Source organism: Oncorhynchus mykiss, chromosome 19 (assembly GCF_057628025.1).
Source record: "Oncorhynchus mykiss isolate SJ-2025 chromosome 19, ASM5762802v1, whole genome shotgun sequence".
NCBI lineage: Eukaryota > Metazoa > Chordata > Actinopteri > Salmoniformes > Salmonidae > Oncorhynchus > Oncorhynchus mykiss.
The window spans coordinates 59,247,363-59,535,720 of NC_143040.1; the positions used below are offsets into that span (position 1 = coordinate 59,247,363).

Here is a 288,358-nt window from a genome sequence, read left to right on the forward strand (position 1 = left end):
ACATTGATTCTTGTGATTTTTAATGGTTGTTGTTTTTACTGACAATTTGGATGAAAGACAAGTCTTTTGTGTTTTATGATTCACAATGTCCTTATTTAGTACAAATTAAGCAAAACGTTTAAAGAGGTAAGTGTTTACAAAAGTCTGTGTAACATGTTTGTGTTTTTTAAGGATTTTTCCATGACAAGAGACTTTGCATCATTGGATTGATAAGTTACTGTTTTTAACTGTTTTTAAAATGGAACACTAGGGTTCACACAAGATTTTAAACGTATGTTTGACAAATGCAGCTCCAAGTCTTGCCTTAGAGGTTTCAAAGGCCAAACTCACGTGAAAGGGAAGGGAAGGTGTCAATTTAAAACCATACTGTGGAAAAATAACGTTCTGTCCATACCATGAAAGAAATGACTGATTTCAGTACAACCACAATGTTTACTTGTTGGGGAAAAACGTAAATCGCAAAATCTCTTAATGTGCATTAACAATGTTATTTTTCCACGGTGCAGGTTTGATTGAATCCCAGCCTGAGTGTATGCAGAGGTTATGCCTCATGAACATTATGGACTCTTACACTAATCTACCTGCAAATCTGCATACCTCTCATTTTGGGTCAAGGACTGTACAGTTGGAATACGTTGTGTGTGGTTTTGTTTCTATGGTTATTATTGTATTTGTAGATTTTTGGTGAGATATTTTTTATGTGTAATTTGAGTAAACTGCAAGACGACAGATATCAGCTGTTTCACTTTTCCCTTTTTAGCTTATAATGTCCAAATTGCCTGAGTTCGTCATATTGTAAATATTATGTAACTGTTGTTTTTGTTAATTTGACATGCAAATGTTTTGGAAGAAAACTTTTTTGTCAAGACGCAATTTCTGTTTATGGATTAAAACAAATAGCATGCGCCAATTCTTTGTATATTTTTTACTGTAAAATTATGATATATCTACAAAATAACCCATCAAAGACGATGACAAAAAGTGATTTTCAGTTTTAGTAAATAAGCATTTATTGTATATCAAACAACTACACACTCATAAGAATCTATTGTTGAATGTTTAACTTAAAAAAGTTCAAACTAAATAATAGGTTTATAAAATTGAATGCTCTATATAAGCATATAAAAGTTTTTCCAGGGACAAGATGACATTTTCCATGGTTTGCATACTCACCAACATTCATTTATCACAACAATTTTAAGTGCTCACACTTCACACGTTCCTCTTGATGTGTACAATCATTTTCCCTTTCTGCCACAATCAACCACATACAATGTCACTCATTTGGAGATTGTAGGCATTTTAATGAGATGCTTTGAATTTAAAATACACTGGGGAAACAGCACTGCCTATGACCACATGTGACTTGGCATGGGTTGGTGGCTGTTTTTGGCCCAATTTAATCTGGAGAGCCAATCAATGATGGGCGCAGTGCTATTTATCTCCTGTGTGTTGTTTCACTCGTAGGCAACTCCTGGGTCTATTTTTGCTCTCGTCCCTCTTCACTTTTTCATGATAGAGGAGATGTCCAAGAATACACTCTGAAAGAGAGAGAACATGTGGGATTGAGAGAGGCTAGATAACACATTGACACTTGTCATCATGACTTTCTATCTGCAAGATTTCAAAAATATGTATGCAGTCTCTAAAAAGGTATCTATTGCAGCTTTACTGGGCAAATCTAGACAAAATATTCACAACGTTAGCATTCCCTGTCTCCCTTCCTCTCTCTTTCACTGTTTCTCCTAGTTACAGTGGTGAAATCTTCCCCCACCAGGTCAGATGCTGCCTGTCTCTTGGCTCTACTTGCCATTGACATTCTCCTTCCAGGGGGTGGCATCATTGGCATGTCCACCATGTCGCCCAGCTCGGAATCTGAGCTCCGTGGAGAGTTGCTACTGTAATCACTGATGGTGGACATGCTCTCAGAGGGCATACGAGATTTGAAGCTTTGCTTCCTTCCTGGGTTGGGGAAGATGAAGTCGCTGCCCATGGAGTCCCTCCTCTCCTCCTCCAGGTCTGTGTCCCTCAGAGCCAAGCTGGGTCTGTGTGTCGTCATGATGCTGGGTCTGTGCGTTGCCATAGACACTACTTCCATGTGGCTGGGCTGGTAGTGGTCTTGGGGGTGTAAGTTGGGGTCCTCATGGATCGACTGGCCCTGCAGGTTCCTGGGCCCACTATCCCCATTCAAGACAGCTCCTCTATTGGCTCGAGGGAGCTGGTCCACCATGACAGTGGTTTGTTTCTCTGTAGCTCCCTGGAGGTGCAGGGTCTGGATCATCCCCTGGCTGGGCTCACATTGTTGAAGCTGCTGCTGCTGCTGGTATTGCTGATGGGGCTGGAGGCCAGTGCAGTTGGCAAGATAATGGCCTGGAGCCATGCTGTTGTACCTGGGCACCTCATGGTTAGGTATGTAGTGGGGAGGTGGGTCCATTGGGTCCAGGTCCTTCTCAGGAATTACTTTGAAGATGGTCTGAGTCAGCGGCCCGTTGTGAGGAGACAGGTTCCTCATCACACACAGATGCTGTATCGTCGCGTTCTTCTTCAGCTTGTAAATCAAGTTGTCATTGTCTGCTGGGTACTTGTCTCCCTTCAGAGTCTGTTTGATTTTCCTGATGCCCAGGTGGGATATCTCCATTAGGTTCAGGAAGAGAGACACCCCGGCGATGACGATCATGAACACCATGAACACTGTTTTCTCCGTGGGCCTGGACACGTAACAGTCCACACTGTTGGGGCAAGGCATTCTCTCGCATTTATACAAAGGCTCCAGTCCGATGCCATACAGGATATACTGGCCCATGATGAAGCCCACCTCCACCACGGAGCGTGTTAGGATATGGATGACGTACGTCCGCAGCAGGGACCCTCTCAGTGGAGCCTTCTTCACCTTCCTCTGCTCCTCCAGCCTCTTCAACTCCTTCTCAATGCGCTTGTGCTCCTCCACCAGCGCCTCCATCTCCCCCAGCTCTGCCTTCAGCTGGACCTTCCGCCGGTGCCTCTCCTTCTCCAGGGCGCGCAGGCGGTAGAGCGCGTGGCCCATGTAGACGAGGGAGGGTGAGGACACAAAGATGACCTGCAGGACCCAAAAGCGGATGAGGGAGATGGGGAAGGCCTGGTCGTAACAGACGGTCTTGCAGCCCGGCTGGTCCGTGTTGCAGATGAACTCGCTCTGCTCATCGTTCCAAACGTCCTCGGCCGCCACTCCCAGCACCAGCATGCGGAAGATGAGGAGGATGGTGAGCCAGATCTTTCCTACGATGGTGGAGTGGACATGTACTTCCTCCAAGATGCTGCCCAGCAGGTTCCAGTCCCCCATGGTCTCACAGCTCACTGGTCTCTACTGCAACATGTCCTCACACTGGAGAGAGAGAGACCAGAGGGATTTATTATGCATTTATTTTCTGTTAACAGTTAGTTTATAACTACAATTGAAAACATACAATGTTTATAATCATCATGCAATGGATGGTGGGCAGTGGAAGGATAGGGCAGTGGAAGGATAGGGCAGTGGAAGGATAGGGCAGTGGAAGGATAGGGCAGTGGAAGGATAGGGCAGTGGAAGGATATGGCAGTGGAAGGATAGGGCAGTGGAAGGATAGGGCAGTGGAAGGTCAGCACAGTGGAATTATAGGGCAGTGGAAGAATAGGGCAGTGGAAGGTCAGGGAAGTGGAATGATAGGGCAGTGGAAGGTGGGGGGTCAGTGGAATGTCAGGGTAGTGGAAGGTCAGGGCTTGGAAGATGGGGGCAGTGGAAGGTCTTGGCAGTGTAAGGTAGGGGACAGTGGAAGTTGAGGACAGTGGAAGGTCAGGGCAGTGTAAAGTTAGCCGTTGAAGTTCCGGCAATGGAAGTTCGGGGCAGTGGAAGGTAAGGACAGTGCAAGGTGGGCAGTGGAATGTCAGCCATGGAAGGTCGGGGCAGTGGAAGGTAAGGACAGTGCAAGGTGGGCAGTGGAATGTCAGCCATGGAAGGTCGGGGCAGTGGAAGGTAAGGACAGTGCAAGGTGGGCAGTGGAATGTCAGCCATGGAAGGTCGGGGCAGTGGAAGGTAAGGACAGTGCAAGGTGGGCAGTGGAATGTCAGCCATGGAAGGTCGGGGCAGTGGAAGTTCGGGGCAGTGGAATGTCGGGGCAGTGGAATGTCGGGGCAGTGGAAGGTGAGGGGCAGTGGAAGGTCAGGGCAGTGGAAGGTCAGGGCAGTGGAAGGTCAGGGCAGTGGAAGGTGGGGGCAGTGGAAGGTGGGGGCAGTGGAAGGTGGGGGCAGTGGAAGATCAGGACAGTGGAAGGTGGGGGCAGTGGAAGATCAGGGCAGTGGAAGAAGATGGGGGCAGTGGAATATCAGGGCAGTGGAAGGTCAGGGAAGTGGAAAATCATGGCAGTGGAAGCTGGGGTCAGTGGAAGGTCAAGGCAGTGGAATATCAAGGCAGTGGAAAGTGGTGGCAGTGGAAGTTGAGGACAGTGGAAGGACAGGGAAGTGGAAGGTCGGGGCAGTGGAAGGTCAGAGCAGTGGAAGGTGGGGGCAGTGAAAGGTCAGGGTAGTGGAAGGTGGGGGCAGTGAAAGGTCAGGGTAGTGGAAGGTGGGGGCAGTGAAAGGTGGGGGCAGTGAAAGGTCAGGGTAGTGGAAGGTCAGGGAAGTGGAAGGTGGGGGCAGTGAAAGGTCAGGGTAGTGGAGGTGGGGGCAGTGAAAGGTCAGGGTAGTGAAAGGTCAGGGTAGTGGAAGGTGGGGTCAGTGAAAAGTCAGGGTAGTGGAAGTTGAGGGCAGTGAAAGGTCAGGGTAGTGGAAGGTGAGGGCAGTGAAAGGTCAGGGTAGTGGAAGGTGGGGGCAGTGAAAGGTCAGGGTAGTGGAAGGTGGGGCCAGTGAAATGTCAGGGTAGTGGAAGGTGGGGGCAGTAAAAGGTCAGGGTAGTGAAAGGTCAAGGTAGTGGAAGGTCAGGGTAGCGGACAGTGGGGGCAGTGAAAGGTCAGGGTAGTGGACGGTGGGGGCAGTGAAAGGTCAGGGAAGTGAAAGGTCAGGGTAGTGGAAGGCCAGGGTAGTGGAAGTTGGGGGCAGTGAAAGGTCAGGGTAGTGGACGGTGGGGGCAGTGAAAGGTCAGGGTAGTGGACGGTGGGGGCAGTGAAAGGTCAGGGTAGTGGACGGTGGGGGCAGTGAAAGGTCAGGGAAGTGGAAGATGGGGGCAGTGAAAGGTCAGGGTAGTGGACAGTGGGAGCAGTGAAAGGTCATGGAAGTGGAAGGTGGGGGCAGTGAAAGGTCAGGGTAGTGGAAGGTCAGGGAAGTGGACAGTGGGGTTAGTGAAAGGTCAGGGAAGTGGAAGGTGGGGGCAGTGAAAGGTCAGGGTAGTGGAAGGTGAGGGCAGTGAATGGTCAGGGTAGTGGAAGGTGAGGGCAGTGAAAGGTCAGGGCAGTGAAAGGTCAGGGTAGTGGAAGGCCAGGGTAGTGGAAGGTCAGGGTAGTGGAAGATGGGGGCAGTGAAAGGTCAGGGAAGTGGACGGTGGGGGTAGTGAAAGGTTAGGGTAGTGGAAGGTGGGGGCAGTGAAAGGTCAGGGAAGTGGAAGGTGGGGGCAGTGAAAGGTCAGGGTAGTGGAAGGTCAGGGAAGTGGAAGGTCATGGAAGTGGAAGGTCGGGGTAGTGGAAGGTCAGGGTAGTGGAAGGTGGGGGCAGTGGAAGGTCAGGCTAGTGGAAGGTAATGGTAGTGGAAGGTCAGGGCAGTGGAAGGTCAGGGAAGTGGAAGGTCAGGGTAGAGGAAGGTCAGGGCAGTGAAAGGTCAGGGTAGTTGGCAGTTTTCTACATCGTATTGGCTGCCTATTTTCTTGTTTACAGAATCAGAATTTAACATATTTTATTTTGATAAGACAACTGCTTTAGAAATCAGCATCATGATGCAGCCAGTAAGAGCAGTATATATATAAATATATACAGTGGCAAGAAAAAGTATGTGAACCCTTTGGAATTACCTGGATTTCTGCATAAATTGGTATTCAAATTTTTATCTGATCTTCATTTAAGTCACAACAACAGACAAACACAGTGTGCTTAAACTAATAACACAGAAATTATTGTATTTTTCTTGTCTATATTGAATACATTATTTAAACATTCACAGTGTATGTTGGAAAAGGTATGTGAACCCCGAGGCTAATGACTTCTCCAAAAGATCATTGGAGTCAGGAGTCAGCTAACCTGGAGTCCAATCAATGAGACGAGATTGGAGATGTTGGTTAGAGCTGCCTTGCCCTAAAAAAAAACACTCACAAAATTTGAGTTTGCTATTCACAAGAAGCATTGCCTGATGTGAACCATGCCTCGAACAAAATAAATATATTGCATAAAGCTGGAAAGGGTTACAAAAGCATCTCTAAAAGCTTTGATGTTCATCAGTCCACGGAAAGACAACTTGTCTATAAATGGAGAAAGTTCAGCACTGTTGCTACTCTCCCTAGGAGTAGCCGTCCTGCAAAGATGACTGCAAGAGCACAGCGCAGAATGTTCAATGAGGTTAAGAAGAATCCTAGAGTGTCAGCTAAAGACTTACAGAAGTCTCTGGAACATGCTAACATCTCTGTTGACGAGTCTACGATGCGTAAAACACTAAACAAGAATGGTGTTCATGGGAGGACACCACGGAAGAAGCCACTGCTGTCCAAAAAAGCATTGCTGCATGTCTGAAGTTTGCAAAAGTGCACCTGGATGTTCCACAGCGATACTGGCAAAATATTCTGTGGACAGATTAAACTACAGTTGAGTTGTTTGGAAGGAACACACAACACTACGTGTGGAGAAAAAAAGGCACAGCACACCAACATCAAAACCTCATCCCAACTGTGAAGTATGGTGGAGGGAGCATCATGGTTTGGGGCTGCCTGCTTTGCTGCCTCAGGGCCTAGACAGCTTGCTATCATCAACAGAAAAATGAATTACCAAATTTATCAAGACATTTCGCGGGACGATATTAGGCTATCTGTCCGCCAATGAAGCTCAACAGAAATTGGGTGATGCAACAGGACAACGACCCAAAACACAGAAGTAAATCAACAACAGAATGGCTACAACAGAAGAAAATAAGTCTTCTGGAGTTCTGACCTCAACCCGATTGAGACGCTGTGGCATGACCTCAAGAGAGCAGTTCACACCAGACATCCCAAGAATATTGCTGAACTGAAACAGTTTTGTAAAGAAGAATGGTCCAAAATTACTCCTGACCATTGTGCAGGTCTGATATGCAACTACAGAAAGCGTTTGGTTGAGGTTATTGCTGCAAAAGGAGGGTCAACCAGTTATTAAATCCATGGGTTCACACACTTTTTCCACCCTGCACTGTGAATGTTTACACAGCGTGTTCAATAAAGACATGGAAACGCATCATTGCTTATGTGTTATTGGTTTACGCAGACTGTGTTTGTCTATTGTTGTGACCTAGATGAAGATCAGATCAAATTCTATGACTAATTTATGCAGAAATCCAGGTTTTTCCAAAGGGTTCACATACTTTTTCTTGCCAATGTACATATATATTTTTTTTCAATTTCAAAGCAAAGAAAAACAAGCACTTACATTTTAATGGAATGGGGTACTTTCTTTGCCTCTCGATGCGAATCATGTTTCCCAATTGGTATGGTTACTCTATGGAGTTTGAGTCCTTTGCAACGGTCCCAAAAGCACATCTCTCTCTGTCAGTCAGTCCGGCACACAGAGTGACTGTTCTGTGTTCTCCTGTGCTGCAGTTGCACACAGGGTTCACAGGATGTGAGGATTGATCTGCCACCGATGGGAGGGACAATGCCCCATGGCACATCTTGCCAGGCAATTGTAAAGCGTTGCCTGCACCGCCATCCCCCTCCCCCGCCAGCTCCCACACCAACCAACAGTGCCAACCAAGCTAGTGCCCTCTAACCACAAACAATACCCCGCTCGCTGGCAGAGATGATATATTTGTGAATAGTTTTTCTTTCCCACTTCGCCACTTTAGGTATAACAGCAACCCTCCTAATTAGGAGCTTCAGGTATTGCCATTTTGAGCCAAAGTTATGTAAGAGCAGCTATCCCTCATATCTGATTTTGAGGGATCTATAATCTATCATAATCTAGAATAATCTTTAACGCCAGACACACTAGTTAAATTATTCATGTCTGGTTTCATATACTGAACAACAATATAAATGCTACATGTAAAGTGTTGGTCCCATGTTTCATAAACTGAAATAAAAGATCCCAGAATTTTTTCATACACAAAAAGCTTATTTCTCTCAATTTTTGTGCACAATTTTTTTTACATCCCTGTTAGTGAGCATTTCTCCTTGGCCAAGATAATCCATCCACCTGACAGGTGTGGTATATCAAGAAGTTGATTAAACAGCATGATCATTACACAGGTGCACCTTGTTAGGGGGACAATTAAATGCCACTCTAAAATGTGCAGTTTTGTCACACAACACAATGCCACAGATGTCTCATGTTTTGAGGGGGTGTGCAATTGGCATGCAGACTGCAGGAATGTCCTCCAGAGCTGTTGCCAGATAATTTTATGTAAATTGATCTACAATATGCAGCCTACAAAGTCATTTTAGAGAATTTGACCATGTGTACGGTGTGGGTGAGAGGTTTTCTGATGTCAACAATGTGAACAGAGTGCCCCATGGTAGCAGTGGGGTCATGGTATGGGCAGGCATAAGCTACAGACAACAAAATACAATTTTATCAATGTCAATTTGAATGCACAGCATTCAGTTCATTCAATTTGAATACACTGTGACGACATCCTGAGGACCATTGTCGTGCCATTCATCCTCTGCCATCACCTCATGTTTCAGCATGGTAATGCACTGCACCATGACGCAAGGACACAATTCTGTACACGATTCCAGGAAGCTGAAAATGTCCCAGTTCTTCCATGGCCTGCATACTCACCAGACATGTCACCCATAGAGCATGTTTGGGATACTCTGAATTGACGTGTACGGCAGCATGTTCCAGTTCCCGCCAATATCCTGCAACTTCGCACAGCCATTGAAGTGGAGTGGGACAACAGTCCACAGGCCACAATCAACAGCCTGATCAACTCTATGTGAAGGAGATACTGACTGGTTTTCTGATCCACGCCCATACCTTTTTTTTAAGGTATCTGTGACCAACAAATGCATATCTGTATTCCCAGTCATGTGATATCCATAGATTAGGGCCTAATGAATGCATTTACATTGACTGATTTCCTGATAGGAACTGTAGCTCATGGAAATCTTTGAAATTGTTGCATGTTGCGTTTATACTTATTTTTCAGTCTAGTTAGCTGCTTGGGGAGTTATTAGTTTTTGGAGTGTGTGTGTGTTCAACCCCCTTGATGGTTTGTATGTCGACAGAGAACACCATGGTGCAACATATACTCAATCTATTCAATCCAACTCCTGAATACTTTTGTAGGCTTAGGTTATATTATAAATGAGTTAGTGGAATTTGTTCTGATTTGGTTGGTGTGATCTCTATTTTGCTCTGCATTTCAAAGCATTGGTTATGTGCCGTTGAGGTATTGTCTACCAAAAACAACACACCATGCAAACTGAGTTGTATATACATTTTTGGGTTGCAGAGCAATATTTCTAAACGGGTTTTATCCACTGAAAATACACTACCGTTCAAAAGAAGGCCAGCCTCCCGGAGTCGCTCCTCACTTTTGACGTTGAGACTGGTGTTTTGCGGATACTATTTAATGAAGCTGCCAGTTGAGGACTTGTGAGGCGTCTGTTTCTCAAACTAGACACTCTAATGTACTTGCTCAGTTGTGCACCGGGGCCTCCCACTCCTCTTTCTATTCTGTTTAGAGCCAGTTTGCGCTGTTCTGTGAATGGAGTAGTACACAGCGTTGTACGAGATCTTCAGTTTCTAGGAAATTTCTCACATGGAATAGCCTTAATTTGTCAGAACAAGAATATACTGATGAGTTTCAGAAGAAAGGTTTTTGTTTCTGGCCATTTTGAGCCTGTAATCAAACCCACAGATGCTGATGCTCCAGGTACTCAACTAATCTAAAGAAGTCCAGTTTAATTGCTTCTGTAATCAGAACAACAGTTTTCAGCTATGCTACCATAATTGCAAAAGGGTTTTCTAATGATCAATTAGCCTTTTAAAATGATAACTTGGATTAGCCTGCACAATGTGCCATTGCAACACAGGAGTGATGGTTGCTGATAATGGGCCTCTTTGCACCTATGTAGATATTCCATTCAAAATCAGCCATTTCCAGCTACAATAGTCATTTACAACAGTAACCATGTCTACACTGTATTTCTGATCAATTTGATGTTATTGTAATGGACAGAAAATGTGCTTTTCTTTCAAGAGCAAGGGCATTTCTAAGTGACCCCAAACTTTTGAACGGTATTGTAAATATATTTAACTCCCCTTCTATCTTTTTGGGACTAACGGTGTTCTATACCACACGGCATAACCATGAAGACAAGCAGAGGATCACATACCCTTGTTCTGGAGTTGAACTGTGTGGTTCTGAATACCAAGCCATACCCATGCTAACTAACAGTAGGCTACACAATAGTAGTTGAGTTTCTGCTAATGCTACTGCTGCTACTACTGCTGCTGCTGCTACTACTGCTGCTCCTGCTGCTGCTACTGCTACTACTACTACTACTACTACTACTACTACTACTACTACTACTACTACTACTACTACTACTACTACTACTACTGCTACTACTGCTGCTGCTACTGCTACTACTATTACTACTACTGCTGCTGCTACTACAACTACTACTGCTACTGCTCCTGCTGTTGCTACTGCTACTACTACTACTACTACTACTACTACTACTACTACTACTACTGCTGCTACTACTATTACTACTACTGCTGCTGCTACTACTGCTACTACTGCTGCTGCTGCTGCTACTACTGCTACTACTACTGCTACTACTGTTACTACTACTGCTGCTACTGTTACTACTGCTGCTGCTACTGTTACTACTGCTGCTGCTGCTACTGTTACTGCTACTACTACTGCTGCTACTACTGCTGCTGCTGCTACTACTGCTACTGTTACTGCTACTACTACTGCTGCTGCTGCTACTACTGCTACTGTTACTGCTACTACTACTACTGCTGCTGCTGCTACTACTACTGCTGCTGCTACTACTGCTGCTGCTGCTACTACTGCTGCTACTGTTACTACTACTGCTGCTGCTACTACTACTGCTGCTGCTACTACTGCTGCTACTACTGTTACTACTACTGCTGCTGCTGCTACTGTTACTACTGCTGCTGCTGCTACTACTGCTGCTGCTACTGTTACTACTGCTGCTGCTGCTACTGTTACTACTGCTGCTACTGTTACTACTGCTGCTGCTGCTACTGTTACTACTGCTGCTGCTGCTGCTACTACTGCTGCTGCTACTTCTGCTACTCCTGCTGCTGCTGCGGCTACTGTTACTACTGCTGCTGCTACTACTGTTACTACTACTGCTGCTGCTGCTACTGTTACTACTGCTGCTGCTGCTACTACTGCTGCTGCTACTTCTGCTACTCCTGCTGCTGCTGCGGCTACTGTTACTACTGCTGCTGCTACTACTGTTACTACTACTGCTGCTGCTGCTACTGTTACTACTGCTGCTGCTGCTACTACTGCTGCTGCTACTTCTGCTACTCCTGCTGCTGCTGCTACTGTTACTACTGCTGCTGCTGCTACTACTGCTGCTGCTACTGTTACTACTGCTGCTACTGTTACTACTGCTGCTGCTGCTACTGTTACTACTGCTGCTGCTGCTACTACTGCTGCTGCTACTTCTGCTACTCCTGCTGCTGCTGCGGCTACTGTTACTACTGCTGCTGCTACTACTGTTACTACTACTGCTGCTGCTGCTACTGTTACTACTGCTGCTGCTGCTACTACTGCTGCTGCTACTTCTGCTACTCCTGCTGCTGCTGCTACTGTTACTACTGCTGCTGCTGCTACTACTGCTGCTGCTACTGTTACTACTGCTGCTACTGTTACTACTGCTGCTGCTGCTACTGTTACTACTGCTGCTGCTGCTACTACTGCTGCTGCTACTTCTGCTACTCCTGCTGCTGCTGCGGCTACTGTTACTACTGCTGCTGCTACTACTGTTACTACTGCTGCTACTGTTACTACTGCTGCTGCTGCTACTGTTACTACTGCTGCTGCTACTACTGCTGCTGCTACTTCTGCTACTCCTGCTGCTGCTGCGGCTACTGTTACTGCTGCTACTTCTGCTACTCCTGCTGCTGCTGCGGCTACTGCATAAAAAGACCAGCCAAGCCTCAAGGCTTTAATTAGCTTTCCATCGCACGCTGACAGAGTCAATGGTAGATTGATTTGGTTTTTACCTCGCAGAAGCTTCAACAGCAAATGCCAGATGTCACATCAGGGACCTTGCATTACATAACGGGTTTATCCAGTGCTTAACTAGCGATCCATAGTGGCTGAGCCTGGATCTGTTGTTGTCTGTCTGTGTTGCCGATGCCCAGACCTGCACTCATATGTTTTGATCTGATTAGCCTCTTCTCCGTGATTGGGGGGAGACTGATGGAACGACATGCGTTTAGACATTTGTTCTATTGTTCACTGTTAATGTTATTGACCCAACATAGATGTCAATACCGTGTGTTCATCATTCATTTTCAGATTGGTCAGAAAGTTATTAGACAAGGGTATTTGGCTATGGAGTTCATGATATGATTGTTGCAGTTCACGGGTACAGGTTGACCTTTAAACTTAAACAAGGTGATACATTTGGATGGTGACATTCAATATGTTACATCATACACTTGCCTTAGAGAGGCAATCAGCAGTCGCTACATCCATTTTTGGACTTATGATTGAATAATATTGATTCTTGAAGAATATAACTTTTAAATGACTAATTTACTTAGTTTAACTATCGTACCCCATCAGAACCCAAAATATGAGCTTTGTAAACAAAGTGAACAGCTTTCGTAAACAAAGTAAACAAACACTGTATAGCCTCAAAACATGGTTAAAACTATCATTTGAATGTAATGTATGGTCTGCCCTTACATCCATAGCTGTCTATGAATTTGAGAGTGATTACATTTCCAACCCTCAGATTTTTACCAAAACAGTGGTGGGGAGTTCCTCTGTTATTGTTTCAACTGTTGGTTGGCCCTTGAAGCACATTGTAGTGATTACCCAGTAAGCAAAATTACACTGAAAATACGGATTCTATAAGTATTTTTCAGACGTTAACATCACATGCATTTGAGGGACTGAATGGAAGGTAAAAATACGTATTTTCTGGACGTCAAAAATACATGTTTTCCGGCATTGAAAATATGTAATTTACAGATATTGAAAATACGTATTTTTCGGTCATTGATTCTATGGCCAAATTTTAGCTACTATGTATTCTCAATGAGGTAAGCATTATATCACAATAATAATTGTCCACGCCTCTTAATAGGAAAGAGGAGTCAACTGGAGATTGCAACAAAATATGTGTTATGTATTATTGCTTCCAACATGCACTTATATTAGCTTTTCAAAAGCTTTAAAACTGGCAGCGACGATGTTCAAAGTAGTCGAAACATTCAGAACAAACCAACAGACCACTTCAACTACAATAACATACTAAGTAGCAGTTATAGATTTTTTTTCAAGTTGTGACTGTGATATGTAGTTGTTTATCTACCTTAGTTGAATGCACTGACTGTAAGTCACTCTGCATAAGAGCGTCGGCTGAATGACCAAAATGTAAATGTGAAAACAAACACTTGGAAAGCATGCGGGGTATTATTCGAATGAGCGCCGCTCCCAAACATATTTGGTCGGTGCGGACCAGATACAAATCTGAACAAATCATAGAAATGGTGGCTATTTTACACAAAAAATCACAGTACATTGAAAATCACAGTACATTATGACACAGTTTAGTACAGTAGAGCACAGAGTACAGCAAAGTACAATATGGTACAGTACAGTAGAGTTTTATTCAGTAGAGTACAGTACGGTACAGTACAATACAGTAGAATTTAATTCAGTAGAGTACAGTACAGTATAGTTTAATTCAGTAGAGTACAGTTTAGTTCAGTAAAGTACATTAGAGTAAAGTAGGGCTCTACTGTATTGTACTGTACTATTCTTTACTGTACTGTGTACTGTAATGTACTGTACTCTGCTGCGCTCTACTGTGCTGCACTGTGCTGTACAAACTTGCGAAACAGAGATGTCAATGAATATAGACATCTATGTTTGGGCTAAATCAAGGCCAGTCCTGAACAGATGTCTGTGTACGTCTATGACTGATTCAGATTGTGTCTGGACCAGACCAAAACTCTACGTCCATAGATTCTGAAATCAAGGCCGGTCCGGACCGCACCGCACCAAAAAAGGAGGAGGACCCCAAAAAGTTGTCCAAAAGACATCGCCTGACATCAAATACTTAGTGGGAACACTCAGAAAGAACATTCACACTAACACTAGTAAGGGAACACCCAATATATTAAGCTAATTACCTCTTAAATCTCTGCCCCTATTAAGGTACTGCAATAGACCTCTTTTGTACTTACAATCTCCCTACTGCAACTTTTGTACTCACACATAGGATCTGGGCCTTCCTAGTATAACTGTGTATAATAGTGTTTTGCTTAAAGGAAAACTCCACCCAAAAACTATCATTTGGCATTTGTTTCATTAGTCCATTGTTGATATAGTCACAAAATATTTTTCATGTCAGCAATCTTTTTTTTAAAGGTATATAACTTTCCGAATACAGAAATACAGCCGGGAAGATGCATTTTGCATCACATGCTATAGGTTCTGGGTCAAAGTCTTGATTAGGTGACCCCATACCATACAAAATGTTGTTACAAAACCCTCCACCACCATTTTGCTACCTTTAGGAATTTCACATACACTAGCCCCTGATAGGGCTGACTATCCCTGACGGCGGCGTTCCTAGAGGTCATGTGAGGATTTTCTATGTTGTACCGTGGCAATCCGTCAATACTTGTAGAGAACACATGATGTACTGTAGGATCCCACAGAGTGGTTTATAAAACGTTAACGATACCCAGGGCCGTAGCAGCCCTCATTGAACCCTGTAATCAAAGACAGGATCAATAAAGAAAACACATAGGCAGGCAGCACTCACAGATAGACATGTACTCTACAGGAAAACATTAAAAAAAAGTAACAGCTATCAGCAATTGACCTACACCTTAATTACCAATTGATTACTGGTTATTTTCATACCCATACTTCCAGAAAACACAATTCAAAGAGAGAGAGAGAGCGAGAGACACAGAGAGACACAGAGAGAGGGGCCACAGTGCATTCACTGCACATTAAATCATTACCGATATAGACAGATCATTATAGATCCATACCACATTGTACAGTACGATCTCATTTGCTGCTTACTGGCATGAGTGTCCTGTGCTCTGGCACGAGATAACAGCCTTTAGGCTTTAGGTGTTTGTCCGCTGGATGGCTGGGTGGCAGGTTGTACTCCCTGAATCAAGTAACTGTCACAACTCATGTTGTCAACCACGGTTGGCATCAAATCTCTGTGCTCCCATTGGTCCTGAGCAGTTTTAATTCCTCTTCCTTGCTGGTGATTCGCTGCAGGAGTTTGTTCCTGTCCTGCTGTGCACTGACCTCCACCCGCATTACACTTGGCCCCCTGGGTCTTTCGTCTCGTACCAGCACTCCTACTGGCTGGAAACCATTGGGTACCTAGAAGAGAAGTGCATTTGATGGGCATGGTTTTTTCCTGTTCATTCTTCTACTTTTTATCTTCATCTAAATAAAGTTATATTATTTGATATGGGCAGTTTCTGTTGTTTTTTCATCTACTGTGTTCACATGGTACCCACATGGTATTTCAATGAAGTTCACCTGGTATGAGAGAACATGTACACATTACTTTTTTATTTTTTTATTTTATTTAACCTTTATTTAACCAGGTAGGCCAGTTGAGAACAAGTTCTCATTTACAACGGCGACCTGGCCAAGATAGAGCAAAGCAGTGCGACACAAACAACACAGAGTTACACATGGAATAAACAAACATACAGTCAATAACACAACAGAAATGTCCATATACGGTGTGTGCAAATGTAGTAAGATTAGGGAGGTAAGGCAATAAATAGGCCATAGTGGCGAACAATTTACAATTTAGCAATTAAAAACTGGAGTGATAGATGTGCAGAAGATGAATGTGCAAGTAGAGATACTGGGGTGCAAAGGAGCAAAAAAAATAATAATAATAACAACATGGGGATTAGGTAGTTGGGTGGGCTGTTTACAGATGGGCTATGTACAGGTGCAATGATCAGTAAGCTGCTCTGACAGCTAATGCTTAAAGTTAGTAAGGGAGATACAGTGCCTTGCGAAAGTATTCGGCCCCCTTGAACTTTGCGACCTTTTGCCACATTTCAGGCTTCAAACATGAAGATATAAAACTGTATTTTTTTGTGAAGAATCAACAACAAGTGGGACACAATCATGAAGTGGAACGACAATTATTGGATATTTTAAACTTTTTTAACAAATCAAAAACTGAAAAATTGGGCGTGCAAAATTATTCAGCCCCTTTACTTTCAGTGCAGCAAACTCTCTCCAGAAGTTCAGTGAGGATCTCTGAATGATCCAATGTTGACCTAAATGACTAATGATGATAAATACAATCCACCTGTGTGTAATCAAGTCTCCGTATAAATGCACCTGCACTGTGATAGTCTCTGAGGTCCGTTAAAAGCGCAGAGAGCATCATGAAGAACAAGGAACACACCAGGCAGGTCCGAGATACTGTTGTGAAGAAGTTTAAAGCCGGATTTGGATACAAAAAGATTTCCCAATCTTTAAACATCCCAAGGAGCTCTGTGCAAGCGATAATATTGAAATGGAAGGAGTATCAGACCACTGCAAATCTACCAAGATCTGGCCGTCCCTCTAAACTTTCAGCTCATACAAGGAGAAGACTGATCAGAGATGCAGCCAAGAGGCCCATGATCACTCTGGATGAACTGCAGAGATCTACAGCTGAGGTGGGAGACTCTGTCCATAGGACAACAATCAGTCGTATATTGCACAAATCTGGCCTTTATGGAAGAGTGGCAAGAAGAAAGCCATTTCTTAAAGATATCCATAAAAAAGTGTTGTTTAAAGTTTGCCACAAGCCACCTGGGAGACACACCAAACATGTGGAAGAAGGTGCTCTGGTCAGATGAAACCAAAATTGAACTTTTTGGCAACAACGCAAAACGTTATGTTTGGCGTAAAAGCAACACAGCTCATCACACTGAACACACCATCCCCACTGTCAAACATGGTGGTGGCAGCATCATGGTTTGGGCCTGCTTTTCTTCAGCAGGGACAGGGAAGATGGTTAAAATTGATGGGAAGATGGATGGAGCCAAATACAGGACCATTCTGGAAGAAAACCTGATGGAGTCTGCAAAAGACCTGAGACTGGGACGGAGATTTGTCTTCCAACAAGACAATGATCCAAAACATAAAGCAAAATCTACAATGGAATGGTTCAAAAATAAACATATCCAGGTGTTAGAATGGCCAAGTCAAAGTCCAGACCTGAATCCAATCGAGAATCTGTGGAAAGAACTGAAAACTGCTGTTCACAAATGCTCTCCATCCAACCTCACTGAGATTGAGCTGTTTTGCAAGGAGGAATGGGAAAAAATTTCAGTCTCTCGATGTGCAAAACTGATAGAGACATACCCCAAGCGACTTACAGCTGTAATCGCAGCAAAAGGTGGCGCTACAAAGTATTAACTTAAGGGGGCTGAATAATTTTGCACGCCCAATTTTTCCGTTTTTGATTTGTTAAAAAAGTTTGAAATATCCAATAAATGTCGTTCCACTTCATGATTGTGTCCCACTTGATGTTGATTCTTCATAAAAAAATACAGTTTTATATCTTTATGTTTGAAGCCTGAAATGTGGCAAAAGGTCGCAAAGTTCAAGGGGGCCGAATACTTTCGCAAGGCACTGTATGTCTCCAGCTTCAGTGATTTTTGCAATTCGTTCCAGTCATTGGCAGCAGAGAACTGGACGGAAAGGCGGCCAAAGGAGGAGTTGGCTTTGGGGGTGACCAGTGAAATATACCTGCTGGAGAGTGTGCTACGGGTGGGTGCTGCTATGGTGATCAGTTAGCTGAGATAAGGCGATGCTTTACCTAGCATAGACTTATAGATGACCTGGAGCCAGTGGGTCTGGCGACGAATACGGAGCGAGGGCCAGCCAACGAGAGCATACAGGTCGCAGTGGTGGGTAGTATATGGGGCTTTGGTGACAAAACAGATGGCACTGTGATAGACTACACCCAATTTGCTGAGAAGAGTGTTGGAGGCTATTTTGTAAATGACATTGCCGAAGTCAAGGATCGGTAGGATAGTTAGTATTACGAGAGTATGTTTGGCAGCATGAGTGAAGGATGCTTTGTTGCAAAATAGGAAGCCGATTCTAGATTTAATTTTGGATTGGAGATGCTTAATGTGAGTCTGGAAGGAGAGTTTACAGTCTAGCCAGACACCTACAGTGAGATGGAAAAGTATTTCATACCCTGCTGATTTTGTACGTTTGCCCACTGAAAATAAATGATCAATCTATAATTTTAATAGTAGGTTTATTTGAACAGTGAGAGACAGAATAACAACAAAAGAGTCCAGAAAAACGCATGTCAAAAATGTTATAAATTGATTTGTATTTTAATGAGGGAAATAAGTATTTGACCCCCTCTCAATCAGAATGATTTCTGACTCCCAGGTGTCTTTTATACAGGTAACGAGCTGAGATTAGGAGCACACTCTTAAAGGGAGTGCTCCTAATCTCAGGTTGTTACCTATATAAAAGACACCTGTCCACAGAGGCAATCAATCAGATTCCAAACTCTCCGCCATGGTCAAGACCAAAGAGCTCTCCAAGGATGTCAGGGACAAGATTGTAGACCTACACAAGGCTGGAATGGGCTACAAGACCATCGCCAAGCAGCTTGGTGAGAAGGTGACAACAGTTGGTGCGATTATTCGTAAATGGAAGAAACACAAAAGAACTGTCAATCTCCCTCGGCCTGGGGCTCCATGCAAGATCTCACCTTGTGGAGTTGCAATGATCATGAGAACGGTGAGGAATCAGCCCAGAACTACACGGGAGGATCTTGTCAATGATCCCAAGGCAGCTGGGACCATAGTCACCAAGAAAACAATTGGAAACACACTACGCCGTGAAGGACTAAAATCCTGCAGCGCCCGCAAGGTCCACCTGCTCAAGACAGCACATATACATGCCCGTCTGAAGTTTTCTAATGAACATCTGAATGATTCAGAGGACAACTGGGTGAAAGTGTTGTGGTCAGATGAGACCAAAATGGAGCTCTTTGGCATCAACTCAACTCGCCGTGTTTGGAGGAGGAATGCTGCCTACACCATCCCCACCGTCAAACATGGGGGTGGAAACATTATGCCTTGGGGGTGTTTTTCTGCTAAGGGGACAGGACAACTTCACCGCATCAAAGGGACCATGTACCGTCAAATCTTGGGTGAGAACATCCTTCCCTCAGCCAGGGCATTGAAAATGGGTCGTGGATGGGTATTCCAGCATAACAATGACCCAAAACACACGGCCAAGGCAACAAAGGAGTGGCTCAAGAAGAAGCACATTAAGGTCCTGGAGTGGCCTAGCCAGTCTCCAGACCTTAATCCCATAGAAAATCTGTAGAGGGAGCTGAAGGTTCGAGTTGCCAAACGTCAGCCTCGAAACCTTAATGACTTGGAGAAGATCTGCAAAGAGGAGTGGGACAAAATCCCTCCTGAGATGTGTGCAAACCTGGTGGCCAACTACAAGAAATGTCTGACCTCTGTGATTGCCAACAAGGGTTCTGCCACCAAGTACTAAGTCATGTTTTGCAGAGGGGTCAAATACTTATTTCCCCCATTAAAATGCAAATCAATTAATAACATTTTTGACATGCGTTTTTCTGGATTATTTTGTTGTTATTCTGTCTCTCACTGTTCAAATAAACCTACCATTAAAATTATAGACTGATCATTTCTTTTTCAGTGGGAAAATTTACAAAATCAGCAGGGGATCAAATACTTTTTTCCCTCACTGTAGGTATTTATAGTTGTCCACATATTCTAAGTCAGAACCGTCCAGAGTAGTGATGCTAGACGGGTGGGCGGATGTGGGCAGCGATCGGTTAAGCATGCATTTCGTTTTGCTTGCATTTAGGAGCATTTGGAGGCTACGGAAGGAGTGTTGTATGTCATTGAAGCTCGTCTGAAGGGCATCTATCTGAGATTGTAGGACGGCTGGGGTGTTAAGCATATCCCAGCTTAGGTCACCTAACAGTACAAACTCTGAAGATAAATGGGGGCAATTAATTCACATATGGTGTCCAGGGCACAGCTGGGGGTGAGGGGGGTCTATAACAAGCGGCAAAAGTGAGAGACTTTCTGGAAAGGTGGATTTTTAAAAGTAGAAGCTCAAACTGTTTGGGTACAGACCTGGATAACATGACAGAACTTTGCAGGCTATCTCTGCAGTAGATTGCAACTTCAACCCCTTTGGCAGTTCTATCTTGGTGGGAAATGTTGTAGTTGGGGATGGAAATTTCAGAATTTTTGGTGGCCTTCCTAAGCCATGATTCAAACACATCTAGGACATCATGGTTAGCAGAGTGTGCTAAAGCAGTGAATAAAACATAAAATATCAGGCTTCTGATATTAACATGCATGAAACCAAGGCTTTTGCGGTTACAGAAGTCAACAAATGATAGCGCGGAGTGGAACTAGGGGCTACAGGGCCTGGGTTAACCTCTACATCACCAGAGGAACAGAGGAGGACGAGGATAAGGGTACGGCTAAAGGCTATAAGAACTGGTCGTCTAGTGCGTTGGGGACAGAGAATAAAAGGAGCAGATTTCTGGGCGTGGTAGAATAGATTCAAGGCATAATGTACAGACAAGGGTATGGTAGGATGTGAGTACAGTGTAGGTAAACCTAGGCGTTGAGTGATGATGAGAGAGGTTTCATCTCTGGAGGGACAAGTTAAGCCAGGTGAGGTCTCTGCATGTGTGTGGGGTGGGACGGAGGAGCTATCTAAGGCATTTTGAGCGGGACTGAAGGCTCTACATTGAAATAAAACAGTAAAAACTAGCCAAGACAGCAGTAGACAAGGCATATTGACATTAGAGAGAGGCATAAAGCAATCACAGGTGTTGATCAAAGAGCTAAAACAACAACGGGTAAATGGCGATGAATGGGCAGAGCGGGTCAGTTAGATGCATACAGGACCTGTGTTCGAGGCTGGGGCTGACAGGTAAACAAAATGAGGTACCATGTTATTGAAACAGTCCAGGGGGCATCAGCTGTGTAGCCAAGTGATCATAGGGTCAGAAGAGCAACAATAGGTGAGTCATCTCAACAGCATGTAAATTATTCCTCTTCATGCTGAATTCAGGCTCAGGACTGGTTCCAAGGATTGGTCTCCTGTGGCTTTGGCCCTAGTCCCAGTTGCTTGGGGGGGGACGCTGCTGATGAATGCTGGAGCAGTTCTCCCCACTCTGCCGCTGAATGGCAGCCGTCATGTTATTCTTATGTAGCTCTGGATGATGCCGCTGGATGTCATCAGAGCTCAAGAGCCCTGAGAATGGAGCCTCTCCATTGGTCTCCATTAATTTAGCAACTTCTAGATGAGTGCCCTCTGTTGGCAGAATTCTCTGAAAAAAATGGATGAAAGAAATGGGAAACTGCTGAGCTGGAGCTGTCTTAAAGTTAGGACGCAGTATTTAGTATTTTAACAAGTTAGGATCGCTCAGATATCGGAATGCTCATATGCAGCTGGCATAGGATACAATGAAGAACCCTCGTTCTGTGGTAGCTAAAATCACAATTGATATTCTAAACAGTGGTCACCGACCTTTTCTGAGTCAAGACGAGATTTTTCGCTCAGATTTTTTTTTAGATATCTTCCAAAACATAAGCCTATGCAACATTAACCAGTAAAAAACAGTTCTGTAGCCATGAGGTTCTGTAGCCATTAGGTTTGCATTATCACTGCATATTGGCTATGCTTAATTAATTACCCTGCCAATGTTAATTAAATTATATATTTAAAATGTAGGTATGTGATCACACTGGCAATATATAATTTGTTGCAATACTTGTGAGGCACAGCTAAATGGGCATAATATTTTTATTTGCCACAGGATGGCATGCATCTGATGGTCAGTCTGAGGGAAGGGAGAGAGCAGCGGTGAGGCTGCCTCTTACCTGACTCACCTTCCATCCTCTCCAACTGATGGCGAAATTCAAATCGTACTGCCTTATTTCTGCCTCACCCACAAATACATGTTGTTACTCCTATGACCAAAGAAAGTGATATTCCTCGATACTAAAAAATACACAAGGCGCTAATAATATCGCAAGCTTATTGGAACACTTAACAATAAAAAAAAGCGTATATATTTTATGGCTTATAACAACTAAATAACAACTTAAACATTAACATACACATAAAAACAGAAGCTATGTGCTGTATTAGTTGTCTCTAGTCATGGTTTTACAGTTTTTAAATCTCAGTTTCAATCTTGCTGTGCGTTCGAGGCTTCTTTTTTACATTCGATGGCTCCAGAAAACTGTGCGGACACCGTATTTTGAGCTATGTGATTGGCCAGCTGTAAATCGTATAGGTGCACTTGATTTGCTCTCTGAGGCTGGCGGGGAGGCGGAGTTCTACCTTCAGACACATGAAATGGTTCAAAATGGGAACACTTTTCCTTCACGGTGCTAGGGCTTCTGAATCAAGTGCAACTACCGTCTGCCGCGCGAAACGAATAACAAATAGGAACGCAAGGCTTTATCTTTGCAGTTTTTAAAGAAATGTTTGGTGATCGACTAAGAATGCACTAGAGTGCGACCAGATGGTGACCACTGTCGTAAAGTAATACCCTGATGGGATAGAATTTGACTGGAAGTTAATGTATACACAGAACACACACACCCAGGGATACTATCTACGGTCAGTGAGTTAACAACAGTGTACCATATCGCTACTGTCTGCTGCCATACCATAACACGTTAAAGACTTGATATTGCAGACAGTTTCCTCCTTCATCTCATATTTCCCCCTGGGCACAGACGTCAATTCAACGTCTATTCCACGTTGGTTCAATTAATTTTTATTGAAATGACGTGGAAAGAACATTGATTCAACCAGCGTGTGCCCAGTGGTTTGAATATAAATCATGCCATTATAAATCAGTAAGGTTCCTGAGACAGCTCGTGATGGCGACTCATTAATCTGCTGAGTGAAAAATGAACATCAATTCAGTTTGGGTTACATTAACTTTATATTGCCTTTGTTTGTGCAGCTACAGTGAAAATATTTCTCATTCAACGTCATAGTTTTTCAGTGAGAGATTTGAACCCCTCTTGATTTTGTTCAGTTGACAACTACAACAGCTGGAACAGGTGTAGCCTGTTTTTGGCCCTCTACCGCTTGTGCGCAGTGGGTGATATCTGTTTTGCAGAGAGTGCAAGACTGAATGAGGAAGTAACGTGAAAACTCAAAATACAAGGTTTGCTATGCGGGATCCTTAGGACGTCCCTACCCCATTGGAGTTGATATTTAAACGGGTTACGGTAAGGGTTAGGTTGTGAGTTAAGGTTTAGTGTTTTGGGCGTCCCAAGGATACCGGATTGCACTGACCATATATTTCTGCCAGGAAGAGAGACGAAATCAATACGGAAGATAAAAGCGTGTGTCTTTGGTTAACACTGTCGACGAGATGTGAGCTAAGGCAAGGGGTTCCCCAAAACACCAGTCAGCAAATTGGACCGCCGATGACGACCGCCTGAAACGTCTCGTTTTTATCGGACAGTGGCCGAAACAGATGAAAACCTATTGCAATATTGCACAATATTTAATACACTGAGACTTGGACTCAAAAATAGTAGGCCTACTGTATTGAGATGGCCACGTTTGATTGACAGCGGTTAAATTCAATCGTAGCGCCGTACAATTTTGATAACACCGCGTCCGTTGTGAACACGCTCACGTTCATCAGTCGAATGCCGAAGGAGAGAGAGAAGAGGAGAAAGGCCTCCAAGGAGGCAGGGCTGTCTGGCGCTGGTATTAGTGATGGGTTCGTTAAAGAGCGCAGAACAAGCCGCAGAGCATCTGAGCTTCGCGATGAACTCTGCCAGGCGAAAGAAGTAAAGTTATCTGAGTTTAACACCACTCAAGTGCAAACTAGTATGATGGAGGCGCTCCGTGTACCGCAGGTGACAATAACCCCAGATGGAGGCTGCTCGCGTGAGATCCAGCAGGAGGACTGGGCTGATGTGGAAGGCTCGCTGCGACGGAAATTGTCAAACTCCTCGATCTCCTCAACAGGTTCCTCCATCATGTTGGAAGAGTCAGAGGATGACATTCTGAGTGACAACGAGACAAAGAGCAAGGGCAATATCACTTTAGAACATTTGTGTGAGGACACGAGTGAAGTGAGTATAGACTATTCTTCATTCAAATACAGTAATATTGTTGTTACGTTGTAATTACACCCAATTACACCCAGAGCACTGTAACTCTGGGGGGAAATAGTTAGACTATTATCTTATATTATCTTATATTCTATTGGATTCTATTCTAACCGGGGGCAGACTGGCTGGTCATTTGGGCTGGTCAATCTTTTGCCTAGTGGGCCTGTCTAACCTGTTATTTTTTGTGTGCAAAATGATCAGGATCTGGCTAATAATGGGGGCCTCAAGGAAAAAATGGTCTGGTGTGCTAGAAATGCCAAGACGGAATTCTGGTCCCAGTCTGACCATGATCTACCTGTCAGCCCGAGGCTACTAATGGAATTCTGGTCCCAGTCTGACCATGATCTACCTGTCAGCCCGAGGCTACTATAAAACACGATTTACTGGTGAATGTTATACAAACTTTGTATTATTGGAGGACCAAAATAGCCGATACCGATTAATCGGCCGATTTTTAAAAAACATTTTTTATTTGTAATAATGACAATTACAACAATACTGAATGAACACTTATTTTAACTTAATATAAAACATAAAATACAATCAATTTAGCCTCAAATAAATAATGAAACATGTTCAATTTGGTTTAAATCATGCAAAAACAAAGTGTTGGAGCAGAAAGTAATATGTGCCATGTAAAAATATGTGCCATGTAAAATATGTGCCATGTAAAAAAGCTAACATTTAAGTTCCTTGCTCAGAACATGAGAACATATGAAAGTTGGTGGTTCCTTTTAACATGAGACTTCAATATTCCAAGGTAAGAGGTTTTAGGTTGTAGTTAATATAGTATTTATAGGACTATTTCTCTCTATACCATTTGTATTTCATATACCTTTGACTATTGGATGTTCTTATAGGCACTATAGTATTGCCAGTGTAACAGTATAGCTTCCGTATCCCTCCTCGCCCCTCCCTGGGCTCGAACCAGGAACACATCGACAACAGCCACACTCGAAGCATCGTTACCCATCACTCCACAAAAGCCGCGGACCTTGCAGCGCAAGGGGAATAACTACTCCAAATCTAAAAGCAAGTAACGTTTGAAACAGTATTAGCGCACACCCAGCTAACTAGCTAGCTAGCCATTTCACATTGGTTACACCAGCCATTAAGCTGATAGGCTTGAAGTCATAAACAGCGCTGTGCTTGCGAAGAGCTGCTGGCAAAACGCACGAAGGTGCTGTTTGAATGAATGAATACGGGCCTGCTGCTGCTCAGTCAGACTGCTCTATCAAATCAGACTTAATTATAACATAATAACGCACAGAAATACGAGCCTTTGGTCATTAATATGATCGAATCCGGAAACTATCATTTCGAAAACAAAACATTTATTATTTCCGTGAAATACGGAACCGTTCGGTATTTTATCTAACGGGTGGCATCCCTAAGTCTAAATATTCTTGTTACATTGCACAACCTTCAATCTATGTCATAATTATGTAAAAGTCTGGCAAATTAGTTCGCAATGAGCCAGGCAGCCCAAACTTGCATATACCCTGACTCTACGTGCAATGAACGCAAGAGAAATTACACAATTTCACCTGGTTAATATTGCCTGCTAAACTGGATTAGTAGTTATAACTAGTGATTATGATTGATTGTTTTTTATAAGATAATTTTAATGCTAGCTAGCAATTTACCTTGGCTTCTACTGCATTCGAGTAACAGGCAGATTACTCGTGGAGTGCAATGGTTAGAGCGTTGGACTTGTTAACTGTGCGGTTGCAAGATTGGAACCCTGAGCTGACAAGTTGACAATCTGTCGTTCTGCCCCTGAACAAGGCAGTTAACCCACAGTTCATAGGCAGTCATTGGAAACAAGAATGTGTTCTTAACTGACTTGTCTAGTTAAATAAAAGTTATTAAATACATTTTTTTTACATTTAAATTGAAAAAATAATCGTCAATCAGCGCCCAAAAATACAAATTTCTGATTGTTATGAAAACATAATTAATCGGCCAATTTGGCACATTTTGCAATGGGGTGGGGAGATTTTTTTGAGGTTTTACAAGCTAATTTTATGCAATTCTACACATTTTGCCATGACTTATGCCATGTTAATATGATATCTGAGTGAGAGTGACCAACAAAATGAATGGTGTCTCTCTGGAGGTCAGGGCCCCAGGGCAGGTGCCTAGTTGGTAATTCAGCCATGATTACTACAAGTTTGGCAAGACTAAGTAGACTAATTAACCAATCTAACAAATGTTATCTGACATGGCCATGGGCTAATTGAGTGACTGTCATTGGGTGACATAACAAGAGGAAATCTGCTGATGCACTACCAAGTTTCAAAGTTGCACCTTATGTATTCTACTATTCTAACTCTCAACAGTAAGTTGAGACCCAACTAAGATCCTAAAAAAAAAATATATATATATATATATATATATATATATATATATATATATATATAAAAATTAAAATAATTACAGATGTCCGGACCTCGGTGTTCTCATACAGTTGAAGTTGGAAGTTTACATACACTTAGGTTGGAGTCATTAACTTCTTGGTGACAGGGGGGCAGTATTGAGTAGCTTGGATGAATAAGGTGCCCAGAGTAAACTGCCTGCTACTCTGTCCCAGATGCTAATATATGCATATTATTAGTAGTATTGGATAGAAAACACTCTGAAGTTTCTAAAACTGTCATATGGCAGGCGAAAACCTGAGACAAATCCAACCCGGAAGTAGGAAATCTGAGGTTTGTAGTTTCATTTAAGTGATTGCCTATCCAATATGCTGTGTCTATGGGGCCAGATTGCACTTCCCAAGGCTTCCAGCAGATGTCAACCGTCTTTAGAAAGTTGTTTGAGGCTTCTATTGTGGAAGGGTGTCGAATTTGAGCTGTTTCAACAAGTGGACTAGGCTGAGGCGCGGTCATGCGGGCACGCCGTGCCTTCTTTTTCCTCTGTAATGAATACGCTATTGTCCGGTTGGAATATTATTGAAGATTTCAAACATCGTTTGACATGTTTCTAAAAACTGTAATGGAACTCTTTTAACTTTTCGTCTGGATTTTGCGCTCTCGCATTGTGTCTTTGGAATTGTGAACTAAACTTGCGAACAAAACGGAAGTATTTGGACATAAATATGGACGTAATCGAACAAAACAAACATTTCTAGTGGAAGTGGGAGTCCTGGGAGTGCATTCCGACGAAGATCAGCAAAGGTAAGTGAAGATTTATAATGCTATTTATGACTTTTGTTGACTCCACAATTTGGCGGGTAACTTTATGGCTTGCATTTGTGGCTGAACGCTGTTCTCAGATAATTGAATATTGTGCTTTTGCCGTAAAGCTTTTTTGAAATCTGACACATCGGTTCCATTAAGAACAAGTTTATCTTTAATTCTATGTAAAACATGTATCTTTCATCAAAGTTTATGATGAGTATTTCTGTTATTTGATGTGGCTCTGCAATTTCTCCGGATGTTTTGGAGGAATTTCTGAACATGGCGCCAATGTAAACTGAGGTTTTGGGATATAAATATGAACTTGATCGAACAAAACATACATGTATTGTGTAACATTGAGGCCTGGGAGTGTCATCTAATGAAGATCGTCAAAGGTTAGTTTATCTGTATTTTTGCTTTTTGTGACACCTCTCTTTGGTTGGAAAATGGCTGAATGCTTTGTGACTAGTTGCTGACCTAACATAATGATATGTTCTGCTTTCGCTGAAAAGCCTTTTTGAAATCTGACACTGTGGTTGAATTAACGAGAAGTGTATATTTAAAATGGTGTAAAATACTTGTATGGTTAAGGAATTTTAATTATGAGATTTCTGTTGTTTTGAATTTGGCGCCCTGCAATTTCACTGGCTGTTGGTGAGTTGGGACGCCAGCATCCCGAATGATCCGAGAGAGGTTAAAACTTGTTTTTCAACCACTCCACACATTTCTTGTTAACAAACTATAGTTTTGGCAAGTTGGTTAGGACATCTACTTCGTGCATGACACAAGTAATTTCCAACAATTGTTTACAGACAGATTATTTCACTTATAATTCACTGTATCACAATTCCAGTGGGTCAGAAGTTTACATACACTAAGTTGACTGTGCCTTTAAACAGCTTGGAAAGTTCCAGAAAATGATGTCATGGCTTAGAAGCTTCTGATAGGTTAATTGACATAATTTGATTCAATTGGAGGTGTACTTGTGGATGTATTTCAAGGCGTATCTTCAAACCCAGTGCCCCTTTACTTGACATATTGGGAAAATCAAAAGAAATCAGCTAAGACCTCAAAAATAAAATTGTAGACCTCCACATGTCTGGTTCATCCTTGGGAGCAATTTCCAAACGCCTGAAGGTACCACGTTCATCTGTACAAATCATACTATGCAAGTATAAATACCATGGGACCTTGCAGCCATCATACCGCTCAGGAAGGAGATGTGTTCTGTCTCCTAGAGATTAACGTACTTTGGTGCGAAAAGTGCAAATCATTCCCAGAACAACAGCAAAGGACATTGTAAAGATGCTGGAGGAAACAGGTACAAAAGTATCTATATCCACAGTAAAACGAGGCCTATATCGACATAACCTGAAAGGAAGCTCAGCAAGGAAGAAGCCACTGATCCAAAAACGCCATAAAAACGCCAGACTATGGTTTGCAACTGCACATGGGGACAAAGATCGTACTTTTTGGAGAAATGTCCTCTGGTCTGATGAAACAAAAATAGAATTGTTTGGTCATAATGACCATCGTTATGTTTGGAGGAAAAAGGGAGATACTTGCAAGCCGAAGAACACCATCCCATCCGTGAAGCACAGGGGTGGCAGCATCATGTTGTGGTGGTGCTTTGCTGCAGGAGGGACTGGAGCATTTCACAAAATAGATGGCATCATGAGACAGGAAAATTATGTGGATATATTGAAGCAACATCTCAAGACATCAGTCAGGAAGTTAAAGCTTGGTCGCAAATGGGTCTTCCAAATAGACAATGACCCCACGCATACTTTCAAAGTTGTTGCAAAATGGCTTAAGGACAACAACGTCAAGGTATTGGAGTGGCCATCACAAGCCCTGACCGCAATCCCATAGAGAATTTGTGGGCAGAACTGAAAAAGCCTGTGCGAGCAAGGAGGCTTACAAACCTGACTCAGTTATACCAGCTCTGTCAGGAGGAATGAGCCAAAATTCACCCAACTTATTGTGGGAAGCTTGTGGAAGGCTACCTGAAACGTTTGACCCAATTTAAACATTTTAAAGGCAATGCTGCCAAATACTAATTGAGTGTATGTAAACTTCTGACCCACTGGGATTGTGATGAAAGAAATAAAAGCTGAAATAAATCATTCTCTCTAATATTATTCTGACATTTCACATTCTTAAAATAAAGTGGTGATCCTAACTGACCTAAGACAGGGAATATTTACTCAGATTAAATGTCAGGAATTGTGAAAAACTGAGTTTAAATGTATTTCGCTAAGGTGTATGTAAACTTCCGACTTCAACTGTATGTAGCTACGGCCCTGAAAGCAAGACACAGACACAGAAACCCTGCAGCGCCCATCCAGAGTCCCGCTCCTGTCCAGCAGCCACCAGCTCCACTACCTCCACCTGGTTACTGGCAGTACCCCAATGCCTGGCCTGCACCTCAGGTCCAGAGTACCACAGAACCGACAAACTGTATCCTGTGTACCAGGCAGTGCAGCAGCCTCTGATTGCTTGGGCCCGGCTTGGCCCGCCTGCTAGTTCAGCCGCCACCCGGACTCCAGCATGTCAGGTGGTCACCAGCTCCCAAGGAGATTCTTCAGCCTGTGCCTTCGCCAGTGCCTTCGCCAGTGCCTTGGCCTATCAGATGGCCCAAGGACTCCAGCATGTCCAGCCAGAAATGCAGAACCCTGAGCTTCAAGCAGCCATGCAACCCCCTGTGCACCATTGTGCCAGTCCGCTCAGCAGCTGCCCGAGTTGACCCCAGGCCTGCCAGAGTTGACTCCAAACCTGCCACTTGCACCGATGCCATGATGGGCGTCCATTCACGCTCCTATGTCGGTGCTGGAACCAACCCGGCCTCCACGGCTCCCATTCCCATTCCTTGAGACAGCCGAGCATTTGCCAGAGCTGCACCCAGACACGTCGTCCAAAGCATTCCAGTCAGCCAACCTGATGACAGTGATGCAGCCAGACCAGCGACTGCCACAGAGCCCCAAGCCATTTCACTAGGCTTGTATACTGGGGTATTGTATACCGGGGTATTTAGAAATAGTCAAAGGATGGTTTTTCAATACCGTAAATACAGTTTAAACTATTTAAAAGTGTTTTCATACATTTGAATATTTGTAGCTATATTTGTAAATACCTAAAGTCATCTTGTGCAAGACATTAGGACATAAAGAAGATTGCGTTCTTCATTTCACCTGTCACATTATTTTTCATTATGAAGCTTTACCGGTAGTCCTGAGTCACGTGCTGTTTGTTTACAAGCACACAAAGATGAGAGACCGGCTTGTGAGTCACTCACTGTTGTTCAGCACGCCCCAGGTGATCTAGTTGCAGTTTGGAATTCACAACTAAATGTCACAAGGATGATGTTGGAGAGACGAAGCAGGTACGGGGAGTCAAACATGTAATAAGGACCGGACATGGAACGAGACAGGAACAGCGTCAGCACATGAGTAACACAGACAAATAACAGTTTTTGCAGCAGTGGGGAACAGAGCAAGGGAACTGACAAATATAGGGGAGGTAATAAGCAGGTGATGAGTGAGTCCAGGTGAGTCCAATGTCGCTGATGCAAGTGACGAGGGAAGGCAGGTGTGCGTAATAGATGGCAGGAGTGAGTGATGCAGGGCAGCCTGGCGCCCTCAAGTGCCAGGGGGGAAGAGCGGGAGCAGACGTGACAGTACGCCCTCCCCTGTAGGGGCGCCACATGGCATCCCACCTGGGCGAACCGGCCGAGACATGGGCGCTGGGCAAGCCAGCTGGGGCGTGGAAGCCCCACAAACCGGCAGTTGCGAGTGAGCCGCCTGAGGCATGGAAGCCCGACGATCCGGCTGAAGCAAGACACCTGTCGATCCCGCTGCAGCGAGGGAGCCCAGTGATCCGGTGGAGTGTGACGTGGGATGGAAACCTTGCGAGCCAACCGAGGCAAGGAAACCTACGAGCCGACGAGCTGGCTAGGCACCCCCGGTTCCATTGGTGGCAAACCAGAGCCGATGTCACCACCAACCGGAATGCCAGTACTCCCCGATGCTTCGTATGTTGGCTGCTGCATTCTTTCACAAGGATGACGCTGGAGAGATGAAGCAGGTACGGGGAGTCAAACATTTAATACAGAACGGACATGGAACGAGACAGGAACAGCGTCAGCAAACGAGAAATACAGACAATAAACAATTAATGCAGCAGCAGGGAACAGAGCAAGGGAACTGACAAATATAGGGGAGGAAATAAACAGGTGATGACTGAGTCCAGTTGAGTCCAATATCGCTGATGCGCGTGACAAGGGAAGGCAGGTGTGCGTTATAGATGGCAGGATGCATGATTTGTGATGCAGGGCAGCCTGGCGCCCTCAATCGCCTGGGGGGAGGGGGGAGCAGGAGCAGTTGCAGTTTGGAATTCACAACTAAATGTCACAAGGATGATGTTGGAGAGACGAAGCAGGTACGGGGAGTCAAACATGTAATAAGGACCGGACATGGAACGAGACAGGAACAGCGTCAGCACATGAGTAACACAGACAAATAACAGTTTTTGCAGCAGTGGGGAACAGAGCAAGGGAACTGACAAATATAGGGGAGGTAATAAGCAGGTGATGAGTGAGTCCAGGTGAGTCCAATGTCGCTGATGCAAGTGACGAGGGAAGGCAGGTGTGCGTAATAGATGGCAGGAGTGAGTGATGCAGGGCAGCCTGGCGCCCTCAAGTGCCAGGGGGGAAGAGCGGGAGCAGACGTGACAGTACGCCCTCCCCTGTAGGGGCGCCACATGGCATCCCACCTGGGCGAACCGGCCGAGACATGGGCGCTGGGCAAGCCAGCTGGGGCGTGGAAGCCCCACAAACCGGCAGTTGCGAGTGAGCCGCCTGAGGCATGGAAGCCCGACGATCCGGCTGAAGCAAGACACCTGTCGATCCCGCTGCAGCGAGGGAGCCCAGTGATCCGGTGGAGTGTGACGTGGGATGGAAACCTTGCGAGCCAACCGAGGCAAGGAAACCTACGAGCCGACGAGCTGGCTAGGCACCCCCGGTTCCATTGGTGGCAAACCAGAGCCGATGTCACCACCAACCGGAATGCCAGTACTCCCCGATGCTTCGTATGTTGGCTGCTGCATTCTTTCACAAGGATGACGCTGGAGAGATGAAGCAGGTACGGGGAGTCAAACATTTAATACAGAACGGACATGGAACGAGACAGGAACAGCGTCAGCAAACGAGTAATACAGACAATAAACAATTAATGCAGCAGCAGGGAACAGAGCAAGGGAACTGACAAATATAGGGGAGGAAATAAACAGGTGATGACTGAGTCCAGTTGAGTCCAATATCGCTGATGCGCGTGACAAGGGAAGGCAGGTGTGCGTTATAGATGGCAGGATGCATGATTTGTGATGCAGGGCAGCCTGGCGCCCTCAATCGCCTGGGGGGAGGGGGGAGCAGGAGCAGACGTGACACTAAATGTTTCCCAGCTACATATCTTATAACTATTAAGATAACTGTCTAGAATGTTTCGCAATGCTTTGAAGTTGTGCATTTGTTTTGCTAATTTAGTAGCTATCTAGCTAAATTGTTAGCGTCTTCCAAAATCTAGCTTCACTTGGTAACAGCACCCTCCTGGATCAAGTGCATTGGATCAAGTGCATTGCTGTCTAATATTAATTTTGTGCGTGCTGCCAACTGAGTAGCATTTTTGAGTTACTTATATAACTTTATGAGATGGGATGTCTATCCTGAAAATAGTTTAGGTCAGATACTGTGTAAAATGTCTGCAATGCGCTCATTAGCATTTAGTTAGCATTCTCTATGGGATTTTACATGTACTTGTTAGCATTGCCAACCTTTGGATTACTGAGGCAGAGTGGGGTTTGAAAATAGCGCCCCTTGTGTTCAGTGCCGGTATTACCGCAAATCCCAGTATGGCACTATGTCGTTATGAAGTTATGGCAATCTGGATACCGCCCAAGCTCACGTTTCAGATTGTACTCCCTTGTACTAGGCTTGATCACCGACAATGACGAGACAGCCTATAGGGAGGAGGTCAGAGACCTGACCGGGTGGTGCCAGAATAACAACCTATCCCTCAACGTAACCAAGACTAAGGAGATGATTGTGGACTACAGGAAAAGGAGCACCGAGCACGTCCCCATTCTCATCGACGGGGCTGTAGTGGAGCAGGTTGAGAGCTTCAAAATCCTTGGTATCCACATCAACAACAAACGAGATTGGTCCAAACACACCAAGACAGTCGTGAAGAGGGCACGACAAAGCCTATTCCCCCTCAAGAAACTAAAAAGATTTGGCATGGGTCCTGAGATCCTCAAAAGGTTCTACAGCTGCAACATCGAGAGCATCCTGACTGGTTGCATCACTGCCTGGTATGGCAATTGCTCGGCCTCCGACCGCAAGGCACTTCAGAGGGTAGTGCGTATGGCCCAGTACATCACTGGGGCAAAGCTGCCTGCCATCCAGGACCTCTACACCAGGCGGTGACAGAGGAAGGCCCCAGTGATCACCCCAGCCACCCCAGTCATAGACTGTTCTCTCTACTACTGCATGGCAAGCGGTACAGGAGTGCCAAGTCTAGGACAAAAAGGTTTCTCAACAGTTTTTACCCCCAAGCAATAAGACTCCTGAACAGGTAACCAAATGGTTACCCGGACTATTTGCATTGTGTCGTCCCCCCCAAACCCCTCTTTTACGCTGCTGCTACTCTCTGTTTATCTTATATGCATAGTCACTTTAACTATACCTATACATTCATGTACATACTACCTAAATGGCTTGACCAACCAGTGCTCCCGCACATTCGCTAACCGGGCTATCTGCATTGTGTCCCACCACCCGCCAACCCCTCTTTTTACGCTTCTGCTACTCTCTGTTCATCATATATGCATAGTCACTTTAACGATACCTACATGTACATACTACCTCAATAAGCCTGACTAACAGGTGTCTGTATGTAGCCTTGCTACTCTTTTTTCAAATGTCTTTCTACTGTTGTTTTATTTCTTTACTCACACACACACACACACACACACACACACACACACACACACACACACACACACACACACACCTTTTTTCCCCGCACCATTGGTTAGAGCCAGTAAGTAAACATTTCACTGTAAGGTCTACCTACACCTGTTGTATTCGGCGCACGTGATAAATAAACTTTGATTTGATTTGAATTACAGACACTGTACTCTAATGGTTTATTTTGACTTGTTTGTGATCATGTCAGATAGCTAACTATTGGCCTATCTTAAATGTAATCTTCAGACATGAATCGAGTTGTCTGTGAAACAACACAGAAGTGGAAAGGAATTAGATTACCCCCCATCTTAAATGAAAACTCCACCCAAAAACAATATTTTGGTATTTGTTCCATTAGTCCATTGTTGACATAGTCCCAAACTGTTTTCTTGTCAGTACTCAAGTTTTCAAGATATGTAACTTTCAAAATACAGAAATCAGCCCTGTATGATGGATTTAGCATCATGTGATGATTTCTATATATATTCTTATTTTGAAAGTTACATATCTTGAAAACTTGAGTGCTAACAAGCAAAACATTTTGGGACAATGTCAACAATGGACTAATGAAACAAATGCCAAAAGTTCGTTTTTGGGTGGAATTTTCCTTTAATTGAGTATACTCCCTTCATGTATGATGGTCTTCAAAAAGTTTGAAACCACCCTGGTCTCTCGTCTGAGGCGGCCATCTTGTTTTAGCATTGTCTTTTAACACAGAATACAGGTGCTGCTGTACACCTGACCTATGATTCAGGAGGACTGAGGGTGGTGCTGTATTTGACTTCAACACTTGACTGATGACTTGCATTGATAAAGTAGTGATACAGTTGTGATTTCAGGACAATACCGTAGTTTTAAACCCTAGAACATAAAAGTAGCTGTGAATAACAACACAGCAAATTCTCCAGTGTTAAAAAAAACTAAAATGTGAGTGTTACATCAACAGTGTAAGTATTGAGACACCAGAACAACATTTTGTATTTTGTATTTATTTAACCTTTATTTAACTAGGCAAGAGAGAGTCATGGTTGTTGCATTCATTCACTTTCAGTACTACGCACTTCACCAAGTGAGATCCTAAGCAAATATGTTGTCATAAAACATATTTTTTTAACACAGTACCATACGTATTTCATAAGGCCTTATTTTGAGGGCCTAGTTTTACCCTAATAAAGGGGCCCGAAACTCATACATTACTTTGAACCAAAACCTTGACATCATTATCATATTTCCCGGCATGCTCTATTGTAGATAGATTTTTTGAATTGTTTGTATCAATATCTATGTTTTTTGCATGTACATTGATTTATTAATCAATTAATCTTATGCTACTCAAATATAAATGACAACATTTTCTAAATTAATCAAATATGTTACTTAGAATTATTGCTGCACCCATTACTGAAATGGTTGTCCCAGTTTAGATGCTTTAGGTAGTCTCATAGCTTAGCCTTCCCAACCCTGGCAGTCATTTTGAATACAGGTTGTGTATGATACAAAATTCTAAAAGTTGGATATCCCCACACTGGCTGGATTCCTATAGGATTTTCACATCACCTTGCACCTTGCAATCTCTGATTCAGAGGGGTTGGGTTAAATGTGGAAGACACATTTCAGTTGAATGCATTCAGTTGTGCAACTGACTAGGTATCCCCCTTTCCCTAAACCAGCATAATGTGACTTGCAGGCCTGATGTGGCCTATAAACCATGAATTTCAGGTCATTTTATTTAGCAGGCAATATTAACCAGGTGAAATTGTGTCACTTCTCTTGCGTTCATTGTATGCAGAGTCAGGGTATATGCAACAGTTTGGGCCGCCTGGCTCATTGCGAACAAATTTGCCAGAATTTTACGTAATTATGACATAACATTGAAGGTTGTGCAGTAACAGGAATATTTAGACTTAGGGATGCCACCTGTTAGATAAAATACGGAACTGTTCTGTATTTCACTGAAAGAATGAATGTTTTGTTTTCGAGACAGTTTCCGGATTCGACCATATTAATGACCTATGTGTTATTATGTTATAATTAAGTCTATGATTTGATAGAGCAGTCTGACTGAGCGATGGTAGGCACCAGCAGGCTCGTAAGCATTCATTCAAACAGCACTTTTGTGCGTTTTGCCAGCAGCTCTTCGCTGTGCTTCAAGCATTGCGCTGTTTATGGCTTCAAGCCCATCAACTCCCGAGATTAGGCTGGTGTAACTGATGTGAAATGGCTAGCTAGTTAGCGGGGAGTTCGCTAATAGCGTTTCAAAATTCACTCGCTCTGAGACCTGGAGTAGTTGTTCCCCTTGCTCTGCAAGGGCCGCGACTTTTGTGGAGTGATGGGTAACGATGCTTCGAGGGTGGCTGTTGTCGATGTGTTCCTGGTTCGAGCCCAGGTAGCGGCGAGGAGAGGGATGGAAGCTATACTGTTACACTGGCAATACTAAAGTGCCTATAAGAACATCCAATAGTCAAAGGTATATGAAATACAAATCGTATAGAGAGAAATAGTCCTATAATTTCTATAATAACTACAACCTAAAACTTCTTACCTGGGAATATTGAAGACTCATGTTAAAAGGAACCACCAGCTTTCATATGTTCTCATGTTCTGAGCAAGGAACTTAAACGTTAGCTTTCTTACATAGCACATATTGCATTTTTACTTTCTTCTCCAACACTTTGTTTTTGCATTATTTAAACCAAATTGAACATGTTTCATTATTTATTTGAGGCTAAATTGATTTCATTGATGTATTATATTAAGTTAAAATAAGTGTTAATTCAGTATTGTTGTAATTGTCATTATTACAAATACATTTTAAAAATAGCTTTTTTTGGTCCTCCAATAATCGTTATTGGTATCGGCGTTGAAAAATCATAATCGGTCGACCTCTACTTTGTACCTCTGTGTAACTCTTCAGAACTATGCTCAGCCAGCTCCATAGAAGGCTGTAGCTGTCAACTTCCTTTAAACACACTGAATACACATCGCCTGGCCCTGCTGGAAGGGAAGGCTGTGTACATTGTGGTGCTCACTGCTCAGTGTTCAGTGTTTCAACAGGGGCATGTCAGTATGACAGGCCACTTGAAAAGCTCTCAAACCCAACCCTTTTATTGATCTTTCTAGTCATTCAAAACAAACAATGGTAATGGAAAAAAGTGTCTCCCTGTTCTGAAAATAGAGTTTGCATTAACTCTCTATACCCTTTGTTTATAGCAGATAGAGTGTCCAGTCAGCCCCCATACTTGCAGTACAAGCCACCCCCATTGTCCTATGAGTCTATGACAAATGGTTGTGTGCCAATTTCAGCCACATTGACATTTAGGATTTGACCTTTCAACACAGAAAGAAAACTCCTACTTTGTACACTAAGTTATCCGTTCTCTGTATTTCTAGTATGACAGTAACTTGTAGTGAAAAAGAGGCTTGAATTTTTATGACATCACATTTATCGATGCTAGCAATTTGTAAAATATGCGTATGCTAATGCATGTTCATATTATAATGTGCCAGGTTGAGAAACCGAGTGAATCATACAGTATTGAGTGAATCAACAGCTTGAGTGAATCATACAGTATTGAGTGAATCAACAGCTTGAGTGAATCATACACAATTGTTACTCCCTTGTTCCTGTTCTTGTTACTGTTATGACATTGTAATTGGTCGAGTTCATTATGTAGTAGACTCTATTTGCAGCTGATTGTAGACGCCTTATTTTCTGTCAGTCTGTCAACCACATTAGGCCCGGCTTTACAAAGTGAGGTGTGTCCCAGAACTAACCAGGAATGTATTATCTAGAGGGTTATAGAAATAAACATTTTTACAAACATTGCGTTGTATTGTAGTTTGTGAGAGAACACACCTCATACAGTTAAAATGTAGCATTTATTTTCAGGAATTGAAATACGTTCCACAATGTTGAAATTCTACTTCATATTTTACACTACTTTTTTAGAATAACTGTGTAGCCACAAATGGAGGGGCTATATGTTCATATTTCTTTCTCTTGGCAGAGCACAGGGCTTTTTAAAAATACATGTTGATTAATAGGTTGTCACTATTACTATTGGTTATGTGTTTGAGAGAGTGTTGAAGGCCTGTGTGGAAATATGACACCCACACAGCCGACTATTATTACAACAACAATTCAACTTTATACACCACATCAACAACACCAGTGAATGGAGCATACCACTTGACATTTCAGAGTGGCTGTGGGATCTGTTATTGGTTTTGAGTGTGTACACTCAACAGAATGAGTTGTTTTTTCACTGAATCCAATGACCAGGGCTTTTCTTCCTTTTACTGCGATCTCAGCATACTGAATACCTCTGACCCCTGTCTTGGTCATAACCCTGAATCACTGTACATCTAGCTATGGTGAAATCTATCATCTCTGTGTCATCAAGCACAAGTACTTTTCTGTCTGTGAAGCATGTCTGCTGTGAACATGATGTGTGACTCACTCAACATCTCATCACACATGGGGAAACAATGTCATAATTTCTATGCCTGAATCATCCAGATCTCGTTGAACAAGATCTCCATGACTGTGTCTTAATGCAAATGCACATGGCAACAGCAAGTCAGTCAAGTGTGACTATACACAGCAGCTGGTAGGGAAATGTGAGTTCCATAGAAATGACAACATGTAGCGTAGAGACTAATATGTTTGCGGATGAGGCCAGGGTTAAGGGTCAGGGTTAGATTTGAGGCTAGGATTAGAGTTGAGCCTGGACGAGGACATGAAGCTAGGGTTAGTGACGTACAGTAACAAATGACGCAATTAACAGTGGCCAAGGGATTTAGACAGCTGACTGTCATCAACTGAATTCAAAACATGATTATTATCCAAGATCATTATCGCTGTACAACTTCATTTATATACACCCTACTGTTGAGGGCTGGCTTGAGGACAGTGTCTCTGCCTGGTTAATAATGACACAGATACTCCATAGAGGTAAAGCTGACTGTTCCTGTGCTTGGTCCTTCTTCAGCAGAGCAAACCTTGGTGGAAGATAAAGACTATTGTCAACTGGCCTTTTGTTTCCCCACAAAGAAGAAACCTGTCCTGGGTTCAACTAGCTGGACACAAAGGTAAAACACATTCACCATGGACGTGATCCCTCACCTATCACAGCAGCATACCAAGAACCAAGCACTAATGTAAGATGATGTGTACTGTACATCTTCCACACAAAATAAAGTACATGACACAGACAGTACTGTATACTACTGGCCACTTTGATACAATACTAACCCATTACACACAATGTCAGATTCCATCAGAAAATGTCAGTCGTTAGTGGTTTGCTGTGGAATGTCAGTGCTTATCTTTTCCAGGTAATTTCAAAGCTGGCGGCGAAGGCACCATTCTGAAGAAGTTCTCTGAGAATGAGAAGCTGTGTTTTGAGAGGCTGCAGGGAGACGTTCTCCAGGACTTTGTACCAGGATATTATGGTGTGGTGGAGAGGGATGGGGATCCCTTCCTACATATGACTGATCTATTAGTCAACTTTGATAGACCCAGTGTCATGGACTGCAAGATGGGAGTGAGGTAAGAGAGCAGCAGTAGTGAGTAGGGAGCAGCAGTAGTGAGTAGAGAGCAGCAGTAGTAAGTAGGGAGCAGCTAGGTGAGTAGGGAGCAGCAGTAGTGAGTAGGGAGCAGCTAGGTGAGTATGGAACAGCAGTAGTGAGTAGGGAGCAGCTAGGTGGGCAGGGAGCAGCTAGGTGAGTAGGGAGCAGCAGTAGTGAGTAGGGAGCAGCTAGGTGAGTAGGGAGCAGCAGTAGTGAGCAGGGAGCAGCTATGTGAGCAGGGAGCAGCAGTAGGGAGTAGAGAGCAGCAGTAGTGAGCAGGAAGCAGCTAGGTGAGCAGGGAGCAGCTAGGTGAGTACGGAGCAGCAGTAGTGAGTAGGGAGCAGCTAGGTGAGTAGGGAGCAGCAGTAGTGAGCAGGGAGCAGCTAGGTGAGCAGGGAGCAGCAGTAGGGAGTAGAGAGCAGCAGTAGTGAGCAGGAAGCAGCTAGGTGAGCAGGGAGCAGCTAGGTGAGTACGGAGCAGCAGTAGTGAGCAGGGAGCAGCAGTAGTGAGCAGGGAGCAGCTAGGTGAGTAGGGAGCAGCAGTAGTGAGTAGGGAGCAGCTAGGTTAGCAGGGAGCAGCTAGGTGAGTACGGAGCAGCAGTAGTGAGTAGGGAGCAGCTAGGTGAACAGGGAGCAGCTAGGTGAGTACGGAGCAGCAGTAGTGAGTAGGGAGCAGCTAGGTGAGTAGGGAGCAGCAGTAGTGAGTAGGGAGCAGCAGTATGTCTGTTCTATAATAATGTGTAGAACACTACATATGTCTGGCCCTATAGCAGGATTAAGCAATTTTGAGGAAATACTAACAAATCATTGTTGGACTACTGTAATTTATCTATATCCCTCTTACACGTCAGTGCTCCTGATAGTAGAACATACAGACTGTCAACCTGTTCTGTTTGCTCTTGATAAAACACCTGTTGTTACTGGTTCTCTGAGGATTTCCTGCCACACACAGCCGGTGGGGCGTCAAGGCACACAGAGAGGCCGTCACTACTGAGCCACATGTTTCCTGTACACAGCCAGAAAGAACCACACGCACGCACGCACGCACGCACGCACACACACACACACACAGTGGGGAGATGGGGTGCAGGCACAGGGTGTCCCTGGTGACTCCCTTTTGACAAACACACACAACCACCCAAGCTCTCTCACCTACTTCTAACAAACACTCATACTATCAACCAGTTAAACAGTCATGCTGTGTACTTTGGAGTCTCCTCATTGCTTCCTTTTTTTATACAGAGGAAGTTCAGAATGAAACTGAAATTCACTGAACATAGGACTCCACCAAGTAAGACTTAGGGTTCTATTAAATCCGCATAGCGGAAGTTCAGCGTTTCAGCATGCTTTAAATGTAAAGACAATGTTCCCGCGTTAGCGGAGACTTCCATTACGGTAAACGCTGCATATGTCAGATCAATCCTACATTACCTTTACATTTCTATTGTGTAATCTGTAACACTTCAGTGATACAGGTTGAATAGAAACCTTAGAAAGTCAATTCTACCATCTAAAGCATACAAAGGTCACATTATAAACTGGGTGGTTCGAGCCCTGAATGCTGATTGGCTGACAGCCGTGGTATACCACTGGTATGACAAAACATTTATTTTTACTGCTCTAATTACGTTAGTAAGCAGTTTATAACAGCAATAAGGCACCTTACGGGTTTGTGGAATATGGCCAATATACCACGGCTAAGGGCTGTATCCAGGCACTCCTCTTTGCGTCATTTTTTTAATTTTTTTTATTTCACCTTTATTTAACCAGGTAGGCAAGTTGAGAACAAGTTCTCATTTACAATTGCTCGACACATACAACGACACAGAGTTACACATGGAGTAAAACAAACATACAGTCAATAATACAGTATAAACAAGTCTATATACGATGTGAGCAAATGAGGTGAGATAAGGGAGGTAAAGGCAAAAAGGCCTTGGTGGCAAAGTAAATACAATATAGCAAGTAAAACACTGGAATGGTAGATTTGCAATGGGAGAATGTGCAAAGTAGAAATACAAATAATGGGGGTGCAAAGGAGCAAAATAAATAAATAAATTAAATACAGTAGGGAAAGAGGTAGTTGTTTGGGCTAAATTATAGGTGGGCTATGTACAGGTGCAGTAATCTGTGAGCTGCTCTGACAGTTGGTGCTTAAAGCTAGTGAGGGTGATAAGTGTTTCAAGTTTCAGAGATTTTTGTAGTTCGTTCCAGTCATTGGCAGCAGAGAACTGGAAGGAGAGGCGGCCAAAGAAAGAATTGGTCTTGGGGGTGACTAGAGAGATATACCTGCTGGAGCTTGTGCTACAGGTGGGAGATGCAATGGTCATGCAGAAGAACCACTCTTAGCCATGGTATATTGGCCATATACCACACCCCCCCGGGCCTTATTGCTTAAGTATAACATGCCATTGTCTGTAATGCCACTCAGCTATCATCATACACAACAAGACCAAATGAAAAGTCACTTAGCCGTGATGGTGCTAAATAGTGTCATGGCCCCTCAGCGTGTCTCCCTGTTGTCCTCTCCTCAGGACGTATCTGGAGGAGGAGGTGGTGCGAGCCCGAGAGCGGCCTAAGCTCCGTAGGGACCTGTTTGACAAGATGCTGGAGGTGGACAGTGAGGCCCCCAGCCCCCAGGAGCACCTCCAGAGGGCCGTCACCAAACCCCGCTACATGCAGTGGAGAGAGACCCTCAGCTCCACACACACACTGGGCTTCCGAATCGAAGGCATCAAAGCAAGTACCCACGTATCAACCTGAGTGTCAACATGAAGGAAGCAATTCAGTCAGTGTTCACTCAAAACGCAACCACATAGATCCCTTTTCATTTAAACCAGAACGTATACAAAAGGCTTATTCCTGGACTAAAAACTTTTTTCATGGTTCATTTTACAGTTTTTCATGTGAAGTTCATTACATACTGTATGCAATAAAGTAATGTCGGAGCCTTGACCTTGTTGCACGTGGACAGTGCTGCTTATCAACATATTGACCGTTCCTTCTCTCAGAAAGCTGACGGGACGTGTCACACGGATTTCAAGAAGACCCGGTCTAAGGAGGATATCACTCAGATCTTCAGGGACTTTGCCACAAACAACACAAACATACTAGTAGGTTGACAGCTACTAGTCTTACCTGTTATTGTGTTGCATCCGCATTCATTTGCATGGTCTGCTGATTTTTGACAAGTAGAGACATACAGTACATACCTGTCTTATGTAAAGTGAATACTTGAACAATCAAACAAATTGGTTTGACTTTACCTGTCTTTTGTAACATCTCATGAAAAGTGATACACATTGGTAAATATTTGGATATGATGAGCAACCCAAATGGCATTATACACTACAGTAGATCCTGTTGGAATGACAGATAGCAAATAGAATTGAACGACCTAGACATATAACCTCTGTTGGTTTAAGGAATTTATCAAGGGAGTTTCCCAAGTCTCAACTCTACAGCCAGAATAATTGTATTGCCTCTCTAATACAGAATTCCTACCTGAGTAAACTAGCAAAAATTCAACAAGCCCTGATGTCATCTGAGTTCTTCAAGAGACACGAGGTGAATATAGAAGCTTTAGTTCATCTGCACCTGTTTTCTGTTGACATTTGTTCATCCCACTAGATATATTAAACACATCTAAGAGCTTTTATGAGGTTTACCGGTAAATAATATACATTATAATACACACTGGGCAAAAATGTCAATTCAACATCTATTGCACGTCTGTTCAATGTAATTTCATTGAAATGATGTGGAAACACTGTTGATTCAACCAGTGTATGCCCAGTGGTTATTGTACTGAGTACACACGTCTTCTCTCTCCAAGGTGATTGGGAGCTCCCTCCTCTTCATTCATGACCACACTGACCGAGCTGAGGTTTGGCTCATTGACTTCGGCAAGACTACAGCTTTACCAGAGGGACAGACTCTGGACCACTCCATACCCTGGCAGGAGGGCAACCGAGAGGACGGATACATGTGGGGACTGGACAACCTGATGAGGACACTGGGCTCTTTGACTAACAAAGGAACTAGTGAAGGAAGTAATGAATGCCTTTAAGCTATGACCACCTGGGAGGGATTGGACTACCCCATTCCAGTAGTTAGAGGACCCTGGCAGTAATATACAGTCTCAAGGGGCCCCTCAATCACAAAGTATACATACTGTGTAAATCAAACTTACAGCTTATTCAGCACAACAAATTGTATCTCAGCGTATTGTTGAAGCTATTGTAGCATGGAGATAAGGGATTGCGTTTTTTAAAGTATGTCTGTGCCTTGTGAACAAACTATACATTTTAGGGGAATTTTAATGAATGCAAATTAATGAACAGACACAAACCTGTGATTGTAGTGCCTGTATATTCTAGAAAGCCATACAATACTATCGATGTAAGGGACAGTATTGCATAGAAATCCAACCCATTCCATATTCCAAGGTGTCATTAGATTTGATTGATTTCAGTTTTTGATATTCAAGCATGGTCTATTTTATTTTTTTTTGTTTTCAAACTTTATTGAAGACATTAGGCATACTGTATTCTAATACAGCTACATACACCAGTGCGTCTTTAGGATCATCTCATTATCATGACGAAGGATGAATGAAAAATGAATCACGCAAGTATTGTATTATGACAGTCCATGAGACTAACCTCAGAAAAACACTATTGCCTTGTCCCAATGAGTTAGAAATGGTTGTGTATTGGGAGTTTTTTCATATGTACAAGTAAAAATATGTCTTGCTGTATTATAAAACACTTATCAAAACACAAAGGAGAGAAATATTTCATTTATTTGGGGTAGAAGTATACAAGAACAAGTATATTGCATAGTTTCTAGCCTTTGTTCTTCTGTGTAGAGGCACTCAACTTTAGATCTGTGGAATTTAAGCCTTGACACAATATTCAAAGGAAACCTTGTGAACTAAAATGCAATTGTTTTCACAGACAAACATTTTTTAGGAGATTTTACCTTACCGGGTAGAATCAGGATAGGGGTTTTTCTTCACTGTAATATATAGGCTCCTATGGATCCTAAAAGAAAACACAATCCCTCAAGGTCTCAGCAGATTTACAAATCATGAGTAATAGTGAAGTTGTCAAGAGCATGACAAAACTTGTCCACCTTTAGGCTACAGTCAGAAATATCGTCAGACTTTGAGGTGGCTACAAAGTGCATCATGGAACATTATCGTGACATACCATTATTGTAACCAGTATGCTTTATTCCAGAGTAAAAAGCCTACATGTATATCAGCAACCGTACTGCTTTAACAGCTCATAACAATAATACATGTTATCTTGTGTCATAAATACTGAGAAATAAAAAAGTAAACGGCAAGCAAGCCCTCTAGTGAAAAACACACACAAACTGTTTGGTATTTCATGAGAGTGCTGCCCCCTGTTGAGTGTAAGATGTACTGTAGAGTACTACATCACAAACACCAACTAGTGCTCTGGCAGACTCAATGGCAGTGATCAACTACAAGACACTTAAACATATACAAAAACACGTTATCAATTAAGTATAACTGCTACAAATGTAATGAGTTAGTACAGTTTAAATTCCAATGTCAAATAATAGCATTTCATCTTTTGGTGTAGCCAAGGTGAAAGTTAGTTGTATTAAAATGTTCTGTGTTGGAACAAGATGGACAAATGACAGAGGGGCTTCTACTATCACATTCTCTGCTCTTGGTGTCTCTAAAACCCTCTTCAGTAAAGAGTGAGAACAGTCACTGTAAGAAGAAATGCATTTAGAGAGGGTAAAGTATTAGTAGACAATGCGTATAATACGGTAGAACAGACTAAAGTATTAAGAAAATAAGTGTGGAATGACTAAATAAAATGTAAATGCTATCTACAAAATAACTATGACAATTCTAAACAAGAGATTCACTTTTGCTTATGAGCCAGATAGAGAACAGTAGATGGCACAAGTAATTATAATTGTGATCACAAGTTCATACACTCTCTCTGGTCTACTCAGTACCCATCACAGCACTTTCACACATACTTAACATCTCCTTTCTGCTTTGTCCATCACCTGCATAGGCAACCATAGCTTCCTATATGTTTTCACAGTATTGATTTAGCAGTCAATTCCAGTCATTCATTCCAGTGTATACCTAACAAGGTAATGTTATAAACAAAGAAAGGAATGGATTAACGAAAAATCCCCGAACCAGAGGAGACACTGCACATTTGAATGGATGCCAGGCATTGCAGATGACTCCAGCTGGGGCCTAGAAATCCTCTGAGGCTTGGATGTGCTTTTGTACCAGTGACGGCCTTCTTGGGCTATGTCACATTCCACCTCAGGAATAGAACATGCTACCTGTCTCCTGGCAAAGCAGCATCTCCTTCTGTCTTTAACCTGTTGTGTTTTCTTGCTACTGTGGACTTTCATATAAATCTCTCACCGTCTACACTAACTACAAAGCATCATCAGTAATACCAAAACTACACAATAGTGTGTTCCTGTGCATGGCCAGTGAGGTGTGGGGTCTGTTCCAGTGTTCTGCTCCGCTCCCCCAGGGGCCAGGGTTAGACAGGGGTGACACTGAGGTCCTCAGACAGAGAGAAGCCTGAGTCTCTGTCCCGGGTGGGTTTCTCAGGCTTGGTGTGTCTCCTCACATCCTCGTGTCCGTAGCTGGCGTGGCGCTTCAGTAGCAGTTTGGGCACACAGGAAGAGGCCGCACCCAGGCCTGCCCCTGAGCAGGAGGAGAAGCAGGAGGAGAAAGAGGTGCTGGGAGCACAGCTGGTGCTGGCACTGGTGCTGGGGCATGGCTCTGGGCCTTTGGGCACCACCAGGGGCAGGCTCTCTGCCTCATAGCTCTGCTCATCGTAGGCATAGTTGACATTGCCACAGGGGAAGCTCTGCAGCTTAGCCAAGTCCATGCCCAGGGCCTGGCCCCCACTGGCTCCCCCTGCTTGGCCCTTCCGGGAGGACACCAGGCTGAGGCTGGGCGCACCCTGGGTCTGGGGAGCAGAGAGGGCCTGGCAGGCTGGGAAGGGGGACGAGGAGCACAGACTGCTGGGGACAGGGAGGCCGCTACTGCCATCGCACCCAGAGTCGGTGCAGTCAGAGGTAGGGTTACCTGCCTGGGGGGCGGAGTAGCTGCTGGACAGGGGCATGGACTTGGTATGAGATAGGGCTGCCTTCCCCCGACCAAAGCTCTCCAGCACCCAGGAGCCATAGGTTGGGTTCCACAGGTTCTTTGTCTTGTTTTTTAGCCTCTGGCTGCCTGAGAAGGAGCTGTCCCTGGAGCAGGGCCAGTTGAGGGGCTCGGGGTGGAGCCAGGCTCCAGGGCAGACACCTGGACCCGGAGCAGGAACAGGCTCGGCCCAGCAGGGCTCCAGGGCCTCGCGGTAGGAGGTCACCTCCTGAGGCAGCTGCTGGGGCCGCAGCAGACAGGGATTGTGGGGCTGGGGCAGCGACGTGGGACCCATGCCCAGGCCCAGACCCAGACTGGTCATTTGAGGAGAGATCTCCTGGGAGGCAGTGTGGCCCAGCAGCAGAGGGGTCAGACTGCCTGGGGTGTCAGGGCGGATCACAGTGCTCAACTCCTCCTCCACTGTAGGACCGTACTCCACAGGCAGGGGCGTGTTGATCACATCAGGGTCCTGGGCAAAAGAAAAGAGAGAGAATAGAAAACAGTGAATATGTATGGTGAGTGTTGTGAAGAAAATGCATTCCTGGCTGCCAGTGGGTCAGTACCTGAGTGCAGTAGTTGATCCTCTCCAGAATGGTGGAGAAATTGGGTCTGTGTTCAGGGCAGTGCTGCCAGCACTGAGTCATGATCCTGTACCTACAGAAGAGAGTTGGAGAAAAGCCAACTGAATCACGGATTTAAGTCTAAAACTGCATATTGGCCTTGCAACGGACCTAAATCCATTATAAACTCCCGTCAAGAGAATTAACTCTCCATTAGCTCAATCTGATCTACTCACACAGGCCCGGGACAGCTCTTAGGGGGGTTCATCCTCCCCCCACTTGTCACAAACTCCAGAACCTCCTGGTTGGTTTTGCAGGGATAAGGCATGTAGCCTAGAGAGAAAATCTCCCAGAGCAGTACACCAAACGACCTGCAGAGAGAGAGCAGAGGTCAGAAAAAATAGTTGATATGAGAAATCAGCTGCTTCAGAAAGTATTGATACCCCTTGACTTATTCCACATATTGTTATGTTACAGCCTGAATAAAATATGGATTACCCATAATGACAAAGTGAAAACATGTTTTTAGACATTTTTCCAAATCTATTGAAAATGAAATACAGAAATATCTCATTTACATAAGTATTCACATCCTGAGTCAATACTTTCTAGAAGCATCTTTGGCGGCGATTACAGCTTTGAGTCGTCTTGGGTATGTCTGTATTGGCTTTGCACATCTGGATTTGGGGATTATTTTGAAGGGAGAGGGGAGTCTCAAAGATTTTCAATGGCACTGAAGTCTGGCCTTTGGCTGGGCCACTCAAGGTCTTTCACATTCTTGGTCTGAAGTGTTGCTTAGGATGTATGCTTGTGGTTATTATCCAGATGGAACCTAAATCATTGTTTTCACTCTGTATTTGCCCATATTTGTCTCCATGCATTGCTCCCTCTATCCTTACCAGTCTCCCGGTCCCTGCCTCTGAAAAGCATCCCCATAGCATGATGCTGCCACCACCATGCTTCACGGTAGGGATGGTGTTAGACCGGAAATAAGCTGTGCCTTGTTTTCGCCAGACAAAGAGCTTTGCATTCAGGCCAAAGAGTTACATTTTTGTCTCATCAGAACACAGAATATTTTGCCTTATGATCTCAGAGTCTTTCATGTGCCTTTTTGCAAACTCCAGGCGTGCTGTCATGTGCTTCCGTCATGCCAGTATCCCATAAAGCCCAGATTCGCGAAGTGCTGTAGAGACTGTTGTCCTTCTGGCAGGTTCTCTCATCTCAGCCAATGAACTCTGTAGTTCTGTCATAGTGGTCATTGGGTTCTTGGTCACCTCCCTGACCAAGGTCCTTCTTGCCCGGTTGCTCAGTTTGGTCAGACAGCCAGCTGTAGGCAGAGTCTGGGTAGTTCTATATTTCTTCCATTTCCCAATGATGGAGACCACTCTTCTCTTGGAAACTTTCAACACTAGACATTGTTTTATACCCTTTCCCAGATATTTCTCGTCACAATTATATCTCTGAGATCTACAGACAGTTCTTGGACTTCATGGTATAGTTTCTGCTCTGACATGCACTGTCAACTGTGGGGCCTTATATAAACAGGTGTGTTTCTTTCTAAATCATGTTCAAACCATTTGAGTTGGCCACAGGAAACGGGATACACCTGAGCACAATTTGGAGTGTCATTGCAAATGGTTGTTAATACTTATGTCAATGAGATATATCTGTATTTCATTTTCAATAAATTAGCAAAAATGTCTAAAAACCTGTTTTCACTGTCATTGTGTGTAGATGGCTAAATAAACAAATTCTGTCTGTAACACAACAACATGTGGAATACTTCAAGGGGTATGAATACTTTCTGAAGGCACTGTATGTACTGCTACTGGTCATTCAACTACAGTTTGGATACATCATGTAATAGAGTGAATGGGTTACCAGGTGTCAGTCTTGCAGGTGAAGATGCCCTCCATGAAGGCCTCTGGAGGCATCCACTTGACGGGAAGCATGGCACGGCCACCCTTTCTGTAGTAGCTGGCCCTGTGGAGGAGAATGAGTCATGGTTAGTGTCTGAAACCCCTCTATAACTAAATGGGAATAGTACGCTCAAGTCTTCACTGCGTGGAGACTAGACTGATCCAACAGATATGTTGAGATATCAGCTGGGAAAAACACAGAATGGAGAAATTAAACATTACAAGGCGTTAAGATCCTTTTGGGGGGATGCTGAACGAAAGCAACAAGCAGCATGGTACTGGGACAGAGAGAACTGGTGGTTAAGTATACCTGTATATGTCACGCGCCATTCCAAAGTCTCCTATCTTAGCCACTCGGTCTGGTCCAGGGCAGGTCAGCAAACAATTCCTGGCAGCTATATCTCTGAAACACATAACAAACAGCATTGAATACCTCTTTATGTAGTATGAATACTGTATACAAAAGGCTAATGGTTTGGTAGGAGGACATGGTAACCTGTGGATGAAGTGGTTCTCTTCTAGGTAGCGGCAGCCGAAGGCGATGTCTCTGGCCACATGTAGCAGCTCCAGCATGGTGAGGGAGGAGCTCTGACTCTGAAAAGACACCACATCCACAAAACCATTACTACTAACAGACCCATAGGGCTGTTGAACACTTCTGGCAGCTGAGAGACACTCTGCTACCGACCGTTTTGGGTCGGTTCTGTCTCAGGAAGCTCTTCATATCGCCTCCAGTCATCAGCTCCAGGAGGATACAGCGGGGCAGAATCTGCAGACTCACCCCGATGCAGCGCACTATGTTCTGGTGGCTGAACTTACTGTGGACACACAAGAACAGTGGTGGTGAATACACTTCTGTACCTCAGGCTAGGAGAGTTGGCCAGACACCAGCTGTAATGGCTTTAGGGTACAGGACTGTTTTTTACAAGTTGTGTGTGATATGGTGTGGTGGCATCAACATATTAATGAATGTGTCTGTGTTTATGTCTAGGCTGTGTCTAGTATTATTAAATCACCAGGAAACACTCCAGGGCCCAATTTACCCCAGGGTACTCATTATGTACTCTGTTGTGCCTGTCTTAGACCGACAACGTCTGCTCGACAGAGATGCTTTTTAAATGCTTTCAGCAGAGCTCCATTTGGAGGTGAGACAGATTTCTTCCTGCAACCAGCTGCTTGTTACCTCAACGGTGATGAATTACCTGACTCTCTATGATAAACAACAGCTGGTAAGCTTTTTACCAAAATAAGCAGTGAATGAGTAGAGTCACAAAACAAAACATGGCATCAGATTAGACTGCCAAGCGCTAAGGGATGGTATGACAGTGTGTGGGTGTCGTCTGCCTCCCTCATACGTTACACTATGTTACTGTGTGTGTGTGTGTGTGTGTGTGTGTGTGTGTGTGTGTGTGTGTGTGTGTGTGTGTGTGTGTGTGTGTGTGTGTGTGTGTGTGTGTGTGTGTGTGTGTGTGTGTGTGTGTGTGTGTGTGTGTGTGTGTGTGTGTGTGTGTGTGTGTGTGTGAGAGAGAGAGCACGAGCGAGCGAGTGAGAGAGTGTGTGAGAGTGAGAGAGTGTGTGAGAGTGAAAGTGTGTGTGAGAGTGAGAGTGTGTGTGAGAGTGAGAGTGAGAGAGAGTGAGTGAGAGAGTGGAAGTGGATGAGGCCCTGTGTGTTCCAGCCTAGTCCACCTCATAATCAGAGCCTCCATCAGGAAATCCATTTCGTCCTGTTCGGAGCAGATCTCCGGAAGAGTCTATGGAGCAGAAAGGTAATAACAGTCAGTCGCTCGCTCCCGATTCAGAACAGAACACATGCAGAGAGAGAGACACGCCATGGCATGCACTCATCAGATGATTCACCCAAGGAAATTACAGTGGATTTTCATAACAGACTTTTCTTGAGAAATGAACTGTGTTCTGTACAATGTTAATGTCTACAGTACGTATGTGCAGTGATGTTACATTTTAAACCTACTATTATATTATAATGTAATCAGTCATTGTTTGAGTTGCATCTTGCATTTTTCCAAGCAGAAGTGATACAAACTGACATGTCGTGTCAGAGTGAAACACAGAAGGATCAGTGTTGGAGTCTTTTTAAACCAGCGTGATCTCCTTTGTTAGGTTACAGGTCTGTACGTCACTATTACTTACAACACAGAGCTAGAGCCTTTCTTAAGGCAGGTGTAAATACACCTGACCAGCAGTACACATTATGAAGGAAGTGCAGAGGGAAACTGCCATAGAGGAGGAACACTCTTAGTTACTCTTAGCATTTTAGTCAAAAGGTTATCAATATTAGTCCCAATTGTTTACACACTAAAACTGGACCATGAGGCACAATGACCCAAACTTGTAACTAATTTACAGGTTTGGGTCATTGTGCCAGACACCACATCTGCAATACTAGTGGCACATGTTTTGCTTTACACCCAGACTGCAATTTTATAACAAACATTCGGCAAAACACAACACACAATGCTCTACCTTTGGCACAACCTTCACAACTAAAATATCTTGTGTGCAAATGAAAAGCAACTCAGTTCAACAAGCTAAGCTCAATCACCAATTGATCACTTTCTCTCTTCACATGTGCAAACACTAATTGCATAAATGTTCCCTTTGCAATCAGACCTTTGATATGGATAAAAATCCCACAGGTGAAAACTCCTGTGTTTGGAGAACAATGGAAGCAAACTTGGCAGAGAGAGGTGGAGGAGAGGTTGAGGTGGGGGTAGAGGTGGAGGTAGAGGTAGAGGTAGAGGTGGGGGTAGAGGTGGAGGTAGAGGTAGAGGTAGAGGTGGAGGTAGAGGTAGAGGTAGAGGTGGAGGTGGAGGTGGGGGTAGAGGTGGAGGTAGAGGTAGAGATAGAGGTGGAGGTGGAGATAGAGGTAGAGGTAGAGATAGAGGTGGAGGTGGAGATAGAGGTAGAGGTAGAGGTGGAGGTGGAGGTTTGGGTAGAGGTGGAGGTAGAGGTGGGGGTAGAGGTAGAGATAGAGGTGGAGGTGGAGATAGAGGTAGAGGTAGAGGTAGAGGTGGAGGTGGGGGTAGAGGTGGAGGTAGAGGTAGAGGTAGAGGTGGAGGTGGAGGTGGGGGTAGAGTTGGAGGTAGAGGTAGAGGTAGAGGTGGAGGTAGAGGTAGAGGTGGAGGTGGAGGTGGAGGTGGGGGTAGAGTTGGAGGTAGAGGTAGAGGTAGAGGTAGAGGTGGAGGTGGGGGTAGAGTTGGAGGTAGAGGTAGAGGTAGAGGTGGAGGTGGAGGTGGAGGTGGAGGTGGAGGTGGGGGTGGGGGTAGAGTTGGAGGTAGAGGTAGAGGTAGAGGTGGAGGTGGAGGTGGGGGTAGAGGTGGAGGTAGAGGTAGAGGTAGAGGTAGAGGTGGAGGTGGAGATAGAGGTGGAGGTAGAGGAATATGTTATTTGTCTTATGCAGCTGTATGACCCAGTGGGTGAATAAACTTAGTTTGAGCTTTACTAAGCATCCGTGAGTTTTACTCTTATTTAGAACCTTACAAAGGCGAAACAAGTACATGTTTCATGTATTACTGTATGAAATTGGGAGCTATATTGCTTTGCAACATGTTTATCTTGTATACTGTATTACTGTAGTGTTTACTGTACTGCATGCTATTTTGTTTTTGTAGAACTGAAAGACGAACACCACGTACGTGGTGGTAAAACGCATCTATTTACAGACGAACAGGAGGCTGCCATTGTGCAAATGGTAGTTGAAAATAATGCCATAAAACTGCGGGAAATCGAACAACAGATTATTGAAAACCCTGCCACCTTCAATATCAGAGTGAGTTTATCATGAAAATCAGCCAAGACCTCAGAAAATGAATTGTAGACCTCCACAAGTCTTGTTCATCCTTGGGAGCAATTTCCAAATGCCTGAAGGTACCATGTTCATAGGTAGAAACAATAGTACACAAGTATAAACACCATGTGACCACGCAGCCGCCATACCACTCAGGAAGGAGACGCGTTCTGTCTCCTAGAGATGAACATACTTTGGTGCGAAAACTGCAAATCAATCCCAGAACAACAGCAAAGGACCTTGTGAAGATGCTGGAGGAAACATGTACAAAAGTATCTATATCCACAGTAAAACGAGTCCTATATCGACATAACCTGAAAGGCTGCTCAACAAGGAAGAAGCCACTGCTCCAAAACCGCCATAAAAAATCCAGACTACGGTTTGTGACTGCACATGGGGACAAAGATGGTACTTTTTGGAGAAATGCCCTCTGGTCTGATGAAACAAAAATAGAACTGTTTGGCCATAATGACCATCGTTATGTTTGGAGGAAAAAGGGGGAGGCTTCCAAGCCAAAGAACTCCATCCCAACCATGAAGCACGGGGGTGGCAGCATCATGTTGATGGGGTGCTTTGCTGCAGGAGGGACTGGTGCACTTCACAAAATAGATGGCATCATGAGGAGGGAAATTATGTGGATATATTAAAAAACTACAATATTTGGGTCATTTTTCCAAAAACCAGCCTGAAACTCTTTCTAAAGTCTGTTGACATCTAGTGGAAGCCATAGGAACTGCAATTTGGGAGGACTTGGGCTTGTAATTACAGTACTAGCCATGAAAACAGTGGTAAGCTGAAAAAAATAAAAAAATTCATTGGGATGGTTTGTCATCGGGGTTTCGCCTGCCATATCAGTTCTGTTATACTCACAGACATAATTTTAACAGTTTTAGAAACTTCAGAGTGTTTTCTATCACTTATATGCATATCTTCTAGCTTCTGGGCCTGAGTGACAGGCAGTTTACTTTGGGCACGCTTTTCATCCGGACGTGAAAATACTGCCCCCTATCCCAAATTATTAATGCTTGGTCGCAAATGGGTTTTCCAAATGGACAATGACCCCAAGCATACTTCCAAAGTTGTGGAAAAAAGGCATAAGGACAACAAAGTCAAGGTATTGGAGTGGCCATCACAAAGCTTTGACCTCAATCCAACAGAAAATGTGTGGGCAGAACTGAAAAAGCATGTGCAAGCAAGGAGATCTACACACCTGACTCAGTTACACGAGCTGTGTCAGGAGGAATGGGCCAAAGTTAACCCAACTTATTGTGGAAAGCTTGTGGAAGGCTACCCAAAACGTTTGACCCAAGATAAACAATTTAAAGGCAATGCTACCAAATACTAATTGAGTGTATGTTAACTTCTGACCCACTGGGAATGTGATGAAAGAAATAAAAGCTGAAATAAATCATTTTCTCTACTATTATTCTGACCTGTCACATTCTTAAAATAAAGTGGTGATCCTAACTGACGGTTAAATGTCAGGAATTGTGAAAAACTGAGTTTAAATGTATTTGGCTAAGGTGTACGTAAACTTCCCGACTTCAACTGTATGTGTGCTTACAGTATGCTGTTTGACATGTATTGAGTCATGTTGAAATATAAAACAAAAAATGTTGCATTTGTGTTCCTTTCTTGTTTGAGTACACACAAACAATATACAGTATAACAACAAAATCTTAGTCTTTACACTGAAATAGGTTCTGATAGTAGTGTTTTGAATTTGTCACATTGGTGTGATCTCGGTTGTCACTAAGTTTGATTAATTTGATTTGTGTGTGTGTCTCATTTGTATGCCGAGTTTAATTTTGAGCAGGGAGTACATGATTTTGATTGCTGTGTTTCATTTTGCAAGATGTCTGTGGGGTTTCGGGAAATTGGCTAACTATTTTGTGTTTTGCGCTTACAATTTTGAGTACATGAGATGTAGTTTCAGCAAACGTGTGTTAACAACTGGGAAAAACTGTAAACATCATCTTCTACACTTGTTTTTGGCTATTCATGCATTTCATGCAATGGCCAAGAGGAATTATATAATTTTAACTGTTCTGTGCTGATATATTCTTAGTCATGGAGGAGCTATGGAGCCGAAAGAAGAGGAACTGACCTTTATGGCCACTTGCATGGCTGTGTTCTCTCCATTCATCCCTAGAACCTGGCCTTCATACACCTCCCCAAATGCTCCATGGCCCAATGCCCTGCAAACACACACCAAGCCAGACAGGTGACAAAGAGCTTCACTCCAGAGCTTCACTCCAGAGCTTCACCCCAGAGCTTCACTCCATCATGTAATGCACATTGTAGCTTATAGTTAAGTGCTCAGTCAGCTGTACTGTGTGTGTGGACTACCTGAGGAGAGTGATGTTCTTGCGCGGTACTTCATTCAGCTCACTCAGCGAAGCAGCCTTGCCAGCAAAGCAGTAGTTTGGGTTGTAATCTGTCATGATGGTGGATGACCGGATCTTACTCAGCTTGTATTCTGGGCTCTGGAGACGCAGCCTGACCGCGTGCAGCTGGTTCTTCTTACGGTAGTATACTGTAGGAGAGAGAGACCAGGAAGACAGTGTTGGTTACTGTCATACAGTCCTCGGCTTCAAACTGTTGCTTTACTGTACCTATCAGAGACATAACAACACACTATCCCTGCATCAGACACACTACCCTAATGTCTGTCTGTCCTCTAACCTCTGGCCTCTGACCTCTGGCCCTGGTCCAGTCAGTGACTAGCTGTGAGTCTGTGAGTTGAGGACCGAGGACTCACCCTCCGTGGAGGCGGCCCGCGGCCTAGATGCAGGTTGGTAGTCTGCCTCAGGGGCTGGGTGGGGGCCCTGGGGGGGCGATGCGTGGTGGTGAGAGGTGCCCTCTGCCGTGACGTCGAGCTGCAGGTGCAGACAGACGCGACGCTCGGGGGGAGGAGTGGGGGGGCCGTGGACAGACTACCAACCTACTTGGGGGAGAGCTCAGGTGAAGAGACAATGTTAACTGTCTGAGGTCTGTCTCCACCTGGATGGGCCCTCACCATGGGCCACAGTGGGGCTGCTTGACCATCTGGCTTTTGGGTTGAGTTGAGTGTGTGTGTTGTATTGTGTTGTGTGTGTGTGTGTTGTGTTGAGTTGAGTGTGTGTATGTTGTGTTGTGTGTGTTATGCACGTTGTGTGTTAGGATATAGAGAAACTATATATTGATACTGTACAGTATGCCTTTTGAATTGACAGTGCTAGAGACAGGAAGCAGCTCTGATATCACTTCCTCTGAGGCTTATGGGAAAGTTCTGTGGTCTTACGCAAAGGGACTTTCACTCCACAGTGAAGCTTTGTGTTAATGACAGGTTTTAATGATTTAGCATTGGAAAAAAAACAGTTCCACTTCAGTCATAGCACAGTGTGTTACAGTTAGTGCACAAGTCAAACTCTAAATATGAGGATCTCATACCGACATAGAGGGAATGTTGATATTTGGTGATATCAGTTTGTCTGACATCATCAAGAAAAAATTATACCATCCCACTGGGCACACACTGGTTGAACCAATGTGGAATAGATGTTGAATAAGACACTCCATGATCAGACACTCCTTAATCAGCACTGTCAGGAAAGTAAGAGTTCTACACTGCCAGAACCCCCTCCCCTCATACTGCAGCACACGGTCGTCAAAAAGGGAGCGGTCAAAGAGAAACGGAAAATTATCCCTCACTGTTAAACATTTCTGTCCCAAAAATGAAAAAGACAATCAGTCCATTTTTGGAGCATGAGCACACATAAAGTACACATATAACACAGTAGCAGCATTCATTATGATATGAATCATTGATCGCTCATTGGCAAGACGAGGTTAGACACTAATATTAGTATAATAGATTATTATTCTTTCTTTCACTCCTCAATGTTTCCAAAGCAGAATAATCATAGGTACAACTTAAAAGTTAATAGCAGTCATTTCCCTCATTCCCTAATCATTCCTTTTAACAGGCTTATTGTGCAATCATTAGCATTAAGCGATTAAACCATGTTTTAACTTGAATTAAAATAAACCCATGTGATTATAAAACAAGTATAAAAGGTAAGAATTGTTACTGGTGTGGCGATTTGTCCAATGTGCACTTTTAAGCATGACTAGATAAACAGTATATGTATGTTATTGCACATACTTGGGACCATCCATCCCAATGTGCCAGACCACTAAATGAATACTTAGCCAGCCCCTTCACTCTGATAGAAACATCTTAGATTTTGTGGAAGTAAAGTGCAAGAGTGAAAGGTGGCTAGACAGTAATCCCTTCAGCCCCTCCTAAAGTATGTGTATCACAGTTCAAATCAGTTCATTCTCTACCAGGCTTGATATCTGGAAGAAATATAATGCCCAAGGGCTGACAAGACAAACCCATTTTTGTCAATGTGGATTTCCCAAAAGAGGATTATAAGCAACAATTCCTAAAAGGCCACCTTTGGTACTATTTTCTACAAGTATCTTCCTGACTGTTAAATGCAGTGTTGAATCATGGACTTCCACCATTCACTCACATCCAGCATCACATTTCCCTCAAAGAGAATACATTAAACCACAGCTTGGTTTACAATGCCAAGCTCCTGCCTTTTCATGATGCTTTCATTGTCAGAAAGTTAAATACAGTATCATTGGCATGGAAAGAAACAGCTCACAGACGGTGAAAGGTGGAGGGCACAGAATCAACACAGAATTGGAAGAGGCTCTTACTGAGGGTGAGGCTGGCGCAGGTCAGGACGATGACCGTCACCACGATGGTTGCCACCACAGCTAGGATGAGGGACAAGGACAGCTGGCCTTCTGGAGCGAGGCCCTGATGGGCTGCTAGGGGGTCAGAGGTCAGGGTTAACAGAGAAAGCTGGAGAACCACTCAGATCATAACAATGCATCAAAGACAATGGGATTACTCGAGAGGTAGTTCCTTCCGTAACATTTCTCAATTTCTCTCCTTTTATGAGTGTACCATTTCCAGAGAAACACAGTGGTAGATCTTTTAAATTTAGCATATATGATCCCAAAACACATCTAGTAAAATTAGGGTTTTTACTTGACTGTTACCTGTGCAGGTGACGTTGTCACTGGCCAACACCTCCTCATTGTGACAGAGGCAGATGATGAGTTGAGTGTCCTCGTCCCATTTGCAGCTCTGGGTCTGGCAGTGACCGCAGTTGAGCTGCACCTTGATCTCACATTCTCCATGGCTCTCCATGGCTGAGTGGGGAGAATGACAGAGGAAGTTCACCACATGAATCTCACAAGAAGAATGCTGTAGCAGAAGCACCGGTCAACTTAGCCATATCTATGGCTAAAAAGAGAAGCTGTTTTGCAATCAGTGTTCTTTCTCTTCTTCATAACGTTGTCAAACACTGGACTTCAATTCTTAACTATGGTCAACTAAAACAAATCATGGTTTCACTGTAAAGTCGGTACTGCATGGCCATGGGTCAGTTAACTGTTTTAGTTTGTGTCTTTTTCATGTCTGTCACTACACAGAGAACTGCTTTGTATTCTATCCTGCATTGGCGGCACATGCATTGGACTCAAATGACATTGTCGTGCCGTAAAGAATTGAGGGGCTGTCTGTTCCTCTACATCATTGAAAAAAGAGAAGGTTGCATGGCGCCAGGATCAACAGGATCCGTGAGGCCCTGAATTAGTTAACTAGTGTCTGAGGGATGAGGAGCCCATCCCTTCTTCTCCCACTGAATCAGAATCAGGTGGTAGAGACACACAAACCTCTGTGTTACGGCCTTGGCTCGCTCTCTGCTCTCCCCCTCCTCTCTTCTGGCCCCCAGTGACACTGATGAAGGAGGAGAAAGCCTTACCTGCCAGCGGATGGAGAAATATTTCCCCCGTGGGATTAACAAAGGAGATGCCATCCTGACCGCCCGCTGTGATGTCATCAATCAGCGCAGCATCGCCACCTTGATATAGATGAAACACGATAAGTGAATGTAGAGAGATTGTAAAAGTCTATGTTTGAGCTAATAATAACAATGGTTTACTATTGCTTGCATAACATATGCTCACATTATAAATGGCAATCTTTATTTTGATCAAAGATGGTCTGGGTAGAGGGAGTATGTGTGGTATTTTAACGATGTTGAAAGAAATCACGTTTTTCTCAGTCTGTACACATCTCCTCTCAGTGTGTGCCATGTTTTTCAGAGGAGCCAAACGGACCTCCAATCTTATCAGTCAATTAAGTAGAACTTTCTTCCCCAGACAACACAAAAAGCAGGGTCTTTCATGATCTCAGTATGAGTTTAACCTGTATCATAATGTCACAACATTCAGAGAGGGATGTTTATTCTGTCACCAATCCATGACTAGTAAATCATACCAGATAAAGGCAGAAAAGCAGTGAATGTTATCAGCCTTCCCCTTTCCTTGGGGCCAATGAAAATTCTCCAGCATAAATGTATTTGTCAGATTCATCACAGCTAGAAAAGAGCTGGAGGCTACAGAGGGAGGATCTTAAATCCTATAATAACACCCCTAGCAGTACAGTATGGCACATAGGAAAGCAGTAAATATTATTATGAATGTGTGTTAGATTACCTCTGTATCCGCCTCCTCCTCCTCCAGCAGTGCAGGCTCCCCCTCCCCCTCCAAACCCCCCGAAGGTGGCCCAGGACAGTTTGGATAAGGCTTGGGGGCAGGAAGAACCCCCCTCTGCTCCCTCCAGAAGAGACTTCCCTGCCCACAGGTGGCTGGAGGAGTCCTTCCAGCCTCCACCTCCCCCTGAAGCACACACACACACACACACACACACACACACACACACCTCTTTTAGCCATCACTCTCTCTAAACACTTCTTCTATTGATGTTTGCATAAGATGTGTCGATAAATTCTCCATAAGAACTTGCTGGTCAAGGAGGATTTACAGGGAATGTTCCATGAGTCTTTTCCAAGTACATTAATACAGTATTGCCATATACACTATGTATTTTCTTCCTTTTCAATGGTTGCATAAGTCAAAAGGCTGCAACCAAGATTATAAGCAGACCCATAGGATAACCAGGGGTCAGGGCCAGCTTCTTGATATAAACACATGCACTCCTGCCCTTTCTCTGACACCTTCTACTGAAGACGCTCAAGTAGGAGCTTTAGCAGTCAGAGAAATGAAAGCCATGTGTTTTCAAGGAGCAGATAGCTAGCTCTGTGAAGAGAATCTCAGAGGGAAGGGAAAAGTGGAGGGGGTGAAGTGAGGGGGGAAACCCAACCAACCTGCTGCTCCAGTCTTGCCATTGGAGCTGGAGGCCACTGTGTCGTTCTCATACTGCTCCAGAGTGATCTGGTCCAAGCTGCTCTCTGGGTCCTCCAGGTAGGCCTTCCCTCCACCACCAGCCGCTATCAGTAGAGGTACCAGCACCCCACCCTCCATCTGGCAGGGGTCACAGGGGTCACAGGGGTCACAGTCAAACACAATAGCAGCTTAAAAGGTCCAATGCAGCCATTTTTATCTCAATGTCAAGTTATTTCTGGGTAACAATTAAGTATCTTACTGTGATTGTTTTCAATGGTCAAAAATAAACAAAAATAGCTTCTTAGCAAAGAGCAGTTTCTTAAGCAATAATTTTGCTAGGACTATCAGGGAGTGGTCAGAGTGGGTTTTGGAAGAGAGGATTGGAACTGTAATTTATCGCCCGGTGATGTCATTAGGCAGACAAAAACTCCATCCCACCAAAACAGGCTGAAAAAAAAAGCTTACACTAGGGGGCTTTATTTTAACAAACCTAACACAATGGTAAATCTAAGCGCAGGCGGTAGAGCTATAGTTTCAGGAGGGTGTCAGAAATATTTTTGCTATTGTCACTATCACAATTATCAAAACATTTGCTGGCATTGGCGTGAAAGGGCTGAGTTTTGATGAATAAACAAGTTGTGGGTGTGTCTAGGCTTGGCCCTTCACTGGCCAATCAGAACGTGCTCCATAGTGAAATATTGTATGTGGTTGCTTCAAGTTGTGTATTTATGGTCTTTTATGTTCTGCCTTTGTATCAGTTCCAATGTTAGTCCATTACTCTTGGAACTAACCATCCCGGATCCGGGAGAATTGTCATCAACTACACTAATTAGCATAGCGCAACGGTCAAAAAATATAACTCGAAAATATTCATATTCATGAAATCACAAGTGAAATATAGTGAAACACAGCTTAGCCTTTTGTTAATCACCCTGTCATCTCAGATTTTGAAATTATGCTTTACAGCCAAAGCAAGACAAGCGTTTGTGTAAGTTTATCGATAGCCTAGCATAGCATTATGTCCAGCTAGCAGCAGGAAGCTTGGTCACGAAAATCAGAAAAGCAATCAAATGAACCATTTACCTTTGATGAGCTTCAGATGTTTTCAGTCACGAGACTCCCAGTTAGAAGGCAAATGTTCCTTTTGTTCCATAAAGATACATTTTATACCCAAAATACCTCAGTTTGTTGGTCACGTTATGTTGAGAAATCCACCGGAAATAGCGATCACGACAACACCAAAAAAAAAATCCAAATTATATCCATAATATCGACAGAAACATGGCAAACGTTTTTTATAATCAATCCTCAAGGTGTTTTTCAAATATCTATTCCATAATATATCAACCGGGACAATTGGCGTTTCAGTAGGAGCGAGAGGAAAAATGACTACCTCTTTCTTTTAAGCAAGAATCACTCTGAGAGCCCTCAGCTGGCCACTGATGCAATGTAGTTGTTTACGCTCATTCTTCAACATAAAGACGTGAAACTACGTCAAAATGCCGTAGACACCTTAGAGAATACATAGAAAAAGGAATCTGATTGATATCCCTTTCAATGGCCAATAGGGGTGAATAGGAACACAACGGTTTCAAAACATGAGTCACTTCCTGATTGGATTTTTCTTAGGCTTTCGCCTGCAATATCAGTTCTGTTAAACTCACAGACAATATTTTTACAGTTTTTGGAAACTTTATAGTGTTTTCTATCCCAAGCTGTCAATTATATGCATATTCTAGCATCTGGTCCTGAGAAATAGGCCGTTTACTTTGGGCACGTTATTTTTCCAAAAATGAAAATAGTGCCCCCTAGCTTCAATATGGACTGCAAATAGCTTACAGAAACCAAATAAAAAATGTAGACCTATTTTTGATAAATACATTCACTTCAATCCATTTGCAGTCCATATTGTTCTAAGTAATTGCACGGCTTCAATAGCATTCTAGCAGGGGCTAGTCCTACTGTAAATTGCATTATGGCTTAGCATTGACATGTCAAACATTGTCAATAAGCAAGATTACATTTATTATTGATAAGGCCTAAAAAGAGAATGAATAATTAGAATCAAATTCTAAACAAAACAACAACTTATTTTAATATTAAAACAAAGCAGACCATGGAGGGTTTTACGCACATCCTAACGTTTCACAGTAGCTGGACAAAGATCCTGAATAAATAGAAAGGGAGAATGTCCACTCACCGTTGTACTGCTCCCAAATAGGCCTATGTTTTATGAACATAGTCGGAACCATCTTAGAGATCAGATCGCCTTCACACATCTCTACAAGTAGCATTATAAGTGTCCCATGTACATTGTCACCATAAAACCAGGAAGGTCGATCATTCTAATAAGTTTGGTTGTAATACAATTTTATGAAAAACAAGCAATCAGTATTTTTTTAACAACAACAATAATAAATACATGTAAAATGTAATGACATCATAAAATCTCCAGGATTAAAGACACTGTTGAACCAGCCTTCGTTATAGTAGGCCCGATGGAGGGCTTTCGGAAATTAGCACATTGGATTATGTTTTTAAGGACACACCTTAAATATTTCCAGCCACCCACCTGAGTGCAAGCAAAATTATATTAGACAGGTTAATAGCTGAACCTGGCGTTAGGGCTGGAACATGCCAGTTTTTAAATGATGAAACCAACGTGCATTTGACACTAGCGCCGCCTTAACACCAGCCAAAAATAGAATCCTAAAAGGGCATTATCATAATTTTCACAATTTCACATTATTGTTCCAACCTCAGTGTGGAAATATATGTAAAACACAGGAAAATCCAATTTTTGACTGCACTCAGCTTTTACGAGGACCACTCTACCCTCTGTCATAGTCCATAGTGCAACTGAAGGTCCAGTCCTGCGTTTCAAAGAGATAAAACCTCTAGATTAAAGGGTTCTTGTCATACAAACCAGTTAACATAAACTCTGTCCTCTACTGCTTGTAACACTACATCTGTAGATAAATACCATGATAAATAATATTTTAGAATGGCTTCAGAAGACCTTCTAAGCTCATCCATCGGTTCATATCTAACAGCTACATGTGCTTCCGATGGACACCATCATGGCTTTCAAGTTAGGTCTTACCTTGTAGATATAGGTGGCTCCTCCGCCTCCCCCTCCTCCCCCTGCCCACTCTTCACCAGTGAACTCATCTTCTATCACCGAGGATTCCCCCAGGCAGATCTTCTGTGTCAGGGGATTTCTCTACAGAGAACATTTGAATGTGGTTAGATCAGAGAGAGAGATTTTCTTTTCATACCATCAGGAGATAAATACTTCAGGATGACACCCAAGATAGCAGAAAGTTGAAAGGAAAGTAAACGCTCACTAAAATGAATCGGACATATTTAAACAGCAGGTTATCCGGTAACACTTTATTTGGATAGTCCATCTGTAGACGCTCTATAGACTATTTACAGACTCAGTAACATGTTGACTATCTACTAACCCCTAGCTCTAACTCTAACCTTAAACCTTATTCTAACCCTAACCCTAACTTTAAACTTTATCTTAACCTAACCCTAACCCTAACCTTAGCAATCAGTTGCTTCTCAACAGATAGTCTGTTGATAGTATGGCCATCTGTAGAGCATCTACAGATGAAAAATCCGGACTATCCAAATAAAGTGTGACTGTTTATCCACCCATAATGTCCCCCGAGGTAACCTAACTCTCCCCTCTACGACTCACCCCTGGACAGGCATCCTCCCCCTGATGTCCCACCAGTATATACATGATGTCTCCCTTCTCAAGAGGGAAGATGGCTGAGATGAAGACCCCGTGGGAGCGCTTGTTGTGGTTCTTTGCTCCTTTGCCACCTGCGGCTCCATAGGCTGAGATCCTAAGGATTGCACAGTAAACCATAGAAATGGAATTAATAGAAAGTGTGTCTTCATTCAAGTCAATGATGACATAATGGTTGGACCGGCAGCCATTTTGAGTGCACCCATGCCAGGAAGTAAAAGCAGGAAGTGTACCTTTCAATCTGTGTTGTGATTTGTTGACATTACAAAAAATACATTCCATTGTTTGATCCACATAAATTAGCATCATTTGAATGAACATTCTACATGACCATGGCAATCCAGCATCAGCTGATAGACCATTCCAAAATACAATGGAAATTATTGCATCACAATACCAGGCAGCAATTGCGAGTGTACCTACGAGTTACCAGATTGCCAGGGTTAGAGCTTCCAAGCCCATTCTATTCATTCTATTTCTATGCAGTAAACTATGGTGGCAAAATAACAAACTTTGTTATGTACATGCGCTGTATGAGCCTTAAAACCTGTACATTTTCACTGGCTGTTTCTCTCATGTAAGAAGAAGCCCGTGTTTTTCCTCTATTTTCTGAGCAACTTGGTCACTCGGCCAAAGACAAAGAGGTTCTGAGAGTGACCACAGGTTTCGGTCCATCCTGTTCTTTTCGTATCTTTCAAAGGCACTGCTGTGTGGAGATAAGAGAACAGAGACTAGCTTGAGCAGCAGTGACAATTCTATCAGCAGAAAGGAGTGACAAACTGGCGTTATCACTTGTTTGTGTGCAATGTTCCCACCATGCTCTCACACACCTGCTAAACTGCCACGTAGACAGAGGTTGTATTTTCATATTAAGGCTCTTAACTCTGCGCTGTTGTTGAGTGGATTGTTAACCAGCTCCAGATTTGCAAATCTTCTAATAAAAAGTTGTTGTTTTGAAAAATCTGCTGTCTCTCTTCCTTTTGATTAGAAATTCCACAACAATTCTTGTCGATGAGGATGGGATGGCTAACTCCGTTCGCTGATCGATCCTGGGACTCCAAGGTTAACTACACGCAGGGGCTGCATTAGATGTGGCTTGGGGAGCCCACACTCCGCCTGAGTGGAGCAGAAGGGACCCGCCTCGGACCCTCCAGGCAGCGTCAGTGGACAGATACGCCATTCCGAACAATAAAATGAAGGTTGAGACTGACGTCTCTAAAGTGCATGTTAAAATATAGATATTGTTATAGTCACAGAAGACTAATGTGTGTAGAGGAAAATTCACCATGTGTGAGTTTCACTGTGTGTGAAGAAAACCTTGTCTTAGTGACAAGGAGGGCTCTACTGTGTGTGTGGAAGAGAATTCATTGTATGCGAGTTTCACTGTGTGTGGGTTTCACTGTGTGTGAAGAAAACCTTGTCTTAGTGACAAGGAGGGCTGTACTGTGTGTGGAGAAAACCCTGCTTTATAGCACATTATTTGGCAAAGTACTAAATGAATATGAATTGATATGCCATGGTTTGTAATGGTCAGATGTAAATCCATGAGTTATGTGATTCCAGGACAGGGTCCTGAGATAGAAGTAAGAAACTATTCCTGCAGGTTAGCACATTATTTTGGAAGGAGCAATTTGACCAATGGAGCCGTAGGTGAATTGGTTATACTTGGGATAAAACACATACAACATTTTGTATTAGGGGGAAATACTGTATGGGTACAGAATTCTAAATTACATAAAGAAATTACAAAATATTTTGATGGCGAAGAAACAACCCCTTTTGAGTTAACCTATGATGCATTTATTTTTAAGTTAACCCATATTTCATTTGAAGAAAGAATGAGGTCCCTAACTAAATATAGCTTGTTTTGTGTGTTTGTTTTTGAGTGTGTGTGTATAGATGGAGTTTCCAAATGGGAGCCAAGAGCAGCAGGGGAGAACCCTGTCGGCCCAACCCGCAGACTGGACCAGGTGAAGGTAATGGTGGATAAGTGAGGCAGGAACATTCGGGAACAGGTACCGCTCTGGCACAAGGTAGCAGAATTTCCCTTGAAAGGCACATTAAGTGAAATTTTGTTATCAGAATGTGGAAAGAAGTTACAGGACTTTGAGAGATTAACCAAGAAAGGCAAGGCAAGTAGAATAGACTGGGATGATTTTAAGAAGTGGGAAAAAGAAGCAGAGAAGGGCAGATAAGAACATTAAAGGAATAATGGTAAATGATTAGAAAAGAAGGAGAAACAATGACTTTCCACCTCCCTATTATACCCCTGAATCCACTGCACCAGCACCTGCCCTTGTTGTCCAACAACGGTCTGCTCAGCCCCCTCTCCCGCCGCAGCTCTACCCCCAACAAGACCTGATAGGACTGCAGGACCATCAGACCCCTCAGAGGCAGCCCCAGAGCAGTAGGAACCATTCTACACACCACCTACAATGACTCCCGTTTCACTGGAGGACTACAGGCATAGATTGGAGAACTGTTTCCGCAAACACAGTGGCATCAGACCAGCAACCGATGACTACAACAGCCTCAACACCAGCGTTCCTTGCTGAAAATGGCCACAAAGTTTCTAAGAAAAAAAGGCTGGAGCTTGTGTCTAAAACTGTTAAGTATCTAGGACATGATATTACACCAAATGGTGTCTCAATCCGTTAAGTATCTAGGACATGATATTACACCAAATGGTGTCTCAATCCGTTAAGTATCTAGGACATGATATTACACCAAATGGTGTCTCAATCCGTTAAGTATCTAGGACATGATATTACACCAAATGGTGTCTCAATCCGTTAAGTATCTAGGACATGATATTACACTGTGGCATGAAATTGGCTCTAGAGCGTGTGGCTGTGATTCTATCTGTACCACAGCCAGTACCACAGCCAGTTACAAAACGACATATGTTGACACTTGCAAATCTTCTATTGTCGAGCCTGGCTGCCTGAATATGCTGAGGTTGTACAGCCACTCTCTGACCACAAGGGGGCGATGAATGACAAGATAAAGTGGAATCCAGGGGGACTCAAGGAGAACCATTAGTGGTTTATGCAATGACTACGGTTGCCACTACTCTAGAGAGTGCTAAATTACCACCACATCTGTCAGCCCAAGCTGCATAATTGTTTGCGCTCACTAGATGCATTTTGGCTTTGAAATTGAATTTAAGGGAACAAAATGTAATTAAAAATATGTCTGGAATTAGTTAACTGATTGATCTAAGAGTTGACTGCTGTTAAGAAATGTAACTGTTAAATAACTAAACAAATAAGGAGGGCTATCCCATGAATTAATGTGTGGACGCACACAATAACAGAATGATTGTGAGTAAATGATTGCATAATGATGAACTGTTTGAACTGTTTAACACATTTTTCTTGAGGACAGGTCAAATACCCGTCAAGTACAGCGCTGGAATGATACGTTTCTATGCTCTGTGTTGCACTTAACAATACCCTGAAGTCTATTTTCCCCAGAATTGAAGCAGCTTTGCCTGAACCAAATGGAGGACAGCTCCACAAACTTCAACCAGGTGATTGGGTGGTCATCAAGGACCTCCGCGGAAAGATTTGGCACCAACAGCGCTGGACTGGTCCATTCCAGGTGCCCCACAACTCAGACGAAGATGTACCAGCCGATGAATCGTCGTAAGCGACCCGAGTAGGCACGGGAAGACCAGGACCAGACTCTACGCATAATATTTGTTGCTTTGGTGGTCAGTCTTCTCATTGCAGCTGTTGTCTGGGCCCTGGGAGAAGTGGCCACAATGCAACTGAAGAGTACCAGCACAGTCCCACAGTGGGACTTAACTAACAGCCGCTCCAGCTCGAGCCAATGGCAGACTCAGGATGGGAGTCCAGCAGAAAATAACCAGCCCATTGTTTAAGAAGTCGGAATCAATGCATCAGCGTGATGATTGTCCTCTTTGCTCAGATGAAGAGTGTACTTCTGTATGACTGTTTGACTGTTGAAATTATTCCCTTAAGAATGTTTTGCACCATGTGAAGGTAAAGATCTCAGTGGCACAACAGAAGCCATTTACAAAGTTAACTTCTTATGGCTGTTTCCACATTCGGATGAAAAGTGTGCCCAGAGTAAACTGCCTGCTACTCAGGCCCAGAAGCTAAGATATGCATATTATTAGTAGAAAACACTATGGATAGAAAACACTCGGAAGTTTCTAAAACTGTTTGAATTATGTCTGTGAGTATAACAGAACTCATACGGCAGGCAAAAACCTGAGAAAAATAGGATTTTTAGGATGTTTTTAGCATAAATATTCAATAATGTTTCAACCGGAGAATTAGAAATGCAATGGAACGCAGCTACCTCTCACGGGAGAGCGCGTGATCAGCTCATGGCCTTCTGGCAGACCTCTTACTCAATTAGCTCTTATTCTCTCCTCCTTCACAGTGGAAGCCTGAAACAAGGTTCTAAAGACTGTTGACATCTAGTGGAAGCCTTAGGAAGTGCAATTGGACCAAATTTACACTGTATCTTGGATAGGCAAAGAGTTGAAAAACTACAAACCTCAGATTTCCCACTTCCTGGTTGGAATTTTTCTCAGGTTTTCGCATGCCATATGAGTTCTGTTATACTCACAGACATCATTCAAACCGTTTTAGAAACGTCAGAGTGTTTTCTATCCAAATCTACTAATAATATGCATATATTAGCATCTGGGACAGAGTAGGAGACAGTTCACTCTGGGCACGCTATTCATCCAAAAGTGAAAATGCTGCACCCTATCCCAAAAAGGTTAACTCTGCACTGTTGTTGAGTGGTTTGTTAACCAGCTCCAGATTTTCAAATCTTATAAAAAGTTGTTGTTTTGAAGAATCTTCAGTCTCTCTTCCTTTTGATTAGAATTTCCATGACATAACACTTGAGGAGACTACTGAAGGCCATGTTTGGTGTCAGGCCCTGTCACCTGTCCTTGAGATTGTCTCCACCCCCTCCAGGTGTCACTGATTTTCCCCAGTGTATTTATCCCTGTGTTTCCTGTCTCTCTCTGCCAGTTCGTCTTGTACGTTTTCCAAGTCAACCAGCATTTTTCCCATTCTCCTGCTTTTTGCTATTCTCCTTTTCTAGTCCTCCAGGTTTTGACGCTTGCCTCTTTCTGGACTCTGTACCCGCCTGCCTGACCCTTCTGCCTGCCTTGATCATTAGCTTGTCTGCCACTCTGTACCTGCTGGATCTGGTTTTAACCTTTTGCCTGTCCACGACCATTCTCTTGCCTACTCCTTCTGGATTAATAAACATCGTAAGACTCCAACCATCTGCCTCCAGTGTCTGTGTAACAGTATAACTTTAGACCATCCCCTCGCCCATACCCGGGCGTGAACCAGGGACCCTCTGCACACATCAACAACAGTCACCCACGAAGCATCGTTACCCATCGCTCCACAAAAGCCGCGGCCCTTGCAGAGCAAGGGGAATCACTACTTCACGGTCTCAGAGCAAGTGAAGTCACCAATTGAAACGCTATTTAGCGCGCACCACCGCTAACTAGCTAGCCGTTTCACATCCGTCACATCTGCATCTGGGTCTCGCCTTGTGTCATGATAGTTTGGTGCTTGGGTCAATGTATAAGAATGGCTACTCAAATGGATTGAATATTGCAAAAAGGTCAAGCCAGTTTTGGTCTCCATAGTGGATCAGAAGTTTCACAGCACCTTGAATCAGGCTGTAACAGTGGCAAAGTTAAGGTTGTGCCTGACAGAGGAACACTAACTTGTATCATCAGCTCAAATCATGGTTAATATTGACATACCAGCGGCAAGAAAAAGTATGTGAACCCTTCGGAATTACATGGATTTCTGCATAAATTGGTCATCACATTTGATCTGATTTTCATCTATGTCACAACAATAGACAAACATAGTGTGCTTAAACTAATAACACACACATTTTAGTATTTTTCTTGTCTATATTGAATACATTATTTAAACATTCACAGTGTAGGTTTGGAAAAGTATGTGAACCCCGAGGCTAATGACTTCTCCAAAAGCTAATTGGAGTCAGGAGTCAGCTAACCTGGAGTCCAATCAATGAGACGAGATTGGAGATGTTGGTTAGAGCTGCCTTGCCCTAAAAAAAACACTCACAAAATTAGCATTTTCTATTCACAAGAAGCATTGCCTGATGTGAACTATGCCTCGAACAAAAGAGATCTCAAAAGACCTAAGATTAAGATTTGTTGACTTGCATAAAGCTGGAAAGCCTTGATATTGTATTGTTGATAAGCTAAAAGCCTTGATATTGTATTGTTGATAAGCTAAAAGCCTTGATATTCATCAGTGCATGGAAAGACAAATTGTCCATAAATGGAGAAAGTTCAGCACTGTTGCTACTCTCCCTAGGAGTGGCCATCCTGCAAAGATGACTGCAAGAGCACAGCGCAGAATGCTCAATGAGGTTAAGAAGAAGCCTAAAATGTCAGACTTACAGAAATCTCTGGAACATGCTAACATCTTTGTTGACGAGTCTACGATGCGTAAAACACCAAACAACAATGGTGTTCATGGGAGGACACTAATGTCACTAAGAAGCCACTAATGTCCAAAAAAAACATTGCTGCATGTCTGAAGTTTGCAAAGGTGCACCTGGATGTTCCACAGCGCTACTGGCAAAATATTCTAGGACAGATTAAACTACAGTTGAGTTGTTTGGAAGGAACACACAACACTATTTGTGGAGAAAAAAAGGCACAGCACACCAACATCAAAACCTCATCCCAAGTGTGAAGTATGGTGGAGGGAGCATCATGGTTTGGGACTGCTTTGCTGCCTCAGGGCCTAGACAGCTTGCTATCATCAACGGAAAAATGAATTACCAAATTTATCAAGACATTTTGCAGGAGAATGTTCGGCTATCTGTCCGCCAATTGAAGCTCAACAGAAGTTGGGTGATGCATCAGGACAACGACCCAAAACACAGAACTAAATCAACAACAGAATGAATGGGTTCAACTGAAGAAAATAAGCCTTCTGGAGTGGTCCAGTCCTGAGTCCTGACCTCAACCTGATTGAGATGTTGTGGCATGACCTCAAGAGAGCAGTTCACACCAGGCATCCCAAGAATATTGCTGAACTGAAACAGTTTTGTAAAGAGGAATGGTCCAAAATTACTCCTGACCATTGTGCAGGTCTGATACGCAACTACAGAAAACGTTTGGTTGAGGTTATTGCTGCAAAAGGAGGGTCAACCAGTTATTAAATCCAAGGTTTATGTACTTTTCCCATCCTGCACTGTGAATGCTTACACGGTGTGTTCAATAAAGTCATTACATTTTATTTTATTGTTTGTGTGTTATTAGTGTAAGCAGACTGTGTTTGTCTATTGTTGTGACCTAGATGAAGATCAGATCAAATTGTATTTATGCAGAAATCCAGGTATTTACAAAGGGTTCACATACTTTTTCTTGCCACTGTAGCTATAGATTTACTGTAATCAGAGCTCAGCTGAGCCCCCAGACTACTCTTCTGTCCCCATAGATGAACCCCTTTTGGCTGCAGGTAAGAACCCTTTTGATTTCCATGTAGAACACTGTGGGAATGTTTCTACATGGAACCAAAAGGGGTTTTACCTGGAACCAAACAGGTTTTACCTGGAACCAATAAGGGGCCTTCAAAGGTCATCCTATGGGGACAGCCGAAGAACCCATTTAGGTTCTAGATAGCAGTGTAAGATAGAAAACAACATACCAATGCTAAAAAAGACGTGCAGAGAAGCCCCCCATATCTTCTCATTGTCTATCCTTACCCCTATTAACCAGTGGTGTACCACAGTCTCTGAGAGGCTGAGAGAATTTGCATTTTTAAAATAACATTTCCTGCTATTCTACACAGAGAAAATGTAGCAATTTTACAGCTAATTTCCTGTAATTTTTTAGATGGTTTATGACGTGTTCATATTCTGTCTGGGGAGGGGAGGGGGCACCAGAGAGATCTTAAATTATTAGAGGGCCTATGTCATAAACCCTCAAAGTTCCAGAAAGGGGTGAAAATGGCAGTCATATTGGTGTCCAACTGGAATTAATGGCAGCCATAACCAGACTAATTGGAATGAATAGCATTAGGGGCATAATCCTGATTTTACTTATGCAGATAAATAAAACAAAGTCATGTAAAATATCAGAAATGTTGTAATATAATTATTACCAACCTTAAATATTGTAATATAATCATAAATACTGTTTATACAGGTTTTATACAAATGTTCTGTATAATTAGCCTGGATCCCGAGCGGCACAGGCACTGCATCTCAGTGCAAGAGGCGTCACTATAGTACCTGGTTTGAATCCAGGTATCACATCCTGCCGTGATTGGGAGTCCCATAGGGCGGCGCACAATTGGCCCAGTAATGTCGGGGTTTGGCCTAAGTAGGCTGTCATTGTAAATAAGAATTTGTTCTTAACTGGCTTGCTAGTTAAATAAAGGTTAAATAAAAAATATAATAAATATATGTAAACAGAGCATGAATGTCTAAACATTTTTGGGGGTGGAAGCTTAGAGTGATTTGTACTGATTTCAGCCAGTCTATGGCTGTGGATTAACTGCATTGTTTTAAAGGAATGTTGGCATATTGCCAGTTAATTTGAAACATTTATGGAATCATTCCCCTAAAACTGTCTCGCTAGCTAGCTAACAAACATACATACAGTGCAGATAAATTCTTCAAAATAATTATTTAACACAATATCTTATCACTTGACTGGCAAACCATAGTTGACCAATTCCCTGACCCAATTGGCTGACCTTTATCCCATTTTAAGAAAATTCATGTCCATTCTAGTATTCTAATTCCTAATTCTATGGGGGCAAACTCCTAGGGTCCCCCAAGAGCCCCTGGGCCCCCAGCCTTGTGGGGGATGCGGCGGTGTATGGTAAGCCAGTGCTTTTAGCATCTAGTGTTGTAATAAGGCCGCGTGACTAGGACAGCAAACCAAAAAAAATAGTTCAAAGCCTTGGTTTGGCAGGGGCCAGATTAGGGAGAGAGAGTGAGCACAGATAGACTAATCTAAGTCTCTATCCGGTGAGTCATGCTTCTCACTCTGCCCCAGTCTTTCTATCTCTCACACACACACACGCACACACAAACACACACACACACACACACACACACACACACACACACACACACACACACACACACACACACACACACACACACACACACACACACACACACATAGCGCAGGAAGGCAGGCAGGCAGGGGCTGAGCCCCCGTCATACTCTTCCTCCCCTAACTTGGATGATGTGAAAATCAATCCTGATACTCCAGAGACTTGCCTATATTGATCGGTCTAGCAGATCCGTGACACTTAGTAGTATAGAAACTGTATTTAATCAGTTGACTGATTTTTCAGGTTGTGCTGCTTTCTGCCAGCTGTCAATACTGATGTACAGATGCAATCATTGGTCAAGGGGCTTGTTTCAAGCATCTTCTGCACCGCTCCCGAGTATACTACTCGCCAATGTCCAACCTCTTGACACCAAGGTAAACAAAATTAGAGCAAGGGTTGCCTTCCAGAGAGACATCAGAGATTGTAACATTCTCTGTTTCACGAAAACATGGCTCACTGGGGATTTTTTATCAGAGTCGGTACAGCCAATCGGTTTCTTCACGCATCGCAGCGACAGAAACAAACATCTCTCTGGTAAGAATAAGGGCAGGGGGTGTGCCTTATGCTTAACGAGTTGTGGTGTGATCATTACATACAGGAACTCAAGTCCTTTTGTTCACCTGACCTAGAATTCCTTAAAATCAAATGCCAACCGCATTATCTACCAAGAGAATTATCTCTCCCCCCCCCCCCCCCCCCCCCCCCAAGCAGACACCTCGACGGCCCTGAAAGACCTTCACTGGACTCTATGTAAACTGGAAAACATTTATCCTGAGGCTGCATTTATTGTAGCTGGGGATTTTAACAAAGCTAATCTGAAAACAAGGCTCCCTAAATTTTATCAGCATATCGAATGCATGACCCGGGCTGGCAGCACTCTGGATCATTGCTACTCTAACTTCCTGTCATGTATTGTCATGTTGTGTCTTTCTGTCCTTTCCTTTCACCCTGTCTCCCTCTGCTGGTCGTATTTGGTTACCTTTTCTCCCCCGCTTTCCCCCAGCTGTTCCTTGTCTCCTCCTGACTACCTCGTCACCCCGTTTCCCACCTGTTCCCTTTTTCCCTCTGATTAGTCCCCTATATCTCTCTCTGTTTTTGTTCCTGTCCTTGTCGGATTCTTGTTTGTTGTGTTTCATGCCTGAGCCAGACTATCGTCATGTTTGCTGTAACCTTGTCCTGTCCTGTCGGAATCTGCCGGTCTATCTGAGCCTACCTATGTTTGGTTATTAAAGAAGCTCTGTTTAAGTTAGTTCGCTTTTGGGTCCTCATTCACTCACCGTAACAGAAGAATCCGACCAAGAATGGACCCAGCGACTTCGGATCCTCTCCACTCAGCCGTCGAGATCCAGGGAGCGATGCTAGGCAGACACGAGCAGGAATTGTCTGCTGCTCGACATGCCGTTGAGACCCTGGCCACCCAAGTCTCCAACCTCACAGAACAGGTTCACCATCTCCGCCTCGATCCACCGGCCACTTCCAGGGCTTTCGAATCTCCGGAGCCCAGAATCAATAACCCGCCGTGTTACTCTGGGGAGCCCACTGAATGCCGCTCGTTCCTCACCCAGTGTGATATTGTGTTTTCTCTCCAGCCCAACACTTACGCCAGGAGCACTGCTCGTGTCGCCTACGTCATATCTCTCCTTACTGGACGGGCTCGTGAGTGGGGCACGGCAATCTGGGAGGCAAGGGCTGAGTGTACTAACCAGTATCAGGACTTTAAGGAGGAGATGATACGGGTTTTTGATCGATCTGTTTTTGGGGAGGAGGCTTCCAGGGCCCTGTCTTCCCTATGTCAAGGCAATCGATCCATAACAGACTACTCTATTGAGTTTCGCACTCTTGCTGCCTCCAGTGGCTGGAACGAGCCGGCTTTGCTCGCTCGTCTTCTGGAGGGTCTCCGCGCAGAGGTAAAGGATGAGATTCTCTCCCGGGAGGTTCCTTCCAGCGTGGATTCCTTGATTGAACTCGCTATTCGCATTGAGCGACGGGTTGATCTTCGTCACCGAGCTCGTGGAAAGGAGCTCGCGTTCTCCGTTGCCCCCCTCTCCGCATCACTACCATCTTCCTCTGCCGGCTCGGGAGCTGAGCCTATGCAGCTGGGAGGTATCCGCATCTCGACTAAGGAGAGGGAACGGAGAATCACCAACCGCCTCTGTCTCTATTGCGGTTCTGCTGGTCATTTTGTCACTTCATGTCCAGTAAAAGCCAGAGCTCATCAGTAAGCGGAGGGCTACTGGTGAGCGCTACTACTCCTGTCTCTCCTTCAAGATCCTGCACTACCTTGTCGGTCCATCTACGCTGGACCGGTTCGTCAGCTTCCTGCAGTGCCTTAATAGACTCTGGGGCGGAGGGCTGTTTCATGGACGAGACCTGGGCTCGGGAACATGACATTCCTCTCAGACAGTTAAGGGAGTCCACGGCCTTGTTCGCCCTGGATGGTAGTCCTCTCCCCAGGATTCAGCGTGAGACGCTACCTTTAACCCTCACTGTTTCTGGTAATCATAGCGAAACCATTTCTTTTTTGATTTTTCGTTCACCTTTTACACCTGTTGTTTTGGGCCATCCCTGGCTAGTTTGTCATAATCCTTCCATTAATTGGTCTAGTAATTCTATCCTCTCCTGGAACGTCTCTTGTCATGTGAAATGTTTAATGTCTGCTATCCCTCCTGTTTCCTCTGTCTCTTCTTCACAGGAGGAGCCTGGTGATTTGACAGGGGTGCCGGAGGAATATCACGATCTGCGCACGGTGTTCAGTCGGTCCAGGGCCACCTCTCTTCCTCCACACCGGTCGTATGATTGTAGTATTGATCTCCTTCCGGGAACCACTCCCCCCCGGGGTAGACTATACTCTCTGTCGGCTCCCGAACGTAAGGCTCTCGAGGATTATTTGTCTGTAGCTCTTGACGCCGGTACCATAGTCCCCTCCTCCTCTCCCGCCGGAGCGGGGTTTTTTTTTGTCAAGAAGAAGGACGGGTCTCTGCGCCCCTGCATAGATTATCGAGGGCTGAATGACATAACAGTTAAGAATCGTTATCCGCTTCCTCTTATGTCTTCAGCCTTCGAGATCCTGCAGGGAGCCAGGTTTTTCACTAAGTTGGACCTTCGTAACGCTTACCATCTCGTGCGCATCAGGGAGGGGGACGAGTGGAAGACGGCGTTTAACACTCCGTTAGGGCACTTTGAATACCGGGTTCTTCCTTTCGGCCTCGCTAACGCTCCAGCTGTCTTTCAGGCATTAGTCAATGATTTCCTGAGAGACATGCTGAACATCTTTGTTTTCGTTTACCTTGACGATATCCTGATTTTTTCACCGTCACTCCAGATTCATCTTCAGCACGTTCGACGTGTCCTCCAGCGCCTTTTAGAGAATTGTCTTTTTGTGAAGGCTGAGAAGTGCACTTTTCATGCCTCCTCCGTCACATTTCTCGGTTCTGTTATTTCCGCTGAAGGCATTAAGATGGATCCCGCTAAGGTCCAAGCTGTCATTGATTGGCCCGCCCCTAAGTCACGCGTCGAGCTGCAGCGCTTTCTCGGCTTCGCGAACTTCTATCGTCGTTTCATCCGTAATTTCGGTCAGGTGGCAGCCCCTCTCACAGCCCTTACTTCTGTCAAGACGTGCTTTAAGTGGTCCGTTTCCGCCCAGGGAGCTTTTGATCTCCTCAAGAATCGTTTTACATCCGCTCCTATCCTTGTTACACCTGACGTCTCTAGACAGTTCGTTGTCGAGGTTGACGCGTCAGAGGTGGGCGTGGGAGCCATTCTTTCTCAGCGCTCCCTCTCTGACGACAAGGTCCACCCATGCGCGTATTTTTCTCATCGCCTGTCCCCGTCGGAACGTAACTATGATGTGGGAAACCGCGAACTGCTCGCCATCCGGTTAGCCCTAGGCGAATGGCGACAGTGGTTGGAGGGGGCGACCGTTCCTTTTGTCATTTGGACTGACCATAGGAACCTTGGGTACATCCGTTCTGCCAAACGACTTAATGCGCGTCAGGCGCGTTGGGCGCTGTTTTTCGCTCGTTTCGAGTTCGTGATTTCTTATCGTCCGGGCTCTAAGAACACCAAGCCTGATGCTTTATCTCGTCTCTTCAGTTCTTCAGTAGCCTCCACAGACCCCGAGGGGATTCTCCCTGAGGGGCGTGTTGTCGGGTTGACTGTCTGGGGAATTGAGAGGCAGGTAAAGCAAGCGCTCACTCACACTCCGTCGCCGCGCGCTTGTCCTAGGAACCTTCTTTTCGTTCCCGTTCCTACTCGTCTGGCCGTTCTTCAGTGGGCTCACTCTGCCAAGTTAGCCGGCCACCCTGGCGTTCGGGGTACGCTTGCTTCCATTCGCCAGCGTTTTTGGTGGCCCACCCGGGAGCATGACACGCGTCGTTTCGTGGCTGCTTGTTCGGTCTGCGCGCAGACTAAGTCCGGTAACTCCCCTCCTGCCGGCCGTCTCAGGCCGCTTCCCATTCCCTCTCGACCGTGGTCTCACATCGCCTTAGATTTTGTCACCGGACTGCCTTCGTCAGCGGGGAAGACTGTTATTCTTACGGTTGTCGATAGGTTCTCTAAGGCGGCTCATTTCATTCCCCTTGCTAAGCTTCCTTCTGCTAAAGAGACGGCACAAATCATCATCGAGAATGTTTTCAGAATTCATGGCCTTCCGTCAGACGTCGTTTCGGACAGAGGTCCGCAATTTACGTCTCAATTTTGGAGGGAGTTTTGCCGTTTGATTGGGGCTTCCGTCAGTCTCTCTTCCGGCTTTCACCCCCAGTCTAACGGTCAAGCAGAACGGGCCAATCAGACTATTGGTCGCATCTTACGCAGTCTTTCTTTTCGCAACCCTGCGTCTTGGTCAGAACAGCTCCCCTGGGCAGAATACGCCCACAACTCGCTTCCTTCGTCTGCGACCGGGCTATCTCCTTTTCAGAGTAGCCTCGGGTACCAGCCTCCGCTGTTCTCATCTCAGTTCGCCGAGTCCAGCGTCCCCTCCGCTCAGGCTTTTGTCCAACGTTGCGAGCGCACCTGGAAGAGGGTCAGGTCTGCACTTTGCCGTTATAGGACGCAGACTGTGAGGGCTGCTAATAAGCGTAGAACTAAGAGTCCTAGATATTGTCGCGGTCAGAGAGTTTGGCTCTCCACTCAGAACCTTCCCCTTAAGACGGTTTCTCGCAAGTTGACCCCGCGGTTCATTGGTCCGTTCCGTATTTCTCGGGTCATTAATCCTGTCGCAGTTCGACTTCTTCTTCCGCGATACCTTCGTCGCGTCCACCCGGTCTTCCATGTCTCTTGTATTAAGCCCGTTCTTCGCGCCCCCGCTCGTCTCCCCCCCCCCCCCCCATCCTTGTCGAGGGCGCACCCATCTACAGGGTCCGCAGGATTTTGGACATGCGTCCTCGGGGCCGTGGTCACCAGTACCTCGTTGATTGGGAGGGGTACGGTCCTGAGGAGAGGAGTTGGGTTCCCTCTCGGGACGTGCTGGACCGTGCGCTGATCGAGGATTTCCTCCGTTGCCGCCAGGTTTCCTCCTCGAGTGCGCCAGGAGGCGCTCGGTGAGTGGGGGGGTACTGTCATGTATTGTCATGTTGTGTCTTTCTGTCCTTTCCTTTCACCCTGTCTCCCTCTGCTGGTCGTATTTGGTTACCTTTTCTCCCCCGCTTTCCCCCAGCTGTTCCTTGTCTCCTCCTGACTACCTCGTCACCCCGTTTCCCACCTGTTCCCTTTTTCCCTCTGATTAGTCCCCTATATCTCTCTCTGTTTTTGTTCCTGTCCTTGTCGGATTCTTGTTTGTTGTGTTTCATGCCTGAGCCAGACTATCGTCATGTTTGCTGTAACCTTGTCCTGTCCTGTCGGAATCTGCCGGTCTATCTGAGCCTACCTATGTTTGGTTATTAAAGAAGCTCTGTTTAAGTTAGTTCGCTTTTGGGTCCTCATTCACTCACCGTAACACTTCCGTGACGCATACAAAGCCCTCCCTCGCCCTCCTTTCGGCAAATCTGACCACGATTCCATTTTGTGGCTCCCAGCCTATTGTAACGGTTTTCTTCGTGAGAAGGAGAGTCGGACCAAAATGCAGCGTGTCGATTGCGATTCATGTTTAATGAAAAACACACTAAACACAAACACTACAAAAACAATAAACGTAACGGAAACCTAAACAGCCTATCTGGTGAAAACACATAGACAGGAACATAGAATGCCCACTCAGATCACACCCTGACCAATCAAAACATAGAAAATACAAAGTAAACTATGGTCAGGGCGTGACAGTACCCCCCCCCCAAGGTGCGGACTCCGGCCGCAAAACCTGAACCTATAGGGGAGGGTCTGGGTGGGCATCTGTCCGCGGTGGCGGCTCTGGCGCTGGACGTGGACCCCACTCCATGACAGTTTTAATCCCCCTCCTAAACGTCCCTAAATAGGTTACCCACCACAATGATAACATGGGACAGAGGGACAGCTCGGGACAGAGGTAACTCGGGACAGATGGGTAGCTCAGCCCTGAGAGGAAGCTCAGCACTGAGAAGAAGCTCAGCACTGAGAAGAAGCTCAGCACTGAGAAGAAGCTCAGGCAGGTGGTTAGATCCGGCAGATCCTGGCTGGCTGGCGGTTCTGGAAGATCCTGGCTGACTGGCGGATCCGGAAGATCCTGGCTGACTGGCGGATCTGGGAGAATCTGGACGACTGGCAGAATCTGGACGACTGGCAGATCTGGGAGAATCTGGACGACTGGCAGATCTGGGAGAATCTGGACGACTGGCAGATCTGGGAGAATCTGGACGACTGGCAGATCTGGGAGAATCTGGACGACTGGCAGATCTGGGAGAATCTGGACGACTGGCAGATCTGGGAGAATCTGGACGACTGGCAGATCTGGGAGAATCTGGACGACTGGCAGATCTGGGAGAATCTGGACGACTGGCAGATCTGGGAGAATCTGGACGACTGGCAGATCTGGGAGAATCTGGACGACTGGCAGATCTGGGAGAATCTGGACGACTGGCAGATCTGGGAGAATCTGGCCGACTGGCAGATCTGGGAGAATCTGGCCGACTGGCAGATCTGGAAGAGTCTGGTCGACTGGCAGATCTGGAAGAGTCTGGTCGACTGGCAGATCTGGAAGAGTCTGGTCGACTGGCAGATCTGGAAGAGTCTGGTCGACTGGCAGATCTGGAAGAGTCTGGACGACTGGCAGATCTGGAAGAGTCTGGACGACTGGCAGATCTGGAAGAGTCTGGACGACTGGCAGATCTGGAAGAGTCTGGACGACTGGCAGATCTGGAAGAGACTGGACGACTGGCAGATCTGGAAGAGACTGGTCGACACAGACTGGCTGCTCTGGCTGCTCCATGCTGACTGACAGCTCTGGCTGCTCCATGCTGGCAGACTGCTCTGGCTGCTCCATGATGACTGGTAGCTCTGGCTGCTCCATGCTGACTGGCTGCTCCATGCTGACTGGCAGCTCTGGCTGCTCCATGCTGACTGGCTGCTCCATGCTGACTGGCAGCTCTGGCCGCTCCATGCTGACTGGCTGCTCCATGCTGACTGGCTGCTCCATGCTGACTGGCTGCTCCATGCTGACTGGCGGCCCTGGCTGCTCCATGCTGACTGGCGGCCCTGGCTGCTCCATGCTGACTGGCGGCCCTGGCTGCTCCATGCTGACTGGCGGCCCTGGCTGCTCCATGCTGACTGGCGGCCCTGGCTGCTCCATGCTGACTGGCAGCTCTGGCGGCTCCTTGCAGACTGGCAGCTCTGGCGGCTCCTTGCAGACTGGCAGCTTTGGCGGCATCCTGCAGACTGGCAGCTCTGGCGGCTCCTTGCAGACTGGCAGCTCCTTGCAGACTGGCAGCTCCTTGCAGACTGGCAGCTCCTTGCTAACTGGCAGCTCTATGCTAACTGGCAGCTCCATGCTAACTGGCAGCTCTATGCTAACTGGCAGCTCTATGCTAACTGGCAGCTCTATGCTAACTGGCAGCTCTATGCTAACTGGCAGCTCTGAACAGGCGGGAGAACCTGGCAGCGCTGTAGAGGCGGAAAGCTCTGACAGCGCTAAACAGGCGGGAGACTCCGACAGCGCTGGAGAGGAGGAGGGCTCCGACAGCGCTGGACAGGCGAGGCGCACTGTAGGCCTGATGCGTGGTGCTGGCACTGGTGGTACTGGGCCGAGAACACGCACAGGAAGCCTGGTGCGGGGAGCTGCTACCGGAGGGCTGGGGTGTGGAGGTGGTACTGGAAAAACCGGACCGTGCAGGCGCACTGGAGCTCTTGAGCACCGAGCCTGCCCAACCTTACCTGGTTGAATGCTCACGGTCGCCCTGCCAGTGCTGCGAGGTGGAATAGCCCGCACTGGACTATGCAGGCGAACCGGAGACACCGAGCGCAAGGCTGGTGCCATGTAAACCGGCCCAAGGAGACGCACTGGGGACCAGCTGCGTAGAGCCGGCTTCATGGCATTAGGCTCGACGCTCAATCTAGCCCGGCAGACACGCGGAGCTGGAATATACCGCACCGGGCTATGCACCCGCACTGGAGACACCGTGCGCACCACTGCATAACACGGTGCCTGTCCGGTCTCTCTAGCCCCCCGGTAAGCACAGGGAGTCTGCCCAGGTCTCCTACCTGGCATAGCCATACTCCCTGTTAGCCCCCCCCCAAGAAATTTTTGGGGCTGCCTCTCAAGCTTCCATCCGCGTCGCCGAGCTGCCTTCTCATACCAGCGCCTCTCTGCTTTCACCGCCTCCATTCTACGGTAACCTTCCTCGCACTGCTCCAGCGAATCCCAAGCGGGCTCCGGCACTCTCCCTGGGTCGGCCGCCCACCTGTCGATCTCCTCCCAAGTAGTATACTCCATACTGTACTCCTCCTTGGGCTGTTCCTGTTGTTTCTTCTCCCGCTGCACCTTAGTGCGGCTACACTCCCCTGGTTTAGCCCAGGGTCCTCTCCCGTCGAGGATTTCCTCCCATGTCCAGAAATCCTTATTGCGCGTCTCCTCGCGCTGCTCCTGCCTGTTGACACGCTGCTTGGTCCTTTTGTGGTGGGTGATTCTGTAACGGTTTTCTTCGTGAGAAGGAGAGTCGGACCAAAATGCAGCGTGTCGATTGCGATTCATGTTTAATGAAAAACACACTAAACACAAACACTACAAAAACAATAAACGTAACGGAAACCTAAACAGCCTATCGGGTGAAAACACATAGACAGGAACATAGAATGCCCACTCAGATCACACCCTGACCAATCAAAACATAGAAAATACAAAGTAAACTATGGTCAGGGCGTGACACCTATAGACAGAAACTAAAACAGGAAACGTCCAGGCTCAGGTCTGTTCAACCCTGGTCCGACCAATCGGATTCCACGCTTCAAGATTGCTTTGATCATGTTGACTGGGATATGTTCCAGGTAAACTCAGACAACAACATTGATGTATACGCTGATTTGGTGAGCGAGTTTATTAGCAAATGCATCAGTGAGGTTGTACCCATGGTGACTATTAATACCTTCCCCAACCAGAAACCGTGGATTGATGGCAGTATTCGCGCAAAACTGAAAGCGCGAACCACTGCTTTTAATCATGGCAAGGCGACCGGAAACATGACCGAATACAAACAGTGTAGCTATTCCCTCTGCAAGGCGATCAAACAAGCTAAGCGTCAGTATAGAGACAAACTGGAGTCGCAATTCAACGGCACAGACACAAGACGAATGTGGCAGGGTCAACAGTCAATCATGGATTACAAAAATAAAACAAGCCCACATCGCAGACACCGACGTCTTGCTCCCAGAAAAATTATACAACTTCTTTGCTTGCTTCGAGGACAATACAGTGCCATTGACACAGCCCGCTACTAAAACCTGCGGGCTCTCCTTCACCGCGGCCAACATGAGTAAAACATTTAAACATTTTAACCCTCGCAAGGCTGCCGGCCCAGACGGCATCCCAAGCCGCGTCCTCAGAGCATGCACAGACCAGCTGGCTGGTGTGTTTTCGGACATATTCAATCAATCCCTATCCCAGTCTGCTGTTCCCACAAGCTTCAAGAGGTCCACCATTGTTCTTGTTGCCAAGAAAGCTAAGGTAACTGAGCTAAACAGTTATTGCCCTGTAGCACTCACTTCCATCATCATGAAGTGCTTTGAGAGACTAGTCAAGGATCATATCACCTCCACCCTACCTGACACCCTAGACCCACTCCAATTTGCTTAGCGCCACAATAGGCCACAGATGACGCAATCACAATCACACTGCACACTGCACTAACCCATCAGGACAAGAGGAATACCTATGTAAGAAAGCTGTTCATCGATTACAGCTCAGCATTTAACACCATAGTACCCTCCAAACTCGTCATTAAGCTTGAGATCCTGGGTCTCAACCCTGCCCTGTGCAACTGGGTCTTGGACTTTCTGACGGGCCGCCCCTAGTGAGGGTAGGAAACAACATATCCACCCCGCTGATCCTCAACACTGGGGTTCCACAAGGGTGCGTTCTCAGCCCTCTCCTGTACTCCCTGTTCACCCATGACTGCGTGGCCATGCACGCCTCCAACTCAATCATCAAGTTTGCAGACAACAATACAGTGGTAGGCTTGATTACCAACAATGAAGAGACGGCCTACAGGGAGGAGGTGAGGGCCCTCGGAGTGTGGTGTCAGGAAAATAACCTCATACTCAACATCAACAAAACAAAGGAGATGATTGTGGACTTCAGGAAACAGCAGAGGGAGCACCCCCCTATCCACATCGATGGGACAGTAGTGGAGAAGGTGGAAAGTTTAAGTTCCGTGGCGTACACATCACGGACAAACTGAAATGGTCCACCCACACAGACAGCGTGGTGAAGAAGCCGCAACAGCGCCTCTTCAACCTCAGGAGGCTGAAGAAATGTGCCTTCTCACCGAAAACAAACTTTTACAGATGCACAATCGAGAGCATCCTGTCAGGCTGTATCACCGCATGGTTCGGCAACTGCTCTGCCCACAACCGTAAGGCTCTCCAGAGGGTAGTGAGGTCTGCACAACGCATCACCGGAGGCAAACTACCTGCCCTCCAGGACACCTACAGCACCCGATGTCACAGGACGGCCAAAAGCAACCACTCGAGCCACTGCCTGTTCACCCCGCTATCTTCCAGAAGGCGAGGTCAGTACAGGTGCATCAAAGCTGGAACCGAGAGACTGAAAAACAGCTTCTATCTCAAGGCCATCAGACTGTTAAACAGCCATCACTAACATTGAGTGGCTGCTGCCAACATACTGACTCAGTCTCTAGCCACTTTAATAATTAAAAATTGGATGTAATAAATGTATCATTAGTCACTTTAAACAATGCCATTTTATATAATCTTTACATACCCTACATTACTCATCTCATATGTATATACTGTACTCTATACCATCTACTATGCCGCACGGCCATTGCTCATCCATATATTTATATGTACATGTTCTTATTCATTCCTTTACAATTGTGTGTATAAGGCAGTTGTTGTGAAATTGTTAGATTACTTGTTAGATATTACTGTACAGTCGGAACTAGAAGCACAAGCATTTCGCTACACTCGTATTAATATCTGCTAACCATGTGTATGTGAACAACACAATTTGATTTGATTTGATATGGTTTAGTCTAGTGCAAAAAGTGCTCCGATTGCAGAAACAGTTGCTGCCTGTAGCGTTCATGTTTCTACAACATTAGAAGAACATATCAAAACTTGTACCCACATGTATCTGTTGGTGGCTGGTACCCTCCAGGTCTGCACTCCTTTGAACGGGCCGTCCTTACCAACAGTGACATTGAAGTTGGTGTTGCGGTACGCGCTGTCACACTGGGCCTGGGTGGGGCCTCGGGGGCCACTGGCCCCACAGGATGTGAACCACCAGGTCATCAGGGACACCTCTGAAGAGAGGAGACAGACACGTCAGTCAACAAACAAACTCCCTGTGTTGCACAGAAAGAAGACAGACAAACAGACATCTGGTAGAACAGCTGCTGAGGAAATCAAAGGAAATTATGTTAATGGGAGCACCTTGTTTATTATGAAAAATGGCCAGGAAAAACCACTGTGAAAATCGAACAGCAAAGGCCATTAGTGATAGAAATGCTAAATATATTCCATTGGAACAGCTGGTAGTGTACCTGAGGCAGAGGGCTCTGGAAGGGGGCTGAGGAAATCTAGCTCACTGATGGAGTCCATTTCATGGAAGAATCTGTGTCCGAGCAGCAGGGAGTTGAGATCTGAGAGGAGGGAGACAGACACATTCATTGCTACAAAACATTCTCTTTCATACATTTTCCATTAATCATGGTCAAATCAAAGATAGAGACAGAGATAGAATTTAGAATGTAGATTTGGTTTAGTGAGCAGCTTAAGGTCCAAAGCTTAGTAGATAAAAAGACATACACTAAGAAAAAAAGGTTATATCTAGAGGCTAAAAGGGCTCTTTGGCTGTCCCCATAGGAGAACTGTCAAGACTTCCGCCGAAGTTGGCTCTCCTGCCTGTTCGGGCGGTGCTCGGCGGTCGTCGTCACCGTCCTACTAGCCACTACCGATCCCTTTTCCGATTGTCTGTTGGTTTTGTCTTATTAGTTTCACCTGTGTGTATTTTAGTTTAATTAACGTCCTTATATGTAGTAGGTTGTCCCGCCCTTGTTTTATGCAGGATTGTTTGTATTCATGTATTTGGTGTAGTACGTGTGTGTTATTTCTCCGGTCTATTTTTGATTCTGTGTTGGATTATTTCACCCTGTATGATGGGTTGACCGTGTTTTTTGTGCCCCGGAGAATAAACTGTCGAACCACTGAAACCTGCTCTCTGCGCCTGATTCCACCCACCTTGATAAAACGTGACAAGAACCCTTTGAAGAACCCTTTTTGGTGCCAGGTAGAACCATTTTGGTTCCAGGTAGAATCATTTTGGGTTCCATGTAGAACCCTTTCCAAAGGGCTCTGCCTGGTACCAAAAATGGATCTGCCTGGGACCAAAAATGGTTCTACCTGGCACCAAAAAGGGTTCTTCTGGTTAGTCGAGGTAATATGGTAATAGGGTAGAGTTATTAAAGTGACTTAAGCATAGGTAATAACAGGAGGGGCGGGGGGGGCAATGCAAGTAGTCAAGGCAGCCATTTGATTAAATGTTCAGGAGTCTTATGGCTTGGTGGTAGAAGCTGTTTAGAAGCCTCTTGGACCTAGACTTGGTACTCTAGTACCGCTTGCCGTGCGGTAGCAGAGAGAGCAGTCTATGACTGGGGTGGCTGGAGTATTTGACCATTTTTAGGGCCTTCGTCTGACATCGCCTGGTATAGAGGTCCTGGATGGTAGGAAAATTGGCCCCAGTGATGTACTGGGCCATATGCACTACCCTCTGCAGTGCCTTGCAGTCGAAGGCCGAGCAGTTGCCATACCAGGCAGTGATGCAACCAGTCTTGAACCCCAGGCTGTAGTGACGCCTCAGCACTGTGATGCAGTGCCTTAGACTGCTGTGCTACTCAGGAGGCCGAAAGCGGCCCCTCTCAATCAGTAAATGTAATCTTAAAATATTTAGGGAGTTTTACCTGAGAAATTATTCAATGATGTGTTTGGAGCTCTCCAAATAGTCGCTCACTGTACTCGAGCCATACAGTATGTTATAGTATCTACATTGAGACCTGACTGTTTGTGTTGTGTACAGATTGTGTTGCATGGAGGGCTACCTGTGTCAAAGCATGCTGCCCCCAGGGTGATGTCATCTAGGGCGATGTCAGCCTTGGAGCCTGGTCCCCACAGAGCCTTCACCTTGAGGTGGAACCTGGGGGAACACAGATCACAATGAATGGAGAGAAACACAGTATGGCATTAAATCTAGATTTAACATTCGTTTTTGTTTTATTAAAATACCCTAAATTCTTTCACATTCTTTCACAGCAATCATTTATCAAACTACAATCACTCAAGAAACTCTAACTCTGAACTTTATGTAATGTTATGTTATGTGTTGACACCTCAGGTCAGTAATTAAGCAGTGCATTAGGGCACCATACCCACTGAGGAGGGCAGGTAGCTGTAGAGTGATGTCCTGCCAGTTATCTTTCCACTGTCCAGACCTCTCCCACACCAACCGGGACATGGTAGTACTATTTTCCTCTAGTGACAACAGCACGGTGCCATTAAACTCCCCATAGAGATACAGGGAGAAATGCAACTGCAGACAGAGACATCCAGAAAGGATGTGAATTAGTGAATTTCATGACATACTTTTTGAAAACTTTAACATGACTTAAAACTATATGAAGTTTGATATTCTGTGTGTAGTACCAGATGGGGGGGAAATCGGACTAATTACAAAAAATGCTAGTCAATAGACAGGCCTTGGCTATGGCTAGCATCTCTTGAGGGTGGTTCTAAAACTCCCATAATGAAGATGTCTAGAACTCATCAGTGAGTCATCAGTGAACATGTTGTTGGAAGGGGAGATTGTCTCATCATTAAGGAAGCCATTGGGTGGCTGAATAGATATGCCCATTTACGCCTCTCACCTGACAGGCTGTGGTAGAGACCGGTTGTGGGAAGGAGTAACTCCGGACAGACACCTCATGACTGGAACTACTCCTTCTCACGGCCAGGAACAGGAAGTGCCCTGAGTGAAAAGACAATAACCACAACAAAGAGTGGAGCTGACACTGACGTAGTGCACCAGTCAACAGGGCATGGCTGATAGAGCTCTGAAGAAAACAGTCTTTCAGTCCTCATCTCAAAAACAATACATTTTGCCTTGCAAGTCGATTTGGACTGAAACCAATTGGAGCTATAAACTGAAATGCAGAAAATGAATGGAAATCATCTCAGCAGCAATAGGACATGTTTTAAATTACACAACATGCTGCTGGGCTTCATAATACTCAAGTGTTTTAAATAACTGATTGTAAATCATCGACAAACTGTCCAAAGGAATGTAATTCTATTCAGTGATAACCCAATAGGGCATTCCTCCTTTAGGCCAACAAAGCCTTTAGGTTTCAAATGTTTTGAAAACTTGAATTTGAATGAAAATCAAATCAAATTGAATTAGTCACATGCGCCGAATACAACAGGTATATAGACCTGCAAATAGTCTAGGTAGCCATTTGATTAGATGTGCAGGAGACTTATGGCTTGGGGGGTAGACGCTGTTTAAAAGCCTCTTGGACCTAGACTTGGCGCTCTGGTACCTCTTGCCATGTGGTATCATAGAGGAAAATGTCTATGACTAGGGTGGCTGTGGAGTCTTTGACAATTTTTAGGGCCTTCTTCTGACACCGCCTGGTATAAAGGTCCTGGATGGCAGGAAGCTTGGCCCCAGTGATGTACTGGGCCGTACGCACTACCCTCTGCAGTGCCTTGGGGTCGGAGGCCGAGCAGTTGCCATACCAGGCAGTGATGCAACCAGTCAAGATGCTCTCGATGGTGCAGCTGTAGAACCTTTTAGAGATCTGAGGACCCATGACAAATCTTTTCAGTCTCCTGAGGGGGAATAGGTTTAGTCGTGCCCTCTTCACGACTGTCTTGGTGTGCTTGGACCATGTTAGTATGTTGGTGATGTGGACACCAAGGAACTTGAAGCTTTCAACATTGTCCACTACAGCCCCATCGATGAGAATGGGGGCGTGCTAGGTCCTCTTTTTCCTGTAGTCCACAATCATCTCCTTTGTCTTGATCACGTTGAGGGAGAGGTTGTTGTCCTGGCACCACATGGCCAGGTCTCTGACCTCCTCCATATAGGCTGTCTCGTCGTTGTCAGTGATCAGGCCTACCACTGTTGTGTCATCGGCAAACTTAATGATGGTGTTGTAGTTGTGCCTGGCTGTGCAGTCATGAGTGAACAGGGAGTACAGGACGGGACTGAGCACGTACCCCTGAGGGACCCCTGTGTTGAGGATCAGTATGGCGGATGTGTTGTTACCTACCCTTACCACCTGGGGGCGGCCCGTCAGGAAGTCCAGGATCCAGTTGCAGAGGGAGGTGTTTAGTCCCAGGGTCCTTAGCTTATTGATGAGCTTTGAGGGCACCATGGTGTTGAACGCTGAGCTGTAGTCAATGAATAGCATTCTCACATAGGTGTTTATTTTGTCCAGGTGGGAAAGGGCAGTGTGGAGTGCGATGGAGATGGCATCATCTGTGGATCTGTTACGGCGGTATGCAAAATGGAGTGGGTCTAGACTTTCTGGGATGATGGTGTTTATGTGAGCATGACCAGCCTTTGGCTACAGACGTGAGTGCTACGGGTCAGTAGTCATTTAGGCAGGATACTTTAGTGTTCTTGGGCATAGGGACTATGGTGGTCTGCTTAAAACATGTTGGTATACAGACACTGACAGGGAGAGGTTGAACATTTCAGTGAAGACACTTGCCAGTTAGTCAGTGCATGCTCGCAGTACACATCCTGGTAATCTGTCTGGCCCTGCGGCCTTGTGAATGTTGACCTGTTTAAAGGTTTTACTCACATCGGCTGCGGAGAGCGCGATCACACAGTCTTCCAGAACAGTTGGTGCTCACATGCATGTTTCAGTGTTACTTGCCTCGAAGCGAACATAGAAGTAGTTTAGCTTGTCTGGTAGGCTCACGTCACTGGGAAGCTCTCTACTGTGCTTCCCTTTGTAGTCTGTAATGGTTTGCAAGCCCTGCCACATCCGAAGAGCGTCAGAGCCGGTGTAGTACGATTCGATCTTAGTCCTCTATTGATGCTTTGCCTGTTTGATGGTTTGTCAGATGGCGTAATGGGGTTTCTTATAAGCTTTCGGGTTTGAGTCCCGCTCCTTGAAAGAGGCAGCTCTAGCCTTTAGCTCAGTGCGGATGTTGTCTGTAATCGATAGCTTCTGGTTGGCGTATGTACGTACGGTCACTGTGGGAATGACATCATCGATGCACTTATTGATGAAGCCAATGACTGATGTGGTGTATTCCTCTGAGGAATCCCGGAACATATTCCAGTCTGCTAGCAAAACAGTCCTGTAACTTGAACGAGTCACTGGTGCTTCCTGATTTAATTTTAGCTTGTAAGCAGGAATCAAGAAGATAGAATTATGCTCAGATTTCCCAAATGGAGGGCGAGGGAGAGCTTTGTATGCGTCTCTGTGTGTGGAGTAAATTTAGTCTAGAGTTTTTTTCCCTCTGGTTGCACATTTAACATGCTGATAGAAATTTGGTAAAACGGATTAAAGTTTCCCTGCATTAATGTCCCCGGCCACTAGGAGCGCCACCTCTGGGTGAACATTTTCCTGTTTTCTTATGGTGGAATACAGCTCATTGAGTGCGGTTTTAGCGCCCGCATCAGTCTGTGGTGGTATGTAGACAGCTACGAAAAATACAAATGAAACCTTTCTAGGTAGATAGTGTGGTCTACACCTTATCATGAGATACTCTGCTTCAGGCGAGCAAAACCTTGAGACTTCCTTAGATAACGTGCACCAGCTGTTATTTACAAAATTACACATCGGCGTCTTACCAGACGTATGTCATTCACGTCGGGCTCGTCGGACTCATTAAAGGAAAAAAAGGATTCTGCCAGTCTGTGGTGATTAATCGCAGTTCTGATGTCCAGAAGTTGTTTTCAGTCATAAGAGATGGTAGCAGCAACATTACGTATAAAATAAGTTTCAAAAATAAGTACAAACATCGCAAAGAAACAATAAAAAAAACACAATTAGTTAGGAACACGTAAAACGTCAGCCTTCTTCTCCGGCGCCATCTACAGACTTGAGTGCTACGGGTCGGTAGTCATTTATGCAGGTTACCTTAGTGTTCTTGGGCACAGGGACTATGGTGCAGGGACTATGGTGGTCTGCTTAAAACATGTTGGTATTACAGACTCGGACAGGGGGAGGTTTAAAATCCCATTGGAGTCATAAAAACCCAAATGGATTTCCAGTCTCTGTGTAATATGAGAAAGAAACCTGAAGGATCATCTTTGCCTATACAGTGTTCTCATTCTGTAGTTCCCCTCTTAGCTCCAGGACCTGATAGAGGAGACTCAACAGCAACTGAAAACCAATTCTCAATACGAACACAATTGACCTGTTGTGTTTTGCACCATTTACCTTGTGTATTTTGCAGAGCTGTCCCCAGCATGTCTTCACTGTCTTCCAGTTCCTCCCCACTGACCCACCTCCAAGAAGACAGCTCATTGGACGTTGACCAGCCACAGGACCCAGGCTCAAAGGAACAGTGGGCTCCATAGGGCAGAGAATCTCCATAGGGACACAGTGGACCAAAACATACTCACTTCACCGGCTCATTCAGTGATCTGTACACTTATAAATACAGATACAGCTTATAAAAATGAAAGCTTTTAGGAAAGTATCAAATAGGGCATGGTGACAAGATCTATTGATTACCCTTTTTAAAGAGCACCTTGTATTGTATACTAACTTGAGCACTCCAGCACATTATATTTTCTTCTCAAAATGTAGTGTCTTTTGAATGTGCAAAAGAAAGGCTATCCTATTGTGCTGAAGCCATGTCATCTCTCCAGGGTTCCACTATTCAATAGACATTATTCAAGTCATTACTTACTGGAGGGATCACTTTTAATCTCCATGTGGGAACTATTCTTTGCATTGAATGATGAATGTTTTGATTGAGTGTTGAGCAGGTTAGTGTTCTTTGTCATGAATCTTGTTCTGGAGGCAGCTCTGCAAGAGTGCTTAACCCTAACCTTAACCACACTGCTAATCCTAATGCCAAACCTTAAATTAAGACCAAAAAAGCACATTTCTGTTTAAATTAATTTGTACAACATAGCAAATTTGGACTAAATATGAAACAGAATTCGCTCAGTTCTGCCTCCAGGACAAGACTGATGACAATACATGTCACCCTGTGAGTGTTGAGAAGGCTTGTATGACTAATGGTGTTGTTGTGAGTATTGATGCAAGGGCTGCAAGCACTGAGTGTACCTTCGTGTTTTCACTAATTATTAAATGCACTGTATAATTTCACAAAGCTGCAGTTTAAAGGAGCATTTCAATTCAAATGACAGTTGAATAATGGTATTTCAGTTTCAAGGGGTGCCTCGGAGAAACAGCAACCTTAACAAACCCACAGATAATGGTCCAAAGAAACATATTAGCCTTAGTGGGAGGACTCTAGCTGGCACTTTTGTCTTTTAATGCAATGTCCATCTAGTGGTTGTTATACTTTGCTATTTGCGTAAGGGACTGAGACATAGAGAGGAGGAGAGCACTTACTGTTGGCTTACTGCTTCCAGTGAAAGGATTAACTATTTATCGTGGTCATTAAACTTTAATATAGTTTATGCAAGCGGCATGCACCCTGCCAGTAGCACCACACTCAACAAAAACAGTGTGATTTAAAGATGGGGAAACTCTTTTTCCCGGAGATGTTTCAGACATAATCTGATCCAACGTTATAAAACTTACTTTGAAATAATATTGTTTTTAGTGAGTAAAAAAATGTATCTAAGTGTAACAGTATAACTTTAGGCCGTCCCCTCGCCCATACCCGGGCGCGAACCAGGGACCCTCTGCACACATCAACAACAGTCACCCACGAAGCATCGTTACCCATCGCTCCACAAAAGCCGCAGCCCTTGCAGAGCAAGGGGAACTACTACTTCAAGATCTCAGAGCAAGTGACGTCACCGATTGAAACGCTATTTAGCGCGAACCGCTAACTAAGCTAGCCGTTTCACATCCGTTACACTAGCTAACAATGAATTATGGAGAAGACCTATCTACGGAATAGTAGGGCCAAGTGTAATAAACGGCAATGTGTGGTGGCACTTGGTAAAACCAACATTTTTGCACGGATAGTACAATATTTAGAGAATAAAGTCAAAACGTTAGGCTACAGATATTTTTCTAAGCCATAATCACATGCGACTGCTGGCATCAGCACAGATCACAGTACACTAGACTGGCGGCCAGCCAGCCGGTACACAGGTGAGATGTAAATCTAGTTTGTTTATTACAGTGGTTTGGATAAATTACATTACAAAAGGAAGCAAATAGTTAGTAGAAATACATTTGTCGTCATTTCTATGTCGCCAGATTGACTTTAGATGCAGTATAATGTTAGCTAGCTAGATTGAGAGATCAGTGAATGATAGATAACAAAATTCTTGAACCAGATTACAGGTTCATAACTAGTCTACAGGTTATGGATCAGGTAACAGGCTTATGACACATATGTCAATGATTAAGTGTTACATTGGTGTAGTATTTTTGCATTGACATGGCATACTCTCTAAACAATAATTCCAACAAATTGGCTACTAGGGTATGTCTGCAATTGTTCGTCGACACCACTAGCAAACTCTACTGCTGTTACTACTGCTGTTGCTACTGCTGCTACTACTGCTGTTACTACTGCTGTTACTACTGCTGCTACTACTGCTGTTACTACTGCTGCTACTACTGCTGCTACTACTGCTGCTACTACTGCTGTTACTACTGCTTTTACTACTGCTGTTACTACTGCTGCTACTACTGCTGTTAATACTGCTGTTACTACTGCTGCTACTACTGCTGTTACTACTGCTGCTACTACTGCTGTTACTACTGCTGTTACTACTGCTGTTACTACTGCTGCTACTACTGCTGTTACTACTGCTGCTACTACTGCTGTTACTACTGCTGTTACTACTGCTGTTACTACTGCTGCTACTACTGCTGTTACTACTGCTGCTACTACTGCTGTTACTACTGCTGTTACTACTGCTGTTACTTACCCTTTGCATTTCTTCTATTACATGCTCCAAATGCAACTCATATTTATTCTTATCTTACAGAGGAACATTTGTTTTGTCTTTGTAAGATAAACAGTCATACATGCATCACTGCTTCTCAACCACGATCTTTCATATTTGAAGGGCCATTGTGTTCAGTTGTGAACCAAAAATTATATTAAGCACAAAGTGTGCGTCTGCCAAATAGGCACCATGTAGATAAGTGTCAGTCCACTGACTGGGCTGGACAAGCACAAATATGAATGAAATCATCCTACTGTGCTTGTGTAAGGGTTGACTATGTACAGTACAGTGCATATGGAAAGTATTCAGACCCCTTCCCTTTTCCACCTTTTGTTACATTACAGCCTTACTCTAAAATTGATTAAATAAATACTTTTTTTATCATCCATTTACACACAATACCCCATAATGACGAAGTGAAAACAGGTTATTATAAATGTTGTACATTTATAACAATTTTAAAAAACAACAGAAATACCTTATTCAGTATTCAGACTGAATAAGAGAGACTCGAAATTGAGCTCGGGTGCATCCTATTTACATTGATTATCCTTGAGATGTTTCTACAACTTGATTGGAGTCCACCTGTGGTAAATTCATTTGATTGGACATGATTTGGAAAGGCACACACCTGTCCATATAAGGTCCCACAGTTGACAGTGCATGTCAGAGCAAAAACAAAGCTATGAGGTGTAAGGAATTGTCCGTAGAGCACCGAGGCAGAATTGTGTCGAGGGACAAAACTGGGGAAGGGTACAAAATAATGTCTGCAGCATTCAAGGTTCCCAAGAACACAGTGGCTTACATCATTCTTAAATGGAAGAAGTTTGGAACCACCAAGACTCCTCCTAGAGCTGGTCACCCAGCCAAACTTAGCAAAAGGGCTCCCGAGTGGCGCAGTATTCTAAGGCACTGCATCTCAGTGCTACAGGCGTCACTGGTTCGATTACAGGCTGTGTCACAACCGGCCCTGATTGGGAGTCTCATAGGGCGGCACACAATTGCCCCCGCGTCGTCTGGGTTGGGTTTTGTCTGGGTAGGTCGTCATTGTAAATAAGAATTTGTTCTTAACTGACTTTCCTAGTTAAATAAAGGTTAAATCGGGGGAGAAGGCTTTGGTCAGGGAGGTGACCAAGAACCCAGTGGTCACTCTGACAGAGCTCCAGAGCTCCTCTGTGGAGATGGGAGAACCTTCCAGAAGGACAACCACCTCTGCAGCACTCCACCAATCAGGCCTTTATGGTAGAGTGGCCAGACAGAAGCCACTCCTCAGTAAAAGGCACATGACAGACCGCTTGGAGTTTGCCAAAAGGCACCTAGAGGACTCTCAGACCATGAGAAACAAGATTCTCTGATATGATGAAACCAAGATTGAACTCTTTGGCCTGAATGCCAAGCATCACATCTGAGCAGAAACCTGGCACTATCCCTACAGTGAGGCATGGTGGTGACCAGTGGCGATTATAGCATGTAAATCTTGGTGGGGCAAAAAAATAAGAAATGTTGGCTGCATGCCAGCAAAGCTACTACACAACACAATACTAAATGGTGACAAATGGTTCCCACAAACTGTTAGGGCCTACATAAAGCTGACCTAACAGCAGTCCCAACAGGACACTTTACCACTGCTACACCTGGCTATCAGAGGACCCTTGTCTGGCAGCGAAACTGTACATTCAGCCTCATTTACTGCCTTTTAAAAAAACATAGCTGATATGGCTGACCTGCTTAAACAAATGTTGTTTCTGCTGAGATGGACAATTGAGATGTATAAACTATGGCATAAGGGGACGACAAGCGGATAAGGGGCAATCCGTAATTTCGATTAAGACTTTAATGAGCGAGCTAGGACTGACGTAGTCAATATGACTATTTGTTCAGCACTTTTGAAATGTACAGCGACAGAATTCAGAACATGGGCCGTTCTTACGGTGTTCTCCCTGTACACCAAGTCAGAACTGTAGGATAAATAAAGGGGGCATATAAGCAGACAATGAAAGCTCTTACAATGATTACATTTCTCTAAAACAGGTTATAGGCTACATGTGCATCACCAAATCAAAGCAGTAGGCAAAATTAAGAGGGGAAAATAGACCAAATTATTAGGGTGAGGCACATGGGCTACTAACAGCTTACTACACAACATACATTTAGTATTACTTTCTTAGATACAGTATACATATCTCCCTGGAATATTACATAATTTATGCAGCAACATACAATACATTTTTGGACTCAACTTGTTGTGATGTGCTCACTTGAACAGGAAGGTGGCGCGGCAATCCTTCGTGGGAAAATTTTGTCACCAAACATTGCCATCAAAGTCTGGCATTCTCTGGATTTATGGTGCTTTCAAGACAACTGTGAACTCAAGGTTGAGTCATGATGACGTCAGTGATCTTCAGGTCGTAGCTCTAGAAAGAAGCCAGAGTTCCGGATTTACAATTCCGAGTTAGACGACCGTTCAAAACTTATTTTCCCAGTCAGAACTTGCTTTTTCCCCAAGTTCCCAGTTGTCTTGAACTCACTGAAGTCATATTTTGCAGTTCCGAGTTAACAGCTGTTTTGAGCTTGGCACAAATCATGGCCAACTTTGAATGTTTATCATTTTAAGCTTGGAAAAGACACATTTATTCCCAGACTTGGGACTACACAGCCACTCCACTGAATAGCAGGCCAGTGATTGCTTTGCAATGCTTGCAGTTAGCCACTGATTTCTTCCAAACTACTCATTGTTGAATTTGCAATTTCCAACTTGTTGTGTAATGTTTATGTCCACTGGCCGATGAGCAGCGAAATGTTTTATCTATGATTATTCTTCATTATTTCTCTTAATATGATAAGGATTAAAAAGGATTTGCCAGTAGAAAGTCAACTTGATTCATGATAATGACTGCTAGCTAAGATTTAGAAAGTATATTGTTGACATGATCAGTCCAATCAAAGCTACTGTAGATTTGATCTGTAGCCAATGAGCCTTCTTGGATGGGCACTTCTAATGTAACTCTATGGCAGCACCCAAGGGTTTTGAATTTTTGAGCTCTACCCTTAGACTTGTCTGTGACGTAGTGTCCCCATGAGTGACAGAACACTAAGCCAATCACACCGCAACTAGCAAACATTACCAACATCTACACTGGCTGCCCAACCACCACAGAAAGTATTGAGCTAGGCTGAAACACCTGCATTTTGGAGCTGCCTTACTCAAGAAAGCAAAAAAGAGACCATGTTTGTATACGGCTTTATTAACTCAATAATTTTTTCAATAATTTGAAATCTATGTGAAATCCATAGATTAGGGCCTAATGAATTTATATAAATTGACTGATTTCCTGGTATGAACTGTAACTCAGTAAAATCATTGAAATTGTGTGGCGTTTTATATTTTTGTTCTGTGTCTAATTTAAGCATTTCACTATACTGCCAACAGATGCTAAATATGTGTGTGACCAATAAAATGTTATTTGATATACACACACACACACACACACACACACACACACACACACACACACACACACACACAGTGGTGGAAAAAGTATTCAATTGTCATACTTGAGTTGGTGACAGAGCTGGTGTAACCAGCCTCCTTGCTCGCACACGCTTTTTCAGTTCTCACCATACATTTTCTATAGGATTGAGGTCAGGGCTTTGTGATGGCCACTCCAATACCTTGACTTTGTTGTCCTTAAGCCATTTTGCCACAACTTTGGAAGTATGCTTGGGGTCATTGTCCATTTACAAGAACCATTTGCGACCAAGCTTTAACTTCCTGACTGATGTCTTGAGATGTTGCTTCAATATATCCACATAATTTTCCTGCCTCATGGTGCCATCTATTCTGTGAAGTGCACCAGTCCCTCCTGCAGCAAAGCACACCCACAACATGATGCTACCACCCCCGTGCATCACGGGTTGAGATGGTGTTCTTCAGCTTGAAAGCATCCCCGTTTTCCCCAAAACATAACAATGGTCATTATGGCCAAACAGTTTTATTTTTGTTTCATCAGACCAGAGGATATTTCTCCAAAAACTACGATCTTTGTCCCCATATGCAGTTGCAAACCGTAGTCTGGCTTTTTTATGGCGGTTTTGGAGCAGTGGCTTCTTCCTTGCTGAGCGGCCTTTCAGGTTATGTCGATATAGGACTCGTTTGACTGTGGATATCGATACTTTTGTACCTTTTTCCCCCAGCATCTTCACAAGGTCATTTGCTGTTGTTCTGGGATTGATTTGCACTTTTTGCACCAAAGTATGTTAATCTCCGAACGCGTCTCCTTCCTGAGCAGTATGAAGGCTGCATGGTCCCATGGTGTTTATACTTGCATACTATTGTTTGTACAGATGAACGTGGTACCTTCAGGCATTTGGAAATTGCTCCCAAGGATGAACAAGACTTGTGGAGGTCTACAAAAAAAAATATTTTGATATTTTGATTTCCCCATGATGTCAAGCAAAGAGGCACTGAGTTTGAAGGTAGGCCTTGAAATACATCCACAGGTACACCTCCAATTGACTCAAATTATGTCAATTAGCCTATCAGAAGCATCTAAAGCCATGACATCATTTTCTGGAATTTTCCAAGCTGTTTAAAGGCACAGTCAACTTAGTGTATGTAAACTTCTGACCCACTGGAATTGTGATAGAGTGAATTATAAGTGAAATAATCTGTCTGTAAACAATTGTTGGAAAAATGACTTGTGTCATGAACAAAGTAGATGTCCTAACCAATTTGCCAAAACTATAGTTTGCTAACAAGAAATTTGTGGTGGTTGAAAAACAAGTTTTAATGACTCCAACCTAAATGTATGTAAACTTCCAACTGCAACTGTACAGTAAAAATGCAAACATACAGTAAATATATTTTTGCATATGCAAAGGAATAAAAATAGGCCTATTTGTACTGTATGTTAGCTCAATTGTACGAAATAGATAAAGAAATTGCCAAAATACAGTCAAATCTAAATCATAAGTCAAGAAACAAATACTCCATTGCGGAAACAAAATCAATCAAATATGTTGTTTTTGTCCGGCCACAGATTTTCATCAACATCACAGGCGATATTCTCCTTGGCCAGACAGTGGAAAAATATCTTCTGACATGACGCATCCACCCCTGAAAAGACTGGAATGTTACCATACGCCTCCTCCATTGCCTGGATTACGGCCATACGTTCATGGGGTTTGCGATCATACACCTTCATACACCTTGTGTCATGCACAAAGTAGATGTCCTAACCGACTTGCCAAAACTATAGTTTGTTAACAAGAAATTTGTGGAGTGGTTGAAAAACGAGTTTTAATGACTCCAACTTGAGTGTATGTAAACTTCCGACTTCAACTGTATATACAGTGGGGCAAACAAGTATTTAGTCAGCCACCAATTGTGCAAGTTCTCCCACTTAAAAAGATGAGAGAGGCCTGTAATTTTCACCATAGGTACACTTCAACTATGACAGACAAAATTAGAAAAAAAAATCCAGAAAATCACATTGTAGGAAACAAGCAAGATTTCTGGCTCTCACAGACCTATAACTTCTTCTTTAAGAGGCTCCTCTGTCCTCCACTCATTACCTGTATTAATGGCACCTGTTTGAACTTGTTATCAGTATAAAAGACACCTGTCCACAACCTCAAACAGTCCAAACTCCAATATGGCCAAGACCAAAGAGCTGTCAAAGGACACCAGAAACAAAATTGATGTGCTCTCGGTACCTAATGGAAGTCAGGCTACCTCTGGCGAGCACATGGAGGGCTGTGCGCCCCCCAAAGAAATGCCACCCCACACCATGACTGACCCACCGCCAAACCGGTCATGCTGGAGGATGTTGCAGGCAGCAGAACGTTCTCCACGGCATCACCAGACTGTCACGTCTGTCACATGTGCTCAGTGTGAACCTGCTTTCATCTGTGAAGAGCACAGGGCGCCAGTGTCGAATTTGCCAATCTTGGTGTTCTCTGGCAAATGCCAAACGTCCTGCACGGTGTTGGGTTCTAAGCACAATGCCCACCTGTGGACGTCGGGCCATCATACCACCCTCATGGAGTCTGTTTCTGACCGTTTGAGCAGACACATGCACATTTGTGGCCTGCTGGAGGTCATTTTGCAGGGCTCTGGCAGTGCTCCTCCTGCTCCTCCACAATGGCGGAGGTAGCGGTCCTGCTGCTGGGTTGTTGCCCCCCTACGGCCTCCTCCACGTCTCCTGATGTACTGGCCTGTCTCCTGGTAGCGCCTTCATGCTCTGGACACTACGCTGACAGACACAGCAAACCTTCTTGCCACAGCTCACATTGATGTGCCATCCTGGATGAGCTGCACTACCTGAGCCACTTGTGTGGGTTGTAGACTCATGATACCACTAGAGTGAAAGCACCGCCAGCATTCAAAAGTGACCAAAACATCAGCCAGGAAGCATAGGAACTGAGAAGTGGTCTGTAGTCACCACCTGCAGAACCACTCCTTTATTGGGGGTGTCTTGCTAATTGCCTATAATTTCCACCTGTTGTCTATTCCATTTGCACAACAGCATGTGAAATGTATTGTCAATCAGTGTTGCTTCCTAAGTGGACAGTTTGATTTCACAGAAGTGTGATTGACTTGGAGTTACATTGTGTTGATTCACATCTCGGAAAAGATGTGTAATGTTGTAATTCTTGTTTGCGAAATTCGTGCTAATGTTGGATTTTTGTGCTGGCGCCCAATAGACTCCCATTCACTGCTTGAAGGAGAGCGCTCCTTGTTCCAGAATCGCACACCAACACTCAGAGATCATTTACAAACGCAGGATTTGTGTTTAGTGAGTCTGCCAGATCAGATGCAGTAGGAATGATTACCCGTTACATTGATAGGTGCGTGAATTTGACCATCATTCTGTCCCGCCTGAGCATTCTAAATGTAACAAGTACTTTTTGGTGTCAGGAAAAATGTATGGGAGTAAAAAGTTAATATTTTCTTTAGGAATGTAGTGGAGTAAAACAAAACAAAATAGAAATAGTAAAGTACAGGTACCCCAAGAAACGACGTAAGTAAAAATGCTTTAAAAAGTACTATTTAAGTACTTTACACCACTGTATAAAGTACCACTGTATAAAGTACCACTGTATAAAGTGCTTAAGTGAATTTCATCATAATGAAGCATCTTATTTGTGAACAGCTATGTATAGTTATGACCCACCTAGCGGAGTGTTCTTGCCACAGCATTTTCTTGATAGGATTGTTCTGGACTTTTTTGTTGTTGTTGAATATTTAACTTATATTTGAAAAACAAGTGTCAGGGATAAAATTAACCACCATTGCACATTTTGAACAATTTGGAGGGATATAGCTGCTCTAAGGATTCTTAAATATTAATTAATGTTATGCTAAAAACTCTATTGTCACCTCCTGCTGCATGATAATATTGCAAGACAGTCGATTTTGGTCACTTTTTCTTGTCTGCTGAAATGACCTATGCCTTTGCTTTACTGTGTTGTGAGTATTTGAGCAAGTTTTATTTTCAAAATCTGTTTTCTATGCAGTTATCCACATCAGGGCAATGTAATGAGGATAAAATAATGAAATGACAATGTACACTATTTCCAATGCTTAGAATATTATATCATATTTCCTTTCAGATTGACTAAAATGTTGTCCTGATCATGGATGATGCAGATATGGCCAGCTTCATTTCCTCATATGGAAATGTTGTGTTTTTGAAAAACTTGTGGAAAGCTGAAACTAAGAAAGCAATCAAGCAATGTGGAAGAAGAAGCCCACACCCCAGGAAGATCAGAGGAAGCAGACCAGAGGAAGACCAGAGGAAGATCAAGGACTCGCAGTATTGAAGTAGAGTGGATTCACACTGGTAACAAGGACACCAAACAAGTCAGAGCAAAGCAAGGAGGAGGCACCAGAAAGGTTGTTTTGAACTGCAGTGCAGGAGTTACTGAGATCCTGAAAGAGGGAAAGGATATTTTCTTCCGCACTGGACAATCCAGCAAAGGCCTTGAGACTGGCTTTGAGTTGTGGGACTTCAAACAGACTTCCAGGTGATTTTTCCACTGGTACAATATATGAGACAGTCAAGATACCCAAGTTGAGTTTCTATATTGTAACTAAGCCATTGCAAGAGACTTGAAGACACTTCCATCTCTGAGCCTTTGAGTGATGTGTCTCACGATGATGATGAATATGACAGCACTGAGTTCATTGTCTAGGATGAAGACCAAGTATCAGAGGTCAGTCAGCATGGGCCAAGCATCACTGATTACACAGTCAGCACAGATATCCCCATCATCTTCAACCACCCAGTCATCAGAGCTGAACATTTCATCACTGATCGGCATTACCCTGAACTGAACTTATTAACATCGTAAGTTTTGGCCAAGGTCACTGCACAAGCTCACCAAGAATAAATAATATCACCAATTTAATGCAGATAATAAAAACAAGTGTTCAGAATAGTTGCTGGTGGGGCGTGTGTGATTGTTTCATCAGTAAGGTATAATAAACATAATTATTACATGCACACGTTTAAGGAAGCAGAACTGTATCAGACTTCTATCCAGGAAGAGGTTTTGGAAGAGGTTCATCCAGAACTGCACACTTTGTTTTCTTAATATGCCCACCATGATTCAATTCACAAGTTTACAGTGCTACATCCATAAAGGAAACTTCAATCTTTGGCAAAACTGTCATTGTGGTTTCTGAGTAGAAACACCTGCATTTTTTCTACGTGCCCATTTTCGGTTCCTCTTGTCAGCGCAGACCCTCTCTGGGCACGCTCCCAAATGCGTAACACATGTAATGAAGTAATCTGCTATTGCCTTTGGGTCATTGTTTGTGGTGTAAGCTTCCATCCACAAAACATAAAGGCTAAAGCCATCTATGAAGCCCTGTATTGCAATACCATACGGTTTCATTTTATCATATCCGTCCATATGCCATAGCACGTTGGGACCTTTGGTTGTGTACTCCACACCTTGACCTGGCGATCGATCATCTTGATTATCTGTCTTATAGTGTCTTGCGTTACTACAAAACCTCTCTGAATTGCACAAAGATGCAACCCTCTGTAGCCTTGCATTTGCCCATTAATGTTGATTTCACTGTACAACAGTCAATACCTCATCCAATTCCGTGTGGTTCCTCCTTCTGAAAAGACCCAATCTGCGGCACAAACTCCTTAAGGTCATAATACTTAACATAATAAAGCCAATTCTAAATTATTGTCACACCCTGATCTGTTTCACCTGTCTTTGTGATTGTTTCCACCCCCCTCCAGGTGTCGCCCATCATCCCCATTATCCCCTGTATATTTATACCTGTGTTCTCTGTTTGTCTTTTGCCAATTCGTTTTGTTTTGTTTTGTTTCGTCAAGCGTTTTTCCCTCTGTTCCTGTCTCTCGGTTGTTCCTGTTTTCTAGTTTTCACGGTTTTTGACCTTTTCTGCCTGCCCTGACCCTGATCCTGCCTGCCGTCCTGTACCTTTGCCCCACCTATCTGGATTACGGACCTCTGCCTGCCCTTGACCTGTCTTTTGCCTGCTCCTGTTGGATTAATAAACTGTTGTTAATTTGATTTCGTCTGCATCTGGGTCTTACCTCAAATGTGATAATTATAGTTTTACCACGTTATCTAACTCCGGCCTTTCTATGGTGGAATGCACAGCAACAGGAAGCCAGGAATCATGCAATTAACCAAATCCCCTACTTTAAACTTGAAATATAACTGCCACATTATAATAATGGCACATTGTCTTCAATTTTTTCTTTCAAATTTATTCTTGAAATATTGACACTTTATTCTCGAAATATTGCCACTATATTCACAAAACATTACCACTTTATTCTTGTAATATTGCTACTTTATTTCTCAAAATTTTATTTTACATTTATTCTTGAAATATTGCCACTTTATTCACAAAATATTGCTACTTTATCCTCGTAATATTGTCACTTTATTCTTGAAATATTGCCACTTTTCACAAAATTTTATTTTGAATTTATTGTCGAAATATTGGCACTTTATTATCGAAATATTGGCACTTAGAAAAAATATTCTCAGTGCAAAAAGAAATAAAAATAACTCATAGTTTTTGTTTTCTCTCTTGAATTGGCCCTAATACTCTTCCGTACCTATCTGAAAAGTCAGAATATTACACAACTTAATCGTATTTCTCAAAGTATGAAGTTTAGATAAAATATAAACAACGTGTTTCTTGGAAAGATTAGATACAATGTACACATACAGTACACAGGGCCCAGAGTTTTTCCTGGCCCATGAGTAATGTAATGTAATGTTGTTGCACTGTTGATGCCCTCACAGACTCACCACAGATAAATCCCTCATCTTCCCCTAGGGGGCAGTCACCGTGGAAGTCACACACACTAGTCTTGTCAATGCAGCTGCCCAAGTCACAGTGGAAAGACTTGCTCTCGTCACAGTCTGTGCCTAGCTCATGGTGACCTGGAACAAGAAAGAGCTCACATTTAACTTCTGGTTTAGTCCACCATAATACGCTAAAGTAAAAATAGCATTACATTTTGATGTTTCTATTGATGTTTGGATATGTAGTTCAGAACATACCCATGTCACAGTCTCTGAGGTCCAAGGAGTCGAGGGCCAGAGAAGCCCTTTCCTTCCCCAGGCAGGTGGAGTAGAGTAGGGTCACCTGGAAGGGCTCATCCACCTCTCCAATAACCACCTCCAGCACCTCCCACTGGGCCCTATTCCTAGCAAACAGAGGGTTAAGTGTGTGTGTCTGTAGTATGTATGTGTGTTTCTGCGTGTTTGTTTGTGTGTCTGGACGGCAAAATGTTGAAAGGACTTTCTGTTCAAATAAGTATCTAAACAGCCTTGTCTATTGTCCCTAACAGTGTTTGGCCATCTGTGCAGTAAGTAGATAAACAACTTTACTTTAATGAGAGAAGTGTGTTGCATCTACACTACCGTTCAAAAGTTTGAGACTGGTTGAGACTGGTGTTTTTCATGTACAATTTAATGAAGCTGCCAGTTGAGGACTTGCGAGTAATTTGTTCTCAAACTAGACACTCTAAGTCCCTAAGAGCTTCGCACACCTGGATAGTACAATATTTGCACATTATTCTTTAAAAAACTCTTCAAGCTCTGTCAAGTTGGTTGTTGATCTTTCAAGTCTTTCAAGTCTTGCCGTAGATTTTCAAGCTGATTAATGTCAAAACTGTAACTAGGCCACTAAGGAATATTCATTGTAGTCTTGGTAAGCAACTCCAGTGAATATTTGGCCTTATGTTTTATGTAATTATCCTGGTGAAAGGTGAATTTGTTACACAGTGTCTGAACCAAGTTTTCCTCTATGATTTTGCCTGTGTTTAGCTCTATTCTGTTTATTTTTATCCTAAAAACTCCCTAGTCCTTGCCGATATCAAGCATACCCATAACATGATGCAGCCACCCCTATACTTGAAAATATGAAGAGTGCTACTCAGTGATGTGTTGGACTTGCCCAAAACATATTCAGGACAAAAAGTTAATTTCTTTGCCACATGTTTTACAGTGTTACTTTTGTGCCTTCTTGCAAACAGGATGCATGTTTTAAAATATTTGTGGCCTCCCGAGTGGGGCAGTGGTCTAAGGCACTGCATTGCAATGTTAGCTGTGCCACTAGATAATCTGGGTTCAAGTCCAGGCTCTGTCGCAGCCTGCAGTGACCGGGAGACCCATGGTGCAAGGTACAATAGACCCACTGTCGTCTTGGTTAGGGGAGGGTTTGGCCGGCAGGGATGTTCTTGTCCCATCGCGTACTAGTGACTCCTGTGGCTGGCCGTGCACAGGGCATGCTGACACGGTCGCCAGGTGTACAGTGTTTCCTCTGACACATTGGTGCGGCTGGCTTCCGGGTTAAGTGGGCATTGTGTCAAAGAAGCAGTGCGGCTTGGTTGTGTTTTGGAGGATGCACAGCTCAAGACCATCACCTCTCCCGAGTCTGCATGGGAGTTGCAGTGATGAGACAAGACTGTAACTACCAATTGGGGAGAAAAAGGGCAAAAAAATAAAATAAATACAATTTAAAAAATGTAAACAATTTATTTTCACTCTGTCAGTACAATCTGTTATCTCTTATCACAGCCATTAATCTCTGCAACTGTTTCCTTCCTCTCCGGCAACTTAGTTAGGAAGGGCGGCTGTACCTTTGTAGTGACTGTGTGCAGTGAGTGTAATTAATAACTGCACCATGCTCAAAGGGATATTCAATTTCTGCTTTTTTTTTACCCATCTACCAATAGGTGCCCTTCTTTGCAAACCATTGGGGGAAAAAACTGGTCTTTGCAGTTGAATATGTGCTTGAAGCCCACTGGGCACACACTAGTTGAATTAATGTTGTTTCCACATCATTTCAATTAAATTATGTTGAACCAACGTGGAAAAGACATTGAATTGACATCTTTGCCCAGTGGGAATATTGATTTCACATTGGCTCTAATGCTGTTTCTGCTCCTGCAGTACCATACAATAACCATCTAACTGAGATTCCCTGAGCTCAACGACAACACAGGAGGTATGAGACCCCACTGCATGGCATCTTAAACCACTTTCATTTGGAACAGAGAAATCCAGTAATTCTCTCATCCTTTTATCTGAGACCTGTCAGAGATGCATTAGCATCGACAGGGCTGTAGTGGAGCAAGTCGAGAGTTTCAAGTTCCTTGGTGTCCACATCACCAACGATCTATCATAACATTTAAAAAATATGTATATTTTACCTTTATTTAACTAGGCAAGTCAGTTAAGAACAAAATTCTTATTTACAATGACGGCCTACCAAAAGGCAAAAGATCTCCTGCGGGGACGGGGGCTGGGATTAAAAATAAAAAATGTATTACATATAAATATAGGACAAAACACATCATGACAAGAGAGACAACACAACACTACATAAAGAAAGACCTAAGACAACAACATAGCAAGGCAGCAACATATGACAACACAGCCTGGTAGCAACACAACATGGTAGAAGCACAAAACATGGTACAAACATTATTAGGCACAGACAACAGCACAAAGGGCAAGAAGGTAGAGACAACAATACATCACACAAAGCAGGGCAACTGTCAGTAAGAGTGTCCATGTTTGAGTCTTTGAACGAAGAGAGTGAGATAAAACTGTCCAGTTTGAGTGTTTGTTGCAGCACGTTTCAGTCGCTATCATGGTCTAAACACACCAAGACAGTCGTGAAGAGGGCACGACAAAGCCAATTCCCCCTCAGGAAACTAAAAGATTGGGCAATGGGTCCCCAGATCGTCAAAACGTTATACAGCTGCACCATCGAGAGCATCCTAACAGGTTGCATCACAGCCTGGCATGGCAAGTGCTTGGCATTTGACTGTAAGGCGTTAGAGAGGTTAGTGCGTACGGACCAGTACATCACTGGGGCCAAGCTTCCTGCCATCCAGGATCTACAATAATTGGCGGTGTCAGAGGAAAGCACATAAAATTGTCAGAGACTCCAGTCACCCAAGTCATAGTCGGTTTTCTCTGCTAACGCACGGTAAGCGGTACCAGAGCGCCAAGTCTAGGACCAAAAGGCTCCTTAACAGCTTCTACCCCCAAGCCATAAGACTGCTGAAAAATTAATCAAAACGCCACCGGACTATTTGCATTAATCCCCCTATTTGTTTTGTACACTGCTGCTACTCGCTGTTTAATATCTACCCCCGCACACTGACTTGGTACCCCTTGTATATAGCCTCGTTATTGTTATTTTTATTTTGTTACTTTTTATTATTTTTTACTTTAGTTTATTTGGTAAATATTTTCTTAACTCTTCTTGAACGGCACTGTTGGTTAAGGGCTTGTAAGTAAGCATTTCACAGTAAGGTCTACACTTGTTGTATTCAGCGCATGTGACAAATAAAGTTTGATTTGATTTTCTACGAACTTACTCAAGATGCAAGGTAGAGTACCGCAAGTGAGATACACATGGTCGCACTAAAAATCTTGTTGAGCAAATGCTACTACTGTAAGAATACTAAAGAGAGATTGTTGAGAAGTTGTGTGGAATGTTAAAGTGAACAAACATAAAATCAAAACATGCTAACCTGGTGCCATCTTGGTCTCTGCCACTGAGAGCTGTTGTGCTGATGACAGACGCTGATTCGACTGGTTTCACTAAGACTGAGAGGTTTCCAGCGGTGGGCCCCAGCTCAAAGCGGGCCAGCTGCAGATGGCACAGTGGGCCACTACTGTAGACCACTGGACTAGTGATGTAGTATTCACACTTCCTAGACGCCCTGGAGGAAGCGGAGGGACTCAAAAGCAGGAAGTGACCTGGAATGGGGGGGACAGACAATAATTTCCACAAAGTCAACTGAAGTGTTTGGACGAAAAACCCAACCCATAGCGAAATATTTGTATTGTTCTGAAAGCAGTATTTTCAGTTAATTATGAAGCAAAACAACACATCAAAATGATTAGGGTAAAAATGCTGCATTATCCTACTGCACATAGACCTCCTTACAGTGTTACACACCGTAGCTCTGTTTCTCTTGGCCGGGTCCCCCCCAGCGCTCAACACACGTCACCATCTCTCTAAATACAGCTGTCATGACGGGGACCTTTCTGGATATAGATTGTGCCTTCCCCCTCTCTCTCACTCTCTCCTAAACCCAGGTTCTGTTATCTCAGGCCGTAAATTCCTGGCGGAGACTCTCTCCCCCGGCCATGCAGTATAGAGAGAGAGAGAGTTTCACAGTAGAACAAAGGAACTTCTACTACATCACAGAATTTGAGAACTGAACAATATCCATGTTTTGGAGAATGTGTAAACGGTCAGTGGAGAAGCCAGCTACGACCGGTCTGTTTTCTTTTTCATGTTTGTGACCAAATGAAAGACAATACAGCCACATTACATTACTCTGTTTATACAGGTGCCTCCGTTATGAGGTTTGCATCTAATTATTGTATTAAATGAACGGATAAAGATTAAACTATTTGTGAAATTATGTAATGTGATGTTAAACCTTTAATGTGAGAGTTTGTATTTCCTTTAAAGTTTAACTAAGTCATTGGCCCTACCCCATGAGCACAGACACGATCCGGCGTCATGGAACAGCCCTTTCCTATTGTTACGAATAAAACCCCCTCCTGCGGAAATCCTCTTTAGACCATGCATACCTCGGTGTCAGCTGAGCTGGCACAGGTTAGAGTACCAAGACTGAGCAATCCCACAGCGTGAGCTGTGATTGCGAATAGTTTAGACTAAGCAAACCCACAGCGTGAGCTGTGATTGCGAATAGTTATTGAATTTCTGACCATACCACGTGGAGCATTGGCTACACGGCTGGAAATGGTTCAACTCTGAGACTATCGAACCCTACCGAATAAGAGAAAATCTTAGATACTAATTACTAGTCTGCAGCTAGAAATTATGTAAACCTGGGATGTGAATACTGACAACCGCCGAAACATCTATCTATGAGAATATTTCTGAATGGTACCCTGAAGTATCCATCTAACCACGAAATAATTTGATCTTCAGGGAAACAGAAAGAGAGAGAGAGACTTGGAATTCTCCAGCAGACGGACCGGACTCCAACAGAGAAGATCACGACACATGGGTGTAAATATATATTGATTGCAATTATTACCGAATGAGTGAGCGTTCATGTGCAAAGGATTAGCATTTCAATGAATATAATTATCAACTGTGTGTAGTGATCCCTTTTTGTCTTTCCCGCTCTCTCTCAGTCCACACTGAGATTTGTGCAGATAACCAACACTTTACGACGTTTGGAATGAGACTGACGGGAGGTAAAGAATAATTCATTAATAGAAGACTAATTGATCAGATATTAAAATATCTTTGTACAAAATGTTAAAAAAATATATAACTTTGTAATCTGAAGATTTTCCATGGTGCCCGGACTTCCTAGTTAATTACATTTACATGATTAGTTGAATCACGTAATAAGAATTACAGAGAATTGATTTGATAAAATAACAGCCTTCACTTTTAATGATGCCAAAGACACGACACAGTATACTACACTATGCTCTCAGTGAGATGAAAGGAGTAGCACATTTAAAGGTGTGAGTGAAACACACATGGAGTATTCTCTTTGTGACTGTGCTTCCTCCCTTACCGTCAGAGTTCCCCTCCGAATGGTCGCTGACTGGCTTCATGGCCTGTGTGCTGGATCTTTGTTGCTGTGGTGACATGGCCCTCCAGTCATTTCTGACACTGTGATTGGAGAAGGTCCAAGAGCAAGGCGATTCAAAATCACAAGAGGTAGCTGCAGGAGTGAGGAAAAAGAGATCCATTATGTCTGAGACTGACTCTATGTTCCGTTCACACATTCTTGCTAAACATTGGCCACTGTATGATATAATTTATATTGTACTGTGTTCAATACTGTATTAATTCACATGGAAATCAAGAGGGAAACTGCACCTGATTGTAATTAAATTAGTTTAAATTAATTATACAAATGAATGACAGAAACGCATGGAACTAATGATCCTCATCTGATGCCAAATTAGGCCAACATTGCAGCCTGCTTCAGAAATATGATGAAATGAGGACATCACAATGCCTTAACTGTATACTCCACTCCACCAACAGCTCCTAACAGAAGTATACACTCCAGATGCCCATGGGTGAAATTAGAAGAAGTGAACCAAATCTCAGGGCAATTATCATTTGAAACCATTATGGTTACAGTAAATTGGCTAAAATAGAAACAGTGTCCGTGTTACTGTTACCACAGTTAGAAGGCTTTACTGTTTCTACTGTCAACTTACAGTGCCTTGCGAAAGTATTCGGCCCCCTTGAACTTTGCAACCTTTTGCCACATTTCAGGCTTCAAACATAAAGATATAAAACTGTATTTTTTGTGAAGAATCAATAACAAGTGGGACACAATCATGAAGTGGAACGACATTTATTGGACATTTCAAACTTCTTTAACATTTCAAAAACTGAAAAATTGGGCGTGCAAAATTATTCAGCCCCTTTACTTTCAGTGCAGCAAACTCTCTCCAGAAGTTCAGTGAGGATCTCTGAATGATCCAATGTTGACCTAAATGACTAATGATGATAAATACAATCCACCTGTGTGTAATCAAGTCTCCGTATAAATGCACCTGCACTGTGATAGTCTCAGAGGTCCGTTAAAAGCGCAGAGAGCATCATGAAGAACAAGGAACACACCAGGCAGGTCCGAGATACTGTTGTGAAGAAGTTTAAAGCCGGATTTGGATACAAAAAGATTTCCCAAGCTTTAAACATCCCAAGGAGCACTGTGCAAGCGATAATATTGAAATGGAAGGAGTATCAGACCACTGCAAATTTACCAAGACCTGGCCGTCCCTCTAAACTTTCAGCTCATACAAGGAGAAGACTGATCAGAGATGCAGCCAAGAGGACCATGATCACTCTGGATGAACTGCAGAGATCTACAGCTGAGGTGGGAGACTCTGTCCATAGGACAACAATCAGTCGTATATTGCACAAATCTGGCCTTTATGGAAGAGTGGCAAGAAGAAAGCCATTTCTTAAAGATATCCATAAAAAGTGTTGTTTAAAGTTTGCCACAAGCCACCTGGGAGACACACCAAACATGTGGAAGAAGGTGCTCTGTTCAGATGAAACCAAAATTGAACTGTTTGGCAACAATGCAAAACGTTATGTTTGGCGTAAAAGCAACACAGCGGAACACACCATCCCCACTGTCAAACATGGTGGTGGCAGCATCATGGTTTGGGCCTGCTTTTTTTCAGCAGGGACAGGGAAGATGGTTAAAATTGATGGGAAGATGGATGGAGCCAAATACAGGACCATTCTGGAAGAAAACCTGATGGAGTCTGCAAAAGACCTGAGACTGGGACGGAGATTTGTCTTCCAACAAGACAATGATCCAAAACATAAAGCAAAATCTACAATGGAATGGTTCAAAAATAAACATATCCAGGTGTTAGAATGGCCAAGTCAAAGTCCAGACCTGAATCCAATCGAGAATCTGTGGAAAGAACTGAAAACTGCTGTTCACAAATGCTCTCCATCCAACCTCACTGAGCTCGAGCTGTTTTGCAAGGAGGAATGGGAAAAATTTCAGTCTCTCGATGTGCAAAACTGATAGAGACATACCCCAAGTGACTTACAGCTGTAATCGCAGCAAAAGGTGGCACTACAAAGTATTAACTTAAGGGGGCTGAATAATTTTGCACGCCCAATTTTTCAGTTTTTGATTTGTTAAAAAAGTTTGAAATATCCAATAAATGTCATTCCACTTCATGATTGTGTCCCACTTGTTGTTGATTCTTCACAAAAAAATACAGTTTTATATCTTTATATTTGAAGCCTGAAATGTGGCAAAAGGTTGCAAAGTTCAAGGGGGCCGAATACTTTCGCAAGGCACTGTGTTCAGACAAGTGATGCAGAGTGATATACATAATTGGTAGCCTCACAGCAGTCACCAACACTTTTCACTTGTACCAAAGGAGCTTTCTGACATGGATATTTTGTATTTTATTTAACCAGGCAGGTTAGTTAAGAACAAGTTCTTATTTACAATAACGGCCTAGGAACAGTGGGTTAACTACCTTGTTCAGGGGCAGAACGACAGAATTTTACCTTGTCAGTTTAGGGATTCAATCTAGCAACTTTCAGGTTACTGGCCCAACACTCTAACCACTAGGCTACCTGCTGCCCCATTACCTGAGAGCATATTTACCAGACTCAGACAGTGGCAATAAGTAGACCACTCTGACTATCTCCAAGAACAGCAGACGCCAAACCAGATACAGGCATACAGCATAATTAGTTGAAATTGTCTTTTTAGTTTAACATTGAAAACCAATTATAAAGCATATCAGAGCCTTAACAAAAAGCCATCATTTAACATAGTGCTACTAGACACACACACTCACGTTCAAATGACTCATGTCAGTACATATTCAGTACACTTTCTTCTCATCAACCAAGCTCGATTAAAATTACCTTAGAAACTCTGCTTAGTGTTCTGAGCTGTTTAATACGGATTCCATTAGCGCTTTAACTTTCCCAAAGTTCAGTGCAAGAGATATGAGTCTCCAAATCGACACCGACAAGACAATTCAAAATTGCTTTATAGTGCAGACTAAGAACGTTCCTTGGTGTCTGATGAAGCCTACTGTAGCACCAACTAGTGATTTGTGAATGATCAAACATAAAAACAACTCCAATATAATCAGAGAAGACCAGGGAATGTCAGTCTGGAAAAGAAAAATATACATTTTTAAGGGCTCCATAATTGGCATGTTGAGTCTAACAATCCTAATCTAATCCAAGTGAATGTGGAGGAGTCATATGATGTGTCCTGAAGGAGTGAAACCACTAATAAGACAACCACATCTCTTTCCTCTGGGACACAGAAATGCTAGAATGTAAGTGGTTTGGTGAAACATTTAAGACACGTTTTGGTCGTAAATAAAACATGCAGATGAGGATTTTTGTGTGAAGCTCAATTTCATCAGGGTCTTCATTTAATGCGCAAAGTCTCATTTAGAACACACGCGACTGCCAACGTGAGCTTTGAACACATTACAATGTTGTAACAGCTATGACAAACACTATTAGATTAGTGCTTTCTATAGTTTAAATTACATTGATTCCCTCTCTGCAGACCACACATAAGAGAAACGGCAGCCCTATAAGGCAACACATTTCTAGGTAACAGAAACCCGGAACCCCATTGTCCCTGACACACAATATCATTAATGAAACTAAACAGGTTGGGTTCCATACAGATGTAGGAACTTAATTTGAGCCAGTTTTCTACAGCAGGAAAATAATCTGCACAAACAGGAAATATGAATTATTATGTGGATTATAATTCATGGCTATTTTTGTTGGGGTTGATACAACTCAAATACACTACAAGTTTGCATTTCCTGTGTAGGAAAATGATCAGCAACAAAGGGTGATTAAATTAAGATCTGTTGACAGTGAATATTTCATACTAACGATATGGGGGAGAGTTCTATGTGATTGATTTACTAAGTAAATCATGCTTCTTCCCTAGGTCTCCAAATGACAAACAGCTTGGTGTGGATGATTCTTACCTTGGCTCTTGTCCTTAGGACTCAAGTGATGGGGAAACATGAAGCTCTCCTCCAGGGACATGTCCAGTAGAGCATGACTGGAGCTGCCAGCTGAAAGCGAGAGAGCGAAAGAGAGAGACAAGTGGTTACATGATTGTTTTTATTGACTGTGTGTCCCTAGTGTTTCCACACAACATGGTTGACAGCAGAGGACTATTAGACAGTGGGACACCAGGCTGTCCTTCCATTTTAAAGTTCAAATGAGAGATATTGTCTACCCTGGGGCCTGTATATCAACACAGCTGCATGAACAGCCAGTTCAATCAAGACAAGTAGATTACTGAAGACGCCACTGACGCAAATTAATATAATGACAAACAGATCCATCAAACTTAAGTATAGTTGGTTTACGGCAGGTAGCCTAATGGTTGGAGTGTAGGGGCGGCAGGTTGCCTAGTGGTTGGAGTGTAGGGTCGGCAGGTGGCCTAGTGGTTAGAGTGTTGGGCCAGTAACCGAAAGGTTGCTTGATTGAATCCCCGAGCTGACAAAGTAAAAATCTGTTGTTCTGCCCCTGAGCAAGGCAGTTAACCCACTGTTCCCCAGGTGCTGTGAACGTTGATTAAGGCAGCCCACCGCACCTCTGATTCAGAGGGGTTGGGTTAAATGCGGAAGACACATTTCAGATGAAGGTACTCAGTTGTACAACTGACTAGGTATCCCCCTTTCCCTTACGCAATGTTCTCTGACGAGGCCTTTAAATACAAGTCATTTTCATGGTACCCATTTATTGAATATCCCAATTTAGTTTTCATGAAAAACCGGGACAATAAGTTCCATACAAGGCAACCATTACACAACAGCTCATAACCTTCTCTCTGGATTGACATACAGCATATTAAGTCCTCTTGTTGACATAAATTAACAACACAGATCAAACACAAAAGGTTGGGCATGTCTTTTAGACGTGGCAATAAAACCTTTAGCATATTTATAGAGGATGGAACATTAAGATCTTTCACTCATTCGTAGTAGTTAGGAATGCCTCCTCCCTGAATATGTCCTTACATTTCAATAGCATCAGCTGAACTTAATTATTAAGTAAACCCTTGAGCTACAACTTGTCCACACTTACTCAGTTAAATGAGGGTGGAGGGGATCATGCTGTCATCCTGGTCAGTGAGTTTTACAATAAAATAAACCACTTGGATAAACAAATTCTGGAAATCATATTTCACTGCCTGTTTATGTTATACCACAGGAGGCATCCAACGTAATCTGAGATCTCAAGGAAGCTTTCAGAATGTGTTAACAATAAAATATATATAAATAAAGTATTCACAGAAGAGCCATAAACAAGACCAAACACCAGAGAATATTGCAAGTGTGAGTGTTCTGTTTAACAGAGGCTTAGGGATTCTAAAGCATGAAACACATCTAGAATCTCTGCGGATTGGTACTTATCACAGTGGGAAACCTGTACGTAAATCCGAGACACTCCATTTAGTATGATACGGTGCCTTCAGAAAGTATTCATACCCCTTGACTTATTCCTCATTTTGGTGTTACAGCCTGAATAAAGAATGAATTAAATATATGTTTTTTTCTCACCCATCTATACACCATACTCTATAATACAAAGTCTCTAAGAGCTTAGCACACCTGGATTGTACAACATTTTAACATTATTATTTTAAGAATTCTTCAAGCTCTGTGAAATGTGTTGTTGATCATGGCTAGACAGCCATTTTGAAGTCTTGCCATAGATTTTCAAACAGATTTAAGTCAAAACTGTAACTCGGCCACTCAGGAACATTCACTGTCTTCTTGGTAAGCAACTCCAGTGTAGATTTGCCCTTGTGTTTTAGGTTATTGTCCTGCTGAAAGGTGAATTAATCTTCCAGTGTCTGATGGAAAGCAGACTGAATGTCACATCCTGACCATATAGAATCCTTATTTTCTATGGTGGAGTAGGTCAGGGTGTGACTGGGGCGTTAGTCTAGTTTATTATTTCTATGTGGGTGTTCTAGTTTTCATGTTTCTATGTTGGTGATTTGTATGATTCCCAATTAGAGGCAGCTGGTTATCGTTGTCTCTAATTGGGGATCATATTTAAGTAGTGTTTGTTCCCACCTGTGTTTGTGGGATATTGTTTATGGGTGGTTGTATGTCAGCACTCCATTGTCGTCATGTCACGTTTCGTTATTAGTTTATTGTTTTTACTAAGTTTCACTATTAAAAAATTATGTAGAACTCAACATTCGCTGCGCCTTGGTCCGTTTCTACAAACGATCGTGACACTGAAACAGGTTTTCCTACAGGATTTTGCCTGTGCTTCGCTCCATTCTGTGTCTTTTTTATTCTGAAAAACTCCCCAGTTCTTAACGATTACAAGCATACCCATAACATGAAGCAGCCACCACTTGAGTGGTACTCAGAAATGTGTTGTATTGGATTTGACCCAAACATAACACTCTGTATTCAGGACAAAAAGTGAATTGCTTTGACACATTTTTTTTACAGTATTACTTTAGTGCCTTGTTGCAAACAGGATGCATGTTTTGGAATATTTTTATTCTGTACACACTTCCTTCTTTTCACTCTGTCAATTAGGTTAGTATTGTGGCGTAACTACAATGTCGTTGATCAATCATCAGTTCTATCCCATCACAGCCATTACACTCTGTAACTGTTTTAAAGTCACCATTGGCCTCATAGTGAAATCCCTGAGCAGTTTCATTCCTCTCCAGCAACTAAGTTAGGAAGGATGCCTGTATCTGTGTCGTGACTAAGTGTATTGATACACCATCCAAAGTGTAATTAATAACTTCACCAAGCTCAAAGGGATATTCAATGCATGCTTTTTAAAAATGTGTGATACCAATAGGTGCCCTTCTTTGCGAGGCATTGGAAAACCTCCCTGGTCTTTGTGGTTGAATCTGTGGTTGAAATTCACTACTCGACTGATGGACCTTACACACAGAGTGAGTCCATGCAACCTATTAAGTGACTTGTTAAGCAACTTTTTACTCCTGAACTTATTTAGGCTTGCCATAACCTAGAGTTTGAATACTTACGGACTCAAGACATTTCAGCTTTTCTTTTTTAATTTATTTGTTATATATATGTTTAAAAAAACATAATTCCACTTTGACATTATGGGGCATTGTGTGTAGGTGTAGTGATAAAAAAAAATCTACATTTAATCCAGTTTAAATTCAGGCTATAACACAACAAAATGTGGAAAAATTCCAGTGGTGTAAATACTTTCTGAAGGCAATGTATTTTACATTTCGTATAGTATGTATTAGTTTGAGGATGTCCATCATCCATTTCGTATGGTATGTATTAGTTTGTGGATGTCCATCATCCATTTCGTATGGTATGTATTAGTTTGTGGATGTCCATCATCCATTTCGTATGGTATGTATTAGTTTGAGGATGTCCATCATCCATTTCGTATGGTATGTATTAGTTTGTGGATGTCCATCATCCATTTCGTATGGTATGTATTAGTTTGTGGATGTCCATCATCCATTTCGTATGGTATGTATTAGTTTGTGGATGTCCATCATCCATTTCGTATGGTATGTATTAGTTTGTGGATGTCCATCATCCATTTCGTATGGTATGTATTAGTTTGTGGATGTCCATCATCCATTTCGTATGGTATGTATTAGTTTGTGGATGTCCATCATCCATTTCGTATGGTATGTATTAGTTTGTGGATGTCCATCATCCATTTCGTATGGTATGTATTAGTTTGTGGATGTCCATCATCCATTTCGTATGGTATGTATTAGTTTGTGGATGTCCATCATCCATTTCGTATGGTATGTATTAGTTTGTGGATGTCCATCATCCATTTCGTATGGTATGTATTAGTTTGTGGATGTCCATCATCCATTTCGTATGGTATGTATTAGTTTGTGGATGTCCATCATCCATTTCGTATGGTATGTATTAGTTTGTGGATGTCCATCATCCATTTCGTATGGTATGTATTAGTTTGTGGATGTCCATCATCCATTTCGTATGGTATGTATTAGTTTGTGGATGTCCATCATCCATTTCGTATGGTATGTATTAGTTTGTGGATGTCCATCATCCATTTCGTATGGTATGTATTAGTTTGTGGATGTCCATCATCCATTTCGTATAGTATGTATTAGTTTGTGGATGTCCATCATCCATTTCGTATGGTATGTATTAGTTTGTGGATGTCCATCATCCATTTCGTATGGTATGTATTAGTTTGTGGATGTCCATCATCCATTTCGTATGGTATGTATTAGTTTGTGGATGTCCATCATCCATTTCGTATGGTATGTATTAGTTTGTGGATGTCCATCATCCATTTCGTATGGTATGTATTAGTTTGTGGATGTCCATCATCCATTTCGTATGGTATGTATTAGTTTGTGGATGTCCATCATCCATTTCGTATGGTATGTATTAGTTTGTGGATGTCCATCATCCATTTCGTATGGTATGTATTAGTTTGTGGATGTCCATCATCCATTTCGTATGGTATGTATTAGTTTGTGGATGTCCATCATCCATTTCGTATGGTATGTATTAGTTTGTGGATGTCCATCATCCATTTCGTATGGTATGTATTAGTTTGTGGATGTCCATCATCCATTTCGTATGGTATGTATTAGTTTGTGGATGTCCATCATCCATTTCGTATGGTATGTATTAGTTTGTGGATGTCCATCATCCATTTCGTATGGTATGTTCCGAATTAAAATTCGCATGATAGGTTACGAATTTGCAAAACGTACGATATGTTATGAATTTGCAAAACAAATGATGTGTTAACAATTCAAATTTGCTGTGGCTAAGGTTAACTAGGCTAGGGGTTAGGGTTTGAGGTTAAGGTTAGGAGTTAGGTTAAATGGTTAAGGTTAGGGGAAGAGTTAGCTAAAAGGGTTATGGATATGGTTAGGGGAAGGGTTATCTAAAATGCAAAGTTGTAAAAAAGCTGCTAATTAGTTCAAATGCTAAAGTTGTCTGTGAAGAGATTCGAACATGCAACCTTTGCATTGTTAGACCTTCACTTTATACGCGTGACCGACCACCCTCCTTACGTTTTGACTTAACCTTTTACTACAGTATGCTAAATCAGGGTCACACAGGCTGCTTCTTAGTAGTCTTAAACAAGTCTACTTGGAAACAAAATAATTGTAAAAAATAAAGACACCTGCACCATGTCAGATATACAGTATATTTGAAATGTATTCAATTTTGAGTTTGCATCCCAATATTACACTTTATATACAGTGCCAGAGGGGTTGGGTTAAGTGTGTAAGATACATTTCAGTTGAATGCATTCAGTTGACTAGGTAACTGACTAGGTATTCCCCTTTCACTTTCCCAGCCAAAAGTTTGGACACACCTACTCATTCAAGGGTTTTTCTTTATATTTACTAATTTCTACATTGTAGAATAATAGTGAAGACATCAAAACTATGAAATAACACATATGGAATCACGTAGTAACCAAAAAAAGTGTGAAACACTTAGGGCTATAACCAAATAGGGCTATCTTTTTTTTAACAATCTTTATTAATGATGAAATTATGAAAAATATGAATAACAATCCACCCATGAGGCCAAAGGGGGCGCTTTTGGTCATTGACTGCAGGAAAGGGAAGGAACCTTCTGTCTTATGTAACCATACCAAACGTAACATATCATACTACAACTTGACTTTTAGCCAATCAGAGAGCACGAACGTCCACATGGGGGAGCCAACAAAAAAATGAAAAAAATAAGGCATTTTCTCCATACATCCACGGATGAGCCAGTCACACGTCATATCTAATATAAGCTATGGGATGGTAGCTAGCCAAGTGCACAGACGCAATTCACACAACACTAAATACTTCCTCTAAGCTTGCTAACCACTGTAGCTCGTATTGACATTATAATTCAATCACAATGGTTTAGCTAGTTTCCATGAAACACCTGCCTGTGTTAGCTGCCGAGTTAGTTCAGTGTCCTTAACTAGCTAATTAGCTATATTGTGCTAGCTAGCGAATATGCTAAAGTTAGCTAGCTAGCTAAACATTTGGCTATGGGCTGGCACTGGTAATATGGGATTATGGAGAGTGAATTAAACTGTTTCTTCATCATCTTGATAGGTAGTTATCTAGCTGTGGCCAACTGGCTAGTATTAACAAGAGATTTCTATAAAATAACAACATTATTACAGCTAGCTACTGCCACCTTCTGGCTTGGAGTATTTTAACAAGGCTAAGTGGCTGACGACTTCCAAGGTCTTCGTTTAAACACAAAGACCTCTATAAAACACTACTCATGTTTCCTGATCCCTCTGACTCAACCATTACGGAGAAAACACATGGATTTCACGTGATCACGTGATCTTATGTGAAATTAACATGATAACATGAAATTACACATGTGAAAATGTGATCACATTAAATTTCATGTGAAATCACGTGATTTTCCACGTGCAATTATGTGGTTGTTCTGTGGGGGAAGGCTCCAGGCTATCAACACGCTTTACATCTCTGACTCCCCAAACAAGAACTCAGCAGAAAGGACTGAAATAGATCAAATGTGAATAAACAGATTAATTATAGAAAGCAAGCCGAATTAGAAACAACCATCACCAAATTGTGACCACAACACAGTCACTCAAAAATAAACTGTACATGACAGTTTTAGCTCTATGGAGTGGAGGACCGGAAACAGGACACAAGGCCAACAATCAGAGCCCTGGGGGTTAATGGAACAATCATGTGACACACCCCCATGGTCCAGTTTGGATCAATACACACTAACAGGGACAGGGGGTTTCACAGTGGGTCGGCATAACTCAACAGCACTGGACAAAAGAGACAATTAAAATAAGACTATACTAGTATTGTATGAAAAGCTCACATGACAATGGACAGTCTGTATGTTGCCAGATGCCCAATAAAAACATAAGAGACAAGGTCACATTGGCCATGCTTGAGAAATGTTGTTATTAAAAACAGTTCGCTAAATGAGGTCAGACTGTAAATACAGTATTTAGAGTAAGATGCCACAGCTTGTGTGTAAATGGGTGTGTAAAAAATATATGAATCCATTTTGAATTCAGGCTGTAACACAACAAAATGTGGAATAGGTCAAGGGGTGTGAATACTTTCTGACAGCACTGTAGATATGTAGAGGGGTAGGTGACTAGGCATCAGGAGATATGATAAACAGAATAGCAGCAGCATATATGATGATTGTATGTGAGTGGGTGTGAGTGTGTTTAGAGTCAGTCATAAATATATCTTCATATTATGTGTTTGACCAAATTAAGTGAGCTTTTGTGTGTGTGTTGGAGTGTCAGTGTGCATGAGTGTGTACAGCACTGTGAGTGTGTGTAGAGACTTGTAAAAAATGTTTTATAAATACAATGGTCAACTCAGATAGTCTGTGTAGCCATTTTGGGCATGGCCACAGTGATGCATTTGCTGTCCACACCACCATCTGTAGCGCCATGCGATCGAGGGCAGTGCTATTTCTTCTCAATGGTACAACTGTATAACTTTTTGAGGATTTGAGGGCCCATGCCAAACCTTTTCAACCTCCTGAGGGGAAAGAGGCGTTGTAGTGTGTTCTTCATGACTGTGCGCCTGTGTGGACCATTTTAGAGATTTGAAGACCAAGGAACTTGATGCTCTCGACACGCTTGGTAATAAAGCTATACTGAGCTATTTCAGGTATTTGTATTCTGTATTCAAACTGTATTCTGACCAAAAGAGTGCCCAAAATGTATAATACTTTATCTCATCTGCAAGCAAATTAAGTCATTCACAGAAAATATCTTTGGAAGGGAGCCATTTATTTCCAATCTTGTTTTAATGAAAAACATATCCAAATCCTGAAGGCATGATTCGTTATAGAGACACATCAACAACAATCAGGGGTCTGCATAATTCCCAGCTGACACTAGTTTACACTGCAAACAATAATGAGTCGGTAAGACCACCCCGGGACATGGCAGAATGGTTGACTAACGTCATCAGGACAGCCTCTGTTTGCTGGGTTTATACTGTTTGAGTCATCCACTGTCTATTCATTCAGAAAAGGCTACACATATCACACATGTTTGTGTTAGAAGCTCTGCAGGATGTCAAGAAAGAATGGTGCTGTGCCCACTGAGAGGGGATGTCCAGAGGGATACACCAATAATGGAGCTTTGACAGTGCATGGGCAATTTACTGGAGCTAAAAGGCCTAGACCATGGTGCTGTTCTTCCAATGCACCATTAAATGCCTGTACAACTCACTCCTTTCCATCTTTCATAGGTCATTAGAAAATGAACAAAGCTTTAAAGTTCTTTACTGACTATAAACAACCGGAACTGAATAAGACTGGAAACTGAAAGCAGCACAACAAAAAACTCTCAAGACAGTCAATTTACTCTCAAGACAGTTACAGAAAGATCCCAGAATCATATCAAAATGTTCTGAGCATCAGTGTTATTACCTTATAGCATTTTCCTATTAGCTGAAGGTCCAAGTAGTGTAATTAATTAAACCAATGACTACTGTCAACAACACATGCTTTGATGAATGTAACAAGACCTGCCAAAAGGAATCATCTTATTCTTTATTCACAAAGGATTTTTTTTGTGGTGATATGACCTGGACAATTTATCCTGACAAATGAGCTTGGTGCTGATCAAACCCACTACCTTCAAACACATTTAACCACAGGGGTATACATTATCACCATTTGAAGAAAACATGGAGGAATAACACTCCCATGAGCTTAAAATAGAAGTAACTTATGGACATTGGGTTCCCTTGTCAAAGGAGATCAGGATTTTAGAATAAGTGCCTCTTTTTTATTTATTATTTTTTTACATGTACTCCCCTTTTCTCCCCAATTATGTGATATCCAATTGCGATTCAATTACAACCTTGTCTCATCACGGCAACTCCCAGATGGGCTCGGGAGAGTCGAAGGTCGATTCAAGTGCCTTAACACCCGCTCGCTTAACCCGGAATCTGCCGCACCAATGTGTCGCAAGAAACACAGTTCAACTGACGACTGTAGTCAGCCCCAGCCAAACCCTCCTCTAGCCAGGACGATGCTGGGCCAATTGTGCGCCTCCCTATAGGACTCCCAGCTATGGGATCGAACCCCAGGCTGTAGTGAAGCCGCAATAATCGGGAGGCCAAGAGTACCTCTTTTTAAATCCCACATTTATAAAAAACGGATTTTAATGTGTGATTTTATTTAGGTATTTTGTTTAACTTCTGTCTCTGTATCTTTGTAGTGCTTTTATTTATTTATATGATTTGACTTTGATCATTTGTTATTGAAAAGCACTCTAGAAATAGTTATTATTATTACTGTTAAAAAATAGCATAGTGAATTTTCTCATAGTTTGTGCGTCCGTCCACAGTGACGGTAAAATACAGCTTCAACATCCGTATAACACCTTGACAATATCATCTGACCCTGAGACATTAGTAAGTAAAGCAGTTGTGTTTGACCTTGAATACAAGCCAGATCTCTGCTCTCTGAGGCTAAGGAGTAAAGTACAGCCACATCCAAAATTATTGTCACCCTTGATGAACATGAGCAAAAAATGATGTATAAAATAAATAATACAAATACTGAGCTATAATGTAATACTTTCTGCACCCTCCCCTTGCGAGGATAACAACACAGCCTTTTTAATGTTTTATGATATTGGTAGGGGTCTTAGACCATTACTCCATACAGAATCTTTGCCGGTCCTTGAGATCCTCCAGTCTGTACTTATGGACTGCCCTCTTCAATTCAAACCACAGGTTTTCAATGGGGTTCATGTCCGGAGACTGAGATGACCATCGCAAAATGTTGATTTTTGGTCAATTAACCATTTCTTTGTAGATTTTGATTTGTGCTTGTGGTCATTGTCTTGGAAGATCAACTTGCGGCCAAGTTTCATCCACCTGGCTAGAGGCAACCAGATGTTTTGCTAAAATGTCCTGGTACTTGGTAGTTCATGATGCCGTTGACTTTAACAAGTGTCCCAGGACTAGTGGAAGCAAAACAGCCCCAGAACACTAAAGATCTACCACAATATTTTACAGTAGGTATGAGATTATTTTCTGCATATGCCTTTTGTCCTAGACTTGGCACTCCGGTATCGCTTGCCATGCGGTAGTAGAGAGAACAGTCTATGACTGGGGTGGCTGGGGTCTTTGACAATTTCTCGGGCCTTCCTCTGACACCGCCTGGTGTAGAGGTCCTGGATGGCAGGCAGCTTTGCCCCAGTGATGTACTGGGCCGTACGCACTACCCTCTGTAGTGTCTTGCAGTCAGAGGCCGAGCAATTGCCCTACCAGGCAGTGATGCAACCGGTCAGGATGCTCTCGATGTTGCAGCTGTAGAACCTTTTGAGGATCTCAGGATCCATGCCAAATCTTTTTAGTTTCCTGAGGGGGAATAGGCTTTGTCGTGCCCTCTTCACGACTGTCTTGGTGTGTTTGGACCATTCTAGTTTGTTGGTGATGTGGACACCAAGGAACTTGAAGCTCTCAATCTGCTCCACTACAGCCCCGTCGATGAGAATGGGCGCGTGCTCGGGTCTCCTTTTCCCGTAGTCCACAATCATCTCCTTAGTCTTGGTTACATTGAGGGATAGTTTGTTTTTCTGGCACCACGCGGACAGGTCTCTGACCTCCTCCCTATAGGCTGTCTTGTCGTTGTCAGTGATCAGGCCTACCACTGTTGTGTCGTCTGCAAACTTAATGATGGTGTTGGAGTCGTGCCTGGCCATGCAGTTGTGGGTGAACAGGGAGTACAGGAGGGGACTGAGCATGCACCCCTGGGGAGCTCCAGTGTTGAGGATCAGCGTGGCAGATGTGTTGCTGCCTACCCTCACCACCTGGGGGAGGCCCGTCAGGAAGTCCAGGATCCAGTTGCAGAAGGAGGTGGTTAGTACCAGGATCCTTAGCTTAGTGATGAGCTTTGAGGGTACTATGGTGTTCAACGCTGAGCTGTAGTCAATGAATAGCATTCTCACATAAGTGTTCCTTTTGTCCAGCTGGGAAAGGGCAGTGTGGAGTGCAATTGAGATTGCATAATCTGTGGATCTGTTTGGGCGGTATGCAAATTGGATTGGGTCTAGGGTTTCTGGGATAATGGTGTTGATGCGAGCCAGTACCAACCGTTCAAAGCACTTCATGGCTACAGACATGAGAGCTACAGGTCTGTAGTCATTTAGGCAGGTTGCCTTTGTGTTCTTGGGCACAGGGACTATGGTGGTCTGCTTGAAACATGTTGATATTACAGACTCAATCAGGGAAATGTTGAAAATGTCAGTGAAGACACCTGCCAGTTGGTCAGCACATGCCCGGAGTACATGTCCTGGTAATGCGTCTGGCCCAGCAGCCTTGTGTATGTTGACCTGTTTAAAGGTCTTATTCACGTTGGCTACAGAGAAAGTAATCACACAGTTATCCGGAACAGCTGATGCTCTCATGCATGCCTCAGTTTTGCTTGCCTCGAAGCGAGCATAGAAGTGATTTAGCTCGTCTGGTAGGCTCATGTCACTGGGCAGCTTGCGGCTGTGCTTCCCTTTGTAGTCTATAATTGTTTGCAAGCCCTGCCACATAAGACAAGCGTTGGAGCCGGTGTGGTATGATTCAATCTTAGCCCTGTATTGACGCTTTGCCTGTTTGATGGTTTGTCTCAGGGCATAGCAGGATTTCTTGTAAGCTTCCGTGTTAGAATCCCGCATCTTGAAAGCAGCAGCTCTACCCTTTAGCTCAGTGCAAATGTTGCCTGTAATCCATGGCTTCTGGTTGGGGTACGTACGTACAGTCACTGTGGGGCTGACGTCCTCGATGCACTTATTGATAAAGCCAGTGATTGATGTGGTGTGGCTCAATGCCATCAGAATAGTCCCGGAACATGTTGCAGTCTGTGATAGCAAAACAGTCCTGTAGTTTAGCATCTGCTTCATCTGACCACTTTTTTATAGACCGAGTCACTGGTGCTTCCTGCTTTCATTTTTGCTTGTAAGCAGGAATCAGGAGGATAGAGTTGTGGTCGGATCTACCAAATGGAGGGCGAGGGAGAGTTTTGTACGCGTCTCTGTGTGTGGAGTACAGGTGATCTAGATATCCCACTAGCTGAATATCCATGTCGTCATTCAGCCACGATTCCATGAAACATTGGATATTACAGTTTTTGATGTCCCGTTGGTAGGATATTCGTGATCGTACTTCGTATAGTTTATTGTCCAATGATTGCACGTTGGTGAGTAGTATTGGTGGTAACGGCAGCTTTCCCACTCGCCTTTTCCGGGTCCTGACCAGCCATCCGGCTCTTTGTCCTCTGTACCTGTGTAGCTTCCTCTTGCAAATAACAGGGATGTTGGCCATGTCGGGTGTTTGGAGAATGTCCTGTGCGTCTTGGTTGTTGCAGAAAAAATCTTTGTCTAATCCGAGTTGAGTGATCGCTGTCCTGATATCCAGAAGCTCTTATTTTGCCATAAGATACGGTTGCAGAAACATTATGTACAAAATAAGTTACAAATAACTTGAAAAAAACCCCACATAATAGCACAATATCTTGGGCGCCTGTAAAACTGCTGCCATTTCTTTCGGCGCCACTTTACAGTAGAATCAAGGGAAATTGTGAAATTATTTAGGACCTTTAACCTTTTCATACATGAGTTCCAAATATCTCTAACGGTCACCCCAGCGTGAGTTTTTTGATGAACGTGATGTTAGAATGTTCTCTCCATTCCAGAATGTGATTGTTACGCAACAGTACATTTAATCCACGCTGCCCTCAAACCAAGGCACACAGCCTGTTTATATTTATAGGCTGTTTTCAACTTGTCAATTTCAAATTATTTTCTAAGAACCGTTTGAATTGGGGTGTGTTCCGCCTCCTCATTCATTCACATAAAGTAGTTATTTTTACTTTTTAGGACAAAATACATTTTTTGGACATTTCTGACCCAGACAAAATTCCCCAAGCACTTCCCAATTGTTTGTGCAGTTCAAGGCTGCAGACATTTGAGCATCTCTTGTCAGAACAGGATCTGCACACAGGTGTTCACATTTTCCTTCTCTTGCCCGCATTGCAGTCATTTTTGTTTTCATTACCGATAATAACTTTGGAAATGTGTGCGTTTCTATCGAAGTAAGTGACTTATAATAGTTTCTGTATGTCATTTCTACTGTATCTCACTGTATTTATGGAGCATAATATATTTGTGTATATTCCTTATAACCGCGGACACGCGAGGTAACGTTATTCATTTCATAACCTTTATGGTGTTATATTCAATCGTGTTTATGTAGCTAGCTACATTCTTCTATTGGCGCTGTAAAACAATGCTAAATGCATCAGAGAAGTATTAGCTTGTGTTGTATTTTGAAGCTACCCTAGCCTTATGACTCCCAAGTGGCGCAGTAGTTTAATACACAGCATCTCAGGGTTAAAGGTGTCATTACAGACACCCTGGTTCAAATCCAGTCTGTGGTTCTATCAAAGTAAGTGCCTTACTATGTTATAATAGTTTCTGTATGTGAACTGTATGTCCAATTACAAAAAAATACCTTGTTCAGTAATCATCTCACCTGTTAGTTGGCGGGGAACTATGTTGCCATTGAGGGCAGCAGTGTCGATCAGATGGAAAAATATCTTCTTATACCACTTGGTCATTTTCTGAGTGCATTCCACAAAGCTGTTTATCATGGCCGCCTTATCCAGTGCCCCCATTTTGAGGTTATAGTCAAGCACACAGTCTGGTCTGATTTATCTCTCTCCCGTCAGGTGGTCCACCTTCCCTGTGGCCGACATGGTTGCTGTATGGACAGTGGAGAGGACATGGACGTCTCGTTTGTCATGCCACCTTACTGTCAGCTGTTGACCATTCTCCTTGAACTCCACCTCCCCTCTCTGCATCTTCCTGCGTCCTAATGCCGGCATCCCCTTCCTGTTCGAACTGACTGTGCCACATGCCCCTGTGCTTTTGGAGAGCAGATGCTGGAAGATTTCTTACTTTGTATAACGGGTCATTTAGGATGGCAGTAGCATTGTTGACGAAATGTAGGCATCGCAGCAGAACTAGGAAGCGATCTTGGGAAAAGAGGGTGGCAAAGAAGGGAGTTGCAAACATAGGATCTGTGCTCCAGTATTATCTTAGGGAGTTCTTCTTTACTATTCCCATGAGAAGGACTGTCACCAGGAAGGTATACATTTCACTAATTGTGGTTGTCACCCATTTAGCGAGTTTCCCCCTCACTCCTGGCTCACTCTTCTCCTGTAGCTCTAAGGCATAGTAATTGGTCTCGTCTACTATGTCTCCCACCAGCTCCACCTGTCAGAAACAACTTGAAGCACTCTGCCTCAGATGGAAATGGCAAGGGGCGTTGCACTCCAGACTGGGACTCATCAAAGCAAACAGCAGGGCCAGGAGGGGTGAAATGGCTGGCGGCCTTCCAGCTCCCACATAACTCCTGTACTGTCAGTCTGCCTCCATCACCAACAGCATCTTCAAAGGGAGCTGGGACTTCGTCAGTGGACACGGAGTCCTCAGATTCAGGGTTCTCAATGATTACAAGGTTGGGGGGCAGCTCCTCACTGTCAGAATCTGATTCCTGACTTTCATACTCAGACTCATTGTCAAGTGAATGGTGGGATGTGAACGATGGTAGATGACAAACAGCCTTCAACATGCATACTATAAACAGACCGTTACTCATCTTGTCTTCTCTTATTATCTTTGGTTTCTCTGAGAGAAAAAAAAGAATGGTGGTGAGGAGAAACTACCCATCGTCGGATTACTTTTGATTTCTAGAAAGTGTTTTACCCAATTATTTCTATCAATGGTGAGCTCACCCATGATGTGATTAATTATAATAGTAATTGCTATTAGCTAATTCATAGTTTATGTCAGCCGAGAGTTATAAAAATATGACCGCTATATGTTACGTCAATCTTTCCTCAGTTAGCGCTAGGACAAATGTAGCCTACATTTTTTGGGTTTGGATGATTGTGTTATGCTGTAGATACTTCTGTGAATGTCTAAACATTGCATCCAAAAATAAACTGCTCACATTCTGGACATAACTTTCTAAGGACTGTGTTTGTGCAAAATGTTTCTGAAAAAACAGTGTGGCCAGCTCAAATGCTGATTGTTGCGTCATTCGAAACTGGCCATTCTAAATAAGCCTTCTAAATAAGCGTTCTAAATAAGCCTTCTAAATAAGCGTTCGAATCACACCGGTTTTATCGTACGCTACATGGACCACTGTAGAATGATCACACCTGTGTGTTGGTACGTGTGAAATGGTTAACGTTGCAGTGACACATCCATAACCTGAGCAGAAACCAGATTGCATATCAGAGAAAATACTACAGGCATCAAGAAAACCAGTTAGTTAATTATTGCCAAGTTTTTCCAACACTTTTGATAAGAGAAATAGAAATTGGATTATAACAGTTAGGATCAGCTTGATCTCCCCCTTTAAATAAAGGACAACCCGTGGCTGCCTTCCAAGCAATGGGAACCTCCCCAGAGAGGAGTGACAGATTAAAATGTTCAGAGATAGGCTTGGCAATGATAGGGGCAGTAACCTTAAAGAAGAAAGGGTCTAAACCATTTGACCCAGATGTTTTTGTGGGGTCAAGTTTAAGCAGCTCCTTTAGCACCTCGGACTCAGTGACCGCCTGCAGGGAGAAACTTTGTAGCTGGGCAGGGGGAAAAGAGGGAGGAGCATCAGGGCTATTCGCATTAGAAGGGGTGGGAGATGAGGAAATGTTGGACGGGCAAGGAGGCATGGTTGAGTCAAATAGGAATCCTGACTTAATGAAGTGGTGATTAAAGAGCTCAGCCATTTGCTTCTTGTCAGTAACAACCACACCATCAACATTAAGGGGTATGGGCAGCTGTGAGGAGAAGGGTTTATTCTCCAGGTCCATTTTCCAGAACTTCTTGGGGTTAGACCCACAGAGAGAGAACTGCTTCTTAAAATAACTAACTATGGCCTTCTGGATAGACTGAGTGCACTTATTTCTCATTTATCTGAACGAGAGCCAGTCAGCCCGAGTATGCGTGTGCCGAGCCTTTCGTCAAATGGAATTCTTGAGGTGGAACAAGCGTCTTCGACAGAGGGGTTCAAGCTGATTCTATACCAATTTACATAGGCCAGGTCATGGCCAGGTCCCATTGCAGAGGCCAGGTCCCATTGCTTTAGGACTTGGACAGGTGGTTTAAGCATGTCCCAGTTTAGGTCACCTAGCAGGACACATTCAGACTTAGTGTAAGGGGCCATGAGAGAGTTTAGGGCATTTAGGGTACAGGTCAGTGTTGATGGTGGACAATAACACCCAGCAATAGTCACCAAAGAGCTATTTGATATTTTAATGCTTAAAACCAGCAAATAAATTGTTCGGGGAAAGACTTGGAAGAGACAAGGTGTTCCTTGGTAATGACTGGAACACCTTTGGAAGATCTGTCTTGCCGAAAAAGGTTATAACCAGAAAGGTTAACATCATTGTTCAAAACACTATTTCTTAACCACGTCCCAGCGACTCGCTCAATACGGAAGTGGTCAAATGACAAGAAGGCTACGCTACAGGACTGTTTTGCTAGCACAGACTGGAATAGTGACCGTGCGTACATACCCCAACCAGAAGTGATGGATTACAGGCAGCATCCACACTGAGCTAAAGGCTAGAGCTGCCTCTTTCAAGGAGCGAGACTCGAACCAGGAAGCTTATAAGGAATTCCGCTATGCCCTCCAATGAACCATCAAACAGGCAAAGTCTCAATAGAGGACCAAGATCAAATAGTACTACACCGGCTCCGACGCTCGTCAGATGTGGCAGGGCTTGCAAACCATTACAGACTACAAAGGGAAGCACAGACGAGAGCTGCCCAGTGACACGAGCCTAACAGAAAAAGCTAAACTAGTTCTATGCTCTCTTCGAGGCAAAAAACACTGAAACATGCATGAGAGCACCAGCTGTACCGGGCAACTGTGTGATCCCATTCTCTGCAGCCGATGTGAGTAAGACGTTGATACAGGTCAACATTCACAAGGCCGCAGGGCTAGACGGATTACCAGGAAGTGTACTCTGCGAGCTTGCACTGACACACTGGCAAGTGTCTTCACTGACATTTCAACCTCTCCCTGTCCGAGTCTGTAATAGTCCTTGTGCCCAAAAACACTAAGTTATCCTGCCTAAATGACTACCGACCCGTAGCACTCACGTCTATAGCCATGAAGTGCTTTGAAAGGCTGGTCATGGTTCACATCAACACCATTATCCCAGAAAGTCTAGACCCACTCCAATTTGCATACCGCCTTAACAGATCCACAGATGATGCCATCTCTATTGCACTCCACACTGCCTTTTCCCACCTGGACAAATGGAACACCTATGTGAGAATGCTATTCATTGACTACAGCTAAGCGTTGAACACCACAGTGCACAAAGCTCATCAATAAGCTAAGTACCCTGGGAATAAACACCTCCCTCTACAACTGGATCCTGGACTTCCTGACGAGCTGCCCCCAGGTGGTAAGGGTAGGTAAAAACACATCCGCTACACTGATCTACAGCACAGGGGCCCTTCACGGGGGTGCCTGCTCAGTCCCCTCCTGTACTCCCTGTTCACTCATGACTGCACTGCCAGGCATGACTCCAACATCATCATTAAGTTTGCTGATGACACAACAGTGGGAGGCCTGATCACTGACAACAACGAAACAGAGACCTGGCCGAGTGGTGCCAGAACAACAACCTCTCCCTCAACGTGATCAAGACAAAGGAGATGTTGTGGACTACAGGGAAAGGAGGACCGAGCACGCCCCCATTCTCATCGACAGGGCTGTAGTGGAGTAGGTTGAGAGCTTCAAGTTCCTTGGTGTTCACATCACCAACAAACTATCAGGGTCCAAGCACGCCAAGACAGTCGTGAAGAAGGCACAATAAAACCTATTCACCCTCAGGAGACTGAAAAGATTTGGCATGGGTCCTGAGATCCTCAAAAGGTTCTACAGCTGCATCATCGAGAGCATCCTGACTAGTTGCATCACTGCCTGATATGGCAACTACTCGGCCTCCGACCGCAAGGAACAACAGAGGGTAGTGCATACGGCCCAGTACATCACTGGGGCAAAGCTTCGTGCCATCGAGGACCTCTATACCAGGTGGTGTCAGAGGAAGGCCCTAGAAATTGTCAAAGACTCCAGCCACCCTAGTCATAGACTCTCTCTGCTTCTGCATGGCAAGAGGTACCGGAGCACCAAGTCTAGGTCCAAGAAGCTTCTAAACAACTTCTTCCCTCAAGCCATAAGACTCCTGAACATCTTATCAAAGAGCTACCCAGACCACTCTTGTTTTGCTGCTTACTCTCTGTTTATAATCTATGCATAGTCACTTTAACACTACCTACAAGTACATATTACGTCAATTACCTCGACTAACCGGTGCCCCCGCACATTGACTCTGTACTGGTAATACTTTTTTTTGGTGCCAATAATTTTGGCACCTATCTTTGTGTATTTCTCTGAGCAATTATATTGGTATAAAATAATATAATTTCCCGATGTATTTTAGCATACAATATAGCTTGGTATTTGTATTACTTATTTTATACAGTATTTTATGCTAATCAAAAACAAATGATAGTGCAAACTAGCAAACTAGATGGGATGGCGTATCGCTGCAGAATGCTGTTGTAGCCATGCTGGTTAAGTGTGCCTTGAATTCTAAATGAATCACTGACAGTGTCACCAGCAAAGCACCCCCACACATCACACCTCCTCCTCCATGCTTCAAGGTGGGAACCACACATGTGGAGATCATATGTTCACCTACATACTCTGTGTCTCACAAAGACACGGCGGTCGGAACCAAAAACCTAAAATTTGGACTCATCAGACAAAAGGACAGATTTCCACCAGTCTAATTTCCATTGCTTGTTTTGCTTGACCCAATCAAGTCTCTCTTCTTATTGGTGTCACGTCCTGACCTTAGTTCATTTTTTATGTCTCTGTTTTAGTTTGGTCAGGGTGTGAGTTGGGGTGGGCATTCTATTTTTTTGTCTTCTATGTTTTCTATTTCTATGTGTTTGGTCTGGTATGGTTCCCAATCAGAGGCAGCTGGCAATCGTTGTCTCTGATTGAGAACCATACTTAGGCAGCCTGTTTTCCCACTATGGGTTGTGGGTAGTTATTTTCTGTTTAGTGTTTTTGTTGCACCTTACAGAACTGTTAGTTTGTTGTGTTTGTTCTGGTATTCATCTTCATTAAAAGTATTATGAATACGTACCACGCTGCACTTTGGTCCTCTTCTCCTTCTCCCGACGACAATCGTTACAATTGGTGTCCTTTAGTAGTGATTTCTTTGCAGTTAATCGACCATGAAGGCTTTATTCACGCAGTCTCCTCTGAACAGTTGATGTTGAGATCTGTCTGTTACTTGAACTCTGTGAAACATTTATTTGGGCTGCAATCTGAGGCTCATAACTCTAATGAATATATCGTCTGCAGCAGACGTAAATCTGGGTCTTCCTTTCCTGTGGTTGTCCTCATGAGAGCCAGTTTCATCATAGCGCGTGATGGTTTTTGCGACTGCCCAAAGTTCTTAAAATTTTCAGAATTTACTGACCTTCATGTCTTAAAGTAATGATAGACTGTAGTTTATCTTTGAACATTTGAGCGGCTCTTGCCATAATATGGACTTGGTCTTTTACCAAATAGAACTATCTTCTTTAAACCACCTCTACCTTGGGGTGGTATACAGGGCCAGACGGAATACCAGGGCGTGTACTCAGCGCATGCGCTAACCAACTGGCAAGCGTCTTCACTGACATTTTCAACCAATCCCTGACTGAGTCTGCAATACCTAAATGTTTCAAGCAGACCACCATAGCCCCTGTGCCCAAGAACACAAAGGAAACCTACCTAAAAGACTACCGACCCATAGCACTCACGTCTGTAGCTATGAAGTGCTTTGAAAGGCTGGTCATGGCTCACATCAACACCATTACCCCAGAAACCCTAGACCCACTCCAACAGAGCCATAGATCTAAGGACCCTGGGACTAAACACCTCCCTCTGCAACTGGATCCTGGACTTCCTGTCGGGCCGCCCCCAGATGGTAAGGGTAGGTAACAACACATCTGCCACACTGATCCTCAACACAGGGGACCCTCAGGTGGTTGTGCTCAGTCCCATCCTGTGCTCCCTGTTCACTCATGACTGCACAGCCAGGCACGACTATGACACCATCATTATGTTTGCCGATGACACAACAGTGGTAGGCCTGATCACCGACAACGACAAGACAGCCTATAGGGAGGAGGTCAGAGACCTGGCCACGTGGTGCCAGGACAACAACCTCTCCCTCAATGTGATTGAGACAAAGGAGATGATTGTGGACTACAGGAAAGGGAGGAGCGAGCACACCCTCATTCTTATCGACAGGGCTGTAGTGGAGCAGATTGAGAGCTTCAAGTTCCTTGGTGTCCATATCACCAACAAACTAGAATGGTCCAAACACACCAAGGCAGTCGTGAAGAGGGCACTACAAGCCCTATTCCCCCACAGGAAACTAAACAGATTTGGCATGGGTCCTGAGATCCTCAAAAGGTTCTACAGCTGCCTGCTACGGCAACTGTTCGACCTCCGACCACAAGGCCCTACAGAGGGTAGTGATTTATTTTTGATTTGATGTGAAATACTTCAATGATCCTCATCTAGGGAAAATTCTGCCACAATATATAGCAATAACGATTTCATAAAACTATAAAGAAATAAGCCACTATAAAACAGAGCAAAACCGTCCTACTATAATTTGGACACTTTTTTTTATATAATTTATCATTTTTCTTCTTAAAAAGTTGAGAGATAATTATGCAAGTACTTTATTTTTTTTGCCAAACGAAAACAACATTTACTAAATTTTTCTGATTAAACTTACAGTTGAACTTCATGAATCTTACATGAGTGTTTTCTTGTCATACTTACATAAAACTAATTGAGAAAACGCTGACTTGTTGCTCATGCTAAATCATAAGGCACAACGTGTGTGGTAGTGTGTGTACATTTACAGTGTGGCCATCTTCTAAAGAAGCCCTATATGCAGAAATGTTGGCTCCAGTTAAAACAGACATGTACCAGCAGGATCCCCCAGGAACTCTCTGATTGAGACATTACTGATTGTGGAGATTGAGAGGATTTGTATAATGTATGGCCAATAAAGGCTTATTCTAGTTTAGAAGGTTATACAAGTAAATCAAGGACATAACCTACAGTAGGAAAAAAGTATGAGGCACAGTTAAGTGGGCTACATATTGACAACATGGACATCTATCCATTTGGATATCGTGTTCAGATAAAATTCAGCACCGTTCCAAACATGCAGGGTTTCAAACGTACAATAATCACGGTGTATGTCAAATAGCAATGTTCTAGAAGCAACTGAGTTGAAAATGACTCTAAGGGAGCAATTCAATCTGTCTCGGAAATTCAGCGTAACAGCATAATTTAAATGTAAAGGCGGTGTTCCCGCGGAGGCTGCATTCACCGTAAACGCTGCTTAAATCAGATCAATCGGATATTACCTTTACATTTCTAGCACGCAATCAATAACACTTCAGTGATACAGATTTGATAGAACCTTAAATAACTCTATAGGTATGTTTACCTTAATGAAATTCGTTCGGGAATGTGTAACAATTGCCCAATAAAGTTAATTGATGTATCATAGGAGTAGACGAATCTCATGACCGTGAGGGGAACTGATGTTGAAACTTCGAATAAAGTTGACTCAGTTTAGTAATCCTACTACACCAAACTAAAGTGATTAAGAAAATATTACTGAAATTGATTTAATATAAGTGCCCAAATATAGCCAAGTAGATTATCAATGAATGACTAGCCAGTAGGTTACTTACCTATCAAAACACTGAGCGCAATATTAATACAAATGTGTCTTCCTATATAATCCATGGCTCTTTTTGGAAGGATCCTGGAAAGAGTTGTCTCTATTTTGCACTTTTGCCACTTTATTTATTCATGTAAACAAATGCTAAACTAAAAACACGTTTTAAAGATCACCAAGTCCCAAGGACGCGCAGCCTCTTTGCAAGTGGAGTTTCTTCACCCGCTTGCAGTAGTCTAATAATACATTCTGATGAAGATGCCGCAGCGATTGAGTCTGAACTCGCGACAGACTCAAACTCTCTCATCCTCTCTCTCTCTCTCTCCCTCTTTCTCTTTGGGTTACTACCTCTGCCTAGTCAGAAACGTGGTCCTAACGCCAGCTGTTATTTTCTACCGAGCAGTCATTGCACCATACTGTATACTGCCTTGCAGAGGGCTTGTATGTAGCGGTTGGTATGGTCAGGCAATGGTGTACTGTTTGCGTTAAGAAATCGTAACCTTCCAATGTATTCAGATTTGTATGAAATATGACCAATAATGAATGACAATATGAGTGAAAAACTTTTCCTTCCAAAAAATGTAATTAAGCATTTTACAAGCAGCTTCTCCGTGTTGGAATTGTATGGGTATACCCCAGAAACAGAATGGTGTGGAAGTATACTGTCAATTCAAATATTAATGTAAGTAGACCACTGATTGGTCAGCTCAGCCAATTAGGCAAGATGATATCATTCTCTATGTGGAAATAACCAGTGTTGTTTTCTCAAATGTATGCCAAATACGAGTATAAAACAAGTCAACAACATTATTTGGGTGTGAGTTAACAGAATATTAACTTTTAAATGTGATGTTTTCACTGGACAGTTACTTTAAAGCAATATAAAATGAAAATAAAAAAGGAAAATATACAGTATAAGTTGATTTGAAGACCTTTGGTCAGATTCCATTAAATATTGCATTGCAGAAATCAGAGGTTTTCTTTCTTTTACTTGGAAAATACTGCCTGTTACACATAATCTAAAGTTGAAGTCAGAAGTTTACATAAACCTTAGCCAAATACACTTAAACTCAGTTTTTCACAATTCCTGACATTTAATCTTAGCTAAAAATTCCCTGTCTTAGGTCAGTTAGGATAACCACTTTATTATAAGAATGAGAAATGTCAGAATAATAGTAGAGAGAATGATTTATTTCAGACTTTTTTCTTTCATCACATTGCCAGTGGGTCAGAAGTTTACATACACTCAATTAGTATTTGGTAGCATTGCCTTTAAATTGTTTAACTTTGGTCAAACGTTTCAAGTAGCCTTCCACAAGCATTGCACATAAGTTGGGTGAATTTTGTCCCATTCCTCCTGACAGAGCTGGTGTAACTGAGTCAGATTTGTAGGCCTCATTGCTCGCACATGCTTTTTCAGATCTGCCCACAAATGTTCTTTGGGATTGAGGTCAGGGCTTTGTGATGGACACTCCAATACCTTGACTTTGTTGTCCTTACCTTGACTTTGTTGACATTTTGCCACAACTTTGGAAGTATGCTTGGGGTCATTGTCCATTTGGAAGACCCATTTGTGACCAAGTTTTAACTTCCTGACTGATTTCTAGAGATGTTGCTTCAATATATCCACATCATTTCCCCTTCCTCATGAAGCCATCTATTTTGTGAAGTGCACCAGTCCCTCCTGCAGCAGAGCACCCACACAGCATGATGCTGCCACCCCCGTGCTTCACGGTTGGGATGGTGTTCTTCGGCTTGCAGGCCTCCCCCTTTTTCCCCCAAACATAAAGATGGTCATTATGGCCAAACAGTTATATTTTTGTTTCATCAGACCAGAGGACATTTCTCCAAAAAGTACGATCTTTGTCCCCATGTGCAGTTGCAAACCGTAGTCTGGCTTTTTTATGGCGGTTTTGGAGCAGTGGCTTCTTCCTTGCTGAGCGGCCTTTCAGATTATGTCGATATAGGACTTATTTTACTGTGGATTTAGATACTTTTGTACCTGTTTCCTCCAGCATCTTCACAAGGATTGAGTTGCACTTTTCACACCAAAGTACGTTCATCTCTAGGAGACAGAACACTTCTCCTTCCTGAGCGGTATGACGGCTGCGTGGTCCCATGGTGTTTAAACTTGTGAACTATTGTTTGTACAGATGAACGTGGTACCTTCAGGTGTTTGGAAATTGCTCCCAAGGATGAACCAGACTTGTGGAGGTCTACAATCTTTTTCTGAGGTCTTGGCTGATTTCTTTTGATTTTCCCATGATGTCAAGCAAAGAGGCACTGAGTTTGAAGGTAAGCCTTGAAATACATTCACAGGTACACCTCCAATTGCTTCTAAAGCCATGACATTATTTTTGGGAATTTTCCAAACTGTTTAAAGGCACAGTCAACTTAGTGTATGTAAACTTCAGACCCACTGGAATTATGGTACAGTGAATTATAAGTGAAATAATCTGTCTGTAAACAATTGTTGGAAAAATAACTTGTGTCATGCACAAAGTAGATGTCCTAACCGACCGACTTGACAAAACTATAGTTTGTTTAACAAGAAATTTGCAGTGGTTGAAAAACAAGTTTTTTTCAATTTAAAGTTTTATTAAGTTTTCTTGTTTTTCAATCAACCAACATTCCACATTCACCGATGTGACAAAAAATATAAATAAAAAATAATTATAATATATTTTAAAAATATATGTAAAATAAAATATATATATATATATAAAACTTGCAGCAGCACTATCAAGTATCTTATTAGCTATTTCCAGCCTTAGCTGAGACGACAAGCAAATAATTAGTTTTTAGATTTTACATCACCTTACACAGCATGTATCTGCTCATTTCCGTAATCACCCCATCCAATTTGAAATATAGTTCAGTAGTGGAGACCAGAGTCTATCAAAATTGGGCTGTCTCTTGCAGAGGTCATAAGTGAGCTTTTCAAGAGGGAGAAAGTCAACAATCTGGTCAATCACACATTTTAAATGTATGAGGGGTATTAGAGGCCCACAATAGAAGAATACATTTCTTAGCAAAGTATGTAATAGTCATAAGCAAATTTTCTCTGTCAGGATCAAAAACAAAGTCCTGCTGGGCATTAAGAAGATACAGTGCCTTGCGAAAGTATTCGGCCCCCTTGAACTTTGCGACCTTTTGCCACATTTCAGGCTTCAAACATAAAGATATAAAACTGTATTTTTTTGTGAAGAATCAACAACAAGTGGGACACAATCATGAAGTGGAACGACATTTATTGGACATTTCAAACTTTTTTAACAAATCAAAAACTGAAAAATTGGGCGTGCAAAATTATTCAGACCCTTTACTTTCAGTGCAGCAAACTCTCTCCAGAAGTTCAGTGAGGATCTCTGAATGATCCAATGTTGACCTAAATGACTAATGATGATAAATACAATCCACCTGTGTGTAATCAAGTCTCCGTATAAATGCACCTGCACTGTGATAGTCTCAGAGGTCCGTTAAAAGCGCAGAGAGCATCATGAAGAACAAGGAACACACCAGGCAGGTCCGAGATACTGTTGTGAAGAAGTTTAAAGCCGGATTTGGATACAAAAAGATTTCCCAAGCTTTAAACATCCCAAGGAGCACTGTGCAAGCGATAATATTGAAATGGAAGGAGTATCAGACCACTGCAAATCTACCAAGACCTGGCCGTCCCTCTAAACTTTCAGCTCATACAAGGAGAAGACTGATCAGAGATGCAGCCAAGAGGCCCATGATCACTCTGGATGAACTGCAGAGATCTACAGCTGAGGTGGGAGACTCTGTCCATAGGACAACAATCAGTCGTATATTGCACAAATCTGGCCTTTATGGAAGAGTGGCAAGAAGAAAGCCATTTCTTAAAGATATCCATAAAAAGTGTCGTTTAAAGTTTGCCACAAGCCACCTGGGAGACACACCAAACATGTGGAAGAAGGTGCTCTGGTCAGATGAAACCAAAATGGAACTTTTTGGCAACAATGCAAAACGTTATGTTTGGCGTAAAAGCAACACAGCTCATCACACTGAACACACCATCCCCACTGTCAAACATGGTGGTGGCAGCATCATGGTTTGGGCCTGCTTTTCTTCAGCAGGGACAGGGAAGATGGTTAAAATTGATGGGAAGATGGATGGAGAATCTGGCAATCTCTCTACAGTTCCAAAATACATGCATGTAGGTTCCACTTTCAGAGGTACGAAAAACAAGTTTTGATGACTCCAATCTAAGTGTATGTAAACTTCCGACTTCAACTGTACATGCTTTTTCCACAGTAGAGCTTTCCAATTGTACTTGTTTGTAGTATTAGTAGGAAACAGTGATGAGCCTACAGTATGTTACCTTGAATTTGTCTTACATTAGAGGCTCAGTATCTACTCAGCCAAAGGTGCCTAGTTATGCAATTAAAGGTTACAAGCACAAGAACTCACCGTTTCCCTTCTTATGTTTGGACTGAATGACAACCGACATATGAGTCAGTTTGACATAAATAAATAGGAAGTAATCCGTTAGGTCTCACAAGACCAAATTAATGTTTACTTGAAAAACATTGCACACCTGAAGTACAGTCTCTATTGCAAAGTGCAAAAGTTAATTCTTCTAGTCCAGTGTTTCCCATACTTTTTATAGTCCCGTACCCTTCAAACATTCAACCTCCAGCTGCGTTCCCCCGTTAGCACTAGGGTCAGTGCACTATCAAATGTTGTTTTTTTGCCATCATTTTAAGCCTATCACACACACACTATACGATGCATTTATTAAACATAAGAATTAGTGTGAGTTTCTGTTACAACCCGGCTCTTAGGAAGTGACAAAGAGCTGTTATAGGACCAGGGCACAAATAATAATATAATAATAACCAATAATTTTGCTCTTTATTTAGCCAGCTTACATATAAAACTTTATTTGTTCATTGGAAATTGTGAATAACTCGCCACAGGTTAATGAGAAGGGTGTGCTTGAAGGATGAACATAACTCTGTAATGTTGGGTTGTATTGGAGAGTCTCAGTCTTAAATCATTTTCCACACACAGTCTATGCCTGTATTTAGTTTTCATGCTAGTGAGGGCCGAGAATCCACTCTCACATGGGTACGTGGTTGCAAAGGGCATCAGTGTCTTAACAGCTCGATTTTCCAAGGCAAGAAACTCTGAGTGCAGCCCAATACAGAAATCTGGCAGTGGCTTCTGATTAAATTCAATTTTCACAGAACTGCTTGTTGCAATTTCGATGAGGCTCTCTTGTTCAGATATTGGTAAGTGGACTGGAGGCAGGGCATGAAAGGGATAACGAATCCAGTTGTTTGTGTCATGCGTTTTGGGAAAGTACCTGTGTAATTGCTCACCCAGCTCACTCAGGTGCTTCACTATACCACATTTGACATTGTCCGTAAGCGTGAGTTCATTGGCACACAAAAAAATCAAACAATGATGGAAAGACCTGTGTGTTGTCCTTGTTAATGCAGACCGAAAATAGCTCCAACTTCTTGATCATAGCCTCAATTTTGTCCCGCACATTGAATATAGTTGCAAGAGATTCCCTGTAATCCTAGATTCAGATCATTCAAGCGAGACAAAACATCACCCAGATAGGCCAGTCGTGTGAGAAACTCATCATTGTGCAAGAGGTCAAGTGACAATTATGGTCAGTAAAGAAAACTTTAAGCTTGTCTCTCAATTCTTAAAAAAATGTGTCAATACTTTGCCCCTTGATAACCAGCAAACTTCTGTATGTTGTAAAATCATTACATGGTCGCTGCCCATATCATTGCATAATGCAGAAAATACATGAGAGTTCAGGGGCCTTGCTTTAACAAAGTTAACCATTTTCACTGTAGTGTCCAAAACATATTTCAAGCTGTCAGGCATTCCCTTGGCAGCAAGAGCCTCTCGGTGGATGATGCAGTGTACCCAAGTGGCATCGGGAGCAACTGCTTGCACGCACCTTACCACTCCATTATGTCTCCCTGTCATTGCTTTGGTGCCATCAGTACAGATACCAACACATCTTGACCACCAAAGTCCATTTGATGTTAGAAATGCGAAGCAGTAATTGTTTCCAAACATCTCCTTCCATGTCACTGATGCGTCGTGAAACAGTGTTGTTTGATGAAGACATTGTCGGTATAGTTTTTTTTGTCCTTTCCCCCCCAGCATTGTCCCAGCCATATCCGCGGCAGCAGGAATAATTAAGTCCTCCACAATAATAGGGGGTTTGCCTGTCCTAGCCACTCGGTAGCTCACCGTATAAGATGTTTCTAGCCCCTTCTTATTAATGGTATCTATTGCTTTTATATATGTCTTACTACCCAAAAGTCCTCTTTATTCTTGCTCACAAAACTCCCGTGGCTTATTTTTCTAATTGTCATGTTTCGTTTCTAAATGTCTGTGCAAGAGTGAAGATTTCCCGTGAGAGAGTAATGATTAATGTGATTGGGTGTTAGTTGTTTGAATAGGCTACCTGTATTTGACATTGTGTTGTTATTTCGCGGAACACTAGATGGTTGAATTTTATTTTTGGCAGTGAAACAAGGCTACTCAGGCAACAACAAAAACACACCCAAATGTATAGCCCCATTGGAAAATATAAATGTACTGTTTGAAAATGTGAAGAAGAAAAAAAGTTTTGATGGAGACAAGCGAAGATTAAAAGCCAGAACTATATTAGCTCCACACTTATAAGGGGTGCCCTTACAAAAAATGTCCTACAGGAATCCTGCAGGAATTCAACCTTTTGTGATGGAATTGTGCAGGTATCCTGCAGGAATACTGTAGGATTGATAAAAGCCTACAGGAAAAGTCCCTGATGTCCTGCAGGAGTGTGAATTGTCCTGCAGAAATGTTGAAAATCCTGGACAAACATGACAATTCCTGCAGGATTCCAAGTAATTCCAGGTTGAATTCTGCAGGACTAAAACCAAGTCCTGCAGGAATCATGCAGGACTGAAACCTTCAGGTTTTTGATATTTGTACAGGAATCAAATCAAACTTTATTTGTCACATGCGCCAAATACAACAGGTGTAGAGATTACCGTGAAATGCTTACTTACAAATCCTTAACCAACAATGCAGTTCAAGAAAGAGTTTACGAAATAAAAGAAAGTAAAAAATTATAAAAACAGGTTAGTCGTGTGGTAAGTTTGTGCATGAAGTTAGGGGGAAAGTGACTATGCTTAGATATGGCAATACAGTACCTGCAGGACCAAGTACATTCCTGCAGGAATCCTGCAGGACCAAAACCTGCAGGATTTTGTTATTAAGTACAGGATAAGTTAAGCACAGAATTTGAGATACAGTATGTTGTGACAACAGAGAAAAGAGACTTTAAAAGAAAATAGTGCAATATCAGACATTTCAACTCAGCATTTGTAACGTAATCATTGACAATGTCCACGTGCAATAAATCATTTCTATTTGATAGATACCAACACAGTTGATAATGGTTTCAGTAGGCCCACACTTCAGTAAATGTAATAATGATTTATATATCATGCTGTCATTTTAAGAAACACCTTCATTCATACCTACTCAAAATAAATCAATACAATGTAAAAAGAAAAAGTTGTGTACAGTGAAGAGTCTACCTCCCATTTGTTGGGCTGTAAACAGATGTAGTTCCCTTGTACACCTGGGATGTCTTTCAGGTAAACACAGGTGGCACGGATGTCTGTGCATTTGATTAATTGAACCTCATTTGAAATGCCAATCTATTTAAGAATCCCAGAGGCAGAGCCTCCTGTCACTAGGTCTGTGCATCTTGTTGTCATCACTGGGTCTATAAAAGTGTAGCCCACTACACTGCCAACATCAACAAAAGACGTGACCATCCTCACCGACCCATGTTGGGTGACCACTACATGGTTCACTCGTTTCGACAAGGTACTTTCTGTTTTGGAATGAATGCGATTCCCATTACCGATCACTCTATGATGAAATGTACATGTTTTTTTTAAGTAATGCCTGACTCCTCAAGGAGAAAAGCCTGCCTTGATGCAGGGTTCCGTGTAACAGGATACCCTAGTAAAAATGCATTTGTTTGGTGAGTTTGTAGTGCCTTCACATTTCTTCAACAAACCTTTTGTTAGCTTGGTTTGATAAATGTACGAAACAGAGCGATGTACAAAAGTGCATTAGCCGTCGTTATTTCTCTTCCAAAAGACCAGGACCTACGATGGTATTTGGACTCAAACCACAGTGTAGTCATTCGCCGACACATGCCAAGTAAGATGCCGTGCATGTCATCAAAAGCAAACATTAAAGGAGATGGGCCCTTAACACCATGTATGATGTTCCCTGACTCTATCACCAAGGCAACCTCTCTGTGGTGTTTATTATGTGTGCGTGGCTCTGGCTCACTCTATCACCAAGCCAACCTCTCTGCGGTGTTTAGTGTGTGTGCGTGGCTCTGGCTCACTCTATCACCAAGGCAACCTCTCTGCAGTGTTTAGTGTCTGTATGTGGCTCTGGCTCACTCTATCACCAAGGAAACCTCTCTGCCGTGTTTAATGTCTGTAGGTGGCTCTGGCTCACTCTATCACCAAGGCAACCTCTCTGCCGTGTTTAGTGTCTGTATGTGGCTCTGACTCACTCTATCACCAAGGCAACCTCTCTGCGGTGTTTTGTAGAAACATCTCAAGGATGATCAATGGAAACAGGATGCACCAGAGCTCAATTTCGAGTCTCATAGCAAAGGGTCTGAATACTTATATTAATAAAGAATCTGTTTATTATTTTTAATACATTTGCAAAAATGTATTAAACGTTTCTTTTTCTCGCTATGTTTTCATGATAACACGTTACAACGATACAGTACTCAACGTGGGTCACCATTACAGGACCTTATTGATGTGTACAGTGATTGCACATTGTATATGAAAACAACTCAGTTGATGCATATGGAATGCAAAGGACAGATGGTTCATTTGCTGGCTGGTCAATTATCTCTCCCTGTGGGATGATGTGTGAACAGCTTGTATTTTCGAATCTGTTCATGGGTCAGTGAATGCCAAAGAGATCAGGTTCCCCATCTTCACAAGGTGCATCTGAACTGACTGCGCTTAGACTACATTGGAGTTAGACCTATCAAATTTCCCAGCTGATTATACAACAGAGGAGTTCAAAGGACATGTCCAATTTAGTTGCTTAAGAGAACTTTCCACTTTGGAATTTCAGACTTGATTTTCCCTTATGAAAAACGTATCAGTCCCTACAAAAATGGCCATTAATTATAACCCACATTTCCTGTTGCTGCAGGATTCTTTTCCTGCTGTAGCAAACTGGCTCAAATGAAGATCCTACATCTGTAGCAGGCTTGGATAGAAGCCACGTTAAAATGCTGTTTATGAATTCAGAAGTTGGATTGTTTCAGAGAAATGAAAAAGCTGCACATTTCAAAGGGTTGTTGGGATGATGATTTTGCTTCTTAATTTTTTGTTTGATTTGTTTGTAAATTGTTTGATAATATAGACACGCAGAGATATATGAAAATAGTAAACATTGTTGAGTTCTCCATATGCCTTATTTCAAACAACAATAAATTAAGTTAAGATTTGCTTTATCAGAACAAGCTATTACCCCTCAAATATGATCTAAATCCAAAAGAAGGAAAAGTTTTTCAACTTGAGATAGTGTTCTTCATGGAGAAATTATTTAGAAATATATGGCAAATGAAAATGACTGGATTTAATTTCATTCTGGCTACACACAGAACTTGTTTTGTTACACGCTAAAGTCTAACCTGAAGCAAATTCAGTGAAATGTAGTACTAAATCCAATCTTGTTAGATTGAAATATTACTTCGGAAAGATACCCCACTTATACGGAGCCCTTGAACAAAACACCAATGTAGGATATATTTTTCCAAAAACCACGCCTCCAAACCAAAAGTAGTGTGATCATACAAGAGAGACTAAGGGTGCCTAGGCCTTAGGGCAGTTAGAGGGAAAGTTGTTTTGGAGGACAAATAGTCTCTTGACAGTGATTGAAAGTACTGTGTCACTTATTTGGGCTTGGAGGGGTGCACAGTGCCTAAGGCAAGTCCATACAGCAGCTCCCCCAAACCCCGTCTCAAATGATCTTTGTTATTCAAGTCTGGTAGACTAGAGAGACAGACAGTAAGATAAAGGGTGAGTGTGTTCATGTGCAAAAACAGCCTTTGTGGCCACACAGACCACCAGAACCAACCGATCATTCTGAGTATTCCTTCTGGCCACAGCTTCCAGCAAAGGGGAATATAACTGCTTGCTGTGAGGTGCAGATAAGATCTTGACACTGTAATTCAATATATATATATAAATATAACTCCAGCTACATTACTGCAGAAAAGCCAATGGAGAGCAAAGAAATGTCAAACCACAGCGCAGTACATATAGCTAATGCAAAATGCGAAAACACATTTGGTGATCTTTGAAAGAATATTGATCAATATAATTTGTTTACTGTCACACCCTGACCTGTTCCACATGTATTTGTGCTTGTCTCCACCCCCCACCAACTGTCTCCCATCTCCCCTCATTATCCCGTGTATTTATACCTGCGTTTTCTGTACTATCCCTACTATCCGCCTCCTGTGTCTGCATCTGGGTCTTAGCCTGAGCCTTAATACAAACTGGCCCCCAATCGAACGGCCAGTCGAAGCGAGCCAATCAGGACCTAGAGATGGCTATTCGTTGCCTCGTCTCCACCAACCACACCACCTGAAGCCAGCAACTTGTGTGGGTGGAATATGCCCGTAACCCACTTCCCTGCTCGGCCACTGGTCTCTCACCCTTCGAGTGTTCCTTGGGATATCAGCCCCTGCTCTTCCCTGAGGAAGAAGTCAGCACCCCCTCTGCCAACATGTTTGTCTGCCACTGTTGGAAGAGAGCCCCGGCCGCTCTTCTGTATACCACATCCAGGTGTCGGCGACAGGCAGATTGCCACCCTGCTATCAGCTCAGACAGTGTATGGCTTTCCACTCGGGACCTGCCCGTCCGGGTGGAGTCCTGTAAACTTTAATTTGCCCTTTCCCCATCTCTAAAATCTTTAGCCCATCTGCTGTTCGTCTTTTGTTGCCCTGCACCCTCCACATACATCCCACTTTTCATATGTCTAGGATTAAACCTCTGTCTCACAGCCCTTTGTGTCCTGTTTGTCTGTTGCCAGTTCGTCTTGTCCCGTCATCTTGTCCTGTCACACCCTGACCTGTTCCACCTGTCTTTGTGCTTGTCTCCACCCCCCACCAGATGTCTCCCGTCTCCCCTCATTATCCCGTGTATTTATACCTGTGTTTTCTATTGCCAGTTCGTCTTGTCCCGTCAAGTCCTACCAGCTTGTTCCCTTTGTGCTAGTTTGTTTTTCCTAGTCTTCCCAGTTTTGACCTTTCTGCCTGTCCTGATCCTGCCTGCCTGCCGTCCTGTACCTGACCAACTTGTCACTGTCGTCCTCCTCTTCATCTGAAGAGGAGAGGCGAAAAGGATCAGAGGACCAATATGCGGCGTGGTATGTGTCCATGGTAAATCTTTAATAAAGAAAGTACTGAACACTGCATACAAAACAATAAACAAATAACGACCGTGAAGCTACAAATTAGACCTGTGCTGACACAAGCCACTGACATAGACAATCACCCACAAACAAACAGTGCAACCCAGGCTACCTAAGTATGATTCTCAATCAGAGACAACTAATGACACCTGCCTCTGATTGAGAACCATACTAGGCCGAAACATAGAAATGCCCCAAAACATAGAAAAACAAACATAGACTGCCCACCCAACTCACGCCCTGACCATACTAAATAAATACAAAACAAAGGAAATATAGGTCAGAACGTGACACAACTCTGATTTGGATTACGACTCTTTGCCTGCCTTGACTTACCTTTTGCCTGCCCCGTCTACTATAATGAACTCTGAGACTAGTACTATCCGCCTCCTGTGTCTGCATCTGGGTCTTAGCCATCCCTTAATATTTACTCGTATTCTAGTATATTAGCCACAGTGATCATTTGAAGTGTCTTTAACAAACCTTTCAAATTGTGTTATAAAAATATACATATTTATGCATTGCATCCTAAATAATTCTATATCAAGAGTGATGCACTTGTACTAGCTTCTAGTACAGCAAAGCTATGCAGTACTAAAGGAGCTGCCAAAGGTTGATGTCACTTTGTCTCCATTTCCATAAAACACTGAGTGGCAGCTTGGCAAAGCCATTCACAAAGATTGTAAATAATCCATCAATGAGAAACAGGAGAGTGTTGGGTGAAAGGACCTGCTCTGGGCGGCGAGCCAGAAGGCTGAGAGGAGAGCGTATCAGCATGACAAGGATGAAATGTCACCATGACAGTAGAAAGCCTGTTCGGGTCAAATATCCCTGGGCCCACACACAGGTTGGTATACATACACACACAGCATGCATATGCACAGACACACAGACACACAGACACAGCACACAGCACACAGCACACACACACACACACACACACACACACACATACATACACACACACACACACAGACAGACAGACAGACAGACAGACAGACAGACAGACAGACAGACAACTAATAATTTCTACTGCATGAGGGAACACTCATCGAAATGTTGCTTTCCAGTGATATTATTTTTGGAAAGCGCTTCAGCACTTAAGGGACATCACACTGGAAAACAGGCTCTTTGTGTCACTTTTGAAATATTGAAGAGATCTTGTTGAAGAAAAGCAGATTTCCTATGCAAACACCAAGCCAATTTACCTGCAGTAGAGACATTCTGTCCTTTGAGTGCTTCTATCAACTGCCGTAATCTATCAACTGTAATTCAAGTCAACAAGTAAAGTCATTAGATAAGTCCATACTTAATCACCAAAGAAAATAGGTAGTCAATGTAAAATAAACTGTAAAGACAATTGATTTGTTCTGGGCCTTACTCTATTGTAAGATATGGACATATTGCACGAGAGAGACTATATTAATATATTAAGAAACACTCCATGAGCATGAGCAGTAATAGATCATTATGTAGATAATTATGAACATTGAAGGTTACTGTATGTAAAGATTAACCATAGCTTCCTCAGGAAGAAATCTAAAAACACTATATAATAGATAACATAAATAAAACCACAACAGCCATAAGGTAACAATGTTATCAATAACAACAGTCCTGAAAAACATCACTGGAACTAAATGTTCTACTGTCTCCTTTCCCTTCCCCATTAAAGTAATGTTCCCACTCCACCATAGACTTGCTGTTCCCACTCCACCATAGACTTGCTGTTCCCACTCCACCATAGACTTGCTGCTCCGACTCCACCACAGACTTGCTGTTCCCACTCCACCATAGACTTGCTGTTCCCACTCCACCATAGACTTGCTGTTCCCACTCCACCATAGACTTGCTGCTCCGACTCCACCACAGACTTGCTGTTCCCACTCCACCATAGACTTGCTGTTCCCACTCCACCATAGACTTGCTGTTCCCACTCCACCACAGACTTGCTGTTCCCACTCCACCATAGACTTGCTGCTCCCACTCCACCACAGACTTGCTGCTCCCACTCCACCACAGACTTGCTGCTCCCACTCCACCACAGACTTGCTGTTCCCACTCAGCCACAGACTTGCTGTTCCCACTCCACCACAGACTTGCTGTTCCCACTCCACCACAGACTTGCTGTTCCCACTCCACCACAGACTTGCTGTTCCCACTCAGCCACAGACTTGCTGTTCCCACTCAGCCATAGACTTGCTGTTCCCACTCCACCATAGACTTGCTGTTCCCACTCCACCATAGACTTGCTGTTCCCACTCAGCCATAGACTTGCTGTTCCCACTCCACCACAGACTTGCTGTTCCCACTCCACCACAGACTTGCTGTTCCCACTCAGCCATAGACTCGCTGTTCCCACTCCACCACAGACTTGCTGTTCCCACTCAGCCATAGACTTGCTGTTCCCACTCCACCACAGACTTGCTGTTCCCACTCAGCCATAGACTTGCTGTTCCCACTCCACCCCAGACTTGCTGTTCCCACTCAGCCATAGACTCGCTGTTCCCACTCCACCACAGACTTGCTGTTCCCACTCAGCCATAGACTTGCTGTTCCCACTCCACCACAGACTTGCTGTTCCCACTCAGCCATAGACTTGCTGTTCCCACTCCACCCCAGACTTGCTGTTCCCACAGACGTGGTGGACCATCATCCATAAAACATGACGGGTCCCCCTACCCTGCTAGAGCAGTCGGAATCCTATCCAAAGGCTTGGGAAATGGGCCAGAAGTGGGCGCAGATACATGGGCATTACAAAGAGACATGTTTTGGTCAATTACTACCAAATGCCCACATTTCTGACTGATGCAATTAGAGAGGGGAGTTTTTGTCACATTGTGGCGGTAACCAACGTGGTCTCAGGGCAATTCATATTATTCGGTATGTACTGTCAATCTGTGACACTTCATTTACTATGATATGTTTCACATGTCTTACTCGGACGTACGATAGCATACAAATTGGATGATGTAACTTGTCTTACGTCTTGGAGGACAGAGAGGCACCGGAGGGGTTTGTTTTTTAAAATGTTTTGTGACTCATTTTGTACATAATGTTGCTGCTACCGTCTCTTATGATCGAAAAGGACATCAGAACAGTGATTACTGACCTTGAACTGAACAAAGATCTTTTCTTGAATGAGTCTGATGAAGAATATACTGCTTCCCGGAGACGAGGCCCTCATCCCTGTCATTCTCTTGAAGAAAAGATGGGAATGCAGGGGGCAGAGGTCTGGATGCCTTGTGAGAATCGGCAAGTGAGTAAACCACCACTACCATCAGTTTTATTGGCCAACGTGCAATCATTGGAAAACAAACGGGACAATCTACAATTAAGAATATCCTACCAAGGGGACATTCAAAACTGTAATATTTTATGTTTTATTTTATATTTTATATAAATAAAGGTGAAATAAAATAAATAAAAATGTTTCAGAGACTTGGCTGAACGACGACATGGATTATATAGAGCTGTCTGGCTTCTCCGCTTCGGCAAGACAGAGCAGCCTATAGGGAGGAGGTTAGAGAACTGGCAGTGTGGTGCCAGGACAACAACCTCTCTCTCAATGTGCGCAAGACAAAGGAGCTGATTGTGGACTATAGATACCGATTAATCGGTATCTGACATGACATGATGACCTGACATGATGACTCCTTGCTGTCCCCAGTCCACCTGGCTGTGCTGCTGCTCCAGTTTCAACTGTTCTGCCTTATTATTATTCAACCATGCTGATCATTTATGAACATTTGAACATCTTGGCCATGTTCTGTTATAATCTCCGCCCGGCACAGCCAGAAGAGGACTGGCCATCCCACATATGCTCTCTCTAATTCTCTCTTTCTTTCTCTCTCTCGGAGGACCTGAGCCCTAGGACCATGCCCCAGGAATACCTGACATGATGACTCCTTGCTGTCCCCAGTCCACCTGACTGTGCTGCTGCTCCAGTTTCAACTATTCTGCCTTATTATTATTCGACCATGCTGGTCATTTATGAACATTTGAACATCTTGACCATGTTTTGTTATAATCTCCACCCGGCACAGCCAGAAGAGGACTGGCCACCCCACATAGCCTGGTTCCTCTCTAGGTTTCTTCCTAGGTTTTGGCCTTTCTAGGGAGTTTTTCCTAGCCACCGTGCTTCTTCACCTGCATTGCTTGCTGTTTGGGGTTTTAGGCTGGGTTTCTGTACAGCACTTTGAGATATCAGCTGATGTACGAAGGGCTATATAAAATAAATTTGATTGATTGATTGATTGATTGATTGAATCGGACGATTTTTAAAAATGTATTTGTAATAATGACAATTACAACGATACTGAATGAACACTTATTTTAACTTAATATAATATAACATGTTTCCTTAAATAATGCAAAAACAAAGTGTTGGAGAAGAAAGTAAAAGTGCAATATGTGCCATGTAAAAAAGTTTACGTTTAAGATCCTTGCTCAGAACATGAAAACATACAAAAGCTGGTGGTTCCTTTTAACATGAGACTTCAATATTCCAAGGTAAGAGGTTTTAGGTTGTAGTAAATATAGTATTTACAGGACTATTTCTCTCTATACCATTTGTATTTCATATACCTTTGACTATTGGATGTTCTTATAGGCACTATTGCCCGTGTAACAGTATAGCTTCCGTCCCTCTCTTCGCCCCTACCTGGGCTCAAACCAGGAACACATCGACAAAAGCCACCCTCGAAGCATCGTTACCTATCACTCCACAAAATCCATGGCCCTTGCAGAGCAAGGGGAACAACCACTCCAAGTCTCAGAGCGAGTGACGTTTGAAACGCTATTAGTGCGCACCCCGCTAACTAGCTAGCCATTTCATATCGGTTACACCAGCCTAATCTCGGGAGTTGATAGGCTTGAAGTCATAAACAGCTCAATGCTTGAAGCATTGCGAAGAGCTGCTGGTAAAACGCACAAAAGTGCTGTTTGAATGAATGCTTACAAGCCTGCGGCTGCCTACCATCGCTCAGTCAGACTTCTCTATCAAATCATAGACTTAATTATTACCTAATAACACACAGAAATACGAGCCTTTGGTCATTAATATGGTCAAATCCGGGAACTATCATTTCGAAAACAAAATGTTTATTCTTTCAGTGAAATACGGAACCTTTCCGTATTTTATCTAACGGGTGGCATCCCTAAGTCAAAATATTGCTGTTACATTGCACAACCTTCAATGTTATGTCATAATTACGTAAAATTCTGGCAAGTTAGTTCGTAATGAGCCAGGCGGCCCAAACTGTTGCATATACCCTGACTCTGCGTGCAATGAACGCAAGAGAAGTGACACAATTTCACCTGGTTAATATTGCCTGCTAACCTGGATTTCTTTTAGCTAAATATGCAGGTTTAAAAATATATACTTCTGTGTAGTGATTTTAAGAAAGGCATTGATGTTTATGGTTAGGTACAGTCGTGCAACGATTGTGCTTTATTCGCAAATGCGCTTTTGTTAAATCATCCCCCGTTTGGCAAAGTTGGCTATCTTTGTTAGGAAAAAATTGTCTTCACACAGTTTGCAGTGAGCCAGGTGGCCCAAACTGCTGCATATACCCTGACTCTGTTGCAAGAGAAGTGACACAATTTCCCTAGTTAAAATAAATTCATGTTAGCAGGCAATATTAACTAAATATGCAGGTTTACAAATATATACTTGTGTATTGATTTTAAGAAAGACATTGATGTTTATAGTTAGGTACACGTTGGAGCAACGACAGTCCTTTTTCGCGAATGCGCACGTCATCGCTTATATGCAACGCAGGACACGCTAGATAAACTAGTAATATCATCAACCATGTGTAGTTAACTTGTGATTATGATTGATTGTTTTTTGTAAGATAAGTTTAATGCTAGCTAGCAACTTACCTTAGCTTCTTACTGCATTCGCGTAACAGGTAGGCTCCTCGTGGAGTGCAATGAGAAGCAGGTGGTTAGAGCGTTGGACGAGTTAACTGTAAGGTTGCAAGATTGAATCACCGAGCTGACAAGGTAAAACCCACCGTTCCTAGGCCGTCATTGAAAATAAGAATGTGTTCTTAACTGACTTGCCTAGTTAAATAAAGGTGTAAAAATAAAAAATAAAAAAATCGGTGTCCAAAACTTACCGATTTCCGATTGTTATGAAAACCCTAATCCCTAATTAATCGGCCATTCCGATTAATCGGTCAACCTCTAGTCCAAACACACCAAGACCGTTGTGAAGAGAGCATGACATCACATTTTCCCCCTCGGGAGACTGAAAATAGTTTGCAAGGGTCTACAGATCCTCAAACAGTTCTACAGCTGCACCATCGAGAGCATCCTGCATTACCGCCTGGTATGGAAACTGCTCAGCATCTGACCGGATGGCGCTACAGAGGGTAGTGCATACGGCCCAGTATATCGATGGACCCAAGCTTCCTGACATCCAAGACCTACAGTTCCAGTCAAAAGTTTGGACACACCTTCTCATTCAAGGTTTTTCTTTCTTTGACTTTTTTCTACATTGTAGAATAATAGTGAATATATTAAAACTATGAAATAACACATATGGAATCATGTAGTAACCAAAAAAGTGTTAGACAAATCAAAATATTTTATATTTGACACCATTCAAAGTAGCCACCCTTTGCCTTGAGGACAATTTTGTACACTCTTGGCATTCTCTCAACCAGCTTCATGAGGTAGTCATGAATGCCTGGAATGCCTGGAATGCATTTCAATTAACAGGTGTGCCTTGCGTTTGAGCCAATCAGTTGTGTTGTGAAAAGGTAGGGGTGGTATACAGATAATAGCCCTATTTGGTAAAAGACCAAGTCCATGTCACAGCAAGAACAGCTCAAATAAGCAAAGAGAAATGACAGTCCGTCAATACTTTAAGACATGAAGGTCAGTCAATCAGGAAAATGTGAAGAACTTTGAAAGTTTCTTCAAGTGCAGCTGCAAAAACAATCAAGCCCTATGATGAAACTAGCTCTCATGAGGACCGCCACAGGAAAGGAAGACCCAGAGTTACCTCTGGTGCAGAGGATAAGTTCATTACAGTTACCAGCCTCAGAAATAGCAGCCAAAATAAATGTTTCACAGAGTTCAAGAAACAGACACATCTGAAAATCAACTGTTCAAAGGAGACTGCGTGAATCCAGCCTTCATGATCAAATTTCTGCAAAGAAACCACTACTAAAGAACATCAATAAGTGGAACAGACTTGCTTGGGCCAAGAAACACAAGCAATGGACATTAAACCGGAGGAAATCTGGGTGACTACTTTGAAGAATCTCAAATATATTTAGATTTGTTTAACAGTTTTTTGGTTACTACATGATTCCAAATGTGTTATTTCATAGTTGAGTCCAAATTTGAGATTTTTTGTTCCAACTGCAGTGTCTTTGTGAGTTGCAGAGTAGGTGAACAGATGATCTCTGCATGTGTGGTTCCCACCGTGAAGCATGGAGGAGGCGGTGGGATGGTGTGGGGGTGCTTTGCTGGTAACTCTGTCTGTGATTTATTTAGAATTCAAGGCACACTTAACCAGCATGGCTACCACAGCATTCTGCAGTGATACTCCATCCCATCTGGTTTGTGTTTAGTGGGATTATCATTTGATTTTCAACAGGACAATGGACAACAGGACAACAGGACACCTCCAGGCTGTGTAATGGCTGCATCAGATGATCTGGCCTCCACGATCACCTGACTTCAACCTAATTGAGATGGTTTGGGATGACTTGGACTACAGAGCGAAGGAAAAGCAGCCAACAAGTGCTCAGCATGTGGGAACTCCTTCAAGACTATTGGAAAAGCATTCCTCATGAAGCTGGTTAAGAAAATGCCAAGAGTGTGCAAAGCTATCATCAAGGCAAAGGGAGGCTACTTTGACGAATCTGAAATATATTTTGATTTGTTTAACAGTTTTTTGGTTACTACATGATTCCATATGTGTTATTTCATAGTTTGATGTCTTCACTATTACTCTACAATGTATAAAATAGTTTAAAAAATAAAGAAAAAACCTTGAATTAGTAGGAATGTCCAAACGTTTTACTGGTACTGTATATACTTGTGAAGACAGACACTGGGAGACAAGAAGCAAATATAGGGAGTGAAGATTTAATGGATAAACGGAAATATAACAAAACAAGAACAGTGTCTGGACAAGGGAATGGGAGCCTGATGAGTCGGCAGACGCGTGGGAGCCCGACAAGCCATCTGATGCATGACGTGGAATGGGAACCTGCCGAGCCAACCGAGGCAAGAAAACCTCTTGAGCCAGCTAAGGCATGGAAGCCCGACGAGCCAGCTGAGCCAGCCCTGGTTACTTCGGCAGCGCCAGCTGACATCACCAAACCCAACAAAAAACAAAAATGCTCCCTGATGCTTCCAATATTGGTGCCAGCATTCTGTGAGGACAGACGCTGGGAGATGAGAACCAAGTACAGGGAGTGAAGATTTAATGGATAAACGGACATATAAACAAAACAAGAACAGCGTCTGGACATGGCTGTGCGAAGTTGCTGGATATTTATGAACAAATGGAACAATCATACCATTGACAACTGGACAAATCCCAATGTTGTTGGATCCATACAAGGTGTAGCCTTTATATGAAGCAAAATAAACCCCCCAAAAAGTAGGATACTATGTTTTCCAAAATGAGGAAGCTTGACATCACAAATATAAGGATTATAGATGTAAAGATTCATTTAGATTAGAATTTAGATTGACAGTTTAGTTGTTTAGCATGGTAATTGACTTTTCTAGTTTATCATATTCTTAATAATAATTTCTTAGCAAAAGCCCTTTTCAACAATATTTACAGTTGAAGTCTGAAGTTTACATACACCTTAGCCAAATACATTTAAACTCAGTTTTTCACAATCCCTGACATTTAATCCTCGTAAAAATCCACTGTTTTAGGCCAGTTAGGATCTCCACTTTCTTTTCAGAATATGAAATGTCAGAATAATAGTAGAGGGAATGATTTATTTCAGCTTTTCTTTCTTTCGTCATATTCCCAGTGGGTCAGAAGTTTACCCACACTGAATTAGTATTAGGTAGCGTTGCCTTTAAATTGTTTAAACTTGGGTCAAACGTTTCAGATTGCCTTCCACAAGCTTCCCACAATAAATTGGGTGAATTTTGTCCCATTCCTCCTGACAGGTGTAACTGAGTCAGGTTTGTAGGCCTCCTTGCTGGCACCCGCTTTTTCAGTTCTGCCCACACATTTTTCTATAGGATTAAGGTCAGGGATTTGTGATGGCCACTCCAATACCTTGACTTTGTTGTCCTTAAGCCATTTTACCACAACTTTGGAAGTATGCTTGGGGTCATTGTCCATTTGGAAGACCCGTTTGTGACCAAGCTTTAATTTCAATATATCCACATAATTTTCCCAGCTCATGATGCCATCTATTTTGTGAAGTGCACCAGTCCCTCCTGCAGCAGAGCACCCACACAGCATGATGCTGCCACCCCCGTGCTTCACGGTTGGGATGGTGTTCTTCGGCTTGCAGGCCTCCCCCTTTTTCCTCTAAACATAACGATGGTCATTATGGCCAAACAGTTCTATTTTCGTTTCATCAGACCAGAGGACATTGCTCAAAAAAGTATGATCTTTGTCCTCATGTGCAGTTGCAAACCGTAGTCTGGCTTTTTTATGGCGGATTTGGAGCAGTGGCTTCTTCCTTGCTGAGTGGCCTTTTAGGTTATGTCGTTATAGGACTTGTTTTACTGTGAATATAGATACTTTTATACCTGTTTCCTCCAGCATCTTCACAAGGTCCTTTGCTGTTGTACTGGGATTGATTTGCACTTTTCGCACCAAAGTACGTTCATCTCTAGGAGACAGAACGCGTCTCCTTCCTGAGCGGTATGACGGCTGTGTGGTCCCATGGTGTTTATACTTGCATACTATTGTTTGTACAGATGAACAGGTGTTTGGAAATTGCTCCCAAGGATGAACCAGACAAAACAAATTCTGAGGTCTTGGCTGATTTCTTTTGATTTTCCCATGATGTCAAGCAAAGAGGCACAGAGTTTGAAGGTAGCCCTTGAAATACATCCACAGGTACACCTCCAATACATCCACAGGTACACCTCCAATTGACTCAAATTATGTCAATTATCAGAAGCTTCTAAAGCCATGTATTCATTTTCTGTAATTTTCCAAGCTGTTTAAAGGCACAGTCAACTTAGTGTATGTAAACTTCTGACCCACTGGAATTGTGATACAGTGAATTATAAGTGAAATAATCTGTCTGTAAACAATTGTTGGAAAAATGACCTATCATGCACAAAGTAGATGTCCTAACCGTCTTGCCAAAACTATAGTTTGTTAACAAGGAATTTGTGGAGTGGTTGAATAACGAGTTTTAATGACTCCAACCTAAGTGTATGTAAACCTCCGACTTCAACTGTACATTTCAAAGCTTCAGAAAATGTGAGATCTTAGGTCACTGCTTTATATATCATCCATCAAACATTCATAAGGTGGTTTACCCTGTTAACCTCTGTAACATCAGGAATATGTATGTAGGCAGCGCATTCCTGTTTTCTCAAACATGCCAATGAGAGGGATGAATCTACTTTTTCCTCACAAATGTGGTGAAGAATGTACTAGTCCATCTTTGTAATTTTCCTCTAATACTGCTACAATAAAGGAGGTAGCTAGGGAGGAAGAGGGAGTATCCAATAAAGAATTGGGACTTCCACAGAACCATCACATGTACATTTCTCCATTACTTGTCTTCTGGTTCAAGTTTCAGCTCTGAGTCACTAAATTTAGTTTTAATGGCTACTTTAAAAGTAAAATATTTCCAGTGAAAACTAATTAAATTTATCAGTGATGGGAATCCACTAGTTAATAATGGTGGAGGTACATTCCAAACCTCCCCATATGTGTTGTTGCAGGTTGGAATGTTTTAAACTGAACTCCCAGGCATGTTAGTGCACTCCTGTGGTAGCACTCCTGGAGAAAAGCAGGTGTTTGCAGTGATTTAATTGAGTGAAAAAAGACATAACCTTGGCTTCCCACAGAACGTGACAGACGCCAATGTTACAGTCTGTGTAAATTTATGGTCGTACATGTCTCTAATGTATTTCTCAATGTCCAGGGAAGGCTGAAAATAAATGCATAAAGAACATTACTTTCTCTGGAATAATGTAATACCCCCACTTCATTGTACACCTTTGACAATGCAATGTATGAATGTATAAGTAATGTGACTGTAGCATAAAGTAGGTCAGAAGGCTAAACTGAAAAACCGACCTCTGTCAAATAAAACTATGGCGGAACCACAAAAGTACTTATTAACAGTACTGCCCCCAAAAGTATACATTATGGGACAGCTAAAACAATGCTGCGCCATTAACAGCTCAATGAAAATGGTTCCCCCTTTGAACTGAGAGAGAGGCTCATTTTTTAGGGGAAGCCCCTCCCATCAGAACATACCAAACTCATGAATTAAGCCATTACAAACATCAAAGCCTACATTTTCCACTCAGCTAAACACATTATGAATTATATTCATTGAACCTTTGTAATCGGTTTATCATAATAGAATATAGCACATTTACAAAATTCCATCACTCCTAACATGGTGTCTTCCAATACGCCCATTCACATGAACGCGCCATTCGGGACAGGCCCTACAAAGCCACCCCCTAGAAGCTACGGGGAGAGAGGAACAGAAACAGACAAACAGCACTCATCCATAACATTGATAAGTACAATAAATGTCATTTAAATTAAACATGAAAGCTTGTCTGTGTATTCTTTATACCATGCCAAACTGTTACTGATGGGAAGTAAGAAATATGTGTGTAATGTATGAACTGAGATCGCTAAGTTAACTTGTGTGTCGAACAACATTGAAGCGACCAGGTTCAGGAGTCGGGATAGGTAGACATTTTCTTTTCCTGCCTTGTGATGGACACAGAACCGGAAGGGCTCGAGCTCCAGATACCACCTGGTAAGGAGAGAATTCCAGTCCTTCATGGTCTGGATCCAGGTCAGGGCTCTGTTGTCCGTGTGCAGGTCAAATACTCTCCCAAAAAGGTAGTAACGGAGGCTATCTAGTGCCCACTTTATAGTCAAACACTCCTTCTTCCGACTCAGTTATAGCACAGGGAGCTCTTCTCCTGGCTCCCCTTGGGCCAGTACAGCTCCAATTCCCACAGCCGAAGCATCCACCTGTACAAGGAACCTCTTCTGAAAATCAGGGGTCTGGAGAACGGAATGATCACAGGCATTTTTTCAGCATTATGAATGCTTCCTCGCACTCAGTCCACTTCATAGGGTTGTTGGTCACCTTTGAAGTGAGGTTGGTCAGAGGAACCGCGATAGTTGAGAAATGGGGAATGAATCTCCGGTACCACCCTGCCAGACCTAGGAAGGACTAGGTTGGTTGGGTTGAGTTGGGTTGGTTCTGGGCTGAGGGCTGTTCCTGATGGACGCCACTTTGTCCACCTGAGGCTGAACTTCAAACTTACCCAGCTGGTAACCCAGGTACTTTGTCTCCTGTTTCGCCCACTCACACTTCAGGGGGTTAAGCGTGAGACCTGCATCATGGATCTTCCCAAGGACTCTGCTAAGATGCCGTATGTGCTCCTTCCAGGAGTGGCTGTGGATAACTACACTGTCTAAATAGGCAGCAAAGATGCAGAGATCCAATGTGGTGATGTAATGAGCTCTGCCTATTCTCTCCAGTAAGTCGTCAATGCGGGGCATGGGGTTGGCATCAAACTGGGAGATGGCATGAAACTTCTGGAAGTCCATGTAGACACACGAATACCCATCCTTCTTTGTGACAAGGACAATGGGGCTGCTCCATTGACTTGATGATGCCTCGACAACATACATTTCTATCATGGTGTGGAGCTCTTCCTTGAGCGCTACCACCAGCCTCTCAGGCACACGGTAAGGATGCTGGCACACAGGTTTCTGGTCAGGCTTCAAACAGATGATGTGTTCCAGGACCTTGGTTCTTCCTGGCTTCTGACTGAAGAGGGCTGGATACTTGCCAAACAGCTGCTTCAGCGCATCTTGCTTGCCTTCTTCCAGTTGAGCCAGTATGACCTCAGCTCGTCCTTTCCATGCCTCTGTGACCCCCTCCAACTCATCCTCTTCTTCTGCTCTGCGGACCAGGAAGGACTTCCTCTTGGAGAGTTCCTCGCTCTCCTCCCAGGCCTTCAGGAGGCTCACATGGTAGGTTTGCTTCTCCTTACCCTTGTCCGGGTGCAGCACCTCGTAGGTCACCGGGCCCATCTTCCTCACAATTAGGTATGGTCCTTGCCACTGTGCAAGGTGCTTGCAGGTAGACGAGGGAAGGAGGAGCAGGACTTTGTCCTGGCTCGAACTCTCTGTGGCAAGTGTGCTGGTCATACCCTCTCTTCTGGGCCTTCTGAAGGTTCGCCCTAGCTTCCTTTCTGTACCTCTCCAGCCTGTTCCGCATCTGGAGGATGTACTGGACAACCCCCTGTCCAAGGTAGCTTCTGGTAGACCCTCCCAGCACTTCTTCAGCAGGTCCAGTGGTCCCTGCACTGGCCACTCATAGAGGAGTTTGAATGGCGAGAAACCTGTCGATGCCTGAGGCACCTCCCTGTAAGCAAAATGAAGAAATGGTAACCACTTATCTGAGTCTTTGCCGGTGTCGGCCACAAACTTGTTCTTGAGCGTTTGATTGAATCTCTCTACGAGCCCATCCATTTGGGAATAATAGGGAGTGGTTGTCAAGCATTTAATGTCCAGCTGTTGGTGGAGTTGAACCCCATGTCATGAGGTGAAGTTTGACCCTTGGTCCATCAGGATTTCATCTGGAATTCCTACACGAGAGAAGAGCTTAACAGGAGCACTGATTATTTTTGCAGTGGCTAAGGAACAGAGTGGGAAGGCTTCTGGGAACCGGGTGGCAAAGTCAAACATCACCAGGATGTACTCGTAACCTGCACTACTCTTCTCCAAGGGTGCAACAATGTCCTTTGCAATTCTCTTGAATGGGGTAGAGATCACTAGCAGTGAACAGAGAGGAGCCCAGTCAGACCTATGGACAGCACTGGTTTTCTGGCATGTGGAGCATGTATTGCAGTATGTTTGCACATGAGTATAAATGGAGGGCCAAAAGAAACGGGAGCCTGAGGTAGGTCTTATGATGCCCTAGATGGCCTGCCCATGGAACTGTATGTTCAAGGTTGAGAACAAGTGGTCTACAATGAGACGGCACCACTAACTTCCTGCTATCTGCTTCTGACCCAAGGTAGAGTTTGTGGTTGTCTACTGTGTAAGTTCCCCCACATGAAAATTGGCTGTCCCAAGCTAAAGCCTTGTCAAACAAAAGTTAATAAGGTTGCATCAGACTTCTGAAGTGTAGCAACATTTTGTGGAACATCCCATTGCACCTCTACCCCAGACACATCAGCAACAAGCACAGGAGTCCCCATATACTTCTCAAGATGCCATGACTTTCTGGGCCCTTTGGTTCCCCCTCACACAGACTATCACAAATCAGGCAGAGGTTGTAAACCAGCTTTGGCTTGGGCATGAGTGACAACTGAGCATGACACATGAACATCAGACTGGCAAACTGACTGCTCATATAGCTGACCCCCACATTTCCCAACAGATTAGAGAGTGTTAGCTCAGCTGTGGGCTGCGACTGGTCACCATGGACACACTGGATCAGTGTCTGGTGACAATAATCAATGCCATTACCAGGAGCATTACTTTTTCTGATCAAAGACAGGGAACTTCTGGTGTCAATCATTGCAGTAAGATTTTTACCATTACTTTTACAGGTACCAAGACTGACCCTTCCCCACTCTGCCTGTCCTGAACAGAGCTTAGTCAGAGCTTGGATTTATGTAGTGAACACATTGAAGCTTTGTGCCCTTGCTGCTGACAGTAAAAACAGGTCAATCCCCTCCCATCAGAGCGAACTGCATGATCCCTTACCGCGCTCCTCCCAGACACATACCCCCAGAGTTACCTCCACCATCTCTGCTGTTCATTGTGTCTCTGAAACTCCTTAGAGTAGGTGCTGCAGGTCGTGGTGGGCCCCATTTACGTGCAGTGCCAGCTTGGCCGCCATAAGCCCATCCTTGGGCTCGTGCTCTCGTCGGTAAAGGCCCTTGAGGCGGTGGTACATCTCCGTCGGCGACTCACCCGATGGCGTCAATGCACCTCTGTAGAGTTGATGGTAGGTCTCCAGGGAGATGTCGAACTTCACCAGAAGTGCCTCCTTCAGGTCCTTGTAGACATTGGACAACCCCTCATTCATTGCTGTGTAGGCCTCTAAGGCCTTTCCCGTGAGCAATGGGACAAGCCTGCAGGCCCACTCTACCTCCGACCACGTCTTGGCCCTTCACTCAAACCTCAGCAGGTAGTTTTCAATGTCCTCCCCATGTTGGTATGAAGGCATCTTTGGCTCCTTCCTCAGGAATGCTGGAGGGTGGATGTTGGCACTGCTGGACTGGTCTCCTGGTGCTGGGTTTGAACTCAATCTTGGGTTCTCACTGACAAATTACGCTTGGTGAGGAGCTGTGAGGATAGATTGTCGTAGACCCCGGAACTCCTGCTTTAGGTCTTCGTCCCTCCTCTCAAGGCAGGTGAGAATTTGCTGGAAAATGGCTAACATGGTTGGGTGTGGTTCTGGTCCCCCAACTGCTCCTTCAGTCGGCTGATATTTTATGGCTGTATCTGGTGGTTCAATCGGCAGCTCAAGCAGTCCTGGTTGTGTTTGGTCCCTTGTTCGGGCTCCTAGTTACTCATAATTGACCTCTTCTTCACCGGACAATTCAATGGTATTCCACACCGTTTCAATTTTAGGTAAAGTTTCTGACAGTTGATGCTTCTGCTGAGAAGGCAACCCTGTACGCTTTCCTTTACGTCTCATTTAGGAATTCACTGATGTGTCCCAGGGATAAATACACATTTCCCCCATTCATTGAGGAGACTCTCCACGCAGACATACTTATTTTTGGTTGAGGCATTTTGTGGTTTGTTTGTTTTGGCACCTCTCAACACCCCTCATTATTACCATATATGCACACAATCACTCACATACACTACTGATTACTGACTACACACACCAGCTGTTAAAGATCGCTGAAGGTTGAAATGAGTGATAAACATTTTTTTTTAAATGTTAGGTTGATAATCTGATGGAGAGTGGTGTACTTGTAGGTACCACTGGGGCATCTTCTGCTGAGGACTCGCCACCTCCACAGCTGTCTCCCAACCAAATCTAGCAAATAAGCCGGTACCGCTGTTTCCTATTCTCGTACTCAGCCAGCCTTTAGATTATCTGATTATTGACTGTGTTGGCCCTCTGCATCACTCCAAGAATGGTAGTAGTTACCTGTTCACTGTAATGTGTTGCACCACTAGGTTTCCTGCTGCCTATCCTCTCCGGTCTATCACGACTAAGTCTGTGCTAAAAGCTTTGACTCAGTTTCTCCCTGTTTGTAATCCCTAAGGTTATTCAGAGTGACCAAGGTTCTAATTTCACCTCTAATCTGTTTGGTCAGGTTCTCAAACTATTAAACACAATTTGGCAAGCGCGCAGTCAAGGAGCGCTGGAACGTTTCCATCAAATACAAGTCTTTGTTGATAGCTTATTGTACGGAGATGGATAAGGATTGGGAGGAGGGGTTGCCTTGGGTACTGTTAGCCGCCAGGGAAGTTTTAACAGGAGGGCACAGGTTTCAGTCCAAATTACCTAGTGTTCAGACATAGTGTACGTGGGCTTCTAGCGGTGCTCCAGGATAAATGGAAGTCTCCCGAGCCACCTCAGTCCCTGTTTTCTTATGTGTGATTTCCGGCGACGCCTATACGCCACTGGTGAGAATATTTGATCGGTGAGCTGAGCCTCATCATTTTAGTCCAGGTGACCAGGTTCTTGCTCTGCTGCCAATTGTTGGTTCTCCTTTTCAAACCAAGTTTCAAGGTCCATATACAGTAAAAATAGAACAATCTAGTTGCCACTCCGGAATGAAAGAAAGCACACAAACTGTGCCATGTAAATCTGCTAAAACCCTATTATGCACGTTCCTCTGGGGCCTGTTCTTTTGGCCGGTACTGCTACATTACTAGGTTATTTTTGTCATGCTAGGTCCATGCATGGTGAGGATGTCCCTGGTCCCGTCGATTGCGTACTGCAGAGTAGATTGAAAAATTCAGTCACTGGATGTTTTGGATTGCCTTCTCGCTCATCTACCTGCGAATAGGCGAGACAAGTTTGTTGGTCTAATTCGTTTTCAAGTTTTGTTTTCTAATACACCTACACGTATCAACTTAATAGAACACGATATTGATGTTGGGGATGTTGACCGCATCCGTCAGTGGTTCTATAGAGCTTCTTCTGAGAAACTCCATTGTCTGGATGCTGAGATTAGGTACATGCTGGAGTGAGCCTTCTTTCTTCAGCTGGGCTTCTTCCTGTATCTTGGTCAGTAAACCGGATGGGACAAACAGACTACCGTAAGGTAAACAGTGTCACTAAGCCAGATTCATCTCCTCTTACTCTGATGGAGGACTGCGTTGATCAGGTCGGAGCAGCAAAGTTTGGGAGCAATTTTTACTTGTTAAAGGGTTATTGGTAGGTGAAATCTCTGCCTTTATTACACCCTCCAGTCTATACTGGTATTCGGTTATGAGTTTCAGTCTGTAATGCACCTGCCACTTTTCAGCTCCTTATGAATAGGGTTGGCTCCAGGGTTGGCTTCACCATCTATGCACGCATCCACTCACTTACACTACTGACTACACACTCCATTGTTACTTGGATATAGTTTACTTTATTTAATAAATATATTTTTGTTATCTCCACATTATCTCCCTCTGTTATGGGCTACAAGCCAGCTCCTGACAGTAATGGACATCTCAGGAGTTGAAACAATGAAACAATGTATGCTATGTAGAACAAATGCTTAACTTTGACATCAATTGAATCTCTGGCCAAGAAGACAATATGTACATCTTATCTTCTTGTCCTTGGCTCACTGTGTGGAATAAAACTAGCTAGTTTGTGAATATTATCATAGCATTCAAATTGTCCAATCCACTAACTTCAGTCCAATCTAAGTTATCCTATTGGACATTTGAAAAGAGCACGCAGAGGACAGCATAGAAAATGAGAGATCACACAAAATATCACTTTGTATTGCATGTGCTGCTCGGCCTTCCCAATTAACAATGCACTGTCACCTCAAACCCTATAAAGCAATAAATTATGCCCAACACCTTTGATCTCTGTCCCTAAAATCCCCTGCTGTACAATTAAACAATGGTATTTATACTGGTCCATCTAATGTCCTAGTGGACATCAGAGTGAACTCAATCATGCGTTGTGATATAAAGAATCCCAGTTCCCATGGGATGGTGCACAGGTGGAATTTCAAATGGTGCAGACATAAATAACCGGAAACAATGTGCCTTGAGCTGGCACCTAGGGAGAGGCTGCTGCTGATCTCCCAGCGTACACAGTGCTCCATTCTGTCATGTCGGTGTGCACTGCTCTCTCCCAGCTCAGCTTGCAGCTCAGTACTACAAATAAACGGTACAGCATGGGTGTAATGACCCAGCGAAGGGTCGTCCTGTTTGTTCAGATCTTGAACAAAGGGCATTGGAGCAAATGGGACATCTGACAGAGCGCTAGAGGAAGGTGATGGGACTGCATTAACAAACTAAGGTAGCCAACAAGACAATGACCAGTAGCAAAAAGAAGATTTTCAGGAACATCAGTTGAAGGCCCATTTGTTTATCAGGATAAACATATTACAGTATTTACTTTTCCTAGGGTAGTGTGTTATATACAGTAAATGATTTGTCTTTCTGGACATTTCCATAGTCAGCTCTGTTCCAGACCAGGTCAGTGGTGATTACCACAGACACACAGGAGGCAGGTCAGTCAGTGATTACCACAGACACTCGGGTCTGTGTGTGCCAGGCCAGTCGGCAGACCTAATTGGGGCCCTCAGTCCTTCAATTCCAAAAGCATGATCTCCCCACAGCAGCCCTGATAAACAAAGCACACAGAGGATCAATGTATGTTGCCCAGGGGGGCTTCAACTGGCACAAACACTGCTCTTTACATCTCTCACTGCACTTTTCCCATTCATTAACCTAAATGATCTGCCTGCCTGGGGGGGGATGATGTTAAACAATTATCCAATAAGCAATCTTCTGTCCCAAATGACCACTTTGGTATTGACTGGCTTAATGGCTTGATTGATATTTGTGCAAAGCGAAACAATGCAGGCACTGATTCATTAATTAATCGGAGTTTCCTGATACATCCTCTGTCACGTGTGATGGGGAAGTGAGATACTAATGTTGTCAGTCTAGGTTATCTAGTATCTGGTTGTTAATGTGCATTAATGCTTTAATTAGTCATTAGCCTGGGATTAGTGGTGTGATGTGTCTTTATAAAATCAATGCAATGGTCCATTTTATGGGCACAGCAGTCTAAGGCACTGCATTTCAGTGCAAGAGGCGTCACCCTGGTTCGATTCCAGGCTGTATCTCGGCCGTGATTGGGAGTCCCATAGGGCAGCGCACAATTGGCCCAGCGTCGTCCGGGTTTGACCGGGGTAGGCCGCCATTGTAAATAAGGATTTCTTCTGAACTGAACTGACTTGCCTAGATAAATAAATGAACTAAAAAAATGACGCTCCATGTCTCTCCTCGGTAACTTCAAGCCATGTGTGTTATGAACAGGTAGAGAACTAGGAAAAACATGCATGAACACTAAACTATTTCAAAGATCTTAGTGTAAAAACTCCCAACTGTCAAAGTTAAATAATCTGTAGAAGGCTGAGGAGCCATCTCTCAAAGTCTTCTTAAAAAGCTTATGAAGGGATATACTAATTTCCACGGCGAGAGCTCGATCAAAACACCACCATGAAATGTGTTTTAAATAATTTTGTGGGTGGGAAGCCACCGAAGAACTTGTCATTTCCAAACATTAGGATATTTATGGATTGAAACAAAAGGGCTTGGTGTCGATGAATGACTGGGCTTCAATCAGGACAGACACTGCATACCTGAGGTATACGAGGACAGGTCTATTGTATCTCGAGGTGACCTAGAGTATGCCTTGTTTTGGCATTATTTCGTGCAGTAGCTTTATACAAGTGAAATAGCAATGCTAGAATTCAGAGAATTTGAGATGGCATCAACAGGGCCCCAGTGTTGGAGAATGGGAACCCATAGGCTGAATCACTGAATGCCGACAGACACAGAACAGCAGGGTAAGGTTAGCCTCTCTGTATGTGCTGCAGGTAGTTCCCACCATTCATTTGATAGAGGAGTAAGGTGGTAAAGGCTAAAATTCCATCTCTTATTATTGACTTGATTCTCCCCCAGTTGTTTGAAGTTGTAAACTGACACTAAAAACCCTTTCATGCCAAGCTCGGGCTCCTCCACTCCCTCTCGCTCTCTCTCAGCCCTACTTGGAAAGTAGTGCCTCGTTAGCTGGCTGATAAATAATTAACAAACCCCAAACTACAGAGAGAGAACTATGTGGACTGACTATCATCATGGCATTAGGATTTTGCTGTCTGTCTGTCTGTCTGTCCGTCCGTCCGTCCGCCCGCCCGCCCGCTCACTCGCTCTGGGTCCCGGGTCTTGCTAGTTCAGAGGCTTTAAAGACGTCAGCTAAGCTTTCATCCACACACCAGCCCAACCTATGCTGGCAGGAAACTTGCGTCATTAATGGTTTAAACATGACCCCGTGTTGTGCAGATGACGTAGTTGCGAAATTGACGGTTATTTGACCATAGCATACTCTTTTGAAATACCAGTTGGTCAAATATCACTTGCACAAAGCCACATCTTTAAAGCATAAGGCAATAAAGCATATATATACATCCTTAATGAACAGTTATAACTTTAAACTAATAAAAAAACAACGTCCCTAGTAATTCTGTTTTCGTGCGTTTCTGCCTCAGTATCTGATTGTGTATAAAATCAATAGTTGAATTTTTTTCCATTGCTGACCTTGACCATTTCTATTAGCCTGGGACAAATGACTAAATAGCCCTGAAAAGGGAGGCCTTGCTTCCTTTCTCAGCTAGCAGATAATAATGATGACTTGATACGACTTGACCGCGATAATGATAATGACTGTGATAATGACCGCAATAATGATAATGACTGTGATGATGATAATGACTGTGATGATGATAATGTGAAGGAATAGCATTTTACGAGACTTAAAGGTCGAGCAGGTGTTAGCAACCTGTAATAGATGTTGCTCTCTAAGAATAATTTTATAGAGGTGCTATATTCCTCATATGCCAGAGGTAGAGAAGCGTGGTATACTGTCTCTCACCGCCTCTCTCTCAGTTGCGTGACAAGGCAAGTTATTGCTGGCCACTAACTGAATCACAGTGCTTGTCTCAATTTAATTCACTGTAAATGAGTAATCTACCTCAACAACAAGGAGATGGCTTACAGTCTCTGTGAGTTGAGTTCTCCTACCACGTCATCCTGAAAGTAAAAGAAAGAACAACATCGGTCACCGTCGACCTCAACCCCAGCACTAAACATGCATGTACACACACATCTACCCTTAAATTTCCCATATGTGGACAGGAATGCTCTATAGACCATGTTGGTGTATGACACTACCTGCTGTAGTAAGGTGCCGTTTATATAGGAATAACAGTCAGACAGAAGCCTGCCTGTATTTGGCAAAAAGCATACTAAAGGGAAGTATGCATTTTACCCTGTCTTTGTTTTTGTCTGTAACGAGAACAACTTGGACTCAATGTGGGCAGTGTTAAGAAACCACGCCATCGCCAGAGCATCATGTCCTCAAACTAATATAATCAGTCCCACTGAATGACATTAGGACCTGGTGATAGCAATTTAGTCCACTTATTCTGGGGCTTACTAGTCCTCTTGTAGGACCGGGTCAATCGGTCCAGTGTTCCTGCCACCTTAGGGAGTTCTCAGATGACCTAACAGCACCTCCTACTGGACAACATGAACTTTACAACAACGTGCCACTTGAGGTTCAAATGCTATTCTGCCCATTGAAGATAATTCACTATAACAAACAGGTTTAAGAATCTTCACTCCATTGACCCAGTTTAGGCTTATGGATCTAAAAAAAATGGGGGAAAACCAGAGAGATGGATGAGACCAATGTTGTGTTCGTCATGAATATCAATCATCCAAGGGTCAAAGATCCATACATATCGGCCATAAGCTGTTACAGTTGCACTATCTAGAGACAGACCATATTTTACCCTCTCCTGTTCGAAACACACTCTTAGACCAGAGATTATGCCTGTTGGAACACAGCCTGCTGCACATTGGCCAAAGGCTGCATCATCCCACTGACAGAGTTAGCTCTATCTGTCTGAAACAGCCGACATGCCCAGCAGCTATTCCAGATGGCACCCAGCCATGACAGGAGAGAAATATGACCCAGTCGTCACATATGTTACATGGTGTTACATATATCAGGCTTTTGTTTCAGTAGTCCCAGGTATCACGTCTGTACTCTTAGCTAAACCTATCCGGTGGGCGTTCTCTACATCTCGGACATTCAAGAACAAGGCAGTACAACTGAACGATCGCTTTAGTCACAGTGAGACAGACACACACAAAGAGATGCATTATTACTGTACGGTTGTTTTGACTTTAGAACCCATCTTGGTTAATTACCCATATTAATTAACTTCTTTCCACACATCACTCCAGGAAGTGTGTGGTTATTCCCTAGGATATTTTGCTTATCAAGATGGCTGAGACCTAAACTTCTGAGAAATAATTCTACTATGGCGCACTAAGTCATAACACAACACTCTTTAAAAAAGGTTAACTGAGTTGAATATAAGGTTGTTTGACAGAAACACACAAAATGACTCACAGGATATGAGACGTTTTTACATTGAAGTTTGCAGCTGAGTGACGGCGGACGCATGACAACTCCACGTAAATAATCATTATACTGTCTACAACTGTAGTGGAAGAATTCATATTTTCAATTTGCATGGAGCCCTCTTCATTCAATGGAAGTATGCCCTATTTTCCTACAGAAGCTACAGCAACTCTTAAGAATTGGTTTCTGCTCCATATCAACTGCGCACAAAATCATACAAGTTGCTGAGCATTTAAAAGCATTCTAACTGAACTGAGATTGCAAGGTGTGTGTTGAGTTGGAAAAAACAATCTGCCTGTAGAAATAGGCCTAACGCCATCCCACCCCATTTCTGTCAACTTCTGAGTGGCCATCTGGAAAGTGCTGCAGATAGTTTAATGGATCATATTCAAGCTTCAGGAGGAAACAGAGGAGATCGATCAGGTGAGACTCCTTTCTGGAGGAATGTTACAGCAGTGTGCTCAAGCTCTGTGTCTACAGAGACCTGTCTGTAGTCTGTCCCAGGGAACACTGTCAGACTCTCTTGAACAAAGTTATAGCAGCAGGAAGGAGAGAAAGAATAGTGTTTAAGAGAGAAAACATCTGTTATGTTATTTGAACCTAATTATCATAACATCATTTGAGAGAGACACTTGTGATAGTCAATCTTCTGGACTTATTTAGGTGTTTTAATAATTTTTGCTAATACATTACAACAATTTTTATTTTACCTTTATTTAACTAGGACAGTCAGTTCAGAACACATATTTTTTTTCAATGACAGCCTTGGAACAGTGGGTTAACTGCCTTGTTCAGGGGCAGATCAACAGATTTTTACCTTGTCAGCTCGGGGATTCGATCTTGTAACCCTTCGGTTACTGGTCCAAAGCTCTAACCACTAGGCTACCTGCCGCCCCAACATTGATTTCCCCAGAGACAAAAAAAGTAATTAGAATAATAATCAGCTCTCCATTGTGCGTGGTAAATATATGAGAAGGTCATGGAGAACACATACAGTATACCAGGCAGTTGACCAGGGAAACAAATCAGGTGTGACATTTTCTTTTGGAAAGTTAGGTCTTGGAAGCTATGTCATCAACACGTTTGTACCACAGCGTTGAACAGCCTACAATAATATAGCCATGATGAACCTGGCACCATTTAATATTTATGTACTGTACATGGCCTGCTTTCATATGGGAACCGGTGTGAAACCTCAGGGAACCCTGCTTGAGTAACAATGCATACCAGATGTGGAGGCAACCATATGATCAGTATTAGACAAGCCCACAGGAGGGTCCATTGTCTTCCCATACTGGCAAACCACAAAGACAGAATTCCGGAGGAAGCTAACAAGAAAACTAACCAACCAATGACTGTTCTTTAGGGAAGAGTTAGTTACAAACAGAGAGAGCGAGAAAGAGCGAAAGAGAGAGAGTGAAATGGACGCTATTCACCAAGGCACCAGCCTGACATTCAACTTGTTGAGTGTGAAAACCTGCACTGTAAGCAATCAATGTCAAATAAAACTGTATGAATAATTGAAAGAAATTGACTGGAAAAGAAACAGAGATTCTCATAGACTGTTCATTGTGTGGTGTACAAAACACAGAAAAATACAACTCTTTTGGGAAGGAATTTACTATTTATTTATTATTTTTATTGAACCCTTATTTTACTACATAAGTTGACTGAAAACACATTCTCATTTACAACAACAACCTAGGGAATAGTTATAGAAGAGAAGGGGGGGGGGGGGTGAATCAGCCAATTAGAAACTGGGGATGATAGGTGGCCATGATGGTATGAGGGCCAGATTGGGAATTTAGCCAGGACACCGGGGTTAAGTGCCATAGGATCTTTAGTGACCACAGAGAGTCAGGACACCCGTTTGACGTCCCATCTGAAAGACAGCACCCTACACAGAACAATGTTCCCAATCACAAGGTGAGGGGTGAGAGTGGCACATGGACATGTGTAGACTCCCGAGTGGTGCACGGTCTAAGGCACTGCAGCTCTGTGCTAGAGGCGTCACTACAGACCCTGGTTTGATTCCAGGCAGTATCACAACCGGATGTGATTGGGAGTCCCATAGGACGCCGCACAATTGGCCCAGCATGCCTAGTTCAATAAAAACTAGACAAATAAGAGAAAAGGACAGAAGGAAGCCTTTTCATATCTTATGGAGCAGGCAAGTGGTCTTTGAAACCAAACTTTTATCTAAACTAGCACAGCGGGGAAGAGACAAACATCACTTTGTTTGACATTCCTTGTGGGCACTTTACAAATGAGATTTTAGACAGGCACTAGTTAAGTAGCTTCAATGAAAAGTAACGGGGGCCACACTGGTAAAAGTTTGTGGGATTTTACATGTAGCATTATTTAAATTGGAGTGTAAGTGTTTCATTGTTTTTCGGGCTGACATGACATTTAAGTAGAACAGGAGCCAGCTTAATTATAATCTCATATTCAGTAACATATTTACATAATTTGACCCTAGTTTTGATTTGCAAAAGGCCACATTGAACATGATATGCTCTGCTGTGGCAGCGGATCAAAACCATTACTGCGTATTCATCTGTAAGTAGATCAATTTTTTTTTTTTAGTTTAATGCTGAATGACAACAAAGATTAAAGACAAATGTAATACTCCAACAGTGCTGAAGTTACATAAACATACTAAAGGATCTTTACTGATCATTTTGACAGACACATCCAGGCCCTTTTACAGCATGTCTTTATCCTCGCTCAGTGTTTTCAGTAAACCCTCCTGGAGCTTGGACCCTTGGCATGACCACAGACCTCAAATGAAAACCATGATTTGCCCCCCCTAATCACTGTCCTCATTCCCCCTTGCTTTCGCTAACCTCCTGGGTCCCTAGAACACTCTCCAGTCTGCATTGCCAGATGGGAGGCAGATGATCGTCAGTGACGAAGCCCAGCTCAGAGTCTTTCTGGGGCAGACTGAACAGCAGCAGGTGGCTCCTGAACACCTAATCCGGACAGGACAGATGTTAGGAAAGACAATCAGGGGAGAGGGGGGGAGTGGCAGGAGGATAAGAAGGCCCAGGGGAAGGTGAGAGGAGTGAAGAGCTGGAAGGCCCAGGGGAAGGTGAGAGGAGTGAAGAGCTGGAAGGCCCAGGGGAAAGTGAGAGGAGTGAAGAGCTGGAAGGCCCAGGGGAAGGTGAGAGGAGTGAAGAGCTGGAAGGCCCAGGGGAAGTGAGTGAGAGTGAGTGAGTACGAGAGTGAGTGAGTACGAGTGTGTACCTCATCAGTCAGGTAGTAGTGAGTCTTCCTCAGGAGGCTGTGACGTGCTGTTTCAACCTACTGGAGAAGGGGGGGAAAGCCTTTCAGAGGGGCGTACAAAAGAGTTAATATCCAAAATACAGAGCGATTCTCAATTACCCTCAAATTGCCTAGCCCTGTTGAGCAGTATGACATTTCTAGGAACTGCAATGCAACACAGTCCAGTCAATTGTCATCATGTGGGTCTGAGGTGGGACAGAGCCACCACGTAGAGCACACGACACCAGCACCGCCACAGTGTCCCTGTCACCAGCGCAAGGGAGTAGAGTATCAGTGGGAGAGAATCATCTGGGGGCGACGTGAACCTTTCCATAGGGATGGCCAGCTAGGAGGAACACAGAGAGGGGTTAATTTAGCCTATCTTTATGTCACATGATTTAGACACTTTGTCAAATCGCACAATTTTGCAGAAAGTGACAAGAACCCCAGTGCTCTATCTACTGGCCGTTTACACAGAAATGTACCCTGTACTCTCAATTACAAATTTCAATCCAGCATGTTAACCAGCCTCCCTCTCACCTGTTCCAGTGTTACATCCAGGGAGCACAGCAGGCCCACATGCTCCACAAACACAGCCAACTTCATGGTGGCATTGAAGCATCTCTGCTGAAGTCGTCAAACAGGGGGTCCCCGACTGACACCGACTCAAACTGTCCAACCAGGGCAGAATAGAGGTCATTGAAGGAGGCCAGGCCTGGAGGAGGGGAGTTGAGGTCCAGAGCCCAGGTCAGCCTCTAGACAGTCCTCTCCAGGAAGAAATTAATGGAGCACAGGAAGATACAAGCCAGACGAGCCAGCTTGGCTACAGGCAGCACCACCCTGAGAGCCTCCTCCCTCCAGACCTCCAGCAGCAGCAGCCACTGTAGGCAGTGTGTGACCGACTGCACTTCACCTGCAGGGAGCAACTCCACCTGCAGGCCCCCTCCGTCCGGTGTCTCTGCCCGCTCGTACAGGCTGACGAGTGTCAGGAAGGACCAATCGGACAGGATGGGGGGGCCGGAGAGTTCTGGGAGGAGCTAGGTATTGAGCCAGGAAGTTCGGCCCAGGTGGTGGTCCTCCTCTGGAGGAGAGGACAGAAGGCTCCATGTGGGCCAGGTGAGAGAGGTAGCAGGCCCGGACAGAGGGCAGCTGGACACAGGCTTAGCAAAGGACCCAGTTCGGCCCGGGGTCTGGGGGAGGGGAGGAGCTATACAACACTGAGTCCACATAAAATAGTGCCTTTTTAAGAAGACTAAGGCTGGTTGGCAGTGGCACCAGAGGAATTCCAGCTATAGAGCAGTGATCTAACTGAAAGTGAAAAGGTCAGGAGTTAGATTCCCCCCCGGACGATCAAGATCGGTCAAGATATTAGGTCAAGATATTATCCCTAGAGTTGGGTTACTAGGATCTATTTCTTTAAATAATGGATGACAGTTTAGCTAATCAGGTAAAACAAATAGAAGGCCAGAGTTAGGGACCAGAACAGGTAGACATAGAAGTTGACATAGAAGTTGGAGATATACTAGCAGAACACATGAGAAGACTGTTTGTTAACCAAACCCGTATGTCCAAGATTTTGTGCCCAACAGGTGAATTACAGGAGAAGGTGATTCACTCAATCCAACCAGGAGACGGGGGGTAAATCCAGTCCCAGAGGAGAATAGACTGGAAGCAGCCCTGTTGGGAAGGCCCATACCAGGTTCTGTTAAACCACCGCCTTTGCCATTAGAATAGCTGAGAGAGTCACTTGGGTCCGCATTACCCACTGCAAAAGGGTATGTACACATATAAGCACTGCTGATCACACACAGAGTTAGGAGAAGAACCGAGTACCAACAGCATCCGGGGGTTACCTCCTTACACAAATAATTCCTATCCTGACCGTTCATCACTGTGGGTGATCCTAGAAGTGTGAGTATGGGGTGGTACCTAGCAGACCGACTAAGGGCAGGAGAGGGTTGGCGGTTTTTGGGAAGAGTAGGGGCTCTGAGCTGCATCATAGTCTTGGTAACCTTTCTGATACATCCAGATCCACCACCTTCCGGTACTAATTATATGACGCCGTTGTCTTTGATAAGAAGTAAAAGATAAACTATATAATACACTGACCATCAAGGACGAGTGACTTACAGAATAAGGAGTCAAAGAAGATCAAGATGTAGGATTTAAGGTAAACATTAAACAATTCCCTAGGAAAGCAAATAACATTACAAGGATTGGGTTGGCCAGATTGAGGTACTCGGCCAACCCACCTCAGTACACTTTAACTCCTGATGAGTACCAGTGTTATAGATACAAGAATGGCACAGAGAACTTAGATGATTTTAATGGCTGAAAGGTAATCGTTAATGTGACTGACTTAGGTTTGGAAGTACAGGAGACAATTCTTAACCTCACAGAACCTATAACTGATGTAGGGTGGGCTCGTACCAGCAAAGGACGCATTCGACAGAAACTACCAGAAAGGGTGGTTAGGCACTTGCGCCCCGGGGTTATTGGTCCAACCAGTTCGAGTTAGTCATCAGAGGCCAGTTATAGGAGGCTAAAGTAGGCATAAGAGGAGTTTTGACCAGGATGGGAGTCTAGATGGATGCTATTGTCATCCTCAGGGAAGTTACCGATTAATACAAAGCTATGAATCAAATAGGTGAAGACTTTACCACTACGTTCTTTTGGTGGTTGACAATAAATTAAAATGTGGATTGGATTAATGACATTTATTATAATCAACAGAGATTTGTGAATGATACTGGGGATGCAGTAAAGGGGTTCTCTGACCAATTATCCGCCACCTCCCTCATGACCTGGTAAAATAGACTGACTCTCGATATGTTAATTGGCAGAAAAGGGCGGGGTATGTAGAATGATTGGGGTTCATTGCTGTACGTTTGATTTTTAATAACATTGTCATTGCTGTACGTTGATTTTTTAATAACACAGCTCCAGACGGATCAGTGACCAGGTCCCTGGCTGGTTTAACCACATTAGCTCACGAATTAGCAGAGAACTCTCGGGTGGATAATGCTCTAACAAATTGGTTTGACAGTGTGTTTGGGAAATGGAAAAATGTCATAATCACTGTGTTGTGCGCAACTTTCACCTGTATGAGTGTTTTGGTTCTGTGTGGATGTTGTTTGGTCTCGTGTATGAGAGGTTTGATAACCAGGACTCTGGAGAGATCAATGATGCAACAGATGGTGAGGTACAGACCGATTCTGAGCTCCGGCAAGTGGGATGACGAATACAGGCCTACAGGCCTAGGAGATGGCTCTGTTTCTTTTAACTACGAGGAGGCCATGTTGGATGAGACTGTTTTTGATGTTTAAGAATGTTTTTTTTTAATGAACATTGTAATAAAAATCCTAACAGGAAGCATTATAATTGGATATAGGCCTATAACAATCATTGCTGAATATCGGCTGTACATACATGTATTGGTTTGAATTATTATTGGATACCATTTATGTCTCTATGTAGTATTTGAGGAATCTAGTGTGTATTATTTAGTCATTAAGGGTGGATTGTTAATGGGATTTATATTTTTAAATTAATGATTAGAATATTCCACCCTGAAACCATTGGATTGTATGAAATTGATTAGAATCATGAGATTATTTTAATGATGTGTGTGTGTGGTTTCAGTCAGTAGAATTATATATCCGTGAGTGTAGTTTTAGGCAGAATTAGGGTATAACAATATATCTGTACAATATGTCCATTGTAGTATCTTAAAAACAGACTGTCTGAGCAAGATTCGGTGCCAACCTTGGCTGGGGGCCACTGAGAGTACTTCCCAGGGTCTCCCTATCTTGAGGGAGGACAGGGAGTGATTCTCATGGCCTCCCCTAATCTTTGTCGGCTGGGTAGCAGGACAGTATGTGTGTAGGATAGCTACTGTTTGTGTGGAAGTATGTGCGTAGGATATCTACTGTTTGTGTGGAAGTATGTGAGCAGCTATAAAATGGATGTCTTTGTATTCTTGACTTTAGAACGTTCTCTGAATAAACTGTACTAACTTTTGTATAAACTGAGTCTTTGACTAATTATTATTAAACCCATGGTCTTACAAACCTCTGGGATTGGTCAGCTATTGATTGATTGTTATTATCATTGGGATTGAAAAGTCTCCTGAAAACATTCAGCCAGGAACATTCCAAATCACATAGACAAGGCCCGTGAGAAAATTATCTTTCAACAGTGAGAACCTGGAAGCATGGAGTACAAACAGCTCAGTCAAATATTGTGAAAATGATTATGGTCAACTATCCGTATCTGATATAATTAACAGGGGAAATTGCCAAGTATCCCAACAAGTGGAGACTTCACAGATGCGCAGATTCACTACTTAACAAAGCCACCTGTCTGAGGAATACAGTGACTGAAGGACTAGATGAGCCTACTGTATAGGGAGATGAGACAGCCTGGCCCTGAATAACTCTATATGATGATGCTATATAGCCTAAGACTAGGGCTGTGGCGGTCAGCTGGTAATTATCATGCAACTGACTGCCGGTCCATTAATTAACATAAAGACCTTTAGCATCTCCAAGAAATCCATTTAATTTACACCACCATAATAAAGCCATGATTTATTTTATGCAGGTCTAAAAGAAACGTTATGTGAAGAAAGTGTATTTCAGAATGTCACGCCTGCTCCTGCTCCCTCCGGCGCTCTACGTCGCTGGTCTGCTAACACCGGCCTTGGCAACTATATTAGACACACCTGGTCATGATTTTCTCCTTGATTACTCCCCCTTTATTTAGCCCTCAGTAGTATCAGTCATTAGGTTGTATTATTTTATCTCACGTTCAGTACGCTTCTCATGTTTCGTCATCTGTATCGGTTCATTATTAAACTCACCTTCCGCACCTGCTTCCTGACTACACTTACACAGAAGAACATAATGAATGGACTATTGTATGTGCCACACCATAGGCTGTAGTAGGCGTATTCATTTTGCATACAAGATATGCTTAAAATTACATGATTTTATAGTAAGAAGAATATAATTGAGCTTTGCTGAATAAAATAGAAAGGATATGTTTTCCATTCCGGAGCGATACTGGCATGAAGTGGCGATGTTGAGCGTAAAAGTGGATAATTTGAAACAGGTCCTTTACGATAGATGTAGAGTTAATTGGCAACTATAGTTAATGATACAAATCTTAGAATGTCTTCGAAATGAAAACAAATATGGGCAGCATAATGCAACTATATATGCTAATAATGATTTGAGAAAGTCACAAAAAAGCTTGCGCTCTGTTCCTTGACTCAGGCTGCTCACACTTCTCTCAAAGTGATCATATTTTTCACACGTCAGATTATTCTCATAGTAATCTGGTCTGTGCTAATATGTCAAATTTGCATCGATTTAGAATGGCCCATTATCAAATGGGCAGGAACAGGGGCAGGGGAAAAAATACATAATCTGTATGCACTCGAATAGCGAATGGAGGCTGCTTTCACTAGGTTTGTTTTTTAAACATGCCAGGTAGGCTACTCCGGTTTTCATAGCGGAGCATGTGCTTAATACTAGCAGCTGAGAAATAAATATAGTAGCAGCTGGGATCCTCTTCCTCTTCAAGCATCAAAACTCTGCTTTCACACGGAATTGCAAGCAGAAATGTCTGGGTTTATAAGAACATCTTCACTCCAGACGTCAACCACTGTTTGAGGAGCATGCTCTCGCTGCGCAACAGGTGATACTTCTTCCAAACTCTGTATGTCATGGGCTCTCCAACCCTATTCCTGCAGCTACCCAGTGAAATATGTTTGAGAACATCGATAGTAACATATTTTCCCAACAAAACAGATGTAATTAAACTGTTAACAGCCCCTCTCTCTGCGAGCTCGAGAAAGGAATGGAGGAGAGAGAGAGGGGTCATGAGCAGATGAGCTCCTACATTTTCCAGCATGTTTTTAAAATATAGATTCTGAGTTAGATAAACTTGGATTTTTTGGCAAGGACATATACATAATACTACCCTACACAACAAAACCTTCACTCCAAATCTAAACTCCAAGCCTTCAACCTGACTTTGGACAAGATTACTTGGAAGGATTCCTACTACCAAAGCTATACAGCAAATGCTCTAGCAAACAAACAGAAACCTGAAAACACCATCCAACCTGGAACTGAGTGAGTCATGTTTAGTTTGAAGCTATTTTAAAAGCAGAGAAAAAATATATTAAAATTATATTATTTTACTTTATAAGGACTGAATGCTAAGTTAAGGCTACCAAGCTCGCTAGGAAAGAACATATCTGACAGCATCTTCAATTAGCACTGACATGTGAAGTGAGTGGTGTCAAAGCCCTTGAGCCCATCAATGGCAGGAGAGTCTCAAAGCCTACCCCACCCAAATGCAAAGGCCTTTGAAACCCTCTCCCGCTGTTCATAAGTAATTACAATACAATACCCTCTGCATGTAAAAAATGATAAGGCACGAAAATAATACAAAAAGAAGCTCCTTATGGAAAATCGAGACACTTTTTGCTGACTATTATAAAAGTGGGAACATTGGCAAATTAATCTTCCACACAGACCATCCCCTGGCTAGGTGCAGCACTATATTAACACACTGGGTGGAATGGATGGGTGGAAACTCAGGATACTAGACAACGAGCCCGGCCCTCTTCAGTCAGAAGCAAGGAAGAACCAAAGTCCTGGAACACATCATCTGTTTGAAGCCTGACCAGAAACCAGAGGGCTCTGAGCCCATGCACAGCGGCATACATCAGACAGTGATGGGGGCATGAGGGAAGCCCTACAATATTATGTTTTTCTAAGTAGTGAGAAAAATACATTTTGAAAAGTAATCTTTAAATATGTTGTACTTTTCTTGAATTCATTTTTGTAATTGACTAAAACAAGCAGACAATAAAATTGCGTTTGAGCCAATGGGTAACCTAGGTAACCACAGGTTGTTTTTCCCACAGTCAGGCGAGGCTGTTACGTTATATCCAATATCGACTAGAATATTTTTAAATCATTACTTATTGACGTTCAGGTCTCTCATCATCATCGAATCTCTGCTAACTAGCAGCATGCTGATGATTTGTTTAGCATAGCATTGTTGAATGAAAATAATGATTAGAATGAACGACTGGGTCAAAACATGAGAAAATAACTAACGGTAACAACTTCAGAATGCAACAGTTATTCGATGCGGGCCTATTGAGGTAAAGGAAATAGCGGCTGTGAGTGTCCATCCGTGTGAGAGCTCACTCAATAGTTAGTTATTGGCTGAACAGAAAGCGTTGGAGTGCCATTTTAGCTGGCAACGATAAGAGTGGGACGTCTCATTCTCCGCCAAAGAAGAGACAAGCACTGACTGTCTGTCACCAACCAGCGCCTGGACCATGCACGGATAGTTCTTCCACCTGTGTGCCATTAACGGACACGTCACCATTAACATAACCAAGCTATTTGGTAAGCTCGGACTCGCCAACCATAGTTGTTGCTATGTACTGTAGGCTTATTGGATATTTATTCAATCATTATTTATTGAAATTATTGTCTCGCATCATCATCATCGAATCTATGCTAGCTAGCTACATGCCAATTTGTTTAGCATAGCAATAACGAATGCATATAATAATTAGAATGAACAACAGCCCTTATGTAACAGTATAACTTCAGACCGTCCCCTCGCCCATACCCGGGCGCGAACCAGGGACCGTCTGCACACATCAACAACAGTCACCCTCGAAGCATCGTTACCCATCGCTCCACAAAAACCGCGGCCCTTGCAGTGCAAGGGGAACCACTACTTCAAGGTCTCAGAACAAGTGACGTCACCGATTGAAACGCTATTTAGTGCGCACCACCGCTAACTAAGCTAGCCGTTTCACATCCGTTACACATAGTCAGGAGTTATCACAAATTATACCACAGCGTTGTTGAATATTCATTTCTCATTGGTTAGAAGTGCATTCTAGAATGGACATTAAAACCAGATAATGGGACAGTTTGCAATATGTGCCTACACATGCAGACCATACTTACTACAAAGTTAGAGAAAGCTAAACCAACAACCACACCAACCTAAATTGGATTCATTGTAAATGCAGGTCCAACGGATACTTATTTTTTGGGAGCATCTGATGACCTAATGTGGTAAGTGACAAATATGAATTTCTCTGGTCCCCATGTTGCAGTTATGACGCAAGTGTCGCTATGTTGTCAAATCCTCCCACATGTTTCTAGGTTGACCAGCTGTTTTCAGCAACTTGTATTTTTTTATTTGGTTGTAATATTGGCAGGTTTGCTAGCAACAACCTATTTAGCTAGCTTAGTGTTTGATATTCAATGCGATCTCCTCGAAATGAACAGTTTTTCTGATCAGAAAGCAAACTTTTCTTAGGCATTAGGCATTCTAGACCGTGCATTATTTCCCTATAACGCATAGTATTACTTGCATGGTACAATTCAATGGCTATAGTTCATTCTATGTTTGAGCTGCCTTTGAAAGGAAACGTCGATTTTTGTTGTTGTTGCCATTGTTGAATTCGATCGTCATAATAGCAAGTTAGGACTGATCATTTGGTTAGCTAAAGTAGAAAGTCTGTTTGTTTGGTTACCAGGGCAACTTCTGTCACAACTTCTGCTAGCTACTTGTTGAACATATTTTTAGCAGCAAATGAACACATTTCTAGAAGAACATTTGAAATTATAGCCATGGTATATAACGGATACTCAACTCGTGGCTCTATGCGTTCTCTGGAAAAATGTTGGGATGTCCCTTGAGGAAATTTTACAGCGCTAGTACAACCACTATATAAAGTTTGGACTGCTTTATAAAAAAAATTGCTTTATATCAAAAAACGTATTGCTTTGAACATAAACCCATGTTCTACAGTGTCAAAAGCTTTATACAAATCAACAAACATAAGAAAACTATCATCAAGGATGAGGTCATTATAGTCAGTCATATCTAAGATCAACCTGATGTTATTACTAATGTGTCGACCATGCATAAAACCAGATTGTTCTTCATCAATTATATGATGCACGCCTTGTTTCAACTTCTTAGCAAATATAAGGGCAAATCATTTCCCATAAGTATTCAACAGGCTAATGGGTCTCCAGTTGTCAATATAAAGACTATCCTTATTAGGTTTGGGAATCAAAGTAATTACACCTTGCTTTAAGGAAGCCTTAAGGAAGCCTTAAGCTTTAAGGAAGCCTTTTTCTTTTGATTCTTGGAACCTAGCAAGAATGAAAGGAATCAATTTATCATTGAACGCTTTATAAAACTCGCTTATTAAACCATAATTTCCAGGGGACCTATTGTCCTTAAGTCTTTTAATGCAGTCTTTTATCTCAATTTCAGATAACTAATCATCACAAAAATCCCTGAAATCATTACCTATCTTCTGAGCAATGTTTGCTACATTGTCTAAGAAAATATCCATATTGGAAGTTGACTGGGGTGATGTATACAGATTCTGATAAAACTGGGCAACATGCTGAGAGATTTCTTTTGGATTTTCATTGGGAGTATTACTGATCATTAATTTACATATTTATTTTCTCCTGCCCTTGTTTCTAAATTAAATAAATATTTTGTATTTTTCTCTCCCTCTTCCATCCATTTTCATCTTGATCTTACAAACGCTCCCTGGGCCTTTTCCTCATAGATACAGTCTGACTGCATTTGCAATGAAGATAGCTCCAATAATTCTTGATCAGTTAGTTCAGTTGTTTTAGTATAATCCATTATTCCCTTTATGATGTCATATTCTTTCTCTCTCTTGGCACAAGCAATTTGTCACGCCCTGACCATAGAGAGCATTGGTTCTCTATGGTGTTGAGGTCAGAGCGTGACTAGGAGGGTGTTCTAGTTTTCATATTTCTATGTTGGTGTGCTTGGTATGGTTCCCAATTAGAGGCAGCTGGTAATCGTTGCCTCTAATTGGGGATCATATTTAGGTAGCCTTTTTTCCACCTGTGTTTTGTGGGATATTATTTTGTGTATCACGTAGTCACATTTTGTTGTTTCGTTATTGTTTTGTAGTTAACTTACTTTAAATAAATAAGATGTGGAACCCAGATCACTCGGCAAGTTGGTCCGAGTATGCTTCCAACGACGATCGCGACTGAATATCCCACCACAACAGGACCAAGCAGCGTGCCCAGGAGGAGAAGGTATCCTGGACTTGGGAGGAAATCCTGGCAGGACAGGATCGCCTTCCGTGTCATTTGTCCGGTGCCATGTGTGCCGGCTTTACGCACCAGGTCTCCTGCGCGCCTCCACAGCCCTGTACGTCCTGTGCCAGCTCCCCGCACTCGCCGTGCGAAGTGTGTCATTGTTCCGGTACAATTTGTGCCGGCTCCACGCACCAGGTCTCCAGAACACCTCCACAGCCCAGTACGTCCTGTGCCAGCTCCACGCATCAGGCCTCCAGTGCGCCTCTCCAGTCCGGTATGTCCTGTGCCAGCTCCACGCATCAGGCCTCCATTGCGCCTCTCCAGTCCGGTATGTCCTGTACCGGCTCCACGCACCAGGCCTCCAGTGCATATTCACAGTATTCACAATATATGACCCTTAAAGTTGCCTTTTAAAATAGCGACACCTGCTGACCATTTAGTATCAAATGAAAACCAAATATCATTCCCCCATTGACACTTCCAAAACGCAGTATCTGTTATGAGCGGAATTCTGACCGGAAAAGGGTCCAAATGATTAGGGTGAGGCACATTGGCTACTAACAGCTTACTACACAACATACACTTAGTATTACTTTCTTAGTTAATCTCCCTGGCATATTACATAATTTATGCAACAGCATACAATACATTTTTGGACTCATCTTGTTGTGCTATGCTCACTTGAACAGGAAGGTGACGCAGCAGTCCTTCAGGGGCAAATTTCATCACTAAACTTTGTTATCAAAGTCTGGCATTCTCTGGATTTATGGTGCTTTCAAGACTACTGGGAACTCTGAAAAAACAAGGTCGAATCATGATGACGTCAATGATCATCAGGTCGGTGCTCTAGAAAGAGGCCCGAGTTCCCTACTTCCAATTCGAGTTGGATGACCTTAAAACCCTATTTTCCCAGTTGGAGCTCATTTTTTTTCAAGTTCCCAGTTTTGAAGTCACTAAAATCAGATTTCCCAGTTCTGAGTTAGTTGTTTTGAGCGCGGCAGAAGTCATGCTGGATTGACAGCATGGCTAATGTTTATCCTTTTAAGCTCTTAAACCCATACTTGGGACACACCCACTCCACTGAATAGCAGGCTTGTGATTTCTTTGCAATGCTTGCAGTTAGCCACTTATTCCTTCCAAACCACTCATTGTTGAATTTGCGATTTCCAACTTGTGTAATGTTTATGTTCAATGGCCGATGAACACTGATACGTTTGCTCTACAATTTCTCTTCATTATTTCTCTTCATATGACAAGGAATGAAAAGGATTTGCAAGTAGATTGTCGACTTGATTCATGATGACTGGTAGCTAAGATTTTGAAAGTATGATCAGTCCAATCAAAGCTACTGAAGATATTTAGTATGGGTGCATAATTTAGGAAAAATATCACTTTTTGGATCGAGGCTATCTGGCTGCAGACAAGTGGTGTCATGGATTGCTCAGCCTTATCTACAGTATTTCATGTGATGTAATGTAGTAATTGAACAGTCTCGTCTTCTTCTTTAATGGGCTACAGATGCTGATGCTGCACATAGCCTACACACATCATTGGTGCGCATCAATTATCTTTAAATGTAAAATTCTGTTATGCTTTTTCCTGCTTGTAAAAAGCGAAATGACATCACTTTCTCTGTGCACAGAAGCCTACATTAGAATGTTTTGCCATTCATTTTATATATCGGATCAGTGATCAGGCCATTTATTGTGCGCTCATGTGTGACAGCGTATCACTTTCATCACTTTTGTTTTGGTGTTTCACATTACGGTTTCTGTTTGACTGTATTAGCAAAGCCTCCGCGATCGAATTGTCCCTGCCCGCCGGGTTCAAGCGATGGGAGCTCCTAAAGCGGAATCCCCATTTGCCTTGGCTCCAGCCCAGATGATCTGAAGCTCTGTTGAGGACCAGAAAGGAGAGGGGGCTTGGCTTCGGGAAGCTTGGACTTGATGCTATCATGTCCAGACAGCAGCATGTTCTCTCCCAATTTGGAAGTTGATACCACTGCGGAAGCCCAACACCCCCAATGATGGAGACGATGCACCGGCCAGCATTGATGTACTGGAGTTAATGCAACATTTTCATTCAAATGCAAAAGGCTAATAAGCGTTTAAATGCAGATTACATGATAGGAATGACAGCATCATCCTGAAAGCGCATAATGGTGTTGCCTTTTTTCTGAATTAAAATGTCATGATAGATAGCCTTCTACACGCAGTCTTGTAATAAAAGGCACACACTCAATATCTGTGGGCCTATACATGTAGCCCATATCATATATTGATTGTTGCTATTCATGTCATGTCTATTTCAGTCCTCTGCTCAGATGGAAGGAATTCTATACTGAGTGCAATTGGTAACCACAACATCCTTTATCTGCTCACTGGAGTCTAATAATCACTATTAATTCACCAGCAAAATACTATTTCATTTAATAGTTTCTCTGTATGATGTCCATCCCTACCATCATATCTACATGAATGTAATTCTACATTCAAAAGTACTGTTATGTATAACTCATTAAACAATGTCATTTCCCAAAGAAATACAAGTCATAGAAGACAGAGCCTAGTAATGACATGTATGCAAGGCTCAATACAGTAATTCTGAGAACCTGGATTTTGTACCCTTTAATGATGTGTACTCGGAATGCGAGAGCTTTACCTCCAGTCTGTAATAACACTTATTCCATCTGGGGAATTGGTTGTGTGCAGCTTACCGTGAAATACAGCTTCTATGAGAGACCATAAAATTACAACAAGTTGTTTTTTACCTCAAACCGACAGTATGTGCATGACCCAGAGGTCTTGACCTATGATGCTGTGTTGCCCTGTACCAGGATGCTCTAAAAAGGTCAATGCTATTTTGGATGTTTTGCTTGTGTTGTCGATGCCTGATTGCATGTCCCGTCTGAGTCAGCCCTTTCTGTCTGGTCTGATTAGTTTGGTTCATAACCTTCATGTGAAACACTTTACCAGTAACACATTATTTTCTGTTACTGTACCACAAACTGAATTTTGATCTGCCCAGAGTATCCCAGAAGTACTGTGCCACCTCATGTGCATTTTACTAGTAGGCCCTATGGTCTCATGAGTCTTCTCAAGTACCCCTTGTGGATAAACGAAGTACCCCTAGGGGTCCTAGTACCCCTGGTTGGGAACCACTGTTATTGGAACCAAGTTGACTGATGATTGACTCATGAGTCATTGCTGACTGAGCTCTCCTTTGAGCACATATCAGTTAATGAGACGTTTCTTGCATGAAGCAACACTAATTCTGAGAGCTGAAAAGACAATGACACTTCCACTATGTTGTCAATGGATCTTCATGGGTGAATGGCTATAGATACCTGAAGGACCGTAATTAGCTGAATACAACAAGACAAAGTATAACTAAGTTAACCCTGCCTATTTGTAATGTTCTGGCCAGTAGCCTTAGGTCTGACTCATTGTACTGGAACAAAATAGAGAAACTTGGTGAGAATGCCCCTGCTGAAGAGGAGACATTTCGTTGGCAGTCAGAATTGCAAATGTGAGCACTTTCAAAGACGGGTTGCTGCACTGAACTGTTCACTTGACACTCAGCAGAAATGGGGCACACAGAATGTGTGATCCGATAACTTGTGTGTTTGATTCTGTTGTGGTCAAGTTTCGTATAGAAAGTCAACGTTCATTTTAGCAGCCGTCTGAGGTCATAGATTATTTAACGAGTCACTGGGATTGAGGATACACATGCCTTGTTGGACATGGTGCATGCTTTCTGTAATCCATGCAAAGATGCTTGAAACGTTAGCAGAAACATAGGGGGACTGAAAATACAGTTGAGGGAGGATTTTGGGACAAATGTTAGTTGTACATTGAGCTAATGTGATCAGCAGCTGTTCCCATTGCAGCATAGCCTAATTAAATTACATTCACGTGACCTACATGCTATCGCTCCAAGCTCATTTACTGCATTCTGAGTTTGGAAAAGCTCAGCACATTACAGCCCTGTCATGTTCATTTGCCCACAGCAAAATTGGATCAGTGCCATTTTTTTAGGCTCATTGGCGTGTGGACTCCCTTTTCATCATGTTTTACCATTCTCTTTCATGTGGTACTGTAGATCTATTATTCATGTGACACTGTTGCTTTCTGCCCCGTTAAAAACCTTTCAACCTGTATAGGTAAATATCAAATAGACTACATTGTAATCCAGCGAGCCTTAAACACAGCCATATCATCGAACTGATTCATCAGACATAGTGTCACAGGAAAGAAGAAAAAAGAAAAAAGTCAGCTACATTGTAAGGCTGATGATAGCGTGTATGAGTGCCTATTGAGGATGCGACAAGCCCGTCCGTGTGTTTGGTGGAAGGCCATAAGTTACCATTTTGTTCAGAGGACCAGACAGGTGACTTGCTACCAGATCGGGAAAGCCTACACCACCACCCGGGTCTACCATGAGCGGGTCAACACACACGAGGGTGAGGGAGAGTTTGAATACAGTCGCTGTGGTATGTGGGACGTCTCACGGGATCTACGTGGACTGGAGAGCCACCCGGCAACAACTTTGTTTCAACAAGTGCTTCAGTTTTGCTGGGGCTGGACCAGAAAATAATTACCTCAACCAACGTGCCAGGTTCTTCTCAGAGATTGAGGGTTTAAATGACTACATGGAGGCTCGAGAAGGGTTGCAACTGAAAAATGTGAACTTTACAGAGCATTTGATAGCCTACTTGGAACCTTACCGGTTGCCCTGGTATACTTCTCAGGTGTCGTTCTGGTTCACTGCTCTTCTCATTCTGTCCTGGCCCCTGAGAGTGCTTATAGAGTACCGTACAGCCTTTGTGCACTACCATGTTGAGAAGCTCTTTGGGCTGGAGGACAGCCACAACAGCCCCTCTCCAATAGAGGAGGTTTCCATCAGCAGAGTTCTCCCTCGGGTAGAAACAGTGGATAGCACTGAGTTGGCGTGACACATCCTTTCCAACTGCCAGTTGTACCCCAGCTACTCAGAGGCCATGCTGATTAACCTGGCGTCTTCAGACTCTGGTACAGCTGAAGATACCAGGTCCTCCAACTACTTCCTGCTGGACAGCCACCCAGCCCAGAGCTATAGCATGCTGGTGCAGGACTGTGAGCACTGCTGCCAGCTTCAGAGCGAGGTTGGACAGAGGCGGGCCACCACCAGCTCCAGCTGTTCCTCCGTCTTCTCCCGTCATGTCTTGTTCTATCCCTGGACAACTCACGCTTCTCACTGTGCCGCATGTAAGGATCTCTGCACACCGTGGGCCTGTGGAGGAGCCTCAAGCCAGCTGGCTCTCAATGACAGACCGCCCACATTCCGAGACGCACGCTTCTTCCCCGTCCTCACCGGCCCGAGTGCTGTTGTAGTGGTGACTCCACCACAGAGGTGCGGCGCTACTTTGTCGGCCAGGGATCCACCTGCCTGGAAACCTCACTCTGAGCGGCCAAGAGACATTTGACTGATTCGGTTACAATATATTCCAAATAAGGAGGTTGTGAGTAAAGGTCGACCGATTAATCGGAATGGCGGATTAATTAGGTTCCATTTCAAGTTTTCATAACAATCGGAAATCTGTATTTTTGGACACCGATTGGGCCGATTTTTATTTTTGTTACACCTTTATTTAACGAGGCAAGTCAGTTAAGAACACATTCTTATTTTCAATGACTGCCTAGGAACAGTGGGTTAACTGCCTTGTTCAGGGGCAGAACAACAGATTTTTACCGTGTCAGCTCGGGGATTCAATCTTGCAACCTTACTGTTAACTAGTCCAACGCTCTAACCACCTGCCTTACATTGCACTCCACGAGGAGCCTGCCTCTTAGGCGAATGCAGTAAGAAGCCAAGGTAAGTTGCTAGCTAGCATTAAACTTATCTTATAAAAAAACAATCAATCAATCATAATCACTAGTTGTCACGTCCTGACCTTAGATCCTTTTTTAGGTCTCTATTTTGGTTTGGTCAGGGCGTGAGTTGGGGTGGGCATTCTATGTTTTTCAATTCTATTGTTTTGTTCTGTGCTGTATTTCGATGTGTTTGGCCTGGTATGGTTCCCAATCAGATGCAGCTGTCAATTGTTGTCTCTGATTGAGAACCATAAATAGGTAGCCTGTTCCCACCTGTGTTTGTGGGTAGTTGTTTTCTGTTGTGTGTCTTCACCTTACAGAACTGTTTCGTTTCGTTCACTCTCTCTTTGTTGTTTTTTGGTTATTGCAGTGTTCAGTTAATTTATTAAAATTAACATGGACACTTACCACGCTGCGTTTTGGTCTGATCCTTCCTATTCCTCATCCAAGGAGGACAACGATCGGTACACTAGTTAACTACACATGGTTGATATTACTAGTTTATCTAGCGTGTCCTGCGTTGCATATAATCGATGCGGTGAGCATTTGCTAAAAAGGACTGTCATTGCTCCAACGTGTACCTAACCATAAACATCAATGCCTTTCTTAAAATCAATACACAAGTATATATTTTAAACCTGCATATTTAGTTAATATTGCCTGCTAACATGAATTTATTTTAACTAGGGAAATTGTGTCACTTCTCTCGCAACAGAGTCAGGGTATATGCAACAGTTTGGGACGCCTGGCTCATTGCGAACTAATTTGCCAGAATTTTATGTAATTATGACATAACATTGAAGGCTGTGCAATGTAACAGGAATATTTAGACCTAGGGTGCCACCCGTTAGATAAAATACGGAACGGTATTTATTAATTGAAAGAATAAACGTTTTGTTTTCGAAATTAGTTTCCGGATTCGACCATATTAATGACCAAAGGCTCGTATTTCTGTATGTTATTATGTTATAATTGAGTCTATGATTTGATAGAGCAGTCTGACTGAGCAATGGTAGGCAGCAGCAGGCTCGTACGCATTCATTCAAACAGCACTTTCGTGCGTTTTGCCAGCAGCTCTTCGCAATGCTTCAAGCATCGAACTGTTTATGACTTCAAGCCTATCAACTCCTGAGATTAGGCTGGTGTTACCGCTGTGAAATGGCTAGCTAGTTAGTGGGGTGCACGCTAATAGCGTTTCAAACGTCACTCGCTCTGAGACTTGGAGTAGCTCTTCCCCTTGCACTGCAAGGGCCACGGTTTTTGTGGAGCGATGGGTAACGATGCTTTGAGGGTGGCTGTTGTCGATGTGTTCCTGGTTCGAGCCCAAGTAGGGGCGAGGAGAGGGACGGCAGCTATACTGTTACACTAGCAATACTAAAGTGCCTATAAGAACATCCAATTGTCAAAGGTATATGTAATACAAATGGTATAGAGAGAAATAGTCCTATAAAACTTCTTACCTGGGAATATTGAAGACTCATGTTAAAAGGAACCACCAGCTTTCTCATGTTCTGAGCAAGGATCTTAAACATTAGCTTTTTTACATGGCACATATTGCACTTTTACTTTCTTCTCTAACACTTTGTTTTTGCATTATTTAAACCAAATTGAACATGTTTTTGAGGCTAAATTGATTTTAATGATGTATTATATTAAGTTAAAATAAGTGTTCATTCAGTATTGTTGTAATTGTCATTATTACAAATAAAAAAATAATAATCGTCCGATTAATCGGTATCGGCAATTTTTTTGGTCCTCCAATAATCGGTATCGGCGTTGAAAAATCATAATCGGTCGACCACTAGTTGTGAGAGTGCAAGAGTGCAATAAAATGCAAATTAATTACTTAAAAATCATACAATGTGATTTTCTGGATTTTTGTTTTAGATTCTGTCTCTCACAGTTGAAGTGTACCTATGATAAAAACTACAGACCTCTACACGCTTTGTAAGTAGGAAAACCTGCAAAATTGTCAGTGTATCAAATACTTGTTCTCCCCACTGTGTGTGTGTGTGTGTGTGTGTGTGTGTGTGTATGTATATATATATATATTTTAGACCTAGTATTTTGTTTACTACAACAGGTATACGGACAGACAACAAAATATGCAGGTAAGTGTTGAGGCTTTTTATGGTTTGAAATGTTATGGTTTGAAACATGCATCTTATACTTATAATTTAAGTGGGCTGATTAGCAGGCTCAAGATGCGATTTACATTATTCCTTAAAAAGAGATTTTATGCATCCTTTTATGGTATTTTATCCACTCAGCAACATATGAACCTAGCAATGTGAGGCTTTTTGAATTTCACACAATTTATTTATGTAAAAAAAAATTCTGAATGGTTTGTTCCCCAAGAGGATACATTAAGCAACATGGATTTGGTAAAACGCACCAAGTCAAAGGTGGGCTGTCTACAAAATCTGAAAGGCCAGCAGCTCTACAGACAACTCCTCAACAATGCCACCTGCGGTCTCACCTTCTCCAAAGATGTTATATGGGAGATGGGGTCAGACAGTATACCTTACAGTCAAGCTGACTTCCACTGGCTTTTCAATGCCTCTGGACCTCTGGCACCAAGTCCCAAGCCGAAGAGCACAGGGATAAAATCAATGAAAGGTATCCCCCTTCATCCTTCACCTCAGGATCCTGCCAAGAACAGAGGCTTCAGAGACCCTCCCTCTATGCTCCCTGAATTACAAATATCCCATCTTGCGCCATTGACTGCTAAAGACTCCTTTACACTCCCTAGTCACCAGGGGGGGCTCTTGGATTCCTTTAAAAGGACAGGACTACGAGGAGTTTCTAATGTTTACAACTGTCTCAAGGAAGCATCTACAGGAGGCAGGGAGGACCGTTTAAAGAGCTGCCACTGGGATGAGTTTGTGCTAAAGAAGCTGACCAAGACCACAGCCCAGTGGATAGTGAGTCAACAGATTCCAAACCAGTGCCAGAATAAGACTCGGCTGCAGTCACTGCTGAGGAGTCAGTATGGTTCAGCCAGCGCCACAGATCTAGTCAATGAGGAGCCCATGTGTGAGGAGGATTTATGCAGTTACCAAGATCTCCACAAGCAGACTGAGAAGCAGCAGGCTCTTCAGAGCCACAAGGCTGAGACACCTCTTCCGGTATACTACAGGCAAGGAGACAAAACCTACCGTAATATTTAATGTTGACTTATTGAGTCCCCAGTCAGTTTTACGCCTCAAACAAATAGTGTCTAATGCACTAAAGTTGATGTTTTATGTGAGTTTCTATAATGTGTAGATCATCAGAATTTGTATTCACAGTTTTATATCACTGATCTCTATTTTCACTTGACATACCTGCTGCAGGGTGCAGGGCTACTCTCTTCCCCCTGCATGTTCTGATGAGCCTGGGGGTATGAACCAGACTGCCAACACTGTAGCAGTCAAGCACATTGAAACCCCTCAACCTCCTCGTCTTCAGGATAGCCTCAACCCCCGTGCTGGAAGCCATGTCTTGCACACAGAGAATAACTTTGAACAGGAGATATTTTCTGGTACAACTTCTCAATACACATGCAACTGAAATAGTATTTTCTATATTGGTTATTGATCTACATCACATTTCCTTGACTTTGCATGTTGCAGGAATAGCCAAACAGGTACATCAGCGAGATCCACGGAACCACGATCGCATCATCATGGACAACAATTCAGAGTACCAAAAGAACCTTCAAGACTTTTTCCCCTGTGGTCCAGATAAGTGGACAAAAGCAGAAACCATGCACAATGAGACACAAGGTTGGGGCTTTAACCAAATAAATGCAACCCCTGTTAAAGCACGATTTTACTCATTAAAATTCCATTGGGTAGGAATGCGACGGGTGGAGAAAGGTACTCGGCGGTGGGTGGACCTGCCTACCACTGCTGACTATGCCACAGAGTTGGGTCTGAGACCGCCTGACTACAGCGGGAAGGACACAGAGGCGCCCAGACAGCAACCCCACTACAACCCTATGGCCGAGCTCTCCTCCTTACGTTACGCAGTGGAGGGATGGAGGAGTGCCTGGAAGATCAGTAGGTCTTCTTGTCATTCAATATTGATGTTCTCTAAGCATTTGTCTATCACTGTGCTGTTAAGCCTAATTTATTTCACATCGTTACACTACAGCATGCCCAGATATACTCCAAAGTTACTGTATATTGTTACTTCATTAACTACTTCAGTTTGTCTTTAACCTGAGGAGGCTGGTCCTTCCTGTTCTAGAGATCACCTGGCAGAGTGTGACTATTGAAGGGTTAAAGAGGGCCCTTAAAGACCTGCACTACCACGTTCGCCTGTCAGCCATAGCCACTTGTGCATCAGGGGCAGTGAACAGACCGAGGGAAAAGCAACATCCCACAGATGCAGGTGACATGTAATAGATTGCGTCATCTCTCAACTCATCTTTTTTCATTTGTTTTGGTAATTGTGTGTGAGTACAGTTGAAGTCGGAAGTTTACATACACCGTAGCCAAATACATTTAAACTCAGTTTTTCACAATTCCTGACATTTAATCCTAGTAAAAATCCCCTGTTTTAGGCCAGTTAGGATCACCACTTTCTTTTAAGAATGTGAAATGTCAGAATAATAGTAGAGAATTATTTATTTCAGCTGTTATTTCTTTCATCACATTCCCAGTGGGTCAGAAGTTTACATACACTCAATGAGTATTTGGTAGCATTGCCTTTAAATTGTTTAACTTTTGTTCAAACGTTTCAGGTAGTCTTCCACAAGCTTCCCACAATAAATTGGGTGAATTTTGGCCCATTCCTCCTGACAGAGCTGGTGTAACTGAGTCAGGTTTGCAGGCCTCCTTGCTCACACACACTTTTTCAGTTCTGCCCACAAATTGTCTATGGGTTTGAGGTGATGGCCACTCCAATACCTTGACTTTGTTGTCCTTAAGCCATTTTGCCACAACTTTGGAAGTATGCTTGGGGGTCATTGTCCATTTGGAAGAACCATTTGCGACCAAGCTTTTAACTTCCTGACTGATGTCTTGCGATGTTGCTTCAATATATCCACATCATTTTCCTCCTCATGATGTTTTGTGAAGTGCACCAGTCCCTCCTGCAGAAAAGCACCCCCACAACCTGATGATGCCATCCCCGTGCTTCACGGTTGGGATGGTGTTCTTCATCTTGCAAGCCTCACCCCTTTTCCTCCAAACATAACAGTGGTCATTATGGCCAAACAGTTTTTTTCCAAAAAAGTATGATCTTTGTCCCCATGTGCAGTTGCAAACCGTAGTCTGGCTTTTTTATGGCGATTTTGGAGCAGTGGCTTCTTCCTTGCTGAGCAGCCTTTCAGGTTATGTCGATATAGGACTCGTTTTACTGTGGATATAGATACTTTTGTACCCGTTTCCCCCAGCATCTTCACAAGGTTCTTTGCTGTTCTGGTATTGATTTGCACTTTTCACACCAAAGTACGTTCATCTCTAGGAGACAGAATGCATCTCCTTCCTGAGCGGTATGACGGCTGCGTGGTCCCATGGTGTTTATACTTGCGTACTATTGTTTGTACAGATGAACGTGGTACCTTCAGGCTTTTGGAAATTGCTCCCAAGGATGAACCACACTTGTGGAGGTCTACAATTTTTTTTCTGAGGTCTTGGCTGATTTCTTTTCATTTTCCCATGATGTCAAGCAAAGAGGCACTGGGTTTGAAGGTAGGCTTGAAATACATCCACAGGTACACCTCCAATTGACTCAAATTATGTAAATTACCCTACCAGAAGCTTCTAAAGCCATGACATCATTTTCTGGAATTTTCCAAGCTGTTTAAAGGCACAGTCAACTTAGTGTATGTAAACTTCTGACCCACTGGAATTGTGATACAGTGAATTATAAGTGAAGTAATCTGTAAACAATCTGTAAACAATTGTTGGAAAAAAATACTTGTGTCATGCACAAAGTAGATGTCCTAACCGACTTGCCAAAACTATAGTTTGTTAATTAACAAGAAATTTGTGGAGTGGTTGAAACACTTAGGTTGGAGTCATTAAAACTAGTTTATGTAAACTTCTGACTTCAACTTTATGTGCACATATAGTGGACAAGGACAAAACATACATAGCACTTGTTTTTGGGAAACTCCTCCCAGGTCAGTATGGCCGTGTGCGGGACATCCAGCCAGTTCCTCAGGAGCTCCAGCCTCTTCTTCTCCTAGCTCTGGACGACCCTGTGAAGAGAGTTCAGATGGCAGCAGCAGTGTGCCAGTACGCCATGGGGACGCCAGACTCCCGAGCCCGTGTAATCCTCTGCAATGCACTACATCAAGGTTACGTCAGGTTGTATTGATTTTGGAGTACATTGTAACGACATATACCTTAGGGAAAAACATGAGGTGCAACTACGTTCTAACACCAAGACCCATACTGTCGGTGTGAATACTCACATCTGAATGGAATATAAACCGTAAATGTAACACCAATACTTTAAATAAATAACTTATGTATGGGTTTATTATTCAGGATGAATTGCATTTCACTGACATCAAATGAAGAGTGTAGTGTTTTGTGTCAGACTCTGCAGGTGTAGGTGCAGACAGCTGGGTGGCAGCGCAGTGCCTGGCCGTGGAGGGGGATTACAGTCGGCCAGTCATTCAGAGACTTCTCTCCCAGCACTTCGTCAGTGAGGTTCACACAGATAATAAACAGTCAGCCGCTCTACTTGCCAGCATCAGTAGCAAGACAGTGCGTAACTCAAATTTGTTCCCCTTAACTTGCTTCAACTAAATGATATACCCAGTCATTGGGGCAAGCACTATTAGCCTGTGTTCTTCTGTTTAATCACAAATCCATGATATCTGAAATGTCCTTTTTCTGGGCTTAACATTTTTCTTTAGACTCTAGTTCGCTCTCTGCTGGCTGAGGAGTTGAATTGTGCCAACTGGAGGACCAGACTCTTGGCTTGCAACACTATCTCCCAATTGAAAGGACCAATTAATAAGGTGTCTCTTGCAATCTCATAGATTTCTTGAGTCCCTAATTCTGTGATTTATTTGGTGTCTCAAATCAAACCTAAATTATGATATTGATATGTGATTATGTACTCATTAGAAATTATATTTTGTAGGACCTTGCAAACAAGTTGATCTACCTGATGTGGAATGACTGGAGTGGTAACGTGAAGCAGGCTGCAGCCCAGGCCCTGGGGAAACTAGGAATGGGAAGAGATGTGCACAATGAGCTGAGGTACCAGACTGGCATTTGGTGATCACTAATGAGCTGATTAGAGAGCATCTCACTCTTCCTAAAACCTCACCCATTGGCTGTTTTAGAATGAAGCTTGAGGAAGGTCCTGCCTCCTGGAGGGTGGAAGCTCTCATCCTCATAGCTCATCTACAGATCATGACTGCCAAGCTGCTGCCACCCTTCCTGAAATGTTTCAATGACAACTTTGTGGCCGTGAGGAAACAGGCCTGTCTGACTGCTGCAGCTCTAATTATGAAGTACAGCATGGTGAGAAAGGATTGAGGAGAGGCAGCAGTTTGCATACAATGTTTGTCTCGACTTTGTCTTGTGCCTAATACTCATGCCAATATATCCTATAAACCACGTCTTCTTTGGCAATATCACTTCAATATAGATAGACTATGGACTTCTGGTGAGAAAAATCCTTGTCTTTACTTTTTGGTTTTAGGTCTTGAATCAGCTGATTCAGCTAACACAGAATGACCCAGCATGGGAGGTTAAAGTTGTTGCAATCAGTGGTAAGCAGCATGGTGATGACCACTGGCCAACAGAGTGGATATTGTAATGACAGTGTGAAGCTGCAACTGCACTAGATATGCAACTTTCTGTGATAGTGTATATAAATATACAGTATAAGTTTAGTGTCAGAAAGCAGATGTGTGAACGTGTCGAGACACTGCAATTGTTTGTTAGCTTTAGGGAAGATAGGTTGCCTCACGCCGACTCTCCAGGACCACCTCCTCTGGGCTTTACATCATGAGGAGAAACCCCAGGTACGCATCGCCGCCTGCCAGGCCCTAAAGATCCTTAAAGTGAAGGGACCAGAGCTGCAGAACCTCCTACAGGAGAGGTTTGTACTGGAACCCCACCCCCAGGTCCATAGGTGAGTCAGAGTTCAGATCAAAATCCATCCCACTGGGCACAGAAGTCAATTCATTGTCTATTCCACATTGGTGCCACATCACAAAGTTGATTTAATCAGTGTGTGCCCAGTGGGATATAATGTCATGCCACATCTGTGTTAGCTTTACAGGTATGAGTGTTTATCTATGTATCTATGTCCATAACATTAAAAACAAAAAAAAAGGTTTTTGTCTACAAGGCATATACAGGGGCTCCTCAAAAACTATGGCTACAGTATTGATGGAGACAGGGGCATGGTCCACAAAATCAAAGATCAGGTAAATGTGTTTCAAGGTTAGCCATGGAAAGGCACTTGTGTTTTTGTTGCAAACTGAGGGCCATCAGTTCCGTCCTCCTGGTTTGCAGGTTCAGAGGCTATGCACCAAGAGCATCATCACAGACAAAGTGCTGTTGATGGAGAAGCTGGAGAACATGTACCAGCAACAGAGGAAGTATCTGGTAAATGAGAGCCGGCCGGACACTACACCAATATCACAGCTGCTGCAGGAACGCTACAACAGTGAGTGATGGACTACTATGGTGTGTTAAGCTGAGTTAAATATTTAATGTAAATCTTGATGTGCAGTGAATTAGAGCCTTATTTCCCACAGTTACAGTATATGCAGTTTTCTGACTGTGATGAATATAATTTTTGAAGAAGGTAACATGAAACCATTGTGGGCATTGTCTTTTTCTAGGAATTAAACATTGCCCTTCCACAGTAAGGCCGACTCACTCCTCAGATTCCTCTGTGACTCAGGTATTCCCTGTCCTGAATTCCTAGTCTTGTTGCAGAACTAGAGAACAAACCAGTTTGAAATGTACACTTTATTTTAAGCTAAATTGATTTATTATATAAAACGAACAGCTACTATATGTATTTTACAAATGACATGAATAAATGATAACCAGGATTAAAACAAACCGTTAAGGTGGATGTTGTAAATTAACAGAACTACCCCTTTCTCTGTAGTCCTCCTCTACATGCACGCTTGAATCAAGCCCTGTCAACAAATCCTCTTCATCTGCTTATCAAGATCATCAACACTCCATCGTGTGACAGTGGAGAAACTTCAGCACTCCAAGAAAATGAAGATAATATTTAATAACCATGGCCGCATAAAATAAATACAGTATTTGTTGACTGTTTGCTTTAGTAGTATTGGGGAATTATGTAGTTGTAAGGGATTGTGAAGAGGTTGATTTACTGTCAGGTAGTGATGTTATTGATGGAGCTGTGTTGTTAGCTCCTCCACTGCAGAACCTGTTTGCAGTTGTTCCACCGGTCACCTAGGCCAGGAGCTGAGCTATACCATTGTTCTGAAAGAGAGAACAACATATGTGGGAAATACTGTAGGTCAGATTCTGACTCTGATATGCATATTGGAACATGCATATTGCACATTACAGTGCCACACACATAGTTGTGATGAGCTTGTGTATGTAGATTCTGGAGGATATACAGTGATCCTTAGTAGAATGGACACCACAATGTACAGTGCAATATGCTTGTTCTATTCGCATCTGACCGGTATTCCACAGATTAAGGGCCACAATAATAGAAGCAACAACTGTGTGTAAACTCTAGATGTAAATACAGTATATAGCCCATCGATTATTGTGCATATACAGGATGTATATGGACTCATTCTAAAGGATTCCAAAAATCCGTGACCCCGACCCGGAAGTGCTTAGTTATTCTTGCTGACTTCACAGTGGTCTGGCTACCAGCCCCTGGTTAGCTAGATAACTAACTAGATAGTCTTGGGATGGCTGCAGAAAGAATCATATCCGCGGTTTCAGACTACCCAGAATTATATAACTCAACTTTGACTTCATATAGAGACCCGATAAAAAAATCGGATGCATGGAAGGCTGTGGGTAAACAACTGGGACTGAAAGGTATGGTCTGATTAACTAGCTAAGAACATTAGCATACATTTTGGCTAGCTAGCTAAGTTAAAGTGAGTAACAATGTTAACGTTACTAGCTAAACTTGTTCTACGCTAACGTTAGTTATTACGTTTGACATATCTGACTATTGTGTAGACTAGCTTGCTATATTTTCTAGCGAATAACATTGTTCACACTGGGTTTAACTTCCAGGGCTATGCTAGCTAGCTACTGTTTGCCTGGTTAGTTTAATTGTTTGCGACCATTGACTGTTCATCGCTCTTTATTGTCTTGTCAATTGCATTGGAATAGTTGGCTACGTTGTTGATTGATTAGTAATGCTGATTGCCGTGGTCAATATACGGTGTAAAGTTAGTTAACCACAGGGGGCAGTGTGTCACGGTTTGTTTACTAGTTAACGTTAGCTAGCTAACTCATTAACTTTCTACCTGAGGTGAACCAGTTGAGTGGGCACTCGTGATTTGCACCACAAGTGTAATGCCAACAACAAATGTTGGCTGCTACACCAGCAGTTTAACGATGATTCGGTCAGTGTTAGTATAAGAATATAATCCAATGATTTAACAATATGTCAACATTGGCGTAAGACTCATAGCTAGAGCAGTGCAAGCCATTTCATCCAGTGACAACATAATTATACACCTATAGAGATGGGGGCTTTTACGCATCCCAGCTGTTTATGAATTTGCGTGGTTAGTCCTACACCATCCCTATCTCTCATCTTTAGGCCTAGCTTGGATATGGGCTAAGTGGAAGGTTGCAGTTGGGCAGAACAAAATACTATGTTTCTACTAACCAAATACTTAGACGAGGTGGTGAACAAATTGGAAGACTACGTTTGTGGGAACACATGGCTCATCCAAATGACCATGCATAAAGCACTGGTACAGCCATAAGGGAAAGTTTAAGAACAGAACAGAGACATCCTCTTTTTATGTTCCAGAGGAAGATGCCCGAAAGAAATGGAGAAACCTGAGGGATGTGTTCACAAGGAAAGTGAAAGCAGATCGGATCCGTGGTGCCACAGGGAAGGCCCTAAAAAAATGGAGATATAGTGAGTTAATGGCATTTCTGATCCCATACATACAGCGAGGTAGAGGAACTGGCGGCAGCAATAGCACAGAGGAGTTTGATGATGGAAAAGATGAGACAACTAGCACCTCTGACGTCCTGATTGATCTAGATGGAAGTGTGGTTGATACCAAGATGTCACCACCTTTGGACAACAACTTACATGAGATGACATGGAAAGATTCCTGGCAAACAGCTGGACAAGGAGACAATGAGGATGAGATGTTTTTCATGAGCCTACTCCCTCACCTCAAGCGGTTACCTTACAGGAAAAAGTGTGCAATTAAGCTGAAATTTCACCAACTTCTCCACGATGCTGAATTTGAGGACACCGACTAGCCTAACTGTACAGTAAATATATTTTGTATCAACGAGTTTGGACTTACTTAGGACAGAACATTTTGTTGGAAATACATTTGATCAATTTTCATTTAGTTACCTTGAGAAAGTGTCCAATAGTGCTTCTTTGGAACCCCTCACCCTACACACACACACAAACCTTCCAAGTTTGAGCCCACTGGTGATGTTTCAGTGTGGTAGTGATAGACAGGAGGGGGCTGTAGTACTTAACCGGACTAAGCTAGAAACATTATTTTTTTGTTTAAAATGTTTTCTTTCTCCTAATATGTGGAAAGGGCTGCTTTTAGCCAAGACCCTTTATACATGTGTTTATATATACGAACACATGGAGATGGTTTGTTACTTACAATTTTATTTGTAAAAAAATATTGTAACAATGTTGGTCTGTTTAGTGTCACCTTACCCTCTGGTCACATTCATACAGCCAAGAGATGACGCTTGGGGGTGGGGGCTAATAAAGGATGAGTAAAGGCCCAGTTCACTACTTTTCTATTTTAGGGGGTGCTTCAGCACCACTACTTCCCGTGGCTATGCATACAGGTATGCATTTAGTTTGCTCCTGTAATACTTTAGTCTGGTTGTAAAAATAAAAACAGTTGAGTAAATGTTCTCCATGTTAGTGCAATAGTTGCTCTTTTGACAATTTATATTTTGTCTTTACTTTTTGAAGTTGGCTATTTCATTCATGCATTTTAGAATGTTATTGAGCTTAATAAAAGTTGTGGTTAAATGCTGCCCCATTTCACTAAGGTGTTGATTCTGTATGTCAAGTTATGTATGCAATTTTTTTAAACTTAAATGTCTGTCCAAATAAAAATAATTGAAAAGTTAAACCATACATTTCCACTGCAGATGTAAAGTTTGGTAAGAGAATGACTGTGCTGTCATGTGTTTTTGTAACATTTTCAGTGGACATTAAGTAGGCCTTGTGCATAGTTGTGGTTTAACTTTGCATCACATGCATTATAAAGTGAAACATCGGTGTGTCCGCATCAATGTGGAATTGCCCATATGCTACAGGTAACTGACAAAGGCAGTGTTTTGAGGGCTTTCAGCCACCATGTAACTTCAGCTCTTGGAGTATTTGAATCTTTGTAGTCATTAAGCTTTTAACTACCTGCAGATGAATACGCAGTAATGGTTTTGATCCGCTGCCACAGCAGAGCATGTCATGTTCCACGTAGCCTTTTGCAAATCAAAACTAGGTGCACATGAGTTGTTTAAAGGACAATTATGCTGGCTCCAGTTCTACTTAAATGTCATATCAAAACACTCTTAGTTCCAATTTCAATACTGTGAAATCCCACCAACATTTGAGTGTGGCCCCAATTACTTTTCCATTGAGGCTAACTAGTTAGTGCCTGTGTAAAAAAATCATGTTTGACACAAGCAATGTCAAACAAAGGGATGTTTATCTCTTCCCTGCTGTGCTAATTTAAACTAATGTTTGGTTTCAAAGAATGGCACTTGTTCCACTTGCCTGATCCAAAAGATATGAATGTTTTCCTTCTGTCACTTAATTTTTCTACACATCTCACCATCCCTCTGTTTTCAATATCGTTCCGTTTGTGTTTTGCACACCACACAATATACAGTCTGGCAGCGAGTAGCGGTTAAGAGTTGTGCCAGTAAACAAGTTTGCTGGTTCAAATCCCAGAGCTATGTGAAAAATCATTTGATGTGCCCTTGAGCAAAGCACTTAACTCACTCTGGATAAGAGCATCTGCTAAATGACAAATGTTTCTATTCTCTTTCAATTTAGTTTGATTTGCGCAGGTTGACTCCTAAACCGTTATATCTGCGGGGCAGGCGGGTTTAGAGTCATAAAATATTGGGTTGACCAAAGAGAAATGTCGTATAATCCATAAATATCATTCTTGTGTAATGTACAGTACCAGTCAAGTTTGGACACCTACTCATTCCAGGGTTTTTATTTGACTATTTCCTATATTGTATAATAATAGTGAAGACAAAACTATGAAATAACACGTAGGAATTCATGTAGTAACCAAAGAATAAGTAAAACAAATCAAAATATTTTATATTTAAGATTCTTCAAATTAGCCACCCTTTGACAGCTTTGCACACTTCTAGCCTTCAATCAACCAGGTTCATGAGGTGGTCACCTGGAATGCATTTCAATTAACAGGTGTGCCTTATTCATTTGTGGAATTTCTTTCCTTCATAATGTGTTTGGACAAGGTAGGGGTGATTTACAGAAGATGTTCTTTTACCAAATAGGACAAAGTCCATATTATGGAAAGAACGGCTCAAATAATTTGAGAAACAGTCCATTACTTTAAGACATTAACTTTGAACGTTTCTTCAGGTGCTGTCGCAAAACCATCAAGCATCATTAAGGCAAAGGGTGGCGACTTTGAAGAATGTGTTTTAATAGTTTTGATGTCTTCACTATTATATATTGTAGGAAATAGTCAAATTAAAGAAAAACCACTGAATGAGTAGGTGTCCAAACGTTTGACTAGTACTCTATGCATACATACAGTTGTCGTTTACATACATTTAGGTTGGAGTCATTAACTTGTTTTTAAACCACTCCACAAATTTCTTGTTAACAAACTATAGTTTTGGCAAGTTGGTTAGGACATCTACTTTGTGCATGATACGTCATTTCTCCAACAATTGTTTACAGGCAGATTATTTCACTTATAATTCACTGTATCACAATTCCAGTGGGTCAGAAGTTTATATACACTAACTTGACTGTGCCTTTAAACAGCTTGGAAAATTTGAGAAAATGTCATGGCTTTAGAAGCTTCTGATAGGCTAATTGACATTATTTGAGTCAATTGTGGATGTATTTCAAGGCCTACCTTCAAACTCAGTGCCTCCTTGCTTGACATGGGAAAAATCCAAATAAATCAGCCAAGACCTCCACAAGTCTGGTTCATCCTTGGGAGCAATTTCCAAATGCCTGAAGGTACCACGTTCATCTGTACAAACAATAGTACGCAAGTATAAACACCATGGGACCACACAGCCGTCATACCGCTCAGGATGGACGTTCTGTCTCAGAGATGAAAGTACTTTGTTGCGAAAAGTGCAAATCAATCCCAGAACAGCAGCAAAGGACCTTGTGAAGATGCTGGAGGAAACGGGTACAAAAGTATCTATGTCCACAGTAAAACGAATCCTATATTGACATAACCTGAAAGGCTGCTCAGCAAGAAAGAAGCCACTGCTCCAAAATCTACATTAAAATCCAAGACTACGGTTTGCAACTGCACATGGGGACAAAGATCATACTTTTTTGGAGAAATGTCCTCTAGTCTGATGAAACAAAAATAGAACTGTTTGACCATAATGACCATCGTTATGTTTGGAGGAAAAAGGGGGGGCTTGCAAGCCAAAGAACACCATCCTGACTGTGAAGCACAGGGGTGGCAGCATCATGTTGTGGGGGTGCTTTTCTGCAGGAGGAACTGGTGCACTTCACAAAATAGATGGCATCATGAGACAGGAAAATTATGTGGATATATTTGGTCACAAATAGTTCTTCCAAATGGACAATGACCCCAAGCATACATCCAAAGTTGTGGCAAAATGGCTAAAGGACAACAAAGTCAAGGTATTGGAGTCCCCATCACAGAGCCCTGACCTCAATCCTATAGAAAAGTTGTGGGCAGAACTGAATAAGTCTGTGCGAGCAACGAGGCCGACAAACCTGGCTCAGTTACACCAGCTCTGTCAGGAGGAATGGGACAAAATTCACCCAACTTATTGGGGGAAGCTTGTGGAAGGCTACCTGAAACGTTTGACCCAAGTTAAACAATTTAAAAAGGCAATGCTACCAAGTACTAATTCAGTGTATGTAAACTTCTGACTCACTGGGAATGTGATGAAAGAAATAAAAGCTTAAATAAATCTCTACTATTATTCTGACATTTCACATTCTTAAAATACAGTGGTGATCCTAACTGACCTAAGAAAGGGATTGTGAAAAACTGAGTTTAAATGTATTTGGCTAAGGTGTATGTAAACTTCCGACTTCAACTACACTCAGCAAAAAAAGAAACGTCCTGTCAACTGCTTTTATTTTCAGCAAACGTAACATGTGTAAATATTTGTATGAACATAAGATTCAACAACTGAGACAAACTGAACAAGTTCCACAGACATGTGAATAACAAATAAAATATATTTTTTATTTCACCAGGTAGGCCACTTGAGAACAAGTTCTCATTCACAACAGCGACCTGGCCAAGATAAAGCAAAGCAGTGTGACAAACAACAGAGTTACACATAAGTGTATAGTCAGTAACAATATAAAAATCTATGTACAGTGTGTGCAAATGTAGAAGAGTAGGGAGGTAAGGCAATAAATAGGCCATAGAGGCGAAGTAATTACAATTTAGCATTAACACTGGAGTGATGGATGTGCAGATGATGTGCAAGTAGAGATACTGGGGTGCAAAAGAGCAAGAGGATAAATAACAATATGGGGATGAGGTAGTTTGGTGTGCTATTTACAGATTGGCTGTGTACAGGTACAGTGATCAGTAAGCTGCTCTGACAGCTGATGCTTAAAGTTAGAGAGGGAGATATAAGACTCCAGCTTCAGTGATTTTTGCAATTCGTACCAGTCATTGGCATCAGAGAACTGGAAGTGAAATATACCTGCTGGAGCGCCTGTGTGTTGCTATGGTGACCAGTGAGCTGAGATAAGGCGGGGCTTACCTAGCAAAGACTTATAGATGACCTGGATCCAGTGGGTTTGGCATCGACTATGTAGTGAGGGCCAGCCAATGAGAGCATACAAGTCACAGTGGTGGGTAGTACATGGGGCTTTGGTGACAAAACGGACGGCATTGTGATAGACAACATCCAGTTTGCTGAGTAGAGTGTTGGGGGCTATTTTGTAAATGACATCGCCAAAGTCATGGAACAGTAGGATAGTCAGTTTTACAAGGGTATGTTTGGAGGTTTGTTAACACAGTGTCCAAAGAAGGGCCAGATGTATACAGAATGATGTTGTCTGAGTAGAGGTGGATCAGAGAATCACCGGCAACAAAATTGATATATACAGAGAAAAGAGTCCATCTGAGAATTGAGCCCTCTGTCACCGCCAGAGGTCCGGACAACAGGCCCCCCGATTTCACACACTGAACTCTGTCTGTGAAGTAGTTGGTGAACCAGGCGAGGCAGTAATTTGAGAAACCAAGGCTATTGAGTCTGCCGATAAGAATGTGGTGATTGATAGTCGAAAGCCTTGGCCAGGTCGATGAAGACGGCTGCAAAGTACTGTCTTTTATCGATGGCGGTTATGATATCGTTTAGGACCTTGAACATGGCTGAGGTGCACCCATGACCAGCTCAAAAAACAGATTTTTTAACCAGGTAGGCTAGTTTAGAACAAGTTGTTGTCATTTACAACTGCGACCTGGCCAAGATAAAGCAAAGCAGTGCAACACAAACACAGAGTTACACATGTAATAAACAAACATACAGTTGTCGTGTCTTTGGCTATGCCGGATTAAGTGATATGACATGCTATTCTATAAAATAATTTCTCCGTAATTAATATTACCTGATTGAGCTAATCATGTAAATGTAATTAACTAGAGAGTCGGGGCACCACGAAATAATATTTATAGAGCGGTTATCTTCCAAATATTCTCTTAAAGACCTAGTAATATTTTACATCAATAGCAGTCAATATTAATCGTAATTCAGTCTCATCTGAAAGTTGTAAATTCTTGGTTATCTGCACGAACCCTGGCTAACAAGTTGGATCAGCAATACAAAATTGGGTTTAATTATTTATCTACTAAATACCTAATTAATCACACAGAATTACACACACATAATTCAATCATAACTTGATTACAAATTACGTCATAAAGGAAAACGTCACTAGCGGGCGGAACAGATATGACAGCTGGTTACACAAAAGAAAAGGGGCTGGGTTTGAGTGAAAGAGCGGGAAGACTGAGGAACAAAGGGCGAAGCTGTGCTATCGTAAATACAGTATCTTATGCATTCTAAATTACCGCCCATTTGGAAAAGCAATATGCAATAAATATTTACTCTGAGCTGCGCGTCGGTAGGTTGGTGGTAGATGGAAGACCGTGTTGCCCAACCGAGTCCTTTGAAGAATGTCTCTGCTGGTAAATTGGATACATTGTATGAACGTCGTTGTGTGGTAGACGGAATACTCTGTCTGTTCCTTCCTAACCTGCGTTTGCAGCTGCGGTTGCTAACTCAATGGCTAGGAGGTATCACACTTCTGTAGTGAATAAGAGTTCAAAGTTCATACCATTCGCAACCAAAGCTCACGCTGATGTTGGCTTCGTTCTGTAGTTATTATCTGAACCATTCTGACATCGGACCGTCGTCCTCACATCCTCGGAACAGGTTATATTGTCGTCAAGGCTTTATATAGGAAGGCAGAGGAAGGCGTGTTTGAAAAGTTTTCTAGCCCATGTTCACAGGGGCGGGCCACTGATTGAGCAGAACCCTAACTTATGAAAACCCAAAATCACATTTCATCCCATCACGAATAATTTCATATTCAAACATTTAAATTGAACAACAATTCCATGTGAATCCGATAACTCTGATTTGTAGAGTTTGTCATCTTATCATTGAGTGTCTCAGATGACAACCGAACTGACCTCATATTCATTAAGTACCACCGCATATGTTCAATTGGTCGGATTACCAGAATCTATGTTAACCAAGGGTTTTGCAAATGTAACATCAGTAGGGTAGAGAGAGGAAAAGGGGGGAAAGAGGTATTTATGACTGTCATAACCCTACCCACTGGCAAACGTCATGACACAGTCAATAATACAATAGAAAAAGTCTACACACAATGTGTGCAAATGAGGTAGGATAAGGGAGGTAAGTCAATAAATAGGCCATAGTTGCGAAATAATTACAGATTGCATAGCGGAGAAGGTACGGTGGGATTCTAAATGGTCGGTGATCTGTTTGTTAACTTGGTTTTCAAAGATTTTAGAAAGGCAGGGTAGGATGGATATAGGTTTATAACAGTTTGGGTCTAGTGTCTAGGGAGTGTTTGACAGTGATGAGGGGTGGTCGTTTGACCACGAGGACCCATTACGCACGCAGGCAATGAGGCAGTAATTGCTGATTGAAGACAGCAGAGGTGTATTTAGAGGGCAAGTTGGTCAGGATATCTATGAGGGTGCCTATGGTTACAGATTTAGGGTTGTACCCGGTAGGTTCCTTAATAATTTGTTTGAGATTGAGGGCATCTAGCTTTGATTGTAGGACGGACAGGGTGCATATCCCAGTTTAGGTCACCTAACAGTATGAACTCTGAAGATTGATGGGGGACAATCAATTCACATATGGTGTCCAGGGCACAGCTGGGGGCTGAAGGGGATCTATAACAAGCGGCAATGGTGAGAGACTTGTTTCTGGAAAGGTGGATTTTTGAAAGTAGAAGCTCGAACTGTTTGGGTATAGACCTGGATATTATGACAGGACTCTGCAGGGAATCTCTGCAGGAGATTGCAACTCCGCCCCCTTTGAAGTTCTATCTTGTCGGACAATGTTATAGTTAGGGATGGAAATTTGAGGATTTCTGGTGGCCTTCCTAAGCCATGATTCAGACACTGCTAGGGCATCAGGGTTGGCGGAGTGTGCTAAAGCAGTGAATAAAACAAACTTAGGGAGGAGGCTTCTAATGTTAACATGCATGAAACTAGGGCTTTTACGGTTACAGAAGTCAACAAATGAGAGCGCCGGGAGAATGGGAGAGGAGCTAGGCGCTGCAGGGCCTGGATTAACCTCTACATCACCAGAGGAACATAGGAGGAGTAGGATAAGGGTATGGCTAAAGGCTATAAGAACTGGTCGTCTAGTGCGTTTGGAACGGAAATTAAAAGGAGCATATTTCTGGGCGCGGAATAATAGATTCAAGGCATAATGCACAGACAAGGGTATGGTAGGATATGAGTACAGTGGAGGTAAACCAAGGCATTGAGTGACGATGAGAGGTTGTGTCTCTAGAGACACCAGTTAAGCCAGGTGAGGTCACCGCATGTGTGGGGGGGTGGAATAAAAGGGCTATCTAAGGCATGTTGGGCAGGGCTGGGGGCTCTACAGTGAAATAAGATAATAATCAATAACCAAAACAGCAATAGACAAGGCACATTGACTTTAGGGAGAGGCATGTGTAGCCGAGTGATCATAGGGTCCAATGAGTAGCACTAGATGAGTCAAGGAGCTGTAGTTGCTACTATACTAGGCGATCTGGAGACACAGCGATTCAGACAGCTAGCGGGCCGGTGCTAACAGATGGGCATCCGACGTCGCTAACTGGCAAAAGAGGTATTGTAGCCCAAGAATTGACTGCTGGACCTCTTTGGCGAGCTGGGAGATGAGGCTAGCTTGTGCTTGCTTCGGGACAGAGATGTTAGCCAGGAGTAGCCACTCGGATAGCAGCTTGCTAGCTGGGATGATCCGGTGTCAAGGTTCAGAGCTTGCGGTAGGAATAATGTGTCCCTGAACAAAGGGGGGGGGGTCAAAATCAAAAGTAACAGTCAGTATCTGGTGTGGCCACCAGCTGCATTAGGTACTGCAGTGCATCTCCTCCTCATGGACTGCACCAGATTTGCCAGTTCTTGCTATGAGATGTTACCCCACTCTTCCAAGGCAAATGAAAGTTCCCGGACATTTCTGGGGGGGAATTGCCCTAGCCCTCACCCTCCGAACCAACAGGTCCCAGACGTGCTCAATGGGATTGAGATCCGGGCTCTTCGCTGGCCATGGCAGAACATTGACATTCCTGTCTTGCAGGAAATCACGCACAGAACGAGAAGTATGGCTGGTGGCATTGTCATGCTGGAGGGTCATGTCAGGATGAGCATGTCAGGATGAGCCTGCAGTAAGGGTACCACGAGGGAGGAGGATGTCTTCCCTGTAACGCACAGCGCTGAGATTGCCTGCAATGACAACAAGCTCAGTCCGATGATGTTGTGACACGACGGACCCTCCACCTCCAAATCGATCCCGCTCCAGAGTACAGGCCTTGGTGTAACACTCATTCCTTCGATGATAAAGGCAAATCCGACCATCACCCCCGGTGAGACAAAACCGCGACTAGTCAGTGAAGAGCACTTTCTGCCAGTCCTGACTGCTCCAGCGACGGTGGGTTTGTGCCCATAGGCGACGTTGTTGCCGGTTATGTCTGGTGAGGACCTGCCTTACAACAGGCCTACAAGCACTCCGTCCAGCCTCTCTCAGCCTATTGTGAACAGTCTGAGCACTGATGGAGGGATTGTGCGTTCCTGGTGTAACTTGAGAAGTTGTTGTTGCCATCCTGCACCTGTCCCGCAGGTGTGATGTTCGGATGTACCGATCCTGTGTAGGTGTTACACGCGGTCTGCCACTGCGAGGACGGTCTGCTCTTCTCCCTGTAGCACTGTCTTAGGCGTCTCACAGTACGGACATAGCAATTTATTTCTCTGGCCACATCTGCAGTCCTCATGCCTCCTTGCAGCATGCCTAAGGCACGTTCATGCAGATGAGCAGGGACCCTGGGCATCTTTCTTTTGGTGTTGTTCAGAGTCAGTTTTCATAACTGTGACCTTAATTGCCTACCGTCTGTAAGCGTCTTAACGACCATTCCACAGGTGCATGTTCATTAATTGTTTATGGTTCATTGAACAAGCTTTTACAATGAAGATCTGTTAAGTTATTTGGATATTTACAAATTATCTTTGAAAGACAGGGTCCTGAAAAAGGGACAAGCATACTTCCAAAGTTGTGGCAAAATGGTTAAGGACAACAAAGTCAAGGTATTGGAGTGTCCATCACAAAGCCCTGACCTCAATCCCATTGAACATTTGTGGGCAGAACAAAAAAAGTGTGTGAGAGCAATGAGGCCTACAAAGCTGACTCAGTTACACCAGCTCTGTCAGGAGGAATGGGCCGAAATTCACCCAACTTATTGTGGGAGGCTACCTGAAACATTTGATCCTAGTTAAAACAATTTAAAAGGCAATGCTACCAAATACTAATTCAGTGTATGTAAACTTCTGACCCACTAGGAATGTGATGTGATGAAAGAAATAATAGCTGAAATAAATCACTGCTATTATTCTGACATTTCACAATCTTAAAATAAAGTGGTGATCCTAAAACAGGGACATTTTATTAGGATTAAATGTCAGGAATTGTGAAAACTGAGTTTAAATGTATTTGGCTAAGTTGTATGTAAACTTCTGACTTCAACTGTATGCATTTTTACTGCTCTAATTACGTTGGTATCCAGTTTCTAATAGCAATAAGGCACCTTGGGAGTTTGTGGTATATGGCCAATGTACCACACCTCCTGGGGCCTTATTGCTTAAAACATACCACTGGTATGACAGAAAATTACATTGTTGTTGATAACCAGTTTATAATAGCAATAAGGCACCCCCGGGTATTGGCCATATACCACACCTCCTCGGGTCTTATTGCTGAATTGATCTGCTGTTCTATCACCAGTGGAATGTCGCAGTGGTGTAAAACTACTTTAAAGTACCTCTTAAGCAGTTTTGGGGGATATCTGTACTTGACTATTTATATTTGACAACTTTTACTCCACTACATTCATTCCTAAAGAAAATAATATTATTTTTACTCCATACATTTTCCCTGACACCCAAAAGTACTAATTACATTTTGAATGCTTAGCAGGACAGGAAAATGGTCTAATTCACGTCCCAGTCATCCCTACTGTCTCTGATCTGGCAGACTCACTAAACACAAATGCTTTGTTTGTAAAGTATGGTGAGTGTTGAAGTGTGCTCCTGGATATCCGTAGAAAAAAATGTTACCTCTAATATCATGCCGTCTGGTTTGCTTAATTAAAGGAATTAGAAATGTATACTTAATTTTGTTAAAGTAGTTTTTTGCGATTACATTTACTTTTGATACTTAAGTACATTTAAAACCAAATACTTTTAGACTCTTACTGAAGTAGTATTGTCCTGGGCAACTTTAATTTTTACTTGAGTCATTTTCTTTTAAAGTATCTTTACTTTTACTCAAGTATGTCTATTGGGTACTTTTTCCACCACTGTGAGGTCGATATAACACTGAAATTGTGAAAATTATGAAAATTTCCTTTTTGTACAAGAGTCCTTTGAAGAAATTGTCTGGAATTTCAGCCTGTTCAGGTAAGATGGACCTTTTGGCCCACATGTCACAATGTGATCTTATTATAATAGACCAATGACTGTTCATCTGGGTAAAGGCCCCAGACCATCCTATCAGGCCCATGTATATAAATATCTTCACATTCATTTCCTAACACCCACAAGATCAGACTGAGCATTTCAAACACCAAAGGAGGCTCAGGGAAATAAATTAAACATTGAGTTTTCATTAAATTAACACTGATCTATTCAACATACAGTGGTGATTTAAAAATAAAATTACAAAGACTGAATGGGGCCTTTAAGGATTCCAGCTTTAACACCCCAATACACTAATTAAGACTGCTTTTGTAAAGACGACTTAGAAATTGCACTTCATCCGACACTGGTTGAAATTCAAATTAATGTGTACGTTTCTGCACCACCTCTGCCCGCAGAGGAATTTCTTGCAAACGAAACAGCACTTGTTACAATAATGTAATCAAAGCTCACTAAATTCAATGTATCACACACACACAAATCAGCTTTTAGGGACACTCAAGACCAGAGGGACAAAAGTGAAGAAAAATAAATTCAGGGTTAAAGAGCATTTAATAATTTTGTGAATGTTTGGTACAAAAACCATACAAATGATTCATAGTAGATAACTATTGAGCTGCATAGGAAATCATATTATAACCACATGGAATGTTCGATTAAACTGTCATTAATAAAAAATTATACATCTGTTAAGCCAAATCAGTTTTGTATAGCATAAGTTTAAGCATAACAATGTTTAGCTATAATAACTCTACATCACCACTAACATTGAATTGGTTCAATAGCTTTGACTACTGCATGATGTTTTCTGGTGTTTCTTCTTGCAGTCCGAGCAACAGTAAAGCTTTTCTCCAGAGTGAACACGCTTGTGTTCTTTTAATACTGAAAAGATATTTCAACATTCAAGGTAGTGGTGGGACTTCTCTCCAGTCTGCACACACCAATGTTGTACTAGGTGAATCATTTGCCACAGTCAGAGCAGCGGTGTGGTTTTATTCCAGTGTGTTGTATCGGATGACACTTCAAATTAGAGGAATGGGGAAAACACTTCCCACAGTCTTTACACATGTAAGGCTTCTCACCACTGTGAACCCTGTAATGCATTTTCAACTGACGTGATAATGCAAAACCCTTTCCACAACCAAGACATTTCAGACTTCTCTCCAGTATGCAAATACTTATGACTTCAGGCCTGATGTGGTGACATTTTTACCACAGTTGGAGCATTGGAACCGTTTTTCGCCAATAGGCTTGGGTGTGTGTTTGGTTTTCCAAACCGGCCACAGGAATAAGGCTGATCGTCTCTATGGAATACCAAGTCCACCTTCAAGCAAGATTTTGATATAAATAACATTCCACATTCAGAGCAGCATTACAGTTTCTCCCTAGTATGCATGCGCTGGTGGGTCCATAAGTTAGCCAGTTGGGAAAATGTTTTCCCACAGTCAGAGCAACTGTACGGTTTCTCTCCACTGTGCACTCGATTGTGTGTTTTCAGAAGAAAAGTTGATACAAATCTCTTCCCACAGACAGTGCAGTGGTGGGGCTTCTCTCCTGTGTGTGACATTTTGTGTAACCTTAATCCTCCTTTGGAGGCAAAGGTCTTCTTACACTGACCACATGCTACTCTTTCTCCAGTATGCGTGTGCTCATGCTTTCTCAAGTCTCCCAGGCCCTTGAACTTCTTCTCACACTTAAAGCAGTGGTAAGGTCTCTCTCCTGTATGCACCCTTGTATGACCAGTAATTTCATGCAAGGTTTTGAAGCTCTTGTCACAATGAATGCAGTTATAAGGTTTCTCCCCAGTGTGTATTCGCATGTGCCTCACCAAGGGACCTGAAGAGGAGAAGGTTGCATCACAGAAAGTGCAGTGGTAGGGCCTCTCTCCAGTGTGTATCCGCATGTGTACCACAAGATGTGCCTTTATGGTAAAGCCCTTCCCACAATGAGAGCATGGAAAAGGTCTTTCACCAGTATGTGACCGCTGGTGTGCTTTTACAGAGGATGCTGCAGAAAATCTCTTTCCACAGTCAGGGCAAGAGTAAGGCTTCTCTCCAGAATGAATGCGCTGGTGTATTTTAAGATTACTGAGACTGGAGAATGTTGTCCCACAGTCACGACACTGGTAAGGTTTCTCTCCAGTGTGCGTCCTCTGATGAGACTTTAAACTTGAAGCTGACTTGAATCTCTTATTACAGGCTGCACAGTGGTAGGGCTTCTCTCCAGTATGATTCATTTGATGATACTTCAGGCCCGCTGATGAGCTGAAACTCATTTCACAATCAGGGCAAGAATAAGGTTTTTCTCCATTATGAGTAAGCTGGTGAGATTTCAATGCCTCGGATCTGGCAAATCCTTGCCCACAGTCAGAGCACTGGTATGGCTTCTCACCAGTATGGATTCTTCTGTGTCTTTTCATAAGTCCTGCCGTAGTGAAGCCTCTCCCACAGTCAGGACAGGGGTATCGCTTCTCAGCGGTATGAGTTCGCCGATGTTTATTCAGATAACGTTGTGTTATAAAGTTCTTTCCACAGTCAGGGCAGCTAAAGGGTTTTTCTCCCAAGTGTCTTAGCTGATGTTCTCGTAGGCTTCCCATGTGCTTAAAATTCTTCCCACATTCAGAGCACGAGTAAGGTTTCTCACCCGTATGAACTGTCCGATGAACTCTCAAAGCACTTAAGATAGAAAAGTACTTTCCACAGTCAGAGCAGTGGTAGGACTTTCCTTTGTGCACTTTCTGATGATTCCTTAGATCTTTATAATTACCAAAACTCTTCCCACACTGTTTACAGTGGTGCATCTTAATCGTGAAAAATGTTTGTTGTTTAGGCTTTACTGATGTAGAGGAGCTCTTTCTGTTCTTCGGCTGTTTGCGGCTAGGGCTCCGTCCTGTGTGATTGAAACAGTCTTGGGTTAGATAAAAGAACAGATCAATGTCTTAGGAAGTTTAATTAAAGACAGATTAATCAAGAAAATCAAGCCATGTCGATTAATCCAAAACTGTATTAGGATATTTAAATCTGACAGTATTTAGTCCAGGTTTTCAACGTCATCTTTATCTCCAGCACAATACCAGTTAACATGTGAAAACGGCACATTTCTAAGTTTTGTAGAGAAGTTCTACCCCGGTGACATCAAAGGTTAAGACATGTTGTCATGGAAATTCTACCTAAGGACACTCAAAGCCAATCTTAAATTAATAAATTGTTTATCGGAATGCTAACGAGGTCACAGTCAAACTTAGATACATAAAGTCCCGCTCTGAAGTGAGCTCTCCAAAGGCGTTCCCTATATACGGCTACATAAAAACCAACCAACATGATTTATTGGGTCCTACATGTGACTGGCTCCATCTCCTATCTTAACTTAAAAGAACATATTCTGTGCATTCTGCAAAATGGTCTTAAAGACCCCCCCCCCCCCCCTCCTCCTCCTCATATCTTTACCAAGCACAAGCAGGAACCAAGGATTGTTTATGACGCAAAAGACAATATTAACATTTTCAAGATTTCCTTCACAACTTATCAAACACCATGAGATTTGCGATGATGTGGGGAGCAGGAAAATACCCTCCCTTGGGCTAGAAACTTGTTGCAGGATTTGAAAAGCACTTTTAATCTTACCTTATGTCATAGATAAGCATTTTTTGGGGAGTCTTATCTTTTTAACCACAAACACCTTTCTCATATGAAGACATTGGTTTGGTGCCGGAATTGATCAAAGCAGGTTAAAAAGTGGAGTCTGCCCTTTAATCTGTGTCCATGAAAGAGGCCTACAATTTGTTGCAAAAACATGTTACTATACATATTAGGGCTGGGCGGTATACAGTATTTTATGATACTGTATTGATATAGGGACCGGTTTGGGTTTTTACATTACCTTCTATACCGGAATTTGAATGTTTGGTTTGTTAAATGTGATATGCCATGTGTAATATCAATTTTTATAGTTTACTTCGCTACTTGAGTCATGTCTCTTTGCTCTTTCTCTTCTTGCCACTTTCCACACATTCCTAGCCACGCCCCCTGTCACCCAAGGAGCACATTTGATGTTCCTCAGCAACAAGACATTTGCATGCAGTCTGCATGGTCAATGCAGCACATGCAACAATGTTGATGACAACAATGCTGTTTTCACTTTGCTTCTTAATATAAATCCACTAGCATTCTATAGACATACCTCCACCCTACCTGACACCCTAGACCCACTCCAATTTGCTTACCGCCCCAATTGGTCCACAGACGACGCAATCGCCATCACACTGCCCTAACCCATCTGGACAAGATAAATACCTATGTAAGAATACTGTTAATTGATTACAGCTCAGCATTTAACACCATAGTACCCTCCAAACTCGTCATTAAGCTCAAGACCCTGGGTCTCGACCCCGCCCTGTGCAACTGGGTCCTGGACTTCCTGATGGGCCGCCCCCAGGTGGTGAGGGTAGGTAACATCTCCACCCCGCTGATCCTCAACACTGGGTCCCCACAAGGGTGCGTTCTCAGCCCTCTCCTGTACTCCCTGTTCACCCACGACTGCGTGGCCATGCACGCCTCCAACTCAATCATCAAGTTTGCAGACGACACCACAGCGGTAGGCTTGATTACCAACAATGAAGAGACGGCCTACAGGGAGGGGGTGAGGGCCCTCGGAGTGTAGTGTCAGGAAAATAACCTCACACTCAATGTCAACAAAACAATGGAGATGATCGTGAACTTCAGGGAACAGCAGAGGGAGCAGCCCCCTATCCACATTGACGGGACAGTAGTGGAGAGGGTGGAGAGTTAAGTTCCTCGGCGTACACATCACAGAAAAACTGAAATGGTCCACCCACACAGACAGCGTGGGGAAGAAGCCGCAGCAGCGCCTCTTCAACCTCAGGAGGCTGAAGAAATTCGGCTGGTCACCAAAAACACTAAAACTTTTACAGATGCACAATCGAGAGCATCCTGTCGGGCTATCACCGCCTGGTACGGGAGCTGCTCCGCCTATAACTGGAAGGCTCTCTAGGGGATAGTGAGGTCTGCATAACACAACACCGGGTGCAAACTACCTGCCCTCCAGGACACCTACACCACCCGATGTCACAGGAAGGCCAAAAAGATCATCAAGGACAACCACCCAAGCCATTGCCTGTTCACCCCACTATCATCCAGAAGGCGAGGTCAGTACAGGTGCATCAAAGCAGGGACCGAGAGACTGAAAAACAGCTTCTATCTCAAGGCCATCAGACTTCTCTGGGATAGGGGGCAGCATTTGGAATTTTGGATGAAAAGCATGCCCAATTTCAACTGCCTGATACTCATCCCCAGAAGAGAAGATATGCATATTATTAGTAGATTTGGATAGAAAACACTCTGAAGTTTCTAAAACTGTTTGAATCATGTCTGTGAGTATAACAGAACTTATGTAGCAGGCAAAACCCCTGAGGTCACCCTCTTTTCAATGAGTTTTCATTGGGAATTCAGTGGATTCAGGTGCATCCACTGGATGTCACCAGTCTTTAGAAATTGGTTGGGGTTATTCCTTTGTGTAATGAAGTACGGCCATCTTGAACGAGGGTCACTTCATGTGTACTGTTTGATAGAGGTGCGTGACCAGAAAGCATGCTTGAGTTTTTTTTTTTCCCTGTATTGAACACAGATCATCCCATCTTCAATTGTATCGATTATTTACTTTAAAAAATACCTAAAGTTGTATTACAAAAGTAGTTTGAAATGTTTTGGCAAAGTTTACAGGTAACTTTTGAGATATTTTGTCGTCACGTTGCAAGTTGGAACCTGTGTTTTTCTGGATCAAACGCGCCAAATAAAATGGACATTTTGGATATATATATAGACGGAATTAATCGAACAAAATGACCATTTGTGATGTTTATGGGACATATTGGAGTGCCAACAGAAGAAGCTCGTCAAAGGCATGATTTATATTTTTATTTCTGCGTTGTGTCGCGCCTGCAGGGTTGAAATGTTATCTTTTGTTTACTATGGTGCTATCCTTAGATAACAGCATTGTTTGCTTTCACCAAAAAGCCTTTTTAAAATCTGACATGTTGGCTGGATTTACAACACCTGTAGCTTTAATTTGGTATCTTACATGTGTGATTTCATGAAAGTTAGATTTTTATAGGAATTGATTTGAATTTGGCGCTCTGCATTTTCTCTGGCTTTTGGCCAAGTGGGACGCTACCGTTCCACATATCCCAGAGAGGGTTTAAAACAGTCATCACTAACATTGAGTGGTTGCTGCCAACATACTGACTCAAATCTCTAGCCACTTTAATGATGGAAAAATTAATGTAATCAATTTGCCACTTCATATAATGTTTACATACCCTACATTACTCATCTCATATGTATATACTGTACTCTATACCATCTACTGCATCTTGCCTATGCCGTTCGGCCATCACTCATTCATATATATTTATGTACATATTTGTATTCATTCCTTTACACTTGTGTGTATAAGGTAGTTGTTGTGGAATTGTTAGGTTATATTACTTGTTAGATATTACTGCATGGTCGGAATTAGAAGCACAAGCATTTCGCAACACTTGCATTAACATCTGCTAACCATGTGCATGTGACAAATACATTTGATACTATTAGTTTGTGTTACATCAGCAAACCGTTAGAAAGTTGCCCTAAATCTTGTGAGACGCTAATAAATGTACTGAGTAAGAGCAAACGTAGCTAGCTAATACAGCCTGCTAATACCAGTGATGGTGGAGAACTAAATCAGCATGTTTGTGCAACAGTGTCTTCTAAATCAAAGAGGAATATGCAAAGCAAGAATATATTAGCTACATGAAGTAGCTAAGAGAAAACATGCAATGTAGCCAAAGCTTATAGGATCCCCTAGGAAACAGTTATCAACACTTTAGTCCCCAGCCTGTCACAATAAAGTGTCTACTATTATATTCTAACTATAGAATTAGAATAGTCATTCCATTTCCATGATTCCAACAGTTTGCTCTATTTCGCAAGTCAAATCCTAATTGCAGCAAGACTATTTGCCCATATTGTGCAGCCCTACGTGGAAATTCTCAATTGAGCAGTGGTGAAAGTATTTTTACTTAAGTACTTTACAAGTACTACTTAAGTAAAATTACTTTCAAGTACTACCCAAGTCGTTTTTTTGGTATCTGTACTTCACCATTTGTATTTTTGACAACTTTTACTTCACTACAAAAAATACTGTACTTTTTACTCCATACATTTCCCTGACACCTAAAAGGACGGGAAAGTGGTCCAATTCATGCATTTGTCAAGATATATTTTTTTACACCTTTATTTAACTAGTCAAGTCAGTTAGGAACAAACTCTTATTTTCAATGACCACCTTGTAAAAATCGGATTTTTTGCCCCTGAACCTTGTCAGCTCGAGGATTCGATTTTGCAACCTTTCGGTTACTAGTCCAACGCTCTAACCACTAATAGTGTCTAACCAAACTGGATTAAATTTACATTTCTAGGGGCCTCCCGGGTGGCACAGTGGTCTCGGGCACTGCAGTGCCACCAGAGACTCTGGGTTCGAGCCCAGGCTCTGTCGCAGCTGGCCGCGACCAGGAGGCCCATGGGGCGACGCACAATTGGCCTAGTGTTGTCCGGGTTAGGGAGGGTTTGGCCCTCATCACGCACTAGCGACTCCTGTGGCGGGTCGGGCGCAGTGCGTGCTAACCAGGTGCACAGTGTTTCCTCTGACACATTGGTGCGGCTGGATTCCGGGTTGGAGGCGCGCTGTGTTAAGAAGCAGTGCAGCTTGGTTGGGTTCTGAGGACGCATGGCTTTCGACCTTCGTCTCTCCCAAGCCCGTACGGGAGTTGTAGCGATGAGACAAGATAGTAACTACTAACAATTGGATACCACGAAATTGGGGAGAAAAGGGGGTAAAATACAACAAAAAAAAAATACAAATAAATGTACATTTCTCACCCATCTATACACAACCACAAAGTGAACAAATGTTTTTAGAAATATTTGCAAATTGATTGAAAATTAAATACAGAAATATCTCATTATATTAATAGTCCCACCCCTTTGCCATGACACTCCAAACTGAGCTCAGGTGCATCCAATTTCCTTTGATCATCCTTGAGATGTCACTACAACTTGGAGTCCACCTGAGTCCGCCAACTCAAATTGTTTGAAGATGATTTAGAAAGGAACACACCTGTCTATATAAGGTTCCACAGATGACAGTGCATGTCAGAGCAGAAACTACACCATGAAGTCCAAGGAACTGTCTGTCGATCTCCGAGATAGAATTGTGACGAGTAATATCTGGGGAAGGGTAGAAAACAATGTCTAGTGTTGAATGTTTACAAGAGCATGGTGGTCTTCGTCATATGGAACTACCCAGACTCTGCCTAGAGCTGACCGTCCGACCAAACTGAGCAACAAGGACCTTGGTCAGGGAGGTGACCAAGAACCCAATGACCAGTGTTCCTTGGCTGATATGGGAGAAACTGTCAGAAGTACAATAGTCTCTACAGCACTTCACCAATCTGGGCTTTATGGGAGAGTGGCCAGACGGAAGCCACTCCTGAGTAAAAGGCACATGACAGCACGTCAGGAGTTTGCAAAAAGGCACGAGAGACAGGCAAAAGATTATATGGTCTGATGAGAGACAACTTGTACTTTTTCGGCCTGAATGCAAAGCGCTACGTCTGGAGAAAACCAGGCACAGCTCATCAACCGTCTAACACCATCCCTACCGTGAAACATGGCGGTGGCAGCATCATACTATGGGGATGCTTTTCAGCAGAATGGACTGGGAGACTGGTAAGGAAAAAGGGGACAATGAAGGGGGCCAATTACAGGCAAATCCTTGATAACCTGCTTCAAAGGTCAAACTATCTTAGACTGGGGTGAAGATTTACATTCCAGCAGGACAATGACCCCATGTATACAGCCAAAGCAACATTGTAATAGCTTCAGAACAATATACAAAAAATGCTGAATAAGTCAAGGGGTATGGATACTTTCTGAAGGCACTGTATTATGAAGGATACAACCTTCTGTCTCTTGTAACAGATATTGCAGTTGCACAAGTCCCTACACATCGCATTGAAGAAAACTATCTGCGTTGTGTGATGTAGGCTAATCTTTATAGTTGCTGCCATATCAAAGCCACCAGCCAGACGTGCCTCCTTCTATAGCCAATGTTTGCAATGATGTTTGTATCTTGCCTGTGTTTGATATGCTGCCAGGATACATGCATGTATCTCCCCACTAAAAAACTGTTTAAACCACACACAGGCCCAATAACTGCTACTTCGCCTTTCAATGATCACAAAAGTACAGTGGTTGCTCCTTTAAAAGTTGCCATACTGCAGCACACAATGCAGGCTGCTGCAGCATTCTGTGGCATGTTGTCAGCCATTTTTTCTGTAAAAGCAAGTTAGTGCTAGTTTGACCACCAGATAGCATCTGAGAAGCATTTGATAGTCTTCCAAATAGGCATTAGCAGAGAACTTAAAAGCTTTTTTTGTAATAACATAGTACAGTTGAAGTCGGAAGTTCACATGCACCTTAGCAAAATACATTTGAACTCAGTTTTTCACAGCTCCTGACATTTAATCCTAGTAAACATTCCCTGTCTTAGGTCAGTTAGGATCACCACTTAATTTTAAGAATGTGAAATGTCAGAATAACAGTAGAGAATTATTCATTTCAGCTTTTATTTCCTTCATCACATTCCCAAGTGGGCAAGAAGTTTACATACACTCAATGAGTATTTGGTAGCATTGCCTTTAAATGGTTTAACTTGGGTCAAATGTTTTAGGTAGCCTTCCACAAGCTTCCCACAATAAGTTGGGTGAATTTTGTCCCATTCCTCATGACATGGCTGGTGTAACTGAGTCAGATTTGTAAGCCTCATTGCTCGCACATGCTTTTTCAGTTCTGCCCACAATTTTTTTAAAGGATTGAGGTCAGGGCTTTGTGATAGCCACTCCAATACCTTGACTTTGTTGTCCTTAAGACATTTTGACAACTTTGGAAGTATGCTTGGGGTCATTGCCCATTTGGGACCAAGCTTTAACTTCCTGACTGATGTCTTCAGATGTTGCGTCAATATATCCACAATTTTCCTCATGATGCCATCTATTTTGTGAAGTGCACCAATCCCTCCTGCAGCAAAGCACCCCCACAACATGTTTTTGCCACCCCCGTGCTTCACGGTTGGGATGGTGTTCTTTGGTTTGTAAGCCTCCCCCTTTCTTCTGGTCAAATAGTTATATTTTTGTTTCATCAGACCAGAGGACATTTCTCCAAAAAGTACGATCTTTGTCCCCATGTGCAGATGTAAACCGTAGTCTTGGCTTTTTTATGGCGGTTTTGGAGTAGTGGCTTCTTCCTTGCTGAGCGGCCTTTCAGGTTATGTCCATATAAGACAAATTTTACTGTGGATGTAGATACTTTTGTACCAGTTTCCTCCAGCATCTTCACAAGGTCCTTTGCTGTTGTACTGGGATTTATTTGCACTTTTCGCACCAATGTACGTTCATCTCTAGGAGACAGAACGCATCTCCTTCCTGAGCGGTATGACGGCTGCGTGGTCCCATGGTGTTTATACTTGTTTACTATTGTTTGTACAGATTAACGTGGTACCTTCAGGCTTTTGGAAATTGCTCCCAAGGATGAACCAGACTTGTGGAGGTCTTGGCTGATTTCTTTTGATTTTCCCATGATGTCAAGCAAAGAGGCACTGGGTTTGAAGGTAGGCTTGAAATACATCTTATTGTATGTAAACTTCTGACCCACTGGAATTGTGATACAGTGAATTAAAAGTGAAATCTGTCTGTAAACAATTGTTGGAAAAATTACTTGTCATGCAAAGTAGATGTCCTAACCGACTTGCCAAAACTATAATTTGTGGAGTGATTGAAAAATAAGTTAATGACTCCAACCTAAGTGTATGTAAACTTCCGACTTTTAATGCTCTCTCTAATTCTCTCTTTCTTTCTCTCTCTCGGAGGACCTGAGCCCTAGGACCATGCCCCAGGAATACCTGACATGATGACTCCTTGCTGTCCCCAGTCCACCTGACTGTGCTGCTGCTCCAGTTTCAACTATTCTGCCTTATTATTATTATTCGACCATGCTGGTCATTTATGAACATTTGAACATCTTGACCATGTTTTGTTATAATCTCCACCCGGCACAGCCAGAAGAGGACTGGCCACCCCACATAGCCTGGTTCCTCTCTAGGTTTCTTCCTAGGTTTTGGCCTTTCTAGGGAGTTTTTCCTAGCCACCGTGCTTCTTCACCTGCATTGCTTGCTGTTTGGGGTTTTAGGCTGGGTTTCTGTACAGCACTTTGAGATATCAGCTGATGTACGAAGGGCTATATAAAATAAATTTGATTGATTGATTGACTTCAACTGTCTATGGGATTAAGAAATTTGGCTTAATTAATTAGATTCATATTATGGTGTTTCTATTCCGAGAAAAATGAAACCCTCGGGGGTTTCCTTTAGGATGGCATGGAAAATATGGTGCTGTACAACGTGACGGTCAGGAGAAAGCTACATCATAATAGGATTCTGAATTGTTTGCCATCATTAGACAACTTTGTTCCAATATTTCTGTAAATCAGTGATATTTATTCCCATAGTAATTTGTTATGGATCCATAACTAAATCAACATCTGCATTTTGAAAGAGTTTTTATAATTATTTTATTAACAAATCATAAAGAAGCTTATGAAGAAATACAGTACTGTACAGTATATGCTTTTACATTTGGAAGCATTTAAAGCATTTTGAAGATATAAGCCACCTGCATTTGTTTATTAGGCTACTGTGCAGTGTGACAAGTAAACAGCCTACAGTACATACTGTAGTAAACAGGGGAAGGGCCTAATTCCTTACATAAGGGAGAGCAGGCCATGTCCAGACTTTCTCAGTGACCTCAAGTACTCATTAACCTGGTCTTTAATGCCAGTCATGGACAGAAACTTCTGAGACAGTATTAATGAACACCCGGAGGTTCACTGGTAAGCCATATTTGCCTTGGGATCCATCCCAGTTTTCTGTGCCCACTCGTGGTCTCTCTCTTCGGTTACACATCCTTGGAATAGCAGAACAGCATAACGGCACCAGCCACTGTTCACCTATTGATTGCGCTGCGGATAATGCCAGTTTGTTTTTAAAATGTAACCTTTGTTTAAACTAGGCAAGTCAGGTAAGAACAAATTCTTATTTACAACTGTCTACCCCGGCCAAACCCGGATGACGCTGGGTCAACTGTTCACCACCTTATGCCAATCCCAATCACGGTCGGATGTGATACAGCCTGTATTCGAAACCAGGGACTGTAGTAAAGCCTCTTGCACCAAGATGCAGTGCCTTGGACCGCTGCGCCACTCAGGAGCCATGACCAATTAATATATATTTTTTCCCCCCAGAACATTAACCATCTGTAGGTAGATGTGGAAAGGTAGATACAAATGATTTGTTGCAGGTTGGGGAGGGGGGGTGGTGGGGGGTCACACCTAGTTCGGCTATTAGACAGTTCTTTAGTAAAGGTTGAAAAAAAGCTTGTGAAAAACTACTAATAATACTTTTCCCCCTTTCCACATGTTAAAGATTCCAGAATGTTGAGGGCTTGAAACCGGACGCAAAACTAATTTGTCCAACGATAACAGCCCGTGATGTATGGGCGTAATCGGAGTTTGACAGCCGTCAAACTCAAACATATCACATGTCAAGGGATGACTACAACACAAACCCAGCTACATGGGGCGTGAACATTAACATTCTAGCAATAGTGTCTTGGAGTTGAGTCTGGATATGCAAATTATACACACTTACATGCTGTGATCAGAACATTCCAAGATCAGAATGACAGTTTTATCGCAGCAATTCAATAAAAGTGGATAAAGCTAAATGATTACATCCTACAAGGTTTTTCAACCCCGTTGTGAAGTATTCAACAATACAGTTGGTTTGTCTACACAGAGGCAAATAATTATTTTCTAAATTCAAAAGGAGTTCATCTGAATACAAGGTCATTCAATATCTGATGACTTGCTTGTTGTTTTTGCTGTATGTGTTATCACTGGCGAGGATGTAGACAGTATAGGCCTATTCTCAGAACATGTTCTTCAGAATCTTCAAACATGCTTATGTTGCAATACTGTTACGACACCAAAGCTTTTACGAACATGTTGATCACAGGGCCGTAGCCAGGGTCTGAGTTTTAGTGAGGTCCAAATATAGATATTTAAGTTAAAGCTCATTTACTGCATTTCTATACAATTTAAAAACTCTAAAATGCTTTCTGTTCACAGAAAAATGTGAACAAATAAGTTTGCTTTACAGATTTACAGCTATTTTCCTGAAATTCTACACATTTTGCCATGACTTATGCCATGTTAATATGATATCTGAGTGAGAGTGACCAACAAAATTAAATGGGGGGCCCCCTTGGAGGTCAGTGCCCTGCGTGCCCAGACAGTAATTTGGCCATGATTACAACAAGGTAAGATAGCTTTTAAAAAATGTTAACAGACATGGACTAATTGAGTGACTGTCAGTGAGCAACATAACAAGAGGCAAACTGCTGATGCACAACCAAGTTTCAAAATTGCACTTTGTGTATTCTACTATTCTAACTATCAACAGTAAGTTGAGACCCCAACAGTTCCCCCAAAACTATGTATTAGATTTTTTATTCTGAAAAATGACTGAGGTCCGGACATCGGTTTCCTCATATGTAGCTACAGCCCTGGTTGAGCATGTATTTTGTGTATAGCTGCATCTAGCCTAACACGCACACCACACTGGCCACGTTGAGTGACTGAGAGTTGTTAAATAAATGTGCACATACATCAAATCATTTTACACACACTGCCTCACATGCATTAATGAGCATCTTCATAGCCATAGCTTGGTTCTATTGGAGATGCACCACAAGTCCCCTCCTTACTGGATATCAGGAAGATACAAACCCACATGGGTTTAACTAACTAAAAACTAGGTTTGCCTTTTTATCTGTGGATTAATTATCAGAGTGGAGGAACACACTTGTGTGACTCCTGGTAAGATCTCTACAAAGAACCAGCTAATAAGTGGACCACATGCATGTCAGATAAAATAACCCAATGTTCCTTAACTCTTCTTGAACTGCCCTGTTGGACTGCAGCTGTTAGCAACAGCTGTATCGATCTGCCCCTAAATTAATATATTTGATTCACAATCGATTTTGGTAATTTAACTTGCGTGTCATGATTAGAGCTTGACCGATTAATCGGAATGGCCGATTAATTAGGGCCGATTTCAAGTTTTCATAACAATCGGTAATCGGCATTTATGGACACCAATCATGGCATTGCACTCCACGAGGAGACTGCGTGGCAGGCTGACTTAAACGTATCTTATAAAAAACAATCAATCTTAACATTATCACTAGTTAACTACACAGTTGATAATTTTTGTTTATCTAGCATGTCCTGCGTTGCGGTGTCTGTTAATTTATCAATGAATCACAGCGTACTTCGCCAAACGGGTGATTTAACAAGTGCATTCGCGAAAAAATGCACTGTCGCTGCACCAATGTGTACCTAAATAACCATATACATCAACGTCTTTCTTAAAATCAATACACAAGTGTATATTTTTAAACCTGCATATTTAGTTAATATTGCCTGCTAACATGAATTTATTTTAACTAGGGAAATTGTGTCACTTCTCTTGCATTCTATGCAACAGAGTCAGGGTATATGCAGCAGTTTGAGCCGCCTGGCTCGTTGCGAACTGTGTAAAGACCATTTCTTTCTAACAAACACAGCCATCTTCGCCAAACAGGCGATGATTTAACAAAAGCGCATTTGCCAAAAAAGCACAATCGTTGCACGAATGTACCTAACCATAAACATCAATGCCTTTCTTAAAATCAATATTTTTTAAACTTGCATATTTAGTTAAAATAAATCCAGGTTAGCAGGCAATATTAAACTAGGGAAATTGTGTCACTTCTTTTGCGTTCATTGCACGTAGAGTCAGGGTGTATGCAACAGTTTAGGCTCGTTGCAAACTAATTTGCCATAATTTTACGTAATTATGACATAACAATGAAGGTTGTGCAATGTAACAGCAATATTTAGACTTATGGATGCCACAGAACGGTTGGGGTGGATGAATCAGAATTAGTTGGGTAACATAGATAATTAAGATGTTTTAGTTGCATAATATGCTTATGTGAGATACTTGTCATTAGAATGTATCCCTTTGGACTCTAGTGTTGGCAGTTGCACTTTTCCCTCAGCTAGGGCTCAGTCACTTGGGGCCCAGAGAGGGAGAGGTCAGGCTTGTCTTTCACATGTGCTATGCAGAATATCAGAAAGGGAGAGGACAGAATGGAACATTGTCTTCATATGTGAATGTGTCTTTACCTATTCTTAAACCATGTGAAGGGAAGGCGTGATTAAGGGGGAACCAATTACTTGTCTCCACAATGTCTGTGCGCAAGTCACTCCCCTCAGTGAGCTTATCCAGGAGTGGGGTCAAGAGGGGGTTTACTTGAGAATCTAAAGTTGACAATTGATATATGCATTGGATCAGTTGGTGTTTTTGTACTATGAAGTACCAGGAACGAGATTAGAACCTCATTTTAGGGACCAAACTGAATGATAATGTATAGTGAATGCTATCTGGCTATAGGATACTCCTCTCTCAAGTAAAAGTATTTCTTTGTGAACAGTTCCTAAATATCTGTGGTTTGTCGTGTCAAAGGGGGGTGGTTCTTTGCTATAAAAGATCTCAGTAGCCATTGTGTTGACACTCAACGGTTCATTAGAAATGGCAAATCGTTGAAAGTCAAGTGCTAATGCAGATGTAGTTTAAGTATAACTGACTGGTGTGTGAAGTTGTGTCTCTCTCCTCATGTGGTAATACGGTTCCGTATTTCACTGAAATAATAAACATCGTTTTTTTACAATGATAAGTCATTGATATTGTCAAATCCGGAAAATAAGGCACATTTCTGTGTGTTATTATATTATAATTAAGTCTATGATTTGATAGAGCAGTCTGACTGAGCGGTGGTAGGCAGCAGCAGGCTCGTAAGCATTCATTCAAACAGCACTTTACTGCGTTTGCCAGCAGCTCTTCGCAATGCTTCAAGCATTGCGCTGTTTATGACTTCAAGCCTATCAACTCCCGAGATTAGGCTGGCAATACTAAAGTACCTATTAGAACATCCAATAGTCAAAGGAATATGAAATACAAATGGTATAGAGGGAACGGTTGGGGCGGATGAATCAGAATTAGTTGGGTAACATAGGCTGTCATTGAAAATAAGAATTTGTTCTTAACTGACTTGCCTAGTTAAATAAAAGGTAAAAAAAATAAAAACAATTCGTCCTATTATAACTACAACCTAAAACTTCTTACCTTGGAATATTGAAGACTCATGTTAAAAGGAACCACCAGCTTTCATATGTTCTCATGTTCTGAGCAAGGAACTGAAACGTTTGCTTTTTTTTTTTACATGGCACATATTGCACTTTTACTTTCTTCTGTTTTTGCATTATTTAAACCAAATTGAACATGTTTCATTATTTATTTGAGACTAAATTGATTTTATTGATGTATTATATTAAGTTAAAATAAGTGTTCATTGTTCATTCAGTATTGTTGTGATTATCATTATTACAAATATATATATATAAAAAAATCTGACAATTAATAGGTATCGGCTTTTTTGGTCCTCCAATAATTGGTATCGGCTTTGAAAAATCATGATCGGTCGACCTCTAGTCAGAAAAATCATGATCACGTCTGATGGGGACAGACAAAATCAACATGTGCACGATGACACGCGCATGGCCGGTGATGTCAGCATGCAATTCCTCTTGAAAAAAAATAACATGCAATCAACTTATGCTTAATAGCCTGAGGCGATTAAACATGTCGACATGCCTTTTGTGTACAACATTCATCGTCGATCAGGGGAGGAAGCGGCAGCGAAGCACGAGCAGCCCCCGAGCAACAGCTACGTAAGTAGCGGAGTAGGCAGCAGCTACGTTAAAAAATTAAATCCTGCACATGCACAGAAATCTATCTTTAACCAAAGAACCTTCGGGTTCCAGAAAAATCTGCAAAAATAGTCACGCCATATAAAAAAACGGTAATGATCAGATGGCTTCGATTCAAAACAATGGAACAATACAATGAAATCTGTTAACTCTTATTATATCTTCTAAAATTAAGGCACATAAATACTTTCCAAACACTTTTATCTCACAATTGTTATAAAGAACACAACTTAAACAGAATACCCCCAAAATATATATATTTTGACCTAGTTTGGCACATTGAATTGGCTGCTTTTTACACTACTTCATAACAAATACACTTACCAAGAGGAATTGAAGCCTCAAATTCATTCTCCTCTCTTTCACATTGTCTGAAACGGTCTCCCAGTAAATTCCTGCAGTCCTCCAGTATCACTGAAACCTTTCTAAGAGTCGGCAGGGGCGGTTTGTCTTTTGCGTGATGGGGCGGAGTTATGCTGAAGTTGTCCTTACAATCCTGGAGTGAAGGGCAGGAAAAACATTTACTGTAAGTAATCTACAGCGCTCTCCAGAATCATTTGGGCTGTATACTCCTGTAGAAAATGGAGACACCAAAAGCACAGCAGGTATATTTCATACTGTACATAAACTTATTGTGAAAGTATCATTCAAAGAGGATCATATTCATTCAGATGAGATGTCAGGGCTAACCATGCAGATGGAAAGACGTCTCATTGTGTCCGTGCCATTATGGCATCTGTGACAGCATGGGCAGCGCCATTAATGCCATCTCCATTTTAAAGTATTACATTTTCTTCACAATTGGCTGATCCCTTCTGATGACCTGGTTAGACAACCTAACTTAGCAGGTGTAAAAGAAATGCCTGAAACTAGATTCCCCCCCACATTCTGGTCTTGACGAGAATAAAATAACTGTCGGAGATGATCTCTTCTGCATTGTTCAACCAATCCAGTAAATGTGGAGGAGGAGTTAATATTGCCTTGTCGCCTTGTTAAAGTCCAAAAACAGTAGTCGCGTCACAGGGTCTCTTCCATTTCCTTGAAAACCGGAACACCTGGTTGTTGACGACCAACAGGGTAGGTTAGACATGACTCTAACAGGGTCACCAGGAGGGATCAGCCAATGAAGTTGGAAGTCCCACCCAGTTGACGACATTAAAACGGTGGAAGCCCTCAATATATAGCAATAGTAATGGTGTCATTTTTGTAGGCACCAACTCCGCCATGGTTCGTTGGACAAAGCCTATGGGAAGGGTTTTGGGATAAACAGCTAAAACAATCTGAGGTTAACAGACAATTAAAATCTTTTATACTTTTAGTTCTATGAGATAATATCAGTCAGTTAACATGACCTTTATGAATTATGAAACCTGTGCTTTTTTGGATTACAAAAATGCTTCAAAATGTAAAACAAGTGATGTATGAGATCTTCATAACTTAACATTTTGTTCTATGTGATCATCTTCATCAGCTAACATCACTTGTTTTAAATTTTGAAGCATGTGTATTAAAAAAAGCACAGGCTTCATAATTCATAAAGGTCATGTTAACTGACTGATATTATCCCATAGAACAAAACGTAAGATCTTCTAAACGTCTTAAATGCCCCCAAAAATGTCTGGGGTTATCACAAAAACCTATTCTTTCCCCATTTGAATGGCTGAACGAACCAGAGGTAAGCCATTTCCCACTTTTTAGGACTACAAGCTGGCGAGCTCTGTGGCACTGTCTGTGCCAAAATGCCAGGGTTTCTAAAACTTGGTCCTCAGGAACCCAAGGGGTGCATGTTTTGTTTTTTGCCCTAGCACTACACAACTGATTAAATTAATCAACTGATCATCAAGCTAAAGCCACTGAAGGCCTCTATCATTCTCTATGGGGCTAACAACCTTTGAATATATATATATATATATATCAAATCTATGCTAACTTATGTTCTGTTAATTACTGATGTCCCCTTTAAGGATGGAGCGCCCTTGGTCATGCGCAGTGTTGTTCTATGTTATTCTGGTACTAACTCGTTTGAGTAAATGTGAAGCTCCAGTTCAATTGTTTGTATTCAGAGTCTATGTATATTACATAAATAAGTACTAAGTGTTAAGACACTACAATGGCGACGAGGATGATTACCTGCAGTGTGCATCACGAATACAGATGGAGTTCGTAGGAAGAGAGGAAGATTTTGACCCTGTAGCACAACAGCTAGCAAGCAGTGAAGACGAGGGGAGAGCTGACGAGAACGAGGCGGCAGATCAAAGACCCGTGGAGCCGGAGGTAAAGAGAATGGCTAGCATCGGAAAAATATATGTGTTTGATGACACGCAAGAAAACTGGGCAACTTACATTGAACGACTGGAACAGTACTGCATTGCAAACGACATTGCTGATAACAAAAGAGTACCAGCGTTGTTGAGTTTAATTGGCCCAAAAACATACAGTTTGTTAAGAGATCTGACTGCCCCTCTGAAGCCCTCAAATAAAACATTCACAGAGATTGTGGAGATATTACAAAAATCACCTAAACCACTCCTCATCGCGGAACGTTTTCCTTTCCACAAGCGAGATCAGAATGAGGGGGAAGGTGTTAGTACATATGTAGCAGAGTTAAAGAAACTGTCTGAACATTGCCAGTTTGGAGAGAACCTAAACATGAACATATTCAAAAACGTTTGCTCACAGAATCAGAGCTCACGTTTGCAAAGGCGGTTGAAATTGCTGTGGCTATGGAAATCGCGGCTAAAGGTGCATTTGAGTTGCAAAGTAAAAGAAGTACTGACCGGTCACAAATTTCCCTGCACAAGTTCTCACGCAGCCGACAGCGCCCCCGTGTGGCCGAAAAATGCAACAGGTGTGACAGATGGTCACAGAGCAGAAGACTGCCGTTTCAAAGACGAAATTTGTCACAAATGCAGTAGAAGGGGGCACATTCAAAGAGAATGCAAAGCAAAATTCAGTCACAACAGGAAAACTGAGAAAATTAAAGGGTCTGTGAATGCACTAGCAGAGAACAGTGGCAGTGATTCAGATGAATGATTAATTGGTACAATGGAGTTAAACACAGTGACTTCTCCCAGCAGTAGCATAATATGGGTAACACCAGATATCGAAGGCAAACCCCTCAAAATGGAGCTGGACACAGGATCTGCAGTGTCTATAATTTCCACTACCGTCTACAATGAGCACTTTAAGGCTATAAAGCTGAAGAACACAAATGTGTTGCTGATGACATACTCAGGAGAGAGATTGAGCCCAATGGGGGCGTTGCAGGTCAGAGTGCATTATGGGGGGCAAACACAGCAGTTACAGCTGTATGTGGTGCCTGGAACTGGCCCCCCATTATTTGGCAGGGAATGGCTTTCAAAAATAAAGCTGAACTGGTGTGACTTGAAAATGCTCCATTCGTTCCAGTCCAAAGAGAAAGGCACAGACCAAACACTGGAACACTTGTGGAAGAAATACAACACAGTTTTCAGTGATCAGATGGGAACAGTAAAAGGCTTCACATCAAAACTTGTACTAAGAGATGACGCAACAACAAAATTCTGCAAAGCCAGATCTGTTCCATACTCCCTGAGACCAAAGGTGGAAGCGGAAATCGATCACTTGCAGGATACAGGGATCCTGACGAAAGTGGACAGAAGCGAATGGGCCACACCCATAGTTCCTATTGTGAAGAAAGATAGGTCTGTTAGAATGTGTGGGGACTTCAAGGTAACTGTGAATTCAATGTTGCATGTGGACCAATACCCCCTACCACGTCTAGATGACATCTTTGCTGCACTAGCTGGTGGGAAACACTTCAGTAAAATCGATCTGAAACAGGCTTACCTGCAGCTACCGGTTGAAGAGAGCTCCAAACAGTACCTGACCATAAACACACACAAAGGTCTATACAGGTATAACCGCCTGGTTTTTGGCATTGCATCAGCCCCAGCCATTTGGCAACGAACTATTGACCCGATTTTGCAAGGAATCCCAGGAACCCAGTGTATCCTGGATGACATGATCATAACAGGATGCACCGACAAAGTGCACCTAGCTAACCTGGAAAAGGTCCTGAAAAGACTGAAAGAGTATGGTCTACAGGCAAACTTACAGAAGTGGGAGTTCTTCAAAGACAAGATTGTCTTCTGTGGACATGAAATTGACTGCAATGGATTGCACAAAACACAGGACAAAATCGAGGCAGTGGTACAGGCACCACGACCACAAAATATCACAGAAGTGAGATCTTTCACGGGACTGATCAATTACTATAGAAGATTCCTCCCAAACCTTTCAGCAGTACTCCAGCCTCTAAATCAGCTCCTGGAAAAGAATAGGACATTCCGAATTCACTGTATATAGAGTCTACAGACCTGACTTGAGTACTACCCACCCCACTTCGATTTCAGCACAATTTATTTTTCCTGAAACAGTGCTATATTTGTACCATAGTGTCCAGACACCTCATTTTAAAAACAGTGAAAGGCCGGCAACACTCTGTATTATTCACAGCCCGATGAAATGACATCATATATACATTCTACAGACCCTACTGAGTATTCCCTACATTACTTTTACTGCGGCACCCAGAATAGATTTTGCTCTATTAGCAATACTCCGTATTATTGAACAAAATTATAAACTTAACATGTCAAATGTTGGTCCCATGTTTCATGAGCTGAAATAAAACATATGACGTGTTCCATACACACAAAAAGCTTAGTTCTCTCAAATTGTAAACATCCCTGTTAGTGAGCATTTCTCCTCCAAGATAATCCATCCATCTGACAGGTGTGGCAAATCAAGAAGCTGATTAACCAGCATGATCATTACACAGGTGCACCTTGTACTGGGGACAATAAAAGGCCACTCTAAAATGTGCAGTTTTGTCACACAGCAATGCCATAGATGTTTTAAAGGAGCGTGCAATTGACATGCAGACTACAGGAATGTCCACCAGAGCTGTTGCCAGAGAATTGTGTTAATTTATCTACCATAAGCCACCTCCAACATCATTTTAGAGAATTTGGCACTAAGTCCAACTGGCCGCAAAACCTCAGACCACGTATAACCAAGCCAGTCCAGGACCTCCACATCCGGCTTCTTCACCTGCGGGATAGTCAGAGACCAGTCACCCGGACAGCTGATGAAACTGTGGGTTTGGACAACCATTGAATTTCTGAACAAACTGTCAGAAAACGTCCCACCTTCGATGGCCACTGTCACGCTGGAGAAGTGTGCTCTTCAAAGAAGAATCCCGGTTTCAGCTGTACCGGGCAGATGGCAGAGTGTGTATGGAGTTGTGTGGGCTAGCGGTTAGCTGATGTCAACATCGTGAACAGAGTGCCCCATGGTGGCAGTGGGGTTATGGTATGGGCAGGCATAAGCCAATATGTATTCCATGTACAATGATTAGCATTGGGGGCATTTATTTGACCATTATTTGACCATTTATTTGACCATCCTAAACCCCAAATCTAATGCAAATGTCACTTAAATATGAACAAATATTAATAATAGTTAATGTTTAGACAATTACTGTACATGTATCATAAATAAATACAGGTTAATTATAATTTTCTACTATTACGTGGGGGACTTATATTGGGACAATTTCTGAAATTCCGTAACCCGGAATTACTTTTTTTAGTGTTGCCGACGCAACGCTGATGTGATTAGCACTGCTTACATTAGCCTTGGAGAAAACGGAATCTTTGGAGTCTCTGTCCTGAAACGCCCCATTCATCAGCCTATACAGGAATCCTAGTGCAGTGTTCTCCTGTTGCAGAAAACATGTATTAGTTAAAAGCATAATAACAAACAAGACAAAGGAAAACATCAAAATTGCAACAGAGTAGCACGATCAACCCCTCACTGATGATAGGACATCTCCATTTAGAATTATAAAAAGGCCAATGAGTTTTTTTGCTGAAAAATGAAATCATTATGACATAAGTCGATACAATTATGCACTTCTGCAATACGCAACCAATTGCACACTTAACATGTCATACAAGAAGCCAGTCAGCCAAATGAAAACAGCCGCGTGGCTAGCTGCATTCCACAACAAACACAATTAGTTGGTAATCCTGCACGAGCGTTCAAACACTACGCAGTATTTTATTGTGATGAGGCACATAAAACGATAATTTTTAGGTACTTAAAAAAATATACATTCTAACTGATTTTATCTTTAAAGTTTGCTGAGTGGAAACGTACCTCAAAGACAGGTTTCACTTCTGACGCCATCGTAGCATGAACAGAAGCTTCTCATCCTCTCTCTTTGCTAGTGTGTGCAGTGAATTGCTGGTGCATCGCAATATCGCCCTCTGTCCGTACGGGAGTATAATGACATCTGGGAGTCACAAAATACATTTCCTTAAGAGATTCTATTATCCTCATGAAGTGGTCATACTACACAATTTTAGGCCAAACTCATCCCGAATTATTCACAGAAAATCATGTGATCCAACAAAATCAAAGTGGGATACGACAAAAGTTTTTAAACATTCAGATAGCAACATGATAATCGTGCATTTTAAACATACAGTGCCTTCGGAAAGTATTCACACCACTTTAATTTTTCCACATTTTGTTACGTTACAGCCTTACTCTATTTTTTAAATGTATTATTCCCTCATCAATCTACACACAATACCCCATAATGACAAAGCAAAACCAGTTTATTTTTGTTTTGCTAATAAAAAAATAAAATATCACATTTACACAAGTTTTCAGATCCTTTACTCAGTACTTTGTTGAAGCACCTTTGGCAGCGATTACAGCATCAAGTCTTCTTGGGTATGCCTATACAAGCTTGGCACACCTGTATTTGGGGTTTTTCCCATTCTTCTCTGAAGATCCTCTCAAGCTCTGTCACGTTGGATGGGGAGTGTTGCTGCACAGCTGCCAATTGAGGACTTGTGAGGCGTCCTTTTCTCAAACTAGACACTCTAATGTACTTGCCCTCTTGCTCAGTTGTGCACCGGGGCCTCCCACTCCTCTTTCTATTCTGGTTAGAGTCAGTTTGCGCTGTTCTGTGAAGGGAGTAGGACACAATGTTGTATGAGATCTTCAGTTTCTTGACAATGTCTCACATGGAATAGCCTTAATTTCTCAGAACAAGAATAGACAGATGAGTTTCAGAAGAAAGTTCTTTGTTTCTGGCATTTTTGAGCCTGTAATCGAACCCACAAATACTGATGCTCCAGATACTCAACTAGTCTAAAGGCCAGTTTTATTGCTTCTTTAATCAGCAGAACACTTTTCAGCTCTGCTAACATAATTGCAAAAGGGTTTTCTAATGATCAATTAGCCTTTGAAAATAATAGTAGTGAAGACATCACAACTATCAAATAACACAGATGGAATCATGTAGTAACCAAAGAGGTGATAAACAAATCAAAATATATTTTACATTTGAGATTCTTCAAAGTAGCCACCCTTTGCCTTGATGACAGCTTTGCACACTCTTGGAATTCTCTCAACCAGCTTCATGAGGTGAAATGCATTTTAATTAACAGGTGTGCATTGTTAAAGTTCATTTGTTGAATTTCTTTCCTTAATGCGTTTGAGCCAATCAGTTGTTTTGTGACAAGGTAGAGGTGGTCTACAGAAGATAGCCCTATTTGGTAAAAGACCAAGTCAATATTATGTCAAGAACAGCTCAAAAATGTAAAGACAAATGACAGTCCATCATTACTTTAAGACCCAGATTTACTTCTGCTGCAGAGAATACGTTCTTTAGAGGTAACTGCACCTCAGATTGCAGCCCAAATAAATGCTTCACAGAGTTCAAGTAACAGACACATCTCAATATCAACTGTTCAGTGGAGACTGTGTGAATCAGGCCTTCATTGTCAAATTGCTGGACGAAAAACGCTACTAAAGGACCTATAAGAAGAAAGGGGTTGCTTGGGCCAAGAAACACGAGCAATGGACTTTTTTCCAAAATATAGTCCAAAATATAGATTTTTGGTTCCAACCACCATATCTTTGTGAGACGCAGAATAGGTGAATGGATGATCTCCGCATGTGTCGTTCCCACCGTGAAGCACGGAGGAGGAAGTGTGATGGTGTGAGGGTGCTTTGCTGGTGTCACTGTCTGAGATTTATTTAGAATTCAAGGCACACTTAACCAGCATGGCTACTACAGCATTCTGAAGCGAAACGCCATCACATCTGGTTTGCGCTTAGTGGGACTATCATTTGTTTTTCAACAGGACAATGACCCAACACACCTTCAAGCTGTGTAACGGCTATTTGACCAAGAAGGAGAGTGATTGAGTTCTGCATCAGATGACCTGGCCTCCACAATCACCCGACCTCAACCCAATTGAGATGGTTTGGGATGAGTTGGACAACAAGTGCTCAGCATATGTGGGAACTCTTTCAAGACTGTTGGAAATGCATTCGTCATGATGCTGGCTGAGAGAATGACAAGAGTATGCAAAGCTGTCATGAAGGCAAAGGGTGGCTATTTGAGTAATCACAAATATTTTTAGTTTAACACTTTTTTGGTTACTACATGATCTCATATGTGTTATTCCATGATTTTGATGCCTTTACTATTATTCTACAATGTAGAATTCTACGACCGACCGACCGGACGGACAGACGGACAGACACACAGACAGACACACAGACAGACACAGAGCTGAAGATGGTCCTGCTGAGATACAGAAGAGCTGGAAAGAGTTCAGCAGGAAACACCATCTTGGGCAGAGAGGAGTTTGACCTGAGGACAGCTGCTCAGTGTGTGAAGAGACAGGGAGAAGTAGCACAGAGGCAAGTCACATTGCCACTGTAGTGTAGTCCTGAACTGGTTTAAACAGGAGATTGTGCTCAGTGTGTCTCTGTGTCCTCCAGGATCTTACACTCTCCTCCTGGTCATAGCAGTCTGTATACTTCTGGCCCTTCCTTGGACACTGTGCTAACAAACCTCCAAACGAGCTTCAATGCCATACAACACTCCTTCCGTGGCCTAAAACTTCTCTTAAACGCTAGTAAAACCAAATGCATGCTCTTCAACCGTTCGCTGCCCGCACCTGCCCGCCCAACTAGCATCAGCACCCTGGACGGTTCTGACCTAGAATATGTGGACAACTATAAATACCTAGGTGTCTGGCTAGACTGTTAACTCTCCTTCCAGACTCATATTAAACACCTCCAATCCAAAATCAAATCTAGAATCGGCTTTCTATTTCGCAACAAAGCCTCCTTCACTCACGCCGCCAAACTTACCCTAGTAAAACTGACTATCCTACCGATCCTCGACTTCGGCGATGTCATCTACAAAATAGCTTCCAATACTCTACTCAGAAAACTGGATGCAGTTTATCACAGTGCCATCCGTTTTGTAACTGGAACGAATTGCAAAAATGGCTGAAGCTGGAGACTTATATTTCCCTCACCAACTTTAAACATCAGCTATCTGAGCAGCTAACCGATCGCTGCAGCTGTACATAGTCCATCTGTCAATAGCCCACCCAATCTACCTACCTCATCCCCATATTGTTTTTATTTACTTTTCTGCTCTTTAGCACACCAGTATCTCTACTTGCACATCATCATCTGCTCATTTATCACTCCAGTGTTAATCTGCTAAATTGTAATTCTTCACTACTATGGACTATTTATTGCCTACCTCCTCATGCCTTTTGCACACACTGTATATAGACTTTCTTTTTTCTACTGTATCAGTGACTTGTTTGTGTTATTGGCTTGTTTATTGTTTATTCCATGTTATTCCATGTGTAACTCTGTGTTGTTCTGTGTCACACTGCTTTGCTTTATCTTGGCCAGGTCACAGTTGTAGATGAGAACTTGTTCTCAACTAGCCTACCTGGTTAAATAAAGGTGAAATAGAAAATAAATCAAGTCAATGATTCATTCACTGAGAAACAGAGTAGTAGAGGAACACCTGGAGCTTCTCAGTGAGAGAGTCTGGAGTCACACTATTGTGCTGTTCACCACTTGGGAGACTCAACCATTGAGCGGCACATTGAGAGTGAAGGGAAGGTCCTCCAGTGGCTTGTTAAAAAATGATGTCACAGAGCTGCTGGAGAAGAAAGACGGTGACGGTGTCAGGAAACAGAGGAGGCGGTGTCAGGAAACAGAGGAGGCGGTGTCAGGAAACAGAGGAGGCGGTGTCAGGAAACAGAGGAGGCGGTGTCAGGAAACAGAGGAGGCCATTATTAGATAAAGAGAAAGAGACTAGAGAAGAAAGAAGAGAGAAAGAAGGTAGAGGAAGAGAGAGCAAAACAGAGACTGATGAAGGTTCAGGAACAGAGAGAGACCCTCAGATCACTAATAGATAAGACATACTTATTAAATTCTACCCCCTTAATAATGTAGACTACCTAACGGGATATAGTGGAGCAGGTTGAGAGCTTCAAGTTCCTTGGTGTTTATATCACCAATAAACTAACATGGTCCAAGCACACCAAGACAGTCGTAAAGAGGGCACGACAAAACCTATTCCCCCTCAGGAGACTGAAAAGATTTGGCATGGGTCCTCAGATCCTCAAAAGGTTCTACAGCTGCACCATCGAGAGCACTGGTTGCATCACTGCCTGGTATGGCAACTGCTCAGCCTCCGACCGCAAGGCACTACAGAGGATAATGCGTATGGCCCAGTACATCACTAGGGCAAAGTTTCCTGCCATCCAGGACCTCTATACAGTGAGGGAAAAAAGTATTTGATCCCCTGCTGATTTTGTACGTTTGCCCACTGACAAAGAAATGACAGTCTATAATTTTAATGGTAGGTTTATTGGAACAGTGAGAGACACAATAACAACAAAAAATCCAGAAAAACGCACGTCAAAAATGTTATAAATTGATTTGCATTTTAATGAGGGAAATAAGTATTTGACCCCCTCTCAATCAGAAAGATTTCTGGCTCACAGGTGTCTTTTATACAGGTAACGAGCTGAGATTAGGAGCACACTCTTAAAGGGAGTGCTCCTAATCTCAGGTTGTTACCTGTATAAAAGACACCTGTCCACAGAAGCAATCAATCAATCAGATTCCAAACTCTCCACCATGGCCAAGACCAAAGAGCTCATCAAGGATGTCAGGGACAAGATTGTAGACCTACACAAGGCTGGAATGGGCTTCAAGACCATCGCCAAGCATGGTGAGAAGGTAACAACTGTTGGAAGAAACACAAAATAACTGTCAATCTCCCTCAGCCTGGGGCTCCATGCAAGATCTCACCTTGTGGAGTTGCAATGATCATGAGAACGGTGAGGAATCAGCCCAGAACTACACGGGAGGATCTTGTCAATGATCTCAAGGCAGCTGGGACCATAGTCACCAAGAAAACAATTGGTAACACTACGCCGTGAAGGACTGAAATCCTGCAGTGCCCGCAAGGTCTCCCTGCTCAAGAAAGCACATATACATGCCCGTCTGAAGTTTGCTGATGAACATTTGAATATCTCAGAGGACAACTGGGTGAAAGTGTTGTGGTCAGATGAGACCAAAATGGAGCTCTTTGGCATCAACTCGCCGTGTTTGGAGGAGGAGGAATGCTGCCTATGACCCCAAGAACACCATCCCCACCGTCAAACATGGAGGTGGAAACATTATGCTTTGGGGGTGTTTTTCTGCTAAGGGGACAGGACAACTTCACCGCATCAAAGGGACGATAGACGGAGCTATGTACCGTCAAATCTTGGGTGAGAACCTCCTTCCCTCAGCCAGGGCATTGAAAATGGGTCGTGGATGGGTATTCCAGCATGACAATGACCCAAAACACACGGCCAAGGCAACAAAGGAGTGGCTCAAGAAGAAGCACATTTAGGTCCTGGAGTGGCCTAGCCAGACTCCAGACCTTAATCCCATAGAAAATCTGTGGAGGGAGCTGAAGGTTCGAGTTGCCAAACGTCAACCTTGAAACCTTAATGACTTTGAGAAGATCTGCAAAGAGGAGTGGGAGAAAATCCCTCCTGAGATGTGTGCAAACCTGGTGGCCAACTACAAGAAACATCTGACCTCTGTGATTGCCAAGTACTAAGTCATGTTTTGCAGAGGGGTCAAATACTTATTTCCCTCATTAAAATGCAAATAAATGTATAACATTTTTGACATGCATTTTTCTGATTTGTTTTGGTTATTCTGTCTCTCACTGTTAAAATAAACCTACCATTAAAATGATAGACTTTGTCAGTGGGCAAATGAACAAAATCAGCAGGGGATCAAATACTTTTTTCCCTCACTGTACCAGGCGGCGTCAGAGGAAGGCCCTAAAAATTGTCAGACTCCAGCCATCCTAGTCATAGACTGTTCTCTCTGCTACCGCACGGCAAGTGGTACCGGAGTGCCAAGTCTAGGTCCAAGAGGCTTCAAACCAGCTTCTACCCTCAAGCCATAAGACTCCTGAACACCTAATCAAATGTCTACCCAGAATATTTGCATTGCCCCCCCCCCCCCCCTCTTTTACACCGCTGCTACTCTCTGTTGTTATCATCTATGCATAATCACTTTAATAACTCAACCTACATGTACATATTACCTCAACTAACCGGTGCCCCTGCATATTGACTCAGTACCGGTACCCGCCTGTATATAGTCTTGCTATTGTTATTTTACTGCTGCTCTTTAATGACTTGTTACTTTTGTTTCTTATTCATATATATATTTTTAAATATACTGTATATAAACTGCATTGATGGTTAGGGACTCGTAAGTAAGCATTTCACTGTAAGGCGCATGTGACTAATAACATTTTGTGATATATAATGTCATATAAACAGCAATAATGTCTAACTTTTTCCTCAGAGCATGGTACAGATAAGTCATTGTACACACCTATGTTAACTTTAGTGTTTTTATAACTCTCAGATGATTAAAACATATTGCACGTGTCCAAATAATGATTTGCTTTGTGTCCCATGGGGTTGTTCCATGGGAATTTACAACAACAAAAAACGTTGTTCCCTTAGTGGAAACTCCTGAGCTGGTTAAACAGGAGATTGTGCTCAGTGTGTTTCTATGTCCCCCAGGATCCCACACTCTCCTCCTGGTCATATGAGGGGATCATTCATTCACTGAGAAACACAGAAGATCAATAGAGGAACGCCTGGATCTTCTCAGTGAGAAAGTCTGGAGTCACACTATAGTGCTGTTCACCTATGGGGACTGTCTGGGAGACACAACCATTGAGCAGCACATTGAGAGAAGGGGAGGCCCTCCAGTGGCTTGTTGAGAAATGTGGAAACAGTTATCATGTCCTGAATAATGAGAACAGGGGTGATGTCACTCACGTCACAGAGCTGCTGGAGAAGATGGAGGACATGGTGGCAGGAAAGAGAGGTGGTGTGTTTCAGCCTAATGAAGAGGAGCAGGAACAATCTGCAATAATCAGGAAGACAGACAGCATGAAGGGGCTTCCTCCAGTCAGTAAGAAACATTCTAGCGGACCTGTATTAATATACTAAACTGTATAACTTTAATTGATTGCATATAGTCTTTACTTGCTTGAACTGCTTTATGTCCAGATTTTTTTTTACTTGGTCGGGTCGCTCAAAAAGGATACATACTGTAGCTTTAAGTACACATACATTTTATGTAATTCATTCAGCATTTAACTAGGTTTGAACTACCATTGACCTTATGTTGTTTTTCTCAATCACATACAAGCATAGTTTGGAACAATGTTGTCGGTTTTCAAAACTGCGTTCACAAGACACCAAACTATTTGGCATTTTACAAAACAATACAGGCCTGATTCAGATTTAGGAAATGTACTCTTTCCCATGCACATCTTTCCTACGCACTTCTCAGTAGTTGGTATTCAGACTTACCTTATGCAGGTGTGTAATGTGCTTTGCAGGCCTGGTTCTCTTGTGTGCGCTGAATACATTTTAATTCAACCACTGAAAACCCGCCCACTTGCTGGCCAACAGACTTTCTCATGGAATTTTCATTTAATAGGGTTTTCAGTACATCCCTTTAAATACGGTGTACCTCTTAATTAGACTTTTGTCGACACCAGAAAACAACCTAGTCGACAACCTAGTTGTCATTCAACTGAAATGTGTCTTCCGCATTTAACCCAACCCCTCTGAATCGGAGCGGTGCAGTGGGCTGCCTTAATAGACACACGTCATCGGCGCCCGGGGAACAGAGTTCAGTATATAGGGATCAGTGAAAGAAAGCAATCTAAATATAAGAATATTCAGCTCCATTTCTGCACCAACTGGCAGATAAAAAAATACTCTTGATTTTGTACATTTTTTGGACAAATTTGAAGGTTAGGAAAGTTTGTATGTATGAATCATAATAAAAAAAAAACAGGTTTGGAGACTCTTCACCCACAAAATATATTGATGAATAAAAAAAGTGGTTTGATTCATCCTGAAAATTGTCATATTCAATTTCAATACATTAAATATTGGAAGGTGGAAAAAAGTGTACAATATGGGTTGAACAATAGTCCTATTAATCTAGCCTAATCATGGGACTGTATGGCAGCGATTACAGCCTCGATTCTTCTTGGGTATGACGCTACAAGCTTGGCACACCTATTTAAGGAGTTTCTCCCATTCTTCTCTGCAGATCCTCTTAAGCTTTATCAGGTTGGATGGGGTGCGTCGCTCTACAGCTATTTTCAGGTTTCTCCAGTGATGTTCGATCGGGTTCAAGTCCGGCCTCTGGCTGGGCCACTCAAGGACATTCAGAGACTTCTCCCAAAGCCACTCTTGGGTTGTCTTGGCTGTGTGCTTAGGATCATTGTCCTGTTGGAAGGTGAACATTCACCCCAGTCTGAGGTCCTGAGCGCTCTGCAGCAGATTTTCATCAAGGATCTCTCTATACTTTGCTCCGTTCATCTTTCTCTCGATCCTGACTAGTCTCCCAGTCCCTGCCACTGAAAAACATCCCCACAGCATGATGCTGCCACCACCATGCTTCACCATAGGGATGGTGCCAGGTTTCCTCCAAACGTGACTCTTGGCATTCAGGCCAAAGTTTTCAATCTTGGTTTCATCAGACCAGAGAATTTTGTTCTCATGGTCTGAGAGTCCTTTAGGTGCCTTTTGGCAAACTCCAAGTGTAATCTTCCGGTTACTAGTCCAACACTCTAACCACTAGGCTACCCTGCCGCGTTCAAACAATGACCCAAGCCCAGATCAGCTAATCCCTAACATAGTGGCAAATATACAATACGCCAGGGTTGTTGGTAGACACAATAAAGGTAACCTAATTGATGTCTCTCTAACTGTACTGAATGCCTCTGCTGATCCTACAGCTATTGTATGCAGTAATCATGTGCTTATGAACCAGATTTATACTGTTAGCACTGAGGCGGTGTGCCCTAGAAGGAAGTCCACTGTCTGCAGCTCACCCTGCACTAACATAAATAACATGGACATATCTACTTCTGCTAAGCTCCCCAGTAAAGCAATGAAAACAAGTAAGCATCCCAGAAGAAAAGTGCTCAAAACAGCCCACGTTAACATATGTAGCTTAAGAAACAAGGTTCATGAAATCAATAATTTGCTAGTTACAGGTGACATTCATAATCTGACTATATCTGAAATTCACTTAGATAATACCTTTGATGATAGAGTTGTATTGTAGCAATACAAGGTTATAACATTTACATGAAATACCAATGGTGGAGGTGTTGCTGTTCATAATCAGAACCACATTCCTGTGAAGGGGCTCCCGAGTGGTGCAGCGGTCTAAGGCACTGCATCTCAGTGCTTGAGGCGTCACTACAGACACCCTGGTTCAATTCCAGGCTGTATCACAACCAGCTGTGATTGGGCGTCCCACAATTTACCCAGCGTTGTCCGGGTTTGGCCAGGGTAGGCCGTCATTGTAAATAAGAATTTGATCTTAACTGACTTGCCTAGTTAAATAAAGGTTAAATAAATTTAAAATATAAAGATTTGAGATGACCTCATGTTAAATACTGTTGAAGTAATATGGCTACAGGTTCATCTGCCTCACCTAAAGCCTATTCTTGTGGGAAGCGGCAAGAGACCAACTGCTAACAGTCAGTATCTGGATAACATGTGAAATGCTTGACAATGTATGCAATATTAACAGAGGTAGATTTTCTGGGTGATTTAAATAGACTGGCTTTCATCAAGCTGCCCACTCAAGAAACAACTTCAAACTAACCAGTGCCTGCAACATGGTTCAGGTTATCAATCAACCCACCAGGGTAGTTACAAACAGCACAGGAATGAAATCAACATGCATTGATCACATCTTTACTAATGCTACAGAAATTAGCTTGAAAGCAGTATCCAGATCCATCGGGTGTATTGATCACAATATAGGAGCTATACCTAGGAAAACCAAAGTTCCAAAGTCTAGGCCTAATATTGTGTATGAGAGGACATACAATACGTTTTGTAGTGATTCCTATTTTGTTCATGTAAAGAATATTTGTTGGTCCATGGTGTGTAATGAGTAAACAGATGTTGCACTTGGCACATTTAAATGGCTTATTCCAGTTACTAATAAGCACACACCCATTAAGAAAATGACTCTAAAAACTGTAAAATCCCAGTGGATTGATGAGGAATTTAACAATGTTATGGTTGTGAGGGATGAGGCACAAGGAATGGCAAATAAGTCTGGGAGCACAGCCAATTGGCAAACGTATGGCAAATTGACAAATCATGTGAATAAAAAGAAGAATAAACTACACTATGAAACAAAGATAAATGACATGAAGAATGATAGTAAAAAGCTTTGGAGCACCTTAAATGAAATTTTTGGGGAAAAAAGCTAACTCAGCTACATCATTAATTTAATCAAATGGCTCATTCATCACAAAACCAACTGATATTGCAAACTACTTTAATGATTATTTCATTGGCAAGATAATCAAACTTAGGCATGACATGCCAGCAACAAACACTGACACTACACATTCAAGTATATCTGACCAAATTAATTAAAGACAAGCATTGTAATTTAGAATTCCGTAAAGTGAGTGTGGAAGAGGTGAAAAAATGATTGTCCATCAACAATGACAAGCCACTGGAGTCTGACAACTTGGAGGGAAAATTACTGAGGATAATAGTGGATGACATGGCAAATAGGAAGTGTGTGCCCCCAGACTTGGAGGGAAGAAAAAGTAATCAACCCTTAGTAAATTTTAAAAAAAATTGTGTTTGACCAGATACAATGCTATTTTACAGTAAAAAATTTTTATAAACTTTCAGCATGCTTATAGGGAAGGACATTCAACAAGCACAGCACTTACACAACTGACTGATTGGTTGAAAGAAATTGACAAATTGATAAAAATATTGGGGGGGCTGTTTTGTTAGACTTCAGTGCGGCTTTGACATTATCATAGTCTGCTGCTGGAACAACATGTGTGTTATGGCTTTACACCCCCTGCTATATTGTGAATAAAGAGCTACCTGTCTAACAGAACACAGTGTTCTTTAATGAAAGCCTCTCCAACACAATCAGGAATTCCCCATGGAAGCTGTCTAGGCCCCTTCATTTATTTCAATCTTTACTAATGAAATGCCACTGACTGAGTAAAGCCAGTATGTCTATGCATGCGTATGACTCAACACCATACATATCAGCTACTACAGCGACTGAAATGACTGCAACCCTTATAGAGCTGCAGTTAGTTTTAGAGTGGTTGGCAAGGAATAAGTTAGAAATATTTAGGACTAAAACTAAAAGCATTGTATCTGGGACAAATCATTCACTAAACCCCAACTAAATCCTGTAATAAATAATGTGGAAATTGAGCAAGTTGAGGTGACTTAACTGCTTGGAGTAACCCTGGATTGTAAACGGTCATGGTGAAAACATATTGATACAACAGTAGCTAAGATGGGGATAAGTATGTCCATGATAAAGCACTGCTCTACCTTCTTGACAGCACTATCAACAAGGCAGGTCCTACAGGACCTAGTTTTGTCGCACCTTGACTACTGTTTAGTCGTGTGGTCAGGTGCCACAAAAAGGGACTGGGGAAAATTGCAATTGGCTCAGAACAGGGCAGCACAGCTGGCCCTTGGATGTACACAGAGAACTAATTATAATAATATGCATGTCAATCTCTCCTTTGTCAAAGTAGAGGAGAGATTGACTTCATCACTACTTGTATTTATGAGAGGTTGAATGCAACGTTGAATTAAACATATTGAATGCACCGAGCTGTCTGTTTGAACTACAGCTCGGACACACATGCATACCCCACAAGACATGCCGTAAGAAGTCTCTTCACAGTCCCCAAGTCCAGAAGAGACTATGGGAGGCACACAGTACTACATAGAGCCATGACTCCAAGGAAATCAATTCCACATCAAGTAACTGATGAAAGCAGTAAAATTGTATTTATTTAAAAACACATAAAAATACACCTTATGGAACAGCAGGGACCGTGAAGCAGCACAAACATAGGCACAGACATGCATACACACACACGATAACATAAGCACCGTACACATGGATTTTGTACTGTAGATATGGGGTAGTGGTTAGAGTAGGTGCCTGAGGGAACACTGTTGTGAAAATGTTTTTAAACTGCCTTAATGTTGCTGGAGCCCAGGAAGGGTAGCTGCCGCCTTGGATCCATAATAAATACAATCTGTGGGACCTTATATAGGCAGCTGTGTGCCTTTCCAAATCATGTCCAATCAATTTAAATTTACCACAGGTGCATCCAGTTTACACGAATCATCCTTGAGATGTTTCTTCAACTTGTTTGGAGTCCATCCACTTGGAGTTTGCCAAAAGGCACCTAAAGGACTCTTAGACCACGTGAAACCAGATTCTCTGGTCTGATGAAACCAAGATTGAACTCTGGCCTGAATGTCAAGCGTCACATCTGGAAGAAACCTGGTACCATCCCTAAGGTGAAGCATGGTGGTGGCAGAATCATGCTGTGGGGATGTTTTTCAGAGGTAGAGACTGGGAGACTAGTCAGGATCGATGGAAAGATGAATGGAGCGAAGTACAGAGACATCCTTGACGGGGGCACACAGCCAAGACAACGCAGAAGTGGCGTCGGATAAGTGTCTGAACCCGATCGAACATCTCTGGAGAGACCTGAAAATATCTGTGCAGCAACGCTCCCCATCCAACCTGACAGAGCTTGAGAGGATCTGCAGAGAATAATGGGAGAAACTCCCCAAATACAGGTGTGCCAAACTCGTAGCGTCATACACAAGAAGACTCGATGCTGTAATCGTTGCCAAAGGTGCGTCAACAAAGTACTGAGTAAAGGGTCTGAATACTTACGTAAATGTTTGTTAGTTTTATTAAATGTTTTGTTTTGTCATTATCAGGTATTGTGCGTATATTGACCAAGGGAAAAAAATCTATTTAATCCATTTTAGTATAAGGCTGTAATGTAACAAAATATGGAAAAAGGTAAGATGTCTAAATACTTTATTGTATTTCAAGTTTTGCAAAAGTGGGTCTAAGATATGAAATCCAGATGCAAAGGCAAGAAAATGATCAGACATTCTGAAAACGTATTTAAGAATTTGACCATAGTTGTTTTCCTATAGATCCACCACAGAGTCAGACCAGCTCAGGACCCACAGGAAGCAGAGACTAGGGTCTAAAGAAGTTGAGAGCAAGGAGCAAAGATATATTTGATCCAAACAGTGAGCGTTACAGTTCTGACTAACCCTGGAGCAGAATCTATATTCTTAGTATTGTCAATTGCCCAGCTCCCATCCGCTGAGAAACATGTAGACCGCCATTGTTTTGTTCCACTGTGAGTGGAGATGACATTTCTGAGCAGTCTCGGAGAAGCTCTGCATACGACTCCCTGACATCACCCACAGCATCTGAACACCGCTCTGCGTTTGGGTCAGAGTTATAGAACCCCATCCCCAAGGTCCTCTGAGTTCTATAGCTGAGGCTGGGAGAAGTTCAGAGACCAAAGAAGATCCAGGAGAAGCCATGGAGAGACACAGGGTGCTGTAGTCTGACCAGACCCTGAGACATGAGAAGTGCTCCATCTACATCTCACACTTTCAATGGGAAACTCCTCCTAGTGTACCTCCTGACATTCTTTTCTGTGGCCAGGACAGAACACAAATACTGATTCCATTGAGCTTTGAGGCTGTCAGATCTTAGCAAATTCTCGAAATAGTTTAAATGTTGACCTTTGAATAATAAACGGGATTACATTTACTCAGTCTGACAATTACTCTTAAATCAAATTAGTTTAACTTTGTTGCTTATTTTTTTCCACAAGAATCACTTAAGTTCAATTATGTTCATGTGGAATTTGAATATGATAGAACTAGGAGCCTTTGCTTCAGGAGGTTGTGACTGAATATATTGATGGATGTATTCATGGAAGTCTTTGAAGTGATGGCTTTGATGGTGTAGCCTAGCCTCTCTGTATGTAAGGCAGATGTATATCACTGTTTCACTATCTAATAAAACAAATCAAACTGAAAATCAGGGATGAGGAAAAGAGTTTTACACTTTCGTGGAAATCTTTTATTTTACATCTAAATTAAACACATAGGTCTGTCGGTTTATCCAAAAACACATTCACTATGAATAACTAAACCAGATTCAACTAAATCAGTTAAATCATTTCAACAAGATCACAGTAATAACAAGCCAGACAAGATAAGCATTGAACAACATTTTAAATAATTAGAAAGGACCATGGTGACATTTGTCCCATGCATAAAAAGCATTTTGACACAAGTCAAGACAGTACATAAGGCAGTAATTTAATACTGCAACTAGAGCTTGAATTTAAAAAAAAAATGTATTACTAACTTTACCACACTGCAGAGTATTGTGATGTGGTCTTCCACAGTTCAGTGCTGTTTTGTGAGGAAAATGTCACCCTCTGGGCCACATAAAATCTGAGATCAAAGATCATGGGGAAGTCTAAGTCATTGACTTTCCAACAAAACAAACCAACATAAGTGTCAACAGGTCAGTCTAGAAACACAGGAAGACACGTCTTATGTGCCGATTAGAGGAAAGTAATATTAATAAATGCTTATAGGTTTACTAAATTTGATCAATTACCTGGATGAGTTGAACCTCTGCTATCAACAACCTCAACTTGTATAGATTGTGCATTTGGCCCCAGCTTCTTCCTGCAGTCCTCCAGCTGTACTCGAACTCTCTTGAGAGGCAGCAGTATCCTCCGAGCTCCACTGTTACAGCCAGGACTCAGTAATTTCCTGCAGTCCTTCAGCAGTACGGTCACCCTCTTGAGGGGCGAATTGGGATCAGGTTGGTGGGGAAGACACAGGCTGGGACTGTCCTCACAATCCTAAAATAAAAAACAACATAAACAAACACTGTAGGTGGTGTCAAATGGAACAATATACATTGATGAACTACATCATTTTGTAATGTATGCTTACTACGCTACCTCCTCGAGTTTCATAGACTCTGCATTTGGCCCCAGCAGGTTAATGCAGTCTTCCAGCAGCAGTGCAAGAGGCGGCAACGTGCACTGAGCTCCACTGTTACAGTCAGGACCCAGTGTGACCGTAGGTTCAGGATCAGGTTGGTAGGGAAGAGACAGGCTGGCACTGTCCTCACAATCCTAGAATAATAACAACAGATATTATGTAGGCTTGTCAAGTTCAATATCTGTATAGAACAAACACTAGATTTCTGAAAGGGTGTAGCAAGAGGGACATTATTGAATTGCGGTGGCACATGGCATTTTGGAAAAATGTACATCAACTAATATGGCAGCTTAATGACTAAATATTTTACCTTTATGACAACATTGTGCCACCAGCAAGGTAGTAATACATTTTAGGTAAATCAAAAAACTAATTTTATGGAGACCAGAGATGCTCAAATTGAAGGTCATTAAGCCTTTAAAGATCAATAACTAAAGTAATATGATTAGTAACTTTTATCACAATGTCATTTCATTTAAATTGAGTAACACCAATTGACACTTTGGTTATAGACACCAAATTGTCAATGGAATTATCAAATTTATGACATAAAAGGATGTGATTATCTTGTTTTTTTCTAGACCCCTCCCCCGATAGAGTTAATACTCAGGATCCTTCTTTGTAAAGAGCGATTTAAGGCAGAAACACCAGTGACAAAACTAAGGGACATATTATATTTTGTAATAAATTAAATTAGGTATTTGGAATAGACTTTGTTTTAATTTATTTAAATACTGGTTTACATTCTAGCATTCAAAATAATAGATACTATATCCCTAAATCATGTCACTACAACTACTGGGACAAGCCAACCCCTTAGTAAAATGTCTGAACATCATTGATGAAAAGTTCAATATCAACAAAAACATTTATGTTCTGTAACTGTTAGTCATTTTAAAGTGTTTTACATGGTTGCAAATTCCACCACAATTCAAGAACAACCCAAGTCTTATCTTTGGGAAATGACACACACATGAAGAGGATAAGCTAGCAAACCCAACAAGGTCTTTGCATTGGTGAAAAGTAGCTATCATATTCCTGCAAAAGAGTGCACTAGCTAGCTATCTTTTCTTTATGGGCTGTTGGAGGAAGCCTCCCAGGACAAGCTTCGCTTGGTAACATTCCTGTAAAGTCAACCAGCAAGCTACAATTCGACCTATGTTAAGGCAGGGCAAACCCGTTCTGGTGATTTCTGGTATATCAAATCAAAAATTGTATTTGTCACATGCACCGAATACAACAGGTGTAGTAGACCTTATAGTGAAATGCTTACTTACAAGCCCTTAACCAACAATGCAGTTAATACTTTAACACTTATTTGTCTTTACTCAATAAAAAATAAATATAATACATTTTTAAAAAGAATAGAAAAACAACAAATAAGGTTAGTTGAGGTAAGAGGTAATATGTACATGTAGGTAGAGGTGAAGTGATGATGCATAGATAATAAAACAGTAGCAGCAACGTAAAAATGGGGGGATAACTCTGGGTCTTAATTGAAAAGGATGCTGCTGCCAGTTGACATTCCTACATGATTCCATATGTTATTTCATAGCTTATGTTTTCACTATCATTCTACAATGTAGAAAACAGTAACAAATAAAGTGTATGTCCAAACTGTTGACTGGTACATGTGCAGCAGTAATCATATTACTTGTAAAAAAAAATTAAGAGAAGCTTTTAATTAAACTGCACACACACCAAAACAGAAAGAAACACTGCTTTGTCAATCACTCATATCAATTATCACTTTGAAATCAATTTGCACGAGTGGGATTGCACATCCTGTTAACACAGCTCAAAAACCACACGGAATCTGGGAATAATGTATACCTCACTGGTTAGAGGACAACATGTAGAAGACAGCTAGCTACATTTTGAAGTGCGGCATTTTGATTCAAGTGGGTCGCCAACACCGTAAATGTAACACCATGCCCAACCCACCATCATGCGCAAATTGATTTTGTCTCCTCACAACACGCCGGTTGAAATATCAAAACAAACTAAACCAATTATATTAATTTGGGGACAGGTCGAAAGGCATTAAACATGTATGGCAATTTAGCTAGCTAGCGTGCTGTTGCTAGCTAATTTGCCTGGAATATAAACAGAGTTATTTTACCTGAAATGCACAAGGTTCTCTACTCCGACAATTAATCCACACATAAAACAATCAACCGAAACATTTATAGTCATCTCTCCTCCTTCCAGGCCTTTTCTTCTTTGGACTTTATATGATAGCAACACACTTTCAAAATAAGGTGTATTACCACAATCGACCTCAGTTCATCTTTCAAACACCCACGTGGGTATAGCCAATGAGGAGATGGCACGTGGGTATATGCTTCTAAAAGCCAATGAGGAGAGGTAGGTCTTGCATTGCGTTCAAATAGAAGCAACTTCTATTTTAGCGCCTGGCAATGCATAAGAGTAGTGTGGGTGCAATGATTGAATAACATGCATGTGTAAATGTATTTTTGTAACAAATGACCAAACAGGGGTGTAGCACTGTTTCAACCTTATTCAAAGGCCACATGGAAACTTGCAATAGCCTCTACATGATTGGTTAGATTAGCATTTGTACAAGGCTTCTATCAATATTTTGGAATGGCAGATGTTGATTTCAGGAGGCTGCAATCAAGGAAAATGGAACAAACAACTTTTCCTGTTAGTTAATGTCAACAAACAACGACCTGCCAATCAACAGTGACAACTGCTGGTTGCTATTTAAGTGATGGTTTGACTTTAAAAATCAGTCTATTGATATGTGGCCAGTGACAAGTGACTTTGACACTCGTCAACGTTAAAACATCGCTTGCCTTACGGTTTTAGAAACATAAAGAACTATTTCATATCAGCGAGAAATAATAACAATAAACATGTTAAATTACTACACACCTTTACAGGGTTAGTTTTTCCACACGGCCATGTTACATCGCTTGTTTAGGGAAGACCTAGGTGGCCACCTGTGTTAATTACCACCTACCTCACTGATATGAAAGATAAGGGGGAAATCAGCATATGTTTAGAAAATCGGTTTGAAAGCAATAATTGACGTTTCTAAACTTAAAACGCAGTTTCGGAATTGTAGTTCTCATGGAGCCAACCATGGACGAATGTAACCACAGAAAACCCTATGTATGAACAATTAGGGTTTGTTTGAGAGCTGTGACCCCCCCAGTGCTTATGACAAAGTAGACAGTACAAAAACAAAGATATTGTTTTTAGGCAATTGATATTTTGGAATCGTATTAAATAAACTTGAATAGTAACATCACCAATCTGAGGTAAAACGGGTGTAATTCGGTTAATACCCCCCAATTCGATGTGGCCGAAACATCCATGTGTAATGTAACACTGTCCACATCATGGAAAGTAGCGTAATATGCATTAGACGGCAAAATAATTCAATATCTTAATTTAGGATGATAGTAAAAGAAGCAAACTTCCTTTTTTTTCAAGTATCACACATCTCACTAGTTTGCCCATTTGGACAAAATGCTCGTAAACACAATTTAACCAGGCGCTCTAGACTAGAGCGTCCATGTGCAAATATGCTGTTTGCTTACCATGATATTGAATTAGCTGTGTCCTTTTTTGTAGGGTCGTTTCACGTTTGCAGCTACAGTAGTTATGTTATTATTAGGTGCGAAATTATAGGCAAATTAAAGTTTGGAACCTTTTTGACTAGGCCACGAAATTAATAGCATTCTCCGCATGCTCCGAAACGATGTTTCCTTGTGGATAATCATGTCGGTTGGCATGGCTTGTGATGCATTACCGCCACCACCTGGACTGGAGTTTATTTTGTTTTGACTAACTGACATCATGTAGGCTTCATTTGTTTCTAGTTGACATATTAAATCAAAAGGTGCTTAGGTATAGAGCCCAAAATATCTTGACTTCACGGTCCAATATTTACAAGAGAGAGAGATGGCCCAGCAGTGTTGTATACATAACCACACAAAGATTAACCAAAACACACCCCAACATCGCAAACACTTTCATACAAAAACTTTATTGCAATTCTTGCATAACTCTACAACTCAACTTGACATCTACACACATTGACAGAGCTAGCCATAGAGTTAAAGTGCTCAATATTTTATTTTATTTTTTAGGAAAGCTGTGATGTGAACAGAGATAGACTTACAGCAAGAGGAGTAGGTAGAACAAATTGTCCCTCATCCTGGGTAGCAAATCCTGGTCTTGGAATCAGGGTTGGGGTCAATTCCTGTCAATTCAGGAAGAACACAGAAATTCCAATTCTCTGTCATGATTTTCAATTAGGAGAATTTGGAATTGGAATTTTGTTTACTTTCTGAATTTACTGGAATTGAAAAGGAATTGATTATCTGCTTTGGACATGTAGGTTAAATGTAGCCAATCATTGATATTGATCAATTAATCCCTCAACATTCCATGAGGTGACCAGACCAGTAGTCAGATAATTGAGGTGCTTAGTTGGGAATTAAATCATGCAATATCTGGACACTCGAGGACCAAGGTTTAGGTTATGATTGTGGGTAAGGGCAACTTCTACCATGACAGCAGGCAGGAGAGCTTTAGAGGCTGAAAGGGAATGAGTGAGGAGGCAACTGGGAGAAGCACAGTCAATCACACAAGCGGGCACAGAACAAGGATATTTGGGTGTTTGACATGCAAAAATATGCGACTTTGCTCAGGAACACACTACAGACAGACACAGAGAGGAACGTGTTGCATCTTAAGGTGCCCAGTGGACACGTCTTTGAGGTGCAACTCAGTGTGGTGAAGCATCATGGGTAAAGTATTAGGCATCAGGTGGAAAAACACCAAAGAAGAACTCCGGAGATTGACAGTGTCCTGACACACACACACACACACACACGAGCAGCAGTGTATTACAAAGACACACAATAGCAGCAATCTGAGGTGACTGAGGAGTGGCAGGTGTGGTTTAAGGTACCTCTGGACTGATGAGGTAGGCTGGGTTAGAGGCAAGGGAGGGTTTAGTGTACATTGGAGTGTGTGTGTGTATGTAGGTTTGCGTGTGTGTTTGTTCACAGGTAAGGCTGAGGGTAGGGGTGAGCTAGGCTGAGAGATTTTGAGGGGTTGTGAGAAAATCACCTGATGACCATAATGGAGAAGTCTACTGCAGTTTTATGTGTGTGAGTGAGAGACGGATACAGAAAGACAGGAGAAACACCAGTAAACACAAGCACAATCTTTCCCATATTATCCATTTTCCTTTTTTCCTCCTCCTCCCCAGTGTATTCCTCCTCCTCCCCAGTGTATTCCTCCTCCTCCCCAGTGTATTCCTCTTCCTCCCCAGTGTATTCCTCCTCCTCCCCAGTGTATTCCTCCTCCTCCCCAGTGTATTCCTCCTCCTCCCCAGTGTATTCCTCCTCCTCCCCAGTTTATTCCTCCTCCTCCCCAGTGTATTCCTCCTCCTCCCCAGTGTATTCCTCTTCCTCCCCAGTGTATTCCTCCTCCTCCCCAGTGTATTCCTCCTCCTCCCCAGTGTATTCCTCCTCCTCCCCAGTTTATTCCTCCTCCTCCCCAGTGTATTCCTCCTCCTCCCCAGTGTATTCCTCCTCCTCCCCAGTGTATTCCTCTTCCTCCCCAGTGCATTCTTCCAGTAGTCCTTTCTTCCAGTGCTAGGGGTACAGATCCTCTGTTGTTTCACACAGCGCTTGTCAATAGCAAAGACTTTGGATACACCCCCCCTCCCATCCCCTTTAAAAGGTCCCCCACATTCCTCTCTGCTTAGCTCTGAAGCAGCAGCAAAATAAGCACTACTCCAACCTCCATCTGTCCTTCCCTATTTTTCCCTAACTTTCTGAATCCCAAATCGATCCCTAGCAACTATTCCCTACGCACTTCTGAAGCAATACGGCCCCAAATGATTTTCACCTATCATATCATAAGACAAGTTGAAGAAATTACCTTATTATTGAACCCTATTCATCCTTACTGACCTACAGGAGTGCCTACGAAGTCGGGCCTAGACATTGATCTCTCCTAGCTTCTATAGTTTCTCTCCACCAGGTGGGAGTATAGTACTGCACTACAAGTACACTCACGCTCATATTTTAAGCAGTACTCATAGCCAATCTTCACAGTATAAAAAAATATAATAGTCTTGTTTCACAACCACAGCAAAAGAGCACTGTAACACACACACACAGAGTAGACCTTATCAGCTCATCTCTGGGTCTCTTGGTGTGTATCAGAGTACACACACAATCCCCCTCATTCATTCATTCAGTGCGCTGGCTTTCTGGCCATGAAGCCATTCCCTCTATAGAGAGTCCAATCCAAGTCCAACTGACTGATTGAGGGTTAGCATCTCGCTACTTAGCAACCTCTGTGAAAAGCTGTCCAGGAGTGATCCATCTGTCAGTCAAACTGAAGGCCCCACGTCCTCTCTCACACATTCCCCCTGAATGGGAGGGACCTGTGTATTTGTCAAAGGTGGGGAGCGGGACAACTGACAACTTCCTGTTCAGCAGTGATGACATAATTTCCTGTTTCCGGTCAGGCGCTGGCTCCATTGTCACCATTATTAGTGACACGGCCGAAGCTCGTCCCGTGGGTGATAAGGGTGGGTGTGGCCACGGAGAGATCACACTGGCTGCTGTGCTGTGATTGGGCATCCAGACCGTGGAGGCTGCTGTGAGTGGACAGCAGGTGGTCGTGGCGGGGCGTGCTGCCGTGGGGGGGTAGAGTGCGCTCCTCGCCACCTCGGTAACTACAGGGGGTGTAGCTGGGCGTAGGGGAAAGAGAAGGGGAGGAGACGTTAGTTCAGTAGTTCACAACTTTATGTACAACACACACATCCACACCAACATGTATGCCAGCTGTGCTCTCTAATCTACAGCCAGGTGATTTTATCTCAGGTATAGAACTGTTAATAACAGATAGATTAGCAGCTGTCTACAGAAAAGGATCTCTTGAAGTGCCATAACTACAATAGGCTTTGGAAAGCCTGAATCCAGTTTCATCATGTATTCATCTTTGATTATAAAAACGGCTCATATATAGTGGCATCCGTAGCCAACCCTCTCTCCCTCCTTTCAAACTTCTCTCTCACTCTCCTACCGTCCGTCTCGGGAGCGATGTAGACTGCCATGGTAACTGGTCTTGCTGTGCACGCTGACAGCCTTGCTGCGGGTGGAGGAGGCGTGGCCCAGTGAGTGGATTGGTCTGCGGTCATCAGGGGCGTGTCTAGGGTCGTCAGGCTCGTCCAGGATGGCCAGGTGAGTGGAGGAGGCATGGGTGGAGGTGCCCTGGGGAGGAGGATTAGGAATGAAAAACAATTAGTGATATCATATTATATTACATTATGAATTATGGTTAGGGCCATGTTTTATGATAAGGTCATGGTGCCAGTCATACCTGGGTGGACGTTCCCCGTGATTTCTTGATGATGGGGGTGTGGGGGTCCCTCAGTAGAGACTGGGCAAAGTCTGGCTCCTGGAGCACCTGTCTGCTCTCATTCACCCCACTACTGTGGAGGGAGGAGTGCAGGGAGAGAGGAGGAAGTGGGTGAGAGGGGTAAAGGGGTGAAGGGGGAGGGAGTGAGAGGGGGAGGGAGGGGAAGAGAGAGGCATGGGAGGGTAGGAAATGAGTGGAAGGGGAGGGAAAGGAGGAGAGAGGGAGGGGCATGGGAGGGCAGGAAATGAGTGGAAGGGGTGGGAGGGAGGGGAGGATGAAGTGAGAGGGGGAAGGAGGGATGGAGGGAGGGGAGGGGAGAGGAGAAGGGAGGGGAAGGGAGGGGAGAGGAGGAGGGAGGAAGGGGAGAGGAGAAGGGAGGGAGGAAGGGGAGAGGAGGAGGAGAGAGGGAAGGAGAAGGGCAAGCCGAAAGAAAAGGGATGGCGGAGAGAAGGGAAGAAAGGGAGTGATACACAGAAGAGGGCAGGGAGAGAGGGAAGGTAGAAGGATGAGAGAATTGCAGAGAGGAGATGGAGATATGGAGGAGTGGGAGGGAGGAGAGATTGATGGGGTGAGTGGAGGAGGAGGGTGTTGTTGAGGGTGGGAGAACAGGCACAGAAAATAGCCTAATCACCATGGAGACCGGGTTATGGGAAGTGTGTGTGTCAGGAGGGAGGGAATGACGAGGCTTTTAATGACATTCCACATTCAAATGTTGGTCAAATTGCTCATTTGAATATTTTCTGCAATTTATCAAGTTAGCGAGTGGTTCTACATTACTACGTATTGAAATTACCGGCTTGAAATGAGAAATACACAAACATTAAAATACACGCGCAGACATGAGCACACACTCTCTCGCTTTCTCTCTCCCGGCTTACTCTTTGTTTCTGCGTCTGTGTAGGAAGCTGGCCCATTCGAAGCAGGTCTTCTTGCTGCCCACCCAGAAAACTGAGGGAATCCCCACCACCAGCATCATCAGGTACTTAATGAGGAACAGGGCCAGGTCTGGACGACTGGTCTGCTTAACCTACACAGAGAAAGAGGGGGTTGAGGGAGTGAGTCCAGAATCATCTGCTATTTCATCAAAACAACTATTCAACCTAACACACAGCAAAAGAGGCAGGACAGAGAGGAGAGTGAGATGGTGTGTGTCCTCTTCCTCATACTGCACAGCTCACTGCCCACAGACAGTCCTCCCTTCTGCTCTACTCCACATGCCAGCGCAGTGACTGTGTGTGTGTGTCTGTGTGTATGTGTGCACACAGAGACAGCGAGAAAGACTAGCTACCTGTAGTCTAAAACAGGGCTCTCCAACCTTGTTCCTGGAGACTACTGTCCTGTACGTTTCCAGTCCAACCCAAATCTAGCACACCTGATTGTAATAATTAGCTGGTTTATAAGCTGAACCAGGTTAGTTACAACTGGGGTTGGAGACAAAACCTACACGAGGGTAACTCTCCAGGAACAGGGTTGGAGACCCCTGGTCTAAAACCACAACTTTCTCTTGTGGCCACAAATAACATCACTAAAATGTGCCACTCACACACACACACAAACAACACACACAAACAACAAACACACACATATCGACCTCCGGGAGAGCGATCAGATAACATGGAGTAAAATGTGAATTCCAGTGTGACTACGGAATGCAGAGAGGGTCACTGCACAGGGAGGACACAAAAGTCAGAGCACCTGCTCGTACCACATATTCCATATACACACCAACACATTCACACACTCATCACTGCTCATATTACTTTCATTCATTCAACTTTATACTATGAGAGAGAGAAAGAGAGACAGATGTAGAGAGAGAGAGAGAGACAGAGAGACAGATGTAGAGAGAGACAGAGAGAGAGAGAGACAGAGAGAGATGTAGAGAGAGACACACAGAGAGAGAGAGAGACAGAGAGACACACAGAGAGAGAGAGAGAGAGACAGAGAGACAGATGTAGAGAGAGACACAGAGAGAGAGAGAGAGAGAGAGAGAGAGAGACAGAGAGACAGATGTAGAGAGAGACAGAGAGCGAGATAGACATGTGTGTACTATTGCAGCTGTAATGTCTACCAGTGGAGGCAGCTGAGGGGAGGATGTTCACAATAATGGCTGGAACAGAGTGAATGGAATGGCATCGAACATATGGAAACCAAGTGTTTGAAATATTTGATACCATTCCAAATATTCCGCTCCAGCCATTACCATGAGCCCATCCTCCCAAATGAAGGTGCCACCAACCTCCTGTGATGTCCATCCTTCTCAACTGTTCTACTAACGTACATTCTCTCTATTGCAGTGGCAGACACACGTCCACTTTTAACTGATACATGGCCGGGAAGATGAAAGGCTTTCGCCACCTGGTAATCTGTGTGCGGTGTGTGGTTGGTGTGTGTATAACAGAGACTGTGTAAGCACAGCTGTTATAATTAAGCAATAAGGCCTGAGGGAAAAACCCTTGAATGAGCAGGTGTGTCCAAACTTTTGTCTGGTACTGTATATCATTGTTTTCCATCAGAAAACTCGAGGGGCCAAATAAAACCACCAGTTGGGCAGCCAGTTGGGCAGCCAGTTGGGCCGCCAGTTGGGCAGCCAGTTGGGCCGCCAGTTGGGCCGCCAGTTGGGCAGCCAGTTGAGCAGCCAGTTGAGCCGCCAGTTGGGCCACTAGTTGGGCCGCCAGTTGGGCCACTAGTTGGGCAGCCAGTTGGGCAGCCAGTTGGGCCGCCAGTTGGGCCGCCAGTTGGGCAGCCAGTTGGGCCGCCAGTTGGGCCGCCAGTTGGGCCGCCAGTTGGGTAGCCAGTTGGGCAGCCAGTTGGGTAGCCAGTTGGGCAGCCAGTTGGGCAGCCAGTTGGGCCGCCAGTTGGGCAGCCAGTTGGGCCGCCAGTTGGGCAGCCAATTGGGCCGCCAGTTGGGCAGCAGGTTGGGCAGCCAGTTGGGCCGCCAGTTGGGCAGCCAGTTGGGCCGCCAGTTGGGCAGCCAGTTGGGCAGCTGGTTGGGCCGCCAGTTGGGCAGCTGGTTGGGCCGCCAGTTGGGCAGCTGGTTGGGCCGCCAGTTGGGCAGCTGGTTGGGCCGCCAGTTGGGCAGCTGGTTGGGCCGCCAGTTGGGCCGCTAGTTGGGGAACCATGCCAGAACTATTTAACAAGGGACCAGCTTCTGCATTCAGAATGACTGGGAGTGAATGGTAGCAGTACAGAAAGTTTGGCATCAAAGTGAAAAGTAAACACAATCGTATTGAATTTCAGCTAACTACTCAGCGAACACATATTATAACTGTCATTCTGTTCATAAAAAATAGAAGAATCTATAGCCACGTTATTACTGGATTTTCTGACCGCTGGTCACGTTTTCAAGGCTAATCCTGTAGAATCCAGCAACAGCGCTGGTCCCATTAATGTTTTAATTTTCTAATGCTTCAGCATGGAATTATTACGTTGTCTTTACCTTCCCATTTTCCACCTAGGAGCAAAGCAGGAAGTCAAATCAGGAAGTATGTGCTGTGGTTTGTTGATACCAATCATTTGAATGAACATTCTACATTACCATGGAAATTATTGCATCACAATACCAGGCAGCCATTGCGAGTGTATCCATGAGTTTACCAGCCAAATTGCCAGGGTTAGAGGTTCCAAACCTGTTCAATGTGTGCTAGTGCTGCACCTTGCTTTCAGCCTTTTATGTGTGCTCGTTTGCTACAACACCTTGCTTCCCACTTGGCAAAACTGGTGGAATCAACGTTGTTTCCACCTCATTTCAACCACCAAAAAATTGATGTGATGACGTTGAATCGGCGTGAAAAACTGATTGGTTGGATCAAACGAGATGGTAAATTTTTTTGTTGATTTTACATTCAATTCATGTTAGTTGAAAAATCTACCAAATGTAAATCAAAACTAGATATTGAACTGACATCTGTGCCCAGTGAGTTGTTTCAGCTAGGAGCAACAAAGTTTCGTCAATCTTCAGTCAGCAGTTCGTTACCAAAAATGTTTTTTTTACGGTTACATGGTAATTGTGCCAGCTCTAACACACACACAGACACACAGACACACAGACACACACACACCAGGTGCTTAATAATTAAGAGGGAGCACTACAAAGCCTCCACAGAGTGGAGGAAACTTGATGCCATGGAGTTGGGTTGGGCAGAGTAACGTTACAATGTGTGGGTTACAGAAAACTAACTAGAGAGGGACTGGTAATAGGAGCAGTAAACTAGCAGACAGAGAGAGAGAAAGAGACAGAGAGAGACAGAGATGAATAGAGAGACAGAGAGAGACAGAGAGGGAGAAAGAGAGACAGAGAGAGACAGAGACAGACAGAGAAACAGAGAGAGACAGAGAGGGAGAAAGAGAGACAGAGAGAGACAGAGACAGATAGAGAAACAGAGAGAGACAGAGAGGGAGAAAGAGAGACAGAGAGAGACAGAGACAGATAGAGAAACAGAGAGAGACAGAGAGGGAGAAAGAGAGACAGAGAGAGACAGAGACAGATAGAGAAACAGAGAGCGAGAGAGAAATACCTCTAAACTTACAGTGACTTCAGGATGAATTCACACCCATTTCCTTTTTCCACATTTTGTTGTTTTACTGCCTGATTTTAAAATGTATTATATAGAGATTGTTCATCACTGGCCTATGCACAATACCCCATCATGTCAAAGTAGAATTATGTTTTTAGAAATAGTTCAATATAAATGAAAAGTTCAAATGTCTTGAGTCAATACAATGAATTCGGAAATGTATTCAGACCCCTTGACTTTTCCCACATTTTGTTAAGTTGTATTCTAAAATGGTTTAAATACATAAAAATCATCATCAATCGACACACAGTACCCCATAATGACAAAGCAAAAACAGGTTTTAGAAATGTTCGAAATATTTACATACAGTTGAAGTCGGAAGTTTACGTACACTCAGGTTGTAATCATTAAAACTTGTTTTTCAACCACTCCACAAATGTCTTGTTAACAAACTATAGTTTTGGCAAGTCGGTTAGGACATCTACTTTGTGCATGACACAAGTCATTTTTCCAACAATTGTTTACAGACAGATTATTTCACTTATAATTCACTGTATTACAATTCCAGTAAGTCAGAAGTTTACATACACTAAGTTGACTGTGCCTTTAAAAAGCTTGGAAAATTCCAGAAAATTATGTCATCACTTTAGAAGCTTCTAATTGACATAATTTGAGTCATTTGGAGGTGTACCTGTGGATGTATTTCAAGGCCTACCGTCAAGTTCAGGGCCTCTTTGCTTGACATCCTTGGAAAATCAAAAGAAATCAGCCAAAACCTCAAAAAAATATTGTATACCTCCACAAGTCTGGTTCATCCTTGGGAGAAATTTCCAAACGCCTGAAGGTACCACGTTCATCTGTACAAACAATAGTATGCAAGTATAAACACCATGGGACCACGCAGCCATCATACCACTCAGGAAGGAGACACGATCTGTCTCCTGGAGATGAAAGTATTTTGGTGCGAAAAGTGCAAATCAATCCCAGTACAACAGCAAAGGACCTTGTGAAGATGCTGGAGGAAACAGGTACAAAATGATCTATATCCACAGTAAAACGAGTCCTATCTCAACATAACCTGAAAGGCCACTCAGCAAGGAAGAAGCCACTGCTCCAAAACCACCATAAAAAAGCCAGACTACGGTTTGCAACTGCACATGGGGACAAAGATTGTACTTTTTGGAAAAAGGGTCCTCTGGTCTGATGAAACCAAAATATAACTGTTTGGCCATAATGGCCATCGTTATGTTTGGAGGAGAAAGGGGGAGGCTTGCAAGCCGAAGAACACCATCCCAACCATGAAGCACGGGGGTGGCAGCAACATGTTGTGGGGGTGCTTTGCTGCAAGAGGGACTGGTGCACTTCACAAAATAGATGGCTTCATGAGGTGGGAAAATGATGTGGATATATTGAAGCAACGTCTCAAGACATCAGTCAGGAAGTTAAAGCTTGGTAGTAAATGGGTCTTCCAAATGGACAATGACCCCAAGCATACTTCCAAAGTTGTGGCAAAATGGCTTGCGAGCAAGGAGGCCTACAAACCTGACTCAGTTACACCAGCTCTGTCGGGAGGAATGAGCCAAAATTCACCAAACTTATTGTGGGAAGCTTGTGGAAGGCTACCTGAAACCTTTGACCCAAGTTAAACAATTTAAAGGCAATGCAAGCAAATACTAATTGAGTGTATGTAAACTTCTGACTCACTGGGAATGTGATGAAAGAAATAAAATGTGAAATAAATAATTCTCTCTACTATTATTCTGACATTTCACATTCTGAAAATAAAGTGGTGATCCTAACGGACCTAAAACAGGGATTTTTTACTAGGATTAAATGTCAGGAATTGTGAAAAACTGAGTTTAAATGTAGTTGGCTAAGGTGTATGTGAACTTCTGACTTCAACTGCAAGTATTCAGACCCTTTACTATGAGACTCGAAATTGAGCTCAGGTTGTGACGGCCCTGTGGTAAATTCAATTGATTGGACATGGTTGGAAAGGCACACACCTGTCTTTATAACATCCCACAGTTAGAGCAAAAACCAAGCCATGAGGTGATGGAACTGTCCGTAGAGCCCTGAGACAGGATTGTGTCGAGGCACAGATCTGGGGAAAGGTACCAAAACATCTATGCAGCATTGAAGGTCCACAAGAACACAGTGGCCTCCATCATTGTTAAATGGAAGAATTTTGGAACCACCAAGACTCTTCCTAGAGCTGGCTGCCTGGCCAAACTGAGCAATCGTGGGAGAAGGGCCTTGGTCAGGGAGGTGACCAACAACCTGATGGTCCCTCTGACAGAGCTCCAGAGTTCCTCTGTGGAGATGGGAGAAGCTTACAGAAGGACAACCATCTCTGCAGCACTCCACCAATCAGGCCTTTATGGTTGAATGGCCAGACAGAAGCCACTCCTCAGTAAAAGGCTAATGACAGCCCGCTTGGAGTTTGCCAAAAGACACCTAAAGGACTCTCAGACCATGAGAAACAAAATTCTCTGGTCTGATGAAACCAAGATTCACTTTTTGGCCTGAATGCCAAGCGTCACATCTGGAGGAAACCAGGCACCGCTCATCACCTGTCACCATCCCTACGGTGAAGCATGGTGATGGCAGCATCATGCTGTGGGGATGTTTTTCAGCAGCAGGGACTGGGAGACTAGTCAGGATTGAGGGAAAGATGAATGGATAAAAGTACAGAGAGACCCTTGATGAAAACCTGCTCCAGAGCGCTCAGGACATCAGCCTGGGGGCGAAGGTTCACCTTCCAACAGGACAACGACCTTAAGCACACAGCCAGTGGTTTTGGGACAAGTCTCTGAATGTTCTTGAGTGGCCCATTCAGAGCCCGGACTTGAACCCGATCGGACATCTCTGGAGAGAACTGAAAATAGCTGCGCAGCGACGCTCCCCATCCAACCTGACAAATCTTGAGAGGATCTGAAGAGAAGAATGGGAGAAACTCCCGAAATACAGGTGTGCCAAGCTTATAGTGTCATATCCAAGAAGACTTGAGGTTGTAATCGCTGCCAAAGGTGCTTCAACAAAGTACTGAGTTAAGGGTCTGAATACTTATGTAAATTTGACAATTACGTTTTTTTTTTTTTTTTGCTTTGTCATGATGAGGTATTGTGTGTGGATTGATGAGTGGAAAAAACTATTTAATCCATTTTAGAATAAGGCTGTAACATAAACAAATGTGGAAAAGGTGAATGGGTCTGAATACTTTCTGAGCTCCTTTGTTATGACAAGCTTAAATAACTTAAGGAGTAAAAAGGCACATAATAAATTGCATGGACTCACTCTGTGAGCAATAATAGTGTTTAACATGATTTTTGATGACTACCTCATCACTGTACCCCAAGCATACAATAATCTGTAAGGTTCCTCAGTCGAGCAGTGAATTTCAAACACAGACTCAACTACAAAGACCAGGGAGGTTTCCAGTGTCTCGCAAAGAAGGGCAAAGAAGGGCACCTATGTAAAATGTGGCAAGGCAATTCACTTTTTGTCCTGAATACAAAGTGTTATGTTTGGGGCATATCCAATACAACACGTTATGGAAGACCACTCTCCATAGTGTTATGGGTATGCTTGTAATCATTAAGTACTGGGGAGTTTTTCAGGATAAAAAATAAACAGAATGGAACACCTGACGCTGAAAGGTTAATTCACTTTTCAGCAGGACAATAACCTAAAACACAAGGCCAAATCTACACTGGAGTTGCTTACCAAGAAGACAATGAATGTTCCTGAGTGTCCGAGTTACAGTTTTAACTTAAATCTACTTGAAAATCTATGGCAAGACCTGAAAAGGGCTGTCTGCACCTGAACAAGGCAGTTAACCCACCGTTCCTTGGGTAGACCGTTAATGTAAATAAGAATTTGTTCTTAACTAACTTGCCTAGTTTATTTTTATTTAACCAGGTAGGCCAGTTGAGAACAAGTTCTCATTTACAACTGCGACCTGGCCAAGATAAAGCAAAGCAGTGCGACAAAAACAATAACACAGAGTTACATGTGGGATAAACAAAAGTACAATCAATAAAACAATAGAAAAATCTATATACAATGTGTGCAAATTGAGTGAGGAGGTAAGGCAATAAATAGGCCATAGTAGCGAAGTAATTACAATTTAGCAAATTAACACTGGAGTGATAGATGTGCAGATGATGTGCAAGTAGAAATACTGTTGTGCAAAAGAGCAACAAAAACAGTAAATAAAAACATTATGGGGATGAGGTAGGTAGTTGGATGGGCTATTTACAGATGGGCTGTGTACAGCTGCAGCGATCAGTTAGCTGCTCAGATAGCTGATGCTTAAAGTTAGTGAGGGAGATTTAAGTCTCCAACTTTAGCAATTTTTTCAATTCGTTCCAATCATTGGCAGCAGAGAACTGGAAGGAAAGGCGGCCAAATGAGGTGTTGGCTTTGGGGATGACCAGTGAGATATACCTGCTGGAGCGCGTGCTAGGGGTGGGTGTTGTTATGGTGACCAGTGAGCTGAAATAAGGCGGAGCTTTACTGAGCAAAGACTTGGAGCCAGTGGGTCTGGAGACAAATATGTAGCGAGGGCCAACCGACGAGAGCATACAGGTCGCAGTGGTGGGTAATATATGGGGCTTTGGTGACAAAATGGATGGCACTGTGATAGACTGCATCCAGTTTGCTGAGTAGAGTGTTGGAGGCTATTTTTAAATGACATCGCCGAAGTCAAGGATCGGTAGGATAGTCAGTTTTACGAGGGTATGTTTGGCAGCGTGAGTGAAGGAGGCTTTGTTGAAAAATAGGAAGCCGATTCTAGATTTAATTTTGGATTGGAGGTGCTTAATATGAGTCTGGAAGGAGAGTTTACAGTTTAGCCAGACACCTAGGTATTTGTAGTTGTCCACAGTCAGAACCATCCAGAGTAGTGATGCTAGTCAGCAGGGCAGGTGCGGGCAGCGATCGGTTGAAGAGCATGCATTTAGTTTTTCTAGCGTTTAAGAGCAGTTGGAGGCCACGGAAGGAGTGTTGTCTGTCATTGAAGCTCGTTTGGAGGTTTGTTAACACAGTGTCCAAAGAAGGCCCAGATGTATACAGAATGGTGTCGTCTGAGTAGAGGTGGATCAAGGAATCAACCGCAGCAAAAGCGACATCATTGATGTATACAGAGAAAAGAGTCGGCCCGAGAATTGAACCCTGTGGCACCCCCATAGAGCCTGCCAGAGGTCCGGACAACAGGCCCTCCGATTTAACACACTAAAGGTTAAATAAAAACATTATAATAATCGCTGCCAAAGGTGCAAAGTATTGACTCAAGGATCTGAATACCTATGTAAATGAGATATTTCTATATTTCATTTTCAATACATTTGCAAACATTTCTAAAAACATGTTTTCACTTTGTCATTGTGGGGTATTGCGTATTGATGGCTGAAAAAAATAATAATAATCAATTTTGAATTTAAGCTGTAACACAACAAAATGTGGAATATAGCCAGGGGTATGAATACTTTCTGAAGGAACTGTACACCTACCTGGAAGGGACAGGGTATGTGGAAGTCTCTGCAGCGCTCCTGGACCCAGGTGGTCTCCCAGACAGACCTGTAGCTGTGTTCATACAGGTAGCAGGAGATGACCGTAAGCAGGGGCACCAGGTAAAGCACAGAGAACACCCCGATACGGATCATAAACTTCACCAGCTTGTCCTGGTTTTCCTTCTCCAGAGGGATCTCCATACGCACACGGTTCAGCGCCACGATCCCCGTCAGAAGCAGAGCCACACCCACCTAGAGGCAGATATATAGGGATTAGACTAGGTTAGAGAACAATCTTCAGATATTGATAATGTATTGATTCAAGGGAAACATATTCAGATATTGATTATGTATTGATTCAAGGGGCCATCTTCAAATATTGATAATGTATTGATTCAAGGGGCCATCACATGTATGTTAGGGATGCATAGGTCAGACTCTAAAGGCTTCTACACATCTATCCAACAGCCAACCCAACCATCTATGGACGGTTGTTGAAAGAATCTCAGTTGTTCGCCGCAAGACATTCTCCATCGTAGTTGGTCCAGATTTAACACGTAGAATCAGCCACAGACAGTTGGTCTGAGTTGGGGAAAAACTACCCAATGCAAGATGGATAATTAATTTGCTGTAGTTAGACAGAGGTGTAAGGGCCTTTAGAACAACTCTCCTTTCTAGAGCATAAAACACCCACCACCACGTTGAGGCAGAGCGGCGCCAGCAGGAACCAGCGCAGCGCCGTGACGTCGTAGAGGCCCACGAAGCACACGCCACTCACGCCATCGCCCTCGATCTTGTTGAGGGCCAGCAGGGCCACGGTGAGGCAGCCGGGCAGGCCCCAGGCACAGGTGTGAAAGAGAAGGGCCTTCTTCTCGATGGCCTCGCTGCCCCACTTGGGCACGGCCGCCAGGAACCAGGTAATGGTGAGGATGACCCACCACACGCTTCCCGCCATTGTGAAGAAGTAGAGCACCATGAACAACAGCGTGCACGCCTGGGAGTGGGAGATTGAAAATATCTCACACTTACATCCTATCATTGCTACCTTCTTTAATATACAGTAGTGGCCCTGAATGTCATAGAGTAAAGCAGCTAATCAATAAATCACTAAGACAACAGACTGGGATGGCTCACCTTGTTGTGGGAGCCCTGTGTGATGGTGGCCGCCCGGTACTGGGTGGGGCTCGCTGCGTTGCAAGCCACCCTGTCCTCCAATAGGAAGCCCAGGAAGAACACAAGCGACACCATCATGTAGCAAGCGGCGTAGAAGATGATTGGCCGCTCCGGGTAGCGGAACCTCGTGACGTCGATGAGGAAGGTGAGGAAGCTGAAGAGTGTTGCCGAGAGACAGACGATGGAAACCACGCCAATGAAGTAGCGGGCGAAGGTGAGTTCCGGGCGCTGGAAGTACATGTTGGGGCAGGGGGGCGAGCACTCCCTCACGCCCAGGAATGAGTAGCCCAGGTCGGGTTCCATTTTGAGCTTGCGGGGGCACCAGAAGCCGAAATCCCTCTGGACAGACATGGGAGAGATATCGGTGGGATTTGCACTGGTCTGGAGGTCCACCGCACGGGGGTAGGACTCGTCACAGTCTGGGAACCTGGGGGCGGGAGCGGGAGAGAGAGAGATTATAAAAATAGTTAAGGTTGAGTTTAGGTTGAAAGAGGGATTGTGATGTTTGTGTTCAAGGTTCAGGCTCTACATGGAAATCAGATTAGGGTTGTGATGATGGTGATACTGGGCTATGGACAGTTTAAGATTTCTCCAACAATTTAAGAGTAAGTTCAGGTTAAAGTAATCTCAGGCTAAATTCAGGTTAAAGTAATCTCAGGCTAAATTCAGGTTAAAGTAAGCTCAGGCTAAGTTCAGGTTAAAGTAAGCTCAGGCTAAGTTCAGGTAAAGTAGGCTCAGGGTAAGTTCAGGTTAAAGTAGTCTCATGATAAGTTCAGGTTAAAGTAGGCTCATGGTAAATTCAGGTTAAAGTAGGCTCAGGCGTAAGTTCAGGTTAAAGTAGGCTCAGGGTAAGTTCAGGTTAAAGTAGGCTCAGGGTAAGTTCAGGACACAGTGTTGTGTAAAGCCAACACAGAAACAGTCCCATACATACCTGCTACACTCTGTCTCGTCTGGCCAGGCCACCCCAAACATCTCCATGAGTTTGTGGCAGTCTCTCTTGGCGCGGTGGCACAGGGCTCGGCAGGGCATGGACACGCGGCCATACTCCATACAGACTGGAGCGTAGAGGGCACACAGAAACATCCTCAGGTCCTCCGAACACTGCAGGTTCACCATGGGGTGGAAGGGCTGAAGGAGGAAAGGAGAGAGGGAGGGAAACAACGTGGGAGAGGTGGGAGGGACAGAGAAAGAGAAGGAGATATAGAGGGGGATAGAGATAGCGGGAGATAGAGAGAGAGGGAAATAGAGGGGGATAGAGAGAGGGAGAGATAGAGAGTGGGGGGATAGAGAGAGGTAGAGAGGAGGATAGAGAGAGGGATAGAGAGAGGGCGATAGAGAGATGGGGATAGGGAGGGGGATAGGGAGGGGAGAGGGGGATAGAGAGAGGGGGATAGGGAGGGGGATAGAGAGAGGGAGAGGGGGGATAGAGAGAAGGGGATAGCGAGGGGAATAGAGAGAGGGGGATAGAGAGGGGAGATAGAGAGAGGGGGATAGGGAGGGGGATATGGAGGGGGATAGAGAGAGGGGGATAGAGAGACCGAGAGGGAGATAGAGAGAGGGAGATGACGGATAGAGAGAAGGGGATAGGGAGGGGGATAGAGAGAGGGGGAGGGGGATAGAGAGAAGGAGATAGAGAGAGGGTGAGAGAATGATATAGAGAGGGAGAGAGGGCGATAGAGAGAGGGGGATATAGTTGTCGTCAGAAGCACCATAAATATTTACTCCAGGCTATGAAATATTCACAGGCAGCCCTCACATCAGAGAACAGTCAGGACACACACAGTGAATATCGCGCCTTTGGTCAGCCACAACATCACATCACCCACAGAGAGCAACAAGATAAACATTTATGCTATTGAGCAGGGATGGAAACTCTGGTCCTTTGGGGCCCGAGTGTCTGCTCTACTGGTAAACACACCTGGTTTCCCAGATCTAAATCAGATGCTGGTTTGAAGAAGAAGAAACATTGGCCTTTCTAGGGAGTTTTTCCTAGCCACCGTGCTTCTTCACCTGCATTGCTTGCTGTTTGGGGTTTTAGGCTGGGTTTCTGTACAGCACTTTGAGATATCAGCTGATGTACGAAGGGCTATATAAAATAAATTTGATTGAATTTGAAGAAACAGCAGATTCTTCAGGGTTAGAAAGATGGAGAGAACCCATCCCTGCTCTAGCAGCTGGGTAGATAGCTACTGGCTACATCAGTGCTTTTGTCTGAATGCATTTTCTCTACAAGCCCTAGCAATCTGTGTACTGAGCCCTTGTGTCAAAAAACACACTCTGTATGCACACACACACAATCCCACTAATTTGCCCTGTCTATCACTTTAATGCTGTGAAAAATGATTAGTGCTCTTTCTTAGGCATGTAAGGGCTCACAGAAAACAGAAATCTCTCTCTCACACACACACACACACACACACACACACACACACACACACACACACACACACACAATATAATCCCCAGCAGAGAAATAGAATCGTGAGAGACAGAGGCAGACAGAGATGGGATTTCCCTGTGTTTGACTAGCAGACAGGCAACCTGTGTAAGGGCTTTACACTGTCTAAATGTCACCTCATATGAACAGCTCATACATCTAACACCATCATAGATACACAGAGGGCCAGTCAAATCAACCTGTGTGTACGTCCATGTGTAATTTGTACAATAGTAGCAGGCGTGTGTATACTGTGAGTGTGTGTCTCCAGCTGGCAAGTGTCTTCACTGACATTTTCAACCTCTCCCTAACCCAGTCTATAATACCTACATGATTCAAACAGACCACCATTGTCTCTGTGCCTAAGAACGCCAAGGTAACCTGTCTAAATGACTTTCGCCCCGTAGCACTCACATCTGTAATTATGAAGTGCTTTGAAAGGCTGTTCATGGCTCACATCAACACCATCATCCCAGACACCCTGGACACACTCCAATACACATACTGCCCCATCAGATCCACAGATGATGCACTCTCTATTGCACTTCACACTGCCCTTTTCCACTTGAACAAAAGGAACACCTATGTGAGAATGCTATTCATTGACTACAGCTCAGCGTTCAACACCATAGTGCCCACGGAGCTCATCAATAAGCTAAGGACGCTGGGACTGAATACCTCCCTCTGCAAATGGATCCTGGACTCCCTGACGGGTTGCCCCCAGGTGGTAAGGGTAGGTAACAACACATCCGCCGTACAGGTCCTGAACACGGGGACCCCTCAGTGGTGCGTGCTTAGTCCCCTCCTGTCCTCCCTGTTCACCCACGACTGAGCATGACTCCAACACCATCATTAAGTTTGCTGACAACACAACAGTGGTAGGCCTGATCACCGACAACGATGAGACAGCCTATAGGGAGGAGGTCAGAGACCTGGCAGTGTGGTGCCAGAACAACAATCACTCGCTCAACGTTAGCAAGACAAAGTAGCTGATCGTAGACTACAGGAAACGGAGGGCTGAGCACACCCCCATTTGTGCACACCCCTATTCACATCAACGGGACTATAGTGGTGAGGGTATAGACCGTATACCTGGGTATTTGGAAAACTGAACAATTTCTTTGAAGTTTTTAAATACATTTGAATATTCGTAGCTACTTTTAAGTAAATACCTGCAGTCAACTTGTGCAATACGTTAGGATATAAAGAACATTGCGTTCTTCATCTCACCTGTCACATTATTATTAACAATGAGAGGCACTCACTGTTGTGCAGCATGGGCCAGGTGATTTAAAGACATTTGCAGTATGCAATTTACAACTAAATGTTTGCCAGCTAGATATCGTATAACTGTTAAGTTAACTGTATAAAATACTTGAATACTTTAGGTCAGAAACTGTACAAAATCTGTGCTCTTAGCATTTAATTAGCATTCTCTATGGGATTTTACATGTACTTGTTAGCATTGCTAACCTTTGGATTACAGAGTATCAGTGAGGTTTGAAAACAGCACCCCTTGTGTTCAGTGCTGGTATTACCGATTATCCTGGTATGGCACATGGTCGGTATGAAGATCTGACAATCTGAATACCAACCAAGCATATCACTAAGGACCTATCATGACCCTCAGATCCTCAAAAAGTTTTACAGCTGCACCATAGAGCATCTGGACTGGCCGCATCACCGCTTGGTAGGGCAACTGCATGGCATCCAACTGTAAGGCGCTACAGAGGGTAGTGCGTACGGCCCAGTCCATCACTGGGGCTGAGCTCCCTGCCATCCAGGACCTCTATACCAGGCGGTATCAGAGGAAGGCCCTAAATATTGTCAAAGACTACAGCCACCCAAGTCATAGACTGTTCTTTCTGCAACCGCATGACAAGCGGTACCGATGCACCAAGTCTGGAACCAACAGGACCCTGAACACCTTCTATCCCCAAACCATAAGACTGCTGAATAGTTATCCAAATATACTGAACATAAATATAACCGCAACATGCAAACATTTCTAAGATTCTACTGAGTTACAGTTCATATAAGGAAATAAAATCAAATCAAATCAAATTTTATTTGTCACACACATGGTTAGCAGATGTTAATGCGAGTGTAGCGAAATGCTTGTGCTTCTAGTTCCGACAATGCAGTAATAACCAACAAGTAATCTAGCTAACAATTCCAAAACTACTACCTTATAGACACAAGTGTAAGGGGATAAAGAATATGTACATAAAGATATATGAATGAGTGATGGTACAGAGCGGCATAGGCAAGATACAGTAGATGGTATTGAGTGCAGTATATACATATGAGATGAGTATGTAAACAAAGTGGCATAGTTAAAGTGGCTAGTGATACATGTATTACATAAAGATGCAGTAGATGATATAGAGTACAGTATATACATACCTCTTGTGTCTGAGCCGTTGAATTGAGATTCTACTTTGTCTCTATACTGACGCTTAGCTTGTTTGATTGCCTTGCGGAGGGAATAGTTACACTGTTTGTATTCGGTCATGTTTCCTGTCACCTTGCCCTGATTAAAAGCAGTGGTTCGCGCTTTCAGTTTCACGCGAATGCTGCCATCAATCCACGGTTTCTGGTTTGGGAATGTTTTAATCGTTGCTATGGGAACGACATCTTCAACGCACGTTCTAATGAACTCGCTCACCGAATCAGCATATTCGTCAATGTTGTTGTCTGACGCAATACGAAACATATCCCAGTCCACGTGATGGAAGCAGTCTTGGAGTGTGGAATCAGATTGGTCGGACCAGCGTTGAACAGACCTCAGCGCGGGAGCTTCTTGTTTTAGTTTCTGTCTGTAGGCAGGGATCAACGAAATGGAGTCGTGGTCAGCTTTTCCAAAAGGAGAGCGGGGCAGGGCCTTATATGCGTCGCTGAAGTTAGAATAGCAATGATACAAGGTTTGTCCAACCCTGGTTGCGCAATCGATATGCTGATACAATTTAGGGAGTCTTGTTTGAATGAATGCAGTGAATGCAGCCTCCGGATATATGGATTCCAGTTTGCAAAGAGTCAAATAAAGTTCGTTCAGAGCCATCGATGTGTCTGCTGTCAGTCAATTGAAATAAATGATTTAGGCCCTAATCTATGGATTTCACGACTGGGTAGGGGTGCAGCCATGGGTGGACCTGGGAGGGCATAGGCCTACCCACTTGGCAGGCAGGCAGCTAGCCCCCCCCCCCCCCCGACAAACGATCCCGCAGGTAAAGAAAATGGACGTGGAAGCTCTGGGCTGGCGTGGTTACATGTTGTGTTACATAGTTGTGAGGTCGGTTGGACGAACTGCCAAATTTTCTAAAACGACGTTGGAAGAGGCTTATGGTAGAGAAATGAACATTCAATACTCTGGAAACAACTCCGGTGGACATTCCTGCAGTCAGCATGTCAATTACATGCTCCTTCAAAACTTGAGACATCTGTGGCATTGTGTTTTGTGCAAAACTGCACATTTTAGAGTGTCCTTTTATTGTTGCCTAAAGGAAGATGGTTATTCAGGCGAGTGAGCGATGAGCAGCGCTCAGACATAATTTGACGGTAATGAATCAAGACAAATGCAGAGGAATAAAAAGCTGCACTTAGAGTATGGCCCACCCCACTCTCTCTGTGTGTGTGTGTTGGCCTACCTGCCTTGTTAGGAATCTGTTTTGATCATTCTCGATTGATGCTTTCCAGATCTGTGCACGAGAAAAGAAGTTCTACCCGCAAATGGGTGCAGCAACGCATTAGATCCCATGTTTTTTAAGACAGTAACAGCACACCCCCACACACCATCACAACAGCCTCAAATGACTGAGCACACACACACAGTCAATATTAGGCCAACAGCATACCACCCTGTATCCCACTGCTGGCTTGCTTCTGAAGCTAAGCAGGGTTTGTCCTGGACCAGATGCTGCTGGAAGTGTGTTGGAAGGCAAGTGGGCGGTATTCTTTCCTATGGTCTAAAAAAATTATCCAGGTCAGTGTTTTGGGACATGGCCCTGTGCAGGGGAACGTTAAACCTCTACCCACCATTGCGACCTGTACGCTCTCGTTGGCTGGCCCTCGCTTCATACTCGTCGCCAAACCCACTGGCTCCATGTCATCTACAAGACCCTGCTAGGTAAAGTCCCCCCTTATCTCAGCTCACTGGTTACCATAGCATCACCCACCTGTAGCACGCGCTCCAGCAGGTATATCTCTCTGGTCACCCCAACAACCAGTTCTTTCTTTGGCCGCCTCTCCTTCCACTTCTCTGCTGCCAATGACTGGAACGAACTACAAAAAATCTCTGAAACTGGAAACACTTATCTCCATCACTAGCTTTAAGCACCAGCTGTCAGAGCAGCTCACAGATTACTGCACCTGTACATAGCCCATGTATAATTTAGCCCAAACAACTACCTCTTTCCCTACTGTATTTATTTTATTTATTTATTTTGCTCCTTTGCACCCCATTATTTTTATTTCTACTTTGCTCATTCTTCCACTGCAAATCTACCATTCCAGTGTTTTACTTGCTATGTTGTATTTACTTCGCCACCATGGCCTTTTTTTTGCCTTTACCTCCCTTATCTCACCTCATTTGCTCACATTGTATATAGACTTGTTTATACTGTATCATTGACTGTATGTTTGTTTTACTCCATGTGTAACTCTGTGTTGTGGTATGTGTAGAACTGCTTTGCATAATCTTGGCCAGGTCGCAATTGTAAATGAGAACTTGTTCTCAACTAGCCTACCTGGTTAAATAAAGGTTAAATAAATAAAAAACCGCCCTCATACCATCAAGGCCACCTAATCATCCCCAGCTGCCAATTGGCTCATTCATCCTCCCTCCCTTGTAACTTTTCCCCAGGTCGCTGCTATAAATGAGAATGTGTTCTCAGTCAACTTACCTGGTAAAATACAATATAATGTAATCTGGTGAGATCTTGGTCATGCATAAACGCCTTTGTGAGAAAGAGTGGTAGAGCGTGTGAGCTTGGGTTTACGGGCCAAAGCTCACAGGTGAACATATTGGCACCACAAATGGACACCTCTAGTGTGTGTATGTGTGTGTGTGAGTAGCAAGAGCATGAGTGTGTGTTTGTGCGTGAGTGTGTGTATGACAATTTCTATGTCTCAGTGTTCATCTGGTCCTGTCCTGCTCTACCTATCAGAATGGCTGAATGGGAACACCTCACGTTAAAACTACCAATCAGAGGCCTTCTTTTGATATCCCCCACAATGCACGCACACTCCCTCTACATTCCTATTGAGTGCCATGTTCTTACAGAAGCATTAACACAGCTCTTTTCTGCATGACTGTTACAGGCCAGCCGAATGGAGTGTTCTTTCATACCTTTCATATTCTTTCATATTTCCTGCTGTGTGACTCTCTCTACCACTGTGTGTGTGTACTGTGCTGGTCTCTCTCACTACCACTGTGTGTGTGTACTGTGCTGGTCTCTCTCTACCACGATGTGTGTGTACAATGCTGGTCTCTCTCACTACCACTGTGTGTGTGTAGAATGCTGGTCTATCTCTCTACCACTGTGTGTACTGTGCTGGTCTCTCTCTCTCTACCACTGTGTGTGGGTACTGTGCTGGTCTCTCTACCACTGTGTGTGTGTACTGTGCTGGTCTCTCTACCACTGTGTGTGTGTACTGTGCTGGTCTCTCTACCACTGTGTGTACTGTGCTGGTCTCTCTCTACCACTCTGTGTACTGTACTGGTCTCTCACCACTGTGTGTGTGTACAGTGCTGGTCTCTCTACCACTGTGTGTGTGTACTGTGCTGGTCTCTCTCTACCACTCTGTGTACTGTACTGGTCTCTCTACCACTGTGTGTGTGTACAGTGCTGGTCTCTCTACCACTGTGTGTGTGTACTATGGTGATCCCTCTCTACCACGATGTGTGTGTACAATGCTGGTCTCTCTCTCTACCACTGTGTGTGTGTAGAATGCTGGTCTATCTCTCTACCACTGTGTGTACTGTGCTGGTCTCTCTCTACCACTCTGTGTACTGTACTGGTCTCTCTACCACTGTGTGTGTGTACAGTGCTGGTCTCTCTACCACTGTGTGTGTGTCCTGTGCTGGTCTCTCTATCACTGTGTGTACTGTGCTGGTCTCTCTCTACCACTGTGTGTACTGTACTGGTCTCTCTACCACTGTGTGTACTGTGCTGGTCTCTCTCTACCACTGTGTGTACTGTGCTGGTCTCTCTCTACCACTGTGTGTGTGTACTGTGCTGGTCTCTCTATCAAAATAAATGTTATTTGTCACATACACATGGTTAGCAGATATTAATGCGAGTGTAGCAAAATGCTTGTGCTTCTAGTTCCGACAGTGCAGTAATATCTAACAAGTAATATAACAAATTCACAACAACTACCTAATGTACACAAATGTAAAGGGGTGACTAAGAATATGTACATATATAGTAGAAGTCGGGAGTTTACATACACTTAGGTTGGAGTCATTAAAACTCATTTTTCAAACACTCCACAAATGTCTTGTTAACAAACTATAGTTTGGGCAAGTCGGTTAGGACATCTACTTGGTGCACCATACGTCATTTTTCCAACAATTGTTTACAGACAGATTATTTCACTTATAATTCACTGTATCACAATTCCAGTGGGTCAGAAGTTTACATACACTAAGTTGACTGTGCCTTTAAACAGCTTGGACAATTCCAGAAAAGTATGTCATCAGAAGCATCATTTGAGTCAATTGGAGGTGTACCTGTGGATGTATTTCAAGGCCTACCTTCAAACTCAGTGCCTCTTTGCTTGAAGTCATGGGAAAATCAAAATAAATCATCCAAGACCTCAGAAAAATAATTCTAGACCTCCACAAGTCTGGTTCATCTTTGGGAGCAATTTCCAAATGCCTGAAGGTACCACGCTCATCTGTACAAACAACAGTACGCAAGTATAAACACCATGGGACCATGCAGCCGTCATACCACTCAGGAAGGAGACACGATCTGTCTCCTAGAGATGAATGTACTTTGGTGCGAAAAGTGCAAATCAATCCCAGAACAACAGCAAAGGATCTTCTGAAGATGCTGGAGGAAACAGGTACAAAAGTATCTATATCCACAGTAAAACGAGTCCTATATAGACATAACCTGAAAGGCCGCTCAGCAAGGAAGAAGCCACTGCTCCAAAACCACCATAAAAAAGCCAGACTACAGTTTGCATCTGCACATGGGGACAAAGATTATACTTTTTGGAGAAATGTCCTCTGGTCTGATGAAACAAAAATATAACTGTTTGGCCATAATGACCATCATTATGTTTGGAGGAGAAAGGGGGAGGCTTGCAAGCCGAAGAACACCATCCCAACCGTGAAGCACGGGGGTGGCAGCATCATGTTGTGGGGGTGCTTTGCTGCAGGAGGGACTGGTGCACTTCACAAAATAGATTGCATCATGAGGTGGGAAAATTATGTGGATATATTGAAGCAACAGCTCAAGACATCAGTCAGGAAGTGAAGGCTTGGTCGCAAATGGGTCTTCCAAATGGACAATGACCCCAAGCATACTTCCAAAGTTGTGGCAAAATGGCTTAAGGACAACAAAGTCAAAGTATTGGAGTGGTCATCACAAAGCCCTGACCTAAATCCTATAGAAAATATGTGGACAGGATTGAAAAAGTAATGTGCGAGCCAGGAGGCCTACAAACCTGACTCAGTTACACCAGCTCTGTCAGGTGGAATGGGCCAAAATTCACCCAACTTATTGTGGGAAGCTTGTAGGCTACCCGAAACATTTGACCCAAGTTAAACAATTTAAAGGCAATGCTACCAAATACTAATTGAGTGTATGTAAGCTTCTGGCCCACTGGGAGTGTGATGAAAGAAATAAAAGCTGAAATAAATAATTCTCTCTATTATTATTTTGACATTTCACATTCTTAAAATAAAGTGGTGATCCTAACAGACAGGGATTTCTTACTAGGATTAAATGTCAGGAATTGTGAAAAACTGACTTTAGATGTATTTGGCTAAGGTGTATGTAAACTTCCCGACTTCAACTGTAAATATATGGATGAGCGATGGCCGGACGGCATAGGCAAGATGCAGTAGATGGTATAGAATACAGTATATACACATGAGATAAGTAATATAGGATATGTAGACATTATTAAAGTGGCGTCATTTAAAGTGACTAGTGATACCTTTTATTAAATCAATTTATTACATTTATTAAAGTGGCCAGAGATTTGAGTGTTTATGTTGGCAGCAGCCACTCTATGTTAGAGATGCCTGTTTAACAGTCTGGTGGCCTTGAGATAGAAGCTGTTTTTCAGTCTCTCGGCTCCAGCTTTGATGCACCTGTACTGACCTCGCCTTCAGGATGGTGGCGGGTGAACAGGCAGTGGCTCGGGTAGTTGTTGTCCTTGATTATCTTTTTGGCCTTCCTGTGACATTTTGTGCTGTAGGTGTCCTGGAGGGCAGGTAGTTTGCCCCTGGTGATGTGTTGTGCAGACCTCACTACAACTGGAGATCCTTGCGGTTGAGGGCGGTACAGTTGCTGTGTGTGTACTGTGCTGGTCTCTCTCTCTACCACTGTGTGTGTGTACTGTGCTGGTCTCTCTCTCTACCACTGTGTGTGTGTACTGTGTTGGTCTCGCTCTCTACTACTGTGTGTGTGTACTGTGTTGGTCTCTCTCTCTACAACTGTGTGTGTGTACTGTGCTGGTCTCTCTACCACTGTGTGTGTGTACTGTGCTGGTCTCTCTCTCTACCACTGTGTGTGTGTACTGTGCTGGTCTCTCTCTCTACCACTGTGTGTGTGTACTGTGATGGTCTCTCTCTCTACCACTGTGTGTGTGTACTGTGTTGGTCTCGCTCTCTACTACTGTGTGTGTGTGTACTGTGTTGGTCTCTCTCTCTACCACTGTGTGTGTGTACTGTGCTGGTCTCTCTACCACTGTGTGTGTGTACTGTGTTGGTCTCGCTCTCTACCACTGTGTGTGTGTACTGTGTTGGTCTCGCTCTCTACTACTGTGTGTGTGTACTGTGTTGGTCTCTCTCTCTACAACTGTGTGTGTGTACTGTGCTGGTCTCTCTACCACTGTGTGTGTGTACTGTGCTGATCTCTCTCTCTCTACCACTGTGTGTGTGTACTGTGCTGGTCTCTCTCTCTACCACTGTGTGTGTGTACTGTGCTGGTCTCTCTCTCTACCACTGTGTGTGTGTACTGTGCTGGTCTCTCTCTCTACCACTGTGTGTGTGTACTGTGTTGGTCTCGCTCTCTACTACTGTGTGTGTGTGTACTGTGTTGGTCTCTCTCTCTACCACTGTGTGTGTGTACTGTGCTGGTCTCTCTACCACTGTGTGTGTGTACTGTGTTGGTCTCGCTCTCTACCACTGTGTGTGTGTACTGTGTTGGTCTCGCTCTCTACTACTGTGTGTGTGTACTGTGTTGGTCTCTCTCTCTACAACTGTGTGTGTGTACTGTGCTGGTCTCTCTACCACTGTGTGTGTGTACTGTGCTGGTCTCTCTCTCTACCACTGTGTGTGTGTACTGTGCTGGTCTCTCTACCACTGTGTGTGTGTACTGTGCTGGTCTCTCTACCACTGTGTGTGTGTACTGTGCTGGTCTCTCTACCACTGTGTGTACTGTACTGGTCTCTCTCTCTACCACTGTGTGTGTGTACTGTGCTGGTCTCTCTACCACTGTGTGTGTGTACTGAGAATATGGACATTTTTATTTATTTATTTTATTTTACCTTTATTTAACCAGGTAGGCAAGTTGAGAACAAGTTCTCATTTACAATTGCGACCTGGCCAAGATAAAGCAAAGCAGTTCGACAGATACAACAACACAGAGTTACACATGGAGTAAAACAAACATACAGTCAATAATAAAGTATAAACAAGTCTATATACAATGTGAGCAAATGAGGTGAGAAGGGAGGTAAAGGCAAAAAAAGGCCTTGGTGGCAAGGTAAATACTATATAGCAAGTAAAACACTGGAATGGTAGTTTTGCAATGGAAGAATGTGCAAAGTAGAAATAAAAATAATGGGGTGCAAAGGAGCAAAATAAATAAATAAATTAAATACAGTTGGGAAAGAGGTAGTTGATAGGGCTAAATTATAGGTGGGCTATGTACAGGTGCAGTAATCTGTGAGCTGCTCTGACAGTTGGTGCTTAAAGCTAGTGAGGGAGATAAGTGTTTCCAGTTTCAGAGATTTTTGTAGTTCGTTCCAGTCATTGGCAGCAGAGAACTGGAAAGAGAGACGGCCAAAGAAAGAATTGGTTTTGGGGGTGACCAGAGAGATATACCTGCTGGAGCGTGTGCTACAGGTGGGAGATGCTATGGTGACCAGCGAGCTGAGATAAGGGGGGACTTTACCTAGCAGGGTCTTGTAGATGACATGGAGCCAGTGGGTTTGGCGACGAGTATGAAGCGAGGGTCAGCCAACGAGAGCGTACAGGTCGCAATGGTGGGTAGTATATGGGGCTTTGGTGACAAAACGGATTGCACTGTGATAGACTGCATCCAATTTGTTGAGTAGGGTATTGGAGGCTATTTTGTAAATTACATCGCCAAAGTCGAGGATTGGTAGGATGGTCAGTTTTACAAGGGTATGTTTGGCAGCATGAGTGAAGGATGCTTTGTTGCGAAATAGGAAGCCAATTCTAGATTTAACTTTGGATTGGAGATGTTTGATATGGGTCTGGAAGGAGAGTTTACAGTCTAACCAGACACCTAAGTATTTGTAGTTGTCCACGTATTCTAAGTCAGAGCCGTCCAGAGTAGTGATGTTGGACAGGCGGGTAGGTACAGGTAGTGATCAGGTGGAAGAGCATGCATTTAGTTTTACTTGTATTTAAGAGCAATTGGAGGCCACGGAAGGAGAGTTGTATGGTATTGAAGCTTGCCTGGAGGGTTGTTAACACAGTGTCCAAAGAAGGGCCGGAAGTATACAGAATGGTGTCGTCTGCGTAGAGGTGGATCAGAGACTCACCAGCAGCAAGAGCGACCTCATTGATGTATACAGAGAAGAGAGTCGGTCCAAGAATTGAACCCTGTGGCACCCCCACTGCCAGAGGTCCGGACAAAAGACATTAAGTGGTTTGATTGTGGTGTCAAAGGAGGGGGATAAGAATGGTGATCAAATCTGTATTCATGACGACCTGGTTTTATTTGGGAGCACATGTTTTGTTCTGCTGTCGCTGGTCAAAAACAAGACAAAAGCCTTCGCCCCTAAAACAAGCCTTGGGGTGATTGCACAACCCTTTGGCTTAAGGATGGGCAGGAGGCAGGCGTGGTCATCCCCTTGACTCAGTTTTTCAAAAGTTATTTATCTGGATTTCACCTATCGGATAGGATTTCATGCATAAAAATAGAATGAATAGAACAGACAAATCATTGAATGGAATGGGGACTCCCAATCTATGCATTTTAGTTATATGTATTTAATCCTATCCGATAGGCGAAATCCAGATAGATAACTTTTGAAAAACTGGTCTCAGGAGAATAGCGATACGATGTGCATGCTTTTGTTTCAGCCCAGCTCTAAATTGAGGATTATGGTGAGTTGAGTATTCTGAACACCTTTAATTAATGGAAGAGTTTTGTATCATACTGTGTGCTACATAGACATGATGTTTCCAGAAGACACAAGTTCATGTTAGATTCTCCATAGGAGAGGAGTGTGTGCTGGCAGCAGCGTTGGGGGTGTTTATGGGGTGCTGAGCAGAAGGCTGTGTGGGTTGTGTGTGTAGGAGGAGATGTATGTGAAACAGGGAGGGTATTTTGGTAGGGGCGAAAAAGACCCCGTCTGTTCCTCCTCTACTTCAATAGCCGGATTAAGTTTCCCTACTTTCCTCTCTCTCTCCGGTAGAAGCCACGGTTTGTATAAAGAAAGACTGAATGGAAGTTACCTTAGTGAGCCCCACGAGAGAGAGAGAAGTACATTTAATTGAATTGAAAGAGAGAGAGCGAGAGAGAGAGAGGCAGGCACCGGAGCGGGATAGTTGTCTGGCGCAGACACCTAGCAGACTCTGCCTGTCCTGGGCTGTCAACTGGGAGTTTGAGGGGGACCGTGATGGATGGGTCTGGAGGATAGTTCCAGACAGGGAAATAAATCTCACTCTCTGTTTCATCTCTTTATCTGTCTCACAGCCTCCCTCTATCGCTATAACCTTTCATTCACCTTCTCTCTCCCCAGATAGTTGTAAGGTACAGGGTGGGGCTGTTGGTAGCAGACACAGAGAAAAACAAGTTGCACAGTGTGTGTGTGTGTGTGTGTGTGGTGAAGATTAGGGTGACGGTAGGAAAGCCAGTTTGCCAACTCTTGAAGAAACTCTGTATAATGTCTTCGGCTTAAAGAAGAGAGAGGGAGAGAGAAAAAGTGAAAAGAAGGAGAGAAAGGGAAGAGAAAAAGGGAAAAGAATGGGTTTCCCTGAGGATCAGAGAGTCACTGGGATTGGTGTTAGGAACGTGAGAACCTGCTACCTCTGTCTGACCGAGCCCTGTGGTTACCAAACACACACACACACAGCTTTATTTTCGTGAAATTTCAGGACTTTTGGGGGAGTCAAATGTTTTGACACTACTCCTTAACCTAACCCAAAAACCCTAACCCAAAAACCCTAACCCCAAAACCCTAACCCAAAAACCCTAACCCAAAAACCCTAACCCAAAAACCCTAAACCAAAAACCCTAACCCAAAAACACTAAAAACCCTAACCCAAAAACCCTAAACCAAAAACCCTAACCCAAAAACCCTAACCCAAAAACCCTAACCCAAAAACCCTAAACCAAAAACCCTAACCCAAAAACCCTAAACCAAAAACCCTAACCCAAAAACCCTAAACCAAAAACCCTAACCCAAAAACCCTAACCCAAAAACCCTAAACCAAAAACCCTAACCCAAAAACCCTAAACCAAAAACCCTAACCCAAAAACCCTAAACCAAAAACCCTAACCCAAAAACCCTAAACCAAAAACCCTAACCCAAAAACCCTAACCCAAAAACCCTAAACCAAAAACCCTAACCCAAAAACCCTAACCCAAAAACCCTAAACCAAAAACCCTAACCCAAAAACCCTAACCCAAAAACCCTAACCCAAAAACCCTAAACCAAAAACCCTAACCCAAAAACCCTAACCCTAACCCTTAAACTTAAAATAGAATTGTAACAAATTCAGGACCTGAAAGATTCCTGACTTTTCAAAAAATGTCTTGTTTTCCTACCTTGTCAGGACAGTGGGTGAGTTGGGGTCCTAATAAGGTAGGAAAACAAGTACACACACAACACACACACACAACACACACACACACACGGCAGCTCACTTCCTAAAGCTGTCATTAGTAGTGAGATTACTATGGCCCAGTGGTCAGGTCAGCTGACTGGTCTCTGTAATATGGCCCAGTGGTCAGGTCAGCTGACTGGTCTCTGTAATATGGCCCAGTGGTCAGGTCAGCTGACTGGTCTCTGTAATATGGCCCAGTGGTCAGGTCAGCTGACTGGTCTCTGTAATATGGCCCAGTGGTCAGGTCAGCTGACTGGTCTCTGTAATATGGCCCAGTGGTCAGGTCAGCTGACTGGTCTTTATAATATGGCCCAGTGGTCAGGTCAGCTGACTGGTCTCTGTAATATGGCCCAGTGGTCAGGTCAGCTGACTGGTCTCTGTAATATGGCCCAGTGGTCAGGTCAGCTGACTGGTCTCTGTAATATGGCCCAGTGGTCAGGTCTGCTGACTGGTCTCTGTAATATGGCCCAGTGGTCAGGTCAGCTGACTGGTCTCTATAATATGGCCCAGTAGTCAGGTCAGCTGACTGGTCTCTGTAATATGGCCCAGTGGTCAGGTCAGCTGACTGGTCTCTGTAATATGGCCCAGTGGTCAGGTCAGCTGACTGGTCTCTGTAATATGGCCCAGTGGTCAGGTCTGCTGACTGGTCTCTGTAATATGGCCCAGTGGTCAGGTCAGCTGACTGGTCTCTGTAATATGGCCCAGTGGTCAGGTCAGCTGACTGGTCTCTGTAATATGGCCCAGTGGTCAGGTCAGCTGACTGGTCTCTGTAATATGGCCCAGTGGTCAGGTCAGCTGACTGGTCTCTGTAATATGGCCCAGTGGTCAGGTCAGCTGACTGGTCTCTGTAATATGGCCCAGTGGTCAGGTCAGCTGACTGGTCTCTGTAATATGGCCCAGTGGTCAGGTCAGCTGACTGGTCTCTGTAATATGGCCCAGTGGTCAGGTCAGCTGACTGGTCTCTGTAATATGGCCCAGTGGTCAGGTCAGCTGACTGGTCTCTGTAATATGGCCCAGTGGTCAGGTCAGCTGACTGGTCTCTGTAATATGGCCCAGTGGTCAGGTCTGCTGACTGGTCTCTGTAATATGGCCCAGTGGTCAGGTCAGCTGACTGGTCTCTATAATATGGCCCAGTAGTCAGGTCAGCTGACTGGTCTCTGTAATATGGCCCAGTGGTCAGGTCAGCTGACTGGTCTCTGTAATATGGCCCAGTGGTCAGGTCAGCTGACTGGTCTCTGTAATATGGCCCAGTAGTCAGGTCAGCTGACTGGTCTCTATACTATGGCCCAGTGGTCAGGCCAGGTGACTGGTCTTACTGTGCCCTAATGCCACTCTGGTGATGGTGACACTTAACACCTCACATACTACTAAACTAGCTGAGCACTAACATGCAGACTGCAATCACATGGTGCTGGGGCTTACACACACACACACTACATATGCTTACACACACACATGCAAATTGGCGCCACACACTCACACTCTCCACATCCGCTGCTGCTACTCTATTTATTATCTCTCCTGATTGCCTAGTCACTTTTACCCCTACCTACATGTACATGCCTCAACAAGCTCAACTACCTCGTACCCCTGCACATTGACTTGGTACCGGTAGTACTCCTTGTATATAGCCTGGTTATTGTTATTTTATTGTGTTACTATTTCCTTTTTTAAGAATTGGCTCATTTTGTATTACTTTTTAACTCTGCATTGTTGGGAAAGGGCTCGTAAGTAAGCATTTCACATTCAAGTTTAAACCTGTTGTATTCAGCGCATTCGACAAATACCATTTTATTGTATTTGACACACGCCTGTAAAACCAAAGAAAGAAGAGGTGAAGCCAATCAGGGAAGGGGAAATCATTGGCATAATTAGAAACGACCTTGTTTTTGTAGTGTGTTGCTTTTGGCTCAACTGTGTTTGCAGTCTATTCTTGTTGCCACCGGGGTGAGAGCACTTAGGGACAGCATCTTAAGACCAGTTCATCTTTTTAAAATAATGCTGACTCATCTCTTCTCTTACTCTATTCAACACCATCAGCCCTCTCTCCATCACCCATTCTTTACCACCTCTCTCTCTCTTTATCACATCCTTGTATTTTTCTTCATCACCCATACCCTAAAGCTGTATCACTCTGTCATTCATAATATCCTTCCTCTATTAGCCACATCCTTGTATTTCTCTTCATCACCCATACCCTAAAGCTGTATCACTCTGTCATTCATAATATCCTTCCTCTATTAGCCACATCCTTGTATTTCTCTTCATCACCCATACCCTAAAGCTGTATCACTCTGTCATTCATAATATCCTTCCTCTATTAGCCACATCCTTGTATTTCTCTTCATCACCCATACCCTAAAGCTGTATCACTCTGTCATTCATAATATCCTTTCTCTATTAGCCACATCCTTGTATTTCTCTTCATCACCCATACCCTAAAGCTGTATCACTCTGTCATTCATAATATCCTTCCTCTATTAGCCACATCCTTGTATTTCTCTTCATCACCCATACCCTAAAGCTGTATCACTCTGTCATTCATAATATCCTTCCTCTATTAGCCACATCCTTGTATTTCTCTTCATCACCCATACCCTAAAGCTGTATCACTCTGTCATTCATAATATCCTTCCTCTATTAGCCACATCCTTGCACAATGTGACACAGTCCCTACTCTTATTGCATCAACCATTTCCATTTTCC

General features: G+C 43.2%; 9 protein-coding genes, 1 long non-coding RNA gene and 2 pseudogenes across 13 annotated transcripts in view; 7 read left to right on the forward strand and 5 right to left on the reverse strand.

The window, feature by feature from the left end:
- The window catches only part of LOC110498377 (transcription regulator protein BACH2), a 70,465-nt gene extending 69,555 nt beyond the window's left edge, over positions 1–910 (forward strand). Inside the window, exon 5 of the mRNA XM_036955019.2 lies at positions 1–910. This exon is cut by the window's left edge and continues 1,786 nt beyond it. The gene's annotated coding sequence lies outside the window, so the exon portion shown is untranslated.
- On the reverse strand, positions 221–7,725 carry LOC110498378 (gap junction alpha-10 protein). The gene is made up of 2 exons (XM_090211471.1): positions 7,548–7,725; positions 221–3,361 (listed from the first exon to the last, which is right to left on the reverse strand). Exon 2 carries the CDS (start codon positions 3,317–3,319, stop codon positions 1,703–1,705), a length of 1,617 nt encoding a protein of 538 aa, XP_090067597.1. The 5' UTR covers positions 3,320–3,361; positions 7,548–7,725; the 3' UTR covers positions 221–1,702.
- A 15,724-nt stretch (positions 7,726–23,449) lies between these two features.
- LOC110498080 (inositol-trisphosphate 3-kinase A) lies at positions 23,450–45,094 on the forward strand. 2 transcript variants are annotated; one of them, XM_021574653.3, is made up of 7 exons: positions 23,450–24,497; positions 39,731–39,830; positions 40,077–40,290; positions 42,844–43,048; positions 43,321–43,422; positions 43,805–43,876; positions 44,145–45,094. In XM_021574653.3, the coding sequence occupies exons 1-7, from the start codon at positions 24,066–24,068 to the stop codon at positions 44,376–44,378; spliced, it is 1,359 nt and encodes a 452-aa protein (XP_021430328.2). In that variant the 5' UTR covers positions 23,450–24,065; the 3' UTR covers positions 44,379–45,094. The 2 variants fall into 2 exon arrangements, with proteins under 2 accessions (XP_021430328.2, XP_021430329.2); XM_021574654.3 differs by having other exon boundaries at positions 23,511–24,497; positions 39,734–39,830.
- Position 45,095: 1 nt separating this feature from the next.
- LOC110498079 (tyrosine-protein kinase receptor) lies at positions 45,096–136,892 on the reverse strand. 2 transcript variants are annotated; one of them, XM_036955023.2, is made up of 29 exons: positions 136,591–136,892; positions 114,675–114,764; positions 110,717–110,866; positions 108,674–108,902; positions 105,183–105,328; positions 104,928–105,062; positions 91,945–92,094; positions 88,408–88,508; positions 87,913–88,073; positions 87,586–87,680; positions 86,032–86,130; positions 85,617–85,791; positions 64,728–64,878; positions 64,122–64,241; positions 61,000–61,156; positions 60,329–60,511; positions 59,593–59,691; positions 58,826–58,978; positions 58,478–58,588; positions 56,114–56,300; positions 55,872–55,962; positions 51,643–51,707; positions 50,645–50,774; positions 50,453–50,550; positions 50,267–50,359; positions 49,919–50,020; positions 48,274–48,408; positions 48,041–48,131; positions 45,096–47,946 (listed from the first exon to the last, which is right to left on the reverse strand). In XM_036955023.2, the coding sequence occupies exons 1-29, from the start codon at positions 136,643–136,645 to the stop codon at positions 46,867–46,869; spliced, it is 4,632 nt and encodes a 1,543-aa protein (XP_036810918.2). In that variant the 5' UTR covers positions 136,646–136,892; the 3' UTR covers positions 45,096–46,866. The 2 variants fall into 2 exon arrangements, with proteins under 2 accessions (XP_036810918.2, XP_036810917.2); XM_036955022.2 differs by having other exon boundaries at positions 58,478–58,591.
- Positions 109,736–110,825, forward strand: LOC110498081 (uncharacterized). Its single transcript, XR_002469773.3, has 3 exons — positions 109,736–110,193; positions 110,322–110,384; positions 110,723–110,825. It is a non-coding gene; the product is annotated as an uncharacterized LOC110498081 (long non-coding RNA).
- Positions 136,893–185,224: 48,332 nt separating the features above from the next.
- Positions 185,225–189,892, forward strand: LOC149975251 (transmembrane protein 151B pseudogene; annotated as a pseudogene).
- Positions 189,893–192,348: 2,456 nt separating this feature from the next.
- On the forward strand, positions 192,349–199,519 carry heatr4 (HEAT repeat containing 4). The gene is given in 18 exon segments (XM_036955024.2): positions 192,349–192,370; positions 192,618–193,398; positions 193,595–193,782; positions 193,874–194,026; positions 194,099–194,302; positions 194,493–194,636; positions 196,375–196,551; positions 196,797–196,966; positions 197,119–197,223; positions 197,349–197,467; positions 197,554–197,734; positions 197,916–197,985; positions 198,161–198,350; positions 198,570–198,648; positions 198,737–198,890; positions 199,069–199,130; positions 199,344–199,420; positions 199,422–199,519. Coding segments are annotated over 17 exon segments (2,892 nt in total). The 5' UTR covers positions 192,349–192,370; positions 192,618–192,634; the 3' UTR covers positions 199,477–199,519.
- Positions 199,198–243,961, reverse strand: LOC110498084 (uncharacterized). 2 transcript variants are annotated; one of them, XM_021574660.3, is made up of 6 exons: positions 243,734–243,961; positions 243,194–243,281; positions 236,142–236,959; positions 235,612–235,701; positions 230,262–230,433; positions 199,198–199,690 (listed from the first exon to the last, which is right to left on the reverse strand). In XM_021574660.3, exons 3-6 carry the CDS (start codon positions 236,169–236,171, stop codon positions 199,614–199,616), a joined length of 369 nt encoding a protein of 122 aa, XP_021430335.2. In that variant the 5' UTR covers positions 236,172–236,959; positions 243,194–243,281; positions 243,734–243,961; the 3' UTR covers positions 199,198–199,613. The 2 variants fall into 2 exon arrangements, with proteins under 2 accessions (XP_021430335.2, XP_021430333.3); XM_021574658.3 differs by lacking the exon at positions 199,198–199,690 and adding an exon at positions 213,426–215,781.
- On the forward strand, positions 200,043–202,548 carry LOC118936464 (transcription factor Adf-1). The gene is made up of 2 exons (XM_036955026.2): positions 200,043–200,272; positions 201,228–202,548. The coding sequence occupies exons 1-2, from the start codon at positions 200,140–200,142 to the stop codon at positions 201,692–201,694; spliced, it is 600 nt and encodes a 199-aa protein (XP_036810921.1). The 5' UTR covers positions 200,043–200,139; the 3' UTR covers positions 201,695–202,548.
- On the forward strand, positions 237,995–243,498 carry LOC149975252 (GTPase IMAP family member 4-like; annotated as a pseudogene).
- A 6,398-nt stretch (positions 243,962–250,359) lies between the features above and the next one.
- Positions 250,360–255,101, reverse strand: LOC118941489 (uncharacterized). The gene is made up of 4 exons (XM_036955027.2): positions 254,896–255,101; positions 251,284–251,460; positions 250,932–251,181; positions 250,360–250,762 (listed from the first exon to the last, which is right to left on the reverse strand). Exons 1-4 carry the CDS (start codon positions 254,896–254,898, stop codon positions 250,740–250,742), a joined length of 453 nt encoding a protein of 150 aa, XP_036810922.1. The 5' UTR covers positions 254,899–255,101; the 3' UTR covers positions 250,360–250,739.
- A 328-nt stretch (positions 255,102–255,429) lies between these two features.
- Positions 255,430–288,358, reverse strand: part of LOC110498379 (frizzled-3) — a 42,917-nt gene continuing 9,988 nt past the window's right edge. The window contains exons 3-10 of the mRNA XM_036955028.2: positions 270,880–271,076; positions 269,910–270,375; positions 269,470–269,769; positions 268,776–269,027; positions 259,624–259,772; positions 258,707–258,818; positions 258,410–258,597; positions 255,430–258,074 (exon numbers count right to left, since the gene is read on the reverse strand). Of these exons, the coding sequence (XP_036810923.2) occupies positions 257,846–258,074; positions 258,410–258,597; positions 258,707–258,818; positions 259,624–259,772; positions 268,776–269,027; positions 269,470–269,769; positions 269,910–270,375; positions 270,880–271,076 (1,893 nt within the window). The 3' untranslated portion in view covers positions 255,430–257,845. The remainder of the gene's footprint in view (positions 258,075–258,409; positions 258,598–258,706; positions 258,819–259,623; positions 259,773–268,775; positions 269,028–269,469; positions 269,770–269,909; positions 270,376–270,879; positions 271,077–288,358) is intronic.

What these genes read in the sequence shown, in the direction of transcription:
- LOC110498378 (XM_090211471.1), bottom strand. Translation starts at nt 3,319, where the DNA reads ATGGGGGACTGGAACCTGCTGGGCAGCATCTTGGAGGAAGTACATGTC.
- LOC110498080 (XM_021574653.3), top strand. Translation starts at nt 24,066, where the DNA reads ATGCCGAAGGAGAGAGAGAAGAGGAGAAAGGCCTCCAAGGAGGCAGGG. An exon ending in TGTGTGAGGACACGAGTGAA is followed by an intron (nt 24,498 to 39,730) that starts GTGAGTATAGAC and finishes GTCCTTCTTCAG; the next exon opens with CAGAGCAAACCTTGGTGGAA. An exon ending in GACTGCAAGATGGGAGTGAG is followed by an intron (nt 40,291 to 42,843) that starts GTAAGAGAGCAG and finishes TCCTCTCCTCAG; the next exon opens with GACGTATCTGGAGGAGGAGG.
- LOC110498079 (XM_036955022.2), bottom strand. Translation starts at nt 136,645, where the DNA reads ATGGATTATATAGGAAGACACATTTGTATTAATATTGCGCTCAGTGTT. An exon ending in TTCGGAGGGGAACTCTGACG is followed by an intron (nt 108,903 to 110,716) that starts GTAAGGGAGGAA and finishes CCCCCATTCCAG; the next exon opens with GTCACTTCCTGCTTTTGAGT. An exon ending in GGATCAACTACTGCACTCAG is followed by an intron (nt 47,947 to 48,040) that starts GTACTGACCCAC and finishes TCTTTTGCCCAG; the next exon opens with GACCCTGATGTGATCAACAC.
- LOC118936464 (XM_036955026.2), top strand. Translation starts at nt 200,140, where the DNA reads ATGGCTGCAGAAAGAATCATATCCGCGGTTTCAGACTACCCAGAATTA. An exon ending in TAAACAACTGGGACTGAAAG is followed by an intron (nt 200,273 to 201,227) that starts GTATGGTCTGAT and finishes TTTATGTTCCAG; the next exon opens with AGGAAGATGCCCGAAAGAAA.
- LOC110498084 (XM_021574658.3), bottom strand. Translation starts at nt 236,171, where the DNA reads ATGGCGTCAGAAGTGAAACCTGTCTTTGAG. An exon ending in CCGTTTTCTCCAAGGCTAAT is followed by an intron (nt 230,434 to 235,611) that starts GTAAGCAGTGCT and finishes CCTTCACTCCAG; the next exon opens with GATTGTAAGGACAACTTCAG. An exon ending in TGAGGCTTCAATTCCTCTTG is followed by an intron (nt 215,782 to 230,261) that starts GTAAGTGTATTT and finishes TCAATCACACAG; the next exon opens with GACGGAGCCCTAGCCGCAAA.
- LOC118941489 (XM_036955027.2), bottom strand. An exon ending in AGTCTATGAAACTCGAGGAG is followed by an intron (nt 251,182 to 251,283) that starts GTAGCGTAGTAA and finishes TTTTTATTTTAG; the next exon opens with GATTGTGAGGACAGTCCCAG. An exon ending in CAGAGGTTCAACTCATCCAG is followed by an intron (nt 250,763 to 250,931) that starts GTAATTGATCAA and finishes CTTTGATCTCAG; the next exon opens with ATTTTATGTGGCCCAGAGGG.